Source organism: Cynocephalus volans, chromosome 14 (genome assembly GCF_027409185.1).
Source record: "Cynocephalus volans isolate mCynVol1 chromosome 14, mCynVol1.pri, whole genome shotgun sequence".
In the NCBI taxonomy this organism is placed as follows: domain Eukaryota; kingdom Metazoa; phylum Chordata; class Mammalia; order Dermoptera; family Cynocephalidae; genus Cynocephalus; species Cynocephalus volans.
In genome coordinates, this window is record NC_084473.1 from 66609531 (window position 1) to 66897888 (window position 288358).

Sequence of the window (288358 nt, forward strand, 5' to 3'; positions counted from 1 at the left end):
ACCGACCATCCGTATATGGGATCCGAACCCGGGGCCTTGGTGTTATCAGCACCGCACTCTCCCGAGTGAGCCATGGGCCGGCCCCCAGCAAACCAATTTTAACAGCACATTAAAAGTATCATTTACCACGATCAAGTGGGATTTATCTCTGGGATGCAAGGATGGATCAACATACACAAATCAACAAATGTGATACGCCACTTTTACAACATGAAGGACAAAAACCATATGAGTATCTCAATAGATGCAGAAAAGGCATTTGACAAAATTCAACATCCTTTCATAATAAAAGCTCAAAAAACTAGGTATAGGAGGAATGTACCCCAACACAATAAGGGCCATATATGACAAGCCCATAGCTAACATCATACTCAATAGTGAAAAGTTGAAAGCTTTTCCTCTAAGATCAGGAACAAGACAAGGATGCTCACTCTTGCCACTTCTATTCAACATAGTACTGGAAGTCCTTGCAGTGATTAGGCAAGAGAAAGAAATAAAACGCATTCAAACCAGAAAAGGAGTTAAACTGTCTGTTTGTTGACGGTATAATCTTATATATAAAAAACCCAAAAGATTCTACCCAAAAACTGTTAGAACTAAAAAATGAATTCAGTAAAGTTGAAGGATACAAAATCAACATATAAAAATAAGTAGCGGGCCGGCCTGTGGCTCACTCGGGAGAGTGCGGTGTTGAGAACACCAAGGCCACGGGTTCGGATCCCATATAGGGATGGCCAGTTAGCTCGCTGGCTGAGTGTGGTGCTGACAACACCAAGTCAAGGGTTAAGATCCCCTTACTGGTCACCTTTTAAAATAAATAAATAAATAAATAAAAATAAGTAGCATTTGTAGACACTAATAACAAACTATCTAAAAAATAAATCAACAATACAATCACATTTACTATAGCCATAAAAAAATAAAATACTCAGGAATAAATTTAACCAAGGACATGAAAGATCTGTGCACTGAAAACTGTAAAACATTGATGAAAGAAACTGAAAAAAACACAAATAAATGGAAAGATATCCTGTGACCATGGATTGGAAGAATTAACATTGTTAAAATGTTCATACTACTCATAGTGATCTATGGATTCAATACAGTCCCTTTCAAAATTCCAGTGATATTTTTCACAGAAATAGAAAAAAACAATCCTAAAATTCATATGGAACCAAAAAGAGCCCAAATAGCCAAAGCAATTTTGAGCAAAATGAACAAATGTGGAGGAATCACACCTGATTTGAAAATCTACTATGAAACTATAGTAATGAAAACAGCATGGTACTGGGGGGGGGGGGGAACAGACACATAAATCAATGGAACAGAATAGAAAGCCCCAAAATAAATCCACACATTTATGGTCAATTGATTTTTCACAAAGATGCCAAGAACACACAGTGGGAAAAGGACAGTCACTTCAATAAATGATTCTGGGAAAATTGGATACCCACACGCAGAAGATTGAAATTAGACCTTCATCTCACACCATATACAGCAATCAACTCAAAATGGATTAAAGACAAACATAAGACTGGAAACTGTAAGACTACTAGAAGAAAGCATAGGGGAAAATCTCCACGACATTGGTCTGTGCAAATATCTTTTTGGATACGAACCCAAAAGCACAAGCAACAAAGCAAAAATTGAAAAATGGGATTACATCAAAGACTACTACACAGCAAAGGAAACAATAATAGTGAAAAGACAACCTACAGAATGGGAGAATATATTTACAAACCATGCATCTGATAAGGGGTTAACCATCCAAAATATACAAGGACTCAAACAATTCACTAGTAAGAAAACAACCCGATTAAAAAATAGGCAAAGGACCCGAATAAGCATTTCTTAAAAGAAGACATACAAATGGCCAACAGGTATATGCAAAGGTGCTCAATAGTCACCAGGGAAATGCAAGTCAAAACAATATCACCTCACACCTGTTAATGGTTATTATAAAAAAAAGGAAAGGTAAATATTGGTGAGGATTTGGAGGAAAGGGAACCTTTGCACACTGTTGGTGGGAATGTAAATTAGTATATCCATTATGGAAAACAGTATGGAGATTCCTCAAAAAATTAAAAATAGAACTACCATATGACCCGGCAATCCCACTCCTGGGTATATATCCAAAGGAAATGAAATCAGTCTATTGGAGCAATATTTGAATGAATATGGAGAATGTTTTGTTAAGTGAAATAAGCCAGGAACAAAAAGACAAATACCACATGAGCTCACTTATACGCTGAGTGTAAAAAGGTTGAATTGATAGAAATAGAGAAGAAAATGATGGTAAGCAGAAACTAGGGGGTGGGAGAATTGGGGAGATATTGGTCAAAGGACACAAAATTTGTTAGAGAGGAGGAATAAGTTCAGGAGATCTGTTGTGCATCATGGTGACTACAGTTAATTACAATATATTGTATATTTGAGGACTGCTAAGATAGTAAATTTTGTGTTCTCATAAAAAAAAAGTTAATAATATGAGGCAATGCATCTGTTAAATAGCTTGATTTAGCCATTCCACAATGAATACATATATTAAAACATCATGTTGTACACCAAAAATATGTACAATTTTTACATGCCAATTAAAATAAATAAATTTTTTAAAAATCAAAAAATAAGTGTTGGCAAGAACATAGAGAAATCAAACCGCTTGTATAGTGTTGGTGGGAATGTAAAATGGTGTAGCTACTAGAGAAAACAATATGGCAGTTCCTCAAATAATTAAAAACAGAATTACCATATGATCTAGCAAATCCACTTCTGGCTACATACCCAATAGAACTGAAAGCAGAGTCTTGAAAAGATATGTACACTCATGTTTGTGGCAGTATTCATCACAATAGCAAGCAAGGTACAAGCAACCCAAGTGTCCATCAATGGATGAATGGATGGACAAAATGTGGTGTATACAAACAATGGAATGTTTGTTGTTCAGCCATAAGAAAGAAGGAAGTTCTGAAACATGCTACAACATGAACATTGAAGACACTGTGCTAGGTGATGTAAGCCAGTCATAGGGAGATATGTGCTGTATTATTCCACTTACTTGGGATAATCAGATTCATGGAGATGGAGGGTACAATGGTGGAGGCTGGGGGATGAGGGAGGGGAGAATCAGGAGTTGTCATTTAATGTGTACATTTCAGTTTTCAAGATGAAAAGAGTTCTGGAGATGGGCAGTAGTGATGTTTGCACAAAAATATGAATGTACTCAACACCACTGAACTGTACACTTACAAATGGTTAAGAAGGTAAATTTTATACTATGTGTATTTTACCCCAATTAAAATTTTTAAAAATTGTATTACATAATGGAAACTTTATGTCCTTTGAAAAATGATTCCCTATTTCCCCTCCTGCCAGCTTCTGGTGGCCACCATTCTGTTCTCATACTTGTGGAATATGCCTCATATAGGTGGAATCACACAGCGTTTTTCCTTTCATGACTGACTTGTTTTGCTTGGCTTGGTACCTTCTAGGTTCATCCATGTTATCACAGATAGCAGGATTTCCCTCTTTTTTTAAGGCTATATGTAAATACCACATTTTGGTATGTATATATGGTATGTGTATACTATATATTCCATTGTATGTATATACCACATTTTATCCATTCTTTTGCATAGCCACCTATGGATGAATAGGTTCTAGAGATCTGCTGTACAACGTACTACCTATAGTTAACAATACAGTATTGTGCACCTTAAAATATGTTAAGAGGATACATGTCATCATAAGTTTCTTACCAAAAAAACAAAAAAACCCAAAAAACAAAGAAAGAAAAACCTCACACACACAGAACAATAGGAAATTTTTGGAGGTGATGTATATGTTTAGTACCTTGGTGGTAAAGATAGTATCATGGGTGTATGTACATGTCCAAACTCATCAAGATGTATACATTAAATGTGTGCTATCTTTTGTATATCAATTACATCTGAATAAGGCTAAAAAAGAAAAAGAAGAAAAAGGTGTAAAAGGGTCCTGAGACCAATACATTTCAGAACCTCTGAGGTAGACCATGCATTCCTATCTCCCAGTTCTTAGGCCATGTTTCCAGCACCCCTACCTCTCTCACTCACTTCTCCACAGAATACAGAATTACAAAATCCTAAAAACAAAACTTAGCTGAAGAAGAGATAAGACAGCAGGCATAGCAAGCTAAAAAGAGAATCAGGGCTGGCTGGTTAGCTCAGCTGGCTTAGAGTGTGGTGTTATAATACCAAGGTCAAAGGTTCGAATCCCCTTGACATCCAGCCGCAAAAAAAATAAATAAATAAAATAAAAAGAGAGAGAGAGTATAAGGCCCTCTCTTTCCCTTTATAATAATTTTCTTTTATTTTACCAGGGCAGGGCTTGGTAAGTAACTCTACCAGGCTAGGCTGGGTTCGTCCACATCCCTCCCTGCTGCTACCTGTGGGAGAGGGAAACACAGGGGCGAGGGCCTGAGTAGGAGTTCAGGTGTCTTATCTCCTTCACATTCAGGGTCTGATATGATACAATAGCCAGTGAGGTAAGACAGGTGGGGCCATTTTTTATTAGTCATAATTTACAGGGGAGGAACAGAGATCTGTGCTTTGCCTAATACCAGTAAATAAAAGACAGGGCCGGGAGCAGGGTGGCCTTCTGACTGCAGTCCAGTGGTCACTCACTCCAAGATGCCCTCTAAGTTGCCTCTCTTCCCCACTCAAGTCTAGATGTCTATCATTAAAGGATGCGTTATTTTACCTGCTAGTAAAGTCTTCATTGTTTTGATAAGCCATGTAGATTTCTTTTTTTAACCCTTTGTCTATTCTCTTGGGTTGTTGGTCTTTTTATAGTAGTTTGTAAGAGAAAGTGACCCTTTATATTACTTTTCAATTACAAAAAAGAATTCTTAAATGATTAATAAGTAAAAGTTAGTGAAATAGAAGACAAACAATAGAGACAATAAAACAAAAGCTAGTTCTAAGAGAAAGAACACAGACCACTAACAAAACTGATCATGGAAAAAGACTGAAGCATTAAATAAGTGATACTGGGAATGACAAAGGGAAGATAAAATACAGTAGAGATTTGAAATATCATAAAACCATAAACAATTTTATGCTAATAATATTTAAACTTTTGAGAAAAATTTAAAATTGACTAGAGGAGAAGGAGAAGTAATAGTTTTAGTAATACTTATAGGAGTAGTAAAAATAATATTCTGGGGTCTCCTCTTAAAAAGCAAACCTGTCAGGGAAGTACGTGCTAGTGAATTGTTCCTCAGATGCAGTCTTCTGTGTCAAAAGAGATGGATCTTTGGAGTCTGGGCCTTTCAGTCTCATTTGGAAGGAAAGAGGACACTGAGAGAATAGCAAAGGGGCTGGTACTGCCCAATGGGAGTCAGATTACCCCAAGGCTGGACCAGGTTGCCAAGACATCCCCTGCTTGCTTCCTCAAGAGCTGGCACCCCTGTTAATCTGGCTGGAGCTCATCCCAAAGACTCAGCCACCACTCTGCCACAATCCTCTCCTCACTTCCTCCTTTCCTTCTTTCCTCAATTCTTCTCTTTCTCAGTCCCCCCCACCCCCCCATTGGAAGACAAAAAGTGGCTCCAGGTATGGCTGGAGTCATCTGGTGCCACACCACCTCTCCCCACATCCTGCCCTCTTCCCACTCCCACCTCCTGGCACTTCTGGCCAGAGGAATTACAGCAAATAGGTTGGGCCCTGAGGTCTAACACTCAGCTTGTCTTGGCACATTCCCCAAACTCATTCCTAAGTCTGATCTCAGGGACAGAAAAGAGGTCCTAGGGGAAGGCATGTGCAATAAAAGATGATAGTTGTCTAGCTCTGAGCCCTGGTACTGAATTTAAGGAAAAAGATCCATCATTTGTACCTTGCACTGTCTGTAGCTCAAATAAATGTCCCACATATATAAACACTACTGCATCTCAAATTTGTCAATATGGTTGGATGAAGATAAATTAAATATATTTAAATTTGTTGTTCTTTCCATACCAGCTAGTGATCTCAAGCAACAGATACTAGAAGTACCACCACTACGGTGCATATGCGTGTGTGTGTGTGTGTGTGTGTGTGTGTGTGTGTGTTGGGGAGTGGAAATCATTAAAATTAAATATTAATTAAATATTAAAATTAAATACTTTAATGATAGGATGACCTCCTTCAGGGAAAGGATGAGGATGACCAGTGTACATGACAATGCTGTGGCGAAGTTTTGATGTATCCTTATGGTTCTATACATAGGGTGGGTGGGAAGAAGGCCACAACAGAAAATTGAGTTTAGGTAGAAAGGTCTACTTTGTGGATCATACCGATGATATAGTCCTGGATTGCCTCTAGCGCTTAGTAGCCCCTAAGGTAGGTGCTTTGGTGGAATCCCTACCTTGTTCAAAGCCTAGAGATTGGGATGGGATATAGAGAGCAGATATTCTCTCTGACCTCCAACTCCTGCTGACATGGATGGTCTGCAGTGGCCAGCCTGTCCAGATACAGAAAAACTAATACTGCAATGACAATGACCACACCCAAGACATGTTGAAGTGCATGGTGGGTTGATAGAACTGAAATCCTGGACCACAGCAGATGTTTGGTGGTCTTCAACCAAAGTCAGCCTCTAGAGAGGGTATTTATAGGTATACAGCATCAGAGAATTAAAAACCTACAAGGGTAAGAAAGAGGTGCCACATCATGGGCACTTCCCAGTCCAGGGTACTGTGATAGAAGGTCCCTAAGGAAGGTCCCCAGATCCTCCTTCCTATCTAGTGAGATGATGCCTAAAATACATAATTAGAGCTCTCTTCATTTCACTGCAGTTCAACTAGACTGGGCAGTGCTAGGTGAGGCTGGGTGAGACTGGGTAAGGGTGGGTGGAGCTGGGACCAGAATTATTCAGAGCTATTGACACTCTTTTCCACCCCAGTACAAATAAAGGCTCTGAGAATGGAGTGTGGTGGGGTAGGTGTAGGAGTGGATGGAATAATAGTGAGGAGACAACATTCTATTATTACCTGCAGCTAATTCCATTGACCATCTAGACTTTCAGGTCTTTCTCTCCCTAACCCCACAAAACCTATTTGGGTTCAGTCTTCAGAAATTAGAGGGGTGATTTTTCAAAAAACTCACCACTCCTTGCCTGCCATCTGAGAACTAGGAAGTAAGGTGCTTTCTGCGTGGGCACAATGGAGGCTCAAGGGCTATAAGTTATCAAGTGATTAACACAAAACCTCCCTCTTATGGGTGCCTCTGGAGGAAGCCTGGTGCATTTTGATGTAATCTGTCAGGTCCTTTGAAGTATCTTTCCAAAAATATCCCCCCTGCTTCCAGACTCACCTGGCACCTAAAATGTCACCATTAGAGAGTCCTTATTTAATAGGTCTCTAGAAAAACTCAGAGTAGTAAGTAGGGGATTGGTGGGCAGTCACAGAGAATAAACCAATGGTATCCTATACCAGGGGCTTAGGAGTGGCAATCCAGTAGGAAGGGCAAGTGGGAGGGTTAGAGGTGTCTATCTTAAAGCTGTGTTTTCATAGTGATTACATGGTTTTTAATTACACTGAATATTTATCTGGGTGGTTTTGGCCAAGGGACTAATAGAGATTTAGGCTGATAAAGACTCCCCTCATAAGCCACCCCTTGACTCTACCACTGCAACAAGATGGACAAGCTGAATGCAAAGACCTTGGAAATCAAGACACAGGAGTCCAGGACTTGACGGAAAGAACACCAAATTCAACTCACTTTGCTTATCAGAAGCAGGCAAACACACCAAGGCTGAGCTAAGGGGGGTCTTGTATCCTCGGAATTCTCAGCAGGGGCCACTCTCTGGAGGAGGCTGAGGAAGGGAGCGCAGGCCCTTGGGCCATGAATGGCAGGGAAAGGGCACAGTAAACTGTGGGCTGTATTATCCAGTCACATGATGTGATCTCACTGCTTCTTGTCACATGATCTCTTTCTCCCTCCCCCCACCCCCCATCCCGCTCCTCCTCTGACCTCTCCCTCTCCTCCCTTTTCTCTGTTTTGATTTGGTTAAAATAGATGCAAACTCTGGTCTTTTCTATTTTTAATACCCAGCCATTACATAATCCACACCGTAATTGCTGACTTGAAAAACTATTGGTAACAGTAGAAAATCCCTGGAGTTTTAAACAGGAAAAGGATTATTACAGCACAAAAGGCTTTGGCAGTTTTACTGACTGGTAAACTGTCTGTAATCGTCACTTGCCAGTAGAAGTCACATGGGCCCTGGGAAACACTCTCCCCACCTCAGGGAAAGCAAGCTGGGGGAAGGGATGAAATGCAGCCTTAGCTGGCTGTGAGGAGGAGGCAGGGGGTGGGGTAATATGCTGGGAGCTGGGGTAGGGCTGGACTTGAAGGCTCTCCAGCCAAGAATGGTGGAGTGAGCTTCAGGTTACCTCCCAGAAACCTTTTAGTGCTTTTGTTTCTTACTAGGGAGTGATGTCTCCAGAGGTTAGGACTTTCCCTCATCAACTTCCCTGCCTTCCAACAGCATCCAACACATTCCTGAGAAAGCCTGGGGGAAGATGGACTACACGCATTACAGGTGATTTTATAAAGACACAGAAGCAAGAAAGGCTGCTTGTTCATCACAAACACCTGATCCTCTCTTCTGCAAGGCTTCCCAGATATTAGGCCAGAACTATACTATTTAATTCTTCAATAAAATGATCTAATAAAAATATAAGAATTATGGGCCAGCCCATGGCTCACTCGGGAGAGTTTGGTGCTGATAACACCAAGGCCACGGGTTCGGATCCCATATAGGGATGGCCGGTAAGCTCACTGGGTGAGCATGGTGCTGACAACACCAAGTCAAAGGTTAAGATCCCCTTACTGGTCATCTTTAAAAAATATACATATATATATATATGTGTGTGTGTGTATGTGTGTGTGTGTGTGTGTGTGTGTGTGTGTATATATATAAATATATATATATATATATAAAAGAACTAGTGGTTTAGTAAAGTGTTTCACAACCAAACAGAGATCAACTTTCTTACTGAGACTAAATTCTCTGTATGTGTGTTGGGAGTGTGGGTAATGCAGGAGATGCAGAAGGCACAGGGATTACTTGCCCTGATTTTGCCAATTCTGCCACAATCCCAACTCTAATAATCAAGGAGGTTCAATTTGGGTAACTATATGTGACAATTTATTCAATAAATTTTGCTGAATGCCACACATTGGACTAGGTGCTGAGGTTGCAACAGTGAGCAAAATCACTGTTCTTCTAGAACTGCCATATCATTACAACCAAAATGAAGGGTTACAAGGGAAAAGTATAGGGTGCTAGGGAATTTAAAACAGAACTGGATTGGGTCTAAGGGTTCCTAGAAGAAGCATATCGTGGTTCTTTTAATTCAGCACTCCTTCCTTTCCTACCTCTCCCTCCCTCCTTCCTTGCTTCCTGTAGTTAATATTTTCTGGGCTTTTTCTATGTGGAGGATACTGCTAGTTTCCTTACTTGTATGGTCTCATTTGATTCTCATACCAAACTCACAATTCAGCATTTTAAGATAAAAGGATCTGTTCAGAAAGGCTAAACCAGGGCCGGCCCGTGGCTCATTCGGGAGAGTGTGGTTCTGATAACACCAAGGCCACGGGTTCAGATCCCTTTATAGGGATGGCTGGTTAGCTCACTTGGGAGAGCGTGGAGCTGACAACATCAAGTCAAGGGTTAAGATCCCATTACTGGTCATCTTAAAAAAAAAAAAAAGAAAAGAAAAAGAAAAAGAAAGGCTAAACCACATTTTGTAATGTGATTTGTATACAATTTATGGCATGGATTAGTTAAGACTCTTCAGGCTACAGGCGACAAAAACCCAAATCAAACTTTCCTAAAGGGGAAAAAAAAGCAAAGCCTGGGCCCATGTAAATGAAATGTCCAGTGTTACACTAGCTTAAGACAAGGTTAGGTCCAGGTGCTCAAAGGATGTCATGTGGTCTCCATCTCTCTCCATCTCATAGTTCAGCTTTCATCTGTGTTGGCTCCATTTTCAGGCAGCATTCCCCTTGGGTTGGCAAGATGGCCCCCAGCAACATGAGGCTTACCTCCTACAGGCTTGGCAACCCAGCTGGAAAAGAAATAAGAGTTTGCTTCTTAATAGTTCCAACAAAAATCCAGAGAGCCCTGATGGGCCTGGATTTAGGACCATGCCCATGCTAACTGCTGTTCTCTGACTGGCATAGTCATGTGTGCTCCAAGGGATGGACTTACCCCACCAGAACCTGGTCTGAGAATGAGGAAGGAGGTGGTCCCCAAGAGAAAATTAAAGTGCTCTTCCCTAAGAAGGGAGAATGCATGCTGGGCAGTCAAAGCTGACTGATCTCTACGGTCCTCAAAGTTTGGATTACAGTAGATGTTAAGACTATACAATAAGTTCTTCCATCAACCAGCTCCTCCTCCCTAAGGAAGGAGCAAGAGTGTTTGTTCAGTGTGGCACTGGCTAAATTTGCCCTGGTCCTACGCCACTGCTCAAAGACCCTGGTTTCTTGCTGAAGGATGTCACTGGAGTCTTAATATTTGCTTAGCTCCTTGATCAGACCAGTATTCAAGTCCCAAGGTTTTGTGGAAGGCTTTGCCCACCCCCTTCACCCCTAAATGATGTATCCTACTCAGCAATGGCATGGCTAAGGAGGCTGAAGCTCTCAGCTTCTTTAACCAGCGTCTGTGTGACTTGGGTCCTATGTAACTCATAGGGAGGGAAGAGTATGACAAAGTCCTTTATTGGAAAGTTTTGCTTCCCTTTTGGAAACTGAAATGAAAATGGCTTCAATGGTCAAAGAGAGGAATAGCATGATAGTTCTTGGAGCATCCACAGAGCAGGATCTTGGGGGACCACTGTTAAACCCTCTATGAGTTTACACAGCACTACAGCAATCAGACATCAGCTGCAACCACCTGTCCTTGGGCATGTTTTAAAAGCTGCCTGGATACCCCTATCCCAAGTTCTGTGAGAAGTACAATGGCCTTCCCGGAATTTCTGCAGATCACCAGTAGCTAACGCTCTTAATGGTCCCTTTAGCTCTAACACTAACTCTTGGTAGACTTTTGATCTCATTCACATCTCACCTCCTGAAGCTGGTCTCTTCCCTCTGCTCTAAGCTTTCCCAGATATGGAAATCAGCTCCATTTTTCCATGCTTTACCAAAAAGAAAAAATACACATACACAAACTCCTTCAAATCATTGTGTGTTCATCAGACTTTCCTGAAGTTATGAAGAGAAAGAGGGATTTTATATTACCACTTGGCTTGGCCCCTTCACACTCTCCAAATGCTTCTCACATTGTATGCACATCGGAGGCGGGGGAATTGCCCCTCTCCTCAGGAAATTAAATTCCCTTATATTATTGAGCAACTTAGCTTTGCATCCCCTTCCTCTGATGACCCACAGCTGGAGTCAATCATCCACTCCAGGTGCCACCAAGACCAGCACTGAGGACCAAAAAGAAGTTTTGAACTTTCACTCTCTCCCCATCACCATTCTGTAGTGGTAAAGGGAATGTAATGATTTTTCCCCCTATGAATATGAATTATGCTACCCCTCTTTAGAAGCATACTGACCATAGTCAGTTTGGTTGGGGTTTTTTTGGTTTGGTTTCAGTTTTGGCAGCTGGCCGGTACACGGATGGAACCCCCTACCTTGGTGTTATCAGCACCATGCTCTAACCAACTGAGCTAACCAGCCAGCACCACCCCCCCCCCCTTTTTTTTCTTTTTTGGTGTAATGACTCGGGTGCAAAGTCAGTTTTGGTTTTAAATAAATTTACTTTCCAAAACTCTATATAAACTCTCCAACTCAGAGAAAAGCCTATGTAACAAGTCTGAAACAATTCCCATATACCCATTGGGAGTCTACTGACACAGAATATGATTAAGAAAAGCAATGCTTCTGTCCCAAAGGTATTGTCTGTTTTTGGAAGACAAGGACGTTTATGCCCTGTGCCTCCTTATGATGGAATTCCTGCTGTTTCCAGGCTGGAGCTCTGTAGCCTCAAATCCAGTGAAAGAGGCAAAACTAGAGTGAGCTTCAGTGACTCTTATCACTCAGGCTAGTGTGGGCCTGAGACCAAGATTAGAAACAGCTGAGAGGGGCCGAGCCCGTGGCGCACTTGGGAGAGTGCAGCGCTGGGAGCGCAGCGACGCTCCCACCGCAGGTTCGGATCCTATATAGGAATGGCTGGTGCGCTCACTGGCTGAGTGCCAGTCACGAAAAAGACAAAAAAAAAAAAAAAGAAAAAGAAACAGCTGAGAGGACTCTCCAAAAGAGAGGCAAGGACAAACACAAGAGCAGATTTCCTCCCACCACCCAGCTCTAAGCCTTGCTTTCCTGGGCCACTCAGGTTTCCCTTCCCTGTATAAGTGGATAGAGTAAGCAAGGCCTCCCACATAGAGGCCCCAGCCCCTCCAACTGCATCAGAGGCAAGGGCAGAGACTCCGCAAGGCTATGAAGACCAAAAACAAGCAAATCCTAGGAAAGAAGAATCCTGAGCTTTGAATTCTTTTGTTCATCACACCAAAAAGTGCCACTGCAGGCACCAGACCCAGTAGCCTCCCTAGGAATCCATTTAGCTCCTGAGGCGGGAGGGGTAGTGAGAGGTCCCTAAATTCTTCCCAGAAGCTAAAATGTATAATACCAGATTAAACTAATAAAGAAAGGAAAAAGGTGAGGATGGGGAATAATTCTTTCATCTTACAGAAGAGGAAGGCCAAAATTAACATTTCATTCATTAATGTCATAATTAGAATATCATAGCCTTAAATATTTTTTAACCTAAAGGCACCCACTAATAATATTTAAAACAGGACATATACATTCTAAATCAAATAAATATAAATGTTTTTTAAAGAAAATAAATGGAAACATTCTATTCATATTGTTTTGCACTAGCTTTTTTAACTGATAGAGAAACCTACTTCAATGTTTTAACAGCCACATAGTATTTCACAGTACTCCTATTCATGGATATGTACCCTGCAATGAACATCCTTGTCTAGAGAACTCTGTGCTCAAGGGTAAGCATTTATTTAGACAAAATTCCAGTTTGCTCTGCTGTGACTTGCCTATTTGTCTTCTTTGCCCATTTGCTATTGGGTTTGTTGTCTTTTTCTTATTGATTTGTAGGAACCCTGTATTGATTATAAATATTAATCCACTGTCTATTGCATATATGGCAAAAATTTTCTCCCAGCCTATTAGGTATCTTCTAACTTTGTTTATTATGACTTTTGCAGTGATAGAAGTTTCTCATTCTTATATGGCAAAACCAATTAGAAACTCTAGAAAGTACTGAAATGGGAGTAGTGTACCCTAAGCTCTGAGCCACACAGGCTCTTCTGCTTAGGTTCCTGTAGTGAAATGGCTAGTTAGGCAATCATCTTCTGAGCTGTTTACATCTGATTTCATAGGCAGGGTGGTGGTAAAAATGGATCAAGTTAATAAGGGGCAAAAAGAATTATAAAAATTGTTTGTTTCAGTTATTTGGAGGTTTCTTTTTTATTTGAAGGTTTGTTTTTCTTATTTGCAGTCATGGATTAACAATGTTGAAGGAATCCTGAACCAATGAAAATCCAAAAACATCTTTATGAACAATAATCCGAGTATTTTCAGACACTTTCAAACTATGTGGCCTTTAGGGCATTATATCCTATCACTGGGAAGGGAATGACTGAGCACAGCCCAGGAAAAATAAATTTCAGACCCCACCGGAATAAAAAGGCTCAAGAGGCCACTGACTCCTAGAGTTTTAAGCAAGAAATCTTTTTTAAAGTTTCCATTCAGCCTCTTACAGAAGATTAGTAATGGCCCGATCTGATACTGAAGAGTAAAAAAAAATAAACAAACCTATAGGCCAAATGGGATTTTACCTGCAAGAGTGCCGCAGGCTTTTTCCCCAAGTATACTTGGCCCCTGTACCTGCAAACGAAGGCCCAGGACTTTGCCACCCCCTTTAAAACACCACATTATTTAGGCAGGCAGTGCAGAAAGCAAGCATGAAAGATTGTCTTGGCCACCTTCCCTCTGGCTGAAATTTGACACTCCTTTAGGAACTTGCTTTCTGGGCAATGAAGGTTCTACCACAAAATCATCCTTCAGTACCCAGTGGTACTAGGAGGAAAAACAAGCATTTTGTCTCAATGCTGCTTCAAAGCCATTATTCCTACAACCTTACTAAAATATTTTGCCAAAGCTCATGCCAAAAAACTACACTCCACCTCACTGCTATCATCTGCTGACCTCCTGGTCTTCAAGGACTTTGGCCTTTTGGTCATAGTCTGTCTTTCCACCTCAAGTCAGACACTTTGCCTCCTATATTCCTACCTCTCCTTGTCTTTACTTCTACAGCTTCTGTTCTTAAGCTTCATTGAGATTTCCAGCCCCTTGGCAACACCTCTATCCATCATTCTGCTGCCTATCTGTCCTCTCTTGGATTTACTTCTTTCTCTAGCCAGCTAGAGGACAACCAGACTCCCTCATTCCATGTCTTCCATTGGCCCCACAAAACACAGCTAATACTTGAATACAAATGTCCTCCTCTGCTTTTTTGGGTTTTTTGTGTTTCTGGGTTATTTGGAGGAGAGGGAGCCGCTGGCCAGTACAGGTATCCAAACCTTTGACCTCGGTGTTATCAACACGACACTCTAACCAACTGAACTAACTGGCCAGCTCTCCTTTGCTTTAATCCCCAAGTTGCCTCGTGCTGCTAAAGCAACAATTAAGTCATGAGGACTGCTTCCTCTATAAATTCATCATCTCCAACATTAGCTGAGTCTTCAGCACTGCTTGGCTAACCCCCTACATGTCCTCAGATCACTGTCGTAGGCACAGGAGCTTTTTAAAACCATACCATTCTCCCCACTACCCCACTTGTTTCCAGTAGATGATCTCAACTTCTGTCCAGAGAAAACAAAGCCCAATAGAAGCAAACTCCAACTTTCTGTCTTCCAAAATCTTACCAAATCCCTCTGCCCCATTACATCCCTTGCCCCTATCAAATGAGACTTAAAAGCGCTCAGCAGAGTGTTGGCAAAAGGTAGAAAAGCAATAAACGATGGTGGTGGTGATGATGTTAATCTCAGTGGTAGCCTCATCCTTTGTTCAGTTCAAGTTTAATCTCTCCATCAGTATTTGGGATACAGTAACCCCCTCTCCTTTGGGGCCTTACTCAACAATTTTTATTTCTCTTTTCTATCTTCAACTTCTCCCCCTTTACTAGCTTTTTCCCCACAGCACAGGGACATGCTCAGGTCTCAAAAAATAAATCAATAACCCTCCATACAATCCTGCGTCCTCCTTTCACGAACTCTCCTCACTTCACAGGCAAGATTCATGAAAGAGCAGCCTTCCTGACTGGTTATACTCCCTTGCCTCCAGTTCACTAGCTGCAAAGTTACTGTCCAGTAAAAGAAAGTAAATTGCTCTTATTTCTGCTCTTTGGAAAATTGCTTTAGTGATTAGCAAAGAAGCATAGTGAAAGGAAATACATTGTGTTGCAATTAATTCAGAGTTTTAATAATATGAATGAGAATAATTCTTAATAATATGAATGAAAATAGATTTTCCTTTGTATTAATGCTACTTCTGACCAGAGTATAAGCAAGCTTGTTTAAAGTGTTCTTTAAAACAAACAAACCTGTTTTCACAAAACTTACCTCGTTCTCTAGATCCAAAACCTGGAAACGATTTCTCCTCCCTTTGAATTCCCACAGCATTAGTCTGTATCTGTCATACCCTGTCACTTTATCTATAATTAAAATTATTTATATACTAAACATATGTTCCTCAAAAGCAGGCTCAGTTTAAGTTATCACACAACTCTCTGCAGTTAATAAACATCTGATAAATTACTGAATGGTCTTTAAGAGCACCTACAACAGAGAGGATAACTCTAATTATAAATCAACCTAATTCACTCATTAAATAAGGTGCCCTGAAGAACCTCCACTGACATTTTGCTAACTTAATATTAGTTTTCCTTACATATTGAATCTAATAAAGTTGCATTCATTCATTCGTATACTGTAATTTAGGCTTCCACTAATTTAAATGTGTCTTGAAAAGTCTCAAATGCCAAGACTTTTCTTATGACACTGTGTCTTTTTGGTTCAGTCTGGAAAGACTAGGGTATGTCAGTAAGGCAAGAATTACCCAGTCTGAAAGGTGTGAGCAGGGCATTTCTCCTGAAGGAATGAATTTTTCTCCCCGCTTGCCCAAAAAAATACCCCAGGAAGTGCTCCACTGGGAGAGATTGAGACTTCCTCTCATGCAGTGCCTGCTCCCCTTTGCTTTAATTCCTTTCATATAACCTGAGTGTCAGCTCCTCGTCACAGGCACAGCTTTACCCATTCCTGGACCTCCCTAGGTTTGCTCATTTCTAAAACAAGGAAGTTTGCCTAGAAAATATCAAAAGTTTTCCCTGATGCTAATATTCTGTGAATAATTCCACATTACCATTTGAAAATCATATTTTATTTTAAAAAGCGGGTTCAATGCCTTAAAAAAAAACCTGGTGGTAAATCTTTTTGTGGTAGGAATATACTCCATGCCCCCACAGATTCCCAATATAACTGTTAGATCGTCTATTTGAGACCAATAATTCTCCCAAGGCAGGCCGTGGAGGTTGCTGTCAGGAGCTTCTTCCAGAGTACTGACATTCCTGACCTCACAGTCCCTCTGAAGAAGCTAATCTGTAACCCTTACCTAGGCAGAATTATGGGCTTGGAGGAAATGTGCTAAAGGTAAAAAAGTGGCCAGAAATGCATGCCAGGAAACACAGGGCAGAGCTAGGTGACCTCTGAAGCCAGAACCAGCACCTCCCAGTTTGCTTTATCCTCATAAAGGGTATAATTTCCAGCAGAGATAAAAACCACCAATGGCACATGGCCAGAGGGCAGGGCCAGGCTGGGTAAGCAAAAGCCAGGGATGAGCCAGAGAGGTTCCTGATTTAGAATCCAAGCCATGAGGAGGGAGAGTGGTGGAGAGCCTCCTACAGAGGACCTATAAAGTAGTTGACCTCTTTGGGTAAGATCCAGGTTGCCAGTAGGAAATCTCCTACCACCATGGGCCTTCTCATTTGCTCCAGAGACTCTCAGCAGCCTGATCTTTTAGGAGGAGAGATCATGTGACTGGGACCCAAGTGACACCAATTTACCAGTTCTGGAAACACTTCTCTGTGAAATCACCAGCTCACAGAGCAGAAACGTCCCATGGTGCCTTTATTTCCTCCCTCCCCACTATAAATCTGGGCAATAAGACTTGTCCTAAAACAACAGCAAAGCTGTAGTGTGAGGCTGTGGGAAGACAGTTCCACATGGTTCAACATTCCTCAGGGAGAAAGATTCCATCAATACTCCACTCACTCACTCGCTTACTCATTCATTCAACCATCATTTCCTGACTGCCCGCTATGCTCCAAGCACTGGGCTGGCAAGGATTCTGGCAGGATTCCTAGCAGTCATCACTTTAGCCACTGCTGGAGAACCCGTTTAAAGCAGACTGTGTTGATTCTGAACTTCTGACAGGAGATAACTACATTTTGTGTTTATACTATCAGAATGGGTTAAATAATTTAAACTCATAAGTATGATTGCCAGTTGAAAAAGTGAAGAGACTTAAAAGACTTGATTTTTCTACTCATTAAAGCAGGTCCTCTTAGGATCTCTACCAGCTAGTGAATATACAAGTGGAGGCACCATGGGATTCCAAAAATAAACAAACCTAATAACTTCACAAAAATTTTTTTTTCATTAAACTAACTCAGACAAGCCCTTCCCTCACTGGTCTAAGTCAATACACTTTTACTGTATTGCTTTCAAAGGAATGAAGCCACGAAACCATGATTCAATAAACCACTAAGCCACCACTAACTCTGCCATAATCAAACTGGACAACTTTACTTCCAAAAAACCTCACAGCTATTTACGGACAGGTTAGGAAAGTTTTTTTTTCCTTCTTCTTCTTCTTTTTCCCTCGAATTCAGCAGAACATCCAACATTCTCTGGTTTAGGGGAATGCCAGGGCCTAAAAGGGCCAGTGGACTGGTCAGTGAATCTCTGGCCCTTTTCTTCTGCCCACTTCTTAACGTCCTAACAGCTTCTAGCTCCAGACTGCAGCTTTTGTTCTAGTTTTTCCCTCCTTAGAAAATTCAACTCTAAGAAACAGGAAGTAGAGAAATGAGAAATGGAATTTGAGCTGAATATCTGAGTTTGAGTTCTGTTTCTACACTCTAATTGAGCTTAGCGTCCACATAAAAGAAAAAAGTAACAATGCAAAGCATACAGGATTGTGTTAGCTAAGTTACTACATATGATGATGCTTTGTAACATGATTTTTAAATGTTGTGGCTGTTGTTTTACTATGATGATTACTGCCCACTTCTACCGTTCCCCAAGCTCTACTCTCAGGTTCCATTTGAGACCACTGCCACACACTCTCCTCCAGTGTCTCTCAAGATCTCTAGCAGGAAAGGGAGAACCAAGATACCACCACTACTCCCCAAAACCTGCCACTACAGCTTCCCTACTGGTTTCTCTAACCTCAATTTCTGCTTCATTCATTTCACACACCACACTATAAAACCTTCCCTGATCCCTGCTTTTATCGCAACTATCTGCTCAAGAGCCTACAATGGTTCTTCATTACCTAGCCCACCAAGGTAAAATAATTTTGTCTGGTTTCAGCCCATCTACCACCCTCAAGACAGAATCTATTTCCATTTTTTTTCCCCAGTGGCTTTTTTCCCCCCAAATTAGAAGAGATCATTTCTGTTAACATTGTGTTATATGGTTTTTAAAATATATACACACAGCTATGGGTATATTTATTTATTTCAACTGAAAGAGGCTCACATGCTATATATTTTTTCATGTATATATTGTAGCTATCTTTCCATGTCAATGATTATAGACCTAATTCATTTTATCAATGTATGGACATACCATAATTCATTTGACCAATCCCCTATCAATGGCTGCTTGATTGTTTTTTAAACTCTGCAGTAACAAATATGCTCATACAAATATGTCTGTGTACTTGCCCTTAGAACAAATACCTTGAAGTGAAATTGCTGGTTTAAAAGTGTGTGCACTTTAAATTTTGATACAGATTGCCAAACTGAATATCAAAGAGGTGTTATTAATTTATATTCCCAGCAACAAAGTATGAGTTCCTGTTTCCTCAAGCCTGCACCAGCAATAAATATTTTCATTTTAATATGTATCAATCTAACAGTTGAAATATGACATTTCATTTCTGTTTGTGTTTTCTGGATTATAATTAAAACATCCTTTTTCTATGTGCTTTACTGGTCATTTATATTTATTCTTCTATGACTTTGTCCCTTTTCTTTTTGTGGAACAGTCATGTGTAGCTTAAGGACAAGGATACAATCTGAGAAATGCATCATTAGGCGATTTCACTGTCATTCAAACATCAGAGAGTACACTCACACAAACCTAGGTGGTATAACCTACTATACACCGAGGCTATATGGTATAGCCTATTGCTCTTAGGCTACAAACCTTTACAGCATGTTACTGTAAAGTAACAGTGAGCCACAGGCCGGCCTCCGACATTTGGAGTTTTTAGTGACCATATGGTAAGGAGGGTTTATGGAAAAAAGAAAGGTAAGATTATAAGACACCAAGACAATATATGTGCTTGATATGAATAGTGATGAATTACTAATGGAGAGGTGGGGGACAGGGATAGCCACTATCAGAATTCAAGTTGCTAGGCTTTAATGGTTAAGGGACAGGGATAGCCACTATCAGAATTCAAGTTGCTAGGGCTGGCCCATGGCTCACTTGGGATAGTGTGGTGCTGATAACACCAAGGCCACGGGTTCGGATCCCTATATAGGGATGGCCGGTTAGCTCACTTGGTAGAGTGTGGTGTTGACAACACCAAGTCAAGGGTTAAGATCCCCATACCGGTCATCTTTTATTAAAAAAAAAAAAAAAAAATTCAAGTTGGTATGTTACAATGTAAAATTCTCTCCATTACCCCAAACCTTTATGAAAGTATGCTACACACATAAAGGCTATAGCTGGGAGTACTACATCTGGGTCAATGTGGATGGAAACAGGAACAGCATGCTTAAAACAGTAAGATCATCCATAATCTGAACTAATGTAGTGGAGGCAAGAGCTCAAAATCAGCATGACTTATAGGAATTTGAAGAAATCTAGAGGAAGGAATCAGACTTTATACAAGATGTAAAAATGACACTTTGAGCCAAAGTTTTAAGAAGAGTGATAGCAGCTAACTGAAGGGTTATGCTAGGATGCTCAATCCTTAGAACTTTTTATTATTTTTATTTATTTATTATTTTTTTTGTCTTTTTCGTGACCAGCACTCAGCCAGTGAGTGCACCGGCCATTCCTATATAGGATCCGAACCCGCGGCGGGAGCGTCGCCGCACTGCGCCGCACTCTCTCGAGTGCGCCACGGGCTCAGCCCTGAACCTCAATTTAACTTTTAATTGTTCTTGAATTTTTTTTTATTTGTTAACTTCAACATCAAATTCAACTACAGATTCCTTGCAGACAAGAACAACTTTTTTTTTTTTTTTTTTTTTTTTTTTTTTTAAAAGATGACCGGTAAGGGGATCTTAACCCATGACTTGGTGTTGTCAGCACCATGCTCACCCAGTGAGCTAACCGGCCATCCCTATATGGGATCCAAACCCGTGGCCTTGGTGTTATCAGCACTGCACTCTTGAGTGAGCCACAGGCCAGCCCCAAGAACAACTTTAAAAAAAGGAAGAAGAGAGAACCACATCCTTGATGGAGTTTGGATGTGTTGTCTCTTCCAAAACTCACGTGGAAATTTGATCCCCAGTGAGGCAGTGTTGGAAACTGATTGAGTCATGGAGGTGGATCCCTCATGAATGGATTAATGCTCTCCCTAGGGGTGGGGGGATTAAGGAGTGAGTTCTCACTCTATTAGTTCCCGCGAGAGCTGGCTGCTTAATAGACCATGGCACCTCCTCTCTCTCTCTCTCTCTCTCTCTCTCGCTTCCTCTCACCATGTGATCTGCCTGTACCACTGGCTGCCTGCCGCTTTCTGCCATGAGTAGAAGCAGCCTGAGGCCCGTGCCAGATGCAGTTGTCCCAGAATCATAAGCCAAATAAACCTCTTTTCCTTATAAATTACCCAGTCTCAGGTATTTCTGTTATAGCAACACAAAACAGACTAAAACAGAAAATTGGTACTAAGAGTGGGGTGTTGCTTATAACAAATGACTCGGAAATGTGGAAGTGGCTTTGGAATTGGGTGTTAGGCAAAGGTTGGAGGAGTTTGGAGGACTCAGAAGACAAGGCATGGGAAAGTTTAGAATGTCTTAGAGACTGGTTATGTGGTGGTGAGCAGAATGCTGATAGAAATATGGACTGTAAAGATGGTTCTAAGGAGGTCTCAGATACAAATCAGAAGTAGTTTATTGGAAACTTGAGCAAAGATCACCCTTGCTGTGAACTGGAAAGGAACTTAGCTGCATTGTGTACAAACCCTAGGACTTTGTGGAAGTTGGAACTTAGGAGTTGTGAACCAGAGTGTTTGGCTGAAGAAATTTCTAAGCAGCAAAGCATTAAGGAAGCTGCATGGCTACTTTTAACAGCCTACTCTGAGTTATGGCAGCAAAGGCACAACAAAGCCAGAATTTAAAAGGGAAGCAGAGCATAAAGATTTGGAAAACTTGCAGCATGGCCATGTGGTAGCAAAGCAGAGAGCATGCAATGGTGCAGCCCAGCAACTATTAGCTAAGAAGATTAGCACAAAGGAAAGGGATTATGAAGAGAAGGAGAAAAAGGCCCTGAAGTCATTGCAGAAGCCTCTGGGGCCAACTCTTCCACTTCAGGCCCAAAGACCTAGGGAGACAGAATGGTCTTGGGGAACAGGCTTGAGGAGCCCTCCATGGGCTCACTGCCCAGGACCACCTTGGGAAACTGCTCCCCACACCAGCACCCCAGCTGCTTTGGCTGCTCCAGCTGTGGGCAAATTGGCCCCAGGTGTGGCTGGACGTGCAGCTTTGGAAAACACAAGCTGGAAGCCTTGGCAGCATCCACGTGGTGTTAGGTCTGCAGGCTCACAGAATATTAGAGCTGTGGAGGTTTGGGAGCCTCCACCCAGATTTCAAAGGATGTCTGGGGGCCCAGGAAGAGATCTGTTGCAGGGGCAGTGTCACTGCAGACAACCTTCGCTAGAGCAATGCCGAGTGGAAATGTGGGGTCAGAGTTGCCGCAGAGAAACCCCATCAGCGACACGTCTAGTGGGGCCGTGAGAGCGGGACTGCCATGGAGACCCCAGACCTGTGGAGCTACCAGTGTGCACTGCCAGCCTGCAAAAGCTAAAGCATCACCTGAGACCAAGAAAGTCATAGGAGTGAACTGCCAGAGGACTTGGGGACCCAACTCCCACACCAGCGTGCAGATGACATTGAACATGGAGTCAAGTTACCCGATTCTCCAGCTTGAGATTTAATGCCTGTCCTGCTGGGTTTTGGACTTGTTTGGGACCTGTTACCCCTTTCTTTTAGCCTATTTTTCACTTTTGGAATAGGAATACATACCCTATGTTTGTCCCACCATTGTATCTTGGAAGTGGATAACTTGTACTGATTTCATAGATGGGACTCTGAACTTCAGACTCTTGAGTTGAAACAAGTTAAGACTTTGGGAATGAAATTAATGTATCTGTATGTGAAAAGACATGAGTTTTGGGGGACCAGGGGCAGAATGTAGTGGATTTAATTATGTCCCCCCCAAATTTATTGAAGTTTGAATTGTGTCCCCCAAGTTCTATGTATTAGAAACTTAGCCCCACTGCGACTGTTAAGAGGGTGGGAAATCCTATTATGGTAATTGATAGGTGGAGCCTTGAAGAGATGATTAGATTGTAGGACCATGCAGTAGTGAATGGATTAAAAATGGTGGTCAGGGGCATGGTTCTGAGGGCTTTGAAAGAAGACAGAGGAGAGTCTGTCTCTCTATCTCTCTCTGCTTCCACCATCTTGCAATGTGAGACCCCTGAGTCACTGTCACCACCACCAGATGGACTTTGGACTTCCTAGCCTCAGAAACTGCAAGCAATAAATTTCATTTTCTTTATAAATCACCCAGTTCCATGTATTCTGTTATAACCAACACAAATGGACTAATACAATCCTAAACATCTTATATTACACCCAGAGCCTATTAAATTCCTGGTGGGGGAATAGTGGAAGGTAGAGATGCAAAAGCAAGTTAACAAATAACGATAGATGGTGATGCTCCTACGTCAAGGAACAAAGGAAGGGGAGGTCCTGAACAGGGGGAAGAGGATAGGTTGATGAAGAATATAATTTTGCTTCAGACCTGCTGAGTTTAAGAAACCTAAGAGCCATCCAGGTTACAATGCCAATAGTATTTGGCTACTGTGAATAAGGAACTCAGAAGAGACATCTAGGCTGGAGAAAGAAGTTTGAGAGAATTTGACATATTAGTGGTAGCTGAAAGCATAAGTATAGAGAGCATCACCAAAGGGCAGTATAAAAGGGAGCCAAGGACAGAATCTTAGGAAATGGCCTAATTTAGGGAGTGTGTCAGGGAAAGACTAGTGAGGGGGAAAACAAGTCTTATGCTATAGATCAATTGAAACTTAGTAAATTACCTATAGACTGACCAAATAACTGACTGGCTCTATTTAAAATCTCTGAATGTCCATTTACAGCCTTCTTTCTACCTTCCTATAAGTAGAAAGGGAGATTCCCTGATCTTCACAGTTAAAGCCAAGGACTTTCAGAGAAAGTGGCAGAAATGGACAAGTGCCATACACCAAGGACCCCAGGGTAGGGCTTGTGGGTAGAAGATGCTGCTTGCTAGATGTTCAAAGCACACCATACATTAGGGCAGGGTCAAAGATGAGTCTTTCCATTTAGTTTTATGATTAGTTCTGCCAATTATCTGAGTTGAGATTGGCCAACCAATGATCTCACTCATGACAGTAAAGATACATACATCAGGGTCTCAAAAGGACCTAGTCATTTCTTAATCAGGAGTCTTAGAAATTTCTATGTGCTTTAAGTGGTCTTTTCCTGACTGTACTGGTTGGGAATGGCATAGAGAAGTAACTGGCTTCCTCTTCGGTTACCAGTTGTGCCAGCTGCAACTCCCAGAATTTGATCACCTACCCTGCCTGATTTAAATGAATAGCTCTCCACCTGTAACATTGCCCTGTTCACAGGCCATGGTTTATCTCCATCCAAGGATTGAAAAAAATTATGATAGTCTGAACTGCCCACAAGATATAGAAGAAGAGGGATTTAAAAGGGAAAGTAGAAAATTTATAACATCACACCTATTCCATAAAAAATGAGCTCCATCCCATTTGGTACTGATCCCAATGTGTAAAATCAAACTTCTGAACTAGCAACGACACTTGAGACTGATGCTGAGATGAATAGCCCGAGTGGAAGGAAGGGGTGTTCAGGAGTGCTCTAGAGAAATCCTGACAGATGTGAAACAAGGAAAAGAGTCTTAGAGAACACCTCCTTCCTCGTACCCAGGAGCTGATGATGTCTATGGCCATAATAACATCATCCCATTCACCACTTCCTGTTTCAATTGGAAGAAAGGGGAAGAGGATCCAAAGTGGGAGAAAGAATGCAAAATATTTATCTCTTCCTTACCTTAGAGCTCCACTACAGATCACAGCTGGCCTTATGCAGAGACACCGTTAAATAGTCAAACACATGGTGTGATTCCAGCAGGGAGACCAGTAAATAGTAGGTGCTCAGTAGGCATTTGTTGCTTGAAGAGTACTACAAGAGATTTCCTGCCCCCAAGGAATTTCTTTCACTGATTGTCACATTACCTTCATCTGGAATTACTCTATTTGCTTTCCATTCCTTTGGGATAGAGCCTCACACTTTCTAAAACTATGTTCCACCAAGCCATATTGAGGTTTTAATAAATATTTCTCCAGGGGGGAAAAAAATGGCTCTCTAGTTACATAAGTTTGGAAAATGTTATATTCCCTATTTCCATTTTGGAGTTTTACAATGCATATTAAAAGCTCTTTTTGAAAGCAGAGGCAGTTGGAGAGCTAGCATGGAATCCAGGACAAAAGCCCAAGTAAGTTAAGAGTCTTGAACCAGAAGGGTAGCAGGACAGATCAGCATGACATCTGATTCGCCCAAATAGTAGGCAGAGTTCAAGGTGGTCAACACAGGGAGATCTGTGCATGTGCAGGACTCTACCTACTGAAGCCTAGATGCAAGAAAAGGCTCTACTATCAGTGAATCCGACCTGATCCAGGAAAGGCTGGAAAGCAAAAGCCACAGCCCCTGGTGAGAGACTGACAGCAGGGTCATAGTCCTGGACAAGGGTAGGGAGTCCGGGCAGGGCAATTGGACAGAGCCAATTATAAAATCCAAGTAAAAATCCAAGTAAAGTTGAGATGGAGCTGAAGCAGAGACTAGTGGGCAGAAAGCTGTCATTCAGGGCACAGAATATGCCCAGGAGTCCCTCCTTGCTGGGGGCACTGGCTCTGAAATCCTGGTGATCAGCAGATCCAGCTATGTCACTAGATCTTGTGTATGAGACTATGAGAGTTGGGAGGAGAGGTGGGGGGTGTGGTGTGTCCAGAAACCTAAACAGAGTTGTGCTGATTCAATTAAGGAAGGAGGTCCAGACCTTGTCAAACTTTGAGGGGTAGTGGGTAGAGGACATTCATTCCTAGGAGAGCCCTCAATGGAAATAGGCCAAAATAAATTAGTTAGAATCCAAAAGGCCTGAATGAAGCCAAATTCTGGATCCAAAGGAAAATGCTCTGGACTTAGGTAGAGATGTGAACAGAGAAGTTGAAGCCTGAGGGTGAAGGGCTTCCATGAACCCAACTGTAAGAAGCTGGAAAAGGCACTGAAATTTCAGTTGCCTATGTCAAAGACTCCCTGGGGAAGGAAAAACTGTGAGAATTCAAATCATAAAGGTAGCTTGAGACCACTGGTGAATGAATGATGATGCCCAGTCACCTAGGAAGGCTTTTTGGAGGAATTCAAGCCAAAGAAGTTCTATGTCTGAATCACAAGGACTTGATAGCTTCCGAATCAGCTATTTTGTCTCTACAAAGTTTATGGACAAGGGAGAACTGCACCTTTGCAAGGAAACCCCAAGTGCTTTGTCACTGCTTTTGACATGGCTCATTTTGGTTTCCGGTAAAGCCCTATCTCAGCACAGCTAATTAGGAAATCAAGATCAGAAGCTGTCTGTGACAAGTAGCCACTGAGGAAGTGCCCTGCCCTTGTTGTCACTGGCAGCCTCTTTTGCGCCACCATTTTGCATCACTTCTGGGAAGCTGCGCCTCCCACTTCCTAAGATCGGTGACAATCTTGTCTAAGGACATCATAGCAAACCACAGATCCAAAGGCCTTGTATTTCTGGTTACATTCTAGCCATCGGCTGCTCTCCAGACAACACTGTGCATGCCAGCATGCTGGTGGGAAATCTTTCTATCCAACACCCCCTCTTTTAGGGTCAAAAGCCTCCTTCCCAGCACCCTCAGTTGCTTGTCTTTTCTCAGACAAAACTGAAGGAAACAAAATATTTCTTTATGAACCCAGCTTCTCTTTTCAGGGCCTTTATCTAAAACTCCTTCCTGTTCCTACAACTAGGGGTGATAGAGTTTGGATGTGTTGTCCCCTCCAAAATTCTTGTGGAAATTTGATCTCCAATGTGGCAGTGTTGGAAACTGATTGAGTCATGGGGGCAGATCCTTCGAGAGGGGAGAGGGGAGTAATGAGTGAGTTCTCGCTCTATTAGTTCCCGCAAGAGCTGACTAAAGAACCCTGGCACCTTCTCTCTCTCTCTTGCTTCCTCTTGCCATGTGATCTTCTTTTACCTGCCAGCTGCCTGCCACTTTCTGCCATGAATAAAAGCAGCCTGAGGCCCGTGCCAGATGCAGCTGTCCCAGAATCATAAGCCGAATAAACCTCTTTTCCTTATAGATTACCCAGTCTCAGGTAGTTCTGTTATAGCAACAAAAACCAGACTAAAACAAGGGGTAAGGTGCCCTCTCCTCACTCTCCTTTCCTTAGTCTAGTTCTCAGAAGTTAATCGCATAAACTCATTCACACTTCCGTTTAATATGACCAAGAAGCTTCACAATAAAATCACTTCCAGTTCCTTTTTAATAGGGTCTCAAAGATTTAAATGAAGGGAAAGAAATTTCAGTTGTGGAATTCCAAGCAAGTCCAAGCTGTTTGCTGGGGTAAGTCTTTGAGGGGCAGGATACATTCTTGGTGCCCCCCAAATTACACCACTTGACCAGCCCTCTTTTTATCCAACACCTAATACCCTCAAGCTGTCTCCTCTGCTAGCCCAGAGCACAGGATCCCCTGGATCTGTGCCAGCACCCACTGCCATCTGGTCTCCTTTGGAAAGGCAAAAGAGAGACATCTCTTATTTACTCAGAAATAATTCACTGTAATAGTCACACAGCAGGTGGCTCCAACTCAGTACATGCAATGAGGGCACACCACACCCTCACCTCTGCCCTCACCAGGGCTTACTCCTTGGGACACATCAACAGATTTTATGTGGATGATAGGACAAAGCCACTTAAACAGCAAACCAGTTACCGATGGTGTTTTGACACTTGTGGGATCTACTGCAATGAACACCTAGAAGTAAAGAACAAAGGTTTTTAATCCTCCCCTTGAGCCAATTTGTATCTTTCCCATGTAGGTTGTTGCAGCATCTCTCTATACATAGAACCTAGTATTCTATAAACAGGATGCTCTGGCTAAACACATCACAACAAGCAAAATTGTAAGGTAGAGAAAGATGGCATCTCCCCAGGTTCCCTTCTTTACCCCACCCTCCTTTCCTAAAACTCACCAGAGATAGAGAAGCTCTGTGAAAACAGCATAGGCTTTGGAGTTGGATAGACCTGAGGAGAAATAAATCCTAGCTCAGCCTTTTATTAGTTGTGTGACCTTGGGCAAGTTACATAACTTCTTTGACTTTCAGCTTGCCTGTGTGCAAAAATGGGGATGATTCTTTATTGGTTTGTATTATAATTAAATAAGAAAATATAGAAAAAACATTTAATACATGCCTTGCTCTCAATGGATGTGACTTTCTGTTCTTCCCCACCTGGTACCCTCAAGCTATCCTCTGGCCTTCCAAAGCCAAGGAGTGTGCCCCACACAAACCTTCCCTTCCTTTCCTAAACCCTATCAAAGTTCCCATCCCTTAAAATAACTGATCTAATCACACCGTTAAAGTAATTCTGATTAAATGAATTCAAGGAAAACATGAACAATATTGCTGGGTATCCTATATTAACTCTGTGGGGGTGTTTCTTTAAAAAAGGAGCCTGGATAAGAAGGATGACCATTTTTCCTCTACTGTTCATATTGTTTATTAGATGAAGTTTTTTTTCCTGAGTGGTTTGTTTATACCTTGTTATTCTTCAGAATTTCTTATAAGTTTACATAACATCTTTATACAGTTTTTACAGTACGCTGTTTTATTATAACTGATGTGAATTATTTTTTGTATACTTATGTTTTTTTTTTTTTCTTTTCTGTCTTTTTCGTGCCCGGCACTCAGCCAGTGAGTGCACCGGCCATTCCTATATAGGATCCGAACCCGCGGCGGGAGCATCGCTGCACTCCTAGCACCGCACTCTCCCGAGTGCGCCACGGGCTCGGCCCTACTTACGGCTTTTTAAAAACATTTATTATAGTTCTAAACTTTTTACATTTCCAGATTTACCTACTCTTGTGATTTACTATGTCCATCTTTTTTAATCAAGTTGAGTCAAGTTGGGAGTTTATTTTGGTGAATGGATTAAGAATCTCACTTGATTTTTTTTTTCTAAATGGCTACCCAGTAGTCCAACTAAAGAATCCTTTCTCAGATATTTGCCTTATCATACGTATCTATCTAAATCTAGTATACATTCATCAAAACATCACATTGTACCCCACATACATAATTACTTGTCAATTAAAAATTAAATTTTAAAAAAAAAGGAGCCAGGAAATTCAAATTAAAGGTTTAATGAGGCTGTCCTAGAAGACAGGCGACCAGAGTTTCCCTGTGAGCACAGACTCTATTACTCTCTGTGCTGAAGATGAGAAATCAATCAAGCTACGAAATGTCAGCTCAGGTTACTGAAAATCACACCTCAAATCAACAGGTCCAGAATAGAACTTAGGAGCCTTAGCTACCACTCCTGTACTAGCCAGCACACTTCCTTAGCCAGGAAGTTATGGTGATACTTTTTTCCTAGGAGGTTTCCAACACTATTTTAAACTCTTTGGAATAAAGCAACAGGATTTGACTATGGTCACTGCCTTGGAACAGTGGGAAGCCTGGGCCCTACTTCCATCACCATACCTTTCTTCTCTGAATTGTCTCAACAAGGCCCAGATTAATACAGGAGGCAGAATGGTCCTGCGGCCAGTGGGACTTCTCTCTCAGTGACTCAGGAAGGAGGACCACAGAGAAATTTCTAGGCTTTCCACATACAGGATCCCAAAAGTAGATTATTATGGCTAAAATAAGCTTAAGTGTAATCACCTGCCACAATTTGCTATGCTGCCTATAAATCACAATTCAGCATGGGAATTCTCATTATGAGGTACTCTTTAGCAGTGTGTACATTCTGCTTGACTTTCCTGACAGGCCCCCAGGGTGCTAGGGACACTAGCCCAAGCTGGGATCACAGGAGCCAGACACCTGTGGTGGGGGACATAGGGGGGTGGGGGGAGGACAGGTGGAAAAGGCTGGCTAGCAGCTTCAGTAGGTAGTGCAAAGAGGAACTGAAGGTGAAGTTTAGGGGAAGGGAGGGACTGTTCCAAGCAGGATTACCCAACAGCATGTATTTAGGGAACTGGCTAAGGAGAGCCAACAATAAAAAATAATTTAAATTATTTTATATTTATCAAAGTAGTCACTATTGTAAAAATAAGAATTTTGCTGCACTTTCCTTAAACTTTGCTAAAATTTCTTTATGCTTATTTTTCATATATACTGTTTTTGAAAGACACACTAAGGGCTGAAAGTATGAGGGACACCATAACCTTTCTATTGCTTGGGACTCTATTTAAAGTTCTTAATCTGGTCCTTGGCTTCAAGAAGAAGAAAAGGAAACAAAGAGTTTGCAGCTTCAAGGTCAATATTCATTTCTTCATTCAAACTTTTTTTTTCTAATTTATTTTTTATTGAAGCATAATTGACTATACATATTTGTGGGGTACAAAGTTGACTATCAATAGTTGTGTACAATGTGTGATGGTCAAATCAGGATAGTTAGCTTCTTCATAATTACAATACATAATCATTCTTTGTGTCCATTAACCAATTTCTCATTAACCACGCTTTTTCTCCCCTTTTCACATCTAGTAACCACAGTTCTGTTCTCTCCTTCTAAAAGTTCAACGTATTATTGTGATTGTTGTTTCTTTCTCTCTCTTTTTATTGTTTATTCAACAAACATTTCTTGAGGGGCCAGTAAGTGCCAGGCCTTTGCTCAGTCCTGGGATACAGCAACAAACAAAGTAGATGTGGTTCCTATGTTCCTGGAGCTCACAGTCTAGTGAGAGTAGTTGAAAATAAGAGTCAGAGCCAGAGCCAAAGCCAAAGGTCTATACTGGAAATCAGGCAAGATTCCACCACCAGCAAGGGATGCCAGCAGAAGCAGCCACTGGCAGGCAAAGAGCTGTTCAGGGAGATGAGTTGGTGGGATGATATTCTCATCCCCTCACTCCCTTTGGCAAGTGTATTGGTCCGTTTGTGTTGCTATAACAGAAATACCTGAGACTGGGTAATTTATAAAGAACGGAGGTTTATTTGGCTTACGATTCTGGGACAGCTGCATCTGGCACAGGCCTCAGGCTGCTTCTACTCATAGCGGAAAGCGGCAGGCCGCTGGCGGGTACAAGCAGATCACATAGTGAGAGGAAGCAAGAGAGAGCGAGGAGGTGCCAGGGTCCTTTAAGCAACGAGCTCTCGCGGGAACTAATAGAATGAGAACTCACTCATTAATCCCCTCTCCCCCAAGGAGAGCATTAATCCATTCATGAGGGACCTGTCCCCATGACTCAATCAGTTTCCAACACTGCCACACTGGGGATCAGACTTCCACATGAGATTTGGGGGGACAACACATCGAAACTCCATCAGCAAGGGAGAGAGCCACTGTGGTGGGTTGAGTTCATCAATAACATGACGATTGGTGCCCTCAAAGCCAGTGCTGCCATGACACCACCCCTTCTCTGCTCACAGCTATAAACTATGGGCTATGTGTGAGATCCTGAAAGCTCCAAAGAAAAACACAAAACTTGAGTTGTCTACTGACAGGAATTCTAGAAGGTACAGAAGACCAGAAGTAGAAAGCATAAAAACAACTGCCAGAGGAAGCTGGACAATCCTCCCCACCTTATCACCACACTTCTCTGATATTGCATGGCAAAGAAAAATAAAAAAGGAGTAGGAAAGGAAAAATAAAGAGGGGTTTGGGGAAATTGGAGAAGCAACCAGGTGAAACGGTCAGGCTACAGCCAGTAGCCTCCTGAGAAGAGTGCCTGCTTTGTGGTGTGAAGTGGGCAAGGATGGAGGAAAGGCTACAGCCTGCTGTTAGAAAAAGCATTCCAGCAGCTCAGCTCCCACACTGCCAGAAGCTGATGGCCTTGGTGAAGGTGGACAGCCAACAACTTCAACAGCAAGAGATACAGAGTCAGTGCGTAGCCAGAAGAGCAGTGGCCTGCAGAGATCTCAAAGTATTTGACCGCTCTAGGCCTCAGTTTCCTTTATCTGAAAACAGATGAAGATAAGAGAGTGTATTAGTTTCCTAGGGCTGTCATAACAAATTACTACAAACTGGGTGGCTTAAAACAACAGAATTTTATTCACAGCTCTGGAGGCTACAAGTCTGAAGTCAATGTGTCAGCAGGACCATGCTCCCTTTGAAGGCTCTGGGGAAGAATCATTCCTTGACTTTTCTAGCTTCTGGTGGTTGCTGGCAATTCTTAGAGTGCTAGAGACATTCTTTAGCATGTGGCAGCATAAATCCAATTTCTGCCACCATCACCATGTGGGCATCTTCCCTCTATGTGTGTCTTTTTCTCTTACTCGACACTAGATTAGGACCTGCCAACAGGACTTCATCTTAACTTGATTATATCTGCAAAGACCCTATTTCTAAATAAGATCACATTCATAAGTTCTGGGTGAACATGAACTTGGGGGATATTATTCAACCCAGTACAGAACGCCTACCCAATAAGGCGCTGTTTATAAGGTGCTTAGGACTGTGCCTGGCACATAATGTGTGCTACGTAAAAGTTAGCTACCCTTCATCATTTTTGGCAGGTAGCAATTGCCAATGAAATATTGGGTGCTCTGTTATTAAGAATCATCCTTCCTCCATTTTGAGTCATAGGCAAGAAAGTGGAGGGAACCAGAGTTCTGAAAAGAGCTGATGAGGACAGACAGCTAGAGCACAACAGGTTTATTACCATTCAATACCTCTCATCAATACCCCAGTAATACCCCCAGGCTGCAGTGAGGAAATACCCACTGTAGTCACTTCATTTGTTTTTTGAACAACACAGAGTTTATCATTCCAAATGAACAATGGCCCCTTCAAAGCAGTCCCCTTGTTAAGATCCGCTTTGGAAGAGCCTCCACAGCCAGCCAAGAAGCTGCACCAGAAAGACAGCAGTCTCATCACTTAAGAGTCAGATCATAAGTTCTGACCCCAAACTGCTTTATGTGGCATATTCGTCCCACAGTTTAACAACTAAATGTCTTTTGGCAGCATCCAAATATTAAATCCATTCTCTGAAAGGAGATTTGCTATTTCTGAGTATGTGATATTCAAAAGAAGAAGCCACTTTCAAAGGGAAAGAGAGTAGATTAAAGGCTTCTGTTCTTGCTCCTTCCTCAATAAACAGGTTAGAAACAGCAACCCAAATGAAAAAGAAATTGAAAGAAAAGAAATAAAGATAGATCCCAACCGCTCTCTTCATATCGAAATAAATTCTAGATGGATCAAAGATTTAAGTTTAAAGAGTAAATTTAAAGATTTAAAAACACAAACACAGAGTACTTAAACAAGTAGCTATGTTTATAATTTTGGGGTGGGGAAGCACGCATTTTCTAAACATTGGTCTAGTAGCAGAAAAAAACTATAAGGGAAAAGATCTGACTACCTAAAAATATAAAACTTGCAGACAGAAAAAAACTGCATAAACAAAACTGGAAGACAAATGACAAACTGGGAACAATTCTGCATTATGTATGAGTTGATACGTTAATTATTACAAATTAATAGGAAAGTATTATTGGAAAAATGTGCAAAGTGTATGAATAAATGATCCGAAGAAAAAATGAAAATGTTCAAAATACCTTTGAAAAGATGTTCAACCTTTAATATTCAAAGAAATGCAAATTAAACCATACTGTTGAGTGCTATGTCTCAGTTACTATTCCAAGCATTTCACTTGAATTAACTGACTGACACCTCATAATAACCCAAAAAATAAGTGCTATCACTACCCCTACTTTACCAAAGATGAAACTGAGGGACAGAGAAGGTAAATGACTCACCCAAGGTCACATAGTTAGTAAACAGCTGAGTCAGAATTCAGAACCCAGCAGGCTGGCTCCAAAGTCACATTCTTAACCACCGTGTTACAAGACCTGTCAGATGGGAAAGAAGAAAAACACAATACCCAATGTTATTAAAACCATGGGGAAACAAGCAATTTTATGTGCTGTTGGTAGAAGTTTACATTCTTAAAGGTAGTTTGGCTCCATGAATTGACATTTTAAATGTGCAAATCCTTTAACTCAGCCATTCCATTTCTTGGAGTTCATCCTAAAAAGATAGTGAATAAGCATGCAAAGATGTGCAAAAAGTCCATGGAAAGGTTCATATTACCTTCAGTTCTATTTTTCCACAAACTTTTTGAAGTACCCTCACATATACCAGGATGTTTATTACAGAATGTTCATAATAGCCAAGATATTGCAATTAAAAAGCCCAATATATACACCAGAAGTTCAACACTCAACAAGTATTTATTGATTTCAACTGTGTACCAGGAACTATTCTAAACACCAGGTATATATAGGGCAGTGAATAAAAAAGAAAAAAATGCCTGTTTTCACAGAGCTTACATCCTAATGGAGGGAGTTAGGCAATAAATAAATGAGAAAAGTATATAGTATATCAGGTGGTGCTAAATGCTATAAAGAAAAATATAGGAGGGAACAGAGATCGGGAAGAAAGGGGGACTGATACAATTTTAAGGGGGGTCAGAGATAACCCATTGCTGACAGATAAGATAAATGGATTAAATATTAAAGAATAAAATGTATATGATATATTCACTCATTAAATTCTGCCATTTATTCTGTATTTATGAAAAGATTTCTCCAACACTCAATCAAGTGAAAAAAGATCACAAAACAGTATTAAGGGGGAAAAAACAGTATCATTAAGGTATAATTCCATTGATGTAAAATTTCACACGTGTACATGCTTATACTCTACTTGGAGAGAGAAACAACACATAAAGAGATCAATAATACCAAGCAAGGGTCCAGGCTGAGTGCCAGGCAAGTGACACAGGCAGTGTGTTTATTCTCCCACTCCCTCACTCATCCTCCTTCCCACACCTACACTGTTCCAGAAAGAATTTAAGGACAGCAAATCTACCTACCCCCTCAAGTTCTTTATTTTCCTCATCCTCTCACCCTTTCCCTCCTCTCTCCAGAAGCCAGGCCAGTGACAGGATGAAAACAGGGCATAAGAAGGATGAAGGGGTGCTGCTGATAATACCAAGGTGAAGGGTTTAGATCCCCTTACCAGACAGCTGTCAAAAAAAACCCCAAAAACAAACAAACAGAAAGGATGGGGCTTGCCAGTTAGCTCAGTTGGTTAGAGCATGGTGCTAATAATGATAACATCAAGTCTAAGGTTTGATCTTTGTAAGGGCCAGCCACAAAAAAATAAATTATAAATACATTTTTTTGAAAAGATGGGGCTGACTGTTAGGTTAGTTGGTTAGAGCACAGTGTTATAAAACCAAGGTCAAAGGTTCAGAACCCCATACCAGCCAGCCACCCAAAAATAAATAAAATTTAAAAAGAAGAATGGAGGGCCGAGCCCGTGGCGCACTGGGGAGAGTGCGGCGCTGGGAGCGCTGCGACACTCCCACTGCGGGTTCGGATCCTATATAGGAGTGGCCGGTGCACTCACTGGCTGAGTGCCGGTCACGAAAAAGACAAAAAAAAAAGAAAGAAGAAAAGTTGCAAGAAGTTAACTAAAAAATAAAGGAGTCTATATATATATATATATATATATATATATATATATATATATAAATAAATTAAATAAATAAATTAAATAAATAAATAAATAAATAAATAAATAAATAAATAAATAAATAAATAAATAAATAAATAAATAAATAAATAAATAAATAAATAAATAAATAAATAAATAAATAAATAAATTTAAAAAAAAAAAAAAAAAAAAAAAGAATGGAGGGAAATGCCCAAGGGATCTGACCAGGATTCCTCTTATTTCAGCACATGGAAAACAGGTCCTGGGAGGCACAACTCCTCTCCTGCAGAGATACAGGATTTGAAGCAAAGCTACCTGACTCAGATTCCCTATTTCATACCCTACTAAATCCAAGATGCCTTGCAGGGACAGTGGAAGCAAGACTGACTCATCACAGGGAGGTGACAGGCTATGGCAGGCCAGAGATCTACGCCTTACAAACAACTGCCTTCATCTTTCTATGAGCACAAATGACAGAACCAAACCCTTTTTGCCCCTTACCTTGTCCCCTCCTCTATTCCTACACCCACCAGCTAAGTTAACTCATGGTCAACTCCCCCACACACCCACTGCCTGGCCATAGCTACCTTAAAGATTCACAGACTTCCCCACTAAGATCCTCAAGACTAGGTCCCTACCAAGAATGCTGCCTAGGGTGACCAGACATGCTAGTTTGATTGGAACACTTTCAGTCTGGGGTGAGGTTTTGAGTAACCTGGTGGACAGGGCCCAGATACACTTGTATCTGCTCTTAGAAATATGGGAGCAGATTACACTTCTTGCCTGAGCATAAAGCCATAAACAAGGAATTGGCAATTTCCCAAAGGTAGAATACATGTTGCTATCCCCTGTATCTTTAGCTTGGGGCAAGGAATGGTGGTACATGAATGGAGGTAAGGGGCTTAAAGGAAAGATTTGATAGTTTTAAAATACTTCTCACATAGTTTCTCTGTCCCTTCTTAGACACTTACTTTATACCAGGTCCTGTTAAGTTTTTCATATATTATCACCAAAAATAGCAAAATCACTTCTATCAAATATTTCTACTATATGCTACTGAATTTAAGAAGCCTAAGGCACATTCCATTCCAGCTTCCCTGTTGACAATTAAATACCCAGACTTGATATTAAGAGGAGGATAGAAATCTGAGATTCTCTTCAGGGCTGTAACACAGAAGTCTCTCTACATACTATCAGGCCAGAGCCTACAGGCTGCAATCTGGCCACCACTGCTCTCTTTCCTGGGCTTTCAGCAGGGAACATACACACACAGGCACACACCCCAAGTCCTCAACACACTTAGTCTGCAAGTGGAAGAAATTCTGTACTGGTGTAGGGTACAAGATGAGTTAGAAAAAAAACAAAAGCAATCACTTCTTGGGCAGAGGTGACTCTCTCTCTCTCTCTCTCTCTCTCTCTCTCTCTCTCTCTCTCTCTCTCTCTCTCTCTCTCTCTCTCTCTCTCTCCCCCCCCACCTCCCTCTTATCTTCACTGAATATGTATTTATTAAGCAACTCTTATCAAGATTGTCACTGTAGGATATAATCATAAGACATGCCTCCTGCCTTCAAGAACTGACTCCATTCGGGGAAACAAAATCAACACACAGGAAACATGTCATTAAAAAGAGGACTCCAAGATTTTTAGCATATGGAACAAAAGAACATAGATGCTGGTAAAACAAATGGAGGGGTGGGTAAAGTGAGACAAATGGTGGGATGTCCTGATGTACCCAGGTATCTTAAATTTCAAACACAACCAAATCTCTAGCCCCCTTTCTTTTTTGTTCCATTCTTAGTATATAGATGTGTTTCATTTCAAGAAAAATCTCAAATACAAAAATCCAGGACACAGAGTGAGATCATTCATAAAACAAAAAGGAGTTTCCTCTTTCCTGTAAAGTTAACAAAAATGCAATTTAACCATACCTCAATCCCTGTCCCTGCTGCATATGTACAGACATATACACATACACACAATGTTTATATCCAACTTTTTAGGATCATATTTATAGAGTAAAGCAAAGTACCTTAAAAAAATTATAAAAGGCAATGTATTGATGGATGAATGGATAAACAAACTAGTATATACATAAGACAGAATATTATTCAGCCTTAAAAAGGAAAGAAATCCTGGATGAAACTTGAGAACATTACGCTAAGTGAAGTAAGCCAGTTCCAAGAAAACAAATATTATTAAAGCCAGTTCTACTTACATGAGGTATCTAAAGTGGTCAAATTCATAGAAAAAGAAAGTAGAATAGTGGTTACTGGAGGGAAAAGGGTGGCAGAGGGGGGAAAGGGAGTTGTTGTTAAATGGGTATAGAGTTTCACTTTTGCAAGATGAAAAATCTCTGGAGATCTGTTGCACAACAGTGTGAATATACCTAAGACTACTAAAAGGTAGACTTAAAAATGCTTAAGATGGTGAATTTTATGTGTTCCTTAAACATTTTTTCTTTTTTTAAAAAGACAATGTACACATGGTAAAAAATTCAGCAACACAGCATTAAAAAAAAATTAAAAACTTCCAAAAATAGTCTGGGTATATAACATACAAATTCATACAAATACTAACACTAGCACACTAACCAAAAACACTATTCTGCACACTTCTTTAGTTTTCTCTTGATGATAAATCTGAGATTGTTCCTTATCAGTATGTTTATGTTTATCTGTATCATTCTTTAAATAGTTATATAATATGGCAATATCCACTATAATTTACTCAAGTAATCCCTTATCAATATATAGTAAGATGTATTTTAAGCAAAATATATTAAAGGTTTTGCATACCAATTTTGCATATTTTCCCCTCAACAAAAAATGTCCAGATTTCACTTTCTATATCCTCCAAGAAATTATGAGTTTATGATTAATATTTGCTTTGGTTTGAATTTAATAGTGTTTCACCTCAGCTCATCTCTACTAGGTTATATGTAGGCTTTGTCTGTGTCATGAGGAGTGACCAAGGATATGATCAAGGAAATACACGAAATATACATCATCATCCAAACACTATAGTCACCTCTTATTCTATCATCCTTATTAATGGCTTGTCAATTGTATACATTTTACTGTACTTAACTCTGAGGAAAATTTTTTTTAAATAGTTTTGTTTTGTTTTTAAAGATGACCAGTAAGGGGATCTTAACCCTTGACGTGGTGTTGTCAGCACCACACTCTCCCAACTGAGCTAACTGGCTATCCTTCCTACATAGGGATCCGAACCCATGGCCTTGGTGTTACCAACACCACACTCTCCCAAGAGAGCCACGGGCCGGCCCTTAAAAATAGTTTTATTACCCCACTAGTTAAAAAAAGTACCTCTTTCACCCCAGTGTCTCTGGGTCTGCTAAATGGTTTTTTAGAGGACACACAGCGAGGTAGAATGACAGCTCCTCAGATGTGTCAGGGTTCAAATATCAGTTCTGCCATTTCCAAATTAATCCATCTCTCAGAAACTGGTCTGTCATTTCATCTATCTCTTACATAGGTGAAATGAAAATACATGATGAAAAGCCCATTCAAGAGGAACAAAGTACTGTTTCTGTTGAACCAGCAATGCCTGGGGAAGTAAAAGAAATGCTTAAACAAGTCTGGCAAAGGACAAGAAGGAATCTGACAAGTTGACAAGAGAAAAGGTGTTTCTGACAGAGACAAAAGCATGGGCAAAGGGCAAGAGTTGTGCAAAGTCTCAATGCAGCAACACAGATACAGACAAGATAAAAATGCAGATTAGTGCTTATTGAGTATCTCTACATACTAGGCACTGAAGATATATCCATGAACAAAAAGGTCCCTGACCTCATGGACCCTATAATCTTCTGGGAGAGAAAGACCAAAAGGTAAACAGCAGTAAGTGGTCTAATGGAAGCAAATGGGTAAAGAAAGAAAGAAATGGGGGGGGGGGGGGAAGATAGTTTCTTTATATAAAGTGGCCAGAAAAGACTTCTAAGAGAAGATAATGCTTAATGGACACTTAAAGGCAAGGGATAGTTAATGAGGTGAAGAGCAGGGTAAAGAGTGTTCCAGGCAGAGGCTATACAGCCATTGCAAAGGCCCTGGAGGCCAGAGATAGTTGGAAAAGAGGTCAAGAAACTGTGAGCAGATGAGGGTGCCTACAGTAAGTAAGGAGGAAAGGGGTCTGAGATGAAACTTGAGAAAGAGGCAGGGACCAGATATTACAGGGCGTTGTAGGCCACAATCTGTACCAAATTGTGCAAGACTGTTTATTCCAACCTGACACATTTGGACTTGCTTATGTAGGTAATAGGAATGCAAGAGAGTATTTTCAAAGAAGAAAGACAAGATTGGGTTGTTATAGAAGGACGAATAGAAGCAATGTGGAGGATGGTCAGACAGGGAGTGAGGACAGCTTGGAGACCAGATAAGTAAGGCAAATACTAAGACAGGCCTATACCCAATGTACACAGAGATGAGAAGAACCCCAGAAACAAATCTGAAGTGTGCTTGGTAGCTCTCAAGGTCTACATTCTAGCCTGCTTTCTGAGTCTGAGGCCAAAGCCCCCTGTAAGACCCAAAGGTACTGACCTGCCCTGGGTGAGTCATTAAAGCCCTCCACCTCATCTGGGCTCCACTCCTACTGTGGCAACAAGAACATGGGGTACCAGTACAGAGAGACAGTTATCCATTGTCCCTGTTGTACGACAGGTGACAGACAGATTCCTAGGATCTTAGGATCCAAGCAAAGGACTTGATCCCGGTCCTGCCCCTTCAGGGGTAGAGAGTTGGCAGTCTTCTAAGTCCAAGTTTCTCTAAATATGGTCTACAAATGATGACTGGTGTAAGAATCACCTGGGAGGCTGATCAAACTACAGATTCCTGGTTACCACCCCATACCTACTGGATCAGACAGAATATCTAGGAGTAGAGACCAGGAATCTGCATTTTAAACAAGTATCCACTCCCCCCACCCCCATTTTAAACAAGTATCTAGCCCCCATGGGTAATTCTGATGCATTAAAGCTTCAAAACCATAGCTCTAGGAACAGGGCTAACGGAACAAGGCCCTTACTTGAAGCTTGCTGGCAATGTCAAAATCAGGGGACTATGTAGAGCCAAAGAGTCAAGCTGGGCGTGGAGTGAGTAATCTAGAAAGAAAAGTCTAAGTGAATTATGGAATTTGAAGGCCCCAAAGCAGAAAATAGAAGGCAGGCCATCAGAACACATGGCTTAGAGAGCTGAGGGGGCAAGCAGACAAGGGGGCAAGCAGACAATGGGCACTTGGGAAAATCACTAACAATGGTCATGAGCTTTGGCTCTCTTAGGTTGGTTTTCCCAGCAGAGCCCTAGGAGGGGAGTGCATGTGCCTCACCTCACAGAGGCCAGATGACCGGCCATAGACTGTTCAGTCTATGCATATAATCACTTCAACTTTCCAAAGGGAATATACGCTTCCTCAGTAAGTACTGTTTCTGTCCTCATGATTCCCCGCTTAGCTTACAGAAGAGCTCCAGGCTACATAGAAAAACACACAGAACACCTCTAAGGACTAAGGCTACTCTCACTAAGACTCTCCAGTTGGCACATCAGTGCCCCCAGCCCTGCCATAAACCTAAGGACCACTCAGGTCAGAAGCCCTGAAAACCACTCCTACACATCCTCATATCCCACCATTCCTGTACATCCAGCCAGTCTTCCACTACTTCTTACTATGCCTCACTGGGAGAGTCTCAACCTACATTCTATACTCTCATGTCCCTCCCCAAAATTCAGAGAGAAATTCCACACACTGCGCCTGAGCAGAGTCCTGAACTCCTGAGGCTGCTGAAGCTAGCTCCTATGCCTTGTTCAGTGGGAGGAGGTAGCCTGAAGAAGTGCTCATTCCCTTCACTCAACCTGAAGGGAGCTCCAGCACTGCTTTAGGCTTCTGTATAGGAAACCTGCTTCAAAGATAAGCTAGTTGAACCTGATATATTTAAAAGGACGGAAGGTAGGCTCTTGACAGCAGACATTGACGTGAACAGAAAATGTAAAGTAGGATTTCTGGGGATTTGGTTTTAAAGTAAATAGCACACAAAACACAAAGAAAGTAATAATGCAATCTCACTCAAACCCTTGTATGTCAATTGTCTGATCCTTCCTATAATCTGAAAGCTGGTTCCAGACTAAAGAGGTAAGAATGCTAAAAGATATTTTAAGTAATCCCCAAGATTACTTATGACCCTAATCTTGAACTACTTGCCCTGTCCCTTCTCGCACTCCACCCACTATCCAAATTCTCTAGGTTTCTGACTTAATGATTCAGCTTCCTGTTTCAACCTTGCCTCACCTTATCCCTCAGGCCTTTTGCTCCCTTCGTTGCTTAGGATTTCACTCCATTCTTAGCTATTCTGCCTTCAGTCACGCAGAGTAGACAATCTTCCTACCCAGATCCTCTACCTTTATCCTTAGCACACATGCCCCCTTCGTGGGCAAGTCCCCTGTCAGGCTTACCCTGGTTTCATGAACATGCTTGGAGAGAGAACCGTATTAGATGGTTCATTTCAAGCATGTTAGACGGTTCATCCCAGCAAACACTGGAGTCACCAAAGATGACTGAATAACGAAAATGACAATGAGCCAAGGTGAACTGACCATCCTAACGTACACCTTCCTAGCCCTTGGGTGCCTATCCCTGCTACTCCATCCCCACCCACCCCCAGAACCCACCTCAAAGGATCTTTTGAGCTAAGACACTGCTGATCAGCTATGACTAAGAATTCATGGTAAGACACAGGCCTTTGCCCCATAGGACCTACACTCTAGAAGGACACAGACAACTAAATAATTACAAAACATAAAGGGCAATGCACACAGAGTTGTAGGATCAAGAAGGCTAGTCAGGTGAAGTTACACCCAAGCTGTAACTTGAAGGATGAATAGGAGATACCCAAGCAGTGGCAGGGCATTTAAAGAAGAGTGTTCTAGGCACAGGGAACAGCACATGAAAAGGCCATGCAACAAGAAAGCACTTCTACAGAGATGTGATGAGCTGGAGGATGGGGAGGCCAAGGTAGAGAGTATATTGACAGAGCTGATGCTGGAGAGGTCAAGAACAGCCTTATAAGACATAGGAAGCTGTTTTATCATTCACTTAACAAATATTTATTGAGTGCCTATAGTGTGCCAGGTACTGCCAGGTACTAGGAAAACAACAGTGAATAAAATACAATATCCTCGTTCTCAGAGAATTTACATTCTAATTGGAGAAGACCATAAACAAATATGCAAATAAACCAGAAAAATATCAAATACTGGCAAGTGCTATGCGAATAATTAAAATAAGGTGATGTGATAGACAGCATATGTTTAGAATCATTAGGTGGTCTGGAGAAGACCTCTCTGAAGAGATGACATTTAAAAGCAGATAAAAGGACACCAGTCATTCAAAGATCAACAAGAGCATTCAAGATGGGGATAACACCACATGCAAAAGCTCAATGGAAATATTGGCGAAGTTTTTTTTTTTTTTTTTTTTTTGGTGGCTGGCCAGTATGCGGATCTGAACCCTTAACCCTGGTGTTAGAAGTATGTGTTCCAACCACCTGAGCTAACTGGCCAGCCCCTGGTGAAGGTTTTTTAAGCAGGGGAATGACATCATGGTTTTATAAAGATCACTCTGGCTGCAGTGTGGAGAATGAAATGGAGGCAAGGGAGGATAAAAATCAAGACTGGAGGCAGAGGTGAGAGCAGATTATGTAGACTAAGATGAAGATGATGATGATAACATTCAAATAGCACATAGTAGGTGCCAATCTATTGTTCTAAGCATTGGACATATATTAATTCATTTAATCCTCATAAATACTCTTTCATAAATTAGGAAAGGTACAGGGTAGTAGTAATGAAGCAGGAAAGTGACTGGATTCAAGAAATATTGAGGAGGTAGTGAGGACAGGTCCTAATGATTGGTTGTCAGCTGTGGGAAGGGAAAGGAGAATTAACCAGTCACTACTAGGTTTTTGGCTTTAGCCACTGCATGCTGCTTACAATGTGTATGAAAGAGCACTGCAGAAGGAGCAAGAGGGTAAAAGCAGGGGGCGGCTTCATTTTGCCATGTCTGCAAGACATCCCAGTGGAGTTGTCCATGTGAGCAGGTGGATATTCCAGTCTGGAGAGAGATTTGGACTGGAGATTTGGGAATCATCCATGTGTAGATGGTAACTAAAGCTGTCAGAGAGGCTGAGATCACCCAGGGAGAGCACAAGGAAAAAAACAGAAAGAAAAAAAAAAAAGCCTAGGAACAGAACGCTAACATCTAAAATATAACAGAATCATTTATAACTTAAAAAAAAAAATCAGGAAATACTTTAATGTCTCTCGATAGGAGAATAACTAAATAAAATACAGCATATTCATTCAGTGAAATACTATACAGCAGTCAAAAAAATAAGATATCTTTATGTACTAGCATGGAATATTATCAAGGCACATTACTGAAGAAGGAAATACCAGAATGATACATAAAATGTGATACCATTTGTGTAAATAAATAAAACACAAAATAATACTTTAACTTTTTCTGGGTTTATACAAATGTATGCAAACACAGAAAAAAGTCTGGAATATACATTTCCAACCATTGACATGTTACCTCTAGGGAATACGGAAACAACCGAAATGGGGGGGGTAGATGCATAAGTAGTTAAAAAATGATTTACTGTGTAATGATTATTTTAAAAATTATTTACTATATTCTATGTAAATTAAAAAATAATTTTTCAAAAAAGAATGGACAGGGCCGGCCCCATGGCGCACTCGGGAGAGTGCAGTGCTTGGGTGCACGGCGGCGCTCCCACCACGGGTTCGGATCCTATACAGGGATGGCCAGTGCGCTCACTGGCTGAGCGTGGTGCGGGCGACACCAAGCCAAGGGTTGCAATCCCCTTACCGGTCACAAAAAAGACAAAACAAAAAAAATGAATGGACAGAAGAGGGAACCTACAAAAGACATCTTTTGCTTCAGATACCAAATTTTCTCTGTCCCTCCCAACCTCCACTGGCCTTGGTGTTCACATCTTCTGGCTTCCCATTTTCCCACATCTAAAATTTTCACACCAGGCCCCCAATTCCACACTCTATCCTGAATCCCTGGCTCCAGGCTAGCGCTGGTCCCCAATCCCTGAGCCTGGGCTACAGCCCCAGGAGGGGAGGTCAGACACTGAAGTCTTAAACAAACATGGAGAAAATGAGTATAGATGCCAGCTTAAAGGACAGGGATCAGGTGGCCTTGCCGGCCAATAGAAATCTCAAAGAGAAAAAGATATTTGAAGGTCTCAAAGAAGCCCTGGAGTGTTGAGGAATGGGGCTGGGAGATAGTCAAAGTCAAGGGGGAAGTAGTATGGGGTGAGATGAAAAAAGAGCTAGTCCCACTTGTAAAAATTCCAAGTGAAGTAATCTGGTAGAAGCCAGGTTTACAGCAAAAGGAGGAGGGCAAGCTGTATTGTGTGAAGTCTGCGTGGGGTGGAGGATGTCTAAGGGCATCTAGAGGAGTCACTTCACAAAGCAGCAATTCCATGAGGCACAGTACAGATGTTCAGTAGCTGGAACAGCAGCAGGAGGCTAGAAACAGAAAAGAGGTGAGGAGGTTCTATAAATTAGGAGATTAGAAGCTGAAATAAAACCTTTCCTTCTTCACCAAACCAAAGGCAGAGAGGTCATGGACAGTTCTCTGGCGATTTGTGCTCTTAACTTTCAACTTTCTGTGGGTGAAAGACAATGTATCTGGTCATGTTTTCCTGGTTACCCACAGAAATGACACTGCCCACACCTTACCCAACAGCTGATTCACCATCAATTATTCTGTATAACAGCTTGCTGAGCCTCACACCTCACAAAGTCACATACCAGACAGCTCTGGAAAAAAAACAACCCAGTGTGAGCTGTCAAAGTCCTCTCGATACCTGACGATACCTGACGTCGCCCTCTGGGGTAGGTTTCATTTCAAAACTGAAAGGAACTGAAGGGGTGGGGAAATCCAAAGATCAACAGAGCCAGGAGCAGGTGATTCCCAACAGAAAAGTGTCCCAAGCTGTAAATCAAAACAGAAACCAGACCACTGATAAGACACGGTTTATGATGTCTGTCTCCAAGCCTTCATATGCCATTTATGTTTTACAATATTTATAACAAGGCACGACCACACTTATCCAACTCCTGACTACTAAATATTTAACTCTTCAAGTGCTCAAGCAACTTCCTTGTTTTATTAAGTTTTAGAGCTTTAGGCTAGCTCCAATAACTGGGATACCAGGGGACTTGTGAATTCTTTAGTCCTTCAAACAGGCCTTTTTTTTTTTTTTTTTTTTTTTGGCGACTGGACAATAAGGAGATCTGAATCCTTGACTTTGGTTTTATAACACTGCACTCTAAGTGAGCTAACTGGCCAGCCTCAAAAAAGCCATATTTTAATCATACTGAATTTTCTCACCTCTTCGGCCTTCATCTCCCCATGAGCCATTGGCAAAATTCCTGTCTCACTAAAAAATTTCCAAGTTATTCATAATGGCCCTCTCACTGGAACAATATTCAATTCAATAAAAGTCTAGTTCATCAAAGGAGTCAGGTTATTTGCTTGAGCTTCATTTGTAACCAGCTATATGACCTTGAGCAAGTCATTTCACTTTCTGGGTTCAGTTTCAGTTTCCTAATCTGTAAAGTAAGGAAGTTAGAAGAAACAGAAAGAAGGGAAACAATAAGTTCTCCTTGAACTGAGAAAAGATAAGTTTTTAAGTCTAAAAGCCTTGAGTGCCAAGAAGGGTTATTTTTAAAAGATACACATCTCAGCACATCATGATGAAACTCTAAGCATAATTAAAAATTCACAAACTTCCCGAAAGAGAGAACAGGTTATTACTCACAAAGGAAAAAGAATCCTATTGGTACTGGACTTCTCATCCATATCACCAAAAACACAAGACAGTGGAAAGCTGCTTACAGACTCTGTAGATACCAGGACTAATATTCAAGAATCCTAAACCCGACCAAGACATCATTCATACACGTAGGTTAAAAGAAAATTGGACATATAAAGACTCTGAAAGTATCATGCATTAAATCACTCAAAGAAACATCCCAGCCAACTTAATATTTAAAATTGGAACACAGCCAGGAAAGACAAAGTATACAAGAAGCATATGCTCCACTCCCACCCACCAAAAACCTTTTAATGAGGTTGAACCAATGACTTCTGATGTTCTTTCCAAATACAGACAATAACTATACTGTACACAGTCCCTGGCAGTTTGGGTTTGTGAGTTGCTCATCACCTAGTGGCGGGATGAAGTAAATGCAGTTCATCAAGTGCCCGGATAAACTCCCAGCCATTTTGTGAGCTCTGATGGTATGTGCAGGGCAGCAGCCTGCATTCTAGAGATTACGAGATTAGGAGACTGTAAAACCCTCCAGACTCATGCAAATTTCAAAACACAGCTCACCATCCATTCATTCTCCAAGTATGTGGGAAAAGCCCACTTTGTGCCTAAATAATCACAAAAAGTGAAGCACAGATTTGGTAGGCTGTATTTGCAAAATAGGGAGAGGTAGGGACTGCTTTTGCATTAAAAGATCTGAATCAAAAGCAAGTTTACATGCTATTAGAAAACTGTAAATATGCCTTATAAATAGAAAGACTGTCCACAGGTTTACAAAATTATGGAAGATGGATTATACGACGATTTTTCCTGCATGGTTCCAGGGGATTGGCCTAAAACTAACGAGAAGTCTCAATTGTATTCCAATTCAAAACAAGAAATAATTTTCTACCAATGAGAGCTATTCAACAATATAATAATGTTCTCAAGAAGTAATGAGCTCCCCCATCAATAGGAGTATTCAAAGAGAACTTGGATGATCTTCTGTTAAGGGGACGATAGAAAGCATTCCTGTAAATGGATGGCAGACTGGAAACAAAAGGAGATTGCATTAAACTACCTCAAAGGCTCTTTCCAGCTCCAAGAGTCTATCAATCTAAATAAAACAAAAACAAACAAACAAAAGCCACTAATAAATAACTAAAGAATCCTCTTCCTTTCTTTTTTTTAAAGATATAACAAGGCAGTACAACCTAGTGGCTAAAAGCATAGGTTTGGGGAAAAAAAAATAAAGCATAGATTTGATACTACTTTCACCTACTTGAGTAAATGTGGACAAGTTATTTAACGCTACTTGCCTCAGTTTCATTATCTATAAATTTAGAATGTTAGTACCTATCTTGTAAGATTACCATGAATATTAAATAATATGATATACTCTGTTAAGTACTTAAAAGAGTGCCTAACACATGACAGTGTTCAAAACTAGCATCTTGAAAAGGAAAGGGAAGTGGGGGTGGTGGTTGGGGACACAGGGAACGAAACCTAAATGTGGTGCTTGTTTTAGTTATCTGTACTCAAGCCTCAACCAAAGCATTCCTGGCTGTTGCTGGGCCAGAGGCTGAGTTTCCTTGGCAACCAGTCTCACTAAAGAGCTCAGACCTACCATCTTCAAGGAGGTGAACAGTTCATCTCTTTCTCTGGAATCTGGCATCTTCAGTGCACAAAGCAGACTCACTAAGAATTCATAAAATACCACCGCCCCAAATTCAAGGAGCTGAATAGGTGTTACTCTGCTTACTTCCTATGATTAATCACAGAACATCAGAGTTCCAAAAGACCTCAAAGAGCAACTAGAGCAACCCCTTTGTTTAATGAATGAAGACAACAAAGCTAAGAAAAGTGAAGTCCTGGACATGACAAGCTGGTGACAGGGTCAAGACAAGATCACAGGCCTCCTCATTCCTGGTCCGTCAATATCTTCCCATTTTTCAAATGGAAAAACAGAACTGGCCTATTACCTCTTAAACGACACTGCCCACACTAACTACTTTCCAAAGGTAAGAGAAGACTAGAAGAGTAGAGTAGAGTGCAGAGATTAAGAGCATGGACTCTGGAGCCAGACTGCCTTATTCAAATCCCAGTTCTACCATTTATTAACCATGTGACTTTAAGTAAGTTTCATAACTTCTCTTCAACTCTATAAAATAGGGATAAAAGTGCCTACATATAAGGTTATTTTAAGCATTAAATGAGATAATCCATGTAAAGTACATAGTACACAGAAAGTTCTTAATGTATATACTGTTCTGCTTCTTATCATTACCAGCTGTATGAAGAAGAGAGTCCAGACAAGTTCCTACACTTGGTCCAAAGAGTACTGAGACAGATATGGTTATTTAGCTCCATTTCCTGGCCTAGGGAACTCCCAATCCCTTAGGAGGAAAGACCATAACTTAACTATCACTCATTTCTTTTCATCTAGGGAAGAATCAATTCAAGAGAATAATCAAGGCACACACTATGGTGATAAGATGCTTAAGATCACAAATGAAGGTTAGGTAGGTCAGAACCCAAGCCCAAACTTTACACCTACCTCATCTCAAGTTCAACAAGATGGAGTTCTTGTCCAGTCTCTTCCCCTCAACCTATTAAGGTGATGCAGGGTAATGGTTAAGAGCAAAAGGTCTGGAGTTTGCCTGGATACAAACTCTGGTTCCATCATTAATATGCTGTGTGACTTAGGCAAATTACTTTACCTATATCTAAGCTGTTTCTCCATCTACTAAATGAGGATAACAACTATTTTAATTATGGTAACAGCTGACATTGGGTAAGCACTTTCTATGTACCAAGCACTATGCTAAGCACTTTACCTGACTTTTGTAATTTAACCATCACAACCTTACAAAGCAGGTACTATTATTACCCTCATTTTCCAGATACGGATGAGGAAAATGAGGCACAGTTTTCTTGTTCAAGGCCACCAGAGTCATTTATTGGCAAAGCTGATATGTGAGTATAGGAAGTCTGACCCCAGAGTCTATACTCCATACTCCTACACTGCTCTGCTTCTTATAGTACCAATATCATCTGGTTGTTATGCTGTTAAAACAATCCACATGAAGTGCTTAGCACAGTGCCTGGTTCATCAAAGTTAGCCATTACTTTTATTGCTGTTACCCTCCTCCTCCTCCTCCATCTCTTTGAACCTCTCCCAAAGACTACTACCTCCTAGTTCCAATTTCATCTAAAAGGAAAGGGTTGTTTTTCTACCTAGCTACCAGCTCACTGGGTAGCTTGGGGTGGGGTTCTAGGATTTCATTTCCCTCAGGTAATACGAGGGTGCTTCAAAAGTTTGTGGAAAAATAGAATTAAAAGATAATATGAATCTTTCCATGAACTTTTTAAAGTACCCTTGTTTAGAGGTAAGTACCTGGGTAGAGAGACAGAGAAGTATTTATTAGAAACTTGTTACTCTATAGAAAGCAATACACAAAAATCTTTGTTTTAAATAATTAAATCTTTATTACTCTCATTAGAAAAGAAAACATACACTTATTTTATAAACTTTGTTTCAAAATAGAGCAGAGAGGGCCGGCCCGTGGCTCACTCGGGAGAGTGCGGTGCTGAGAACACCAAGGCCCCGGGTTCGGATCCCATATACGGATGGCCGGTTCGCTCAATGGCTGAGCGTGGTGCTCACAACACCAAGTCAAGGGTTAAGATCCCCTTACCGGTCATCTTTTAAAAAAAAAAAAAAAAAAAAAGAGCAGAGATACACAGTACTTATTTAAAAAAGAAATTGTCAGTCTCTATTCCCTTTCTCCTTTCCACTCTCCTGTTCACAAAACTGATGTATTTATTAGTCATTTAATCCTCACAAGACTAGTGTCATTTGTCCTTATCTCCATCTGACAGGTGCTGAAACTGAGGTTGGTTCAAGGCCACACAAGTAAGTGGATGGCCAGGGTTACTGGAAAAGAACTTTCAGATATGGAGGAAGGTAAAGTTGGCGAACTCTTTCACTTACCCTGTGAGTAGGTGGCTGTGTTAGACAGTGCCCAGAAGGTTCCTAAAAAGAACCAAGACTTAAAACAGGATTTTAAAGAAACTCTTGAAAAGGCCATAACTGCTCTAACAAGGTAAGACCAAACATGCACTGTAACCTATTAAGGTAGCAATAGTGAGCTATCATCAATCCTGCCCTCCCAAAAAGAGTGCAAATTATTGATAGCCTGATAAAGGAGGACTTGGTCTCTGATGATATCCACACCCCTGCAAACCAGTTCTCATCTCCTCAATTCCAGAATGAAGTAGCACTTTATCCTGCTAGAGAGCACAGCACTTTTCAGATCAAAATAAGCATTTTTTAGACTCTTGAGCAGGTTGAGGGCAGGAACGATATCTTATTCACACAGATCTTCCCCTCATTATGTGGCACACAACCCTCTACATATTCAATATATTTTTGTTTAAAAATTGAATAAATTTATTCATTCAACTCCTATGTATTAGCACTGTTCTAGGACACAGGGATATAGCAATGAGCATAACAAAGCCCTAACCATGAAATTTACATTATAGTAGGGGGTTACAAATAGTAAACTATGGCAGAGAGTCCCTAGAACAGTCTCTGGCATACAGTAGGCAGCATTCAGTAAGTACTAGTTAAACAATTAATAAATGAATGAATAATTAAATAGCATGTCCAGGGCTGCCCGGTTAGTTCACTTGGTTAGAGTGCAATGTTGTTAACACCAACGTGAAGGATTCAGAGCCCTGTACCAGCCAAGATCCCTGTGCCCCCTACCCCCCCCCCAAAAAAATAGTATGTCAAATAGCAATAAGTGCTATGGAGAAAAACAAAGCAGGGAAGGGAGACAGAGAAGGCAGAGAGTAGGGAGACAGCTTTTACTTTAAAAAGGATGGTTAAGAAATACTTCACTAATTAGGTGACAGATGAGCAGAAATCTGAACAAGGTAAGGGAGGAGGCTATACTGACATCTTAAAGAACAGTGTTCTAGGCGGAAAACACAGCTACACAGGCCCCAAGGCCCAGCGTGTTGGAGCAAATGCAAAGAGACCAGTGTGGCTAGAGCACAAGGGGAAGTGGTAGGGAAGAAGTTAGAGCAGCTGGGAGAAAGTGGACAGTTTTCAGCAGAGAAGTGGCATGATCTGACGTACATTTAAAAGGATTACTCTGGTCACTGTTAAGATTAGACTGAGGGGACCAAAAGCAAAAGGAGGAAGACCATTTAGAAGACTATTCCAACAGGGCACATGGTAATAAGTGTTCAAACACTGGATATATTATAAGATGGAGCTGACAGGACCTGATGGCGGACTGGATGAGGAGAGTAAGAGAAAGAACAGAATCAGGGGAGACTCGTGTATATATTCAATATAAATGAAACTAAGATGGGGAGGAACAGCCAGAGATGAAGGTTTGAGAGAAATTCTGCAGTTAGGTTCTTTAATAAGTTCAAGAAGCTATTAGATACCCAAGTGGAGGTATCCAATAGACAGCTGCATATAAGAGTCTTGAGTTCAGGGGAAGACGTTCAAGATAGTAATATAAACTCAAGAACTGTCAGGGGATATATGGTAAAGTCTTGAAAGAGAGCACCTAAGAAATGAGTGTAGACAGAGAAGGTATCTAAGAACTGCTCTGAGTATTCTATCATTGGAGGTTGAGGAGATGAATCAGAAAAAACAAACAATGGGCCGGCCCGTGGCTCACTCGGGAGAGTGCAGTGCTGATAACACCAAGGCCATGGGTTCGGATCCTATATAGTATAGAGATGGCCGGTTGGCTCAATGGCTGAGCGTGGTGCTGACAACACCAAGTCAAGGGTTAAGATCCCCTTACTGGTCATCTTTTTAAAAAAAAAAAAAAAAAAAGAAAAAGAAAAAACAAACAAGAAAGGTTGAGAAGGAGGGGCCAGTGAGGTAGGAGGAGAATCAAGGGAGTGGCATCCTAGAAGCCAAAGTGAAGATAGTGTGCAAGGAGGGAATATCAATTGCCACAGTGAGGCCAAGAAAAATGGCTGACCCCTGAAAATGATCACTGAATCTATATGCTATTTTCTAAGCTTGTTCTTTCCTACTCCCCACATACCACTTTTTTCCTCTATTAATCCAGGTAAAATCCCAGTGTTGTCCAATGAATACACATAAGGTTTTCTGTTTAATGCAGCTATATCTATGCCTCAAAAGACAAAAAATATTGATAACACCAAGGTCAAGGGTTTAAAAAAAAAAATCAATGCTCTTAATCTGTACACAATAGATTTTACAGTGAATAATGTTAAATAAATGCTTTGTCAAGTTAAAATAACTGTCTTTCTGAAACAAAGTCCCTGACTATGTCTTGCTTTTGCTCTGTAGGTAAGATCAGAGAAATGAACGTTTTAAATGTATTTCTTTTGTTCTGCCATAAAGTAGCAACTATTCTTGAACTCCTCCCTCCTCCTAACTCAAATATCCTAACCAGCTAAACAAGGACCCTAAATTTCACCCCCACACACCTAATTAAAAACAAAGCTGAACACAATCAGATCCCAAAGTTGGATGAGAAAGGAACATGCTGCACACTGCACCTTCTTTCTTTTACTGGACAGAGGATTACCAATCATTTGCTAATTCAAAGGCTGTGGTAATTTACATTTTCTCCTGGGAATCTCTAGACATGAAATACAATTTCTGGTGTTTTCATCTTAAAATAGAATTACTGCTATAAAATAAGTAGCCTTTAATGTTCTGTGCTCCAGCAAGCATAGTCAAGTCTTAATAACCCACACTAGTAAAACAGTAGAACAATCACCAAAAGTTGGATAATGCAAACATTCTTCATATCTTCCTGAAATGCCTACAACTTCTGAATGGACTGTGCTCTCCCTGCCTTTGGGCCTTTGCTTTCTCTGCTCTGCCTAGAATACCCTTCCCTGTCCTCTACTTTGCAATCTGCTAATTTAGGACTCAGCCTGGATGCCAACTTATCTAGACAACCTTCCCAGATCCCCTCCAAGGCTGTATCAAGGGTCCCTCCTCTGTGCTCTCGTATCACTCTCTGCTAATATGCTAATACTTAACACACTGTACTGTGTTACTTGTCTGTCTCCCTCTCCAGACCATAAACATCTTGAGAGCAAGAACAGGATCTCGGGCTGGCTGGTTTGCTCAGTTGGTTAGAACATGGTGTTGATAACATAAGGGTCCAGGGTTCAGATCCCCTATCAGCCAGCCTCCCCCCCAAAAAAAGAACAGGATCTCATTCATTTTTATGTCCTCAGTGTCTGGGACATATCAACTAATAATTACTTGCTGAATGAATGAATAAAATGAAATTTGACCTGGAATACCTTCAGTGATTTTTGTAATACATTTTCCTTGATAAGCCAACTGAACTGAGGATAATATCAAAATTACTGGCATCTGATCACAACCCCAGCTGATAGAAGAAAAAAGAAATTTCCCCTACCTGATACTGGAAATAGAGGATAAGAAAGGAAAGTACGTGCTACCCAAGATCAGCTCAGTTGGGAGTTACACCAGCTGCTTTTCCTTCCTACAAGACAGCCGCCTGTGTTTCTCACACCACGAGGGGCTTAATGGACCTGTGGATTATTCCCTTCACCTCCCTTCCACCTATCCTGTACTGATGCCTTCTAACCTATTCTCTTATCTTTTTCCTTTTCTTACTTTTTTCCTTCCTCGCTTTCCGTACTTTGTATTTGCACTCTGTTCTCATTTTTCCCCTTAACTTTTCTCTGTAATCCCTTCCCCATGCCTTATTTCAAGCAGAGGTACATTAGAGAATACACAGGCACTGCTTTGCCCAATTGAGAGAACGTAAGCCAAGGATGTTACCGTATCTCCTAGTCACTTCTGCAAACTAACATAAACTATACACCCACATATTTCTTAAGTTTCTCAGGGAACCAAGGAGTGACCTCATAACAGCAGTGCAGGAGCACCAGCACATGAGATTAAATTGTTACTATCTACAAAACAGGTAAGATATGTTTCTAGACTATAGTAGCCTAGGAAATAACAGGGGAAAGGCCTTCTCAATTTACTATTATTTTAAATAAAAGAGAAACAGGAGGATAAATCTGAAGGGAGAGAGAGAAAAACATGTTTTTTAAAAAATACTGCCATGTTGGCAGGGCAATTTTAAATAGCTGTGTAGTGGATTGAATTATGTCCCCCCAAAACTCATTGAGGCTTGAATTGTCTCTCAAATTTTATGTATTAGAAACTTAGCCCCCACTGTGACTGTTAAGAGGATGGGAAAACCTATTATGGTAATTGAAAGGTGCAGCCTTGAAGGGATGATTAAATTATAGGACCGTGCTATACTGAATGTGAATGGATTAAAAATGGTGGTTGGGGCATGGTTCTGAGGGCTTTAAAAGAAGAATCTTTCTTTCTCTCTTTCGACTCTCTCTGCTTCCACCATCTTGCAATGTGAAACCCCCTGGGTCACTGTCACCACCACCAGATGGACTTTGGACTTCCCAGCCTCATAAACTATAAGCAATAAATTTCACTTTCTTTATAATTACCCAGTTCCGTGTATTTTGTTATAAGCAACAAAAATGTACTAATACACACTATAAGTATAGTTGTTAGGCCAGGCAGTTTAGGGAAAAGAAAAGTCCCTGCCACCAAGGAACTTAAGAATCTCATTAAGAAAACATTTCCACCCCTTCCTATACTCATAATTGTAAACATTAGAGAACTAGAGAGAAGACAGTCTCTTAAACCAAAAGAGTCAGGAGCCTAAGGTAAGTGGATTGGATGTTCTGGAACAGAAAAAATAAAGACTGGCTGTAAAGCTTTTCGAGTTTAAGGTAAAGTTATCCCATGCATCCAAGTGTGAAGCCAAGGAAAGGAACATCTATAACTAGAGGTCAAGAGGCCCAATTTAGGTCCTAACAAGCTGTGTAAACTTGAACAAGCAACTTCACTACTCTGATCCAAAGATGGCTCTTCTGTAAAATTGGCATAACAACATCCTACTGTCTGTGATGATTAAACAAGCAATGTAAAATCACTTTGAAAGGCTTTACATAACATACCAATGTAATGTAAGAGGAAGCAAAAATTACTCCTCCGAATGGGGTATAAGTCCTGTGGTTCAACTTTCAAAGTCTAAGCCTCACTCACCTTCCCAGCCTTGTTAAACCCCTTAACAAACCTGTGTCACTCAAGTGGGAGAAGAGTCATGTGTAAGGCTCCAAGGGTGGGGCAGTGACTTCCATATCTCCGTGGCTTCATCTATAAAACGAGTTGTGTGGAATTCATTCACATGTCCACAAGATACTGTAGGTCTGAGGAAAGGAGTGGAGAATTTACCAAAAGTAAAATATTTACATAAACCCCTCCCTTCCAGGGATAAATAACCAAGGTCATCAAATATTACCACTTCTTGCACAGATCTAGAAAGGGCCTTAGAGATCACTACATTTGTTTTACAGATGCGAAAAATGAGGCCCACAGATAAACTGAATTGTAGAAGTCTCAGAGAGAAGTCAGTGGGACAGCAGGGGCTAGAGCCCAGATCCTCAGATTCCAAAGTCCACCACCCTCTCTGCCAGATTGCAGCATCACCCAAGGCACCTGTGGCCCATACACATTATCAACACCAAGACACATTACAATTTAATCAACAGCCAAATGTAGGCCATGAGGGGAGGGGTTAAATTACTCTGGGGGAAGGAGGGAGGCTAAGAGCTGGGGGAGCTAGGAAAAGCTTCACTGAGGAGGATGTTGGTTGAAATACTCAGGTGAGAGGAAATCAAGGGAATAGTTAAGGCAGAAAAAAGGCAGTTGTGGGAAAAAAAGACCTGATGGATAAAATTTTCTTTAGGGAAAATAAATAACAGATTAGAAGACTATGATGCTTTGAATCAGGATACTCCCTAATTATATGCAACTTAGTCCTTTTGTTGTCTTCTGAGTTTTTAACATTTATTTATATTTTTAATTCCCTAATATACTGTCTCCCTGCAAAACAGGGCCCTCTACAGAGACCACATCTAGCTTAGTGATCAAATACGTAGTCTCTGGACTCAGACTGCGTAGATTCAAATCCTTGCTTTACCACTTAATAGCTATGTAACCTTGGACAAATGCTTTCACCCTTCTGTGCCTCTATAAAATGAAAATAACACCATCACCCATTTCAGGAGATTTTGTAAGGACTAAATGCGTGTAGTGGTCACAATCTCCTAATGGATTTTTAATCACTTTAGTTATAAAGTGCCCTTTTCTATATATAAACCAGAGTACCCTGCACGTAGTAAAGTACTGTTTCGCAAAAATATTGTTTCTGTCACATGTGTGCGTAGATTTCTGATTCATGATGTAAAATTTATTTCTTACATTGGTTTGCTTTTAAAAATGTAAGAGCCACTGAATTAATGCATAGAATAAGGCTTAATCAGTGACTAGCATATAGTAATCACTTAGTGCTATCTATTGTTGTCATAGTTGCTGTTATGTACCTATCTATTAAAGTTGTTTTTACAGCTATATATAAAAATGCGAAAGCACTTTGGCAAATCTCATATGTAATATTAACGTAAGTTAAGGGCAAAAAGCTCTTCTGTCTCTGAAACCCACACAAGTAAAGCCCTGTTTAGGCACATATTTCTTGCTTGGTCCACTAACTACCTGTTACATTAAACTGAAGCGCCACAGACTTATCTGACCCTCTGCCAGTATTTGCAGAGAAATGCAGGCTTGGCACCAGAGTAAAATAATTTTTTTTTTACCTGGTTGGTGCGTTGGGTTTGGGAAGGTGGGAGTCAAGCCCATGGGTAGCTGAGGGAAGCAAGTGACTCAGAGAACTGTTTGCTCCCCCAGAGCCAAATACGCCACAGACAAGCCCAGACTAATAGATACCTGAGGCTTTGGGCAGGGCTGAATCACTTCCCCCTTCCTATACTCACCCAGACACCTCATAAAATAGCACGTGAGCCTATTACAGGTGTCCCTCAGGAAAAACCAGGACTCCCCAAACAGATACAAAAAGGGGCTGATTACACAACAAAAGGTTACCTGAGAGGTTCCTTTAAATGACAGCTCACTTAAACGTTTAAAATAGAATTTAAATTCTAAAACCCCAGTTTACAGAAAAATATGCAAAATGTGCTCACCAGTAAAGAAATCAGAAGATCTGGATTCCATCCTGGACACTGTGTGACCTTGAATCAGTCATTTCCTCTCTCTAGGTTTAAGTGTCTTTTTCTGTTAAAAAAAAGAGAGAGAGAGAGAGAGAGAGATAACAACACCTACCTCAGATCATGGTAAAAATTAAAGGCAGCATGCAGTAAAAAGCCAAGCATAAGATCTGGCACTGGCAAATTCACAATAAACGTCTGTCCCTTCTAGACTAAAAGTGGATACCAGCTGTTATAAACTGAGGCTCACCGGCCAGCTGGCCTGTGAAAAAGTCACAGGCATCTTAGTGTCTTCGTGGAAGTTAGCCTTCCTTTAAAAGAAGCTTTATAAAACCCTATCGTGGTCTCTCCAGCACAACTGCTGTGCTGAGAAGTCTGGGAAAGCAGTAATTTCCCATCTCAATCCTTACAGCAGTGGTTTGTAAATGCTTTGGCACTTAGGGGGCAGATTATCCCTTGATACTGCCCGCCATTATTCATTGTTAAATTTAAAAAGAGCAAGAGGATCGATATCGTGCCTACATTTTACTTATTCGTGTTCCCACTTCAAATGAAAGGGAGAGAAACGCGTTAAAAATTCGCCCGCGAGCTTCCCGGTGTGGTCTTAAGAGTCCCGGCGCAGGGAAGGCCCCGAGGAGGGGGGGGTGCTCATGTTAGAGTTTTCCGGCGACCCCAATTTCTCGTTGGTACCGAATGCAGGGCCACGTGCCGCCATTTTGTTTCCAGGAAACATGGCGGCCACCCCTGCGGGGAAGGAGGGGGCGGGGGAGCGCCACGTTGGCCGCTTTCCCTGAGGGATCCTGAAGCACGTTGCGCACACGGCCTTACTGGTCTGGCTTAGTCGAAGAAAGTAGGGGAAGGGGCAGAAGTCACCACTTGGTACGCCAACATCTCGAGCGACAGACATTTCCCTAGCAAGAACTCGAGTGGAAAGGCCTTCCAAGATGGCGGGCCTGTCTGCGGCCGCCCCCGAAGAGAGCGGGGAGGCCAAGAGCTGGGGGAGCTGGGAAAGGGAAGGCGTCACTGAGGGCCGAAAAGCTGCAGCGCAGGAAAAGCCGCAGGAACTCCACAAAGCCCTAGTCGGCAACCCTTGAATAAACCAGACCTCCACAGATGGACACTATTTCAAATGTCTGACAAAGCCTTCCCGGTTGAAACGCTACAAGGGCAGAAGGTGGAGTTTCTGCGGGTTTAACCGAAAGAAACTTGCAAAATGCAAACAAAGCATTATGTAAATGGACGCCATTCTTTTTATGGCCATGCATCCCACAAACACATCCCAGAAACAGCAGATCGGGACTCGGGGCAGCGGCCGGGGGTGGACTTCGGTCTTTCGACTCGCCGGCTGCCGCCGCGGGGCAGGGGACACGGCGAGGGTTGGCGGGGGGCGCCGGGAACGAAAAGGCCCCACGTGCCCGCCCGCGCGCTCCCGCCCGTGAGGCCTCGCCTCGCCTCGCCGCCCTTCCCCCCCGGAAGACGGCAGCTGCCCCTCCCGTCCACCCCGCACCCTCGCGCACGCGCTCTGGCCGCCTCACGCGCATGTTTTAAACCCGCGGCGTCCCGGCTGCCGCCTGCAGTGGCTGCCGGGGCTGCCCGTGTCGCTCCACGCATAAGCCTGTTTTGTAAGGCAGGAAAATAATGTGTGTCTCCCATATACAACACTAATATTTTCAGTCAGCCGCCGGTGCCATTAGGGTTAATAAAATACATGTTCATTTTAAAACTTTGCCGGACACACAGCTTCCACCCACGATGTGCTTTGTTTTCACCACTGCGGTGTTAAAAGATTTTTTTTTTTAAGTATCATGTGAGTGTTGGCGCAATCTTGTGACCTAAAAAAGACGGGGCCTTTTTTTTCCTTAGGGGTCCTGCGCAGCAAGAACTTCCGGGGTCAGAGGGTATGCGGGGTTGAAAGCGGGCTTCCCGCCCCGCCCAGACCGCCGAGGCTGCCGCCGGAGTCGCCAACCGCCGCGCCCTCGCCCACCCGCCCGCCCGCCGTTCCTGGCCCCGCTCGCCCCCTCCGCCGCCGCCGCCCGTCCCTGCGACGACGCTGCGGCCTCCCACCCGCGCCCGCTCGCTCCCGCGGCTCTCGCTCGCCTCGCGCCGGCAGTTTCGGGCCTACACCTCCCCTCCCCCCGCCAGCCACCAAAGACTTGACCACGTAACGAGCCCAACTCCCCCGAACGCCGCCCGCCGCTCGCCATGGATGCCGGTGTGACTGAAAGTGGACTAAATGTGACTCTCACCATTCGGCTTCTTATGCACGGAAAGGAAGTAGGAAGCATCATTGGGAAGAAAGGGGAGTCGGTAAAGAGGATCCGCGAGGAGAGTGGCGCGCGGATCAACATCTCGGAGGGGAATTGTCCGGAGAGAATCATCACTCTCACCGGCCCTACTAATGCCATCTTTAAGGCCTTCGCTATGATCATCGATAAGCTGGAGGAAGATATCAACAGCTCCATGACCAACAGCACGGCGGCCAGCAGGCCCCCGGTCACCCTGAGGCTGGTGGTGCCGGCTACCCAGTGCGGCTCCCTGATTGGGAAAGGCGGTTGTAAGATCAAAGAGATCCGCGAGAGTACCGGGGCCCAGGTCCAGGTGGCGGGGGACATGCTACCCAACTCCACCGAGCGGGCCATCACCATCGCTGGCGTGCCGCAGTCTGTCACCGAGTGTGTCAAGCAGATCTGCCTGGTCATGCTGGAGACGCTCTCCCAGTCTCCGCAAGGGAGAGTCATGACCATTCCGTACCAGCCCATGCCGGCCAGCTCTCCAGTCATCTGCGCGGGCGGCCAAGATCGGTGCAGCGACGCTGCGGGCTACCCCCACGCCACCCATGACCTGGAGGGACCACCTCTAGATGCCTACTCGATTCAAGGACAACACACCATTTCTCCGCTCGATCTGGCCAAGCTGAACCAGGTGGCAAGACAACAGTCTCACTTTGCCATGATGCACGGCGGGACCGGATTCGCCGGAATTGACTCCAGCTCTCCAGAGGTGAAAGGCTATTGGGCAAGTTTGGATGCATCTACTCAAACCACCCATGAACTCACCATTCCAAATAACTTAATTGGCTGCATAATCGGGCGCCAAGGCGCCAACATTAATGAGATCCGCCAGATGTCCGGGGCCCAGATCAAAATTGCCAATCCAGTGGAAGGCTCTTCTGGTAGGCAGGTTACTATCACTGGTTCTGCTGCCAGTATTAGTCTGGCCCAGTATCTAATCAATGCCAGGCTTTCCTCTGAGAAGGGCATGGGGTGCAGCTAGAACAGTGTAGGTTAACTCATAATCTCTTTCTGCTGTTTTCCCATGATCCAACTGTGTAATTTCTGGTCAGTGATTCCAGGTTTTAAATAATTTGTAAGTGTTCAGTTTCTACACAACTTTATCATCCGCTAAGAATTTAAAAATCACATTCTCTGTTCAGCTGTTAATGCTGGGAATCCATATTTAGTTTTATAAGCTTTTCCCTGTTTTTAGTTTTGTTTTGGGTTTTTCGGCTCATGGATTTTATTTCTGTTTGTCGATAAGAAATGTAAGAGTGGAATGTTAATAAATTTCAGTTTAGTTCTGTAATGTCAAGAATTTAAGAATTAAAAAAATGGATTGGTTAAAAAATGCTTCATATTTGAAAAAGCTGGGAATTACTATCTTAAACTCTTTGTTGGTGCTTTTTTTTCCTCCCCTTTTAGTGTTAGGTGTTTGGAGGGAGAAGGGTGGGCCCGTCTTTGGTATTCTCTCAAGCCCTTTTCATCTTATCGGTAAGATTCCATTCCCTCTGTGCCCCAACAAAGGAACAGGGCAGGTTGGGCCTGTTTACTGAGACAGGGGCTTGCCCTGGGTGTGACATGTCTCCAACCGAGTTCCAGAGAGGCCTCTGCCCATTTCTCTGGTAGAAAACATAAGGTTTTCTCAGATGGAAAAAGTGCGCCCATTTTAGTAGGACCTCTGATGAATGGCAGAGCGTCCTCTCCTTCTAACACTGCCCCCTACCCCCATCTCATATGCAAAACTTAGCCAGGAACAAAAAAATATTCTGAGGTGGGAGGGGTGTGAGGGAGGGGGAGAAAGGGAAGGGAGGGGCAGGGGCTGGGGAGGGAGGTGAGGGCAGTGGGCAGGAGTGGGTTTGAGGGCTTGGAGGAGGGCAACAGCTGCAAGCTGGGGGGATAGGGAGGTCTTGCTTGGGGACAACAGGAGTGGGAACGGGGGACGGTACCAAGCATGCACCTGTGGCAAGCAGCCTGTCAGAGGATGTTATTACACCTGCCAAGTGGTGTATCCAGAAACAAAAGAGGCCCAGTTTCTAATTCTTCAGCTGTGTGCAATGTTTAGAGAATCATAGCAGGAAATAATCCTGCCTAAATGGGGCAGTCCTCACAGAGGAATGTAGACTGATCCTTTGGCCTAGGAATGACCTGAGTGTCAAAAATGCAGATTCCTGGGTCCCACTCCAAAACTATTCAGTAAACCACATTTTAAACACACACCCAAAAGGGGTCTTAGATTTGAGTGCCACTTATTCTCCAGTGGATGAGGAAAATCCTGCTGTGAAGAACAAATGGTCTCATGTCCACATTAGTCAGTGTGACTAGGTGGACCTGATGAGAGAGAAATTCTCTGCTCAGCAAAGACAACACTATAAACAACTGCAAGACAATGGACTTAGTCGCCAAAGTGGGTAGTAGCTTAAACCCCAGGCATTGTGGGAAATCACTAAGGGCAAAGAGAAACTCCTGTGGGAAGGGAGTATTATCCACAATAAATATTGGTTGAGGCCTATTCTCTGCAGGACATCTGCTCCTTCCTGAGATGCAGGCCTGGTTCCGAAAGTCCCTGAAGGTGAGATTGGAATCTGCCATGTACCTCACACCCCCTTTGAGGTCAGGCAGGTGGTCACTGAAAACCCAAATTCTGGAGTTAAGGCCTGTTTCAAATTTGGGTTCTGCCACTTACTTGTGGCTTTGGGCAAATTATTTAACCTTTTTATAAAATGGAGATGTTAAAAGTACACATTACCTAGGCTTGTGAAAATAAAATGAAAGCATTTATGTAAAGCAGAACAGTGCTTGGAACACAGTAAACTTCAGATTACAAAAAGCCAAACAGGCCCATTTCTGGGGGGATGAGGGGTGCTCACAATATCTAGGAGTAGAAGACATTTAAAAGGTAGGAAACAAAGCAGTGTGTATTAAATGTTGACCTGAGAGAAGAGGGTTGGAGTGAGAGACCACGACACAGTGGGCAGATGGTCCCTAGCGAAGACTTAGAAGTGAGTACAGTGTCTTCTGAGAACAATGAGGGAAAAATCAGGGCAGGAGTGGATATAAGCTTGAACCCTTAAATACCAAGCCAAATATGTATAAAGAGTCCCTAAAACACGGTGAAGTGGTTTGAATACCCTGTGGAAAAGTAGGCCTCAAGCTCCTCAGCCTCTTTCCCCACCTCCCCCTGCACTTCTTATGGGGCAAAGCTGGCAGTAATTTGTAAAATAATGATTTAGGCAGCAAGGCGTAGAATGAATTGTATCTTGAAAGTAGAGGCAGGAACAGCAGTTAGGAAACTACCTCAGGGAAGAAGCAGCAGGTTCTAATATAGGCTGGGAAGTGGCATCAATAGGAATGCGAAGAGGGGCTAATCAATGCAAGAGATTGAAACGGTGGAGGCCAGAGATGTATGGAGGGGAGCAATGAATTCAGGCACGGGGATAGGAGCATCTGCAGGTAGCAATATTCAACAAGTAGGTAGAAGACAAACTGAAGGGAAGTCAGAGCTGCATAGGGACAGGTAAATAAGGGGAAAGGGCTAGAGACCGAGTTTTGGGGTATCCTTGGGGTGAGGGACCTTGTTGCCTTGTACACCACTGTATCTCTAGTACCTGTTGGTGTACCTGACACATAGCAGGGACTCAATATGTATTTGTAGAATGAATATGGAAGAAACACCAGTGAAGAAGACAGAAGGAATCAGTTGAAGCAGCAGGAGAGAGTCTTTAAGAGATCAAGAAGTAAAGTTTCAAGGCTGATGGAGGGATGATAATGCTATAAAGAGACTATTTTACAGATTTGATTGAGCACCTACTTTGAACTAAAATGTGATGTTGTGGTGCATTGGAAGATGTCTATAGCACATTAGTTAGATCATAATATGCGGGAAAAGGAGGTGGAGGAAGACAAAATCATTTGAGGCTAAGTTGTCAACAGCCTTGAATGCCATAATAAAGGGTTTGCACTTTGTCCTGAAAACTGGTGGCCTCCAAACATTTGCTTAAAGTGTATACCGTCAATAACCAGTCTTTAGCATATACCCTTATTACATGTTTATTTATAAATTACATATATGTATACTAATCGTCATGCTTATTTATAAATTCTATAAAAGCAGAATTCTAAATATGTATATTATAAAACAAAAATAGTTAAGATTAAAAAGTAAATTGAAATCTAAATTCTAATAGTTTTTTTTACCTCTTCCCCCACAGTCATTTTAGAGACCACAGGAGTACGGGGCAAGATCATTTCAATGTCATGGGTGTGCTTGGGGAGCAGAATTTCAGAAGAGTGATGGGGGAAGCCAGATTACAGCAGGAGAGGAGGGCCTCAGAGGGGTGAGGAAGTGGAGACAGGAGTACAGACGGCTCAAATACTTGGTGGTTTCAAAGGAGGGAAAGAAATAGGACAAAAACTTGAGGAAGAAGAATTGGAGAAAAAATTTTTGTTTTGTTTTGTTGTTTTTGAAAGGAACCTCACTAAAGGCAGATAAAAGGAACCAATAGGAAGCTGAAAGTTAAAACTGCAGGTAAGAGAGGAGTGAGGATAGAAGAGGGTCTTCGAGCAGTACCTATAAGGCACCAAGTAGTTTGACGATTGAAATTTAACTCACTTTGTCTCCTCTACTATGGAGACTTGAATTTCAGAACTCCTCTCCTTTGTCCTTTCCCTTTGGGGCAGCTTGGCATGTCCTATCCACTTCTGGATTGAGGCTGGAAATCAATGAGGCCTCTCCACAGTTGCTGTGTTTCTTGTCACAGCTCTATTCCTGCCACCAGCTATTAGGCCACAGCCACTGTCACAGAAGGAGCCTGAACAAGTTGACAAACACGTGTCATAGCCACAGGAGTTGTATCATGTGTTTAGAAGGCTGGTCTCTAAGGGGGTGGCCTGTGGCTCACTCAGGAAGAGTGTGGTGCTGATAACACCAAGGCCACGAGTTTGTAGGGATGGCCAGTTAGCTCACTTGGGAGAGCGTGGTGCTGACAGCACCAAGTCAAGGGTTAAGATCCCCTTACTGGTCATCTTTTTTTAAAAAATTAAAAATAAATAAATAAATAAAAGATGACCAGTAAGGGGATCTTGACCCTTGACTTGGTGTTGTCAGCACCACGCTCTCCAAAGTGAGCAAACTGGCCATCCCTATGTAGGGATCCAAACGTTGGCCTTGGTGTTATCAGCACCACACTCTCCCGAGTGAGCCACAGGCTGGCCCCATTACAGGTCATCTTTTTTTTTTTTTTGACTGGTAAGGGGATTGCAACCCTCGGCACAGTGTCGTCCGCATCACGCTCAGCTATAGGATCCAAACCCACGGCCTTGGCGCTGCCAGCACCGCACTCTTCCAAGTGAGCCACGGGGCCTGCCCATACAGGTCATCTTTAAAAAAAAAAAAAGAGAAGAAGGCTGGTCTCCCCCCAACCCCCAATCCCCTCCCTAGCCCTACTCAACATACACACACGTGCACACATGCACACACACACACCACCACCACCACATGCCTCACCCCGACCAGCAGTTTGGACAGTGAATCACCACTCCTGGGTTCACCCCTAGAGCAGCTACTTATTCTCTGTGACCTGGACAGTAAGCAGTGTTTCCCAAGAGCTGAACACACCTAATTCCCTGCTACTTTGGCTACCCCAAGTGGTGAACCACATACTGTCCAGCATCCCCAGGCCTGCCACCTCCTGCCAGGGAGACATATAAATAGGCAGTCATGGCAAGAAAAGCCTTTCACTACCAAATCCTCTGGTCACCTTCCCGAGCCTGGCCACCTGAGGTGCCTTCCTAAAATTCAAATCTGACCATAGCACTCCCCTGCATAAAGGCCTTCATGTCCCACTTCCAACCACGGTCTACAAAAGAAAATCCAAACTTCTCAGTACAGCTTAACAGGCCCTTCAGCCTCTGTTCCCCACCAGGCTCACCAGCACAAGGCCTACCAATCTCCTGTCTCCACCTTCAGCCTTCCATACAGAACAACTTGCAGTTCCCCCAAAGTCATATTGCCTGTGGGACATAGTTGTTTCTTAGTAATTCTGACCCTGGCTGTACTCTTCTTCCTTACCTGCCTGGGCCTCTGGGGCTTTTAACTGGGGATCCCGCTCTTGACTGTCAACGTTCTGCAAGGAAAATTACACTCTGCTGAGGATTAGGAGGCCTGAGTTCTAGTCCTAGCTATCATCAACTTACTGGGGGATCTTGGACAAATTGCTCCCCCTTTCTGGGCCTTAGTCCTCATCTGAGAAGACTGCATAAAATAATATCCATGATTCTCTGGCTGCTTTAGAAAACAATGCTGTCTTTGTGGGCACCCATCCCTGCTCTGCCTCCTCCCACAGGGCTGACTTCTGACACACAGGCCTTCTGTAAACTCTCTAAGAGAGAAAAACGGAAGTTAACAAAAAAACAAGCAGTAACAAGCCCCAGCTTGGCATTTTGGGTAACTATTCATGGGTGCTTGATTGAGGAGGAAGCAGAAAAGAAGAAATTCTGGAGAGATTTGCTCTGAACATCCCTAACTGGGCCTGTCACTTTAGACTTTGTAGGGCAGATGAGAGGACAGCAGAGGGGAAGGAGAAGAGGGGGCTACCAGAGAAGGTCACTTGGGGAGAAGTTAGTCCCTGAGGCAGGCCCACACCACTCCTTCTTCCCTTCCCCTGCCCTCACGCCTAACACTGAGGGCTCTGGCTTCCCTGATTGCCCCCTGGACCTTGTGCCACTAAAGTAAGGATAGGGTGATTGTAACTACCCTTCTCCTCCTCCCAGTGGCTGAGATTGCCTCCAGATATCTGCCACCAGGCTAAGTTGGCCTTGGTAGGGAGCTGAGGCAACTGTACTTTACTGACAAAAACACATTACCCAGTCAGTCACTCAGGTGACGGACAATACCAAGTTGGTTAGTCCCTGAGCAGTTCAACCACAGTGAGGAGGTGCAGATGCGCTTTCTTAAACCCACCTCCATGTAGATGAGAACCTATGCCTTCATTTGTTAATTTACCTCTACTTCAAAAAGTTTTTTCTGGCCTTGCGCAGTGGGCTCTTACAACTTTCTCCCACTGACTCCTGACGGGACCTTAGCGAGGTCAGATGTAGCCATTCCCTAGCCTGGAACCTAAGCCTCCCCAACCAACATCTCCGGACTGACATTTACCAAATGCTGCTTATGTGCAAAGCGCTGCTCCAGACACTTTAAATGAATTAACTCACTGAGTCCACAGGGCCCTACGAGGTAGACATTATTATTATTTTTTTTTTTTTAATTTTTTTTTGTGACCGGTGAGGGAATTGCAACCCTTCGCACGGTGTCATCCGCACCACGCTCAGCCAGTGAGTGCACCGGCCATCCCTACATAGGATCCCAACCTGGGGCCTCAGCGCTACCAGCGCCGCACTCTCCCAAGTGAGCCATGGGCTGGCCCAGGTAGACATTATTTTGATGCCACCTTCCAGGTGAGAAAACCAAGGAGCACAACAATGAAGCAACTTGCCCAAGGTTACACCTGGTCCATAGCAGAGCCAGTATTTGGACACAAGTAACGTGGCTCTCAAGCTGTTCTCTTAACCACTTTTCTGGATCATCTCACTAGGACAGAAAAACTGTCCCTGGGAGAGTCTACATGGACAGTCTGCTCATTGTTTTATTTTCTCTTTAATAATTTTATTGCCCGTGCAATAAACCAAGATCAAGGGTTTGGATCCCCATACCAGCCAGCCACCCCCCAAAATAAATAAATACATAAATAACTTTTATTGCCCAATTTTTCAAATAAGAAAGCAACACATGCTTTTATAGAACATACTTGAATATGAATACATATTAAAATCCATATTGCTATTGTTCACATCCTCTATTCTTTGTTTTATGCGTATATATAGATATACTAGTCTTTTTAGAATGGGATCATCTACACACTAATTTGTATGCCATTTCTTCTTTTTTCTTTATATTAAATTGAAGTATTATTCATATACCATAAAATTCACCATTTTAAAGTGTACAGTTTTGTGGTTTTTAGTGTATTCACAAGGTTGTATAATCATCATCACTGTCTTATGCCAGATGTTTTCATCACCCCAAAAAGAAACCCCTGTACCTGTTACCAGTCACTCCCCACCCTCCCTCACCCCAGCAAGCGTTACTCTACTTTCTATTTCTATGGATTTGCTTATTCTGGACATTTCATAAAAATAGAATTATACAATATGTGGCCTTTTGCATCTGACATCTTTCATTTAGCATAATGTTTTCAAAATTTATCAATTTTGCATGTATCAGCACTTCTTTCCTTTTTATGGCTGAAGATATTCATACTCAAATATGGTATGGTCATACAACGTAGGATATCATATAATCATACCACATTTTGTTTATCCAGTTCATCAGTTGATGGACATTTGGGTTGTTTCTAACTTTTGGCTATTGTGAGTAATGCTGCTATGAACGTTCAGGTACAAGTTTTTGTGTGGACATGTTTTTCTTTCTCTTGGGTATATACCTAGGAATGAAATTGCTGAGTTACGTGGTAACTCTTTTTCAACTTTTTGAGGAACTGCCAAATTGTTTTCACAGTGGCTAAATCATTTTACATTCCCACCAGCAGTTTATGAGGGTTCCAATTTGTCCACATTCTTGCCAACAGTCGTTATTTTCTTTTCTGTTTTACTATAGCCATCCTTTTGAGAGTGAATGGTTCCTCATGATTTTGCATTTACCTCACTGAGCATCTTTTCACCTGCTTATTGCCTTCTACATATCTTCTTTGGAGAAATGTCTATTTAAATCTTTTGCCCATTGAAAAAATTGGGCTATCTTTTTAGTAGGGAGTTGTAAGAATTCTTTACATATTCTGTATACTAGAACCTTACCCAATATAGAATTTGCAAATATCTTCTCCCATTCTGTGGATTATCTTTTAACTTTTTTTTTTTTTTTTTTTTTTGGCAGCTGGCAAGGAGAGCCAAACCCTTAACCTGGGTTTTACCAGCACCACACTCTCCCAAGTGAGCTAACCAGCCAGGCTTTCATCTTTTAACTTTCTTGATAGAGTCCCTTGAAGCACAAAAGTTTTAAATTTTGATGAAGTCCAATTTATCTGTTTTTTTGTTGTTTGTGCTTTTGTTGTCATATTGAAGAAACCATTGTCTAATCCAAAGTCATGAAGATTTATGTTAATGTTTTCTTCTAAGAGTTTTATAGTTCTAGCTCTTACACTATAAAACTCTTAGAAGAAAACAAAAGTATAAATCTTTGTGACCTTGGATTTAGGTCTTTGATCCATTTTGAGTTAATTTTGTATATGATGTAAGGGTCCACAATCATTCTCTCTTTTTTTTTTTTTTTTTTTGGTGGCTGGCTGGTACAGGGAATGAACAAATTCATTCTTTTGCACGTGAATATTCAGTTGTCCTAGCACATTTGTTAAAAAGATTTCTTTCATTATATTTTATTTTTTAACTTAAAACATTGTGAACATTTTCACTACAATAAATACTACAGTACAATTTTATAGTAGCATTTTTTTTTTTAGTTTTGATTTTTTTTATTTTGCCCATTTTGATTTTTCTGAGTTTTTTTTGTTTGTTTGTTTTTGTTTTTTTTTAAAATTTTATTTTGTCGATATACATTGTGGCTGATTATTGCTCCCCATCACCAAAACCTCCCTCCCTTCTCCCTCCCCCCTATAGTAGCATTTTTTATTAGTCATATGGGTTTTTTTAACCTATCTCCTATTTATGGATATATAAGTTGTTTTTACATTTTGCTGTCTTTTTTGTTGTTGTTGGCAGCTTGCCAGTACAGGGATTAAACCCTAAACCTTGTTGTTATCAGACATATTTTGCTGTCTCAAATAATACTGTGGTGAATATACTTACAAAAATATCTTGAGATATATCTCTGATTATTTTCTTAGGACAAATTATTCAAAAGAGGATAGTCCGGATTAAAGGGCAGCTCTATTTTCAAGGTTTTTGATGCATATTATTACTTTGCTCTAGAGCAGCAGTTCTCAAACTTTTGGGTCTTAGGACGCTTTTACACTCTTAAAAATCACTGAGGTTCCTAAAAGGGATTTTGTTTATTTGCGTTATTTCTATTTGTATTGACTGTCTTAGGAATTAAAATATAAAATTTAAAAAAATATTTATATAGTAATTTCTTTTTAAATAATTATAATAAACCCATTAAATGCTAACATTAGTGATATGTTTTTTATTAAAAATAGCTATTTTCCAGGCTGGCTGTTTAGCTCAATTGGTTAGAGCACGGTGTTGATAACACCAAGGTCAAGGGTTCACATCCCCTCACCGGCCAGCACCAAAAAAAAAAAGTTTTAAAAATAACTATTTTCCAAAACAAAAAATATTTAGTTTGAAAAGTGGCATAATTTTACATTTTTTCAGATCTCCTTAGTGTCTGGTGATAGAATACACTGGAGCCAACTCATATGTTTCTGCATCAATCTGTTGTGATATCACCAATCATGTAGACTCTGGAAAATTGCACTCTATGTCTGTGAGTGAATTAAGAGTGAAAAAGGCAAATAGAATCTTAGTATTATCATGAAAATAGTTTTTATCTCTCAGACTCCTGATAACATTCCAGGCAGCCAGAGGAACCTCTGATTACTCGTTGAGAAATGCTGCTCTGCAGCAAGTTTTACCAAAGTATACTCTCACCACTGCACCCTTTTTTCGGCACCTTCACCAACACTGGGGCTCATCTTTTTTTTTTAACCTTTGCTAATTTGTTAAGCAAAAAGGAGGAACTCTTTGTGATTTTAGTTGGCATTCATTAATTTCTAATAATATTGAACCTTTTTTCCATGATTTTTGCATTTATATTTTCCTTTTATGAATTGCTTCTTTATATCCTTTGCATGTTTTCTTTCTGGGGTGGGCATCTTTTGTCTTACTGATTGTAAGAGCACTCTTTATATTCAGAATATTAGCCCTTTGTCATGAATGTGAAAAATATTTTTGATGTACAAGAGATTATTTTGTTATTTTTAAATAGGCAAACCTATCATTATTTTTAATGATTTCATCCTTTCTTTTCTTTTTTTTTTTTTTTTTGAGCGGCTGGGTAGTACTGGGGTCCGAACCCTTAGACCTTGGCGTTATAACACAGAGCTCCAACCAGCTGAGCTAACCAGCTAGCCCTTCACCTCTTCTTTCTGCCCTATTCAAAGTCAAACAAATTGTCCTCCAATTTAATTTCCCACCAGCAATGTGTGAAGTGCCTCTTTGCCCTAGGAAGGTATCAGAAGGTACCTCATTTGCACTTTTATATTATTAATAAAACCTTCCCATTTTTATTCTGTTCGTTATTTGGGTATTGCGCAATATAAGTAAGATCACTTTTGAGCCAGAATGAAGATGATCTTTGATGACACCATCCTAAAACATCAAATGTCCTTGGGGAGAAAGCTCCTGCTCATCCAGAACAAGGTGACAAAAGTGGGTTTTATTGTCCATGTGTCAGAAGAGATTGGTCTCACTTGATCAGAAGGCTGAAGACCTGTGGGTCTCCTGTTCCTCACAGGGGAGGAGATGGCCCATATAAGTGGCCTTCCTGGCCTTAGGCCAACATTGTGGTGCCCAGCAGGGGGCTGTCTCACTGTACCCGGAGGTGGGGCCAGCTTATATCCAAAATTTTAGCAAGGGATTAAGGCACCAAAAAGTTAAAACTTTATTAAGGGAAAATAGCCTAAATACTCATGATCCGTTTCTTCAGAAGAGAGAATAAGAAAAAGAAACTAGAACTTAACAGTGTGACAGGATATTCGTGCTAACCACAAATTTACAGAATTATAGGTTACCTACAGAGATCTTCGTTCACAACTTTTTGCAGATCTCGCCAGTAAATGCCACCTTCCACTGCTTGACTGCTCGCTGAAAAAGGTAATCAGAAATCATTACAAAGACGTGACTAGACAACATTAGCTGGGATTTTCTCCATTTCAATCTTGCTTCCAACATCCTTAACCACACTGGAGATTTTTTCTTTGCCGATCTGGCAGGTGAAAAAAATGGTACAGTATTGTTTTAATTTTCATTCCTTAGATTATAGGTGATTTTTAAAAAATTGTATCTTTCTCAGATGTTTGCATTTCTCCTTCAGTGAATTGCCTATTCACATCTTTTCACTTTTTTCTTTGGGGGTCTTCATATTTTCCTTATTGATTTAGGAGCTCATTCTATAGTAAAATATTAACACTTCACCATGTATACTGCGTTTGTGTTTTCTTAATTTCCTTTTAACTTCTGCTCTGCAGAAGGTTTTAATGATTAAGTAGCTAAACCTATCAATCTTTAACTTTATGGTTTCTGTCATTAATATCACTCTTGGGGAGTCCTTCCCTAAATGCAATAATTGTTTTTGAAATTGTCCTCTTTTGTTTTCTTCTAGTATGTTTCCTTTTAAAAATATTTAAACATAATCCATTTGAAATTTATTTGGGTATATGATGGGAAGAGCTAATAATTTTTTTCTCCAAATTGCTGGCTTTTGTTCCAATGATACTTATTGAATAATCCAGGAATGGCAAATATGTGGCCAAGTGAAGTCAGTCTCCCCCTCCTGGGCCCCTGGAAGACATTTCTAATCAAATGCAGAACTCCTGGCTAAACCTAGACTAGGCCTCACAACCTTATTAGAACTTCAGGCAGCCACTTCCAGATTTGGCATCAAGTTGAAACTCTGTCATTTCCTAGACTAATTCATCCTTTTCGCTATTGATGCATGATGCCTTTATTAGACAACACTGTCTTTTTTGTTATAGATTTATTGATATACCCATTGTTTCCTGTGCCAGCTCCACACTGTTTGGTCATCGCTTCTATGTACGAGGTGGTAATGACTGGTAGCACAAGTCTTAGACCTTTTTTCAACATTTTTGCCTATTTTCTTTCATTTAAACTTCTGATTAAATTTATTACATCAAAGTACCTCTAAAATAAATAAACTAAAATGTAAAATTCATGTTAGGTTTTCTAATCTAGATAGATAATATTTCTTTCCATTTTTAAAGACTCCCTTTATGTCTCTGTATGGCTTTATTCTAACTAAGTCTTACACATTACTGATTAAGTCTATTCCTACATATTTTATATTTGTGGTTGCTATTATAAGTGGGATTTTTTCAATATAACATCTAACTTCTTATTACTAGAATGTAAGCTTCATGAGAGCAGAGACCACATATCTTTTGTTCATAACTGTAGTCCTAGAGCTTAAGAAACAGTGCCTCCACGTTGTAGACCCTCAATAAAAATTTTAAATGAATGAAGGAATAACGGCATAAAGCAATACTATTTTCTTAGTGTATTATTAATTTGTAACAGACAACCTTGCTGAACCTTTCATTAGTTCTGTTTTTCATATGATTCTTTGGAATTTTCCACATCTGCAAATATTGATAGCTGCCTTCTTTCCAACGTGTGTCGCTCTTGTTTCTTTTTCTTCTAAGTGTTATTGAATTGAACAGATCTTCCAGAGTAATTCTAAATAATAGTGATGGGAGCAGGAACCCTTTTCTTATTCCTAACTTTAATGGTGATACTTCTCATTACTAAGTATGATGATGAGAGGAAGAACAAATTTGATGGGAAGAAAATAATGAGCTCCATTTTGGACATATGCAGAAGGATATTAGTGTGGAGATCTCCAGTAGACAGCTGGACATACAAGAAATACGGACTAGAGGCTGGCCGGTTAGCTCAGTTGTTGAGAGCGCAGTGTTGATTAACACCAAGGTCAAGGGTTTTCTTATCCCTATACCAGACACACACACACACACACACACACACACACACACACACACACACACACACACACACACACACACACACACACACACACACACACACACACACACACACACACACACACACACACACACACACACACACACACACACACACACACACACACACACACACACACACACGGAGAGAGAGAGAAATATGGACTAGGGACAAAGATTTGGGAGTTAACACCATATAGGTAGTAGTTGAAGCCTTGGGACAGATAAATTCAGACTGGAGAAAAGGCCAAAGATGGAACTGGGGAAAACCAATCTCAAGGCTGAGCCGAGGAAGAAGAAACCCTCACAGAGATGAGTGGAAATCAGTAAAGAGAGGAGTCACCTGGAGACCAGAGATGAATTTCAACGGAGAGGAAGTAATCAACATAGCCAAAGAACAAAGAGTGGGGAGATTGAAAACAGGCCAAGGACTTAGTAGCTAGAAGGTCACTGGTGAGTTTAATGAGTGACAGGAGTGTCCGTGTTATGATGGCGCCAAAGCCATCTACAATGGGTTGAGGAGAGGCAAGAAAGTGCATACTGCCTTAAGGGTTGCTCCTTCAAGAAGCTTAGCAGGGGGCCGAGCCCGTGGCACACTCGGTAGAGTGCTGCGCTGAGAGCACGGCGACGCTCCCGCCGCGGGTTCGGATCCTATATAGGAATGACCGGTGCACTCACTGGCTGAGTGCCGGTCACGAAAAAACGACAAAAAAAAAAAAAAAAGAAGAAGCTTAGCAGGAAAGAGAAGCCATGAAATAAGGTACCAAGTTAATGAGGACACAGAGTTGAGGAAGGTATTTGAATTTTTTAGATGGTATCGACACGAGGATGTTCATAAACTGAGAAAGAAGAGACGGTAAAACACGCTAAAAGTTTGAGAAAGAGACAGAGGGAAAAGTGTACAGAACACAGCACAGAGAGTGCAGAAGGAATGTGCTCCTGTAGTGGGGACGTGAGAAGGGTCGGTGCCTCAGCAGAAAAGGAACGCATCTGTGTGCATTTTCCACCAGACTGGCAGAGGGGTCCAGGGAGCGATGGAGGTGTCCAAGTACTGTTCTTGGGCCTGGAAACTGTTGGGCCTACTGACTTGGGAGGAGTAAAGGACTGCTGCACAGAGCTTAGGGTTCTGGCTGAGTCTGGAAATCATAATCCACCTGGTCAAAGAGTAAAGGCCTCAAAAGATTCTGATTTAATTGTTCTGGGTTTGGGCCTGGGCATGGGGAATTTTTAAAGCTGCCCGGGTGATTCTGATGTGTAGCCACAGTTGAGAGCCACAGGAGTTGAAAAGGAATTGGCACATATGAAGACTGAATCCCCAACCCTGGGCAGGAGATAGGGAGAGACGCTTCTGCCCAGGCTGCAGCAGTGGTTCTCTTTGGGGGCTGTGGACATCCCTCCAATTATAGGAGGATGAATTTCTGCCTTGTTTTGCCCTTGGATCAAGATCTGAATTATTCCCCAACCTCCTGCCCTAAATGAAACTATAGACAGCTTCCCTGGCAGAGAGACCACCAGCCCCTGGGATGGTAGTGGAGGGCCAGTTTCAGGAATATGATAGTAATTATGGCAAGCAATATGTTCTCCCACTTAAGAACCAAGCCTTCCGCTGGTTCACTGCGTGTGTGTGTGTGTGCGTGTGTGTCCAGGACTGCCTATTCAACTGAAAAACAAAGCGGCTCTGAGTCTGGGGCTAAGGGTTTAACAAGTGACCACGATGACTCATGCTGCTTGGCTGCAAAGGCCACAGGGCTGCCATCCCCAGAGGGGCGGGGCCTGGGTGAGAAGAGTCGTAGGTACAAAGCCTCCTGTGAACTTCCCACCCCACCCCTGGGCCGGATGCCTTTTTGGCCATCCAAATACATTTGTAAAAATTAAGACAGAAAATGTAATTTTTCTTTTACGGTCACAAATATCCTGGCCTAAGCAAGCAAGTTGAAGCAAGGATGAGGCTGATGGACCTTGCAAAGGCATGGGATGTTTGCACAAGGATCAGGGTACACAATATTAGGCTTAAAAATGTGGCCTTTTTCTTTCTTTTTTTTTTTTTTAAAGATGACCAGTAAGAGGATCTTAACCCTTGGCCTGATGTTGTTAGCACCACGCTCAACCAGTGAGCTAACCGGCCATCCCTATATGGGATCCAAACCCGTGGCCTTGGTGTTATCAGCACCACACTCTCCCGAGTGAGCCATGGGCTGGCCCAACATAGCCTTTTTCAAAACATGCCCAAGCTGGACCAAGAGAAGGCCTGGGCAGAGCAGGGACACTGCTGTGAAGAGGGGTTCTGGGCAGGAGATAGGACCAGCCCAGGGGAGCACATTTAATGGAAATTTACAATGTGCAAGTTTGCGGGCATGAAGGAAACATTGACCCTGCACGGCCCAACATGGTAGCCTCTTACCACATGTGGCTGATGAAGACTTGAAATGTGGCTAGCCTGAATTAAGATATAAAATATATATGGGATTTCAAAGACTAAGTATGGGGGGAAAATAGTTTAAAATTGCTCATTAATAATTTATGAATATTTTTTACTGACTACACATAGAAGTGATAATATTTGGAAATATTGAGTTAAATGAACTGTGTTGTTAAAATTAATTTCACCTGTTTCATTTTACTTTTTAAAATATGGCTACTGGAAACTTTGAAATTACATATATGGCTTCCAGGATATTTATTTCTATTGGACAGTGCTGCACTAAGGCCATCAACCAATGACCTTTTACAGGACAGTACTTTGCCTAAGGAAGCATGAAAGTACAAAGTCATATATAAAAATAACAATAGCTCCAGTTTTTATAAGGTTGACTACTTGCCAGTCACTTTGCACTGATTTAGTAACTTGCCCTAGGTCAGAAAGCTACTCTGTCAGCTTCCAGAACTCCCATCATTAACCATTAGGCATAACTGCCTCCCTGGTGGCAAAGTCATTAGGGTCTAATTGGGGTGCACCACAGACACATGCCCTGACACAATACATGCTGTTAACATAGGAGCTGTCACACAGCAGAGAACACCAAGTTACAAACCCACCCTCAGGAACGCTTACCCGTTATATGTTTTTTAACCTAATTGAAAAGCACAGCAATCTGTCTTCACTCTCTTTCCCAATCTATTTTTTCTTGCAAAGATTGCCAAATATTTATAACATGCTGGTCAGAGTAAGAGGTACAGAACATAACCTTGGAAAATAGCACTTGTTCTCTAACTTGGCTGCCCAGTATAATCACCTGGAGAGCTTTAAAAATATCCTTGTGTCTAGGCCCCCACCCCTAGAGATCCTGATGTAATTAGTCTGGTTTGGGGCCTGGGCTTTGGGATTTTTAAAAGCTGCCCAGGTGATTCTAATATGCAGCCAGAGTTGAGACCACTAGAGTAAAAAGTTGGTGCATATGGAGACTGGATTCCCAACCCTAGGCTCTCTCATTTGTTCTCTCCCAGTCCATTCTGCACACCTAAGCATACCACTTGAAGCTGTGCCCATGTCCCAGACTAATGGTTGGTGGGGGAGGGTGGCGCGTTGCTAGAGAGAAAGGAGCACACTGCATGGAAAGAAGGGAGACAGGGCCGTAGATAGAAGCCAAAGGCTGAGCATTTTGACTTGGGCTCTTCCTGAATTGGTGCCTTTCAAAAATGCAGCTACTTTAGGGCACGTTTTGTTCAGATTTATTCATCCCTCAGATTTTACTCATTTGTAACCTGTACGCACATACAGACGCACTACTGGATGAGAGGAGCAGGAGGTTGTAGAAAGTACTTTGGGCATAAAGCCGAGAGCACTTGTCTCCAGGTCTGGTCTGCCACTTTCAGGGACTCAATTTCCCCATTTGTCAGATAGGGGGGTTGGCCTAGATAGGCCTAAGGACCCTTCCAGCTTAGGCATTGCAGGATTCTAGATAAGGTTGGACTCTGCCCTAGATTTTGAGTCTGATCCCACAGCCAGAGAATAGGGCCGTTTCCCTTGCTAGTGCAGACCTAGAGCTGCCAGCCATGATGGAGACTTCACCTTTGGAACAGAAATTTCTACATGCTCCTCTCTCAGATCATGCCTCTCCCTCCTCCCTACCCACAGCTCTCCTCATGTAAATCAGCCTGGGGAATCAGATCTTGGAGAAACTTTGATCTCTTTATCTGGAGGGCACAAAGATAGCATTGCAAAGCCCGCTGCTGGTATGGAGGTGGTGTTTAGGAATGCTTCACATCCTTTTGGTAAGTTTCTTTCTCTACTATATTCTCCCTGGGGGAAGGAGGGAACTTCCCCCAGGGAGGCTGTGGGGAAACTGGCAGTGAAATGAGGGAAAGAACAGGGACCAGGCAGGAGAGGGTATTCTTTGGAAAGAAATATCAGTGATTTCTGATGCTGTAAAGTTTTGCAAAATCCATCATATCACAGTTGCTTAGAAAGAACCAAGAACTGGGCTGTGGACCTGGCTCTGTCACTGTGCAATTTAAAAAGACTAAATGTAATTTTTCCAAGCTGCTGAGTTCGACAGGCCTCTCATGGAGCTCCACTTTGCACCCCAACAGCTCCCCATCTATCTACATGGCTGTCAGCACAGGCCCTAAAAGGCACATCTGACCCTGTTAGGATCTGACTTCACCTACATCCCACCCCCCTACCTCCATTACCTGTAGTGATCAAAAGAAAATTTACGCTCTTCTTCAAGGCATTTGAAGCTTTTGAAACCTGGTCTCAGGCTATATTTTTCATCTCATCTTATGCAGAGCTGTGCCTTTCTCCTGTTCTCCAGCCCACTAAATGCCTTCCCCTGTCATCCTGTGTTCATGTCCATCTCTGCACAGCCATGAGCCCCAACTGGAAGGACAGAGGCTTGGCCATCCCTGGCTGTGTCCTTCCTTCCGCACCCCTTCCAGTTTCTGAGGCATAGGCTCAGTAAAGGTCTGATGCCTGAATGGCCAACTAAATGGGCAACCACATAAATTAACACCCTTGGACTAGACAATTCCTAAATTCCCTTCCCATCACTAACTTCTGAGAACTGTTCCCCATGGCAGAACTCAAAACTGCTTAGAACTTGACCCAGTTCATAATAACAGTTACTGCAGTTTCCAAACCAGAGAAACAGAGACAGGTAGTCTGACAAAGCGTTTAAAAGTTTTTTATTCATATGGTAATTTTTCATAAAGCATAAAAATCAAACTACAAGGCAAGTAAATATCTGAATTCACATTAAAACACCACCACCTACGGCTGCACAATAATGTGAATACACTTAATACCACTGAACTGTATGCTTAAAAATTGTTAAAATGGTAAATTTTGTGCATTTTACCACAATTAATTTTTTAAAAAATCAGCTGGCCAGTTAGCTCAGTCTTATAATACCAAGGTCACGGGTTCTGATCCCCTTACAGGCCAGCCACCAAAAAAAAAAAAGAAAGAAAAGACCATCCTGAATGTGCAGTTGCTACCATCAGCCTAACCCTTCTGTGCAGTGGGATTTTAGGGGGAGCAAACAAAAAAAAGCCCTTCAAGTAGGAAAGTATTAGAACCTTTTGTTCTGAGAGAAGATGGAGAAAGACGATTTTGGTTTAATAAAATGTTCAAATGTCGATATTTAAAGTACCCTCATATCACCAAATGTCCAGAGGCCTCAGCTATCTGCCAAACAGCTGATGAGCAGGAAATGAGCAAAAATAGGCTCTGTGTGACCATGAGAAATGTCAGTTGACCAATCGAAGAATCAGTGTTATGAGGTAGGTGATCCCCATTTCATAGCTGTGGAAATTAAGACTCAGAAAGGGTAACTTTCCTAAATTTATACAGCTGGCCAGTTGAAAACCAAGATTCAAAACTACCTTGGTTGGGTACAGAAAGAGTCAAAAAAAAAAAAAAAAGACACAAAGTCTGTGCTGTTTTCACTACACCATGCCCCTTCTCTACTCCTTGGATGCTACAATATTTATAATGGTTTTCTGGTTTGGTTTGGGGGGTGGGGGAGGGTTGTTTTTTTGTTTTAAATCCTCCTAAAACAACTCTGATCCAAATGGGACTTTACTGGAAGGAGACTGGGGCGGCTCAGACAACTGAAGGAAGCGCTAACAAACAGCGCCAGCCAGGCAGGAACCAGGGCAGCTGGGGGCCTTCTTTCTACAACACAGTGTTTCATGTGACACCGCTCCAAACTTGCCAGGCTCAGAGACTCTGTTCAGGTTTCAAATTCCCAGGAGAGAGAATCTAGTTTGCCTGCCTGGGTTAGGTGTCTATAGCCCTATCAGTCAGCTCTGCCCAGGGAAACACGGTCCTGGACCCCAGACACGGCCATAGGGACTCATCTTAGGTGTAGCTCTTCTCAGAGAAAGGAAATCCCTGTGGGCCAGGCAGTCCTCCCGGGTGTGGCCCCAGCAGGAAATTTAATTAGGGAGAGAAAAAGGGAATAGGAGTGCCCTGTCACCCCAAAAAGCCCCCATTCTGAGCTATAGATTCAGCCTAAGCTTGGCATGTTGCTCCCTTCATAGAGTCATCATTATCAGGAGTTGCATGCAGACTGGGGCAGCCTATCTGCAGTTGTGACCTTGCTGCATCCCTGGAAGTGTTAGAACTCATCTAAACCACACCAAGGTGGCTACTCTGGAGCCTGACTTACAAAGATGCCCTTGGGGGGTTAGTGAGTAAGAGGGCTGCTCAGGGCAGGGGGAAAAGAAGGCACACAATCTAGAAAGCTCAGAAGTGCCTGGAAGGCAGGCTGAGTTCACTCTACAAGAACCCCTTAGGGTTCTCTAAAAAAGAAAAACATATGGCATGCATTTGACTCGGTTTAGCTGTGCTTTGGGGCTCATTGCATAGAAACCTGCACATGCACAGCCAGTCCTACCAAGCAATAACCAGAGGTGCCTGGCCTAAATTCTAAAATCTTTTTAGGCTATTAGAACCATTAGCTCTAACTGGAGTTAAGCTATAGGCACAAATCACTAACCAGATTAAATGGCCAGTAGTTCAACAGCCTTTCAAAGTCAGGGAGGCCTTTATATGAACCAACAACAGCAGCAACTACCATTGCTTAGCGCTCTGCTACGGTTTCAATTGCATTTCTCTACAATCCTGAGAACGCTGCCATTATTATAACCATGTATGGGTGAGAAAAATGAGGCACAGAGAAGTTTTGAGTTGGCCCAGAACAGAATGTTGGAAAACCCCAGATAGAATGGGGACTTGAATTCAGGTCTTCTGACCCCAAATCTTAGGCTGATGTATCTTATGAGGACTTTCTAATGGATTCATCTGTATTTCCCTTATGTTATCAGCCTTTAAGTTAACTAATGATTTTTTACCCTTACACAACGGGGCTGGCTTCTCCATGTCAGTCTAAATGTATGTGCAAAGAATGCATCGGATTAGTTGCTCTGCCCAAGAAAGTAGTCATCCTTTTCTTGGGCTCTAATTGAAAGAACAGCTGAGCTGGAGCAGATCCTGGTGACCATTTGTTGCCAAGTCCTGGATTAAAGAGTAGACAAGAGGAGGTTTCTAGGACTACATTCAAGAGAGTATAGTTAGGGTGAGGATTTCAGGACCATGGAACTAGAAGGAACCACATTCTAAACCTCAGGATTGAAATTCAAAACCAGAGTTTTTGCTCTTGCCTGTTAGATTTCAATCAAAGCTTAGTTCAGCCTGAGTGCTCATACACAAGTCTTCAGTGTTCCTGTATGGATTTATGATTGTCTGACCTCTCCATCACCCCTCTGGAGTGGGAAATGAGTGAAAGTGGCATGGAAGTAGGTAAGATATGGGGAGTGAGAAAATCAGCCTCTTCATGGTCCTGATCTGTTTTTCAGACTCTGAGTCAAGACTCCACTGATGGCTTGTTAAATCAATTTACTGGATAAAGACCAACACTTTTTTTTTTTTTAATGAGATAGAATAGAATTAGTCAAACAGGACGTATCAGACGATATTACATGTAGTTAGGGTAAGCAATGTTTCATGAAACACTTTAAAATAATTTTTTAAAATAAATATTTTTGTGTATAGTGGTTTGCAATGTAAAATACATTTTTTACTTCAAGTCACCGTTTTTTTAAAAAATTGAAAACCACTGGCTAGGTGGATTGAGAGCTGGAATGTCTGAGGTTTATAATGCTCTCCACTTAATATTAGGTCTCAGCTGTCAGGGAATATCACGGGGACTATTTAAAACTTGCCACCTAGAAACATGAAACCCAAACCAAAAGCTGCAAGGAAAAATGATTTGGAAACTAGATTTTGAAATATTTCTAAATTTTCTGTGTGGAAAAGTATAAAACAGAATTAAAAGGAGAAAAACAAAAAAAATACAGGCATATTTCAAAGTATATATATTCTTGCTATTAAAATAATAATTATAAATTGGGAGGAGAAAACGTCTAATATCCCAAAAGAAGAAAAAGGGCAGAGACAAGTCACTTAAAAAATGGAAACAGATAAAAAGATTTTCAACTTCTCAATTAAAACAAGATAAAATTTTTTTCAACTCACAGTGTTTTTTAAATACCCAGTTTTGTCAAGGATGTAAGACTATAAAAGGCACCACATATAGCTGGTAGGAGTATAATTAGATAAACTGGAAGAAAATTTGGCAATGCACACCAGAAGCCTTGAAAATCGTGTACTCCTTGACTCAGTAATTCCTCTTCAAATAATTTATCTCAAGGAAACAATCATGGGTGTGTTCAAGGTTGTCTACAATAGTAAACATTTGGGAAAAAAATCCTGACTGTCCAACAATAGAAATGTTATGATCTCTTTTGTATAAAAAGTAAACAATTGAGAAGTTTGCTAGCAAAGCCTGACCTGGGACTTGAGTTTGGGCCATTTTCAAGGCTGGAAACATGGTGAGTCCTCTGGGAGTTCATTTTCTTGAGCTGACAGGTAAAGGCAGGAGGGGGGAGGAGTTTGGAGAACAGAGGCTTGGGGTCGGGGAGATGCAGACAGGGGGACTCTTGAACCTCAATGAAGAGAGGTTTGAGACAAAGCACAGTAGCTGTTTTTATGAGAGACTTTGTGAGACTCTAAGTCTGCAGCCTGGGATTAAGAAACAAGATATCATAGTTATACCTATAAAAAGTACCCTAGAAAAAAGTACAGTACAGAAAGGGTATAGGGAGCGTGGGGGCTGAAAGGACGGTGCAGGTTTATTTAGGGTGGTCAGGGACAGCCCCTCTGATGAGTTGAGGTTTGTCAGAGACTTGAAGGAAAGGCGAGAACTACCAAAGGAGTGTAAGCACAGAGCATAGCAAGTGCAAAGGCCCTGAGGCAGCAACACACTTACACACTTGCTGTGTTTGAGGAACAGCAAGGAAGCCAATGTGGCTGGAGTGTAGTAAGCAAAGGTGAAAGTAGGAGACAAGGTCAGCGAAGTGCAACCATTCTAAGGATTTGCCATTTACTTTGAGTAAGATGGGGAGCCGTGGGAGGATTTTGAGTAGAGAAGGGACATAACCTGACTTGTACTTTTTTTTTTTTTTTTGTCTTTTCGTGACCAGCCGCACCGCGCTCAGCCAGTGAGTGCCCCGGCCATCCTTATATAAGATCCGAACGCGGCGGGAGCACTGCCGCGATCCCAGCGCCGCACTCTCCCGAGTGCGCCACGGGGTCGGCCCAACCTGACTTGTACTTTAAAAGGTTCACTCTGGAGAGTGCAATGTGGAGAATAGACTTGCGGGACAGGTGCGGGGGCTGTAGGTAGAAGGTGGACACCAGGTAGGAGGCAACTGCAATAATCCAGGCAGGAGGCAGTGGCTTGGACCAGGGTGATATCTGAGGAAGTAGTGGAAGCATTCAGATCCTGGATATATTTGAAGGTAGACTGGCAGGATTTGCCAATGGATGGGGTGAGAGTGTGGGTTTATATATGCATTTGTGTGTGTGTGTGAGCACTGAGGCCCACCTCATCCCACATGAACCAGACTCTCTGAAGATAGTTCATGGTACTTGTTAAAAGCTCCCCAAGAGATTCTAATGTGCAGCCAGGGTTGAGAACTGCTGCTCTAGACGGTGAGGTTATAAGAAACTTTTATTCTTTTTCTTATCTTTATTTTCCACATTTTCTACAATAAAATTTTTAATAAGTGGGAAAAGGATATTTTAAACAAAACATCTCCCACTTCCCACCTTGAAGTATGAAATGTAAGTAAGATAATAACCATATGACTTTATTTTAATGATCATATCTCCACTTGCCAAATCCCTACCATCCTTCCATGGCCAGCGTAAATGCTACCTTCTCTCTGGAGCCCCTGGCATTTCCCCAATCACATGTGACAGCTCATTTTTGCCCCTTCCCATGGCCCACATGGCCCATCTTTTTGGAACTTAGTTCTCCAGGGTTTGTACTTGGAGCCCATTTTTTGGCTGGAGGGAGCCTTTCCTATAAACCCACTCTGGAAACTGTGTCAAAGCAGGACCTAAGAGGTTGTATTTGTCTGAGATCCACAGTCCAGCTGGGAGAGTGATGGAGAAGAGGACCCTGGAATGTCAGGCCATAGGGACACAGAAGCAGGCCTTGAATCTGGACAGGCAATGGACTCACTGGAGGTGCTAGGCTCCTGGTCCATCCGTCCTGAATCTCTGACTCTTGGTAGGCAGGGAGCAAGCTATTTGTGAAAGACTCAGGCCCTGGAATATGTCCCAAGTTCTCTGGCACCAGGCACCCCATTCGGAGGCCTAATAAAAGCTATGAAGAGTAGTGAGAAAAGTCTTTTCACTTTTTATACCTCCTCTCTGCAAACACTATTTAATATCCTGCTTTTTTTAGCCTTTATGCTATATTATGACTGGTTTCCCAGGTCTTTAAATAGTCTTTAAAAATATAATTCTAATGACAACATACTATTCCCATTAACTATAATTAAATCAACCCCTCATTGATCAAAAGTTAATTTCTAGCTTTTACTATTATGTTTAACACCACCTGGTAATTGATCTAAAAGGAATAATTAGAAATCTGTCCCCAAATTTTGAGACTGCAACGAAGAAGAAAAACCCTTTCATTTTCCAGTTTTCCCCACCTTCTTCTTCCTTTTTTTTTATTGTTTTGGAAAGGCAATCACTCTTGCCGGCATCTGAGTAATGTTTATCTTTACTATGATTATTACATCTGTAAATTGCTTTACAGCTCACAAAGCACGTTCTCATGTATTGTCTTATTTAATCAACACAGCGACACTATGAATAGATTGTTATTCCCATTTTACATTTGGAGAAACTGAGGCTTGGAAAGGCTACATGACACGTTCAAGGTAACAAAATTACTTAGTGTCAGAGCTAGGACATGGGTCCAGGTACTGGGACTCCCAAAACTATATCCTCTACCATGCACAATGCTAGGGGTCATGCAGGTGGACGGCAGCAGAAGAACAGGTATGGAACAGCTCCACAGGAAGGGTGGTCGGTGCCACTAGTGAGATACAGATAAAGTGCTAGAGAGTGGCTTTGCAAGGACAGAGCGGTTCTTCCCAGCAAAGGACAAGCAGAAGCCATCGGGGAGTAACACAGCCGAGTCAGTTCTTCAAGGATGAGTAGGACCTGGATATTCAGAGTAAGAAGGAGGGCTTTCCAGAGGCACAGTGGGACAGAAAAGTGTGGCTGATTGGGGAACGGGCCAGCACAGGGAGCAAGAGACAGTCGTGTCTGCGAAGGCATGGAACTGTAATGGAAGCCTCACAGAGGCTAGAGCCAGCAGGGCCTTCCTGATCCACCTGGAGAGGAAGCCAGAGATGTTGAGCACTTGGCTGAAGGCTGTAGCAGGCAAGGCAAGGCAAGGACAGGTTCCGGATCCCAATCCTGGCCTCTGGTCACCTAGGCTCCAGTGCTCCTTCCATGCAATAAACCTAATCAATCTCCTGAAACTCAGGGGCCACTTCCATAGAATACTGTTTGCTATCAGGTACTGGATCAACAACCAGCAGCAGGATGAGGGATCAATAACGAGATCTTGTGAGGGGTCAGCCAGGAAGCTACTGCAGTGGCCTGGCAAGGTGACAAATGCAGCCCAAAGAAGGTGGAGTCAGGAGCATGGGGAAGGATTGTAGAAACAGATATTGCAAAGGTTGCACCACCAAGGGGGGCTGGCGGGTTAGCTAAGCTGGTTAGAGGCAGAGGTCAAGGGTTACACACACACACACACACACACCTGCACTCTCAGGACCCGGCAGCTCCGGGGTATGACAATGGATGAGAAGTTGGTGAGGGGCCAGAGAGAGCAGGTAGACTTCCAAGCGGTTAAGCGGCATTGCAGAGCAGTCTGTGCTTTTTATGCTGCTGTTTGGAAATATAAATGAATAGCTATACTTTTTCCAGAAAAATACACAAGAAAGTGGCACCAGTCTTTGACCTTGGGGGAGAGAATGAGTGGTTAGCCGTCAGTGCCCTCTCTCCCTTTTATAACATACCTTTGGATTGTGAGCGAGCCGTGGGCATGTAGTGCCTAATCAGAAAACAATTAGAAAAAGTTCACGTTGTGTGGAAAATGATAGGAACGAAATGGGACCCTCGCATAGGGCAGCGGCAGGTTCTTTTTTCCTTAGGATGGGGAGACTGGACACCTTAGGAAGGTGAAAGTGAAAATGTGGGGGAGAGGGAGGGGAGCGCGGCGGGTTGGGGAGGGCGCGGGCGCAGAGGAGCTTAAGGCTGTGGCCGGCGGGGCGGGAACGTGAGCGGGAGGCAGGGACGATGGAGCGGCGCGCGGCCGGCGGACTCCGCCTGGGGACGCGGGCCCTGAGGCCGGGCCACCTCCTCCCGTCGGGCTGGCGGAGCGCTGGCGGAGTAAAGGGAAGGCGTTCTAGAGCGCACGGTGAAACCCGGCAGTGGCGCCGGCTCTGGGGGCTGTCCAGCCGTCGCAGCACGGTGTCTGTTGGCCAAACGCAGGAAACAAAGGGGCTGTGAAATGAGCCGAGGTGCCTCGCTGCCCCGGATGAACGCTCAGCCGTTAGAAGAGTGAATCCCAGCTGGGACCTGGGGTTTCCACGATGTACTAGGAAAGCAAGATGCACAGGGGCGACCACCACAGGATGCCATTTTGGAAAACAAAAGCAAATACGGGTGTGTGCGTGTGTGTGTTCTTACGTGGGCACGGGGAGGATTAGGGAAGCATATACTTCTCGTTCAAAATGGGACGGCGAGGAGGAGGGAGGGGAGAAATCCTAATACTTACCGAGCAAACGGAGCCAGGGCCAAACCGCCCCCGCCCCCCAGGAGCCAGGCCGAGCGCCCGGGCGGCCAGGAAGAGGCCCCTCCCGCAGCCGCGCGCCCCGGCGCACTTCCAGCTCGCGGCGTCGGCGCCCGCGCGGGCGGCGGCCTTCTCTACGCTCTTTGTTCAAGCAACGTGGTGACAGAGGGGCCGGAGCCCGGCGCTCCTCGGCCTGCAAGGCTGCGGCCGCCTCGCCCGCCCGGGACAAAGACGCCGCGCCCGGGCGGCGGGAGTGCAGGGGCCCCGCGCGCACGACCTGGGTCGTCTGTCCCTCTCCCCCTGGCGCCCACGCGGCCGCGCACCCCCCTCCTCTGCTCCACGCAGCCATTTCCTTTCCACCCCTTGTTTTTCTTTTTTTTTTCTTTTTCCTTCCCCCTCAGCCCCCGGTAACCTCTGATCTGCTTTCTGGCTGTATGAATTTGCCTAGTTTGTGTAAGTGAAATCACATATTTGTCTTTTTGTGTCGGGCTTATTTTGCTTAGCAAGATGTATTCAAGGTTCGTCCATGTTGCAGCATGTATGAAAACTTAATTTTTTTTTCCTTTTTTTTTGGCGGCTGGAGGGGATCTGAACCCTTGACCTTGGTGTTCTAACACCCACACTCTAACCAACTGAGCTAACCGGCCAGCCCCCATTCCTTTTTTTAAAAAAAACTGGTTAAATGTACGTAATATAAAATTTACCTTTTTAACCAATTTCGAGTGTACAGTTGAGTGGCATTAAGTATATCACATGGTTGTGCAGCCGTCATCACCATCCATCTCGAGAATTTTTTCATCATACCAAACTGAAACCCTGTACTCAAAAAAAACTCCCCATCCCCCTCTGCTCCCTTCTACTTTCTGTCTCTCTGAACTTGAGGGCGGCGTCTTCTTTCTGGGACATCTGCAGCGGCCCTCTGGAGGGCTGTGTTCCCACTTTCGGGGGTGAGAGGGACAGAGATAGCCATACCCTGGAGAATACCCAGCTGTGGAGGACGAGGATGACAAAACCTGGCCCTTTGAGAAATCATCTATGAGAAGGAGCGGCGAGAATTGAGAAAGTTCAAGAAAGGGAGGTCCTGGGATGATTTCAATTCATGTTTAAAAACAAAAACAAAACCCAGAGGTTTCATTTTAACAACAAATTTAAAAGGAGCCAACAGACTGCTATAACTGGAGAAGAGACGACTCCGGGATCACGCAGACTGTCTTCAACCAATATATTTCTACTGTTCTAATCACTGTAGGAAAGTGATTAGAACAGTAGAAATATAATGTAAATCATATTTTTAAACTTCCTAGTAGCCACATTAAAAAAAGAAACAGTAAAATATTTTACTTAACCAATGTATCTAAAATATTGTTATTTCAACAGGTAATCAATTTAAAACTTAATAGAGAGATAGCTCATGTTCTTTTTCCATGTGGTTTCTAAATCAAGTGGGCCACATTTCAAGTGCTCAGTAGCCATATGTGGCTACTGCATTGAGCAGTGCAGGGCTGGAACCTAGGACTTAGAGTCGGACAGGTCAGAGTTCAGGACCGCATTCCATCCCTTACTAGGCTCTGCGCCTGGGCAAATTACAATACTTAACCCGTTCTGTTTCTGTTTCTTCATCTATAAAATGGAACTAATAACAGTACCTACTTTACAGAGTAACTTTGAGGATTAATGGTACATGAAGCACTTAGTACATGCTCAGTAAATGTTGGTGGTCATTAGCAGTAAATTAGGTGGTTATTGAATTGGATTAAGGAGATTTCAGTATTACTGTTAGGGTAACCTCCTTCATTTCCGTCAGATGATGTAGCTTGGAGACATTCCAGATAGACAGAGTTAAAAGACAATGGGCAAACCAAGCAAACGTATTTGCAACACAAATGAAAACAAAATGTTGTTATTCTTGGTATGTAGGAAGTTCTTGCAAATAAATAAGAAAATGAATATGAATGGAAAATTCAAAAAAAGGAGACAAACGTCTGATGTGATTTTTTCTTTTTTTAAAAGCAAGACACTTCAAGTAAATTCAACTCTCCTAGGAATCAGACATAAAAATAAACATAAGATACTATTGTTGAGAAATGAATTGGCAACAACCAGGATTTGGTGGCACCTAACATTGAAGGAGATGTGGGAGATCAGCTCTCTTTTCAAATCAAGATATTCTGAAGTTTTGATTGTTAGATCTGGCCCAGATGCTCTAGATAAATGAGCTGAGGTTTTGCTTCAAGGAGGAACTAGCCAGACAGCCTTCACTACTACATTTTTCTTCTTCCAAATGAAGCTGAACAGCCACCAGACCCCTCTAGCAAGCGTGATTTTTTCCTTTGTCACATGTGCAGTCACTTCACATTTGCTTTGCTAATAGTCCTTTACCGCAGGTGTTGACATTTCACGTGGCTTGAAATAGCCCCCGACATTGTTCCAAATTCAGACAGGGCAAACTGACATTCTTGCTTAAGCTACAATACCCCCAGAATATTCTTAGACTTCTGGCTAAGTCCTTTGGGAATGGCAGGAGCAGCTACATAATTTGTGGGGGCAGGGCCCTCTTTCATAGAAAGAGGAAAAGAGCTTTTTCCTATCTTCTTCAGTCTCTCCATCAACCTGTCATGGTGTTTTTTGTTTGGTACTTATCGTTGCATTCCCTCGGGCATGGGGATACTCCAGGGTTAAGTGCAGAACCTCCTGAGTGTCCAGGGCACTGCCCCAAGGCAGTGTGCATTTCCATCTGGGAAAACTTGATCCAGTGGTGGGGAAGAGACTGATCTGTGTCCTTAGACTTCTGTTCACTGTATTCTGCTCTACGATGGTGCCTTGAAGCAAAAGATGCCTTGTGACCCGGGGGAGGGAGGGTCACAGGGTAACAGGAAACACTGAGAGAGAAAAAACACATTGGCTAGGAGATCAAGATATTATTCCTGCACACATAGCAGTGTGTGAGAGCTGGGTTAATGAGTCAGCCCCCGGAGAGCTGATCCACTCTGTCAGTTAGTAACTCAGGTCTTGAGCCAGGCAAATCTCAGGACCAGTCAGACTGAGCTCTGAGGTGAGTTGACACCATGGGGATGGATCTCTGTGGGTGGCCAGCCAGTCTGGTGACCCCATTCTGTCTCTTTGCACAAACTTCTAGGAAGTTTCTAGACTGTTCAGGGGCTCAAATGAGAGAGAGGATGGATGTGGCTAGTTAGGATTGAGACCTCACCCTTAGGAGAGGCAGGGTCTCACCTTTTGCCCCTCCCCTCCTTCGAACCGTGTTTTATTGCATCGCAAAATGCTTCTCTTTATAGAAAAAAATCCAGAGCCTTCTGTACATCCAGAAAAGGAAACATGAAGATACTTCGAAAAGTTTATGGAAAAATAGAATTTAAAGATAACACAAATCTTTCCATGAACTTTTCGAAGTACCCTTGTATGTATGAAGCCAGTGCTGAAGATGCCTTCAGTTAAAGTCCAGAGACCGATTTCCCCTGCTCCATGTGAGGCCAGATTCTACACAGGGGTGTTCTTTGCTTCCCTCACTCCCTGGAAATCCAGCATGAAAAGAAACCAACACAGACAAAGGATGAGAAATGATTCTTTCCTGATTCGGAGGAGCCCAGCACCCAAATACTGGAAACTGCAGGAGCCAAAGTGGAGGGCTGGAGCGGGCCAGCCTCGTCTGATGTCCTCTCCAGCGTCTTCAGGGCCGACCTCTTCCCAGGGACAGTTCCCTTCTGTTTGGTTGTAGTCACCCTCTGCCCCACCTGGACCATGGTCCTGTGGCCAGTTGGGCTTTGTGAAAAAGAAGAGCGGGAAAGCTGAGGGCCTCTTATCTGTCAACGTTGCCCTTTTCCTGTCAGAAACATTTGACATTATTAATTACCTTCTGAAAATCCTCTTTTTTTTGGTTGCATTATCTCTCTTCTGACTCGTTCATTCATTTATTCACTCAATCAGCAAACATTCATCGAGTGCCTGCTGTACTACAGCAGGCATAGTGATGGACGCAGGGCACACGAGGGTAAGACACCTGGTCTCTGCCTTCAGTTTGTCACTCATGAAGGATCTTCCCTTTCCCTGGCTACTCTTCCACCTGCCTCGCTGTATCCTCTTCTTCCTCTTAGCTCCCAAAGGGGACATCTCCTGAGGCTTTTTCCTTTGGTCCTCTTCTTTTTCTGTTCCACATGTCTTCACTCTCATTACTCCAATACCACCACAGTGTGAAAGCCCCTTAAGTCTTAGCCCTAGTCTAAAACTCTCCTGAACTCCAGGACTGATTTTCTGATATCTGACCAGTCATCTCTACCTGGATGTCTTACTAGTAAGTCAATAAATCATGTCCATAAAGTGAATTCTTTAACTTGTCAGCATCCTCACCACACCCTACCTTACTCTTCCTCCTGACCACCTTATCTTCCTGACTTCAATGCTTATGTCAACAAAAACACTCTTTCCCAGGACAACAGGATAAAAAATGTGGTTTATCTGGTTCCTCATCCTTATCTATGCCCCTGCCTTTCCATATCTAATCAGTGGTCAACTTCTATCGATTCTCTTTCACAAAAATATGAACTAAATAAAATTATGTTGTGTTTTCACAAATTATTTTTCTTCTAGAATCTATTAAAAGGCAAAAGAAAAATTATAATGAACATTAAATTAAATCAAACATTTAAATAAAAATTATTTAAATAAATCCAGGGTTCAATCCCTGTATTGGCCAACTACCAGGAAAAAAAAAAAAAAAAAGGCCAGCCCATGGCTCACTTGGGTGGTGATAACACCAATGCTGCAGGTTTGGATCCCTATATAGGGATGGCCAGTTCGCTCACTTGGAGAGCATGGTGCTGACAACACCAAGCCAAGGGTTAAGATCCCCTTACTGGTCATCTTTAAAAAAAAAAAAATCCAAACTTTAATTCTTTAAAAGCTTAAACAGTGATATATTTTTATAAAAACAGAACTATTTATAATTTTAGCATTCAATGTAGATGTAATACAAAGAATCACTCATGTTACAGATACATATATGTAAATTTAAGAACAGTATGAATTTTTTAATATTCAAAAAGGCCATTTCCTCAGCTATCATGTGTAATGTGAATATTTGCTAATTCATGAGTATCTCTGGAACCATAAACTAGAATACAAAGAGATGAAGGAAAATTGATGTTCTGCACCACTGGGAAACCATGCTTCATTTTGTAAGAATCTGTTGCCTCTCTGCTGTGGTACACTAAATAATAGCAACCCAAAGATGTCAACATTCTAATCCCTGGAAACTGTAAACATGTTACAGAAAAAGAGACTTTGCAGATGTGATTAAGTTAAGGATCTTGAGATGGAGTGATTATCTAGGTAGGCCCAATATAATCACAACTTGTAAGAAAGAGACAGGAAGATCAGAGAGAGACACACAGAGACAGAGAGACTGGAAGATGCTTTGAAGATCTGGCTTTAAAGATGGGTGATGGGGCCCCAAGCCAAGGAATACAAGTGGCCTCTAGAATCTAGGAAAAAATAGGAACCATATTCTCCCCTACAACTACCAGAAGGAATGCAGACCTGCTTACACCTTGATTTTAGGACTTCCAATTTCCAGAACTGTAAGATAATAAATTTGTGTTGTGAGCCACTAAATTCATGGTAATTTGTTACAGTAGCAATAGCAAACTAATACCTGCTAACTAACACCTGCTACCTGAGAAGGACTCCACAAGTTAATTAATTTTTCTCTTGACTAAGCACTCCTCACACCCTCCCTAAACCCCAAAACAGTCTTGCAACACAGAAGCACATAACCCACAACCTTCCCAGCATTTGATACAGTCCCCTTTTGTCCTCTTATGTTATGCATTTGTAATGTGGGGCCCTCTAAAATATAGGTCTCAGAGTAGGGGCCTCACTTGCTTGGGTCTAGGTGCCATAAGTAACATGTTAGTAAAGCAGGGAAAAACAAAGCAGGAAAGGTAAATTACTTGTTTTTGTTTTTCTAATGCTGACCTAATCAATTTCAAATATAGAAGTAAAGGCAATTGATAGAAGAACTTGTTTTTTATTATTAAACCATAGAATCTTTTTGTTGTAGAGGTTAACAAACCAATAGCCTGTTATACTCAATAAAGTACAGTTGCCTTCCATGTCCATGGATTCCAAATCTCCACATGCAACCCAAGACCAAAAATATTCAAAAAACAAAAAATTTAAAAATAATAATACAACAATAACAAATAATACAAATAAAAAATATGATATAAGAACTATTTACATAGTATTTACATTGTATTAGGTATTATAAGTAACCTAGAGATAATTTAAAGTATGCAGGAGGATGTATATGCAAATACTATGCCATTTTATATCAGGGACTTGAGTATCTGGGGATTTTGGTATCCTCAGGGATCCTAGAACCACTCCCCTGCAGATACTGAGGGACAACTATAATTCTAGAGGTATTCCTTTAAAGTCAAGTCTAGAACAAGGAAAGAATGCTCACTATTTTGAAATATTGTTCTGGAAATTCTAGGCACTCAAGTAAGGCAAGAAAAAGAAATAAGAGCTCTAGATATTTGAAAAAAGGCAAAATCATCAATATTTGCAGATGGTATGCTACTTTACCTAAAAACAAGAAAATCTTTTGAAAAACTGCTAGCACTAATCAGCAAATTCATAATTATGTATGTCATAATTACAAAATAAATATACACAAAATGATAGATGTTCTATATACCAATACTGTACAGTTAGAAAATATAATGGAAAAAAAATTCTTACTTAAGAAACATGCAGAGACTATGTGATAAAAACTACCAAACTTTATCTGTAGCTCTAAAAGAATAATTAGAAAAACATATTTTGATTTGCATGGAAAAGCTAAATATTATAAAGATGTCAATTTTCCCCTGTGGTAAGCTAAAAAATAGTCCCCCAAAAGATATCCATGTCCTAATCTCTGGAGTCTGTAAATGTTACCTTATTTGGAAAAAGAATTCTTGCAGATATGATTAAATTGAAGATTTTGAGATGAAGGGATATTCCTAGTGGGCCCTAAATGCCATCAGAGATACCCTTCTAACAGAGAGGGAGATTTGATGCCCACAGAAGAAGAGGCAGGGGCCGGCCCGTGGCTCACTCGGGAGAGTGCGGTGCTGATAACACCAAGGCCCCGGGTTCGGATCCCATATACGGATGGCTGGTTCGCTCACTGGCTGAGCGTGGTGCTCACAACACCAAGTCAAGGGTTAAGATCCCCTTACCGGTCATCTTTTAAAAAAAAAAAAAAAAAAAAAAAAAAAAAAGAAGAAGAGGCAGTAACGTGACCATGGAGATGGGAGTCATGCAGCCACAAGTCAAGTAATACCCACCAGGAGCCACCAGAAACAAAGAGGCAACAGATGGATTCTACCCATAGTCTTCGGATGGAGCACAGCCCTGCCAACATCTCTATTTCAGCTCAGTGACATTGATTTCAGACTTTTGGCCTCCAGAATTGTCAGACAATAAATTTGTGTTGTTTTAAGCCATCAACTCTGTAGCAATTTGTTACAGGAGCCATAGGAAACTCATACATTCCCAAAAGGATGTATAAATCAAACACAATTCAATTTTCCATTCCAAGTCCAGCACTGTAGAATTTGGCAGAATTATTCTAAAGTTCTTCTGAAAGAAAATAAAGTTCTTCTGAAAGAATAAAAACATAAAAATGGCCAAGACATTTTTGAAAAATAATTGTAATAAAGAAGAATTTGTATTGCTATATATTTAAATGTATTTTAATGAAATTGTGATCACTATATATGAATAGATAAGCCAGTTCAAAGAACAGAATAAAGTCTAAAATCAGATCTATATGTATATAAGGATTTGGAATATAATTAAGATGCCACTTCAAACAGGTGGAGAAAGAACAGCTTATTCAATAGAGGATGTTGGACAAGTTGCTATTTGTAAAAAAATTAACTTAGATTCCTTATTTCATACCATGAGATAATTAATTAAAAATTAATTGAAACAAAGAGAGAAATATTTTGTGACATAGAGAGATGATCACAATGTACTGTTAAAGAAGGCAGGTTACAAAATACCATGTCCAGTTCCATTCCATTCAGAACTTTATGTTATATGGTTAGAGAAAGAACCAAAAAGACACATATCAAGAGTTAGTGATAATATTTCTGCATCATAAGATTATAGGCAATTTATATTTTGTTCTTGCTTATTTGATTTTTTTAACAATAAAAATGTATTGGTTCTGAAAAAAATATACATTTAAATGCATTTGATTGCTTTATTTTAGTAGAAGCAAAGTATCCTTTTTCAAGAATAAATTCTAATATGCAGTGTTGCAAGGTATGTTATTTTCACTGAGCACCTACTGTTTTAGTCCGTTTGTGTTGCTATAACAGAAATACCTGAGACTGGGTAATTTATAAGGAAAAGAGGTTTATTTGGCTTACAATTCTGGAACAGCTGCATCTGGCACGGGCCTCAGTCTGCTTCTACTCATGGCGGAAAAGCGGCAGGCAGCTGGTGGGTGCAAGCAGATCACATGGCAAGAGAGGAAGAGAGAGAGAGGAGAGAGAGAGAGAGAGAGAGAGAGAGAGAGCGCGCGCTAGGGTCCTATAAACAACAAGCTCTTGCAGGAACTAATAGAGCAAGAACTCACTCATTACTCCCTCCCCCAGAACATTAATCCATTCATGAGGGATCCACCCCCATGACTCAATCAGTTTCCAACACTGCCACATTGGAGATCAAATTTCCACATGAGTTTTGGAGGGTACAACACATCCAAACTCCATCATTCTGCCCCTGGTCCCCCAAAACTCATGTCACTCTCACATATAAAATACAATCATTCTATCCCAACAGTCCCAAAAGTCTTAGCTTGCTCCAGCACGAACTTAAAAGTCCAAAGTCCAAAAGTCTCCTCTGAGACCAAAAGCAAAAGTCCTTCCAGCTTTGAACCTTTAAAAGTCAAAACCAAATTTATCTACTGCCAAGATACAATGGTGGAATAGGCATTGGGTACACATTCCCATTCCAAAAGGGAGGAATAGGCCAAAAGAAAGGAAAAACGGGTCCCAAACAAGTCCGAAACCCAGCAGGGCAGACATTGTGTCTTAAAGCTCCAAAATAATGTTCTTTGACTCCAAGTCCTGCATCTTGGGCACAATTGGCATCTGGGCCCCCAAAGTATCAAGCAGCCTCACTCCCACAGCTCTGCCAGACGCGGCACACCTATGATCTCTCAAGCTCTTTGTATATTATTTAATCCTTCACAGCAATGTTATAAATATAAAATAATCCCCATTTTACATATGAGGCTATTAAGGCCCAAGAACAATCATCTAGTAAGCATCAGGACTGGGACTCAAAAGTACATCTGTCTTTTAAAGTCCATGCCCTTACTAGTAACATCGAAAGACTAGAAACAACCTAAATGTCTCTTGGTAGGAACCAATTAAATTACAGTACATACAATATAATACTTGCAGCCACAAAAATAAAAATGAGGATACTATCCATATACTGGTAAGGAAATGTCTCCAAGACATAGTATTCAATGGGGGGAAAAAACCCACAAGGTATAGGACATGTGTACAGCCTGGAACCATTTATTTTAAAATGGAGTAAAGAAGAATATATGTTTGTTTTAGCTTGTATATGCCTAAAAATAACATTAGGAGGATAAACAAAAACTTAACAACAGGGGTATTTATTTGGGATGGGGGAACTGGGCAGATGGGGAACAGAAACAGGAGGGATGCATACCTTTTTATATTTTTTTAGTTTTGAACCATGTAAATTAATTACCTATTCAAAAAAGTAAGTATATATAAACATTTTAAAAACAAAATTAAATTAAATTTAACAAAACTCCCATCCTTTCCACTGTACCACGTGCCTTAGACATCTTCAGAAGGCAGTCTGTGTCCCCCTTTCCAATGAGTCGCACAGGGCAGCGGGCCTCTGGACTCCCTGTGGCCCTCAGGAGCTTCAGCACACAGACTGGGGGAGGCTGCCCTGCAGCAACCAGCGCCAGGCCAAGCACACCCTCTTCCCTGAGAAGAAACAATAGGCAAATGCACTCGTCAGCACTTTTGAAGTCAATTTTTAACCAGTCCTCTCCCTGCCTTTTACTCTCTTTTTCTTCTTTTTTTCCAGAAAAACCTGGAAAGCTCTGCAACTACTTTGCAAAATGCTTGACCAGCTCTGGCTGCCTTGCTGTTTTCCTTCTCTCCTTTGGCCTGTGTCATCCTCTCAGGCAAGGACTGCAGTCAGACTTCTGCCAGCTCTCCTGCTGGGTTCATCTGTCTTAAACCAACAACAACAACAACAAAAAGCCAAAAAGTCCTATATTTTCATAGAACCCACAAACCTCAAATTAGAAGTTATTTTGTCCAACTCCCCACCCAAAGCCGAACAGCTCAGTTGTAAAATTCAGCAGAGTAAATCTCTTCGGTTTTTAAAACAAGTCCCTTGGTTTCACTTTATCTATCCAATCAACTCAGAGTGACAGCTCTCATAAAATATCCGCTCTTGTGAAGAATCCCATGGGGCAGGTCTGTTTGTCTGTGGAGTCTAGCAGTGCAGTGAGCTCCAGTAAATTTCCATTCAGTAATTCAGTGACTGTTAATCAACACCTAATATGTATCCATCGCTGTCGGAGGCCCTGTGCTGGGGACAGAAAATAACACAAGACCCAGCTCCTGCTTTCAAATCTCTAACAACCATGTTAGAATACCTTCAGCTCATCAATGAGTCAGGCTGAATTTGTTTTGGTTTTTTAAATCCACTTGCAAAGTATCAATCAGGTTATCAATCACTGAGTTGTGGACATTTTCATGGTTAGCTATGTGTCAGAAATATGATTTATGGGAATGGCTTTCTCCCCTCTCTCCCTTTTTTAAGGTTTTGGGGAAATAGCTTTTATATTGCAAAGAGCATAGCCAAAGTTCAAACTCTAGGTAATGTAATCTACATAAGATACACTAAACTTTCAGGGTGTTAATTTAGTCATAACAGTGTCATAGCTTTCAGCTTTCATCTTTCATTAGCTAGAATTCCTTGGCTAATGTGCAGGAAATGTGAGATATCTTCCAGGTGTTTTCAATGAAAGGCCTTGCTCAAATCAAATGTGGGTCTAAAAGCAAGTCATTCTCAGAGACGCTGAGCTTGGCAGGGATTTGGGTGTCCAGAACCATACCATGTACATCCCCAGAGGGTGCTGAGTCAGATCACTTCCTTCCCTGGAGCGCTGTTAAATTTGCTGGTAACAGAGCAGAAGGCCCCATGGAGGCAGCATGTTCACTCCCTATTACACAGCATCACCAGGAATGATACCTGGAGATTCATTCTTTCCCGGCTTACTCTCAAAGGAAAACACTAACCAAGCAGAGGACAGTGAACACCACAGACTGTAAGAAGCAGCAAGAAGCTACCACACAATCATGGCTCCCTCACATCCACACAAAACACACCAGCAGGAAGAAGGAATAGCATATTACTCAGGTTTCCTGTCAGGACATCCTGGCTTGAAACACAGGTCTGTTGCTAAAAAATGTGAGATAACTGACAGATGGGTAACCACCAGATCATGTCCTTGAGAATTTCAGAAATCTGACAGCTTGTGAAACGGAGTTCAAAATCAAGTATGAAAATAACCTGCTCCCATTAATGACAGGTAGTTTTTCTTCCAGGTGAAGAAGAACATAGGGACATGGGGGCATGGACTGATTCAAGGAGTCTGGCCTGGGGAAGGCTCCATGCAGATTCCCAGCAGACTGGGCCCTGTCTTAAAACAACAGCCTTGGACCAGATCTGTCATAAGGATGTGACAAATCCTGGGTACAAATACTACTGCATAATGGCAGGCCCCATTTTGCTCGTGACTCTGAATATTGCCTGTGAATTCCCCCATGCCTGTCGGCCCTGCATGCCTTACTTACCATCTGGCATTGACAGTCTAAGCAGTTCAGTTCAGCAGAACAGTATCAAGCTATACATTGAACAGTATAAGCCATCTCCCTGGGGAAATCACAGGATGAAGGAGAAGCCATTGGAAGTAGGGTGTAGGCCAGGGCCCTGCTCTCCAGGCTTGTCATGGCAAGCTCAGGATCAGACAGAGCACTTATCTATTCATTAACTTATTTATTCACTCACTCAGCAGACAATTATAAAGCACCTCTGAGGTTTCAAGCACTATGTGAGGTGATGGGAATGCAAAGGTGAATATGACTCAGTTCCCTGTCTTTAAGAATGTCAGTCTAATGGCAGAGAGCTAAGTAGCCTAACAGCTACAGCAAGGCACTAACACAGATGTTTGCACAGAGTGCTACTACTATTATTGCTGTATACCCTGCCTTGTTTCAAGTACAGTGGCACATAGAGAGTTAGGGAAGAGCAACCAGAGACTGTGATGCCTGAAGGGGAAGCAGGAATTAGCTAGGGGAAGTGGGGGAAGGAAGGAATGTTTGGGTGGGGAACAAACATATATGAAGGTACAGAAGAGAAAGGGGAACATGGCTCAGTAAGAACTGCACATTGTGCAGTGTGCATGGAGAATAAAGGGTGAGAGAGGGAGGGATGGAAGAGATGAGGATGGATGGAGAAATTAACAGAACCAGGTGATCAAGGCTCTTGTTGTCATGCTAAGGCAAAAGTGGGGTCTTACTTTTGTTTTTTCCCCCATGGGGTTTGGACAGTGATGGACACAATTCGTTGTCAATAAACATCTGAAGGGCCGAGCCCGTGGCGCACTTGGTAGAGTGCTGCGCTGGGAGTGCGGCGACGCTCCTGCCGCGGGTTCGGATCCTATATGGGACTGACCGGTGCACTCACTGGCTGAGTGCCGGTCACGAAAAAACGACAAAAAAAAATAAATAAATAAATAAATAAATAAATAAATAAATAAACATCTGAAGATAATATGGAGCCATTGAAGGGTTTCAAGCAGGGCAGTAACATGACCAGTTTTGCATAGTAGACAGGCATGCCAGGGTAGACTTCAAGAGGGTAGAGTGGAGGCAGGAAGACTAGGTAGGCACCTTGCAGTGATCCAAGAGAGGGATGAAGATGGCTGAACTAAGGTAGTGCCAGCAAGAATGGAGAGAAGTGGGTGAATGTAGGATCAGCACCTTGTGTAAGAGACGGAGGCTCTTATTTTAAATCAAAAAGTATAAATACTTTTAAGATTTCTCATGGGCACTGCCAGACCACATGCAGAAAGTATTGGCCAACCTGCAGATTCTCCAAGACTACAGGTGTGTTCTTCTTTCTCAGTCTCAGACTATAAAGCTGGTGGTCTACACTGCACATTACTGTGACTGGGGGATGATGTCACTTCTCGGGTCCCATAGAATCTCTCTTGTGTTTATTCTCACGGTCTCTTCTGTGCAGAGGAATCAAAAAGAGAAAACTCTGTTAAGAAAAGAATTGTACCTAATTACCTTTAAATGGCCAACCTCCTTCCACACTAACAGGCTGGTTCACAGGTAGAGAGGTCCCCATCTTTCTCTCTTTACAGAATGCCTGAGCCTGAAGGATGAGTAGAGATCAATTCAAGTCCTTCCTGTGTGGAAGAGGAAGCCAGAACTCCAAGAGGTAGAGGGACTTGCCCAAGGACAGAGTTGGAGAGCAGCAGAGCCAGCCAAGAACACGAGCCTCCCAGCTCTCCTTCTGCTAGGCGGCCCTTTTAATTTACCCCAATGTTATAATTGTCATCGGGGGAGACTTGAGGAGGCAGGTGATGCCTGGAATGTGCATTACTGAGCATAGGTCAGTTACCAGCCCTGCTCCTTTTTCTGTTGTACAGTACCACCCTCACTCCCTGCTTTCCTCAGCTTCAAAGAGCACATAGGGGGCCACTAACCCGGAGATCCTGCAGGTCAGCACACACTCTTGAGGACCTGCTCTTCATCTCTCAGCCTTGTTACAATGGGTACTGTCTGTTAACATTAGTATTTGTACTGTCCCATATTTGATCTTTCCCTCTTCAACCACAAACTTTTATTTCTTTCTCCTATTCTGTCCCATTAGGCTTATAAACCATCAAAATGTCTTCAGAATGCCAATTTTTTGTGTGTTCCAATTTCATCTCTGGCATAATAAACTTTATAGTTCTGAAACTCTTGGTTCAGAAAATAGTGCTGTGAAGAGCAAGGTGGGCAGGTTGAGACCTCTCCCTCAACTTGCAGTACCTCCAGCCTCAGGCCTGCATCTGTGAACAGGGAACCTCCTGAAGAAACACATATTTCCCCACAGATTCCATCGCCACACCCTCTCAAGGCCTGACTTCCTCTCCTTCCTAATCCTTTCCAGGAAAAGGAGCTGAGAAAGTGCTTCCTTTAACTCTTTCCTCTTCTTCCCTGCTTGGCTCTATCACACCCCACCAGGTCAACGCTGTTATTTTCTTAGAACTATAGTGTTTATATTTAGGTGTCTAGGGTAAAATTCCATTTTCCTCTACCATTGCACTGGGCTTTTCTGGCTTTCAGAGAAAATGCCCCATTCAATGAACTTGGCTTATTTTTCCCCAGGCAGTGAGTCATATTCACAATTTTAAAAATTATTCTGCCATTTATTTTTTATTAGCATATTCATTATTACAAATCATACTTATTCTTAATGGCCTTTATCCAATCTCTCCCTATCCCCCTCCCCCTCCCTCCTCTAATAACCATAGATTTGTTCTCTCCTTCTGATAGACTGTTTCTCTATTGATTTGTTGCCTAGATGATCTGTCCAGTGTTTACAGAGGTGTGTTCAAGTCCCCCACTATTGCTGTAGAGCAGATGCTTCTTCTATTACTCTGGAGTGTGCTTAGTGGAGAGAGACATGCTCTTTTTCTTTTTTTTTTTTTGGTCTCTGCTGGTCAATGCATTCGAGTGTCTGGTGGGCCACCTGCACAGTGGCTGTGACTACTGCTATGGCGATTAGCCACTTTTGTGGCAGCTGTAGCAACTGCGGAGGCTATGGTGGGCTACCCACATGAAAATGGTATTTTTGACGTGCTCTTTGCCTGGTTGCACGTGGGTTTGGCTTCCCATGGCTCCCATATTCACAAATTTTATCTTCTGGGACACAACCCGGTGAGCTCGCCAACTCACAGAAAATGATCGAAGACTGTGTGTCCCTTTTACCTTTACATTATTAACTTGCACAAAATTTGTTAAAATTTGGAGGAAAAACATCTCAGCATTTCCTCCTACCTCTCCACTCCTGGTTTTACTTTTCTGTCTAGAACTCATCACTATGTGACATACTATATAGTTCGTTCATTTGTTTGATCATTCATTCATTCACCCATCTGTTCATTCATTGTTTCTCTCTCTCTCCTCATTAGAATGGAAACTTTTTGAGGACAGGGCATCTGCTTGTTCTGTTCATTGCCATATTCCCTGGGCCTGGCCCAGTGTCCGGCACATAGTAGGTACTCAATATATGTTGAATAAACAAATCGGTGACTGAATAGTTGATTTTTCCTTCCTTATCTCTGGGGCCTACCACTTCCCTCTCCTGCCATAACCTTTTTCCTTTGGCTTAACAGCTAAGCACTCAGATGACCACGTATTTTACATCAGCTCTAGAGGCGAACTTCACTGAAGGGGCAAGGTATAGTTCTCCATCTCCTACATCTCCACCTACTGACTGACATCACATCCACTTTGCAAGTCCTACTCACCTCTAAGGCATTGCCCGTTAACTTCCCACAATAAGCTCACCTTCCTCTGAATCCACAGCACCCAGCATATATCACTCATCTAGAATTTAGCACTTTCTGCCTTGTGCTGACAATTTAATTTTCCTGAATGCGACCGCAATAGGAAGGCCAACAGTAAGACACAGGTTAGTATTTCCTGGCTTCCTGCCCCCTCCCCACTTTTCCCACAGCTCCTCATGAGGCAGTGCTTAGCTAATTTAAACAAGGACCCAGATGTGGGCCTTACACTTTCAAGCTGGCCCACTGCAAGGGGACTCACCTCTCGAACACCTGTTTACCAAGTTCACACAGAGTTGAAGGGCATAAGCCCATAAAAGCAAAACCCAATTTATTGATTTACATCGAGGAACGGTGAACATTCCAAGTAGACTAGAATACTTGAATTGGCTCCTGATCTCCCCACGTGCTAAAGATTGCTTAATAAATGTGAACTTAGAACAAAAGTAACCAACCTAAAGTCAGATCTCTCCTTTAAGGGAGGAGCCCCTATTTCCTGCTACAGGAGCAGCCTGACCATGCAAATCACGGAACTCAAGTCTCCTTCGTCAAGACCTTTAAGTCCTCTTAGTTGAGACCTGCCCTCCTTTAGGTACTGCCAGGATAGGCCCTGACAGGGCTTACTTCTATACTTCCAAGATGCCAAACCCTTCTGTTCAGCTTTCCAAACTCGTTTATAATACAACTGATTAGACTTAACTAGATTACAACCATTTTCTAGCCCTTCTCCAATTACTCTATAAGCTCCTGAGGGGCCCATGCCTTGTAGGTTTCAATAAGTATGTCATGACAGAAAAGGGTGCTTTGGCAACAAAGAAAGGAAGAGAAAAACTCACTGGGTCAATCCGGCTCATCCACTCTCTTGATCTGAAGCACAGAAGCTATCTGCCTTGTTTAAAACCAAGAAGCTTCTACAAACAGAGCCCTGGGTTTTGAAGAACTACTCCAAAATACCTGGGCCCTATTTGTTTGCCTTATCCTGGGAATTTCTCTATCCTCGTCTCCAGCCAAATTCATGATTTAAAAAAAAAACAGAGGCGACTTCTGACTTCGCTGCCTTTCTCTTGTCTCTTGAAGCTCCACATACTACTCACAGTGTGTAGGGACTGCCATTCTCATGACACAATACAGAGGACACAGCCATCCCTGGGGTACACTGAATCTGAATCATACAGGCACCACATTTCTGCCTTTTGCACTGCTGACTGGCAAATGAACAATGGTTCGTAGAAGCAGCAGGTGCGAGGAGAGGTGACTCCTGCCAGATGGTGCTAAATGCAAAGGCCCAAGTCTGATACACAGGAGTCCTTCCATGACCAAAGCAAAGCGTGTTTCGGGGGTTGGGGGGCCGTTGGCCCTCCTCTGCCTTTTGGGGCTTCTCCTGCCTCAAATGCTGTCCTCCATCTGTCACCTAACCTGTTTTGCCTTGATACATATGATAGGATGGCCAAGAGAGTGGGGATATGTAAGGAAGGCCCACAGTATAATATACCTTCACTCATACCCTACAGGTGGCACGACTAGATACTGCCTCTTTCTCACCAGAGTCCTACAACATCTACCACATCCCTGCTGTGAGATGTGAGAAGAGTTATTTAAACCTGCTGAACCAGTTTCCTCATCTATAAAAGGAATGATGATTCCACCTAGCTCACAGGACCGTTGTGGAAATCAAATGAGATCACTTGTGTGAAAAGCCTAGTATAGTCCCAGGCACATGCTAAATAAACACTTCAGGATATATTTGTTTTCTTCCTTCCAGGAGATAGTCTTGCACTGTCTACTCTGCTAGACCAGCATCATAAAAGCTACTGGAGGGTGGCTTGTCCCCAGGGATCAGGCCATACCAGAAACAGATGACTTGATCACAGCAATGTCATATGAGTGAAAGCTCTGGCTAGGGGCGACAAGAGAAAGAGAGCCATAGATGCTGGGACACAAAGAAAATTATGGTAATCACCCCTTCCCTAAATTCTGATCGCGCCCCAGGTTCAACTCATCAGGTCATGGACGAGCCTTTTGCCACCTTTGCATGCTGTGGAGCTCATCCTAAGAAAAGGGAAGTTTCTGCCTATTAACAGCCATTACACGGATCCACATAAAGCGTTTTAAGAGCTACCCAGGGATTAACGCCCTTACAAACTGGTTCCAAAGACCGGGTTGGAAGAAGTGGAACGTATTTTGACTGAACCACGTGCTGGGCACTGACACCTCTGTGAAGTGGCTGGTGCTATTCGAGCTTCACAATGGGAAAAACCGAGACTCGGAGACAGTGAAGGCAAACAGAACACAGGAAGCGGCAGCCAGGAGTCCGACGCACACGTCCTTCCGGAGCGCAGGCTCCCTGTCCTTCCCCGCCAGGTAGCCACAGCCCGGGTGAGGGTTGCTAAGGCTCGCGGACGACGCGAGCCGAGGGAGGGAGGGCCTGGGACCACCGGCTCCCGAGCCCGCCGCGCTGCCTCGCAGGGCCCGCGAGTCCAGGCGTGGCCCCGCCCCCGAGAGGGCGCGGCCGCTCACTGCCGGGAAGTCGGGGCCCAGACGGCCGACGACCGACCTCCGCAGAGCCTCGCGCCAGGCCGCTGCGCCTCTCCCACCGCACCCGCCTCGTCAGCACCTTTCTCGCAGCTCCGCCTGGCGCGCTGGCCCGGGCTCAGCCCCGCCGCGGGTCACAAGGCGAGCGCGGCCCGGTCAGCCCAGGCTGGACCTGCGCTTGGCACCACCCCTCCCCCTCCCGTCACTGCCCCTGCCCCCTCTTGTCACTCCCCCGTCCTCTCCCCTCCCCCGCGCCGACCGCAGCGCGCGCCACGTCCCCCGCCCCCGCGAGCCACGCGGGGAACCCCGGTGACGTCACCACCCTCCTGAGCTCGCATTCCCGCGCTCTCCAGAAAAGACGCGAAGGTGGTGACGTGTCCGGGGCGCCAGTGCGGCTGCGCAGGAGGCTTCGGCAACCGAATGTCCTGGGGCGCCGCCTGGTGGAAGGAAAGCCACGCAGCCGGCCGGAAGTGGTGACTTGCAGAGGGGAGAACGTGACTAACGTCATCCCGCGGAGGCCGGCGGCGGTTGCCGCGTGACTATTCCTCACCCAGGCGCCCCCACTTCTTCCTCTTTCTCTTCTAATGTCAGCAGAAGTGCGGAAGCTTGGTTTTATGCCCCTTCTTTTCCCCCTTATTATTTATCAAAGTAATATTGTTTATTGTAGAAAATTTGGAAAAGGGAAAAGGTAGGAAGAAAATGAATATCAGCATCCCCAATCATCGTTAAACTTTAATCATCTTCAGCCTTTCATCAATCAAAATTGTGATCTGACTGTATAATAGTGGTATTAGTACAAAGATTCCTGAGAAGGGACTAAAAGCACTATTCGAGCCTCAAGGCTAAGTTTGAAGAGGAAGAGAAGTTCAAACAGGCGAAATGAGCGATTCACCCACAGTATCTAATTTACTATTCACATCATCCAGATAAGGAAACTGGGGCTCAGAGCGTTAAATGTAAGAGGGTGGCAAAGCTGGGTCTCAAACGCAGGCCTTAAGATCTGAACCTTAAGATGAGAGGAGCGGGGAGAGGCAGTGAAAAGTGATGCTGGGGAGAAGAGAAAAGCCGCAGGAAATTTACAGGGCTACAGAACCCACTTCCTACTGCCGAACTCTTGAGTTGGAACTAGCTCCAAGGAAGAAGGCTAGTGTGCTCATCAGTTGGAGCAACTTCATGGGACAGTGCCATAAGCAGCTCACGCTAGTACACTGCCTTGATGCATTTCCAGTGCGGCCACTAGTTGCTAAGTGTTACCGACCTCCAGCACTGCCTTCATCTATTACTGGCAGTGAAAAGTGGGAGGGAGGTTACTCTACCAGGTCAGGCTTCAGCGCAGTCTGTAGTCCATCAGTATCCTGCAGTCCAGAACTTTCTTCATCACCTTGATGGGAAAATGCAGTTTGATAATAGAAATGCAAAATCTTGGACCCTACCCTAGAACTTCTGAATCAGAATATGCATTTTAACTAGATCCTTGGGTGATTCCTGTGGTCATTAAAGTTTGCAAAGTGCTGTTGTAGAACAAGTCATCTCCCTCAGTGAGGCAGGTGGGATGGCAGGAAGATATGAAGGGCGCTTGCAGAGCGGGATGGTGGGAGGACAGGCAGACAAGGAGCAAGGTAGGTAAGGAGGTTTAAAAAGAGAATCAAATAAGAGGAAGTCAGTGTCATGAGATGTGGAGAAGGAAAACCAGGAAATCAGAATCTGGGATATAAAGGAAGGAGAAATAGATTGAGTGGGGTAAGCAGATCCATCCTGGGAAAATTCACAAGTAATAGACACAAGGGCTGTTCCCTGTGGCTGACTTTTTTGTGTTGTCTTGCGCTGGAAAGAGTCGGGTTATTTCAAAGGGCTCAGCGAGGGCAGTCTCCACCCATCCCCTCACCTTTAGCACAGTAGAGTGAGATTTCCCTGAGTTCTAGCAGAGGGCATGTTCTGAGCACTTTTTTACATGGGAGAACTAGGGGTAGGAGCTGGCTGAGTTACTGACAGAGTATTGCCTCTTGGATGACACACCCAGTTACACTCTAGCTGGAGGCTGGAATGTGTGTAGTATGTACATGTGTATGCACATGTAGGCTGGAGGGAGGACATTGGCACCAACCCACAACAGCAATTGGTGAAAGATGGGGTAATCTGATTGGGGATTGCTAGCCACAGGGCTGATGACATCTGGGGCCTTGAGAGAGCCAGGTAGCAGGCCTACAGACTTGCACATGGGTGGGTGGTTCTTGGAGTCAGCTTTTTCTTGAGGTCCCCAAGTGGTCTCTAAATATTAGCAAGCTGTTGAGATGACAGCAGTACTGGCAGAGGTGGGGACACAGGTTAGAACCAAAGTGTTCTGGGTGGAAGAATAGCAAGTTGTTATGATGGCTATGAATGTTAGGGGGCCCAGCCATGTTGCCTGGAGGAGGAGGAGTTAAGAAGACCTGTTAATACATTCAATCTGAGGATGATCAGTCTGTGCAGTAGACAGGATGCTGTGTGGACATGGAGGGTTTTGAGTTATTTCTTCCAGAATACAAATGGTGGCTGCAGCTTGGAGAGGCACCCTGAGAGATTCCATGGAAGGAGGTGTGCAATGAATAGTGCACAAGGGAACGTGCATGGGTGGGGAGGCAGGTGGGTTCAGGGTTTGAAGAATGCTGTTCTGGTGGGGTTATCTAGGTTCACTGGGAGTGTGGGGCAGGTCTGAAATGAAGTGAATGCTGATGGTGTCCCAAATGTATATAGAGGCTAGGAGTGAGGGCGGTGGACCTACTGGTCCTCCTAGGCCCATGCTTGACCCAATGGAGAGTGTCAATTTAGAAAAAAGGGTCAGATTTTGATGGACTGTGATAGCATTCTGGGGTGTCCTGGGTGAAGACCTTAGCGCTTGAGTGGAAGCCTCTCTGGGTGGATCATTTGCCTCATCTGTGTGTTTTATGGCCCCTGTGGATGTCTGGATCAGTCAGGTTCTGCTAGACCCAGGTATTTGCCTGTTACCCACAGGTTTGTCTTGGTCAAAAAGCTGTGACTGATGTGCTCAAAGTTCTCAGGTTGAAGGATTTCTCATAATGGGGCAACCAGTGTCTTTCCTTGGGTGTTCTTGTTCTTCAGACAGGTCCTCTACCTCACCAAGTTTTAATTTCTCTTGTTCTCCACACCTATCCAAACCCTTCCTTTCCTTTAAAGTCCAGTGTAAGTTCTAAGCCTCTGTGGGCCTCCGTGTATTCTCCTCAGCAATTTCCTCCATTGTCCGAAACACTTAGGAGATACCCACACAAGCCAGTCCCTCAATCATACAGGGCAGACAACACTTAATATGTTTACCCATCCCTCCCTCTTTTTTATTTTTATTTTGGCGGCTGGCGGGTACAGGGTTACTTTTAACCTTGGTGTTGTAAGACCCAGCTCTGAGGTAACAGGTCAGTTCTCCCATCCTCCTCTCCCCTTCTACCAAAAATGTTGCCCTCCAAGGTAGGGCAACCAGAGCCTTTCTTGGGGGTTTTTGCTCTTTTCTGAGTGGAGCTGTCAGTCTTGCTCCAGTGTGGAAGCCATACTTTCAGGAACTTTAGGAGCCAGAATTCCTACCAGGAGGAGCTGCTGTGTGCTCAGAGTGAATGAAGCCCCAGAGAGAGGCAGAGATGGGTCAGATGGAAGGCCTGAGGCTCACCCACACCTAGCTCCACACCAGTGTGGTTGTCCAACCCTATCTTAGTATCCATAAACCAGTCATTCATTCCTATTTTTGCCCAAGCTGGTTAGCTGGGTTTTTGTCAGTTGCAATCAAAGGAAAACCAAGAGCCTACTTCAATAAGGATTTTTTCTGTCTTCCCCAGGACAACGAGGTATAAGAAATTTATATCAAATCAACACGACAAAGTGGAAAGTATCCCCATTCTGTGATCAATGAACTCGGAAACAGCAATTGAATTTTACGAGCTGTTTAGCTTTTTGGAGAATAAAGAAGGAAATAAATATCAAGTGAATAAGCAATCACAAGCATTAGTTTGAAATGTCAATATTCCCTTGCTACCTGGCCCTCTTTTTCCTATTTCATTATCAGCTAAATCCACCCCCCCATTTATAATTTTATAATCAGGCCAACATGATACAATTTGGAAAAAACTAGTGGCACTGTGCTTTATTTGAGAACAGAATAAAAAGCATGGTTGGAACTCTGCCAGGATGGTCCTTAACACTCTGCCAGGATGGTCGTTAACATTCTGCCCTAACCAGGGTATTATTAACTTTCCAACACTGTTGGTATAAAGCTGAGTGCTGCTAACTTCTTAGAAAATCAGAAAAAGGTTGAAACAAATTCTAAAGGTGAGTCCATAAGAAGGAAAGTGAGCTGGTTTTCTCTGTGTTCCTTTTAAAACTAGCCAGAAATACTGCCCATTTATAATGAAGACTGTACACAGCAGCATCAAAAAGGCCATTTACAAGAAGAATTTTTTTTTTCAACAGAATCCACTGAATAGCATTGAGAAATCGCATCTAAGCTAAGATCAGTTCACTAAGGAACAGTGCGATATAAGTGCCTAACTAGTATTTAAAGTTGTCAAGGAGTGGGGATGTGCAAATTTAGCAGCAAAAGACTCTCTTGTTTTGCCTCAAGGGAAGGTAATAGTGGTCAGAGGGGCCAGTTCCAAGGGCTGGTCCAGCGGGGGCCGCTGGTCTTGGTACTCTGCCACATGCCCATTCCGGTGGTGACCATACTCAAATTTGATCCTCAGCTCACCAATCTTGGACTGGGGAAGGATATCTGGGATCCACTCGATGATAAAAGGTGTTGGCTCCTTTTGATCTGGGGAAGTGTTGCCTAAAGAGGAAAAAGGAACACTATTAGTACAATTCCACCTTACTCTAATAGGTGTTCTTAATAGTAAGAAGTTTCCTGAATTGAAGCAGTTTCCTCAGCTTTGATAATCAGAGCGCTGTGTAGGATTTATACCCATTCGGTGATGACTGGGGTATCAGATTTCCTGATCATTAGAGGAAGTGAAAATATATATATTTAATAATTTTAGGTTTTTCTTACTGATGCTGCAGGCTAGAGGGACAGTCAGATGTCAGATATGAAATTAAAAAGTTCAGATTCAATGACTTCTACTTGTCAGCTAAAAAAAAAGTTCTTGGGAGGAAAAGTAAAAAATAAAAATTTAAAAATTTTGTAAATATAAGAAAACAAAAAGGATAGAGGAGAAAAGACCCTAACTAATAATGTATATACCTTTTTCCTCAGAACTGCTTACTTCTGGCATCATAAACGAGTATTTAATTTTTTAGTTCACTATCTTATTCTTCCTGCATTTTACCCCAGTCACCCTTTCCTCCACTTTTTTTGGTCATTTTCTTCTCACAATGACCAGACATCACTTATGATGAGAGAAAAAACTTCCATCCACCCCAGACTAATGACTTTGTGGGCTGGTGTATTTTGGTCTATTTGGTTTCTTCCAGCCATAGAATACAAACGTTAGTTTATTATCTGGCTCTTGTTTGTCACAAACATTTTATTATGGCTTCCATTTCAAACAGTATCTAGCTGAGAACCCTTCTTTGGAGCTCCTAGCAACTTGCACTTAAATATCAATAAAGATGCAGAAAAAGCTGAAAACTCACAACAATGAACACTGAGACTACTGGAAGAATCTGAAGAGTAAATACAGGTTGGAGATGTATGGAGAGAAACCTACCCCAGGCTCCTGCCACAGCATATCCCAAACCTCCCTTCATAAAGGGGCTGCATGGAAAAAGGTACGAAGATACTTTGTTCTTCCACCATTTGGGCCTTGGCTAGTTTATTCTGGATATATAATAACATCTTTGATAGAGATAATAACAATTTTGATAACAAATTCATATCATATATTGTTAGTAAAAAGATATTTTTAATTCCTAAAAAAATAGAAATTAAAAAGACACATCTTCTGACCTCAAAATATAAAACTAGAAATTGATAACTAATAATATAAATATCAAAAGCTTCAACCAACTGGAAATTTTAAATACAAAGTACTGGGGACACAGAGAAACTATAATTATAGACGATTTAAATATTAACAATAATAAGAAGCTTAAATGTTATTATCAAACATGAATTTTAAAAATTTACTGAGTTTTTCATTTTATTTTATTTTTTTGGTGGCTGGCCAGAAAGGTGATCCAAACCCTTCACCTTGGTGTTATAAGCACTGCACTCTAACCAGGTAAGCTAACCAGCCAGCCTTGAGTATTCTGTTTTAAAAGCTATGAGAATAAAACAATCCCAAGAAAATGTTAGGAAAATTTTTAAAAGAGTTAGGAGAAATTATTACAGACAAAAACCAGAAAATAATTTAAAATAAATTTAGAACAACTGATTAAATACAAGAACCAGTTCTTTATTTTGAGAAAGACCATAAAACAGACAAAATTCTATAACTACAGATTTAGAGCAAATTTTAAAAGTTATGTGATTATCATCTATACCAAAAATTATAAAAAATGTACACAATTAAAATTTTGGATGAAAATATGAATTATCAAAATTGACTCAAGAAAAGATAGAAACCAGGAAATACAAGTGTAAATCAGAAAAAACTGAGTAAGTTTTTGGAGAAACTGCCTGCCTACTCTTACATTCAGAGAATAAATTATTACAAACATTCAAGGAACAGTTATTTTCCAAGCTATTTAATTTGATCCAAAGCTTTCCAAAATCATTTTCTATATAACTGTTACCAAAACCCAAAAACGATAGCCTCCAAAACAGAAACAGTAGATAGTTATCACTTATAAAGAGATGATCAAAATTTCTAAATAAAATATTAGCAGATAGAATCAATCAATCTATCTATCTATCTATCTATCTATCTATCTATCTATCTATCTATCTATCTATCTATCTATCTATCTATCTATAGAGAGAGAGAGAAAGAAAGAAAAAAAGACCAAGCAGGATTTATTCCAGAAATGCAAGATTTCTTCAATATTAGAAAGCTATTAATAAAATTTATTGCACTAGTAGGTCAAAAGGTTAAAGACGGTAAAAAAGTATTTTATAAAATTCAATATTAGTTCCTAATAAAAGTACTTAATAAAATAAAAATATGTCATTAAAATAATTTTAAAAATCTATCTGAAATCCATAACCAAAGCCCACTATTTAATAGTGAAACATACAGCAGCTTTTCCCAGAAAAATATTCTATGAACTGCTAATGCTATTCCCCTGAAAAGTATTCACTGGTCAAATACTTTGGGAAATCTTATGTTAAATAAACTTCAACAGGTGTTTTTATTTCAGGATCTTTTTAATATGCAAATTTATAGGATGAATTTCCAAGAGAGAAAATTATATTCTAAGGCACTACTCCCTAACTACCTCCCTACTTCAACTGTAACATTTTCTGAGATCTGAGTGAATCTTAAAACCAGAACAGTTTTCATATGGCAAAGTTTCTTTCCCCCTCCAAAAAAGCTATTACTAAATCAACTGAGCATTTTATAATCAAGGGTTTCAAATATAAAATATATAATATGTAAAATTTCTCAAACATTTGAGTATGGAATGCTTTTTTCACAGAATACTCATTACTACCTCTTCTTCAAGACAGACTTGGAAAATGCTACACTGGAGTTTTTACTAGTCAGAAAAGATAAGCATGACTACCAGCTTTTATTCATTGTTGCTCTTGAAATCCTAGCTAATTTAACAAGAAAAAAACAGTGAGATACAAATGTTTAATGAAGATTGTTTAACAGGTGATATCACTGATTTCCCAGAAACTGGAGGGAAACAACTGATTTACTGCTACCACTACTAGGACTTCATTAAGGGGACAAATTTGATAATAAGTATACCCAAACCAAGAGCTTTCCATGCACTGGCAGTAACAAGTTTGAAACATAATAGATATCCCATTTACAAGAGCAACAAAAAACATAATATACCTAAAAATATATTGACAAGAACTTGACAAAATAATTTTAAATTCTAAGTTTCTCCTGGAAGAATAAATGCACAATTAGAGAAATGAAGGGGGTCTCCTAGACGCATCACAAAACTAAAATAATTAAAACTATGGTTGAGGGGCTGGCCGGTGGCTCATGTGGGAGAACCTGGTGTTGATAACACCAAGGTTAACAGGCCAGCTGCCAAAACAAACAAACAAAAACTGTGGCTGGCACTCATTCACTCAACAAGTCTTTACTGAATACCTATTACAGACCAGACACTGTGCCGTGTTAGAGTATGATGATGAACAGGAGTGATGTAGTTCACTACCCTGGAAGGACTTACAGTCTAGCCAGTGGAGAGACAGGTAAGTATTAGATAGCAGTGCAGGCTCCAGAGTCTAAAACTGCCTTAAGGGTTGAAGCCCAGCTCCACCACTTACTAGCTATGTAACCCTTTAATGCCTATAAAGCACTGAAAATAATACCTGGCACAAAGTAGGTGCTCATTAGGTGCTGCCTGTTATAGTTGTTGTTATTAAATTATATAAACAAATACCTTGATTAAAAATAGACAAAGAAAAAGAATTCATCAAACACAAATGACTAATATGAAAAGTTTACCCTTACTCATATTGAGGAGAATGAAAAATAAAAGTGAGATAACATTTTTTGTCTATCAAATCAACAAAGATTAAAAAAAAGATAAACTCATACATGGCCAATAGGAGTAAATTCTATAAATATTATAATCTTTCTAAGCTGTTTAAAATAACAATGTGTTCACAGTAGCCAAAAGGTAGAAGCAACCCAAGTGTCCATCCACAGATGAATGATAAACAAAATGTGACACATACATGCAATGGAACATTATTCAGCCTCAAAAAGGAAGGAAATTTTGACATATGTTACAACATGGGTAAACCCTGAAGACATTATGCTAAATGAAAGGAGCCAATCACAAAAGGACAAACACTATATGATTCCACTTTTAAGAGGTACCTAGAATAGTCAAATTTATAGAGACGGAAGGTAGAACGGTGGTTGCCAGGGGCTGGGGAGAAGCAGAAGTGGGGAGTTATCGCCTAACAGGTACAGAGTTTCACTTGAGGAAGATGAAAAAGTCCTGGAGATGGATGGTGGTGGTGTTTGCACAACAGTGTGAATGTACTTAATGCCACAGAACTGTAAACCGAAAAGTAGAATGGTAAATTTTCTGTTATGTAACTTTTACAACAATTAAAAAAAATTTTTTAAAAATATCATTGAAGATAGACATGGAAAGCTGTTCATGATATATCATTAAGTGAAAAAAGCAGCTGAGGTATAATCCCATATTTTGGAAACTCTTCATGCACAGAAAAGAGTCTGAAAGGGTATATGCTAAAATCTTAATCGTGATGTGGTCTGTGGGGGGTATAATCCCATATTTTGGAAACTCTTCATGCACAGAAAAGAGTCTGAAAGGGTATATGCTAAAATCTTAATCGTGATGTGGTCTGTGGGGGGTGGGATTACAGTTAGTTTTTATTTTTGCCCTTTATTCTCTATAATGATATCTATGATTTCTCTATAATGAACATGTATTACTTCTGTAATTTTATTTGAAAGCACTGGCTGAAATGAAAGAAAACTCCTTATCCTATGATTGATTGCCTTTACAAGATGAATGAATGTGCCTTCTTTGTTTAAGGTCAAGATACAAAGCCTCAGACAGTGTAATGTTGGTTGACTCTCAAAGGAAGATGCACTGTTGAAATTCACTTACCAACTTTGAGAAAAGTTTTTAGTTCCAAGGGTCGTAGCACTGGTTGCTTTTCTATGCGACCGTAGGTTTCTGCTATGCTCTCTACTTCCACTTTAGGGCATTTAAACAGTTCGTAAGTCCCATCACGGTTCTGGATAAAGCTACGAGTGATTTCCAAGGGCATCTGGACACCGAGACAAGACCAAGAAAGGTGAGAAAAAGAAAACTTTCAAAGTAGACACGCACTTGGATGACAACAGATCTTTTTTTTTTTTTTTTTTTCTTGGCAGCTGGCCAGTACAGGGATGGGACCCTGGACCTTGGTGTTACCAGTGTCATGCTTTAACCAACTGAGCTAACTGTCCAACCCCAGATCTTTTATAAGTTCTCCTTTCTTGTTAAGTACACTCAAATTAATTAAAACTTCCCCTGTATTTTCAAGTAAACCCTGTCAACAAATATGCCTCTTCTCCCTTACATCATTCGTGGCTTTCCTTTTTTCTCTATAACCTTAATTTCAACCCCAGCCAAGCCACATACCAACTGAACGTCTAACATTTTCATGGCTACACGACTGCTACTGGCTGCACAGACCTGCTCTAAAAATCAGTTTTATTCCTTCCTCTACTGCTCTGCTAGCAGTTTTCTTCTCCTAAATACTCTGTTGATAGCACCTACAGCTCACCTCACATCCAGGATGCTTCACACTGTCCTTGGGACTGACCCAGATAGAACCTGAACTGAATTCTGTCTTTGCCATTGAACAGCTGGGTGACCCAGAGTAAGTTACCAAACTTCTCAGAACCTGTTTTCTCATCTACAAAATGTAGTTAGTACCAGTGCATGGCTGGGAGGGAAAATGAGGCAATATAGATAAACAGCATCCAAGAGACAGAAGCTTGGTGACCATCACCTCTCTTCCCCCACTTGCCTTTGCTCTGGGTTGCTTTGGAGCCTTCCTGAAGGCCTCCTGTTCCAGGCTAGAAGCTGCCTCTGAGACATCCTGAATTTTGAGAAGTTCCTCCAGTGTCTTTAACGCTAACCCAGGCCTTTTTTAGGGTACCCATGTAAGCTCTGTAGCTACCAAACAACTTATTCTTTTCCTGAAATAACAATGACTTGCAATTAAGCTAATCTTAACATATGAATCACATTCTGCTGGATTTCCTACAGTATTCCATTACTGTAGATAGGGAAAATCCCTCTCAAATTTTCAGGATCTGCTTAAAAATATTTTTTAAAATGCCTAAGGTTTTCTGGTGAAAGAAAACAATAATTAAGGGTCATTTCTCTAATGAGAATAAAACTTCACTTTGGAGAGGAGGGTTTAATTGTGCTGGACCCAGTGACTTCACAAATAGTATATCATCTCAAATTATCTACATACTTTCTAGCTGCCTGCCAGTTACATCCTAGGACTCACCATAACTATTAGAGGATCGTTATTTAATTTACAAGAAAAATCACCCTGTTTTGTGATCCCGAAGGAGAGAAAAAGCATGCTCTATTTTAAGATACTTTTTCAAGCTGTAGGGAATACCTATTAAAATCAGAGTCACAAAAATAAAAACATTAAAAAAATACAAACAAAACAGAGTCAGAACTATAAAGTCATGGATATCTCTGAAAAATCTCTTAGTATGAAAAAAGGCACTCTCTTTGGCATTTGTAATGCAAGGAACTGGTGCAAATATCCTCCCCACATTTAGAATGACAGCTTTCCTCTCTTCACCCTCCCACTATTATAGAAATAAACTCTTACCTCTGGAGTATCTAAGATTTGTTTAACTTGCAGAATATTAGTGATATGCCAGGTATACTTGGAAAAGGTTCCCAGTGGCAAGGCATCTTTCCGAACAAAAGCTTCAATGTAATAAAACGGACAAAATTAGACTAAAAATAATGTTCTTTTGTACTTGTTACTCAATTACTGGAGAGTTCAGTGCTGTGCTATTCTTTCCATACAGAATCTCAACACTTTCAAAAAGTTGCTCTAGGCGCAAATATATAATAGGGTTTGACAGAAATATGACAAACCAATTGATACGAATTTCTGCTATGTAAAGTTTCTGATGCTTCTTTGACATGTTACTTATTTTTGCCAACATAGGAACTTGTTTGGTAAAGCTAAACCCACAGGATTCCATTATAAAACAGCTTCTTACAGCCTCCTATAACTTTAGATATAAGAGGTCAAATCACGGTCCTTAAAATAATTACATGGAGTTTAAGACTGCTAATGTGGTTACCAATCTATTGCCCCACCTGCAGGACTATAAAGGAGTTCCATCAAAGCTTGCAAAAATAGTTAAGGGATGGGCTAAAATTAAAGTATTAGGTCTAAAGTTTAATCTGGAAGAAAGACTCAACACTGCCTTAAAAATCAGACAGATAAAGTGTAAAAACAAAGATTTTTAGGGCCCCAAATATAGTGATTTACAGCTTGCACTATTCAAAAACAGAGTTAAACCTCAAGAAGTCACTATTATATCATCAAATAATTTACTGAAGAAATACCATTAATCTCTAGTTGTAGTTACTCTTGGGCTATTTGCCACCAAGCAATCCTTTTTTCCTCCTTTTCTCTCTCTCATTTCCTCTCTTCTAGATCTCTAGAAGAAAGATGCTATTATAAAACCAGGAAGTAAGTACCTGAAAAATGTAATTATATAGTGTTCCAAGCCTAAGAATTATTCTAAAAATAAAATTTTCCTTCATCAAAAATTGGGAATCATCAAAAAGTTTTAGGAGTTGGTAAAGGGCCATGAAAAACAATTACACTGTATGATGTTGAATATATCAATTATCCTGATTTGAGCATCACATATTGCACACAGGAATTGACATTTAACTCCGTACCTCACAGATATGTACAATCAACTATGTTACAATAAAAAAAAAAAGAATATACATCAAAAAGAAAAAAAAAAAATCAAGTAATTCTGAAGTTCAAAAAAACCCCAAAAAACAAAAAACAAATAATCCATTGCTTCTAAGAAGCCCACCCAAATAACTATTGCAGCCTGCAATGATTTTGTGGAAACTGGTCCATATCTAGAAAATATCAAACTTCTCGGTAGGCACCTGCATTGAACTTCATTGTTCTTCTTTTACCAAGCTTGCACTTTCCGAATCTTTCCATTAACTCTTACTGGAATAAGTATGGGGTCTTTGAAAACTGTAGTCATTATTCCAACAGCTGATTATCGAAGGCTTCATGCTCCAAGGATGTGACTAGAAGTCCTAACCCTGGAAATTCCACACACATTTTTTCCAAACATAATTCTCTAAGGTCAAGACATCTATCTCTATTCCTGAGGAAAAATCCCGTACCTGTGGTAGAATTGGGGAGCCGTTTTTTGGCACTTCCTATGGATATTCTCTGTTGCAGTGCATCAAAGAAGGACTGAGGAATGTGGAACACCAGTGGCTCTGGTTTGCCTATAGGAAATAAGAAGGAACTCATTTAAAGAAATTGAGTGGACCTTCTGATTATACAGGGAAAAGTGGAAGAAAAGGAATTGAAGGGCAGTAATAACTAAAAAAAAGCCCAAAATGAAGAGGCAAAAAGAAGGCTTTCATTGGCCTTTATACGCCAAGCACTGTCACCAGCCCTTCTCTTGATCCTTTGCAATCTATAAAAAACACAGTGGACCCTTGTCATCCATCCAGGATAACTTCAAATCTCCAATTTTGTAACCACCACCACAGCATGCATTTTTCCCCTTAAAGGGTATATGAAATGCAATAAGATCAGCAAAATGAGTCTGAGTTAAGGAGAAATTAATCAGCTCCTCCACTTGATTCACTCCTACTCACTATGCCCAGGTACTTGCCATTGGCATTTAGTTCTTCTGTTTTGATGGATAGCTGGTATTGGGATCTGAACCCTTGACCTTGACGTCACAAGGCTGTGCTCTTACCAACTGAGCTAACTGGCCAGCCCCAGAATTCAGTTATAAGCAAAATAACTACATGCTCTCACCCAGTTCGTCAGGACCACGAACGCCAAGGGACTACAAAGTTAGGACACTACTTATCCAAGAAGCATCAGTCTTTTTCTCTGAATATGATTTCAAGGCAGGTAAAATATTTGAAAAAACAAACCTTTTAAAGAAACTTGCAAGACATTAGTCAACAAAAAGTCAACAGAGAGAGAGTTCAGAGTTTTCCTTAAAAATTCTGCCTAAGGTACTAACCCTAGCAGAGGGAAAACATCCAGGACCAAGCACACAAACACAGAACTTCTACCTGCCTAGGGCCAGCCCATGGCTCACTCAGGAGAGTGCGGTGCTCATAACACCAAGGCCGCGGGTTCTATACAAGGATGGCCGGTTCGCTCATTGGCTGAGCGTGGTGCTGACAACACCAAGCCACGGTTAAGATCCCCTTACCGGTCATCTTTAAAAAAAAAAAAGAACTTCTACCTGACTAGATAAAACTGAAAGAATATCTCTTAAAGAAAGACTCTTAGGACAGAGTTCAGATGCCTTTTTGAAACACACGTCAAGCCAAGAAAAATAAAAATAAAACATTTTGTAGAATTTTATAGAAAGACTTTACAATCTTTCCATTGATTTTACCTATTTTATTGAATTCAGAATGTCAATGACAAAACTGTCACTGCTTTTAAGCCACTAAAATGTTAGTATCTGGGCACTTTAAAGAAGTCACCACACAAAGAAATTTTAGGATCCTTTTTTCTTGAAATTAGATTATGGGCTACACAGAGGGATCATTACAGCTTTCAAACAACTCACCAGAACTCAGTGGATGTGATGCTACAGCTTAGGTTTAAGAATTCATCTTGAAAAGCCCTCATGAAAGAGAGAGACTCACATAGTCCAGGAGCGAGCTGATGTGATTCGGACAAAGGTGGTGATAATGGATATGGTGAGAGGGCATTAAGTTGGGTGGAGGGTGGTACAGGAATGGGACGGAGGAGGACCACAAGTGTAGAGTTTATGGTATTGTCAATGCTATGTTTGCTGTTTGGGAGGCAAGTTAATAGGTATTTATTATATTATTTCCAACAATAAATAAATAAAATTTTAAAAGAAAAAAGCCAGATTCTCTCTTTATAACCCTTCTTAGCTAATTTTGTTTTTCTAAAATGTAATTTTTAAAGTTTTATTTATTCTGAATTAATATGTAAGTATGTATTTCAAAACCTCCATTCTTGTCCCTTTCCTCACCATGAAACTATAACTGTTCTTAATCCTTCAAAACTCACCTCTCCCACTGAGTGTCTGCCATCAGGCTACTATTCAGCTCAGGGTGCTTTATTTTTAAAATGATGTTCTGGAATATATTCAGCAAAGAATATCAAGATAATATGAGGTCTAGAACTATGCCATGAGGATTGTTTGAAGAACCTGAGATGTATTTCTTGGAAAAGTGAAGATTCTCAAAGGGGGCAATGGATTTGTGTGTGTGCAGTCGCAGGGTCTGTTATTTGGAAACAGGAACAAACCTATTCCGTGTGGCTAGAGCACAGAATAAGAACCAACAGGAAGTATTATAAACAAACACTTCCACTTAGCATGAGGAAGACCTTTCTCACAGCTATCATTGTCCAACAATGTTATGAACTGCCTCAAAAAGCAGCAAGCTTCTTGTCACTGGACAAAGGCTGGAAACTGTCTATCAAGGATGCGATGCTTTTAAGGCAATGAATTCTAAGTTTGAGGGTTAGAACGATCTTCTAAAACTTTGATATCTCCCTCACCACACCTCCACACACGCACACGCACGCACACACACGCACAAGATCAAAGCTATCTACCTTTACTTATAATTCAGTCTGTTTTTTCTCTTCTATCTCTAAGTTCATTTTGCTGGTCCTGAATTTTAATTATATGATTATTCTTTTCTTTCAATTTAGATTTCTACTTTCTTGTGGCCCAATGCTCTCTGGACTGAAGCCCAACTACCTTTCCTATCAAAACAGACTAGAACTACAGCATAATTATTTTAATTTCTCCTGCTCTCAGCAATAGCCCAGTTGGGTGACCAATACTTACCATCAAACTGATAGTGCATGGTTTGATGAATGCGTTCTGTGACACTGGCCAGCCAGTCTTGGAAGGATAAGGTCACTTGTGCCTCATCTAACAGCTGACCACAAGCTAGGAAAAGATTTTAAAAAACACCTCTTGAGTAACTTACATAATAAACAGTTCACTGAAATTTGAAAAAGTTAAGGAGTTTGTGTAGGAAAAAAAGAACAAGAAGCCAAAATTAAAAGTAAGTAGATAAATTAAGTAAAATGCAAGATTCTGGGACTTTTTTTTAAAGAATCCCTTTAGAAAATAAGAATAAAAACTTCTTAGAGGCTAATAGGTATAAGATTATTAATCACTGAAAGTTGCCAGTCTTTTAACGCTAAACTGTATATTAAAGAATGGTCCTATATAATGGTTGTTTTAGAGATTTAAAAATAAATATGATGAACATGTATCTATATGCCCCAAACCCTCTCAATAATGAAACTATTTGTTTCATATCAAGGTTGAGCACAAATATCTAAGACTGAGTGAAGCATAGGGTTGCTATGATATCTTTACACTTAAAATCTAAAACCTTGTATTCAGAAATGCAAAATAAACAAAAATTCACTTTTAAATAAAAGTGAAAAAGCGAAACCTTGCAGCCCTGGAGTAAATGGTGACAAGTGGTAGAATTTAATGGAGTCAAGAGTTTGGAGTTGGGAGTCAAGAGGCTATGGGACCTAGGACTCTCATTACCACTGACTGACCAGAGTCCATGTCTCAACTTCCTCTTCTCTAAAATGAGGGTGTGAGTCTGGATGATCCCCAAATTCAAGAGTCTTCCACAAATCTACCATTCTGTTCTATTTCTTCTCCTAAAATGTCTTCACATGTCAGAAGTACATCACCCTTTATACAGAGAGAAATAAGACTGTAACTACTATTCATTTGAAACAAATTATCATAGGTAAATGCATCAGTGATAATTTGAATTGAAGCTATCTTCTTTTTTCTTTCACCAAAGGAAGTGACAAAAAAAACTGTTTAAAATCTTCTGCTGGATACTATTGGTTTGTTTACTTCCTGACCTTCCAGAAATATTTATTCCTATAATGTGTAAGTTCTTAATGAATTTATTAATTAAGATTCAATCTTGTATTATTCTCTAATTATGTACTGGCCTTGTCTTAAAAACTAGAGTACGAGGAGGGCAGGGATGACATCCAGTTTTTAATCAGCCAGCCATTCTACATAACTAGCCACGTCATAGCAAGTATTCAATAAATACTGCCAAAATTGAACTAAACCATTTTTATACAATTAAGAAGAATTAAGAAAATAGTGATCCCCAAATGTACAAGTTTAATTATTCTGAGTAGAAAAGTGATATATTTAAATACATAAATTATGTTCAAATTAAGTCATTCTATTTCATAAATTCAGAAGGATAGCCCTGCTATTGCTTTTAGATATGCTTTCAAGCTTCACTGACTTTGGAGAACAGGCTATATGTGTCTTTCTCAACAAATATTTATCACTACATAATTCTAAAATAGTTTTTCTTCAACATTGAATCTCCATACCAACTGCATGTGGGCAATAAACAATAAGAGGAATACATCCTGCAAAGTACCTGCTGCCAAAACATGTCAGTAATGTTTGATTTAAAGATGTAATTGAGGCTGGCAGGTTAGCTCAGTTGGTTAGAGCAAGGCCTTGTAATACCAAGGTCAAGGGTTTGGATTTCCTCACCAGCCAGCCACCAAAAAAACAAAACAAAAGACATAATTTAATTTTCTTGTTTGTTTTGGGGGCTTTTTTTTTTTTTAAAGCAATCTTAAGGCTTTTTAAAAAATGTAGTTAAAGAAACTTTTTGAGAAAATTCTGTATTCACACACAGGTATAAGAAACACAAACTTTATATACCCTTCATCCAGATTTCCCTAATATTAACATTTTGTAAAACTGTAGTACTATATCACAATCAGGAAAATGATGGATACAATACAGCAACCTTGTTCAGATTTCACCAGTTTTACATGCACTTAATGTGTGGTGTATGTGCATACAGTTCTATGCAAAAAATTTTTTTTTTTTTTTTAGCAGCTGGCCAGTACAGAGATCCGAACCATTGACCTTGGTGTTATAACACTATACTCTAACCAACTGAGCTAACTGGCCAGCCGTTCTATGCAATTTTATCACACATGTAGGCTTCTGTGACTACCACCACAGTCAAGACACAATACAGTTCTATCACAAGATTCCTCTACTGCCCTTTTACTGCTGCTGTTACTTCTCTCCCAACCCCTCCCTAGCCCCTGGCAACCACTAATCTGTTCTCCATCTCTGATTTTAGACACAATTTAGTTTTGAACATGACTTGAAACCAGTGGGACAGGACAATGCCCGCTAGTATTTACGTTAGTTAGCACTCTTTGAGGGACAACATGCAGCATTTTTTTTTTATTATACTGCTTCTAGCTTCTTTAGGATGATTTTCCACTACTGTAGCCTACTCTAGGGAATGGAAACTTACCTTGCCTTTTTAATGAAGAAGCAACCACAGGCTTTTTCAGGCCACTTTTTCTTAGATTACTGTTCACTGCATCTTGAGGCAATAGTGAACTGTTCATCTGTACACCTTAACCACAAATCATTACAGTGTTTATAAACATGTCTTAAAATACAAACAGTCTTTGCTAACCTCTAGGTTAGCTTCACAGTTTCTAGAAGGAATTAGCTTTAGCCTTTATATATAAAATTTTTACTTTCTTAAGCCCTTTATAGGAAATGGGTGAGGGAGAGGAACAGAAGTGAAAGGGAAAAAAAAATTCAGCCATTGCTCCCACCTCTCAGACAATCACAATTAATTTTCTGGGGAGCTGTCTTCTATTTTCTTCTCTGTGAACAGTTTATTTTGCCAGTTTTCTGATTTTTAAGTAGCTGTGATTAATCCAGGGTTGCCAGATTTCACAAGAATATTTCTTTTGAATTTTAGATAAACAACGAATAATTTTTTAGTAGAAGTATGTTCTAAATATTTCATGAAAGGCCGGCCCATGGCTCACTTGGGAGAGTGCAGTGCTGATAACACCAAGGCCATGGGTTTGGATCCCTATATAGGGATGGCCGGTTAGCTCACTTGGGTGAGCATGGTGCTGACAATACCAAGCCAAAGGTTAAGATCCCCTTACTGGTCATCTTTAAAAAAAAAAAAAAAAAAATTGCATGAGATACTTATATTAAAAAATTATTCGTTGTTTTTCTGAAATTCAAGTGTAAGTGAGCATTTTGCACTTTTACCTGGCTATCCAATGATCTAATCATTTCCCCAAATTCTTGATAATCATTTTTGATGGCTCCCTGATATTCTATGGTAAAGTGGCTTTACCATGGTTCAGTTAACTCTCAAGTGGTTGGCCCTTAGTTGTTTCTAATTTTTCAATATTATCAACAACCATAAAGTGAACGTCTCTAGACAAAATGCTTTTCCTGTACCAAGGATTATTTCCTTTAAAAAGATTATTTAGTAGTGGTTAGTAAAGGCTGGGAAAGATAGGGAGATAGTGAGAGGTTGGTTAACAGATACAAAACTACACCTGTATAGGAGGAAAAAGTTCTAGTGTTCTATAGCACTGTAGGGTGACTGTAATTAAGAACAATTTATTGTATATATTCAAATAGCTAGAAGAGAGGAATTTGAATGTTTCCAACACAAAGAAATAACTGTTTGAGGTTATGCATATGCCAATTATCCTGATTTGATCATTATACATTACATTCATGTATCAAAATAGGACACTGTACCTCATAAACATGTACAATTATTATGAATCAATTTAAAATAATAATAAAATATAGATTTTTATAAGTGCGACTACTAAATCAAAGGGTAAGAACTTTTTTTTTCCCCTGGGAAAGACCAAGAAGTAAACATTTAACAATCTCTGCTCTATACTGCTGTCAGAATTGGCTCTCTAAAACAGAATGACTACATCACTTTGTTTCTCCACCTTTCTCCAACTTCTCAGCAACAAAGCTCCTGTGCATGACCATCTGACCCACCTCCAGCAATATTCCCTATGGGAAGGGCCATTTTAAGATTCTTCACAGATACCATGAGCTTCTTTTACAAATGGTTTTAGCAACTTACACTACACTAGCCATGTTGGACAGCCCAGATTTCACCTTTGACTGTGGTCTCATTAAAAAAAGTCCTTGGTGCCAGCCTGTGGCTCACTTGGGAGAGTGTGGTGCTGATAATACCAAGGCTATGGGTTCGGATCCCTATATAGGGATGGCTGGTTAGCTCACTTGGGAGAGCGTGGTGCTGACAACACCAAGTCAAGGGTTAAGATCCCCTTACCAGTCATTTAAAAAAAATAATAAATAAATAAATAAAAATAATTTAAAAAATCTTTGCTAACATGGTACCAAAATGTACCTTGTTTTAACTTTTTTTTTTTTTTGGCAGCTGGTCAGTAAGGGGATCTGAACCCATGACCTTGGTGTTATAAGGCTGTGCTCTAATCAACTGAGCTAACTGGCTAGTCCTTAATTTTGTAGTTCTAAAATGTTTGCAGGGCTAGCCATTTAGCTCAGTTGGTTAGAGCACAAACACCACCAAGGTCAGTGGTTCAGATCCCTGTACTTGCCAACCACCAAAAAGAAAATGTTTGCAATTCTCTGTTCACTAATAAGTTTGGAGTTTGGACCAGGTAGTATTTTAACTTTGTTTAGAGCCTAGGTCTCCTGACACTTATCTGCTAGGTTACTTCAGCATTTTTGTATTGATTTATATGAATCCTTAACTGACACTGATATTAAGTATTTCAATTAAAAAATATATATACAAACATATATATATATGTGTGTGTATATATATAGTCACATGCTGAAAATGCAGACAACAAACCATATTCCTAAATTAGTGTGGAAAATATAATTAACATTGTCAAAAAATTTTTTAAAACCCTCTATGGATGAAAACCTCATAGCACCGTCCTAAGGCAGATTAAAGTGTAAGACTAATCTGAATGTTTAAGGGATGAACAAATATTTACAATAGTAAAAGTGGAGTTATATGGGATGTTATTTTTGGCCAGCGAAACCAGCTCTTAGCTTGACTTGACAAAGAATCATCATAGAAGGTAAAACTTTTTTCAAGGAAAAAAACATAAGAACATAAATTATTTCTTGTAATTGCTGAGATATAGTGAAACACATAAAATACAGTAAAACGATCTCTTTTTTTTTTTTTCAAAAAGATGACCAGTAAGGGGATCTTAACCCTTGACTTGGTGTTGTCAGCACCACACTCTCCTGAGTGAGCTAACCGGCCATCCCTATATAGGGATCCGAACCTGTGGCCTTAGTGTTATCAGCACCACACTCTCCCAAGTGAGCCATAAGCGGGCCCTACAATGAAACAATCTCTAAAGACAATACCATCAACCAACCAACCAACCGAACCGCCTCTCACCAGATACTTCATCCTTTTTCCTCTTCTTTGGCTTAGAGGCAGCAGACTCACAAGCTGATACTGATGATTCTGAATGGCAGCCTATCTGGGGCACAATAATCTCTTTAAGTCCTAAAAGATAACAGATTTCTGAATTATTAATGCCATCCAAGAGAAAGTAAGGGCCCCTATATAGAGAAAAAAATAATTTATAAAAATCCAAATGCCCAAAACAAATTATGCTGTGATTGCCTGCTTTAAAATAAGTTCCTTTAAAAAACTCCCACAAACATATGTTTTTGTTCAAAGACAACCTGATAGAAGGTTCTATAAAGAAATATAAAACTGAAAAGTTGGGGGCCGAGCCCGTGGCGCACTCGGGAGAGTGCGGCGCTGGGAGCGCAGCTACGCTCCCGCCGCGGGTTCGCTCAGCCGGTCACGAAAAAGACGAAAAAAAAAAAAAAAAAAAAAAACTGAAAAGTTGGGAGTCGCCACCAGCTACAGAGCATTAAGAAATCAAAATAAAAAGCATCTACAAGATAAAAATGTCAATGACAACAAAAGATCTAATATAGACACTTTTATTTTTTTTAATTTTTTTTGTCTTTTTGTGACCGGCCGCACTGCGCTCAGCCAGTGAGCAGCGCACCGGCCATCCTTTCCCAGCGCCGCACTCTCCCAAGTGCACCACGGGGTCGGCCCTAATATAGACACTTTTAAAAGTCTTCTTTTGAGCAAGGTACCAGTTTCCCTCATCTTCAAAGATAAGAAACAAGCAAGGAAGCCAGAATAAAAGGGATTTTTCTGTTTGTTCTTTTTTAAAATTAACATAGGGCACCTATGAAAGAGTTAAAAAATCAAAGTGAAGCTAACTTTGCTAGATTCACTGTCTTAATAAAAATGCTCAAGTGTTTGGATCATTAATTTCAACCAACCAACCAATCTTTATGCAAGTGTGGTTATAGGTTTAAAAGAAGGAATGCCTTTTATTTGAATTATATAGCAACTGCTTCTGAAGGTTGCCAGGACAATCTCCAAATGTATCCGTGGGACTCTTTTATTGCCATTTTAAAAAAACAGAGTAACTGCGTCAACCATTACCACCTACCGCTGGAATCAAAATTTAAGAAGTCTGAGAATTCCTGAGCCAATGTCTCGTCACTGGCAAAGGCACAGATGCAAGCAAAGAAATGAATGCATCTCTGGGCTGCCTCGTCCTTAGAGACACTCGACTTGTGCGATTTCAGAGTCTGGCAGGAGCAGAAGAAGCGGCGCTCAGACAAGCTCTTGGCACTGATTTTCTGCACAAATGATGTATGCAAATACCCCAAGCTATGCTTTTGGCTTGCCTTGCATTTCACCACCAAGATGTTTTTAGTAATCCTTTGTACCAGGGGACCCGTGGGTTCCGTGGCCAACTGCCAGATAGTTTGTTTGGTTTCTGGGGAGGCCTGCATTGCGTTCAGGACTGAGCTCTTCAGGGTTAGGGGAGTGGCCTCTGCCTGGCAGTTCACCGCCAACTTGATGTGCTGGCATTGGTTTTCCACAACGCCTTGGGTAGCAGCTTTCAGACATGAGGGGACATAACACCGTCCAGAGCTCAGCTGAGTGATAATCGTCCCATCCACCGTCTGGATTGTTGTCTCTGAAACACCTAGCTCCACAAAGCATCGGTAATCAGGGCCCCGGTCTCTTTGCCGCACTGAGTAGACCTGCAGATCAGAGCCTGTGATAATTTTGACAGCTTCAACACTAGGCTGCTTCCGTGCACCATAGCGAAATATGGTTCCACATGTCTTGTTCTTACAGCTCAGTCCCCGGGTCCCATTGTATGTGCCACATCGGGGACATTTTCTGATTCCCCTCAATGTGGCCTTCCCCAAGTCGGATAAGAAAGCTGGGACTTTAGTCCTCAGAGAGTTTGGTTCCATTTTTCACAAGCCCTAGAAAAGGCAAAAAGCCTATCAGCATACATATATATTCTCTCTCACACACAAAGTTAAAATCATTTGTGATATTTAGTACAGAAAGTGAAATGTAAAGAAGCTATCTACCATTTTCAAATTGTACCACAAACAACATAAATTTAAACCCCCAAACAAAATAAGAGTGAAGGAAACTTTGCCTTTCCTATCTCTGTATAACATTTTTTATTTAAAATTTTTATTTATTATTGGCATATTCATTCTTACAAATCATGATATTTCTTTATGCCCTTTGCCTGACCTATCGCTACCCAAACCCGCTCCCTCCCTCCTCCCATCTCTAGCATCCTTAGGTTTGTTCTCTCCTTCTTAAAGTTCAACTTATTGTTGTGGTCTTTTCTTTCTTGCTTTCCGTTGTATATTTTTAAAAATCCTAATGTAATAACCAGAGCATTTTTCTAGGTTCAACGCTTTTCTACACAACAACCAAGGTTAGTTAACCTATCTTTACATGAACAGATGTTTAACCTCAGCAAGGTCTGGAGAACAGGAAAGATCAGCTCTTTCCCTTCTACCATTCCCCACAAAACACAGATCAATCCTACCTGTACCAGCTGCCAGAGCATCTGGAAAACAGTGTAACCTGAATTCATAAGACCTAAAAGGTCTTTCATTACTTTGTGATGATCAAAGAGGACAGGTGAAGACATAATCATTTGCAGAGTAAGAGATATTGCTTAACCCAAAGTATTCTGAAGTTTGTACTCTGTGGTGTAACAATGTAGACATTCTGCTTCCTCCTTCTCGACCAGCCAATGGCAAAGCTCCTGCCCAATGTTCCACTGTCAGAGAAGATGCCCACTGCCCTAAGTGGAGATCCTGGTAGTCTATAACTAAAACAAGAAAAAATATTAAAGTTATACAAAGATGGGATGATTCTTTCCTCTTAGAAATTAGAACAGGAAGCTAAATCTTTCGCAGTTATTTGAGAAGTATTTGACAAATTGCTATTGAAACAGGTAAGTGTTTTGTACTTCCAAGTGCAAGAAGGTAAAACGTTCTAATGCCATTACACAGGAGGTTGTTAAGAACACCTAGAGCCATGGTATAAAATTGGCCAAATACTCATTCTTCCTAATAGTAATGCATTACATTTTTAGAGTACTTTATGCTTTTCAAAGTGCTTTCGCATTCATTATTCCATCTGAACTTCACAATATCAGTACTTCATTTACTAAACAACTGCTCTACAAATGAAAATAAAGAAATTAAGTAACTACCTGAAGTCACCCAACAAAATCAGCAATGCCATTTCCACTAACCCACAGAATCTAAGGTGTGAATCTCTACTTGCGAATTCCCCCCCAATATTTTATTATAAGAATTTTCAAACATATAGAAAAATAGAATTATACAGTGAACTCCCATATGCCTATCCACTAAATTTTACAATTAAAAATTTACCATATTTATTTGCTTTAACACATATCTATTTATCCATCCCCCTCTCCATCCATCGATTCCTCTTATATTTTGATGCATTTCAAAGTAAGGTGCAAGCATCAGTTCAGCACGCATATTATTAACTAAAGTTCCATATTTTAAACATTTTTTAAAAAGGTAATCTGCTTGTGACTTTTCAATAGGCTGTTAGCATTGCTTTCCTCCCTCCCCCATCCCAAGGGACAGTCTTAATAAAATATTTTCCTTCCACATCTTCTGTAATCCACTCGTTAACAGGAGTGATTTTTAAATGTGAACAAAGGAAGGGGATTTAAATGCTTTTTAAACAATAAACTAACTTACTAAAATTTCTTAAAATTATACAGTATAAAGAGAAAAAATGTGAGGGCAAAGATGATTATTAAATGTATCTTATTTATCTTGTCTCACTTCCTACAAATTCCAAAGAAACATAAAATAAATAAATTCCCAAATAAATTCCAGACTGAGAAAACATTCATGCACAAAAGGTGCAACAGTTATAATATTAAAACAAAAAACAAAAAAAGGGGGAGGTGGATTTTAAAAATATATATTTTTAAAGATCTCAGAATGGGGATAGCATAAATGACACAAAACTCAAAAGTCCATAAAATACTGATTAAATTTCTTCCTGTATATATCAGTGCCTTAAACAAACAAAGAAAAAAAACACTGTACTGAGATTTATCATAAAATTCACCAATTTTAAGTGTACGTTTCAATGATACTGATTAAGTTTATACAGTCAAGCATCCATCACTACAATCCAGTTTTATTTTATTTTATTTTATTTTTATTTATTTATTTATTTATTTATTTTGTCTTTTTCGTGACCAGCACTCAGCCAGTGAGCGCACTGGTCATTCCTATATGGGATTCCGAACCCGTGGCGGGAGAGTCGCCGCGCTCCCAGCACAGCACTCTACCAAGTGCGCCACAGGCTCGGCCCTACAATCCAGTTTTAGAACCCTTCCATCACCCCCAAAACATCTCTTTTGCCCTTTGCAGTCAATCATCATTCCCATCCTCAGCTGCAGGCAATCACTAATTTGCTTTTTGTCTCTATGGATTTATCTTTTCTGGACATTTCATATAAATGGAATCATACAATATGAGGCCTTTAATGTCTGTTTTTTTTTCACTCAACATAATGTTTTCAAGGTTCAACCACCTAGCAGCATGTATCAGTTCTTCATTCCTTTGTACTGCTGAATAGTATGTCATATGGATAAATCACATTTTGTTCATCTGTTCACTAGCTGAGGGACATCTGGACTGTTTCCAAATTTTGGCTATTGTGACAAAGCTGCTGAGAACATTAATGTGCAAGTCTTTATGTAAACAAATGCTTTCATTTCTCTTGGGGAGATACCTAGAAGTGGAATTGTTGGGTCATACAGTTAAGTGTACATTTAACTTTTTAAGAAAACATCTGTTTTCCAAAATGGTTGTACCACTTTACATTCCTACAAGCAACATAAGAGGATTCTTATTTCTCCGCTTCCTGGCCAACATTTGTTATCGTTTTCCTGATTAAAACCATTTGATTAGGTGTTAAGTGGTATCTCACTGTGGTTTTATTTGCATTTCTCTAATGAGTAATAATGTTGAACAACATTTCACAAGCTTATTTATTCATTTGAAATAACACACTAGAAGAAAGAAGCCAGACACAAAAGACCACATATTGTATGATTCAATTTCAATGAAATATTCGGAATAGACAACTGCAAAGAGACAGAAAGTAGATTTAGTAGTTGCCAGAGGCTGGCGGTAAGGAGGAATTGAGAGTGATCACTAATGGGTATGAGGTTTCTTTTTGGGGTTAGAAAAGTTTGCACAACTCTGTGAATACCCTAAAACCACTGAACCATAACACTTTAAAAGGGTGAATTTTATATTCTGTTAATTATATTTCAGTAAAGCTGTTATTTAAAAACAGAACAAAAATGTTTGAAAGTCAAATTCCAAAGGGCTAATTTCCTAAGAGTTTTAAAAAGTCAATTAAAAAAAGCAACAAATCCACTTGAAAAATGGGCAAAGAACAATGAAAGGACAGCTATGGAAAAGAAATAATAAAAATTATTTTAAGTGTGTGAAAAGATACTCAACCTTACAATAAATGAGAGGCAAAATAAAACAAAAAAATACATACTGGCCAGCCACCAAAAAAAAACCCAATAGTAAAACACACACGCAAACAATATAACACTTCGGTAAAACGGCAAAAAAAGATGAATGTTATCACTGCATTCACGAGGACATGGAGAAACAGGCACTCTACACTACTGGTGGCAGTGTAAACTTCAGCACTCTTTTTGAAGGGGTGAAATAAAGTAAATGTGAAACACAGACTTCGACTTAGCAATTCCACTTCTAAGATGTCATGAGTTATATTCTCACATGTACACAAAGTACGTACAGTGATACTCGCTGCAAGAATGTCCATAATTGCACAAGAACATAAACAGTATAAGAGCTCATCACTAGAGAACTGACTAAATAAATTAGGATGTAACCACAATACGCTACTATGAAGCCATTAAAAAGAATCAGATCTATATGTATTGATAAGGAACAAGTATCAAGACATATTGAGGAATGAAATAAGGTGTACTACTTTATGTGTAATATGCTACTCTTGGTTTTAAAAGAAAAAAGAAGGAAGATATATATACACAGAATATGTATACTGTCTCAGAAGTGCCTTGGGACTTGGGAAATAGAGGGCGGGACACTTACATTTCACTGTTTCGTACTATTAGAAATTTAAAACATGTACTGCGCTAGTTTCACTCATTACAGATTCTATTTTGAAAGCAAACACAAACAATTAACACATCTTGTAAAGAACTTGTGTTTGAAACCTGAAAGGCCTCTTGTAGATAGTGTCTTTTCGGCAAGTTTACAACAGCTTCCTCTAGCAAGAGGGTATAAAGGGACTGGTGTTGAACGAGTTAATATTCCCTGGAAATGGTGGGTTTTCATCTAGGTACAGTTTGGCTGTAAATCTACAAATATACAGTTTGGTGGATGCTATCTAATGCTTGTGAAGCACAGTTAGGTGAAGAGAACAAATAATTACCATTAATAAAAAACAAAACTAGCTGAGAACACCCCTTGTTAAGCCCTTTCTATACACTTATTCACGTACTGCTCACACGATCCCGTGAAACAGACACTATTTTACTCATCACAGAGAACACTGTGACTCTAATAGACGAATGTGTCACAGCGAGCAGGTATCTAACGTGAGTTTGGAATCTACTGGATTGCTTCTCAAGCCACTACTGAGAGAAAGGGGCACATTAGCTCTGTGCTGCCTCGGAATAGCGGAGAAAGGCCGCCGGAGCCCTGCAGACCCGCGACCGGGCACCAGGCCTCCGGGACGCGCAACTCCCGCCCGGCTTCCGGGACCAGCCCGCCCCGAGACACACATCCCCCGGGACCTGCTTCCCGGCATCCTCCCCGCACGACGGCTCACTTCCGGTCCTAAGTAGGCCCAGGCAGAAGCATCACGTCGCCGGCACCGTGCCCCTTGGACGCGCTCTCCGCTGGAATCCCGAGCTCTACACTCCTCTCCTACCGCTGCCTCAGTTCTCTCTCAGCATGCCACCCTTACCTGCCCGGCGCCCCCCAGCGGGCCCCAGGGTCCCTCGCTGACGACCGCCGTCACCGCTTCTCTCTTCGCCTGCCGCGGCCTTTTACAAACGGGACCAAACTGTTCGCTGTAACGACAGTCGTTATTGGTCGGAGCCGCCCACGCGCAACAAATGCCCACCCACCTCAGCTCGCGTTGTCTGATGGGAGTTGTAGTTTTTTCCTCCTGAAGACCGCTGAGAATTGCTAGGAGTTTCAGTGATGGAACCCACGCTGCCCTGGAGGCTGTAACGCTCAGGTTTCTTCGCTGGGACTGGAGGGCTGCTGGCCGACCCAGCTGGTATGGAAGGCACCCACAGAGCTCTAGGACTGGTCAGGACTACTTCAGGCCCGAGAGAGTCCTATTTCTGAATAGAGTCCCACTGGTAATTGACGTAAAAATCACCGGAGATTTTTCTACGTTATTAGCAGATGTCAGCTGCGAATTAGCGTTTGTTTAGAGGTCTTGCTCACCAGAATATTCGAAGTTTCTTTCTATCACTTGTATGTTTATGACAAATTATCTTTTTCTCTGTTAAGTAGTCTTTCACATAATACTCGAACGTTTCTCCTATAATACAGAACTGAAATCGCTTTCTGTATATCCTAGGGTTCTTGGAATCACACAGAATAAATCTAAATGCTCTTTGTTCATGATTGGAGATAGCTCTTGCATACAGTGTTTCAGGGTGAGTCCTGTGTATGTTGCAAAGCCCTAGGCCTAGTCCAGCTACTTACTGGTGGTGGCGCTGTGGGCTGGTTGCTTTACCATTGAGAAACCTTAGTCTTCTCAACTACAGATGTTCCTCAGCTTACGATGGGCTCACATCTAGATCCATCCAGTTGAAAATATCGTCAAGTAGAAAATGCATTTATACATCTAACCTACCGAACATCACAGCTTAGCCAAGCCTACCGTAAAAATGCTCAAAACACTGACGTTAGCCTACAGTTGGACAAAATCATTTAATGTAAAGCCTATTTTATAATAAAGTGTTGAATATCTCATGTAATTTATTGAATACTGTACTGAAAGTGAAAAACAATGGTATCAAATGGGTACTCGAAGTATGGTTCCACGGAATGCATAATACTTTAGCCTCATCATAAAGTCGAAAAATCGGTAAGTGAAACATCATAAGTTGGAGATCGTCAGTATTTATAAGAGAAATGGTCCTTTCCAGGCCTGAGGTTTGTAATGTTGTTGTTGTTTTTTCACCATTCTATACTAAGGAGGAATATTGTTTCTTAAACTGGAGGTAGAGAGAGAGGGGCACCATTTTTCTGGAAGACTTTTTCAGTTTTCTTTCCATTTTAATTATAAATGTTTAAAATGGTCATCAGTATGTCCTAGATCATCTAGATGACCACCTTCTAACAATACTGTGGGTTTTCTATGCCTGGTTGTGTTTATGATCATATTGGGCCAAGTGATTACCTAAAGCAGTGGTTCTCAACTGGGAGTGCTACTACTTGCATCTAGTGAGTAGAGGCCAAGGATGTTAAAGATCCTACAAAGCACAGGACAGTCTCTCACAACAAAGAATTATCTGGTCCAAAATATCAATAGTGTCAAAATTGGGAAACTTTGCTATAAAGAGAGTGTTTAACTTTTTTTCAATGGAATTGCCCTAATGGGTCCCAAGAGATCTGTGGGTTTTCAGTTGAGACACATCATATGTTCCAGTCATGCGCATTTGAAGGCAGCTATCAAGCAACCCCATTTCTAAAAGAGGTTTCTTTCTTCCAAACTAAACACTAAGGGTTCTTCCATTTCAAAGAAGGGCCTTTGAAGAAGCATTGCCATCATAGAAGCCCTATCTGAGCCCTCTTCTTTAAATAGAATTCTCAGAATTATAAAAACTCTCAAGTCATGGTTTGACACAAAAAGCCTCCTTTCCCCATTGTTTGAGTGTCATTTCAACCTTGAGGTAGATTTTTGTTGTGATGCCCGAGTCAAGCTACTAATTCACAGTGAGACTCCCTGGCATCAAGATATATTATAGTGGTGTAATTATTATATGAGAAAAAAAAAAAAAAAAACATTGCAGAAGTGATATTTTGAAAATTCCAACTATGTGGCAAACCAGGATCTGAGGAATAGAATAATAATGACTATTTATCAAGAACTCAGTGTTTTGCATGCTCCGTGCTAATGTTTTATGTCTTTATCTCATTTAAGCCAGCTAACAACCAGAATTTCTGAGATCAAAAAAAAGTAACATATATTTTCTGGCCATAAAGAAATTAGGTTAACCTGCCTGACCGATGGGCTCAGTTGGTTAGAGCACAGTGTTGATAACACCAAGGTCAAGGGTTCATATCCCTGCGCCAGCCAGCCATCAAAAAAAGAAAAGGCTAGGAATCAATAACAAAAAAAGTGTGGAAATTCTAAAACACATGTACAAATAATTTATGGTATGTTAGTATTTTTTACCCAGCTATTTTACTGAACTCTCTCATTTTTACAGTTTTTCTGTCTCAGAATTCCTATCTTCAAGAATTCTGGATAATTCTTGCCATTATTTATTTGAGTATTGCCCATCCCAAATTATTGTTTTCTTTCTTTATGCAACTTAAGTGTATTTTAGGCTTTTCATTCTATTCTCCATGCTCTCTTCATATTTTCTACCTTTTGTTTCTCTGTACTCTTCCAATATACAGATTCTCTTCTTCAGCTGTATCTAATTTGTTTAGTCAATCCATTAAATTTTTAATTTAAGCTATTGTATTTTTAATGTCTAGAGGCTCTACATTAGTGTCTTTAAAAAATCTGGCTAATCATTTGACAGTCACTTCTCTGCTTTTTGTTGTTGTTGTTATTGTTGTGGCTGGCTGGTATGGGACTCAAACCCTTGACCTTGGTGTTACAACATTCCTTGCTCATATTTTTGTTGCATCTTTTATTTTTAAAGGCATATGAAATACTACAAATTCAATGTATGATTATTACAATGTCTAAGTCCTTTGAGGTCAGATTCTGCTGTTTTCTGTTGAATCTCTTGTACAAGTCTTATTTCCTTATGTGTTTGATAGCTTTTGATGGTGAGCTCTTAACTGGTGATTTTAATCTGAGGTAATCCTGAGGAGCCTAGGTGGAGGATACATTCTTCAGAGAGGATTCATGAGTATCCAGACTACATAAGGGATTCCTACTAATTGAAAAAAAAAAAAAAAATCAAACAATCTAATGAAGAAATGGACATATGAAGGCTGGCCCATGGCTCACTCGGGAAGTGTGGTGCTGATAACACCAAGCCAAGGATTGGGGTCCCCTTACTGGTCATCTTTTTAAAAAAAAAAAAAGAAAAAGAAATGGACATATGATATAAACAGACATGTCACAGAAAAGAAACACGAATGGCCAATTATCATGAAAAAATGATTAATTTTACTGTAATTAGGGAAATACAATTAAAGAGATCATTTTATACTCATCAGATTGGCAAAAAGAAAAGTTTGATAACTAGGGCTGGCACACAGCTCACTTGGGAGAGCGTGGTGCTGACAACACCAAGTCAAGGGTTAAGATCCCCTTACCGGTCATCTTTAAAAAGAAAAAAAAAAAAAAGTTTGATAACAACCAGTATTGGTTAAGGTAAGGGGAAATTAGTGCTTTCTAACATAATTGGTTGCCATGTAAAATGGTGTACAGCCTTTTAAGAGGGTAACTTGACAATATATAATATACAATTTTTACAATTCACATTTCTTTAACCCATCATTCAACTTCTAACACATGCACAAAAACATGCATTCTTTAACTGTAGTTCCCATTTACTTTTTACATTAAAAGGAGCTACATGGTGAATATTTTTTGTTTTGTATTTCCAAGTGTTTGAATGATGGAACTGCTTTTAGGCGGTCATTTACTGTTGTGATTTAGGCATAGTTTATTATATCTAGGTTTTTAAAAAAGATGATTGATTCCTTAAAACCATGTCCTCTGCCAATGACCCAGGACAGTGGTCTGCACTGGCTAACTTACTGCCCACTCTTCAACTTACTGCAGTCCACATTCTGCCTCCACTACTTCACTGAAAATGCTCACTTTAAAGTCACCAGTGGGGGTTGTGAGTGGCACAGGGCGCATGTGGGAAAAAAATAAAGTCACCAATGACTTTCATATTGCTAAATTCAGTGGTCTTTTTTCTTGTGACTTGTATTTTCCCTCTCTGCAGCATTTGACACTTTGACTACTTCTATGTCCTTGAATTTTTGTCTTCTTGATTTCTGTGACATCACAGACCTTCAGTATTTCTCTCACCTGTGAGGCAGCTCTTATTCTCCTTTGCAAGCTTCTCTGCCTCTTACCCATAAACACGGACAGACCTAAGAGTTCTGTCCTCAGTCCTCTTCTCAGTTGAGGATCTCCACTCTGTGTGAGGATGAGTAAGGATAGGAGCTAGTTAGAGAGCAGAAGATGAGAGCTAATGGATCCATTTTTCAATATATAGAGCCTGGACATGGGTGATAAAGGTAGAAATAACCAGTAGGTAATGACATGTAGTTTAGAAGGGAGATTCAGAGTGGATATAGAGATGGGAGTCAGTAGCATGTAGGTGATAGTTCAACCCAAATATTCTTCTCTTCCTTTTCTCATCCCAGTTACTAAGGATCCACCATCCGTCTAATTTCTCATCAAGTCTGGAACCTGGAACATGTTTTGACTAAACACAGTTTGGATCAATGGCTTCCCTATGGCTCCCTATGGTCTTCAGGATAAAGAAAAGTTCAAATTACTTCTCATGGCATAAAGAACCGGCCCTGATTTGGTCCTTTAGTGCCAGCTATTACCACCCCCACCCAGTACTCCAGCTGCTAGTACTATGAGGACAATGTCTAGAGTCATTTTGTCAAACCAGATTGTCTGAGATAATTTAATTAATTCAACAAACATTTATTGAGCACCTATTATTTACCATATACTGAATATATGCAGTATTGAAGAAATAGTCACCAGCTTTCAGGTTAGTGGAGAGCACAGGTTTCATTTTATTTTTATTTTTGAGAGCACAGGTTTTAAAGAAATAAAACATGAACAATTAAATATAATTAAAAATTATAATTAATGTTCTAAAGGAAAAATGTAAGACAGTTTGAGAAGCTACTGATTTAGATCGTGGGGTAAAGAAAGGCAGTTCTCTTAGTGAAAGTGACTTAAGTGGACACTAGAAAGCAGAGTAGGGAAATGGCATTCAGGTTGCAAGGCCCTTCAACAGGGCTCTCTCAGCCCCCAGTTCACTCTTCTTTTCCTTGCTTTGTAAGACATTTCTCCTTTGCCAGTTGGCTCAATGATAGGCTTTGTCAACAGAGGGCACTGGGGGAACAATGCAAGGTGATAGTGGCAGAAAGGCACTTCCTTTATGGATTCCAGTACTCTTCTCCTTTTTATTCAGTGTGGGATTAGTGTACAGAAGACCCAATGGTGCTCACCTCAGTGGTCCTTGGGATCTGCCCCAGCTACACCCTCTAGCCACACTCTCTCCCCATCTGTAGCTGCTTTCATGGCAGCTTTGGCTGCACCAGCCTGCAACTCTCTCTAAGATCGACAGATAAAATACAAGACATCCATTTAGATTTGAATTGCAGTTAAATAATGAATACTTTTTAGTATGAGCATATCCCATACAATATTGGGCATGTATTTTTATTTGCTAAAGCTGGCAACCCTAGTTGTCTCCCTACCTGGTGGGCCACTTTTACAGACCAGCTCTGGCCCACACCCTGTGGCATGTTTCTTCAACAGGTGGTCTGTTCCTGTAGTAATCAAGCCCTCTTTGAAGAGGTTAGAATCTCAGCCTTGGTTCAAAGGGGGCTCTCCTAAACCCTCAGTTCCTTCACTGTCTACTCTATCTAGAAGTAGTAGCTGCTTTTTTTGCACCTGCAACTTCTAGAGCCATTTGACTTGTTTACCTCTTTCAATAATACCTTTTACTATTTAACAGCTATTTATATTAACATTTCCTTTTCACATTTTAGTGTTGGTCTCTGTCTCCTTACTGGACCCTGACCGTAATGAAGTGTTTACTTATTCAAGAAACTGAAAAATCAATGTGGAGCTGAAGGCCTATGGGAGAGTGGAGTATGGCTTGCTGTGAGGTTGAATAAGTAAAAATTGCACTCTAGAAGGCATTGCAGGCCATGTTGAAGATTTTAGATTACAATCCAATTTGAAGCAAATATACACTTTCAAGGAGCAAATATTCACTCCCAGAAGAGAGCCCAATATTGAGAGGAGCCTGCCATGAGGAGGGCTGAACAAGTGTGTGAGGGCTGGGAGAAGCAGAGAAAGAAGGGGTATGAAGTGCCCAGGGGGTCCAGAGATGACATATTTTAGGAAGAAAATAGGGGATCACCTTGAAAGGCAGGAGCCAGACCCCTTAATGTAGCAGCTGAAGGAACTGAGAAAGCTCAGAGCTGGCATAGAACCCCTTTTGAACAAGGTCATAGCCCAAGAGAGAAGACCTGTGGCTTCACTTTTAAAGAGACAATTTATCACTATAGCAATAGAGGAGAGAGCTAAGAAACCTGGACAGACTCCCTTCCCTTTATCCTCCTGCTAGTACTGGGTCTAGGAAAATCCAATTGTTTCAAATATGAATAAATGAGAAAGGAATAAGCACAGCATTTGTACAAAGATATTCTAATTAAAATATGAAATAGCAAGTGCAGCCTTGTAACACCAACATCAAGGGTTTGGATCCCCATACCAAGCCAGCTGCCAAAACAAAACAAGACAAAAAATATTAAAGAGGAGCAAAACTTGGCAGTGCCATCATGCGACCCAGCAGGTAGGTCTCACCGCCACTGCCCAACTACATCCCCAGCCCGGCTGAGTGCATGCTGATCAGAGAGGCGCCCAGCTGGAGAAGCCCAAGATCTGTGGAGACCATGCGCCCTGTGGTGCCAGCACACAACACAGCAGGTAGGCCTCGCCGCCACCACCTGACTCCATCCCCAGCCCGGCTGAGTGTGCGCTGATCAGAGAGGCGCCCAGCCAGAGCGGCCCAAGATGCTCGGAGACTACGTGCCCTGCAGTGCCAGCACGCAACCCAGAAGGTAGGCCTTGCCACCACCGCCCCACTCCATCCCCAGCCCGGCTGAGTGTGTGCTGACCAGAGAGGCGCCTCCCCTGAGAGGCCCAAGATCTGAGGCAACCACGCACCCAAGGCACTAGTAGGCAACCGAACAGACACTGAGGCAACCGTACCAAATTGGCAGTCCCAGCAGCATCCTAGCCAGACAATAGCGTCAAACCAGTGGACCATGAAAACTCCTGCCACAATGACTAAACATCGAAGGAAAGATACCAGAAATATGAAAAATCAAGAAAGTACACCACCAAAGGATAATAACTCTCAAGATCTAGATCCTATAGAACAAGAAGCCCTTGAAATGTCTGACAAGGAATCTCAAGTGATAATTCTAAGGAAACTAAATGAGATACAAGAAAACTCAGCTAGACAACACCATGAAATGAGGAAAAGTATACAGGATCTGAAAGAAGAAATGTACAAGGAAATCAATGCCCTGAAAAAGAATGTAGCAGAGCTTGCTGAGCTGAAGAATTCATTCAACCAAATAAAAAACACAACAGAGAGTTTAACCAGCAGGCTTGCAGAATCAGAAGAGAGAAGTTCTGACCTTGAAGATGGGCTGCTTGAAATAACACAGGCAGACCAAAAAAAAAAAAAAAAAAAGAAAAAAGAATTAAAAATATTGAAGAAAATCTAAGAGAGATATCAGACAACCTTAAGTGCTCAAATATCCGAGTCATGGGTATTCCAGAAGGGGAGGAAAAAGGAGATTGCATTGAAAACATATTCAACAAAATAGTGGCAGAAAACTTCCCAGGTATAGGAAAAGACACATATCTTCAGATTCAAGAAGCTCATAGATCCCCAAACATATTCAAACATATTCAAAAGGTCTTCTCCGGGATGACCCCATGGCTCACTCGGGAGAGTGCAGTGCTGGGAGCACAGTGGCGCTCCCGCCGTGGGTTCGGATCCCATATAGGGATGGCCGGTGCACTCACTGGCTGAGCGCGGTGCGGTTGACACCAAGCCAAGGGTTGCGATCCCCTTACCGGTCAAAAAAACAAAAAACAAACAAACAAAAAAAACCAAAAGGTCTTCTCCAAGACATGTTATAGTCAAATTGGCAAAACTCAAAGACAAAGAGAGAATCTTAAAAGCTGCAAGAGAGAAGTGTCAAATCACCTATAAGGGAGCCCCAATCAGACTAACATCAGACTTTTCATCACAAACCCTAAAAGCCAGAAAGGAATGGGATGATACATTCAAAATACTAAAAGACAGAGATTGACAGCCAAGAATACTCTACCCTGCAAGGCTATCCTTCCAAAATGAAGGGAAAATAGTATATTTCTCAGACAAACAAAAACTGCGGGGGTTCACTACCACACAACCACCCTTACAGGAAATTCTCAAGGGAGTTCTGGGTTTGGTACCTGAAAAATAACTACCACTGCCATAACACTCAAGAAAAATCAAAACCCACTGGTAAAATAAAAATGGCAACAATGAAGAGGAAAAAAAATTTATCTACAACCCAAGGAACCAACAAATATAGAAGACAAACAGTAAATCAGAAAGAAAGGAACAAAAGACACTTAAGACATCCAAACAAAAATCAATAAAATGCTAGGAGTAAATCAACACTTTCAATAACAACTCTTAATGTAAAAGGATTAAATCCCCTAATCAAAAGACACAGACTGGCTGACTGGATTAAAAAGGAGGACCCAACTATATGCTGCCTTCAAGAGACCCACCTCACCTATAAAGACTCACATAGACTAAAAGTGAAAGGATGGAAAAAGATTTACCATGCAAACAGAAATGAAAAACGAGCTGGAGTAGCTGTTCTTATATCTGATAAAATAGACACTAACTAAAAACCATAAAAAGAGATAATGAGGTCCACTACATAATGAGAAAAGGATTGATCCATCAAGAAGACGTAGCAATCAGAAATATATATGCACCCAATGTTAGAGGAGCCAGATTTATAAAGCAAACTCTATTAGACTTAAAGAAGGAAATAGACACTAATACCACAATAGCAGGGGACATGAACACCCCACTATCAATATTGGACAGATCATCTAGGCAAAGAATCAGCAGAGAAACATAAGATCTAAACAACACTCTAGACCAACTGGACTTGGCAGATATCTACAGAACATTCCATCCAACAACCTCAGAATATTCATTCTTCTCATCAGAACATGGCTCATTCTCCAGGATAGATCACATGTTAGGTCACAAATCAAGTCTCAACAAATTAAAAAAAATTGGAATTATCCCATATATTTTTTCAGACCACAATGGATTAAAATTAGAAATCAATAACAAACAAAATTCTGGAAACTATACAAACACATGGAAATTAAATGACATTCTACTTAATGACATATGGTTCAAGAAGAAATCAAACAGGAAATCAAAAAATTTATTGAAACTAATGAAAACAATGATTCATCATACCAAAACCTGTGGGATACTGCAAAAGCATTACTAAGGGGGAAATTTATCGCATTAAATGCTTACTTCAGAAGAACGGAAAGATGGCAAGTGAACAACCTAATACTTCACCTTAAAGAACTAGAAAAAGAAGAATGAGCCAAACCCAAAGTTAGCAGACAGAAAGAAATCATTAAGATCAGAGCAGAACTTAATGAAATTGAAACCCAAAAAACAATACAAAAGATCAATGAATCAAAAAATTGTTTTTTTGAAAAGATAAATAAAATTGACAAACCATTAGCATGGCTAACTAAAAAAAGAAGAGAGATGATCCAAATAACAAAAATTAGAAATGAAAAAGGCAATACTACAACTGATACATCTGAAATGCAAGGAATCAGGGCCAGCCCGTGGCTCACTCGGGAGAGTGCGGTGCTGATAACACCAAGGCCCTGGGTTCGGATCCCATATACAGATGGCCGGTTCGCTCACTGGCTGAGCGTGGTGCTCACAACACCAAGTCAAGGGTTAAGATCCCCTTACCGGTCATCTTAAAAAAAAAAAAAAAAAGAAATACAAGGAATCATTCAAGACTACTATAAACAACTATATGCCAACACTCATTCATGATACTCTCTAAAAGTTAGGTATAGATGGAAAGTGTCTCAACATAATTAAAGTCATATATGATAAACCCACTGCCAATATCATCTTGAATGGGGAAAAGCTGAAAGCTTTTCCTTTAAGAACAGGAACTAGACAAGGATGCCCACTCTCACCACTCCTATTCGAAATAGTGTTGGAAGTACTAGCCAGAGCCATCAGAGAAGAGAAGGAAATAAAGGGCATACAGATTGGAAAAGAGGAAATCAAACTGTCCCTCTTTGCAGATGACATGATCCTATATATTGAACAGCCTAAAGTCTCTACAAAATACTCTTGGAGTTGATAAATGATTTCAGCAAAGTAGCAGGACACAAAATCAACACACAAAAATCAGTAGCATTTCTATTCTCCAATAGTGAACATGAAGAAATAGAAATCAAGAAAGCTTGTCCATTTACAATAGCCACCAAAAAAATAAAATACTTAGGAATTGAGTTAACCAAGGATGTGAAAAATCTCTATAAGAACTACAAACCACTGCTGAGAGAAATAAAAGAGGACACAAGATGGAAAGATATCCCATGCTCTTGAATTGGAAGAATCAACATTGTGAAGATGTCCATACTACCCAAAGTGATATACAAATTCAATGCAATTCCCATCAAAATTCCAATGACATTTTTCTCAGAAATGGGAAAAACTATCCAGACATTTATATGGAATAACAAAAGACCATGCATAGCCAAAGCAATTCTGAGCAAAAAAAATAAAGCTGGAGGCGTAACACTACCTGACTTTAAACTATACTACAAAGCTATAATAACCAAAACAGTATGGTACTGGCATAAAAGCAGACACACTGATCAATGGAATACAATAGAGAATCCAGAAATCAACCCACACACCTACAGCCATCTGATCTTTTTTTTTTTTTTTTTAAAGATGACCGGTGAGGGGATCTCAACCCTTGACTTGGTGTTGTCAGCACCACGCTCAGCCAGTGAGCAAACCGGCCATCCCTATATAGGATCCGAACCCGTGGCCTTGGTGTTATCAGCACCTCACTCTACCGAGTGAGCCACGGGCCGGCCTTACAGCCATCTGATCTTTGACAAAGGCACCAAGCCTATACAGTGGGGAAGAGACTGCCTCTTCAGCAAATGGTGCTGGGATAACGGGATATCAATATGCAGGGGAATGAAACTAGACCCATACCTCTCACCATATACCAAAATCAAGTCAAAATGGATTAAAGAATTAAATATACACCCTGAAACAATAAAACTTCTCAAAGAAAACATAGGAGAAACACTTCAGGAAGTAGGACTGGACACAGACTTCATGAATATGACCCCAAAAGCACGGGCAACCAAAGGAAAAATAAGCAAATGATGTTATATCAAACTAAAAAGCTTCTGCACAGCAAAAGAAACAATTAACAGAGTTAAAAGACAACCAACAGAGTGGGAGAAAATATTTGCAAAATATACATCTGACAAAGGATTAATATCCAGAATATACAAGGAACTGAAACAACTTTACAACAAAAAAACAAGCAACCCAATTAAAAAATGGGCAAAAGAGCTAAATAGGCATTTCTCTAAGGAAGATATACAAATGACCAACAGACATATGAAAAAATGCTCAACATCAGTTAGCATTTGGGAAATGCAAATCAAAACCACTGAGATACCATCTCACGGGCCGGCCCGTGGCTCACTCGGGAGAGTGCGGTGCTGATAATACCAAGGCCCCGGGTTCGGATCCCATATACGGATGGCCGGTTCGCTTACTGGCTGAGCGTGGTGCTGCCAACACCAAGTCAAGGGTTAAGATCCCCTTACCGGTCATCTTTTAAAAAAAAAAAAAAAAAAAAAAAAAAGCCATCTCACCGCAATTAGGATGGCTAATATCCCAAAGACTGTGAATGATAAATGCTGGTGAGGTTGCAGAGAAAAAGGAACTCTCATACATTGTTGGTGGGACTGCAAAATGGTGGAGCCTCTATGGAAAATGGTATGGAGGTTCCACAAACAATTGCAGATAGATCTACCGTATATGACCCAGCTATCCCACTGCTGGGAATATACCCAGAGGAATGGAAATCATCAAGTCTAAGGTATACCTGTTGCCCAGTGTTCATCGTAGCACTCTTTACAATAGCTAAGAGTTGGAACCAGCCCAATTGTCCATCATCAGATGAGTGGATACAGAAAATGTGGTATATCTATACAATGGAATACTACTCTGCTGTAAGAAAGAGCGAAATACTGCCATTTGCAACAACATGGATGGACCTAGAGAGAATTATATTAAGTGAAACGAGTCAGGCACAGAAAGAGAAATATCACATGTTCTCACTTATTTGTGGGAGCTAATAAATAAATAAATAAATACACAACCAACCTGGGGGGGAGGGAAGAAAACACAACACTTACAATTCCTTGAAGTTGATACGACAAGCGAACCAAAAGGAGATTGTTGGGAGGGAGGGGGGAGAGGCAGGAGTGAGGGAGGTTTCGGTAATGGGCCACAATAACCAACCACATTGTATATCGACAAAATAAAATAAAATCAAAAAAAAAAAAAAAAGAGTAAAACCTTCCATCTCTCTGGAAAAAACTCATGAGAAAAATGTTCCCACAAAGCACTTGAAAATAATATACCAATATTCTAATGTGAACTTTAAAAAATCTAGTGAAGCAAATGCAGCTAAGAAATAAATGAATTTAGGGAAGAGATGTCCCTGAGGTGAAAGAGAAACTGGTAGAATTTAGGAAATAGAAAAAGACAAAACAATTTCAGAAACAAAGACTAAAATACAAGGAACACAAGTTTGTCTGGATACCGCAGGGAGCACATTACAGAACAGAGAGATTAGAAACGAATAAAGCACACAAAACGGTAAAAAGAAGAGCAAATCATAGAAACAGAAGATAGCAGAGGAGATCCAACATACCATTAGAGTTGACAAAGAAAACCAAAGCAGTGATATAGTACAAATATTTATGAATATAATTCATGAAAATTTTACTGAAATAAAAGAAAATCTGAATCCACATATTTAAAAGGTCACACCATATTCCTGGGAAATCTGACCCAGAATGACTTAAGATGTATTCAAGAAAAACAAGTAGATTTTCAAGATAAAAAAATGTCTTTGGCCAGTCAGGTAAAAGATCAAATTGGTTACAGATCACTTTCTTTGTGTGGAGAATGGGACGCAAGAAATTCAATTATAGAAGTGTAAACATTTTAAAGGCATTCACATGGGCGGAGTTAGAGTTGCTGTCAGACGCTGGAAATTAATTTATTTTAAAAATCATCATTGAGGGCCGAGCCCGTGGCGCACTCGGTAGAGTGCTGCGCTTGGGAGCGCGGCGACGCTCCCGCCGCGGGTTCGGATCCTACATAGGAATGACCGGTGCACTCACTGGCTAAGTGCCGGTCACGAAAAAGACAAAAAAAAAAAAAAAAAATCATCATTGAATGCAGCTGTGTGCCAGGCACTATTAGGCATTGAGAATTCATCTGCAAACATGACAGAGTAATACCTGCTCTCATTGAGCTCTGAAGGGATGACAGGTAAGTAAAAATGGTATTTCACAAAGATAAATTTTTGCCCAATTACAAATATGCCACACTTTTGTAGGCTGCACCTGTGTACCCAGCCACTTTAATAAAATGTTCCAAAGATGGGAAATATACGTGCTCTTATCCTTTCCCAAACCAAGAAAAAGGCATGCCATTCTTTTGTAAAAACAAAACAAAATCTGGGAGCAGAATGAAGGAATTAGTGACTATACGTATTCTCACAATGGCAATCTTCCCTTTCTTAATCCACACCAAATTCCACAGGCCCCTAATTAACTGAAGAGTGATAGCCAGGAAGAATCTGAAACATTACCCACCTAAGTATCTAATTTAGGTTTGCAATGTAACTGGAAACTTTGCTTCAAACAGTAGTTAACCTATCTGTATTCAAAAACCTCTTTTTAAAGACCATTTATTTAACCAAGGTCCAGGGTTTAATAATTCCCTGCACCAGCCAGCCGCCAAAACAAACAAACAAACAAACAAACCGAAAACCAAAAAACAAACCAGAGGTCTGGCCAGTTGGCTTGAGCTCAGCCTTATAATACCAAGGTGAAGGGATTGGCTCCCTATACCCACCAGCACGTGCCCCCTCAAAACAAAAAAAAATCCACAAAGACCATTTATTTATTCTGTGGAATTCAGAAAGGTGCAAAGTTTCTACTTTTAAACCTTTGCATTATTTGTATTCCAACAAATCAGGAGAGAAAGCCCTGAAATTATGGAAATCAGAACATCTTTGGGTAATTTTCAAAGGCATTTTGAGATTTATGGGAGGACTTACATAAGGGTGCTAAGTGATTTTTGAGAAAGCTATCTAAAGATGTTTTATCTTTTCTATTAGCAGTTTCCTGCAACTATAAGAATGAAAATTATAGACCACTCTGTTCCTTACAAAACAAAGTCCATTTCTTGAGTTAAAATCGATACTAGAAGCTTCATGTGTTATGCAAAATTTATATGCCAGTTAGTTATTTTTGCATTTTCATCTTGTGATCCCTAAATTCTCACGTAAAAATGAAACCACAACTCAAAGAAACTGAGTATAAAATAGAATGCACAAAATCAAGTTTCTCTTTTTGCCTTCAAGTCCTGTCTGCAATTTTCAATAGTACTGTTATAAATTTGTTAAATACTTTAAAGTTATTGAATGGAAGAAGATAAACTAATGACTTACTTAAAAACAAATCCACTTAAATATAATTCATATACACAGATGTGTTGCTCTCGAACAATTCTCTTGAGATTTTTTTTTTCCAAATTCACATATAGGTAACATTTTGTTTACTGTCAGGCAGTTTGTTTTATTTTTTTATTTTTTTAAAAGATGACCGGTAAGGGGATCATAACCCCTGACTTGGTGTTGTCAGCACCATGCTCACCCAGTGAGCAACCGGCCATCCCTATATGGGATCCGAACCCGTGGCCTTGGTGTTATCAGCACCACACTCTCCCGAGTGAGCCACGGGCCGGCCCAGGCAGTTTGTTTTATATGTGTTGTTTCAATACTCATCTATGGAATAGATAATACTGTTTCCCTTTTATAAATGAGAAAATTAAAGCACAGCTTCCCCCCCCCCCGTTTATCTCCATATATCTAACCTGCATTTTTGATTCATCAATTTAGGCATTAAGTGTTGACTTTCTATTACGGTGAGGATTTTAGTTCACAGACACCTTTTTCTTTGTTAGAACCCACTTCATTTTTTTATTAAATCCCATTAATATGACTGTTATAATCTTAGTACTTGTACTTGGTTCGGGAAGGGTACATTTCCCCTTTTTTTGGCAGCTGGTGGACATGGTTGACACCTTGGTGTTACAACACCATGTTCTAATCAACAGCTAATCGGCCAGTCTGCATTTCCTTTCTTGTATGCTTTGTTTTTCCTGACAACTTGACAACTGCCTTTTTTCATCCTGCCTGATTTTCCTCTAGCATTTAAGTTCTCACATTGTCCATAGTGCTGTAAAGTGTCCCACTAGCCAATTCTCTACACAGTCCAACCTGTCAGATAATCAGTTCTAACCCTCTGGTCACCAGTTTAGACTGGCTGCAAAGTTGTTGCACAGCAGTCATCCTGGGACTTCCCTTTATCTCCTGTGTCAGATCCCATTTCTAGACACTACATTGTACTTTTTCTTGATTTACTGTTTTGATAGAATATATCCAATAGCTTTCTAAGAACCAGAACATGAGAAGTTAATCTTTTGAGAACCTGCTTATCTAAAAATGCCTTTATTCTATTGTCACATGACAGTGTAATTGGATATATAATTCATCCAAACTTCTGAAGGTAGTATTCATTGATCCCTAGATTCCAACTTTGCTGTTGAGGATCTAAGGCCACTATTAGTCTCAATCCTCTAGCCATCTGGTAACTTTTAAAATATTCTATATGTAGTGTCCTAAAATTTCATGGTGATATGGGTTTTTATTATTGTGCTAATTCAGTAATAGCTTTTTTTCAATCTTGAAACTCATTACATCAGAGAAATTTTCATGTATTTTTTAATGAATTCCACCCAATCCTCTATTTTCTCAGTTCTCTTCCTGAAACTCCTATTGGTTGTATATTAAACTTCCTGACACACACACACACACACACACACACACACACACACACACACACACACACACACACACACACACACACACACACACACACACACACACACACACACACACACACACGAACTTCTTAAAAGTGAAGCACTAAACACTTCTTTGGAAGTTTTGTGTACTTGGGCAGGGCTTATTGACTGGCATACTTCATGGTATGGGGATTAGAAGCCAGTTAGGTATTTTTGGTGGGGACCCTCAAATGTTAGTACCTATCTTTTCTCTTGGGAGTTTTTCCACAGATGGATCCTCCAACATCCTGCCTGGTGGGTAGTAAGTCTGGCTGTTGGTGTTCTAGAGTTGAACAAGGATAAGGAGCTAGGGATCTCATTTACGCAAGTACACAACATTGCGCTTAGTCCTATCTTCTGTGTAACATAGCCTAGGAAAAAAGTTACTTTTTCCTTTTTTAGTTGAATTACTATCAGAATAACTTCAGCCTCCAACTTTAGAGGCCACAGTGTAATTACTGGCTCATCTTGGAAAAAAAATCTCATCTCCGAAGCCAGTGCTGCAGATAGCTATTTGAATAAAGCAAAAAATTCTAATAACTGAAGGACACTCAAGATATACTACTGTTGATACCTGTAGTTTTCATATATGGTTTATCCCTCACCATATTACATATGAATAAAGATCTCCAAATGAAGGGAGAAAATCCTATTCAGTTGAGACATATACATTATATGAGGGTACTTCAAAACATTTGTGGAAAAATAGAATTAAAGATAATATAAATCTTTCCATGAACTTTTTGAAGTACCCTTGTATTAAGGCTCTTAAATTAAGATTCATTGTTTTGGAGGTATGTTCTTCAAATTCTAAACACAACAGTCATAATGCAGTGATTGGAATAAAATGTAATATGCCCCTAAAAAGAAATGATTGCTTTTAGAAATCACTCTCATTTTAAAGTCTGTTTTATTTCCTATAAACACATTTTGTTTTTCTAATTCAACTGTAACCTCAGGAGTACTCTACAGCACTTAGTAAACCTAACTGCCTTTATAAAGGCAATCTAATCCTTATCAACTGCCTTCTCAAATTTAAGAGGACTCTAACATACATACAGGGACACAGCAGGAGGAGAATAAAAACTAGAATGTGAATCTCGTTTTCTTTTTTAAAAGATGACCGGTAAGGGGATCTTAACCCTTGACTTGGTGTTGTCAGCACCACGCTAACCCAAGTGAGCCACGGGCCGGCCCTTGAATCTCATCTTCAACAGGGAGATAAAGGAAAATGAGACCCTGGTTTCATAATTAGTTGAAATCTGCAGATTTGTAGTATTAAACGGTAACCCAATACAAACCATGGTTTCTGGAATAAGTTTAAAAAAAAAAAAAAATCTGAGTGAATATAACAATATGGCTAGACCAAAAGAAAAATAAAATCTCTCACACACAATAATCACTGCAAGAAAATCCCACAGGGTATAGAAAACATAAAGGAACTTTAATATTCAAACAGTCAGGGTAAAGAATACTGGATTAATGACCCACGAAGTGTGAATCACTTCAGGTTCTTTACAGTACCAGAAAGTAAAATCTGAATGCATATTGCAGAGAATGGAACCATTTTAAAAACTTTAATTTCCTTACCTGATATTAATACCAGTATGCTTATTAGACTGAAAAAATTTAAAATGATTTTTTTTAACACTAAGAGTAAGATTTAAACCAAAGCAATGTTCCTGAAATGTGAATTTGTTCAGTAGTAACCTTATCATCATGAGTACTGACACCACTTTCTTCTCAACAAGTAGTCAATGTACATTTTAAGATTTGTGCAATAAGAAAATATACTGACTAATAACTGTTATTACTTGAAATAGTCAGGATGAAAGAAAAACTATACTTTAAATTATTTATGCCCAAATAATTTACCCTGCAGTCCATGAGATGTACAGGAAATAAAATATTTTTTTAATAAGAGAAAAACAATGAGGGTCCTAAAATAGAAATATAAGCCAGAAGAATCTTAAAATAGCTTCCTGATATTTTATTTTTTTGAGTATTCATTTAAGCTGCTTTTGGTTGCATGCCCTGATCTGTAGAAGTTAACAAGGAAATAAAATTTCCAAGTATTTAAAAAAGGTACTCATCTTCCATAAAGCAATTTTTAATGTATCAACACTTAAAAATACACAGTGACTTAATGAAACATCAGCACAACTGCATAGAATTGAGCTCCAGAGAATTATACACTTATGAGCTGTCTTTCCTGGGCTGTGGTTTACAAGGGTATTGGCTTAGAGACCAGCCTAGAGTCATTTGCACCTACCTGGAAGATACAGGCCAGGAAACTTAAAATTTCACAGGCCTCTTCTACTCCTAAATAAAATGCTGGGAGCTCTCTGAAGGTCTTAAAAACCACCAACCATTCAAATATGTATACTGGGGACCCTTCCTCTCTGTGAGTCAAGGAGGAAGAAGGTTTGTGACCTCCACTGAAAACAAAACAAAACAAAATCTCCCACAACTCTTCTAAGAGACTCTGAAATGTACTAGAAATTTCAAAACTAGAACAATGCCATCAAAGATTAAACCTCTTAATGCTCGGAGCCACCCCAAAATAATAAAATTGGGAACTCCAGGAAAACAGGTACCAAAAGAATCAAAATAATGATTGCACTGAGGATTCTCTTCTTTGAAGGCTGTTTAAGGAGGTAGGATTTTAAGGTTTTTTGTTTATCTTTTGGCCTCTGAACATTTAAAAAATGCTTTGCCCGGCTGGTCCTTCAGGCTAATTTTGGAGTTCATAATGAACTCCAAGCCTGACATAAGGAGATTCTACAGTTTCACAGCTATCATTTGTACATATTAAAATTAAGTTGATTTACTCTTTCTGAGCAAATCTAACTAGAAAACAGCAAATTAATATATTCCTTTACATACAACTTTGTGTCTCAAAATTCTTGAAAAACAAGAGCAGATGACTTTGTATTCAAAGACTATCAAAGTATGTATTTGATTTTCACATGCAAACAACTTAATACCTTATGAATCTCACGTCAACTCTGCATGATGCCTTTAAGAAGGAAATGACATACAAAGTTTGCTAACTGTGCAAAATATTAAACTGCTAAAACATTTTACATAATGAAATAACACATGTAAATGTAGAAGTTGACACATGAAATTAACATGGCATAAGAACTTATCACATTTCGGAGATTTTCTTTAGTAACAAATTTTTGTTTTTATAGTTCCTGGTACACAGCAAAGTTTATCACAGAAGATAAAAATCCTTTTAAACAAATCCAACAGCGAATTCTTGAGGCACCTTCTCATATAAAACACAAGATGAATGCAATTATCAGTCCATCTGAGAAAAGTTTTCAATCTAAGTGAACATCATTTTTTTTCATTTTTAAGTATATTTTACAGAACTTTAATAAGGCAAGACAAATTTGTGAAAAAATGTAGATACAAAAATGATGTAAACTAATAATTTATATTTAAAAACCCCAAAGGGATAACAGTGAGATGGGACAGCTTGAACAATGCCTATTTTTTTAACCTAAAACAAACCTGTGCATAAGCTAAAAGATTACAAAGAACTTCTAGACTTTGCACAGTTTTGGTTTTTCTTTTTTTACATCTTTATATTACATGTTTTAAATCATATCAGGAATGCAAACTAGAACTGCACACTACTTTAGTGGAAAAAAGTTCAACATTGTGCAATTTTCTGCCTCTTAATTTTTAAAAAGTGGCAGCAATCCCTGCATTTGTATTTGAAACAAGGATCTGAGAAACTTTATCAAAAAAGATAATGAAGGCAAAAATTGGCAGACATCCAGCATCTTGTTTCTTTTTAAAACAATGTGGATGATAAGTAATTTCATGATTAAAAAATGAATCTTTTAAATAAATACATTGTATCTGACATTTGCACTGACTGATTTGATAAATCTTTAAGTAAACAACGGCTTTACTACACTCCCTGTAGCCTCAAGCCACTGGCTTTAGATTCTGGAGTCCTTTTTCACTGGGTTTCATACCCTGCCACTCGATATCCTGCCGGCTGATTAGGCAACATGCTGCCATTCTGCCCTTGAGGTGGCTGCACTCCGTAATTTGGTCCCATCCATGGTGCAGAAGACTGCGTCTGACTGGTAGAGAATGAGAAGGAAACAGAGGGGAGGGGAAATTTACTGATTAAAATAAAGAAATGCCAAGAATAAATAACATACATGGGAAATGGGGAAACATACATTTTCTTAAACCCGTATAAATGAATAACTGTTATGCCAGGGAAAGCAAAGACAAAAGTAAAAGTTTTTTCTCTTAAAAACAAACATCCATATAATGTTTAATTTGGGCAGTTTAATTTTGTCAGAAATTACAGCTAAGAAAATACCCTTAACCTATAAACATTTATCATCTTTGAACTCAGAAAAACCCACTTCCGATCTCAGAAAGGAAAACTGTCCATTTCCATCCGGGTTGAGCAAGACACTACCTGAAAGAAACTTGATCATTTGGTACAATAAGAGCTAGCATTTATACTATTCAAAGAAGAAAATAAAACAATTATTAGCATATGGAAGGTCATAACTTTTTTCAACATTTCAAATACAAGATTTTTTAAAAATCCAAGTATTTTTATTTCCAGTTTGTTTTTCAGAAATTTAAGTAAATAAAATGGCATTATTCAGGGTATATAAGGAAGCTTGCCATATAACAATGTATGAATAAACCCTTTTGCATAGAAAAAAGCATAATAAATAAAATAACTAGCATCAAAATAAATGTGTCTACGAATGGCAAGGTGACCATTAGTCAAGTGAAAAGCTTAACAATCATTAGGTTCTTTTTAAAAAGAGAAGTATTTAAAACTATAAAAACCATTCTAAGTCTCAAAGGCTATAGCTATGCTTTACAACAGGGGGCCACATTACCTACTAAATACTTAAAATTCTTTTTGACACTTTGAGAGGTTAATAGAGGAAAAGATCAAATATGCTTACTTGAATCCCTGCTGGTTCCACGCCTGGCCATACATTCCATATGCAGGTACTTGCCAACCATTAGGCATATATTGGCCAATTTGTTGTGCATTTCCATACCACTGGCCCCACTGGCCATAAGCTTGTGGATATCCAATTTGATTCTGCTATTAAGTAAAATTATAACAGATAATTTAGTACTATTTGAAGTTATTTGTACATGTACAGTTCTAATTACCACTAACACTTAGCCAAAACACATAGAGCCATCATTACAATTAAAATGACAGGATAAACAAGAGTTTAGTAAGTGACTGCTAAAAAAAAGTGAGGTTATAATGCTGTTAACTCTGATGCTCTGAATGACAGTCTTTGTAAGGCAGCGGGTAATGCCCTAGTAATAAATATTAAACTCAGTATAATGTTAAAGTGTTTGGTAAACTATCCACATAACTGTTTCCTTTGAACAGGAAAGTTATAAAGATTATTTATCCCTATATTCAGTTTACTGAAGAAACCTATATAGTTTAGGATTTTCTTACTCCCAGCTCTGTGCTCCATTTACAACTTCATAGAAATCTTTGTGAGAACAAGTTTGAACCACTGATGCTGCCTGGAAAAACAAAAAGCAGCAAAATCTGGAAGAAAATGCCAAGGCCCTAAATATATAGCTTTATTTTTGTTTCAGCTGAGTCAAGCACGCTTGTGTGTTCTCCAAATAATATGTGAATAAATCTACCAAGTATTAAAAAAAGATTTAATACCCTATTAGGTTTGTCGGAGCATTTTAAAATCCACTGTGTGAACATGAGTCAATTGAGGCGGTCACATTCATCATGTCACCACTGCAATCCATGAAACACCACTCTGGAACTATAATACATGTAGGAAGAGCCCTTATATACTATCATTTTAACTAGAAACTTATGAACAAGGATTATCAACAATATTCACTTAATAATCTTATTAGCCTAGCAATTACATCCCAAAGTTAAGAACCTTCTCACCTGTTGCACGGGATTTATCACATCAAGGGTTTCTTTGCCCCAATAGCATTTCACAACATGACCTTCAATAGTAGTACCATTAACAGAAACAATTGCATGTGCTGCACTTTCATGGGAATTGAACCTATTGAAAACAATATTAAGAATCACCAATTCAAATTTTAAAAAATATTTATAAATAAAACTTTTTAAAAATTAAGGTGTGCCTGAGGTAAAACAAGCAGTGTGCCTAAATGAATCAATAAAATGGTATATTTTCTTTGTTATTATTATTATTTTTTTCAAAGATCTTGCAGTTCTGGAGAAAGTTTTTTTTTTTTTTTTTAAATTTAATTTAATTTTACTTCTCAAAATACATTGTACTTGATTTTCATTCCCCTTTATCCATTCCTCTCCCGCCCTCCACCTCCCACCCCCCATCGTATCTGTGCACTTGGCTTAAATAGTTCAAGGAATTTTTGTGGTTATGGTGAAAGTTGTTTTTATGGAGGATATATTTCATAGGCCTTCTGTTGGAAAGAGGGAGGTATTTAAAAAAAAAAAAAAAAAAAGGCCAGAGAAATTTCTATTTCTTTATAACCAAGGTAAATTTTAAAGAAAACCACTAAGTTAAATGTTCAAAAATTATCTAGAGGGAAAAGTTTTTTTAAAAAAACAACCCCTACCGAACAAATGAATATCCTTTATCTGGAAAGACTCGAATTTCCATTATTTGTCCAAATGGCGAAAAAGTCTGACGCATTAGTTGTTCTGTTAGACAAAAAACAAAAACAAAAAAAAGAAACCACACTAAGTTATAAAAAAAATCCTACAAATATTAAGCCTCTTAGTTTAAAAACTAATGCCACACAGGTAAAGCTACCATACCTGTTAGCCCAGAAGTAACACCTCCACAGTATACAGTACAGTTGCTTGGACTAGACTGATTTACAACCTCATCATATGATAGCTGTTTGGTGTTTGCTGAGGAGGGAAAAAGTTTTATATCCTTAATTCCTTAAACGTTCAGAAAGAGAAAAGCAGCATTAACTACAGTACTGCAATGGCAATATTTACCTTGATCAAAATGCATATATAATACACATTACATTTGAATTTAGGACTAAACCTCCCCCAAGAATGTCTAGAAAATTACCCAGTATTCTCTGTTTAATAGGAGACTTGACATTAGAGATAGTATAATTTTTATTTATAATTACAAAAATGAAAACTAAGTACATTTTTGAACAGTAGTCTTGATTTGCTTCTCATCTATTTCTGCAATAAGTCTCCGGGAAGAGCTCTAACATTTAAAATCTAGTGTATTTTTCTCCAAAATTCCACATTTCCTTTTCTTCTCCAATACACCTACACTCATATGTACTCTTTGGAGCTGGAGGCTTTCGGGTTGCCCAGTTAGTTCTGATTTGTCTTCCACCAAGCCACTGGCCACCCATCTGTTGAATGGCGTTTTCAGCATCCTGTTCCACACAACATTAGAAACAACAAAGAAGCCACTATTAGTTAATGTTAAACAACTTTTAGCGGTAGAGAAAACCTGGTGCTTTTCACAAAAATTTTTTTTCAAGTGAAAATGCTTTATGAAATATACAATATATGGTAGCTTTCTTAAAATGCAATGGTGCTTTTTAATTATCTGTCTTTTATTTGGATATCAGACTTTGGGAACGTTAATCATCTGAAAAATTCCTGAGCCCCAAGTCCCTAATAAGGTAGCTATCATAAAGTTTGTACAACAACTCAGACTACTGTGAAGAGTACCTTATTTTACACAATCCACCAAGCTTGTTGATGACAATATCTGGTATCTCATTCATCCAACAAATAAATACTGAGCAGTTAGCGTGTTCTAGAAACCAGGTTAAGAGTTAAGGGTACACTGATGAACAAACACACATGATCTACTGCATTCTTACATGAATTTTACATTCTTTTGGGAGAACAAATGAAGTAATTACAAACTGTGGCAAGTGACATGACTGACATAAAAGGCTGAGATAGAGAACACAGGCACAGGAATCTACTTTAGACAGCATGATTTGGGAAAGTCTTTCTAAAATGACATTTAAGCTGAGATTGAGAGGAGTAGGAGCTAGCCAAGTCAAAACAATGGGGAAGAAAGACTCAGTAGATAGAAAAGCATTGCAAAGTGTGTTAAGGCAGGAAAGAGTCTGGTATACATCTGAAAGAAACATGTAAAAATAGATTAGTTTCAGTAGAATCTAATAAGCAAAAAAAGGGTGCCAGAGAACAGAACAGAAAGATCTTAAGTAAGAGATCATCATGATATGATAAATGTATTTTTGGTTTTTTTTAAAGATGACCATTAAGGGGATCTCAACCCTTGACTTGGTGTTGTCAGCACCACGTTCTCCCAAGTGAGCTAACCAGACATCCCTATATAGGAATCCGAACCCACAGCCTTGGTGTTATCAGCACCACACTCTGCCAAGTGAGCCAGGGGCTGGCCCTTGATTTATGTTTTAAGAAGGCCATTCTTAGTGCTAGAAGGAGAATGGTTTAGGGAGATGAGTAGTAAATGGAAAAAGACACTTTATAAGACTACTGAAATACTCCAGATTTTAAAAATGCTGATGGCCAGGAGTAGTGCAGTAGCAGTGGATGTAATCTAAAAGAAGAGCCAACAGAACGTCAGGAGGTGGGTGGGGAGGCACAGTAAGTGAAAGAGGAAGAATCAAAGATAACTCCTAGGTTCCTGCTTTAGAAGTTGGAGAGACAGAGATAGAATTTACTGAAATAGGGAGAAAGACTGGGAGAAAGGAGGGGAACAAGTCTGAGGAAGAAACAAAGACCTGCATTTAAGACCTGTTAAGTTTGAGATGTCTACAAGACATCTAAGTGAAGACCACTTGTTACTAAGTGTGGAGCACACAGAAGTAGACTGAACTGGAGATATAAAATTCAGAGTCACGAAGAAAGACTAGAAAGAGAAAAGACAGCTTGAGACAAAGCCCTGAAAAACAGCAAAATTTAAAAATTGGGTAAAAGGAATAGTTGCTAGCTAAGAAGGAATAGCGAGCGATGAAGGAAAAAACTGACGTAAGTATACTGTCATGAAGCCAAGGTAGCAGAGGTCAAGAGGTGACCTTGAATAAAGTAGTGCTGGTAGAAAGCCAGCTTACAGTGGGCTGAAAAGAAAATAAGGTATAGTTTTTGTTTGCATATGGCAAATGTGGGCTTAATCTACCCCTAAAGGAACAGGCAAATATAAGGCTAAAAGCCTTTCTTGAGACACATAAAAAGGAAATGCATATTCTTAAAAAGAAAAAAAACATCGTTGGGCCAGCCCGTGACTCACTTGGGAGCAAGGGGTTAAGATCCCCTTACCGGTCATCTTTATTAAAAAAAAAGAAAGAAACAAACATTGTTTACCGCACTAACCAGTTTGAACTCCATGAAATGTTTAACTAATGTTTATGGGTTGAGTTTTTTGTGTCCCTCAAAATTGTATGAAGTCCTAAACTCCTAGTATGTGTGAATGTGACTTATTTGGAAATAGGGTCTTTGCAGATGTAATTAGTTAAGATTAGGATTAGGTGGGCCCCAAATCAAATATGACTCATGTCCTTAGAAGAAGAGAATGTGGACCCACACAGAGGGAAGACGACCACGTGAAGACAAAGGTAGAAATTGGAGTGATACAACTACAAGCCAAAGAATTCCAAGGATTACTGGTAAATACCAGAAGCTTAGGAAGAGGCAAGGAAAGATTTTTTCATAGAGCCTAGAAAGGGAGCATGGCCATGCTGACACCTTGGTTTTGAACTTCTATCCTCCAGAACTTTGAGAAAATAAACATATTTTTGTTGTTCTAAGCCATCAGCTTATGGTACTTTGATAAAGCATCCTAAGAAACAGATACAACTACTCACTCACAAAAGAAAAAAAAGACTTTTTATAGTGTGTGTGTATGTGCATGGTGGTGGATGTGAATGGGAGATAAAGTGGAAGCATATGCAAAAAATTCTTTTGAGAAATTTGATTCTGAATTTTAGCAGAGAAATGAGGATATAGACAGGGTAGGGATGTGGGGATCAAGTGTGATTTTGATTAAGAGATACTAGAACATGTTTTCTATTGATGGGAATAATCCAGTGGAGAGGGAGAGACTGATGACACAGGACAATAAGAACAAGGACAGCACATCATCGGATGAGTGGATAAGGAAAATGTGGTATATCTACAAAATGGAATACTACTCAGCTATAAAAAAGAATGAAATACTGCCATTTGCAACAACATGGATGGACCCTGAGAGAATTATATTAAGTGAAACAAGTCAGGCACAGAAAGAGAAATACCGCATGTTCTCATTTATTGGTGGGAGCTAAAAATAAATAAATAAATTCACACCCACACCCACACACACACCCACACACACACACACACACACACACCCCCCACACACACACCCGGGGGGGGGGGGGGTAAGAAGACATAACAACTACAATTCCTTGAAGTTGATACGACGAGCAAACAGAAAGGACATTGTTGGGTGGGAGAGGGAAGAGGGAAGAGGGAGGGAGGTTTCGGTAATGGGCCACAATAATCAACCACATTGTATATCGACAAAATAAAATTTAAAAAAAAAGAAAAAGAAAAGAAAAAAGAAATTAACCCTGAAGACATCTTGATCTCAGACTTCTAGCCTCCAGAATTGTGAGAAAATAAATTTCTATATTTAAAAAAAACAAAAAAACCCCAAAAACCAAAAAACAACAACAAAAAACAAGGACAGCACATATTATATGATTCCATTTCTAGTTTTTGTTTGTTTTTTAAAATTTATTTGTTTTTTTGTGGCTTCCATTTATAGTTTCTTTTGCGGATGATGAAAATATTCTAAAATTGATTAAGGTGATAGTTGCATAACTCTGCGAATTCCCTAAAAACCACTGAATTGTGTACTTTATTTATTTATTTATCTGGCATCTGGCTGGTATGGGGATCCAAATTCTTAACCTTAGTGTTAAAACACCATGTGAACTATACAGTTTAAATGAATGGATTTTATAAATTACATCTCAATAAAGCTGTTGTTAAAAAAAAAAAGAGGCAGCAGCAGCATAGGATGAAAGTCCTTGAAAAGGCAAGACAGGTGAGATCTCAATCATAAGTAATTTGGCTTTTGACAGGAATGACCTTTACTGTAACAGGAGGAAGAAGGGCCGGCTGGTTAGCTCACTTGGGAGAGTGTGGTTCTGATAACACCAAGGCCACAGGTTCGGATCCCTATATAGGGATGGCTGGTTAGCTCACATGGGAGAGCGTGGTGCTGACAACACCAAGTCAAGGGTTCCTTACTGGTCAACTTAAAAAAAAAAAAAAAAAAAAGGAGGAAGAACGGGAAGGTGAATGGATTTTATGTAAGTTTGGTGGCTTAAAGATGAGGAAATTCCTGTATGAGAGCTTCTTTCCTTCTCAGTGAAGCATGAGATAAGGTTGTCAAGCTTAGGGTGATGATGTAGGAAGAAGGGAGGAATATTTGAGGAGGTGGAGTGGGGTGGAATGAAACAGTTACCACAAAGAATGGGAAATTAAATGTATTAGAGAAACATAAGTTTACACAATAGTACTGCATACTCATCTAGTGTGTGAGGGTTAAATTAGAAGTGAAACCAGCTGGACTCAGCTTTTCTCCAGCAACATTCAGTTACTTTGGGGTAGGTAGAGAAGCTAAGTTCAACAAGTATTGAGGTTTTCATAGCATGCACAACATGGGAAACGATATGAGGGAGCTGGGGAGAATTGCAGTGAGGGCCATGGCACTGCACCAGAGCTGTCACATATCACAACTTTTATAGGAGTTGAAATGTAAACTTGGGAAAATTAAATCACTTACTCAAACTTACACCTGTGATGGTCACCAGAATTTGTATCCATCTCTGGCTAAATCCAGAGGCCACACACAGACTATTGATTCTCATTCATATAAATATGAATTCAATACTAATTTTTATAAAGCAGAAGCCAATATTTCATAATCTTGAGTGGGAAAAGTGAATTCCTAACCCACCTAAACCCCCAACTTATTTCCCTAAATTGCACTAAAATATTCTAAAAACTTATGAACTCAACACTGATTGTGGCTATCAATCCATTTCATTGTATGAGGTATTTTCCTACCTTTCCAAAATATTATGTTGTGATTAACAGTAAGGCTTTCAGGACCAACTACACTATCATAATTTTTATTTTCTCATCTCACAGAAAAAAAAACTTATAATTGGTAGATGGAACATGTACATGGCCAAGCTTAACTCTTTTCATCTCTCAATATGCTTTATCATTTCCAAAATTTTCTTCTAATATATGGGTTTTTCCCAATCTCTTAGGTTTACCTACTTTCTTCACAGGCTTTTGCACTTTCCTTTTTTTTTCCCCCCTTGATGGCTGTCTGGTACAGGGACAGAACCCTGGACCCTGGTGTTATCAGCACCACATTCTAACCAACCAGCCAGCCTAGCTTATCTACTATCTTAGAAGACAATTTCCTACATGTAGGGAAGATGATAGTTATACTGCATTAACACCTTTAAACAATCTGATCATAAGCTATAATGTTACTTTGAGAACAGCTGAGATACAATTGCAGTGCATTTTATGTTCTCATGCCTGGACTTATGAGCCATGTAAACATTTTTAGAGCAAAATTTTTATTTGGATAGTAAATCTTAGGCAAATACTGCAAGCAGGTATAGCAAATATCTGGATAATAAAAGTTCATAGTCAGGAATAATCAGAATTGACTGTCATATAAATTTTAAGTTTTACATAAAATTATCAGCATGACAGTTTGACACTATTTGGCATAGCTGCAAAGAGACATTTTAAAAAAACCCAGAAGGAACCATTATATCTTAGACTATTACAATAAATGACGTTCATAAATTTGACCTGGAGTCATCAAGAAATGACATAACATCTATTTGAAATACTCCATTTAGTAAAGTAAGAAAAGCCTTTCTAAAATACTTTCCATACTATGGAAAAACCTTAATGACTCATTCTAAGGCACTTTAACACAGAAGGTAGTGTTTCTATACTTATCATAGGCAACCACTAGTTATGACATAGAAGTAAACAATAAAATTCAAGGTTAACAAAACATTGGTGTATACTCCAAGACTTAGTGCACGTAACTTCTCCCACCATGCACACCTATATTCTTGAAAGTGTGATCCTGCTACATTTAACTGCTTTGAAATTTCAGTTATTGTACTAAAAAAGATTAAAGTACTTAATTATTTGAACTTGCAATAATACATTTACAAGGTTCAAACATCAAAAATTATAATACAGTGAGAAGATTCCCCCCCCTTCCCTCACCTGCCTAGTTCTTGTCACCTACCCCCAAATAGGAAACCCTGTCACAAGTTTCTTGTTTATCCCTGCAGGGGAAAACACAAATACGAACACACACACGCCATGCAACATATGTTTCCTTCCCTTTTACACAAATTATCCTTTCACCTAACAATATATAATGGAAATCTTTCATAATAAGTACTGCACTATTCTTTTTTTTCCCTGCAGACAACAGAAATTTCAAGCTCGCACAAATTGGTGTTCAGTAAACATTTGTTGAATAAAAGGAAAAAATAACTTTTCAAATATATTAATATATAATTTTTAAAAGTTTCCACCCATCAGGACATTTCATTAGCTACTTTTTATTTATTATTGGACTATAAAAGAGGGAGATAATGAATTACTGTAAATGAGATTTTCAACATCTTCCTTTGGCTGACAACTTAAACATCTTTACTTTCTATATTCCAAAAACATTTTATCAGCACTTCGCATGCATCAGGTGCTAAATAAATGTTGAATATACGACCAAACAGGAAAAAGAAGATATCTTCTAGTGAGGGTGCTACTTATTAGTGAAATGAACAAATGGTAGATAAAAGAAAGATTAATAATTAAAGCAAACTGAGTATTTCGATTTGTTACTCTTCAAGCACTGCACATGCACTTCTGATTGAGCTCACCCATTTGTTGAAAAAGGAGACAAAGCCATATCCCTTAGACTTTCCTGTTGCCATGTCTTTTACCACTCGGGCATCTCTGAAATCAGAAACAATCAGAAGTTTAGGTTCACATACTGTCTCTGGATATAAAATGAGAATTTCATACACAACTCATTTTCATGTATCACCTTCATTAAAGTGAACCTTTAATGCAAATTCACCTTTCATTCTATAAAACTTTTCATGTATTAGCAAGTGAGGCTTAATTTTATAGACATGCAAATCAATAACTTCTTAAATATATAAATACACATTGTACAGAAATTGCCTCCAACTTCAAAATGTGTTTTAAACTTTTAAATACTAAGCATGGTGAAAGCAGCTATTCACATGAATTAACCACTTATAAGGTTTATAGGCACATTAGATGAATGGCTTTCTTTAACCATGCAATTTATAATTTGCTATTTGACACCATATTCTACCTAATCATTAAAAAATTAAAATAGAAAACAAAAAACTAAAAGAATGAAAAAGTTACACATTCCCTAAACTACAAATTAAATTATTTCATTTTCTCAGATCAATTCATACCCCCCTTTTGGACTAGGGTAAATTTTGAGAACTTGACATTTTTAGAAATGTTAAATCATTGAAGAAAAACACTAGATACACACTTTAGTTTTAAACTATACAAGAAAAGATTTTATACTGAATTTTATAATAGCATTCATATACGGTTGATTGGAAACTACAAGATATAAAAGCAAAATTTTAAAAAGTCATAAAGTAAAAAAGCACGCCAACATTTATCCACTGTGAACCGTAGCTTGTAGTTAGCCAGGGCAATTCTGTCCATTCTTCAGAGACACTCTGCAAAATAACCAGAGCCCTATTATTTGAGATTGAGTAAAAACCCAGCCATGATAGCTAAAACTCCATACCTCAAAAAATTGGACTCAAATTGTGCTTCACAGGCAATCTGCATTTAAGTTAGCCAGGTATGTCACAATGCTTGTTCTCTCAGGGCACATGAACAAAACAGGCACTTTTACAAAAAAACCCAAGTCAGAAAGCCATGCAATTGTAATTTTATATTAAGGTATACATAAGCATATTTTAGACCAATTTAGGAGTGATAATAAAGTGTTTAGGGTCAAAATAACAAAGAGGTGGTGGTGAAAGGGAAAACTAGAGCAAGTCACTTCTCAATATGTAAAGATACTTATTAAATTATCTGTATGGTACACATGCATTTAATTTGGTAGCTGATTCACTTCTATACCAAAATTTGCTGGAATACCCTAAGCTCAAGGAAAAAGAAGAGTTCAAACTGTGTAAATTAGGGAAAGTACTATATTTTTTACACTAAATATTTTAATAGACCAATGCTTATTACACACCTTCTATAAATAAGCATTCTATAGAGAATATGTGAATATCATGAGAACCCTTAAACATATAGTTATCAACTTATCTCCTTTAACAACAAATCAGAAAAATATGCTATCAACTGCCAAAGGGTTCCTTTAATTTAAGAAAGTGTACTCCTTGAATAGCCTAAAACTCAGACTTGTACATTATCTCAATTGAAAATTATAAAACTTAAAAAAAGGCCTTACCAAGAAAAAAAAAATGTACACAGCAATAATTATGGGACCATGAGAAAATCTACAGACTAATATGATACACCAACATGTTCAACAAAAAGAAATTATCGATCTGTAATTAAAAAGCCATAAAACTGCTAAAATTTAAAGGTCATTTAAATTAAAACTCAGCAATTATTAAACAATCTTTGTCTAATCCCAAATTAAAATCCCTGTTTTCAAAAAAGCCACTTCAATTAAAAAGTCAAAGCATTTAAATGTCTAATCGGTTAGCTCAGTTGGTTAGAGAATTAGAGCATGGTGCTGATAACACCAAGGTCTGGGGTTCAATCTCTGTACTAAACCGGCCAGCTGCAAAACAACAACAACAAAAAACAAAGCATTTAGTAAAATAGCTACTTAATCTGTTCGCAATGCTAAAAAAACTTTTTAGGAAATCTTAGCCTTGAAATATATTCAACTCTTACTTATCCCTCTCTGAAAAAAATATCTGAGGAATAAACAGGAAAGATCTAGATCAGGGTTCTTAATCCTTTTATGGTCTGAGAATAGGGTGAAATTTACAAAGATTCTCCACATCAAAAGGAAAACACAAGATTTTGCATACAGAGATTTATAGAGCCCCTAAGAGGCCAAAGGAGACTCTCTCTAAGTCTAGATAACCAAAAGCAAGCTAACCATTATTGAAACCCTAAGACTGATTAAGAGGAACAATCAAGAAATTAGAGTTTTACTTATTTTCTTAATCAGTTCTCACTAAGAAAATGTCATCTAACAGAAGAGTTCATGTATAAACCCTAATCTTATGACTGCATTTAAACTTGGCCATCTCTTGATTGCACTGTCATCCTTTACTTATGAACCACAACTCTTCAAATGAAAACTCCCAAAATTCATCACCAATACTACTGGCATTTACTTTCCAGTCTCCTCACTTTCTCATCTCTGCTCTACTCAAACTAAACTACAACTAGCGTTTCTTTTCAACTATTCTAAGTGGAACAATAATAAATCAACCAGAAACCCTAAAAAAATTGTTTTCTAAATGCAACAATTACTCCTAAGAAAGTACTATAAACAACTTGTTATTCTTATTCTAAAATGGCATGCCTTTCAAAATATTAAAGTTCTTCTATGATGAATGCTACCTTGAGTGAGATATTTATGAAGGGCCTACAATGTATGATTAATAACAAATGCAAGTAAGACAGCGCTTCACAAAATACTATAAGGCAGTATTATTGTTGTTAACAGCTAAAAATAAAAATAAAAAGGGTAAATACCTAGGAAATAACATTGAAAAATTAGCTTTTCAGATTAAATCGTTAAGCTTTCTTTTTATTAAAATGTATGAACACAAAATGCATGGTATTATTTATTATATATTTAGAAGTGCCAAAAGAGCCTTAATTCCTTAATCATAGCACAAATTAACTAAAGATTATCACCAAGCTAACAAGACACCTATATAAAAAACTATAATGGCAAATTTGTCTCTTAAAAGCTAATGTTAATTGAAAAAGGATCTTAAGATAATTGAAGACCAAAGATTTAAACATCAATAGGAAAACAATCTATTGACGTTAACTTCTTGAATAATCCCTAAACAATGTAATTTGATTATATTCAAGTGTTAAAATTAGTGTCCAAAATTCACATTACAATTATTTTCAAATTACTTCTACATAAAATTGTTTCTAATTAAAAGAATTTCATTAATCTTCTGCTACTTACGATATTCTTCCGAATGGTGCAAAAGCAGCTTTTATATCTTCAGTTGTAATTTCTGGACTGAGATCACCAACAAAGACATGGAAATGATCTTATAAGGGGAAGGAAGGGGAAGTGAAAAGAAAAAGAAAATTTTAGAATTTAAAAAATACTAAAATCTATCCAATAAAGTATTCTTAAAATAATTTATGGATTATAATAAAGTACAAATAAAACACTATTCTATATCTATACAAATCCTATCAATTTTAAATGTAATGAATCAGGTAACAATAGAGGAAAGAGTCTCCTAAAAAGACGATGATATATCTAACTGGAAACTGACAGTTATATTTCTATTTACAGTCAATTACTCTATTGGTCTAAGAAAATAAGCTAATATATAACAAGTTTCAGTTCTGCAAAAAGTTTGACGACTTAGTTACCACTCTAATAGTAACTATTTACTTGTATTCAGTTTACCACTACATTAAAGCTTTACAAATTAAAATAAAATAGTGGTATTGTGAGTTATGTAGACTAGATTTGCCTCAGTTAAGACAATTTACTGAAGTTAGCTACGTGATAAACCTGATTTAACCATATTTTGTGAAGAACAATCAAAGAAATACCTTGCATTGCAACAGTTTGATGTTAAAGTATTTGACAGTTTTCTCAAAAGCCAACTGTTTTGGTTGCCCAGACATTACACCATTCAGTTTATGTGAATCCATGTGCAAGTGAACTAAGACTGAAGGCAACAGAATGAAAACAGTAATCCCTTCATTTTATATCAGAACCATTAAAAAAGCATTGGAGAGAAATAACCATCCCATATCTGATGTTTTTAAAAAAAGACAATTCTCAAAAAAAACCAAAAAACAAAAAAACCCCCCCAAAAAACCCACTTTCAAAATGTAAAATTGTTGGACCAACACTTTAAAGTGGACATAAATACCAATTTTGACAAAGTATATTCAGAAAGAAAAGTTACCCCTATTTGGCAGGCCTTAAGCAACATACTGGATCGCTCTTTGGGAAACACAGTTTCAGAAGCAACTCAAGCATTTGGAAGATCTGGGTATGAAGCCCAGACAGTGACCTCAAGGAAGCAGAATACCTTGCCCTTTTGTTGGTGAAAGTATTTCTAAGGCATCAGCTGCTACCAAGGGGGTCAGAGAGCTTGAGCTAGCAACAGAATAGTGGACAAGCCACACTTGGTCAACACTGGGAAGAAGGGAAAAAAAATACTGCCAGAGAGACAAATAGCAATACTATCTCCTCCCTCCCCCCACCCCCAATATCAAACAAAAAAACTTCAAGTGGTTAGTGAATACCCTTTCAAGAGATTTCATTTTATGTTTAAGAAGATACAATTACCTTGTGAACGCTGTGTGCTGACAACGGTACTACCTGATGACAAAGATTAGATTTGTTCTTAAATTTATTAACACAAACACATTAAATCATATCTTAGGATAACGATCAAAACATTACTGCAAACATGTATGATGTTTATATGCTTTACAATAAAACTACTGGGTATAATAAAAACAAACGTTCAAAGAGTATAAAATATACTTACTGCTTGTATCTTTCTTTTGACTGCTGGGGGTTGTTGCCCAATTCACTTTGACTTCCTGAAAAAATTTTTCTACATTTATACTCCATAAAAATAAAGCTCAAAATCAGAATTTGCATCTATGAACACATAGCAAGTTATATGTTTGAGAGAAAATATTCAAGGGGATACCAGTTCTGGTCAGTTTCAATAATTATTTTTTGACCTACTTAGGCAAATAATGTTGACAAATCCTAATCTTTATATGTCTCTGTTAACATTTAATTAATTTTTCTTACCTAAAGTATTGATAATTTTTTTCCTTTTATCCTTCTCTATTAGCATTCAGTGTTCCTAGACGTTTCATCCAAGCTTGAGTAATTCAACAAATATTTTAGTATTTACCATGTGCACAGCACCAAGTAGAATATTAACACAAACACAGGCCTCTGCCTTACAAAAGCTTTACCCCACCTTTTTAATATTAATTGTGAATAAGTGATCTTTGCTATAAAGTGAATATGCTTCTAAAAAGGAAATATATGTTACAAAATTTTCCAGTGCAAATCACCTTAATTATGACAGCTTACCTTACCCATTATCTTCCGTCCATTCATAGCAGCTAGTGCTGCAGCTGCATGACGATGCTCATGAAACTCCACAAAACAATATGGATCATTTCCAGCAGTCTGTTGGGAGAAGAAACAAGAAAGAGAATCTTAAGCTTTATTTTCTCACTACCTTAAAATTACGTAAAGTTTTTTTTTAACCAAGTTTTAAATATCTCAGTTATTAGTAATTCGCTAGATAATTACTTTTTAAATCTAAATTAGTTTTATCTAAAAACTCAACTTTTTATAGAAAGTTATCGTCTTCAACAGTCATACTATACTACTATCATTTACTTTTCTATTAATGACTAAGTGTCCTAAGTGGAGAGCTGTAAATATATACATTTTCTCCCCATCATCATATAATCATTTCTGTAAGCTACAGAGATTAAGTTTGACTAGACTCCTATGTTCTCAAGTCCTGCTTTGGCTTTATATCATTTTTCTATCATTTCCCTGTTATATGTTACTTTTTTCTGCTATAAATGTACTTCTCTCCTTGCTGCTTCTAACCTGCTAAAAAGCAGAAAACCTCAGTCAACCTTCTTAAACCTGTTTCTAAAATATAAGTAAACAGGCTCTGAAAACTGAAGAGGTTCTCTGGTAAGTAGTTTTAGCATAGGTTTTAGAATGTGGACTTTTTGCCTGCTTGGAAGACTTTTAAAAATTCTCTCCCCTTTTCTGTTGTTGTTTCAGGTAGTTGGGTTTATATGATCAGTAAAGCCTGGATGTACATTATACATTTAAGGAGCGGAAAAAACATCAAATATTTTATACCTAATAGTGCAAAATACAAAATGACTTTATAGTCCATTTTAAAATTCTTTCCATAATCTTCTAAACAGAACTGTTTAAGAAACTAATTCAAAAGACTAGAGCATTACTAGAATAGAGGAATATACCATTTTGTTTCAAGCACATTTAATAGTTTAAAAGAGTCACATACCAGCCAGCCGCAAAAAAAGAAAAAGAAAAAAAAGTCACTGGCAATGATTTTTAAGAATTTTTAGAGCAAGAAGGCAACCATAAAATTCAGTATATTGGGACTATATTTTGTTTGTAAAAAACTAGAGAATGTAAAAATTGTATAACTGAAATTGATACACTTAATGGGAATTCTATTACAAAGATCAAGCTGACAGGCATTAGAATATGGTGAGAAAAAGTATCTTGTACTTAAGAGTAGAGCAAACAAATGAAAAAGAACTCATGTTTTACTAAATTTGTATCCAGAAAAAATTAACCCTTTGAATAATAAGAACGTTAAGCGTGTGTGTGCGCGCGCGCATGTGTATTGGTGTATAATTATATAGCTTTTATACTCCAGGAAGTATAAAATACATAAATGTGAATAGAGTAGAATTTAGATTTGAATAATAAATATCTAAGCGTTTGAGTGATCAAAGTCCAAGATTTATACAAAACAGCAAAAGCTAACCTAACTATTCTGTAGGTCAGGCAGTCATTAATATTTTGCCTAGTAATCACTGCCCAGACAGGGAGAAAAGAGACTACAGCATTCAAACTAATGGAGAAGATTCATATTCAGATAGATCAATTGGGGTTTACATCCTTGCTTTGCCTCATTTCCTTATACTAAATGAGAATAATCTTGTTTATAATGTTTCTATTGGATCTTTGTGATAATGCATTGAATTAAGTGAGTATTCCATAAATGCTATTACTGGGATAAGGAAGGAGATCTACATCAAGGTAAGACTGGTTTTAAACTCCCCATCATCTTACATTTTAAGATCTAGGACAACAAATCAAAGCCAATTGACTAAACAATTACTTTTTGAAATACCAAGTAAAAAAGAGTTGAACTGGAATAAACAGGAAAAAAAGTAGCAGATACATATACACATGTACATGATTTTCTTTCCTACAGAAAAGAATACCTAGTTTAAAGGAAGGGGAAACTACGGGATAAAAGGATTTCTCTTTAGCACTGTCTTTCTCAACAAAAAAATTTTAATTTGTCTTTTTATTTATTTTTGTTTTATTTTGGTACTGGCCAGTATGTGGATAAATTTGTCGTTTTATGCATATTATGACTCAGGGGAAACATCAAACAGATGACTGAATTCAATGTCTTTCCTACACATTAAGGTCTGATGGATATAGCTTGGATTTAATTTCCCCCAAAACTTAATTCCCACTGTAACTGTTGAGGGAGGGAAATCCTATTATGGTAATTGAAAGGTGGGGCCTTCAAGAGGTGAGGGGATTGTGAAGACCCTGCCATTGTGAATGGTTTAAGTGTGGTGGTGGGAGTGGTTCTGAGGTCTTTAAAAGGAGAGTGCATGAGATGCTCTCTCTCTCTCTCTCTCTGCTCTGCCATTTCCTGACATGTAAGAGCCCTATGTTGCTGTAAAGCCACCACCAAAGACCCTCACCAGATGTGTTCCCTGGACTTTGGACTTCCCAGCCTCTGAAACTGTATGCAATATATTTCATTTTCTTACAAATCACCCAGTTCCAGATATTCTGTTATAAGCAACAGAAATGGACTAATACAGACAGGAATTGCCTAAATACAAGAAAAACTTGAATCACGATCTTTAAAAATAAAGTTAAAACACTTTTACTTTATCAAATGTCTATTATTTTTTATCCCATTTCCTAATTGAATTGTAATAACTGAATTTCTAGACTAACCAATCAACACTATATATAAACAATTCTGATACCTCAATGCACCTTAAAAAAAGAGCCTACATACATATGGTTCTCGTCTGCTCTAGATATGATTAGTTCTATTCTCTTCTTCCTTTATTTAGTAAAACAAATTAAACTCAGTTGTCAAAATGAATTCATAGCAGGTCCAAGTGTGGTAGTGTTTACAATTAACTGACCACAACCAGTTCCATATTTCTTTGTTATTTTTCCATTCCCACTGCTTTTCTTAACTCGTCTTAAAAAACAAAAAACAAAACAAAATCAAAATGGATTCATTACAAATTTGCTAAAATCCCTATGTATGTAGATCATACAAACTAAGAATTCCTGGAAGTAATGGCTTTAAGTAATGTGTAAAAAAAAAAAAGAAGTTAACTAAGTAAAATACCCTTACATCCATAATCATTTTGCAGTTTTTACAAGGTCCAATCTGGCTAAAGAGCTGGAGAATTAGAGCTTCTGTCACATCTCTGGAAAGGTTACCAACATATCTGAAAAACAGAAAAACAATTTACCATTTCATTATTTTGGGGGTTTTTTTGCTTGTTTTTCCTTTAACAATTTACCATTTTAAATTTGCTTGTTTTGCATCAGCTTCTAAAGTTGCTTACTGAAAAATGAATTTTGAGAGTAGGCAGGTCTTTGCATTAAAGTATTCTTTTTTTGGTTTTTTTTGGGTGGCTGGCCAGTTTTGGGATCTGCACCCTTGAACTTGGTGTTACCGGCACTGTGCTCTCCCAAGTGAGCTAACCAGCCAGCCCTTAAACTATACTATTTGACAGCAGCTCATAAAAGTTTTTCAACACTTTATCTCTTTCAAAACAGACATAAAATATGGTATGTTTAAATTTATTAGACACTGCTAGTAGAGAGGAGGCTAATGTGTCCATGTGAATTTTAGTCAACGTTATGCAAATTAAACCTGTTGCTTGTATCTAAGTTTCTAGGCTTACCTTAGGAAGATAAGTTTTAAAAAGTCTCAAATGAATCACTATTAGATATACAGAATATTTAAACAATCAATCCTGTGAAGCACTGCAATTATTTCTACTTCTATAGTATTACTGAGAACATTAATTTCCCCCCAATTTTTTTTTTTGACCAGTAAGGGGATTGCAACCCTCGGCACAGTGCTATCTGCACCATGCTCAGCCAGTGAGCACAGCAGCCATCCCTATATAGGATCCGAACCCACGGCCTCGGTGCTACCTGCGCCGCACTCTCCCGAGTGAACCACGGGGCCAGCCCTTCCCCCAATTTTTCATTCACATAATTCCCTGAACATTGTCTAACGCAGACTTTGGTTATGCAATGAACAAATTTTTGAAAGTCATAAGTAAGTCACTTAGGTGTTGTAGATGCTCACAAAAGAAACCTTTCATTGACCACCACTCATCAGTGGAAGAGGGGTGAAAGGGAGAAAGATTCCAGGTAACATGAGTTGGTGACTAATAAACTTAACTAATATAGTGTATTACAAGACCACGTGATTGGGATGATCTTTATTTAAAGGGTTTATAAATAAGGTTTCAAAAAATGGGACTTTCAAATGAAATTACTTCTAGGCATGTTAACAGTGTTAGAGATCTATCACTTCTGCAATCAGAGAATGTAATCTCCCAAAACTATAGCTTCTCATTCTTCTGTCAGTTACTCTTCAGAGAATTTGATGAAAGGTATGAACTCTCTCCTCAGAAAAATAAACATCTGTACATGCCCACAAAATGTGGATTCAATTTCTTCTTTCCATATACCATTCAACAAACACATACTAAGTGTTATAACAAAGCCAATGGAATAGGTTAAGATTACAAAGGGAGAACTGCTGAGTCTCATGGAACAAACATTTAAAGATCAGGTAGAATGATGGTACTCAAAAAAAGAAAAAGTAACAGTAACATTTACCAAACAGTGATTTGCCAATATTGGAATTCTTTATTACACCAAGTCCTTATTCTGAAAATCAGTAAAGGGAAAGAATTAAGCATTTATCCTGCCTTTTAAGTAGGAACTCCAGAACAATATAATATAATACCTCTGGTTAATGAGGAAATGCTCTCCTTTACAGAAGAATACCAGTTAATTTAATTATTGTAGATAGCATTAAATTAACAATGAAATTATTGATTCAGGCAAGGATCATTAATTTATGCTAAAACTACTAGGTGAAAGGTTGGTGTGAAAATGGATATTCATAGGGGGCCAAAGTTATCACACAGATTACTTAACTAACTGCAAAGGTAAAATCCTACTTTAAAAATGAGAGTGTTGGCTATTACCACTATGACCCAGTGATCAAACTCTAAATCTTTTAACAAATGAGCAATGAGATCTGGTATGTATAATATGAATTACACAGTATCACCTATGAAGTATTTGCATCAAAAAAGTCTAACCTAATTCTAACCAAGCTTAAAACTAGATTTAAATTTACAGGATACTGGGCATACAAAACAATTACACAAACCCAGATGTGAAATGTTACAAAACAAATCACTATCTTCAAAAAATGATTGTCCTTAAAAAAAGAGGACTATTCTTAATTAAAAGGAGCACTGACAACCAAATACAATGAATAGTCCTTGACTGAATCCTGGATGGGGAAAAAATAGCTTTTTCTTTTTTTTAAAAGATGACCAGTAAGGGGATCTTAACCTTTGACTTGGTTTTGTCAGCACCACACTTTTCCAAGTGAGCCAACAGGCTATCCCTATATAGGGATCCAAACCCATGGCCTTGGTGTTATCAGCACCACACTCTCCGAAGTGAGCCACGGGCTGGCCGCAAAATAGCTTTTTCTTGCAGAACAATAATTAATATAGGTAGAAGGAATGAGAGAAATAGAAAATCACCATTAAAACACCACAGCAGGGCTGGCTGGTTAGCTCAGTTGTTTAGAACACACCTTGTAACACTAAGGTCATGGGTTCAGATCCCCATACCAGCCAGCTGCCAAAACAAACAAAAAAACACCACAGTAATAATTGCTATAGGCAAGATCCACCCATGGAAGCTGAAATTAGTTGATGAAATTTTAAGGAGAAAAAGGATATTTGCCCAGCCTCAAAGTATGTCCTCTAAAATATTTATTAATTATTGGTTTTAACCAATGAATTGGTGGTTTTATCATATGACTACAAATTCTTTTGATACACCTCTCTCTAGAAAGTAAATCTTAATTCTCCTCTCCTTGAATGTAGGCTAGCCCTAGTGACTCACTTCTAACTTACAGAGTATGTTAACAAAAAAGTAGAGACAAGTGAAAGAGAAAAAAAAGAAAAAAGTAGTCACTGTACAGTAGAGAAACAGTACCCTTCAAAAGTGTCAAGGTCATGAAGGACATCTCACAGATTGAAAGAGTAAAGAGACATGATGACTATGCTATGTGGTATCTTGGATTGGATCCTGGAATATAAAAAGGATATTAGTGGAAAAACTGAGGAAATTTGAATAAAGCCTGTGAGTATTGTACCAATGTTAATTTCTTATTTTTTGATAATTGTACTATGGTTATGTAACATGTTAACATTAAGGGAAGCTAGATGAAAGTTATGTGAGAACACTACTATCTCTGTAACTCTTCTGTGTCTCTTCTCACCTGACTCTTATGCCTATAAGAAATTCTGAGGATTGCATAAGTCTAAATGAAAAAATGGCTCTTCTGAAATTTTAATTCTAGTACATATTTTGCTAAAGCTAGAGAATCTAGTGACAAGTAGACAGTGTTCAGAAAACTTGAGTTCTACCTCTTACTGTTTGCAAAATCATCTAAGATTCCCTGAGAAATATTTTCTGGGTGATATTACCTAGTTTGAAGATAGGTAATGATAATAATAAAAAAGACAGGTAATAAAAAGCAGTAAGAATAAGAGACCTTAAAAGAACCACTAAGGTTTGTATAGCCTTTACATTTTATTCACTTAACGTAGCATGTTGTATACTGTAAGCTCCAGGAGGCTCTATCAATTAACTCTACACACAACTATTTAGACTAATACTCTTCAGAGGAAGGTGCACACAAAACTTGCTTTCAACTTTTGACATTATTACAATAAACCACAAGTTTGATTAAAGCATGGCATTGTAACAATAAGGTCAAGGGTTCAGATCCTGTACTGGCCAGATGCCAAAACCCAAAACAAGAAAAAACTACAAGTTAACACAGATAACATTTTCATATTATTCAAATGACAAAATCTCCTTTTCTTACTTGTGCAAATAAAAATAATCAATATGAGGAATGAACCCATTAATCTTTTCCCTTTTTACCAATAAATGAATCATTAATACCTACCTCAGATTTTTAGAAACAACTTAAGGATGTGACTTTCCAAGTCTATTTGCTAAATAAGTACTAATTTGAGACATAAAGCACAAACTTAAAATCTGAAGACTATTTTATACCCAAGATACTTTCAGTGTAAAAGTAAAATTTCTTATTGTCTGTAGACTATTTTATACCTTACAGTTCATTCTCATTTTTACATATAAATGTTTCTTTAGGTTTTCCATACTTTGTCACATACTATTCTGTTTCTGAAGCCAAAGAATTTCCTATTAACAGAATGAATTTAAGAGGTATGCATGGTAAATTATTTTTTTCTTTTTAGAAATCAAACATCTTCCTTCCTATTTTTAGAGAAATCATTACCCTATGGCAGAGCCTGACTCCCTACATAAGCTGAAAATGCCAGATATGGTTTTGTAGCCTCCCTTGCATCTAGAATGTGCACATGATACAGGCTAGGTCAATTAGAGATAAAAGTGCTGAACACAGAATTCACAGACAGGACTTAAAGAAGTAGAGATTGAAGAGAATCCATTCTGTTGGCAAATAACAACAGTGAAGTCTCAATGTCCAGTGCCAGTGGAAGTTGTGGTATCTGGTCCTCAGTGGATGTGGTAGCAATATCCTTCCCGAGACAGTCTGTGGCTTGATTATAACTGTGGTCCTAATAGTTGTCTTTCTTTCCAGAACATTTTCTAAGCCAAGTTCCATGACCTTCCTGTAAATTCTGAGTGCCCGATATATTTTTAATAAATTCCTCTTATGCTTAAATTATTTTTTTTTTGCTAATTGCATTTAATATCCCGAATGATATAATTTGTTCTAGAGTAGTTGCAAGCTAAGGTTCCCTGTCATGATGTCTATCGGACTAATAAACAAAAATGTAAAGTTTTCTTATATTTATAGTTTTTATTTTTCAAATGCTTATTTTTTTTTTTAGTAACATTAAAATATGCCTTTTTTAAAAAGCTGTTCCATGGACTTCTTGTTAACAGCATGGATTTAAGAGTCCCATGTTGGTATTTACTACATCACCTCTGAGACCGTGCACCAATCTTGTGCAGCACTAGAAAGGCAGGAGTAGAAGAAAACTAACTGTTAAGGCAGTGAACTAAAAAATGTCTTTTATGGGCAACTGGATAAATATAAATATGAACTGCATATTAGTTAATAATATTGTATCAATGTAACCTCCTTAATGTGAAAAATTGTGGTTATTATGTAAGGGAATGCCCTTGTTCTTAGGAAATATACGATAAAGTATTTGAGCCTGAAGCGTCATGTCTTCAACTAACTCAAATGGTTCGCAAAAAAACAAAAAACAAAAAAATAAGGCAAATTTGGCTAAATATTAGTAAATGGAAATTCCATATGAAAAGTACCTAAGTCTTCAATGTGCTATTTTTGTTACTTTTCTGTAGGTTTTTAACTTTTCAAAATAATATCTGAGAAGGGAGATTCAATGAAAAAAGTCACCAATGCTATTAGTGAAAACTTGACAGCTCTGCCAGAGACAGGATTTCATGTCAATTTAATACATATTTTTGAAGCTGATAACTAAATTTATTTTGGGTTTTTTCTGGGGGGGGTATTTCTATAGGCATTACTGGCAGGTAGAGGTAACTAAGTACAAATAGTTATAGAATTGGAATCCAAAACACTTAAAATATTCATTTTTATTAATACAGTTCCAGAAAATTAACCTACAAATAAAACTTACAAAGCAGAATGCTACATTGGGTTTGTCGCCAGACAGGATCAACCTATAAAAAAATTTGTTAAGGTCCCTGTGAAAATTGGAGTAAAAAGAATAAATAGATTTTTTAACCTAATGATAAACTCTGCAAGAGTAGGGATTTTAATTTTTATTCATACAAATTATCTACTGTTTAGAACACTGCATGGAATGCTGCAAGTGCTCTATAACTATTTGTTAAAGAGATAACTGTACTCTCTCAGAATGACTTTTGAACATTTGCAATTTGCTAGAAATTCTCATTTTGCCTGAGTTACCCTAATTCATGGGGAAAAGGTTACTCATGTATTTTACTAAGAAATTGTGAATAGTAAGTGCTTATACATATATGTCAGTGTCCTAACCTCACTATTATTTAACAATTGTCTTCTCTTCACTAAAGATAGATGGTTGCACGATAGCTGAAACCTCACCTTATTTATTAGCTAGTACTTCTTTGACATAAAGATCGGATCGGATACATAAACTGTTTTGAACAAAATGTATCAAATACAAACTGGTTTGAACAAAATGTATCAACTACTATGCCTGCCTCAAAAAAGATAAAAATAAAAAGATATCCATGCTCTCAAGATTGTTTTCATGTTTACTTTTGAAAATTTTTATTTATTTATTTATTTATTTATTTTAAAGATGACCGGTAAGGGGATCTTAACCCTTGACTTGGTGTTGGCAGCACCACGCTCAGCCAGTGAGCGAACCGGCCATCCGTATATGGGATCCGAACCCGGGGCCTTGGTGTTATCAGCACCGCGCTCTCCCAAGTGAGCCACGGGCCGGCCCAATATTACACATTTGTAAATAAACGCACTTACTGTTGATATCATCCTCACATGCCACATCCAATCCATTGGTAATTTCTGTTGCTGTTTTCAAAACATATCCAGAATCCAACCACTTCTCATCACTTCCACCAACAGGAGGGTTATTTCAAAAAGTTCAGAAAAAGATTCCTATTATTTCTTAATTCCATTTTTTCCACGAACTTTTGAAGTACCCTCTTTTCACTGTTACAAGCCATCACTTCACCTCTCACCTGGATTGGTTTACTGATTAGCCTACTTGTTTCCCTCCTTTTCAAGGTTGAGATTATTCCACTCTGCTTAAAACCCTTCTATCGCCTCCATTCCCACGCAGATAAAAGACACAGCCCTCATAAGGCCCTGTATGATCTGGCATCTTCTACTCCCCCTCCATCCCCCTTATCATTCTTACTTCATATCCTCCTCCTCTCCTATACCAAGCAAGCCCCCCCACCAAGGACTTTTGCACTAGCTCTTTCTAGAGTACTTACTCTTCTCACAGACATACACATGGCTCTTACTCACCTCCTTTGGTTTTCTACTTAAATGTCACCTATCAACGGGTGACCTTCCCTTCTCTGTAAATTAATACCCATCCCATCCTCCTTACCCTGCATTATTTTTCTGCGTAACACTTACCACCAACCAACATAATTACTTATGTAAATTTCTTTTTTGAAAAAAATTTTTTCTTGCTTTTTGGCATTTACTTACAGAAATTATTTTTTTAAATTGAAGAGTAATTGAGTATACATACTTTTTGGGGTACAATGTTGACTACCATCACATTATTACATATTGTAATTATTCTTTATGCCCCTTACCCAATCTCTCCTCAACCCCCCCACTTATGTAAATTCTTAAGGGTTTGTTATATTTGCTGTTGTAGCCCCAGCTCCTAGAATAATGACAGCCATGTGGTATGCTCTCAAATATTACTGAATATTATGTTTCTAGCATATTCTTAATTACTAATAGTTATTTGGAAATATCATAAGTATTATCCAATAATAAAATATCTCATTTTAGTCAATCTTGCCTTCAACTTAATGTATAAATTAGAATGAACAAGCAAATTCAACTCAACACAAAAGAGATGCTATTTCATACAAATTACAAGGCCAAAGTGTGTGGAAAGGAGTGGGCGTGGACAAGAATGAAGATAAGTATAGGGCAGCAGAAAGGTAAAGTCCACATTAGTATATATCAATTGTTTAGTTTCAGGCTTGTAAACATGCTCTAGAATTTACAGATCTACATTCTTAGCAAATGTGAAAGCCACACAGTAACTGTACACTATCTCAAAATGACAGTACTCACATGCTTTTGAGAATAAAGGATGTTAAGGTGCCTGGATCTGAGGGAATTAACTTTCATCAATTAACACCAGCAATGTTTTTCTAGTCTAGTATGTAGCTTTTAATTCACAAAATGAAATGTTTTAAAAGTGACCAAGGCCAATTCAGACTCATTATACACATATTTTTATTTTTTTATTATGGAAATATTCAAATTTATACATGAGTAGAGAATAGTAGTATGATACATCACTCCTGAATACTCCTCAAAATAATCTTGCAGTTTAAACTTTTAAAAAGTTTTTTTCACAATATGTTCCCACAGTATTGCTGACAAGAAATTGAACACTGGCAAATCTTTCTTAACAAGGTGACACTAACACTCAGATGTGGCAAATGAAGGTATTTCCTCTGAGCCATTTAAGTACAGAGGTGATTCTAAAATTCAGATTCTATTTTAGCCTCAAAAATGAGTAAAATCTTGATTCAGTCCTTGAAATTGTAATAGTTTTTAAAACAAATTTATTCATCACTTCTTATGGACCAGACACTGTGCGAAGAACATACTAAAAGCCCCCTGACTTCCAGGGTCATTAAAGCACACATTTTACATAAATAGCACAATCACTGCTGGGAAAACAGGGATTAGTACCTACTCATACGAAAGATCTTGAAAAAGTTAATGGAAAGATTTGTAGCATCTTTCAATTACATTTTCCCACAAACTTTCTGAAGTACATTTGTATTTAATCAAGACTGGCCTGAATGGAAGGAAGAATGGGAGTTTTCGTTGAGGGAGGCAGAAGTAAGGGAGGAGACAGCAGGAAATTTTACAACATGGATTACTTTGGGGTAAAGATTCTTGTAAAGATTCTTGGATGGGATGTTCTAGTGAGGGATACAAGACAAAATTAGTCATAAAAGTAACAGTTAAGAGTTGAAGACAGAGTTGCTGGATGAAAACCAAAAAGGTACATGATGTTGGTCACCCAAGATCTCTAAGCTTAGCTTTTCCTCGGCTGCAAAAATGGAATAATTTACCTCAGAGTTCTGATGAGGATTAAATAAGTATGTAAAGCACTTAACAGAGAGGATGGAATATAAAAAGTATTCAGTAACTATCTGTGAACCCAACATATTGCTGACTATCATACTTCTAGCTAAGAGGTAAGAAAGAAAAAATTTCCACCAACATCATGAGGTTCCGTAGTATTCATCTACAGATACAATCTTTCCAAAAACAAAGGTCATGCCCTAATTGCTGCATCCTATGAAAAAGACACTTCAAAGAAACTAACAAATTATCAGATAAACTAGCAAAAAAATTTACTAATCAGTTAAGAAAACAAGTGTTAACTACATTTCTCTTATAGATTAGAAATATCAACTTAAAATTGAAAAACTTTTGGAGGTGAAAAAAATTACTTTGCACCTCAGAACAACTTTAATATCTACACAGTTGCAAAAACCTAAAATTGTATTTTTAATGCATAGAGCTCTTAAAACTACCACTGTTCCAAGAATAAAAACAAAAAGCTATGTCAAGAATTCATCAAGCTTTTCTTTTTTTTCCCGAGAAATGAGACAAAGGCAGGATCACCACATACGATAATACTTTGAAAAACAAAGGAGAATGCAGTGGGAGAAGTTACACGACAATGAAAATATCCCCAACTTTAGGTCATTTAACACTAACTCTAAAACTTCTCGGGCTTGACTCGTTCAGGTGTTTATCAACTGTTGCTTCATAAAAACTGCCCGCTCGTTCAGCAACATGTCAATCACAAGAGTAGCAAGCGACTATAAAAATGTATTAAATCCACTTTCCTTCAGTTGATATATACCTCTGGGTGAAAGACTTCTACTTCTAAAAAGCAGTTTCAAAACCTCTGGGGTGCCCGGTTAGGCTTTTTGGTCGGGGGTGCTACAGAAGAAAAGCCAAAGAGGCGTTAAGGAAAGATAACTTGGCTTTTTTCCAGTCGGCAACTGCGAGAATAAAGTTTACCTCACTGAAAATGAGTAAAAGCAGCCTCGAGGGGAAAAAAAAACTATCAACGAAAAGAAAACGGAAGGAAGCGTTCCAAGAGGAAATCAAAGTAAGATGAAAGGGAGAAGGCTGTAAAGATAAGCGGTTATTCAAAAGGGGGGAGGGGGGACGCGCGGAAAAAAAAAAAAAAGAAAAGCAAGCATGGAACAAAAGGAAGGTTCGCCGAGTCCTAAAACAAGGTTTGAATGAAAAAGTCTTTTCTCCAGGTCTAGGAGCACAGAGGGCCTGTGGCGAGGCCAAAGGCCACTCAGCGGTGTAGTTAAGGCGAAGGGATTAATTTAGAGGGTTGAGCCCCCTCTCCCTCCACCTCGTCCTCTCACACCGCCTGCGTCTCGGTTCTCAGATGAGTGCTAAGGAGAGAGGAACCACGATATCGCGGCGTCCACGGAGAACAAAAGGCTGGGGAGCGGCGCAGGGCCGAGGCCTCCCTCCCGGGCGACCACCATCCCGCTTCCCTCATCGCTGCCCCAGACTCACAGAGTCTTGGGCATCTCATCCTCCATGGCTGCTGCTGTCGCGGCGGTGCCTCCGGGTCCAGCTCCCTGCCCTTCACTACCTCCCAAATCGTTTGAGCGGGTATGGCTGCGGAATAGCGGGGTCTTCGGCTGACCACAGGTTACTCCACCTTCCTCTTCGGCAGCAATTACACTAAACCGCCAGGCCCAGCGCGAACAATGAAGCCCCGAAACAAGATGGCGGCGAGCCGGGAGCCTAGGAGCAGCCAGCGAAGTGACCTGGGCCGCGCAGGCGCAGAACAACCTTGCACTCTCAACCTTCCGGCCTACAGGCTACTCCTCAATCCATAGGTTCACTTGTTGCGCAGCCGCTCTTCCACCCGACACCAGACTGTCTCAGACTGCGCAGGCGCAAGGGTTAAACTATTTCACGATTTGCGCAAACTTTTTTGTTTTCCAGCTCCATTGGAATGTTTCAACAGTGAATTATAATGAAATAGAAATCTGCAGGGAAACCGAAAATCCTAAGTATTTCTATTGGGGAAAAAAATTAAGGCTTTTCAAGTTATCCTTTTGGTGAGCAAAAAGGGACGTGCGCCGCCCGGGAATCGAACCCGGGTCGCAAGAATGGGAATCTTGCATGATACCACTACACCAGCGGCGCTCGCAGCGAAAACTCTTGCCAGAATCTCTTAGGAGTAAATCCAAGCAGACACTCCGCATGAACATGAATTATGTATAATCTGTTATATTTTTAATTGATATGCAAAACAATTTATCTTCTCTCATCCCAATACACTTGAATGGATATTTCTACTTTTTTTGTATAGAAAAATCTCAACTGTAAATTTTTTACTTAAGAGAGTAAGGGTTTCGTTAAGAAGAATTTGCCTTGTTGGTGCTAACCAAATTTTTGAGAGCCGGGAAAATATTTCCAGATGCTGGATATTTCTTTATATCTGTATTTCTTTGGTATAATCAGTGTACATTGAAAAGTATTTAAGAAATAGTTATTTAATACAAATTGGTCACAAGAGTCTTAAAAGCAAATGCATCAGAAGATATAAAAACTTTAGTTTTCTTTTAGGGGGCACAGACATCAGGGCTCTGAAATGTGGTTCAGTGTAATTATGCATTTCATAAGTTATATGAAATACTATTTCTTAAACACAGGAGAATTTGCACATCCAAAAAAAAGTGATGTTTTCTTCAAAGGAGTTTTATCAGACGGTGTACATTCTGGATTTTCATTTTTGAAACTCTTCAGAATCTGTAGCACATTCTTCAGATTATATTTAAAAATATCAAATATTAGTCTTTTGAGGATAATAAAACAAATGTTAATAGTAGATAGTATTTTAACGCCTTTATGAGACACCCATTTAGAGTGTTTTTTAGTTCAGTAGTTTTTAGTTTATTAACAAAAGTGCATAACTGTCATCACAATCAATTTTAGAACATTTTCATCATCCCAAAAGGAAACCCTTACCAATTAGCACTCACTCACTCTTCCCCAACCCATTCTACTCCCCAGCCCACTAATCTTTTTGTCCCTATAGATCTGCCTATTCTGGACATTTCATATAAATAGAATCATACAAGATGTGGTTCCTTGTGACTGGTTTCTTTCACTTACAGTTATGCTTTCAAGGTTCATTCATATTGTAGCGTGTATTAGAACTTGATTTATTTTTATCGCTGAATAAAATTCCATTATGTGGATATTGTGTAGGTATTTCTTTAAGTTACAAAAGTAATACATGCTCACTGTTACAAGTTGAAACAACATAGATATTATAAGTAAAAGATTAGTAATTTCCTCATTTCCACCCTTCTAAGTAACTAATATAAATTCGTCTGTAAGCTTCTACATCCTACTTGGTATGTATACAGATGCACATGTATACAAGTACTTGGGATTTTTAGTTGTTTCAAAAAATGTGGTTACACCTTTGGTATTACTTTGCAATTTGCTTGTCACTTAAACATATGTTATGATTATTTTCCAGTTCAACAAATACAGATCTACTGTGCCAGCGCCTCAGGGCCCACCTATTGCCCCGGGGTAAGGAGCTGGGGACTGGACCCCCCCCCCCACAACCAGGCACTCTGGGCCAGCGCATCAGGGTCCTGCCCAGGGGCCTGAGGCATGGAGAAAGGGACTGGACCCCCCTCCCGCAACCAGGCACCCCGTGCCAGTGCCTCGGGGCCTTCCCTGAGACCCGGGGCATGGAGAAGGGGAACAGATCACCCTCCTAACACCAGGCACACTGCACCAGTGCCTCGGGTCTGCCCGTGGACCTGAGGCATGGAGAAGGGGACCGGACTCCCCTCCCACAACCAGGCACCCTGTGCCAGCACCTCGGGGCCCACCCAGGGATCCAAGGTATGGAGAAGGGGACTGGACTCCCCTCCCACAACCAGGCACACCGAGTGCCAGTGCCTTGGGACCCACTCGGGGACCCAGGGCATGGAACTAGGGATTGGATACTCTCCACAACCAGGCACACTGACAGCACCACAGAAGAGGCCAAAAACATCTCCTCCATGTGGGTGGCCCACCATAGCTACCATGATAACCATGGCTGCTGCGAAGGCAGCTAGATGCCACAACCACCACGCAGATGGTTCGCCAGCCACTGGAGTGAGTTGACACAAGGAGAGTCACCAGCAGAGATAAAGAAAGGAGGAGGATGTTTGTCTCCACAGAGCCCATTTTATAGTGACGGAAGAGACATCTGCTCTATGATAGTATTGGGGGACCTGATCATCCCTCTCAGCATTGGACAGATCATTTGGGCAGCAAATCAACAGAGTCACCATTATTCTTTCAGAGAGTGAGAAGAAATCTAGAGGGGGTGGGGGGAGAGAAAGGGGGATGAGGAGGGATTGGACAAGGGGCATAAAGAATAATTACAATTTGTAACAATATATATGTTAGTAATATTAACTTGATCCACATATCTCAATGTCGAACCCCTAAAATATGTATAATCAATTTTGATTCAATAAAAATGAAAATTAAAAAAACAAAACAAAAACAAATACAGATCTAATTTGTTTTCTAATAGTTGCAAAATAGTCAGTAGAATGAATGTACTACAATTTATTCAGTAGTAAACTGAATAAATTTACACAATAGTAAATTTATATTTCCTTATAAATAAATTTATTCAATAGTAAATATAAGATAGTAAACAGTAAATATTGTCTTATTCAACTGAGTAGTCAGTTGAATAAATTACCATAAATGGTATTGATGGACATTCAGGTTATTCCACTTTTTTTTCCTACTACAAATGATGTTGCAACAGCATCCTGGTATATACATCCTTATAAATTGATTCTTTTATTTCTGTAGGATAGTTTCCCACACATGGGATTACTGAATTAAATGGTATATATATAATCTTAATAGATAAGGGTGGTAGTCATTCACATCACCACTAACAGTGTTTTAAAGTCAGTTCCTGAGTCCTTCCTTATCCCCACTCCATTTTCTCCTGCACTAAGATGTTATTAGCCTTATTAGTTTTTGCCAATATGATAGATGAAAAACGATATCTCCTTGTTTTAGTTTGCATTTGTGTAAACTGCTACTGGGGTTGAGCATCTCTTCATATATTTTTAGCCATTGGCACTTACTTCCTCTTTTGTGAATTACCTATTCATATACTTAGTCTGTGTTTATGTAGAGTTGATTACCTCTTCTTAACAATTTGTAGAGTTCTTTGTATGTTTATAATATTAACCCCAATGGTATTGTCATATTAGTGGCAAACATTTTTCTCATGCATTATTTTTTTTTACCTTAAAAATTCTATCCTTTGCCATCTGAACATGTTTAGATTTTATGTAGTCACATGTTTGTCTTTTCTTATATTGCTTCTGAATTTCTTGTCTTGCCTAAGTTAGAATAAATATTATTTAGACTACAGTATTTAGAATAGAAGAGAAATAAGATGTGGGAAAGTAAGAAAGTATGAGAATGATTTTCTTCAAGGCAGTTGTTTTTTTTTTTTAAGTAAAAAATGGTCACGTCTTTAATTAAATTTCTATTTTTGATAATGATTGGGGGAAAAGCAAAAATACACTTGCTTTCTTCCAAAAGAAGACTCATTTCCTGTGTTTCAATTAGAACCTTTAGATTTTTAGAAGTTTGCCGACTAAGAGTAAATCACATACAAGCATACAAGCCCACATCTGTGACACATTGTTTAAAAAAAGTAATGTCTCATTTTAAATGCAGTAATTAAGTTTATAATCCTTACCAAGTGATTTTTACAAAATGTTTATTCTCTTAAATCCAATGCATTCACAGGGTGTTAATACTTTAAATGTTTATGATTTCCACCAACTGCAGCATTATCCAAGTAAACCGAAATAAGCACTTTTTCATAAATGAGGGAAGAGAGAAGGAAGTGAGTAAGAGACTCAGTAAAATCAGGGAGGTAAAAAATTACAAAAAGTGGGAAGTGAGGGTTGGGCCATGTGAAACTCATTTGGGTTTGTTAAATGGCTCTTAACTGGGTTTGTTAACTGGCTGGAAGTTATGCTCCTAACCTCCCACAGAGACTGGGAGACAAGGGCTCTATCTTCAGATGTTGATTGGAACAAACAGTAAATTCTTTTGGCAGCTTTGAGTTTTCTTAGACGGGTACTTTCAGGAAGGCTAGGGTCAACTTAGGGATGTGTCTTTGAGCCATTAGAAATGATGATAGTGTTGATAGTGTTTTGTTTGAATCTTTATATGCCAAGGCCTAGTAGAGAAAAGGGTCAAGGAGAGAATCTTCCTCAGTGTTTAGCTTCCTAAAAAGACTGCTTTTTTAGATAACACTCCTTTCCCTAAATGTTTGTTATATTACCTTATAATTATACTTCATATATGTGGTAACATTTTTCCCATATGGTTTTTTTCAAAAAGTCTTTTTGAGTTTCCGTGGCACAATTATTTTGAAAGGGCAAGGGTACAGGATGAGAAAGGCTTCCACCTCCCACTTTGCAAGTCTTCTATGCTGTTTCTTCATTGAAGTGCCCTTTTAATAAACTCTTTCACAAGGATTTAGTACCAGAAATCAGAGTTTCCAAATATGACACTTGGGTTAAGGTCACTAACATGGCTGATTCCAATCAACCAACAAGTATTTATTAAGGACCTATTGGACTTAATGTACTAAAGGTATTGTGGGCATAATGTAGTTTAGAAACTGACAGTTTAGTTTCTTTCTTTGTAATTTCTAAATATAGTGAAAAGGTGGACTTAATCTTCATATTTTTTCTTTTATTTATTTATTTATTTATTTATTTATTTTAAAAAGATGACCGGTAAGGGGATCTTAACCCTTGACTTGGTGTTGTAAGCATCATGCTCACCCACTGAGCTAAACGGCCATTCCTATATGGGATCCGAACCCGTGGCCTTGGTGTTATCAGCACCACACTCTCCTGAGTGAGCCACGGGCTGGCCCCGCCCCTCTTTTTTTCTTTTAATCGTCATATTTTTATGTACTTCTGTATAAGTGTTTATTTTCTGTAGGGCTTGCATCTTGTTCCATTAACACTTCCACTTTGCCTTCTCACTCTGTTCTGTCAGCCTCCTCACTGTCCCTCAAATATTCCAGGCATTCTCTTTGCCTAGAAAAGTCTTTCCCCAGATATCCACATGGTCCACTGCCTCACTTCCTGCAAACTTTTGCCCAGATACCATCTACTCAATAAGGCCTACCCTGGATATGCTATTTAAATTTGTAACCCATTCCCTATTTCGCAAACCTCACTCTGTATCACATCATTTACTTATTTATTCTAATGGTCATATGTCTCTCTTCACTAGAATGTCAGCTTCATTAGATTTTTTTAAATCTATTTTATTCACTGATTTTTCTCAAACATCTAGAGCATCTGCTTAGAAGGAACTCAAATATTTATCCAATGAATGAATGCTTTTTGCCTTGGATTTTCTATTTTCTTTCTCCAAGTTTGACCTTTGTATCAAACTTATTGTCCTTCCATCCACACTATTCTTCATGTTCATATACTAGTTATTCTTTTTTGATGGAGGGATGAAGAGTATTGTAATTACAGAAATGGGATTATATTATATCCATCCCTCAGCCACGAGCTTTTCTCAATTAATAATACCAGGACAATAGTTATAGACCTAACATTCTTTTTAATGCATGTATAATATTCTACTGTACGGTATCCGTATTTAGGGAAAAAAATACCCTTCTGAGTTCTCAGTTGGGACAGACTCATGTAACAAAAGACAGGTGAACAAGAGAAAAACAAACAGAAGTTTAATAACATGTGTACCTCACATGTACATGTGAGATACCCGGGGAAATGAGTAAATCTCCAAGAGGTGGCTTTGAATTCAGGCTTAAATGGTAACTTCAACAAAGAATAGTAAATTTTTAGAGAAGTGAAAAGACAAACGAAAAGGATTTTGATACTCTAGGGGCAGCAAATGGTGGGAAGGCAAATAAACGGAAGAGAAAGTCTCATTAGAAAAGTTTGTACTATAGGGCTGGCCCGTGGCTGACTCGGCAGAGTGTGGTGCTGATAACACCAAGGTCTCGGGTTCGGATCCCATATAGGGATGGCCGGTTCGCTCACTGGCTGAGCGTGGTGCTGACAACACCAAGTCAAGGGTTAAGATCCCCGTACCGGTCATCTTTGAAAAAAAAAAAAAGAAAAGTTTGTCATGTAGATTCCTCTTCTCCTGGCTAATATAGGTCTGTCTGAAGACAAAAATCACAACAAATTTAGTTTGAAGATCTTAATTGGCTTTTATTTGCTATCCTAGAATTGGGCAAGACTTCATCCTATAAAATAGAATGAGTGTTCCGATGAGCTGAGGAGTTTGGCTTTATAGACAAAAAGGGATGAAGAAAGCAGAAACAGAACAAAAACGGATTGGTTGTTTCCAAGTCACTTTCCTTACCATTCTGGCTAAAACTGGTCTGTTTAGGGATTTGGCTATTATCTCTCTCTTCTGATTTCTTGGCAGGTCAGATAAATAGCTTAGTTCCGGATTGGTGGTCTGGAACTTAACACGAATAACTCCATTTTGGTTTGGCCTAGTGCGGGAGCTCAGTTCAAACCAATGGCTTCCTATAAGTTTTATTTAACAGATCTAAAGTTTTCTTCAGTGATTAACTTTTGTCCTTCCAGGTAGAGAGGGGAGGAGGGACAACTTTGCCTTTGTAAATTTATGTTCTGCTTTTAGGCAGGTGGGGGAGGGCAGAGAGCTTTTCTTGTGCCTTCACTTTCTCAATTGCCTTCAGCTCGAAATAAACCTTATGCCAAAAAGGCATATTTTGCGGTGGCATATTCTAGTCCCCTCCAGGTACACTACTTTTATTCATGTTCATTACTACTATTCCATTCCCTTCACCTTGGACCACCTCATCCCCAGACTCCCTCATTTTTCTTTTCACTTAGTACAATTTACCCGTTCATGTCGTACCCAACAGTCCTGGGAACATAGTGATCACAACAGGTGGGAAAGAAGAAAGAGAGCTGGGGTGAGCCTCAACTTGTGTCTTTGATGTCTTCTAAGAGAGGGTGGACTTTGGAGGGGCAGGGTGGTCTTGGAGGACCGAGTGGCCCAGAGTTGGGAGCTCCAGGAGTGCTGGGTGTACCAGGGGTGCGAGGTCTCTGGGAGCGGGCAGGGCGGGGGAAGGAGTGCGGCAGGGCGGTGGGAGGAGTTGAGCAGCCCTGCGCAGGATCTGGGCGGGGCTCGGAGGGGCTGGGCCGGCGTGGGGGCGGGGCGGGCGAAGCGCGCAGACGCGCTGCGGCGCAAGGACTGCGGGTGGGGGGGTGGCGGCGGGCTGCGGCTCTCAGGGAGGCAATGGGGTGCACCGCAGCAGAGCTCATCTCGTCGCTTCTGGGGCTGTGGCTGCTGATATGCAGTTGGGGGTGCCCCGGGAGCGCGGAGCTGCGAGCCCCGCCGGATAAGATCGGTAGGCGAGCAGGGGGAGGCGCGGGAGGGGCGCCGGAGCTCGCCCCGCGCCCGGCGGCTGCTGCGTAGTGTGCCCAGGCCCCGCAGCCGCGACGCAGGCCAGGCCGCGCGGCCAAGCCCCAAGCTTACGCTGCGCTTTTGCCCATTCGCGCCTCAGGGTGGCTTTCGTTCCTCCTGGGGACGGTATTGTGCCTTCTGAGCGTCCCTGGAGCCCATCTTGGAGGCCTGGGGCTCCAGGGAGGCCGAGGTACCTCTCGCCGCCTTCTCTCTGCTGCACCTTTGGGTGGCCAGTCTTCTGGTTCGTCCTTAAGCGTACGGCCTCTGCCACTTTGCGGATTGCAGGCGCACGCAGACACAGCACAGGGAGCAGTGCAAAGAAGCTGACCCTGTCTTCTTTTGTAGATATTCGGGATTCGCGTTTCCCCATCTCGGGTTTGCTGAGGTCAGCGTGCTTTCAGAGGCCCTTTGCTTGCGCAGTTTCTCAGACTGGACTCCTACAGCTACCGGAAAAACCTATTCTCTTGCTAGTTTCAGTCGCCTTGGTTTTTTGCTCCCTGTCCTTCCCTCCTCGCCATCCCCATTAAAGCTGTGTTCTTCCGGATCATTAACCTATCTACTTTGTCTACCTTGAGACAGAACAAAGCTAGGGAAAAATGGCGGTCACTTTGTCTAAATGCGTGTTGGAAAGGCCCCTCTCTTCTGTGTGAGTTGGGCACCAAGAAGGTTGTGCAGGCACGTTGGTGCCTCCACAAAGACCTGTAAGAATCTTTGGGCATTTGGCCAAAAAAAAAAAAAAAAAAAAAAAATGGAATTGCTGTCAGTTTGTGAATTAATCTACTGCTGTTTTGTCTATGGGCAGTGTCTGTCCAGATTCAGAGATTTCTGTCTTCACTGCAGGTTTTCACTTGCCCCCCCCCCCCGCCCCCGCCGCCCCAGCAGGGCTTCCCGAAATTGTTGGTAATAGCCCGAGTAACCTCTGTCATTAGTTAAAGGCCTTTCAAAAACCAAACCAAACTGACATAACTGGTAAGAGAGAAAAAAATTTCCTTTTTTTCCTTCATAGCAATTGTTGGAGCTGGAATTGGTGGCACTTCAGCAGCCTATTATCTGAGGCAGAAATTTGGGAAAGATGTGAAGATTGACCTGTTTGAAAGAGAAGAGGTGGGGGGCCGTCTTGCCACCATGAAGGTTCAGGGGCAAGATTATGAGGCAGGAGGCTCTGTCATCCATCCTTTAAATCTGCACATGAAGCGTTTTGTCAAAGACCTGGGTATGTAATTTTGATCTTAGAGCTCGCCCGATCTCTGTGTGACATCCCTGGATATTTTTATCAGATGGACAACTGAAACTTTTCTGCCTTGTTAATTGTCTTTTACAGAGAAGTTCGTAAAACTTTCTTCACTTCATTGTTAGCAGTTGGTACTGCCTTAGTTAGGAGACGTTCTCCTGTAATGGGACACAGGTTATCTGTATCTTCAGTTATCTGGAATTACAGCCATAGGTTGGGGGTGGGGGTGAGGATGGCTGGCGTTGTCAATTTTTAGACCTCCGGGTTTGTGTTGAAGAATCAGAGAATGTTTTGAGCTAGCAGAAACTTTAGTGTGCTCATTTTACAGCTGAGGAAATGAGACCCAGGGGCTTGAAGTGTCTGGCTTAAAGTCACACACAGCGAGGGATGCAGACATGAGTCTGGGCTAGAACCTGAGACGTTTGACTGCTGCCCTACCAGCAGAGATGCTGGACAGGCCGGGGGGCGGGGGAGGGGGGGAGGCCTCTGGCAGGCCTCCTTTTCCTCAGGGAATACTGTGTAATTTTGGCCTCCTTCTAATTATGTGAAATATCCAATTATGCAAAATAGGATTCAGATCAGAATGGGAGTGCCTGTTTTCCCTCAGCTGTCTGCCTTCCCCATTCCTTGTGGGTGCTTCCTGTGCTTCCATTTCCTTCATGAGGGCATATGTGTACCAGGAGCAATTCATGCCACCAGATTCGTGTCTGACATTTTTTTGTTTTTAAATTGAATTCAGTTGGTACTCTGGCTTTTTCTTTTGACTTTTTAATCTTTTTAGACTAATAATAGCTAGTCTAATTGTGATATATCTGCATGATCATCTGACCCATCTTCTAGAGAATCTGCTTTTGTTCAGTGTCGTGAGTGTGCTATACAGTCTCCAACTTATGATGATTTGACTTCAGATTGTTTGACCCTATGATGCTACTGTACAACCATTCTATTTTTCACTTTCATTATAGTATTCAATAAATTACGTGAGATATTCAACACTTTGTTATAAAATAGGCTTTGTATTAAATGATTTTCCCAACAGTAGGCTAATGCAAGTGTTCTGAGCATGCTAAAATATGATGTTTGGTAGGTTAGGTGTATTCAATGCATTTTCCACTTAGGATATTTTCAGTTTATGATGGTTTATCAGGGCGAAACCCCATCCTAAGGTGAGGAGCATCTGTTTGTGTATTTCACTGTTCTAAAGATAGATCTTTAATGTGTCTCCTGAGAACTGGGGAAGGCCCAACTTCACTTGCTTTAGAGTTTCCCCGGGAGCTTCAGATTACCTTCTTTCATTTGATCAGTGTAGAAACCACTGACTTAGTTTACCCTTTCTCTGCTTTTGCAGGTCTCTCTCCTGTTAAGGTCTCTGGTGGCCTAATGGGAGTGTATAATGGAGAAACTCTGGTGTTTGAGGAGAGCAGCTGGTTTATAATTAACATGATTAAACTAGTTTGGCGCTATGGATTTCAGTCCCTCCGAATGCACATGTGGGTAGAGGACGTGTTAGACAAGTTCATGAGGTAATTTTTTTCCCTTCTATTTAATCTAAGACCTAAGTTTGATGAGTTTTAAGAATTATAATTTCTTGGAACAGTTCTCCACCTAACTACAAGGCCTGTTTGTAAGACTGTTAGGCAGAACGTTTTGTAGAAAATATGCAGACCATTCACCTGTCTGAAATTGAAAGGATAGTTTATTTTTGCTTCTGAAATATATTTTTAAAATGCTTCTTTAATGTTGCCAGACACTCTTTGATGCTCTACACTATTAACTCTTTTGTTATTAGCTTCTTTTTACAGATGTGGAAGGTGGAGGTATAGAGAGGTTATAAGTGTATAAGTTCACCACCTAGTTAGTGGCAGAGCTGGAGTTCCCAGCTGGGCGATCAGGCTCTAGAATCCTCACTCTTAATCTCTGCACAGTGCTGGTGTTATGTAGATGAATGAGATAATGTGTATAAGAGCTTGTAGAAAGGATCAGAAAACTTAAGTGAGCTTTAATGATGTTTCAGTGAGCCAGCAGCCTGAAGTAGAGTATCAGTTTTGTGCACTAAGAATTTAAATTGGGATATTAAATTCTAGCACTGCCCTGTGTAGTGAGAATCCAGGTGCTTTTTTTCTTCTTTATGCATTTCTATATTTTCAAAATTTTCTGTGTGTATGAATGTATATTGTTTGATAATCAGGAAAAATAACATAAAATAGCCAGTCTAATTTAGAAAGGTATAACCTATTTTTTTAAAAGTTGTTGGCATATGCTAATTTTTATTCTGGTTTACAACTTTAGGTGCTGGAGAAATTCAGCTTGTAAATGTTCATATTTCATTACTGTGATTGTTCTAGCATAATAAAATAATTGTTAAAAAGGTAAAATGACATGTCATATGACCAGGATTTGAACAGGACAAAAATAAGAGTTGAGTAGGATAAATATACTCTAGTCTCTATAGCTTATGGTAGTTAGGGATTTCTTTCTTTCTAAACATCATTCTTTGGTTAATTCCTTGAATGCCTTTCCTCTGGGGATGTTAGGTCCAGCTACAGTACATATTGTTTTTAAGCTGTCATTCATTATGTATTCATTCACCTAATAGTGAGTGCCTATTGTGTGCCAGACACTATTCTAGGGGGAGGATGTACGACCAAAACATGTTCCTGTCCTCAAAGAATATGTATATATTCTATTGGAGAGACAGGCAATAAACAAATAACTAAGAAAATATATGCAGTTTGTGTGGAGACAGCCAGTCACTTTTTATTTTTATTTTATTTTTATTTTTTAAAATTTTTTTATTTTTATTTATTTATTTTTTTAAAAAAGATGACCGGTAAGGGGATCTTAACCCTTGACTTGGTGTTGTCAGCACCACGTTCACCCAGTGAGCCAACCGGCCATCCCTAAATGGGATCCGAACCCGTGGCCTTGGTGTTATCAGCACCGCACTCTCCCGAGTGAGCCACGGGCTGGCCCCCAGCCAGTCACTTTTTAAAGAAAGTGGGTGGCATGTTGGTACATGCTTTGCTGGCAAATCAAGCTCAGATGGCATTAGGTGCAGCCCTGCCTGTGTGTGTCATTTTTCTTCTCTTTTCTTTTTTGTGGTTGGCTGGTAAGGGGATCCAAACCCTTGACCTTGATGTTATAATATTGCACTTTAACCAACTGAGCTAACCAGCCAGTCCTGTGTGTATCATTTTTCTTATCTGTTGTTTGCTTGACATGTAGAGAATTACCCTATGAGAAATTAAGAGATCACTTTTGAAGTGAATTCAGGGTATTACAGAACTGTGAAAAAGACCCAGCGAGGGGATACGTAGATTATACTGTTTTTGATTTTAGAAAATAATTCTTAAACTTTATGGAATTACTGTCTTCTGTCTTTGATATTTAATTATGCAGCACTGACCTTTATGTTGCTAATGCGTTTCTTTCAGTAAATCAAGATCATGTAGAACCTGTTTTGATAATTTTATCAAACTGTATGAGAAGGTTGGTATTCAGCAAGCATGCGCCATACGGTAAAAGTAGTGAAATACTGCTAGACTGGTGACATAGCTGCTACCCTGAGTGTTCCCACTCAAGAGATCTGTCGTCTCTGCCAAAACCCCTCTCACCTGTCCCCAGCAGGGAGTCTTGACTCGTTTCCAGTCCTACATCCAGTTTCATCCTGTTTCATGCTGTATTGTTTTTTGTTTGTTTATTTATTTTATTTTATTTTATTATTTATTATTTTGTTTTCTTGTACTGGTTGTTAAATATTTTTAAATCGTTTTTAATATTTAACAGAATATCCCCTGTTGGAGATATTCTGGAATATCGTGAAAACCAGGACTGGAAGCCACAGAGATTTGCCAAGGAGGAATCTGGAACAACTAATTCTCCTGCATTTCAGTTAAAGCAGTAGTTGTCAACCCTGGCTGTACATTAGAATGTCATGGGGGTCTTTTTAAAATATAAAGGCTGAGCTCCATCCCTAGAGATTTTTTATTTAATTGTTCTGGGGTAGGGATCTAGCTTTGGTATTTTTAAAAGCACTTCCAGTGAATCTTACCTGCGGCCAGAGTTGAGAATCACTGGGTTAAAATGTGCAATTGGAAGATATTCTGCAATTTTTCTTTCTTTGAATAGTATAGAAACATAAAGCCCTCTCTCAAAAAATTTTTTCTCTGTTTTGTATCCACTTGATCCCCTCTAAAGTGGCTCTGCTGTCTTCTGCAGAAACTATTTATGGTGGCTGGCCAGAAAAGGGATCTAAATTCTGCAGAAACTTTTAGGGATTTGCTGACTAGCCTTGTGTGATCTTCTGTAGAAACTTTTAGGGGATTTGCTCATATTGTCATTTTGTGTCTCCATTTCAGGAGTGTGCACAGTGTGAGTGAAGGCTCATGTGACAGTAGTGAGCTGTGATACTCAAAAGAGGGTTCAAGCTTGTGGTAGACATCACTCTAGACCCACAAGGGTATGCATCCATTTTTCTGTGCTGTTGGAGGTACTTGGGTGGAAATCCTGCAGACCCTGACATCCACACTTGCCAAATTAATTTCTAGTCTTGAACATTTATTTATGCAGTTCTTCTGATTGGATGCCATTCTTTACTACAAAGTCCACCCTCTTATCTCACCTCTTTCAACAAATCCTTCCCCTAATTCTCCAGTCACCATTCATTTTTCTTTTCAAACATCCTTTAAGTATTATATGGAGCACACCAAGCATTTGTGTTGTTCTGTAGTATATATAGTAACTAGAATGTAGTAGATATTCACGCTCATGTTTGTTGGATTGAATTCTCTGGTCCACTGATATCTCCTGTTGAGATATCTTGGCTTTAGGCTAGGTTAAAGCTCATTCTTGTCTCTAGCACTTAGTGCATTTCTGGGGACGTGTTAGATGCCTAACACTTCTTGATCTGAGACTGATAGGACTCACAGTGAAAGGCTTTGTAAACACCCTTTCTTCTTTCCAGTTGCTCTTACCAAATATTTTGAGTCAGTTTTTATTATTTCCTTTTCATGTCCCAAATCTAGTCTATCTTGAATCCTATCAGCCTTTAAAGTATGTCCAGAATCCCACCACTTCTCACTACCACCACTGCTACCACTTTGGCCCAAGCCACTATTGTCTTTTGTCTGGATGGTTGGAGTAGCCTCCTAGGCTGAAAAATACCCTCTTCACCTCCTGCCCCCATAGCAGCTAAAGTAGTCCTTTTAAAACCTAAGGCTTGTCACACTGTTCCTCTGCTCAGAAATATTCACTGGCTATTTCATGCAGATTAATAATGAAAATATTGGCTTGGAAGACTTGAGAGGACTAGGTTCTTCCATCCCTTACTTTTTAATTTACTGTTTGTTATGTACGGAATTGTGTCTGCCCAAAATTCATATGTTGAAGCCCTAACCCCCAGTACCTCAAAGTGTGACTGTATTTGGAGATAGAGCCTTTAAAGTGGTAATTAAATTAAAATGAGGCTGTTAGGGTGGGCCCTAAACCAATCTAACTGGTGTCCTTATAAAAAGAGGAGATTAGGACACAAAGAGACACATGCACACAGGAAAGACCATGTGAGAACATAGTAAGAAGGTGGCCATCTGCAAGCCAAAGACAGGCCCCAGAAGAAACCAAACCTGCCAGCACCTTGATCTTGGACTTTTAGCTTCCAGAACTGTAAGAAATAAATTTCTATTGTTTAAGCCACTCAGTCTCTGGTACTTTGTTATGACAGCCCTAGTGAACTAATACACTGTTGATCTTTTGCCTAGAGGTTTTATCCATTATTTTATTTATTTATTTGACAATTTTTTTTATTGAGACGTAATTGATTCTGTCCATTATTGATAGTGGTATATTGTCTATCCATTACTGAAAGTGGGATATTGGAGTCTTCAAGTATTATTGTTGAATTGTCTTTTGTTCCCTTCACTTCTGTCAAGATCATTTGATCGTATATATATGAGGGTTTATTTCTGGGTTTTCTGTTCTCTTCCATTGATCTATGTGTCTTTCTTTATGCAACTACATACTGTGTTGATTACTTTAGCTTTGTAATATGTTTTCAAATAAGGAAGTGTGAGGCCTCCAGCTTTGTTTTTCTTTCTCAAGATTGTTTTGGCTATTTGGGGTCTTTTGAGATTTCATATGAATTTTAGGATTTTTCTATTTCTGCAAAAAATGCCATTGGGATTTTGATAGGGATTGCATTGAATCTGTAGATTACTTAAGGTAGTGTGGACATATTAACAATGTTTAGTCTTCCATCCATTGCAAAGACACAGGATGTCTTTCCGTTTGTGTCCTAATTTCCTTCAGCAGTGTTTTGTAGTTTTCAGTGTACAAGTCTTTCACCTCCTTGGTTAAGTTTATTCTTAAGTGTTTTCTTCTTTTTCATGCTATTGTAAATGAGGTTGTTTTCTTAATTTCCTTTTTATATTTATTGTTAATGTATAGTGTCTCCTTTTGTTTTAAACAGATATTTTCTAGTGTACCATTTTAATTCTCTTGTTTCTTTTACTACGTATTTCTTGAGTTATTTCCTTACAATTAACTTTTTAACTTAAAACAATCTTTATTAATGATAAACAATCTGAATTGTTTTAAGTTAATACCAACTTGCTCCAGTATAGCTTTGTTACTTCTCCTTCTTTTTTACTTTTGTCATACAAGTTAATATCTTTATAAATTATAAGCCCATTATCACAGTTTTATAATTACTGCTTTATGCAGTTGTGTTCTAAATGAGATAGGAGGATAAAACAAATGTACCTTCATACTGTCAATTATATTTACCTGTGTAAATATAAATTACCTTTACCAATACTCCTAATTTCTTCATGGGGATTCAATTTTCTTTCTAGTGTTCTGTCTCAGCCTGCAGGATTACCTCTAGTATTTCTTGTAGGGCAGGTCTACTAGTGCTGAATTCTGTTCTATTTACATGAAAATGCCTTAGTTTCACTTCATTTTGAAGGATAATTTTGCTGGATGTAGAACTCTTAGTTGACAGTTGTTTTTTTGTTTTTGGAGGCTGGCTGATACAGGGATTGAACTGTGGACCTTGGTGTTATCAGCACCATGCTCTAACCAACTGAGCTAATTGACCACCCTTATTTCTTTTTTTCTTTCTTTTTTAAAAGATGACTGGTAAGGGGATCTTAACCCTTGACTTGGTGTTGTCAGCACCACGCTCTCCCAAGTGAGCGAACTGGCCATCCCTATATAGGGATCTGAACCCGTGGTCTTGGTGCTATCAGCACCACACACTCCCGAGTGAGCCACGGGCCGGCCCTAACAGCCCTATTTCAGCATTTTTTAATATGTCATTCTATTACCTTTGGCCTCCGTGGTTTCTGATGAGGTCAGCTGTTAATTTTATTGAGGTACCTTTTATGGGATGAGTTGTTTCTCTCTTGCTGCTTTCAAGACTCTCTGTCTTTGTCTTTCTACAGTTTGACCATGATGTGTCTAGGGATGAATCTCTTTGAGTTTATCCTGTTGGAGTTTGTTTAACTTCTTGGATGTGCAGATTAATGTTTCATCAAATTTGGAAAGTTCTTGGCCATTATCTCTTTAAATATTTTTCTGTCCCTTTAATTTTCTTTTCTCCTTCTAGGATTCCCATTATGTGTATGTTGGTATGCTTCATGTTGTCCTGTGGGTCTTTGAAGCTCTGCTCATTCTTAATTCTTTTTTTCCTTGTGTTCCTTAAACTGTATAATTGCAATTGACATATCTTCAAGTTTGCTGATTCTCCAGTAGAGCATGGTGCTGATAATGCCAAGGTCAAGAGTTTGGGTCCCCCCTGTACCATCCAGCTGCATCCCCCAACCCCCCCAAAGTTTGATTCTTCTGCCATTTAAAATTTGCTGTTAAGCCCTATAGTGATTTTTTTTGTTTGTTTGTTTTTAAAGATGACCGGTAAGGGGATCTTAACCCTTGGCTTGGTGTTGTCAGCACCACGCTCAACCAGTGAGCTAACCGGCCATCCCTATATGGGATCCGAACCTGTGGTCTTGGTGTTATCAGCACCACACTCTCCCGAGTGAGCCATTGGCCGGCCCTCCTATAGTGAATTTTTAAATTCAAATATTGTGCTTTTCAACTCCAAAATTACTTTTTTTGTTGTTGGTGGTTGGCTGGCAGGAGGATCCAAACCTTTGACCTTGGTGTTGTGAGCAACATGCTCTACCAACTGAGCTAACTGGCCTACCCCCCACTCCAGAATTTCTGTATGGTTCTTTTTTATAATTTCTGCCTCTATATTGATATTCTATATTTGGTGAGACATTCTTCTCATACTTGTTTTAATTCTTTAAATGTGGTTAGTTCCCTTTAGTTCTTCGAACATATTTATTATAACTGCTGGGCTGCTTGGCTTGGTTGGTTAGAGGATGGTGTCATAACACCAAGGTCAAGGGTTCAGATCCCAGTACTGGCCAGCTGCCAAAAAAAAAATGCCAATGTCAAGTTTTTAGTAAGGCCAACATCTATGCTTCCTGAGGGACAGTTTCTGTTGATTCTGTTTTTTCCTGTATAAGCCGTACTTTCTTGTTCTCTGAGTATGTCATAATTTTTTGTTGAAACCTGGACATTTAAAACAATACTATGTGGCAACTCTGGGAATCAGATTCTTCCCCACTCCAGGACTTCTCGTTGGTTGCTGTTGCTGCTGTTGGTTTATTTAGAGACTTTCTGGGACTAATTCTATAAAGCCTGTATTCTTTGTCAGGTTGGGGTATGTTTTCAACAATCTGGCAGGCAGTTTACAGCTTTACTTTAGCCTTCATTTCCTGCTTGCTCAAAGCCTCAAGGTCAGCCAGCGGTAACAGATTAGGGCCTTCTCAGGTCTTTCCTGGGCATGTGACAGTCTTACACATGCACATGGCTTTTAGATTCCTGGTAACATATTGGTTATTTTCATTTTCCAGTATTTCTTTTTAAAGTTTTTGATCAGCCTCTTGTTAGCCCCAGTTGGTATCACAGCCTCAGCTGGCTGTGATATTCAAGTATTGCCACTAATTTTTTTGACGAATGCCTTCAGGATGGGTCTGTTTATACAGAGTGTGTCAGGGCGAATAGAGACAAGCTCTGAGGATAGAGCTTTTGTGAACTGCCAGATAGTCCAAATAGTGACAATTCTCTTGGGATGGTGCTTTTTGGGAACTCCAAACCCATTCTGTCCTCTCTAGTGGCTTCCACTTTGCTGGTTTCATAGATGTTACAGTTGCAAGGCTACTGGTTTTCAAGGCTACTGCAGAGCTGGTCAGAGGAGAATGGGAATAGAACAGTGCCTGGCTCAAAGTAGATGCTCCATAAATATTTGTTCAGTGAATAAATATATCAATATTAAGGATTATGCAAATGTAATTTGAAAAGAATAAAAGGCTGTATAAGCAAGCAGTCTGACTAGCAGAAACTACTGGTTATTCAAGTGTCTAATTTTTAGTAATATTTATTTTCCTTTAATGCTTTGTTTTAAATTTATTTTTATTTTTGGGTAGCTGGCCAGTATGGAGATCTGAACCCTTGATCTTGTTGTTAAGTAATATTTATTATTATTTAAAAAAATTTTTAAATTTATTTATTAATTTTTAATCTTTTAAAAAAAATTTGGTGACTGGCTGGTATCGGGATCTGAACTTGACCTTGGTGTTACAACACTGCACTTTGACCAACTGATCCAACTGGCCAGTCTCAGTAATATTTATTCTAATGCAACCAGTATCATAAAACAGTTACAATGCTCAGTGTTTATATTGTATATGTTGTCTCATCTCACCTTCCAGGAGGGCTTTCTTTAGGAGGCTTGCTTGAGTGGGGTTGCAACTCAGGTAGGAGGACGGGGGGCATAATTTTTTTATAGCATCATTTATAGGTTATTTAATTGACAACTATTTTGTCATGCTGACCATTAGCCAGAGATTCATTTTATGAGCTATCCAGTCTATTATTTCTCTAAAGCACTCAGTGTCTTCATCCTACTTTTTTCAGTCTACTGAATACTAGAACCCAAATGATATGGTAGAAGGTGCTAGTTTAGTTTCTCAGTTTTGGCATTGATATCTAATCAATTTTTCCCGTAAAAGCTTATTCAACATTTTGTATACTACACTCTTAGACAGTAGGTAATATTGAAATGGTTATAGTATTGTCCTTTGCTCTCAAAAAATTAGTTTATTTTGAAAGAAGAAACTTGATGTAAAAGCTCTCCTCCTGTGATCACTGACAGGGATCTTTCTTTGGCTCTTTTTTCTTCCTTTGTTTCATATACTTATCTGTGTATGTGCGTATTACCTGTCCTTAACTGTAAGCTCCTTGAGGGAAAGGAACCATGTCTTTCTCATCTTTGTATCACTTGCAACCTGAAAAATTGTGTATTGAATTACTGCATGCACTAATTTATATGAATGTTCTTTTAAATCCATAAAGTGCAGAGAAATGTCAGACAATTAAGAAAAATAGTAATGTAAAGTAGTATCTAAGTGCTGAACAAATGGCATTGGTGCTAAGTTTTATGGGACTTTGGAGGTTATGACATTACTGTGGACTAGGAAGTTGGGCAGGACTTTTGAGAGGAGGTGGGATTCAAGCTTTCTGAAGGAAGTATAGGTGTTCTGTGGTTAGGGAATGTGAAGTGTTGACCTAAAAAGAAACTGAGACCAAATACATGTAGCAAGGATTTATTAAGCCAATATGACAGTTGCAACCAGGGAGACATGTAGATCAGGCAGGCCTGAAAATGTGTTCCAAAGAGGGCCAGCAGAGCTTAACATCTTGTAATAACAAGAAGGGGAAGGGTCAAAGGAGAGAGGGAGAGAAAGACAGCCCCATGTAATTACTTCATCAGGCTTTCTATTGGTAGTATATGACACATAGTTTTGGAATTATTACTAGGATACATCCTATATGAAGGGTTCTGGCGGAAGGGTGATAAGAAGTGTTCTTGGTTATTTTATGGCTTTCTGGTGCCATTATGGGTACTTCTAAGTAAGATGTAACATGTTCCAGGATAGGTGGATGTGATTACTGCCTTATCCCAGATCTCCCAAGGTATTATAATTTAGCTGACCTGGTCAGATCAGATTCTTTTGGTTATCAGAATTATATTCCATTTGGAGGGAAGAGCTTGTCCAATAGTGGGGAGACAATATGCAGAGCATATTTAGAGACCAGTGAATGGGTCAGGTATGCTTAAGTGGAAGGTGTGAGTGTGTGGTTGACAGCCAAGGGGGAGTTGTGTTTGAGCCTTCTACTTGCCATGCAACCTTTAGACAAGGTCTTTTACTTCTGCTTTGTTTCTTTATCTGCAATTAGAGTGAATGAGTTAGACTTGATGACTTTAGTTCTAAAACCCATGATTCTTTTTTTTTTTTTTTTTTACATCAGGCTGAATTGATCTGGACTTCATTTAGTAAGCAACAGTAAACAAGACTTTTTTGAATACATGGATGACAAGATAAAAGGGCTTTTGGGAGATTCATAAATATTTCAAAGAAAAGAAACTAGAAGAAGCAGGTAGATCAGCTATTCATTGTACTTGTTTGAGTATAAATCCTGACTTAAAATCAGGGAAGTGAGAATGGAATAACAAGAGAGATGTTACGAGGATAGATAAGGTCCTGCTTGGGTGGGAGAAGTGAAAAATGTTTAAGCTTTGAAACTAAATGAACAAAAGGATAACATATAGGATATTAGGAGTGGCCAGTTAGTTTTGATTGGGCTAGAGGGTGGGTAGAGAAGATCAAGCCTGGTGGAAAGATAAAACTTAATTTTAGACATGTCTATAAGTGCTGCTGGAAGATATAAAGAGCAATAAGACATACTCATAGTTTTAAAGGTGCCTCCCAATGACCATATTAATGTCAAAAAGGAGCAGTGTATACAAAGGACAGCGAACTAGCGGAGAAGGTGGAGGGAGAAGAAGAGCCAAGAGCTTTGGGGAGAGCTGGGGAAGATGGTGGCTGAGCTTTGTCTCACATGATAGGTAGAAACTTGTCAGAAGGAAACATGGAAGTTAGTTTGATTCTTAAGACACTATTTCCCTTCTTTATGTGTCCCTTTCCCCCCATCTTGTTTGGTGTTTAATGGCCATTTCTCTTCTTTTCAAAAGGATCTACCGCTATCAATCTCACGACTATGCCTTCAGTAGTGTAGAAAAACTACTACATGCTTTAGGAGGGGATGACTTCGTTGGGATGCTTAACCGAACACTTCTTGAAACCTTGCAGAAAGCAGGCTTCTCTGAGAAATTCCTCAATGAAATCATTACTCCTGTCATGAGGGTCAATTATGGCCAAAGCACAGACATCAATGCCTTTGTTGGTAAGCCAGAGCTTGGAACAGTAATGGACATTAATTCACAAAGGGGCTTCCCTGATGCTGTAGCAGCTCCTGACTTTAGATCATGGGTTGGAAAAGATTACCTTTCTCTGTAAACCTAAGACATTGTTAGCAAAATCGTGATATGCCGATGTTCATTTTTAGGGGGAGAAGTTCCTTTTATCAGTACAGCAATTCTCAACCGGGGGAACTTTTACCACCAGGGGCCATTTGACAATGTCTAGAGACATTTAGAGCAGCCCATCTGGTTGGGAAGGGAAAGTGGGTAGAGGGCCTCTTACTAAGTCAGGATTAAATCTTATTTTTCCTCCCGCTTACAGGGGCAGTGTCACTGGCTGGTGCTGATTCCGGCCTTTGGGCAGTAGAAGGTGGCAATAAACTTGTTTGCTCAAGGCTCCTTCAGGCTTCCAAAAGCAATCTTATACATGGCTCGGTAATGTACATAGAGGAGAAAACAAGGACCAAGCAGACTGGTGAGCTTGAACTTATTTCCCCGGAAGAATTATTGCTCAGGGAGGAAAACTTGTTTTTGCCATGTCTCACTTAGTTCCAAAATGATGGAACTTTAAATTGTGTATGTTGTGCCACAAAGAAATATTCTCAAATGTGCTTAAGTACAGTGCCATAACTCCTTGGATTTAGAAAACAATCTTGGGCTGGCCAGTTAGCTCAGCTGGTTAGAACGTGGTGTTATAACACCAAGTTCAAGGGTTCAGATCCCTGGACTGGCCAGATACAAAAAAACCTCCCAAAAGCCCAAAAGAAAAACACAACTCATCCTCAAAAGTAAAAATTCTATCTTTTGTACTTGTTGACATTCTGAATAGGAAATTGGCCTCAATGTAATAAAAATGCAGAGTCAGTTTTCTTATAGGGTAAAACTCCTTTAATTATAGAGAAACTATATTAAAAAGGTATAGAATTATTTCCATAAGGTATAAAGTATAGTACGTTAGAAACACTGAAGATTCAGGGCTGGCCAGTTAACTGAGTTGGTTAGAGCATAGTGATGATAACACCAAGGTCCAGGGTTTGATCCCTATACAGGCCAGTTGCCAAAAAACAAAAACGAAAAAACACTGAAGTTTTTTTTTTTTTAAAGATGACTGGTAAGGGGATCTTAACCCTTGACTTGGTGTTAGCACCATGCTCTCCCAAGTGAGCTAACCGGCCATCCCTATATGGGGATCTGATCCCATGGCCTTGGTGTTATCAGCACCACACTCTCCCAAGTAAGCCATGGGCTGACCCAAGAAAAACACTAAAGATTTAACATATGTTTCTTTATTCCCCTTAGGAAATCCTACAAAGATGTATGAAGTGGTATATCAAACTGGATCTGAGACCCGTTCAGACTTCTATGACATCATCTTGGTGGCCACTCCACTGAATCGAAAAATGTCCAATATAACTTTCGTCAATTTTGATCCTCCAGTTGAGGAATTCCATCAATACTACCAACATATAGTAACAACATTAGTTAAGGGGGAATTGAATACAACTATCTTTAGCTCTAGAGCCATAGATAAGTTTGGCCTTACTACAGTTTTAACCACTGATAATCCAAATTTGTTCATTAACAGCATTGGGATTGTATCCTCTGTAGGAGAAAAGGACTATCCTCCAACATCAACAGATGGGATATATGTTTGGAAGATCTTTTCCCAAGAAACTCTTACTAAAGCGCAAATTTTAAGGCTATTTTTGTCTTATGATTATGCTGTAAAGAAGCCATGGCTTGCATATCCTCACTATAAGCCCCCAGAGAAATGCCCATCCATCATACTCCATGATCGACTTTATTACCTCAGTGGCATAGAGTGTGCAGCAAGTGCCATGGAAATGAGTGCCATTGCAGCTCACAATGCTGCGCTCCTTGCCTATCACCGCTGGAACCAGCACACAGACATGATTGACCAAGATGGCTTATATGAGAAACTTAAAATTGAACTATGAAATAACACTCTCTTTTTTCCCTTCCTAATTCTAAATGAATATCACTGGCAAAAACAAAATCTGAGCAGAGATGATTTTGAGTCAGATATTCTGCCATTATCATTGTTTAACAAAAGTAATCCCTGTGGATAAGAAAATACAAGATTCTAATTAAGTGTGAATGTGTAACTATTGTACTTATGCCATCTCCAACATTTCATTACTGTTCTTTTAATATCCATCAGCAGTGTTTCCCAAACTTGTCTGATCTTAAGAATCACCTGGAGCTTGTTAAACACATGAATTCTCAAGATCCTCTCTTGGAGACTGTGATTCAGTAGGTCTGGGGGTAAGGCCCTGTATTTTGATAAAAACCTTAAGAGCATTTTAAGCTGAGCTCTTGAGGAAGAACTTAAAGACATCTTAGTTAGGGACTAGTTCTTTTGAGCTTCACAGCTGAATGTGACTTTCAGTCAGATAAAACTACTATGGGAGCTGGTGTTTTATGCCTGGCTCTTAGTAATTTATTGTCCCCCCAGCTCCCTACCTCTGCCACTGCCGCAGAGTGCCTGCCCAGGCAGGTGCTTATACCCTTTTCTTTTAAAAGTTTTTTTGGCAGCTGGCTGGTATGGGGATCCAAACCTTTGACTTTGGTGTTATAACACCACGCTGCAACCAACTGCACTAACTGGCCAGCCCCCTCTTATACCCTTTTTTAAAATAATTGTGCCCATGGAAAAGCCTTGACTTTCAGAATGTTATCTTTTGATTGCTTCTGTCTTGCTTTTATAAGGGGTGACATTCAGAAGTCTTACTAGTATAATTTTTTTTTTTTTGTCTTTTTTGTGACCGGTAAGGGGATCGCAACCCTTGGCTTGGTGTCGCCCGCACTGTGCTCAGCCAGTGAGCGCACCGGCCATTCCTATATAGGATCCGAACCTGCGGCGGGAGCGCCGGTGCGCTCCCAAGTGCCGCACTCTCCCAAGTGCGCCGCGGGGCCGGCCCTTACTAGTATAATTTTAAGATGTTATTCAAAGACCTCAAGTAAAATGAAAAACAAATATAGGCTACTGTATTAAGAAATTGGCATTCTATTAAATCCTCCCTTGAGGAGCTTTTAAAAGTACTGATAGGGGCCGGCCCGTGGCTCACTTGGGAGAGTGTGGTGCTGATAACACCAAGGCCACGGGTTCAGATCCCTCTATAGGGATGACTGGTTAGCTCACTTTGGAGAGCATGGTGCTGACACCACCAAGTCAAGGGTTTAAGATCCCCTTACCAGTCATCTTTTAAAAATAAATAAATAAAAAACAAATAAATAAAAGTACTGATAGGTCCCCACAACCAGACATTTGGATTTAATGGATTGAGGATGGGACCTCAATATTGTAGCTTTTCAAAATTTCTTTTTTTTTTTTTTTTTTGTCGTTTTTTCGTGACCGGCACTCAGCCAGTGAGTGCACCGGTCAGTCCTATATAGGATCCGAACCCGCGGCGGGAGCGTCGCCGCGCTGCCAGTGCAGCACTCTACCAACTGCGCCACGGGCTCGGCCCCGCTTTTCAAAATTTCTAATGTGCAACCCGGGTTGAGAATCACTGATATGGGGGTTAAATAACTACAAAGGGTTTTTAGTGCCTTAAAAGTCCTAAGGAACCCAATTCATTATCAAAGCAGATCCATTTTGCAAGGAATGATTTCTCTCAATGAAAACTTTAGTAATAAGCTTGATAGGTAGGAAGAAACACTTGACAGTCTGATGGCAGAGGTGACTTAGATCTAACTCCAGAGCAGTTGGCACTAGAGCAGGATATTTAGAATGACACCAAGCTTGACCAAATCTAGCATACGTTCAGTGTTAAACAGTTCAAAATTACTATAGCATTCTGGGTGAGAAACTGGTTGCTGAAATCTTAAGGCAGTGGCTGTCAATGTTGGTTGCACTTGGGGCCTGTAGGGCTTTAAAGCTTCTCACATGATTCTAAAGTTCAGGCAAACTTGAGAACCAGTTCTACATGTGCTGTACAAAAATCATGACTGACTGCCACTGACACTTATAGAACAAAACAGGTAAAAGTTTATGAACTCTAAAAGTAACTGCAACCAAATTAACATGTACTGTTGTTATTAGGAAAAGAAAGTCCTTCACCAGATTATGGAAGTAGCTACCTTAGCAAAATGGAAGACAATGCTGATTCTTAGTAAAAATGATTTCTTCCCTACTACAGTTGTGAATATTAATATGCTGATAAAACTGCCAACATATATTTGATATAGCGGTAGGGATTAAACTCATGGTTTGTCAAAGGGTCAGCTTTTTTCTAATTTTTCTTTTGGCGGGGGGGGGGGGTGGCTGGCTGGTAAGGGGATCCGAACCCTTGACCTTGGTGTTATAGCACCGTGCTATAACCAGCAGCTAACTGGTCAGCCCCACTCTGTGTTACGATTCTGATTTTTATTTTTATTTTGGTGGCTGGCCGGTACAGGGATCTGAACCCTTGACCTTGGTGTTACAAATAAGCACTCTTAACTGACTCGGCTAACCAGCCAGCTCTTAATTTTATTCTTAACGTATGTTAAGAGGCATTCATATATATATTTTTTTGTGGTTTTAATGAAGACAATTTGTAGAGAATGTAATACTGTCATGTATATGCTAAATACTGGTAAATGCTAATGAAATAATTTAATTTCTTTCATTATAGACTTGTTTTGCCATGGGATATGTTTTTACTTGTAAGAATACCAATTTAAAATATTGTTGGTATTATATCAAACCTACTGATTAAATTTTCCAATAGGGCATCTGAAATTGCTCTCTCGAAATCAAAACAGGTTATCAATACGTATTAGGCATGTCAGGTAGTTTTAATGCAACTACAGTATTAAAAGAATACTTTTTCACTGGAAGAAAAATACTATCAGCCTGCTACTCCAGGCAAATTAGGTAGTTTTATGCAACTACAGTATTAAGAATAATTTTTTTTTTTTTTTTCCCTGACCGGTAAGGGGACTGCAACCCTTGGCATGGTGTGGTCTGCACCTCGCTTGCAGAGCTTGCTACTCCAGACCACTCTAGTCCTCTTTTTACAGAAGAGACTTGTAAAAATGATACATGGGCTGAATGAAAGCCAGTTGTACTGTAGTGGTTCTCCAACTGAGTTGAGTATGCATCAGAATTATATGGAGGGCTTGTTAAAACATTGCTGGGCGGGCTGAGCCCGTGGCGCACTCGGTAGCGTGCTGCGCTAGCAGCGCGGCGACGCTCCCGCCGCCGCGGGTTCAGATCCTATATAAGGATGATCGGTGCACTCCCTGGCTGAGCGCTGGTCACCGGGGAAAAAAAAAAAAAAAAAAAAAAAAAAAAAAAAAACATTGCTGGGCACCACCCTCAGAATTTGTTTATTCAACAGATTTGTAGTGGGACACAAAAATTTGCATTTCTGTTAAGTTCCTAGGTGATGCCCCTGTTCTGGGAACCACACTCGAGAACTAGTTCTACAGTTCAGCTCTGTGTGGCTGGAAAAAAAAATTATCAATGAAGATTTAAAGAGAGCTGTTGAATGGGAGAATAAAAATGTGTTGGACCCATCAACTCTCCTTATTGATTGTTAGTTTGATCCCTCTAGCTGTTCTTTTGTGGTGACATTTTCTATAAATAGGAAATACCATTTTAGATATATATATGCACCATTCACTGTGTTGTGTTTTACAAGCACCTTACATACTCAAATATAATCAATACATTCTCTACAGTTTTAAAGTGATTCAAGATTTGTAGGCTTTTACCAGATCATGAAAAGAACAGGCCTTAAGCATTTGCTTGGTAGGTTTCTTAAGGTTAAGTTTATAATATGACCATCTGTAATATATCTCATTTGAGCTTGTGGGCCATGAAATAAAATTCATGAATTAGATAAATATATTGTGGACAGCATTCTCAAGACCCTTCTCTACTCATAAAGAACCACAATACACTGGAATGTTTTTCTTTGGAATCCTGTTTCTACTCTTGTATTCAAAAATTTTCTCTGCTTAACGATTATGTTCAAAATAAACATAATTACTTCCTGTGTTTTACTTCTGTTGTACTATACTTGGAATGTAGATATACTTGGAAAAGTCAGTAGATCAGAGTTACTACTATTACATTTTGAAAATTATAATGTTTCAGAAGAAACTCAATTTGTAGCTTATCTCTGTTCATTATTGAGAGATGGAGAAAAAGGTTCTTTGCCATTTTTCACATTTAATAAGGTTCTTCTATTTTATTGCATAAAACTCTTTGAAATCAGTCTCAACCAGGAAAATTCACATTAGAAAAAATTAGAATAAAAGCTAGTATTCTATTACCATATTCAGAACATCTGAGAGAATGCATTTTTGACTATTACAAGTTTATTTAACAAAAAGTCGAATATGAAAATGTACATGACCTGATTTTTACACCAAAGTAAAAACAGGCCGTTTGGTGAGGGGACATGGATTTCTCCGCTGAACAGCCATTATTTATACTCGTTCCAAGGCTTCTAACATGATGATACTATTTCCTCGTATTACCTAAAAAAGAGAAAAATATATCTGAAAAGAAATTTAAGACATATCAATGATTAAAGAATTTTCACCAAATCATTAATGGTTTGTCAATATTACATGTCAGTTTGTGAGGCTTTTTTTCAAGCCACAGGGACACCAAATAACTCAAGTCTTTTAATCATGACATGAAGCCACTGAACCCTTTATAAGAGATGTACATCTTCTAGATTGACCCATTTCACCTTCTAAACTAAAATGTACATGCACATGCCTGTCCCTGAGGGATCCAAAAATCAATGAGAAAAATAGGTACAGCAGAATATGTCAGTTTAGGGGTGTAAGTTCATTTAGGGAACAAGCCAGCATCAGAGTTGTGAAAATCAGGCTTTATGAAGATGACATTTCAGCTGGGCCTCGGAAACTGGGTAGAATTTGAACAAGGAGGTAGTAAATTCTAGACAGAACAAAGATGAAGACCAAGTATGAGTGTACTTCAAAATGTTCATGGAAAAACAGGATTGAAAGCCAATATGAATCTTTCCATAAACTTTTTCAAGTACCCTGTACAAGGGGATAAGGAAAGAATCTAATTTGAATGCAGTGAAAAGGTCATGATGGAAAGTAGGAAACAAAGACAGTTGGCATCCAATCTCAGAAGGCCTCAATGTCAATCTGAAAGTGTTTGGAGGGCATCATGAAAGCAACAATGAGCCAGTGAAAGTTTCACGGTTGAGAAAATGACAATCGTAACTTTTTTTTTTTTTTAAAAGATGACCAGTAAGGGGATCTTAACCTTTGACTTGGTGTTGTCAGTACCATGCTTTCCTAAGTGAGCTAACCGGCCATCCCTATATAGGGATCTGAACCCATGGCCTTGATGTTATCAGCACCACACACTCCCAAGTGAGCCACGGGCTAGCCCTCAATCATAACTTTTGACAACATATATGAGACTCAGTGGGACAGAGTGTAAAGGCAGGAAGAGAAGTTATAAAGAAAGAGCCCTAGGAACACAATGCCTGACTTAGCAGATATGCCATAAATTAAGATAAGCAAGGACACTTATGAGAACATAGGTGAAAAGGCTGGTAACCAAATTCAAGAGGGATAGAAAAATAAGTGAAACTAGAAGGCTAGGGGACTGAAAACAAGAAGTCCCTGATGGATTATAGACCGCACAGATAGGCCAAGTAGACCGACAGGTAAAAGGACAGGAGGGGGATGATAAGAAATGTACTAATTTGAAGTGTTCATTAGACATAGAGGCATTCTGAATAAGATTCAAAGTGGAGCTATGCTTGTCGGCAGCTAGAGTAAAGATAGCTGTAACTTGTTCTTTTCTCCCCTTATTCTGCTTGCTTTATTTACACATACACTATGATTTTGTCTCCCCCACTCACATGTAAATTCTGTGAGGGTAGGGACTTCAGTGCAGTATCCCTAGTGCCTAAAACAACGGCAGGCACACAGAGGGCTCAATAAGTACCTGTTAAATATACAGATGAACTTGTATATTACGATTACTGCAGCTGACAGACTCGAAGGGAACAAGACAGGTGGGAGAGTGTCTTTGAGTCTGGCAGACAATAGTAATGAGTAAGGTGAGAAGGTGGCAAAAAATTAAAGAGCAGCTTCAAAAGAGAATAAGGCCCTGCAAATGACAACGGGGACTGAAGGAGTTTACAGACTTTTATAAGTTAGGAACAGAAATGTAGAAAGCTAAACAACATGCTTACCTAGTTCTCAGAGTTTTAAATTCCTTGCTTTTCATTTTTTGGAACAAATGATAAACATCACATCCCACCAATCAAAGCATGCAAAACAACTGGTCTTCCTCCCTAGCTCCCTCCTAAATTTGTCCATGGTCTGTCATTTTCCCTAGGAGTGGGGAGTGTAGGAGAGAAGGTATTTTAGATAACTAAGATTTTCAGATCTGAGGGCTTTTTCATTTTAGTATCATTAAAAAAACAAAACAAAACAAAGCCACTTTTTTATGAACATTTTCTAAAATGGCATTATATACTTCTTTGCCTTGTCACATGATATTCAGAAAATAAGGCTAGTTGGTAAACACCTTTGCCTTGTAGGACTCTTCTTCATCTTTTGCAATTGTGTTTGAGGTCCAATTCTCCAAATCAAACCAGAAACACTGGGTCCAGAATTCCTCATTGCTCCCTTAGTTGTGCTCCAATGCTAGGTTTTGCAAAGTGCTGCTCAGGCTTTCAGCCTTTTGAAAGGGCACAGTTGTCAGATATGAATATGAACCTAAAATGAAGCTATAGAAGCACAACTCTAGCAAGAGCTCCTGAACTACGTAGCATAATAAAACTGAATTTTTACTACATTCTTACAGGTGACCTGAGGTGGAGTGGAATCTTAAGAAGATAAGACAGAGGTGATGCCACTGACAACTCTGAGGGTGTCTCAGAAGAGAGTAGTTGAAGCTTATCATAAGGTAACTATCCAGCCGACAGATCCCAAAAACAAATTAACTACTCCCTTGCAACATACACATTAATACTATTGTTAATATAATAGTATTAAGTAACTTCAATGGCCTCAATGAGTCACTGACTTAGACAAGGTAATAATGAAGCTAAACTATCTCCTTTGCCAAACAACTTCTGAAAAAAGAAAACGAACAAAACCTTAACTTGTTTATTTCCCTTCTTCTAACTTCAGAACAGTAAAAAGTTCACTCCTGTTCTTGCCTTTTCTCTAAAAATGTCTTAAAGATGATTGATATATTGTTTCATTTTCAAAGTGATGACTCAGCTGCAAGTATTAGTGTCTGTTGATAAAAACTTTTTTGCCCCCCAAATAACAAATGCCAGAAGTGGAATAACAGACTGCCTAACACAGTACGTAGGTGCCCATTATTTAAATGACTTGGGATGACACTGCTTTTAACCAATTTCTGTGTAAAGAAAATTAAGCCTAGCAAAGTTTAGGTGGGAAATTGCCATAAGAATCCATGATCCAGGCTCAATTCCTTCTCTGATAAAATTCCAATGAGCAGTGCCACAGAATTCTCTAAAAAAATTACTTTCTCAAATTAGAATTGACATTTAGATGCCAAGTCCTTTCTGAATCCTGTTAAGCAAATTTACTGATGAACTAAAAGCCTAATCTACCCATCTACTGTTTACTGGAATGAAGACTTCCTACTTTGTAAAAAGAAGGGCTGGGGGAAATCTTGGGGTATTTAGAAGCTTGCTTTTCTAAGAAACTGGCTGCTAATGATTTTGCCATAGTTTTATTCAACAGAAACTCATAAGGAAATGTATTTGAAAGGCAGGTCAGTTCACATAAATCCTGGGGGTTGGGTATGCTATCTAGAGACTCTAAACTGTTTTTTTCAATCATGAATACTGATTTGCTTTTTAAAATATAGTAATAAAAATATACTTGAAATATGTAGTAATACAAATCTTGGAAAGAGTTATTTAAAAAAAATTATGCAGCAAAAGTAAAAAAAAAAAAGAAAAAAAAAAGAAAAAAAATTACACAGGCAAAGCTGTCAAAGCTAGGTTTATCTTCACCCCTCTATTGCTGAAACTTAAAAAGAAAAAAAAAAAAAAAAACCAAGGCAAAAAAATTTAGGCTAACAATTAGGAACTCTTCCCATTTCCTGGAGGTCTTTACGCTCAATGATTTGCTGAAGTTAAGCTGTCCTTTTTGATTCAGCTTTTCCAAGAAATTTGGACTTACCACTTATTAGCACATTGTTTTGTACTACACAAAGAGGGATTCAAAGTCTGGGTCTTATTGTTAATTATCAGAACTCTTCTTCAGTAGTCATACAACTATGGCCTAATGAATGTAGGAATGTTTACTCCTATAATGAGAGCTCAGTATATGTTTTCTTCCGGTTTTTCCTGTTTTCTCCCATGTGAATTGCTGTCATTGTGATTATCCCTTACAACTTTTACCGTGACTATTTTAAAATTTTGGGTGTGATAAACCAGAAAATCCAGGTTAACTATGTATACAAGTAAAATAAATAATGTGATCTGTGGATTGGCAGGTCCACATCACCTGGGTATTTGTTAGAAATGCAAAATCTCAAGTACTACCCCATACCTACTGAATCAGAATTTACATTTTAACAAGATTTCTGGGGGATTCATATACATGTTACAGTTTGAGAACTATTGCTCTAGTCAGGGACTATAGGCCTTTATTATAGAATAAAGCTAAAAAATAATTTCCAACGGCTAATTTCAAGCCCTAGGTCTCAAGAAGGTTCTGTATAGTTGAGGTCTTACCTACAAGTAACTGGGATATTATCATATCTGAATGACTGCCATATGTAAAACTAAAAAGGAGATGGAGAGTCTAATCTTGCCTGTTATTTGCCTTTTCTGGGGGTTACTAACTCCCATTTAATCTAAGAGTTTGAAGGGCTGGCCTGTGGCTCACTTGGGAGAGTGTGATGCTGATAACACCAAGGCCACAGGTTTGGATCCCTATACAGGGATGGCTGGTTAGCTCATTTGGGAGAGAGTGGTGCTGACAACACCAAGTCAAGGGTTAAGATCCCTTTACCAGTCATCTTAAAAAAAAAAAAAAAAATCTGAGAGTTTGATATATGAAAAGTTAATACATATTCCAAAAGGAAAAAAAAAAATCTCTAAGAGAAATCTTATATTTTTACTTACCACCATTCCAATATTGTTCTGTTGCCCACTAGTTGCCATCTCCACACATTCATCTATCACAAGATTCATAAAGGGATCAAATCCCCGCAATATTCCTTGGACATGTCTGCCACCATTTAATTTCACTATAAAAAGGGAAAAGAAGTTTTAGTAAAACTGTCCATTAGCTATCAATCATTCACTAAAAGTTAGGTGGGATAAAATACAGGTATCTGAGATATTTGACCCACTGTCTTTACTATATGCCACGCACTGGGCTAAACATTTTACATTTTCTTCCACATTTTAATTTATAAGTATCCTATAATGTAGTAGTATACTTACTTTACATGAGGAAACTGAAGCTTAGAGCTTTTAAGTTAACAGGGTTCAAGGTAACACAGCTACTGTATGGTAGAGCTGAGATTCAAACTGAAGGTGGCTTACCTTTAAAGCCAATGGTTGATAAATTTTCAAGTATCACAACATAGGAAACTCCTGTTAATTTTGTCAAAGTGAGGGAGGACTTATTTTTAGAAAGTTGCTCCAAACATTACGTACTGCCGAGACACATGTATGTAAAAAGCAACTGAATAATTAAAAAAAAAAAAACAAACGAAACCGAGACAAAACAACAAACTTACATGATAACTTCTTGTCCATAAATCTGAAAAAGCAAAAGAGTAAAGATCACATAACTGATTTAAAAGTTTTAATCATAAACAAGCACAGAAGTAGGTATAGTTAGAACAATTTGCTAAAATCTATACAATAGGAATAATGAAATTTATTTATTTTTTATTTTTATTTTTTTAAAAAAAGATGACTGGTAAGGGGATCTTAACCCTTGACTTGGTATTGTCAGCACCACGCTCTCCTGAGTGAGTCACAGGCCGGACCAATAATAAAATTTCAAACAGTAAAAACCTTGTATTTCTGTAAATGGTAAGGGAGAAACAGGTTACCTAAGTTAGACATTACACAAAGCAATGTAATTTGGGAAGGGGCAAGATCAGATAATAAAAATGAAATACATTAATCTACATTAAATTGAGTCTTTTTTTTTTTTTTTGTCCTTTTTTGTGACCGCGCTCAGCGAACCGGCCATCCCTATATAGGATCTGAACCCACGATGGGAGCGCTGCTGCGCTCCCAGCGCCGCACTCTCCCGAGTGAGCCACCGGGTCGGCCCTAAATTGAGTCTTTATACTAATATGAATTACAAAAACATTCTTGTTGTTCAATACAATGTTGTTTCATTCACCTAATTTTCAACAACAGGCTATATTTGGTTATTTCCAAAACTAAACAATCTAAGTTGTAAAGGTAGCAAACAGAAATCAAACCATATCCAATTCAACAGGTATTTTATTTTATATCTGAATAAGTAGTATTGTTTTAATATTAAAGTGTCAAACTTAAATGTTTAGGATAGTTCTAGACACATATTTTAGTAAAATAAATGCATATTTTGAAACTTTAAAGAATTTGAATTAAACAAGAAAATCCCATTTCGGCAGGATAATATGAGAATATTAAGCCATGCAGTCAAATTAGTTTTTTTTTTTTTGTCTCGTTTTGTGACCGGCCGCACTGCGCTCAGCCAGTGAGCGCACAGTCCATCCTATATTGAGCGCACAGGCCATCCCTATATAGGATCTGAACCCGCCGCGGGAGCGCTGCTGCGTTCCCAGCGCCTCACTCTCCCGAGTGCGCCACGGGGTCGGCCCAAATTAGTTTTGATCTCTTCCAGTTACAGGCCAGAAAATTAAAATTTCATTCAAGGGCCTGCCGGTGGCTCACGTGGGAGAGTGTGGTGCTGATAACACCAAGGCCACGGGTTCAGATCCCTATATAGGGATGGATGGCCGGTTAGCTCACTTGGGAGAGCATGGTGCCGACAACACCAAGTCAAGAGTTAAGATCCCCTTACTGGTCATCTTTAAAAAAAAAAAAAAAGTCCACTCAAATTTTAATGTATAGGATATCATGGGAGAATTCAAAGACAAATAAGACATTGGGCCTGATTGAAGGTTGGAGTAGACACATTTACAAATAAAATATATATGTAATATGATAAATAAAACCATATATTTTACTAGGACATATCACATTAAACAGCAAATATAACATACAAGCTTATTTAATTCTTACAACAACTTTGCCAGTTATGTACTATTATTACCACCATTTTATAGATGGGGAACTGAAGCTTAGAAAGGTTAACAAACTTGTCCAGTGTCACACAGCAAGTGAGAAAGTTTGAGCAAATACAAACAGTTCGGTTTGACTGGAGAACAGGACATTCAAATATAAGTGGCTGTTAAGATTTGATGCTTAGATTTCAAATGGAGGGGCCTGAATGCTGGGTTAAGAAGTCTGAACTTTATTTTGCAGGCAATGGTGAGTTATTAAAGCAGAGTCAGTCACTGGCAAGACTACTGTGGCAGCAAATTTTAAGGGGTGGAAGGGAGAATTCAATTAGGCCAAGGTATCTCAACTTCAGCACCACTGACATTTGGGGCCGTGTTGGGGGCTATCCAGTACATTATAGAATGTTTAGCAGGATCCCTGGCCTCTACCCACTAGATGCTGGTAGTATGGGACTCCCTAACCCCTATTTAAGAACCACTGAGTCATGCTAAGCTAGGAGGTGGGTAGAAAGGTGTGAAAGATGGTATTGTGAGAAAGTAAAGGATGAAAAATGGTGAAAGTCATTTTGGAGGCTGATTTGATAGGATCTCACAATTCATGAAATCTAAGGATGAGACGAGAAAGGGATCAAAACTAGTTCCATTTTCAAAAATTCTCAAATATCTGTTAAGAATCAGAAAGGAAATCTAAGCTTACAAGTAGAGAATGGTCCTTTTAAAAAAATAATCATCATCTCACCAGTCTTTGATGAATCCAGAGGATACTTACAAGACTTCATCAGTTCACCAATAAAAAAATAACCTTTAGATAAACATATTCACAATAATTTCTATTTATTTTAATGTAACTCATGATTTAATAATTATTTAACAGACCCAACTAAAAGATACATAGAGTTTCTGCACAAAGATGGCTTTGATGCAAATGTGCATTTAAATGCAAAATTTTTAAATGTGAACTTTTCCACATGTCTGACTTCTTTAAAGGCTGGTAATAAATGAATTATACTAACAAGGCAGACCATATGTCTACATCAGAAAAACTGATCCCTGTATTAATATTTCACTCTGTGCGCAATCCAACTACTACATGCAGAATTCCAGCATTACATGATATGAACAAGACAGAGAAGTATTCAGGAGACAAAGAACATCTTAAGGTCAGTCGAGAAGTATATGAGGAAGTTAAAGCTTTAAACTGGGTCCTATCTATGTAACAGCCTGAACAGAAGTGACTCTATTTTATTAAACTTCTATATTAAAATTTTCTTTTTCTCACTTGTAACCCAAACCGCATACTTGCAAGCTGGACATTAGAATACAATGATTCTTGTTCACATGATTGCAAGAACATAATGACTTTTGCTAACATTGTACACAGAATAAATAATAGAAAAAATTATTAACCCAGATGACTATTCTTCACTAGCTTACTAACTAGATCTTTTTTGAGGTTAACAGGAACTGAATTTGTGACTTGACTTCACCATTAATCAGTTCCCGCTGGAGAAGTTCTTTGATGTTTACCTGCAATTTTATGATTATGCCTGCATGTCCCTGCTTAGATCATCATGAATCAGCCTCATACCACCCGTCCCTATAAAACCCTTTGGCAAGTCTGGAAAAATTGGAGATGATCTTTGAGTCCACCATTTCCCCTGGCTGCCAGCTTCCTGATTAAAGGCTACTTTCCCTTACACCAACACCTGTCTCTCAATTACTGGCTACTGAGCGGCGAGCAAACGGACCTTTTGGGGTCTCAGTAACATCTAAAGTAAGGATACCCTACTTAATTAAAGCTGTTTGATTTTACTGGGTGCAGGAAAAAAACAAAAACGAACACACCTAAACCAGCCTTCTCTGATTAGAGAAATGAATGTTTTCACCCAGTTCTAATATTAGAATAACATATCACACGACATTCAAGTTTAATTTAAGTACAAGAAGACGAAAAAGGCATGGTGCTGATAACAGCAAGCTCAAACCAAAACAAAACAAAGCAAACAAAAAAGGTAAGAAAAACGAATGGGATTTTTAAATTAAAAAAATGGGATCTCTAAGTAAAAGAAAGCTGAAAGAAAAAGCTACAAACATTCTTTAAGGTTAAAGTGGCCTTTTGATTTTAATAACTTCGTATACTATCAAACACTTCCATTCTAGCCCCCTCCTTAGTTTCTTATAGAATTACTCCTCCAGCAACCTTATGTAGAACATGGTGCTATTCAAGATGTTCAACAAAGCAGAGCATTCGAGATCTTCAAGTAATGAGAGCGAGCGTGGGGCCGAGAACTCGGGACTGGGAGGCAAGTCGGCCGAATGGAGATGCCTTTGCTGCCTCTGGTAACCATGTCGACAAAGTCGAGATGCGACAACTGCGCGGGCTTCAGGCCCCGAAGCGCGGGACCCTGGCCGGGATCCTGGCAGCCTCGGATCAGAATAAGGAAAGAGGGGAGGGAACACGCGCCGTTCGCCATAGGCACGCCAGGCGCACTGACGGAAAATGGAGAGGAGTCTAAGAGACTCGGGGCACTCAAAGAAGCGGCCGCTTCGGCGCGGCCCTCACACATACTCACTTTTTCAATTCGGGAGGGTGAGCTTTACTCATGGTGTCTACTTCGCGGGCTCAGAAAGGTCTTGAAACAGACTTCGCAGCCTCCCTCACGATCCCGCGGTAGGCCCGGCGTTTTGCGTGTGACGTCACTGGCCCCCTTACCCAATCGATTGCCGGTAGTTTCCATATTTCATCTCGCGATACTTGGAGGAAGCCTGAGGGAGTCGGTCAACCTTGAACTTCCGGTTGCGTCGTCAGCGATTGGCTAGGACGGAGAGGCGCGGCCTCGAGATCCCTTAATTCCGTTTCCTTTGTGTAAAATCGAGATAGCGGTGTGGTCTGTAGCTTCTGTGTGAACTCAGTCAGTCCCTTTTGTCTGTGGATAGCTTCGTTTATTTTCTTCATGTATACTGAATGAAAATGAGCTCTGCAGTGGGCCCTTAATTTTTCTTTGACATGTATTGCCACATCATGCTGCCAGGTCCAGCCTGGGGGTCCAATAACAGCTAAACCAGGCGCCTCTGCGCCGGAAGAAAGCAAGGCGAGTGACTCGGCCTGTCTCCAAGAATTTAAATCTGGAGTCCTGAAATATATTGCCGTCGATGGTCCCGCAATTCATGTTAACACTGCCTCCACAACCCCGCTCAGTGTTCCATTGTTCCTATACATAAAACATGAGGTACAGCACACAAACGTTCTCTCTACGTCAATACCGTAGGTGTAAAAAGTGGTCTCCGATTTGTATCCGGTTGGTTGTTACGTGACCCCAAATAGAATCCACAAATTATTAAAGATTTAGAGCAAAATAGGCAACCTTGATGATTCTAAGCAAGAGATGGTTCTCCAAAATTCAACTCATCCCTAATGCTCAGGGATGGCTGTATTTAAATACCAATGATAGTAAAGACTTAAACTCATCATATATTTTGGCACTCTTTTGGTACTCAAATTCTCCACGTTGAATTTCCTCCAGAGGGGTCATAATTGTACACCTTTTCCACCACTTGCTGTTAATATTTAGTTGGAACTAGAGACCTGACATGGATATTGAATTTTTTTAGCCTCATAGTTTCTTTCCTACATTAATGGACTTCAAGCCCTAACGCCCTACCTAGCCTTCCCTCAAAGTTCTTCCATGTGCAGTGAACCAGTCCTGCATCCAAATCATAACACATAACTAATTTCCACTCTTTTGGACATCTTAAGAAACTTATTTCACACATTACAAGGAGAAGCGTGATGAGAAAGGTGTATATTCACTGCCCAGACATAAAGAAACACAATAGTGTGTGTGGGGGGGGATTAAATCTTTATTTTTTAAAAACAAAATCATTAGGAAAATATATCACAGCCTTGAAACAACAAACAGACAGGTTATATTATCAAGTAGTAAGTTGGTAAAAAGACAAGGTCCTCATCAAAATGATAAGGTGCCATGCTGGGGTAAAAACACTGCATGTTGCAAGGGCCCAGGCAAAAATGGTATTTGGTAATGGGGGCTGCCCCTCCTCTGCTTTAAGGGAGTCACAGCTTGTCCTAACCCAAGTTGCTTACTTTTGATCCCTTGACCTTCCTGTTGCCAGGGGATTGTCTCAATAGGGCTCTGTTAATTTGGGGGGCTAAGCAAGCAATGCTGGGTTTAGGCTTCTTTCATTCTATTCTGTTCTACAAAAATCAAGTTTTTCCAAATACAGTACTTCACAACTCTTTTAAGTAGCCAATAGTTTCTCATTACTGTTCATTCCCTGATACTGCTATATGTCACAATCAAAACTTTTTCCCTTCAAGGGGAAAGTGTTACTGCAAGATTGTCCTGTCACTCTGCTGGAGACAGCCTCAGAGCCCATTAGGCAATGAGACGGAAGCTCATTTTTCCCTCTCTCTCTCTCTCTTTTTTTTTTGCATCATCTCCAGGTTAAAACATTCAGTGTGTAAGAATTTCAAGAAATGCACATCCACATCTTGATGGTGAGAAAAAGAACCAAACTACTCTCCCTCTCAACCCCACATCTTAAATCAACTTCATGCCCTGTATATAAAACAAAACCAAGAAAAACAAGGATCCAGAAACCCCTTTTCCCCTTCTAAATTAGTGACCTCGTGGATTTTGTTTTATAGCTTTTGGAAAATGGTGTGGTGACACTTCTGGTGAACAGGAGGTTGGCAGCAAACAGACACGTCTCTTCAAACTCCACCAGATCATAGGCAAGTTAGAGGAACATACCAGCCTGTTGGTGCCTGTGCTTGTGTAGTAAGAAGAATCTGCTAACTTTGAGGGCTCTGGCTTGGTACAAGGGAGATCCCTACTGTCAGGACAAGAACTGGCCACATGAAATTTAGACTATAAAACACGCTCCTGTTCTATCTCTGACCCAAATTTTAGCACCAGTTTTTTCCATTTCACTTTCTAGGATTTAAACATAAAAGAAAAAGTGTCCAGAGGCAAATGACATATGCCTTAAACTTGCTGCCATCAACTTTGCTTAAAACGCTAACATTCCCATTCCTCTTTTTAAATAGATTCCTGCCCTCAGTCCCGATGGCCACTGGCAAAGACTTTTATTTCCCAATGGATGAGAGAGACTCCTTCATCTTCTTGGTCATAGTCGGGATGAGGTGCATGTGGTCATCCACACACTTGGTCACGCAACTGTCCAGCTGCTGCTTCACCTGAAGCTCCTTACTCCCCGCATCTATTGAATCTTTGGCTTTGTCATTGCAATGCATGGTACACCGGGCCAGGCGGTCCTGTGGCAAGAAGGCAGGGGGTAGAGAAAGCTGAGAGGCTGGCCTCCATTTACCAAGTTACCATCACGTGCCAAGCCTGTGCTACAAGCCTGACATATATTATCTTCATCATTTAAAGGGACACTACAGTGTGATAACCTTGACTAAAACAGAAGGTGGCATGAGGAGGGCCCAGACAAAGCATTACTAGAAAGCAGATAAATGATAGAATAAATTATACAGAAGACTCTTCCAGGAAGTGAGAGGTTACTAGAAGTTATTATTTGATTTACAAACATCTTGATTCTTTTATATCTGCCCTTGCTACAGAAAAACACTCAATTCAACAAATATTTATTGAGCATCTACTATGTGCCAGGCACTCTTCTAATGGTTGAGAATATAGCAATGAGTAAAACAGATGAAGTTCTTGCCCTCACAGAACTTACATTCCAGTGACAGGAGAGGGACAAAATAAATAAGTGGAGATGCTAAGGAAACAGTTGGTTATATGAACCTGGAGTTCAAGAGTGAGGTCTGGTCTAGAGGTATGAATGCAGGAGTTGACAGCATATAGAAGAAATTTACAGCTATGAGATTAGAGAAGTCTAGAGAAGTAGTTAGAAAAAAGGACCAAAGACAGCCTTGGGCATTCCAATGCTCAGAGGTTAGAGAGGGGAAGAGCCAGCAAAGGAGGCCAAGAAAGGGTGGCCAGGGAGGAAAGTAGGTGGAAAATGTGTATAGTGAGGTGTCCTGGTGGCCAACTGAATAAAGCATTTCAACGAGGAGGACAGTGATCCACTGTGTCAGTGATACAGATAGGTCACTGAGAAATGACCACTGGATTTAGCCCTGTGGAGGTGAGTGGCAAGAGCAGTTCTGGCACAGTGGAAGAGTGAAAGTCTGCTTGGAGAGGACTGAAAAGAGAATGGAAGGAGAAAGTTGTACAGCAATCAAAGAATCATAATATTTTCAAAGACCCTATTTATAAAACTAGCTGTGAAAATGAAAACAAAGAAACCCTTTGGGGTTTCATGATCTGGGAGAAATTATCCCTTCATGGAGGCAATAATTCTAAAGAGTTTTGTATAGCAGAATTTAAAAATGTATCACATTAGGTATAATTTCTCCATGTGAATGGAACCTCAGGCTAGGAACAACTGGCTCAGAAATAAGCCCTGCTTCCCCCAAGTTCCAGAAAAATATATTCAGAGGAAGGGAGTACAATGAAGTTGTAGATACCCTTTGCTCCAGAGAGAGAAAAAGGGAGCTCTTTTTGTAACCCCAAAGGGGCTTGTGAGCGAGGCAACAGTAAGTCAACAATAATAATGCTTCATATAAATGACTGCTCCTGGGCTGGCTGGCTAGCTCACATGGTTAGAGTGCAGTGTTATAACACCAAGGTCAAGGGTTTGGCCAGCTGCAAAAAAAAAAAAAAAAAAAAAGACTGCTCCTTAATGACATGGAGCTGCCCTCTGGGTGTAGCAAGTAGAGGCAGTCCTGGGTGGACAGTGTATAGTGCAAGTCTACAAAATGGGGGTTGGGTCTTGCTGGAATCTGTACCTTTTCAAGACTATCCTATTCCACTCTCTTGGGGATTTTGCTGTTTTAAACTAAATTAGTGTAGGTTTTAGGGAACTTTATACTATAAAATATACAGATTGTATGTGGTGCTTATTGAAAAAAAAATGCATAAAGACTCTTGGTCATGAACTCCCCTGGTAACTCCCTTTTATATCATTGTTTCTATGCGAAAATATGGTTCAATTTACAGCATTCAACTTCCAGTACTTTTTTCAAAATTTCAAACCCTGTGAAGGCTGTTTGGTTATAGGAATGTCACAAATGTTAACAGACACTAAAGCCAAGAGTTTTGAATAAATGTTTGTTATCTGCAAAAAAGCACATCAAGGACTAGAGTCCTCAGTTTGGGATATTCCTCACCTGGAACTTCTCCAACTCGTTGGTCACCAAGGCCTGGGCTTGGGCCAGAGGCGCATGGCAGCGCTCGATGCACTGGTGCACCTGCTGCATGGACGCCTGGCTGTCCTCACAACAGCTGGCGCTGCACCGGAACATGAGGCCCTGGGGAGGGAGCGCAGAGCAGGTTAGGGAGGAAAACCTCCGGGGACAGAGATGATCAGGGAGTGCTACAGAGTTAGGAGGTCATATCTATATTTGCACCTCCTTCTTCATCTTATGCTTTCATCTTCCCTTAGAACAGACATCAGGGCAACCACGACTGGGAAAACGATCCTCGGTGCCTAGCAGAGTGTTTCATGGCCTTCATGCTGCTAGCTCATTGGCACTTGTTGCATCGATGGCGGGGACGGTGCGGGTGGGTCAGATGAAGCCATTTTCTGAAAACCACATACCTACCTATACCACAGGGTTCAGAGGTCGGCTACCTACTAATCCGTACTCCACCAAAGGGCAACCAACTCATTAAACAACGATTCAAGGGGCCCTATAAGGGAAGCCCACAATCTGGTTAGGGAGGCAGGACCAATGCCCATAAATCACTTCGGAGGTCAAAGCATAACGGCATATAAACCAGCGCTGTGTGCAGCGGGGTTCGGCGCAACCGGACACGACCCGGCCATAGGGGAGGCCGGGCACTTTCGCCTTTCTCGTCTTTCACCTTGGCCGTGCCCTTTCTGGGCCTCAGGTCGCGCAAGAGGGGAAGGTGCAGGAGGACAGACGCCTCGCCCCAGGGTCTTTTAAACTCCAGCCCGTGGACACTCCCTGCCCCCGGCCGGACTGGGTGGCAAACGGCCTTGCGCGCGGCGAGGGCGCACGGATTTCATTCGATTAGCCCAAGCTCCACGGGGCCTGTCTGAGGGGAGACGTGCTCCCGAGATCCCCGAGACGTCCCGACCGGGTCTGCGGAATCGGGGGCAGCGGAGCCGGCATCGTGCGGCGACTGGGGGTAGGGTCCGGGAACTGGACCGCCGGGAAGGAGGGCCCGGCTCGGTCCCCGCCCCGATACCTGCATCTTCCGGATGTTCTCTCTTTCCAGACTCTTCACCATGGAGTCCACTGCCTCCTGCACCCGGAGCTGCTGCAGCTCCGCCATGGCGACCCCGCGCTGGCCCGCGCCGCGCCGGCGCCCACATGGACTCAGCGACGGGCCCGCCCCCTCGCCGCCGCGGCGGGCTCCCGGCGGCCTGCCCTTCCCCTGCCCACGCCGCCACCTGGCGTCCGAGAGGAGCAACTGCACGCCTGCCTGCTTTTCTTCCTTCCTCCCTTCCTTCAAATCCTTAAAAAATAGTTAATAGAATTAACATATAGGTCAATGCCCAGACTTACGTGTGTCGCTTGATGAATTTTAACAAACCTTGCCCTTTCCCAGTCTTCGCCCTTTGACCTCCATCCCGCTCCCCTGCCTCCACTGATCTGCCTTTTGTCTCTATATTATGATTTCCCTTTCCAGGATTTCATATGTATGTAATTATTTAACATGTACTCTCTCTTTGTGACTGGCTTCTTCCACTAAGCGTAATGCTTTTGAGACCAAGCCATGCTGTTGTTTCCTTTTGTTGCTGAGTAGTATTGCACTGAATGGACAATTTGTTTATCCAGTCCCCTGTGGATAGGCATTTGGGCCCTTTCCAGTTAGTAGCTATTAAGAATAAAGCGGTGACTATGAATATCCTCCAGCAAGTCTTTTGTAGACACAGATTTTCCTTTCTCTTGGGGAAATATCTATAAGGGGAATAATTAATTGTTGGATCATAGGGTAGATGTATGTTTATGCTGTTATTTCTAATGAAAAATTAGCCTCAAAGGCAGTGTGGGGGCTACAGATATTCAATTAACTATGCAGCATTTATATGCCAGCAACATGGAGCTGTTTCTGAGCTCCGCGCACAGTTCTGTCTGGAATCCCCTACCCTCTTGCTCCCAACTTTACTGTCCTATGCATTCGTTTATCAAACATATTGGGCACCAGGTAGACACGGGGCACTGTGCTAGAGGCTGGGGTTCAGAGGGGAGCATAGTGCAGAAGGGGAAGGGGATAGATACAGGCAGCACTGTGAGAGATGTAGGAGGTGGCCCCAGCTGGCAAGAAGGAAATGAGTCGTCCAGGCGCTGGGGAAAGCTTTATTCGAGGAGGTGAGGCTTGAATTGCATCTTTGAATTTAATTGAGATGAGTGGGCATTTGCTTGGCACACAAAAGGGTGAAGAGAATGCCTTGCCGTGATTGGGGGTGGGGTGGGAGTGAGGGCTGCCCTCTGCCCTGACCAAAAGAGTGTGAAAAAGAATGGGCCTGGAATAGAAAAAGAGGCTGGTAGGTGGGTGGGGGACACAAAGGAATAAGGTACGCATCTGCTGTAGCTGGTCCCTAGATGACAGGAGAACTCTGGTTTGAGGGCAGTGGGCAGCTTTACTCAACCCAGTTCTTTGAAGAAAGCCACATTCTTCAAGCATCGGGCCCTCTCTAGCCACTGTCTACACCACTGTTCAGGGTCCGAGACATACTTTCCACTTCAAACCATATTCGAGGCGGCTCCCAGCAGCAGCTGGAATCAGGGTGACGCCAGCTGTTATACTTGTACAATGTATAAGTGTACAATGTACAATGTATAAGTGCCTGACGCCAGGCACTGTTTGAAGTGCTTTACATGGATTTTCTCATTTAATTCCTTATCTCATTTCATTCCCACAATAATCCTGTAAGGTGAGTACTTTGCTATCCACGTTTTTTCCACTCAGAACAGAAAACTGAGGCCTAGAAAGATGAAACCACTTGCCAAAGTTTGCACATGTAGAAACAGGTGGAGCTAGACTTCCAACCCAGATAGGCTGACTCCAGGCTGTAGAAGTAGGAAATCTCTGTTGTGACTGACAATGTTCCCCACATTTCACAGGAAATTCTTCCTTTCTTTATAGCACAATCTGAAACTCCTCACTTTTTTTTTCCTTACTCCTAAAATGTCAGACTGAATTGCTCCAACAACTCCTACTTGTAGGAGCCCAGTTAATCATGCTGAAATGAGTTTAAAAGTCCTTGAGTCACACAGCCTTGTTAGTTTGTGCATACAAAATGAATGGCTCTTTAATATTTCTTAGAAATGATTCCTGACTTCCAGTTGGCTTTGGAAACCAAATGGGAGTCATGGTGGAAACAGAGTTTAATCTCACGTTGGGAATCTCAGATACGCGGCTGTATTACTATGCTGGTGTTTTGAGAGTAGATGATGAGGTTTCAGGGTTATCTGGCTCCAGCTTTGGATGATGCACAGAAGCAAGTCTGAAGCCTTTCAGGATCCCGGGTGGTCAGTTATGTAGTCTCCACTCCTTTCCCATCTTTCCTGCATGCCATTCTGTGAACTCAGCCTTCTGGTGGTGGCTCAACAGCGGCAGAAATACTCCCAGCCATCATGCCAGACACCAATAATGGCACTGGATAGAACAGGGCTTTTTCCTACTTACCCGTATTCCAGCTGTGGGTAGGATCAATGGGAACCTGGAGGCTTGGAATGAGGGGAGGAAGTGAATTTTATTTATTGCTGCTACTTTTTCCAATCCTCAGATTAGCAAAGGGTGACAGCCAGAAATCCAGCAATGGACAACCTTGGTTGAAGAGTTCCAGGTGAAACTTTAGGGATCAAACTGATCATTTAAAAAGCAATTCTTAGGTTAACACTTCTGGACATGATACTCTTTGGTAGATTAGGAATCCTTGATCGAGAAAGGAAAACTCCCAGGCAAAGAACACTATCTTCTGCAGAATGAGGAATTCAACTTTTTGGAAGCCACAAATATTTTATTAAAATACATTTGAAACTTAGGTTGAATGGTTATTTCATGTGTATATAGTAAGCATAAAAAATAAATTAGTAAGTATAAAATAAAGCAAATGTTTTATGTCATAAATATCCTACCATGTAAATATCTTTTGAATCTATTCATATCTCTCTGTCCTACTGTTACTACCCTAGATAAAGCTGCTATTATTATTATTTGCTTGGGCTACCACCATTGACCCTGTTTAAATCTTTTGTACATCTTCCTATTGAGTGGTCTTTTACTTATTGGTTTGTAGAATGTATTTATATAGTCTCTTAATGAGATTTTTGTGAGTTATATGTGTTACAAACATCTTCTCCTACTTTGTGACTTGCTTTTTCTCTTTTTAAATAGTATTTATTGATGAAAGAAGTTCTTTTTTTTTTTTTTTTAAAAGATGACTGGTAAGGGGATCTTAACCCTTGTCTTGGTGTTGTCAGCACCACACTCAGCCAGTGAGCGAACCGGCCATCCCTATATGGGATCCGAACCCATGGCCTTGGTGTTACCAGCACCGCACTCTCCCGAGTGAGCCACGGGCCGGCCCCAAGAAGTTCTTAATTTAAATGTAGTCATGCTTACAATTTTTCCCCTTCACAGTTAATTCTTTTTGTGTCTTGTTAAAAAAAATCTTTCTCAACTTCAAGATATAAAGGTATTCTTGAGATGTTAAAAAATTATATTTATTTCTGTTCAGCCTTTTTTCTAATATATGCCTTTTGAAGCTATTAGTGTTCCTCTTAGTACTGCTTTAGCTACTCCCACAAGTTTTGATATGTAGTATTTTTGTTCAAATATTTTCTAATTTCCAAAATGGATTCTTTGACTCATGAGTTATTTACAAATGTATTTCTTAATTTCCAAACACTGGATATTTTTTAGGTAACTTTTTGTCATCAATTGCATGTTTGATTGCATTATGGACAGGAAACATACTCTATATAATTTTAGTCTTTTGATTTGTTGAATTTTGCTTTATGGCATCAAGAAAAGACTTTTTCTCTGTCATGTATTTTCTTAGCGCCCTGTACTTGTCTGTGACAGTGCCCATCACTACTACTCATTACATGTTCCATGTTTATTTTCTTAGCTAGATTAAAAACTTTATGAGGACAGGGACCATGCCTATGTTTTTCATTGCTCTTCCTCAGTTCTTTGCTTAGTGTATGGCACATACTAACCCCTCAGTAAAGGTTTCTTTAATAAATGAATAAATTAATTTATTTGATTATAAAAGTTATTAATCAGATTACTAAAAATATTTGGAAACCAGAGAAAAGCAGCAATAGATAGATAAAAACATAAAAATCCATAATACTACCCTATTACTTTAAATACCACTGTTAGCATTTTGATTTCTTTCTTTCTTTTTGTTTAAACATGATAAACATTTATTTTTCATTTATCATCTGAAGGTCAGCAGCCTAGGGCTTATATGGCAACTCCACAACTCCTCCTTTTAGTTGTTGTGCCATTCCCAGGGGCCACACCCTCATCCATATGGTCTTTTTTTTTTTTAAAGATGACTGGTAAGGGGATCTCAACCCTTGGCTTGGTGTTGTCAGCACCACGCTCAGCCAGTGAGCAAACCAGCCATCCCTATATAGGATCCGAACCCGTGGCCTTGGTGTTATCAGCACCGCACTCTACCAAGTGAGCCACGGGCCGGCCTCATATGGTCTTGATTTATTTCTTTCCAGTCTTTTTTCCTACGTGGATTTTTCTTAAAACGTGCAGTAATAAAATATACATACTTTGGAATCTTGCTTTTACAATTATATTATAAATATTTCCACGTCATTATGTACAAATAAAGGGAAACAGCATGTAGCCGGTGATCAATGTTAAGCAGAAGAAGACTGATATTATAACATAAATGTAAAGATTTGAGTAAGTCCTGGGATGGGAAATGATTGAACCCTTAGATAGGTTGAGCAATCCAGGGGCAGAGGAGGTATGTATGCCTTCACAGAATCTCAGGGAGGTGCCCAGATCCCAGAAGCTTGATGGTGACATGGTGGGTCTTGGCAGAGAGGGCCTTAACGCAGCCCCACAGGATTCCCCAAGCCTTACTGTGAGTAGGAGCTGCCCCAGAGTAGCATGGAACCAGATAGAGCTTCAGACAGCCAAGAGTATTTCTTTCCCATGGCCCAGAATGGGAACTGCCTAATAAGCTCCATGTGGCTGAGACAAGCACAGAGAAGCTGAGAGACAGAGCTGGACCCGGACAGATCCTGTGGTTGGGAAGAGGGATGACTCTGCAGCAGCTGGCACGAGCTAACTACAGAGACCTTTTCTCTTGCAGATGCCAGTGTGGACAGATGATACAATCCACCCTCCAATCAGACAGCTAGCTTGTCACTTAGATGCGACTCCAGGATGGGCTCCCATATTGATTGAGATTATGTCTCTGCCTGCCAGCAGAAGGGAGCTCACATTAGAAATTCTTTAGTTTAGGAAAATAAAGTTAGATTTCTTGTACATCTGAGTTTGTGGACTGAGATTTGTATTGCTATATATGTGCTCCTTAGATGAAGAATCAGTTAAAAAAAATGAACGACTAGCTGTATGGGCCTCCACAGTGACTAAGAAATTGTAAGTTCTAGTTTTCTGCTCCAGGGCACTGGAATCAGATGTGGGACCGGAATGACATTAGTCACCTCCTTGATTCAGCACCCTCATCCTTCCAAGACTATTGCAATAATATCCCTTTGTTAAGCCTTCCCTACTACACTCCACCCTTTCTAAATTGTATATCTGGGATTATTTATAGTTTGTCCTTATCCATTGTCTGCTCAAAGTCCCCCACTAGCCTACAGAAGAAAGTTCTAACTTCTTAGAATGGACTATACAGCATGTCAGGGTCTGCCTGTAACCTCCCTTTCCACACTGTCTTTCACACTGTCTCTCTACTTCCCCTTACTGTGTGCCAGATGTGTCCAACCACTTACAGTCACTTAAACATGTCATCTTCCCTTTTTAGGCCTCTGTGCCTATGCATATGTCATACCTCTGTCTGGGATGCCCTGCCCTACCTCTCTTCTCTACCTTGTGGACTCCTATTTAAGACTTGGCTTAGACAACACAAAATTGGTGTCCTCTCCTGTATGCTCTTGTAGTGCTTTGAGTTTTCAGCCATCCTTTATCATGATATCCTTTTTATTCCATTGAAAAGCAGTGGTCTCAAACTCACTTGCCTTTTGGGTCCTGGAGGGAGCACAGATGAGTGAAGTTGGGCTGGTGTAAGTGACTATGTATGTAGAGTGATGGAAAGCGTGGTAGACTGAAGAACACATTCTCTTTTTTACTTTCTCAGACATCATGGGCCCAGACAAAATATGTTAAACCTGACCCTGAGACTCTTCAGTGATGTAATTCTTTGTTTTTTTGTCATCCCCCTAGATGGCGAGCTTCTTGTGAATGTTATATTGTTCTATGCATCTCCTTTAGCACCAATGACAGTACAACAAACACACTTTATCAGGAAATTTTTGCTCAAAAAATTAGTGAGTGGGAAAGTGAAAATCTTGCCTTTCTGTAAATTTTCTCCCCTTCCAAGTTTGCCTTGTGGGCAGCATGGCCTCTGGCCTCTGGCCTCTTCTATGTGCTCTAGATGGTCTTGGGTAAGTTGGTGAAAGGCTCTTGGAATAGATGCAGCAAAATCAAGCCCCTTATGGAGAAATAACTTTAACTAGAATCATGGAGACGGAAGACAGTGGGGTGGGGTGGGGGTAGAGGGATAACCTGGCTGGAAGTTGTTCCCAGCCCTGCTGAACTCTAGCTAGATGCCTCTGGGTTGAGATCCTTCCTCTCTCTGGGCCTCTGTTTCCTAACCTGGAAAAAAAAAAAAAAAAAAAAAACAAGAAAAGAAAAAAAGGGAAAGGCAAATCCATAGTCATTAGACAGTTTCAGGGAAATAAGAACGGAGTACTTTTAGCTTCTTGCAGAAAAATCTCTTTCAATACAAAGGATGATTATGAATCAAATCATTGAATATATGAGCCACTGCTTACTGGAGAGAACAACAGGTGAGATGTGGGAAATCCTATGATTCACTTATGACAAGCCCAAGAAGACTTAAGGAGTTTTCACCTAAAGCAGCTCCTTTTCTAATTCTCACTTGCCAACAACACAGTGGGGCAGAGAGCAAATCTTCCTCAGAGAGGCTTGGAACCCTGTTCCATCAGGATAATACAGATTGGCAAGTAGGTGGCCTTTGAAACATCCCATGTGATACATTCTCTGCATTATACCATGCACCTATGAGTGCTAAAGTCAACAGAAATTCAGCATAATGGTTAGGAACTTGAGGCAGATCTGTGTTTGGGTTCTGCTTTGTCGCTTACCAGTGATGTAACCTTAGACAAGTTACTTAATAATCTCTATCTGTAAAGTTTGGTAATTAAAATGCCTACCCTGCAGGGTGGTCATTCTGTGACTTTTACTACTGGGCGATGGCTGTATCCATTCAGGCCATGCAGAATGACTTTAGTCCTTCCTTCATGTAATGGACTTCCTGATATTTGAAGAGCAAGGTCTCCAGGGAAGATTTTTCTTCTCCAGATTAATTATCACCTGTGTCTTTGATCAAGAATCATAGAATTTAAAGGGCTTTTATGGATCATTTTGCTTTAAAACTTTTTTTAGCAGAATCCTTTTTTGGGGGTTTGTTTCCAAACTTAACAACTGTGGCGGGGGTGTGTGTGACTCCAACATAAAGATCAGATGAAGATGCTATTTTAATGGTCTCAATTAATTTTGTAAGTTTAAATTTTAAAGATTTGTTTCTTCTAAATAGACTATCTACTTTATTTACTTATTTACTTATTTTTTTTGGTGGCTGGCCAGTAGGGGGATCCAAATCCTTGACCTTGGTGTTTTCAGCACCATGTCCTAACCAACTGAACTAACTGGCCAGCCCCTAAACAGACTATCAACTGCTCCGTCCAATATGACAGCCACTAGCTACACGAAGCTATCTGAATTTAAATTAAAAGTAAGTAAAATAAAAAATGCAGCTCAGTCATAGGAGCCACATTTTAGCTCACTAGGACATGTGATGTGTAATCAGTATATGTAGATATAGAATGTTTCCATCATCACAGAAAGTTCTATTGGCTCTAGAACAATGAAGCTGTTTTGACAGACACACAAAAAATCAAAATCAGCGTTATGAATGAAATATCAACCATATGGCAGTCTTGCTACCAATGTACATCTCAGTTTTGCTTTACTTACACAGAATCAAGCTAACCTTTATTTTACCAGATAGTCGTTACACATGGTGGCCCTTCCCAACAGCTCCTCTTTCAGTCCCAGGATATTCTGTCATCAGGCAGAGGTGGCAGGAGAAGCTTTAGTTCGAGCCTGAAGTAAAGCAAGTTAACCTGGTGGTACAAGAAAATTCTCCAGTGATGTCTCCTGGGCTAATACATGGCATATAATATACTTGAGCAGGTGTTTTTTGAAGGATAGATGAAAAAGTACTGAAAAATATATTTAAAAATTAGAATTCTCAGACAACTTCGGGAACCATGAAAGCCTTTCTGTGGAGCACTAGGGTGCTGTGGGAGACATTTAAAAACTCTTGGTCCAAACCAACCTTCTTATGAAACTGAATCCTAAAAAGACATGAGTTTTAGGTGGTCACATAGTAGGTGACTGTCAGGAAAGTGAATAGACGTGGATTTTTCTGACTCTCAGCCCGCTGTATTTTCCATACACCTCTGAAATGACATGGCTCGAACCACATCTCCATCCCTCAGCCCGTCCTGCCCACCCTCCGGCCCTCTGGGCCACACTCTCCTGAAGCCACTTCATGGTAACATTCCCTGTTGAAGGACGGGGCCTGGAGCTGGACCAAAGCTGGGTGCTGAGTGGGGCCTTACCTTTCTCATCTGGGATGTTACCTTCAATGATAATAAAAGTAGCTTCTGTTTATTGAGCACCTACTGTGAGCCAGATATACTAGGTGTTTTAAGGATGGGACTTCTAACCCTCTCAACAGCTTTGCTGGTGTTACTGTTACCCTTTTGACAGAGAAGTGTCAAATGAAAACACAGATTCAGAGTTAGTAAAGAGACACTTTTTTTTTTTTTTTTTTTGGCAGCTGGGTGATGTATAAGCAAGGAGACACTTTAATTTAAAATGTTGGTACAATTGGGGGAGGGGACTGTCACAATGGGCAGGGCGTGTGGGGAGAACTGTTGTAGTAGGGAGGACCTTGTGACCATGAGATCTGCACAGGTCTCAAGAGTTTGGCAAAAGGAGTTTTCCTTTTATAGTGGAGTAAACAAAGCTAGGAAGAACCAGGTGTGGGGAAATGGGATGAAAGTTTGGCCTGAATGATAAGAGACAAGGAATATTTTATGCTGAGGCCAGCCTATTTTCTGGAAGGGACCTTTTGGAAGGGTTGGATTTTGGCTTGGACTGAGGGTAGATAGACCAAAGTACAGGGGCCTGGGAGAAAGGAGACAAGCTCAACCCAAACTCTAGTCAACAAGCATCTTGTTCCCATTCATCTGTCAGGACAAGCAGTTCAACTAATCATTTATAAGGCAAAGAATGGGAATTTGTAGGTCTGTGTCTTGTCTGGTCATATGTAAACAAGGCAGGCATCTTAGGAGCCTTACCTAAGTCATGTGGAGAAGCGTGATTCCTTGCAGTAAGCCGTTTTTCCAGAACACAAAGTGTGGGGGGATTTCTTAACTTTCTCTGTTTTCCAGGATCACCTGGCTCAGGTAAATTCAGCATTGTCAGGAAGAAGTGGTTTTAGAGGTCAAGTAGATTATCTAAGGTTACACAACTAAAACACCGTGGAAAAGAGACAACTGAGATCTGATAGACTCCAAAACCCATACACTCTCCCCTACTCCTACTGCTTTCATTAGTTTAAAATCATATAAATGGCTTTTGTCGCTCGGAGCATTTCTCACAATGTCTGGTAGAGTGCTGATAAATACTGATTGAATTGATTTGTCCATTTTGCCAGAGGTGGTGGGGATAGGGTGGGAGTGTTGGAAAGGATGGTTGGGTTCACAGCAATTATGTAGTTTGAAAAAACACCATTTTAATGTTCATGGCAACATTAGAGTTTAAGTAGACTAAATTTTTCTTTCATTAAAATCTGTGTTTCCTTCTATTTTCCCCCAACATTTTATTTTGAAAAATTTCAGACTTATGGATAAGTTGAAAGAATAAGACAATGAACATTTACCTATGTACCCTTCTCCTAAATTCATTAATTGTTAATATTTTACTACATTTACTTTCTCTTTCTATACAGTATTCTTTTTTTCTGAACTATTTAAAGTTAGCTATAGACCACATGACTCTTAAATACTTTAGTATGCACCTTCTAGGAATAAGGGTCTTCTCTTACAAAAACACAATGCTATTATCACACCCAAGATATTTAACATGACCCAACAGTACCATATAATATGCAGAACATATTCAAATTTCCCTCATTGTCCCCATAATGAACTTTGTGGATGGGTTTTTTGTTTTTGTTTTCTTTCCCCAGACATAATTCAATTAAGGATCACATATTGCCTTTAGTTGTCATGTCTCTTTGGTATCCTTTAATCTAGGACAGTCTCTCACCTTTTGCCTTTTATGACAACAAGATTTTTAAAGACTTCCAGGCTTGTTGTCTTATGGAATGATCTGCAATCAGGATTGTCTGATTATGCTTGCAGGATTAAATTCAGATTCAACATTTTGGGCAAGAATTCAAGGAAAAGATGAGTCCAATGTTTAATAAACCCAACTCTGACTAGCTAAAGTTAACAAGGGATTTTATTGGTTTATGTCATCAGATCAAAGAAAGAGCAGAGACAGAGCTGGCCTTGTCTAAATCTAAGGATCCCAGAGCAGTTCAAATGTTTTGTTTCTTGTTTTTGCATTTCTCTGTGTTCGCTATTTTATACTGCACATAGAGAACATGGTTCTTGGCAACTTGAGGGTTACATCCTTCCAGCTTGTGCCTGGAAGGGAAAAGGAGGCTGACAGACCTGCTATCTCTTACAAGAAAAATCCTGGGAAAGAACTCTGATTGTCCTGGCTTGGGTCCCATGTAAACCCTGATCCAATTGCTGTCATTAGGTAGTGGAGGTACTGTGATTAGGCCAAAAGATAAAATGAGTAATCAAAAAAGGGACTCAAACACAGATACCACGGAGAACAAAAATTATTAGGAGAATATTATGCATAATGCTATGCCAATATGTTTTAAAACCTTGATGAAATTCTTTAAGATAATATAAATTATCAATATATGTTCAAGAAGCTTCTTGCATAGGTGAGTTCTTTCAAGTCTTCAAAGAAAGGAATTCTCATGATATATAAGTTGTTGAATAAAAGAGAATTTTACTTTACAAAGCTAGCATGAGACAAAAAAGAGAACAAAACATCCCCCAAATGAACAGAAAAAACCTATAGACTAATTTAGTGAATAAATGTAGATGTAAGTGTACTGAGTAGAATACTTCTAAATAAAATCCAGCAGTATATTTAAAGAATAAACACCATGCTCAGGTAAGGTTTATTCCAGGAATGTTGATATAGCTCAATATAATGTGGTCTATTAGTATATATTACTCATTTCAGCACATCGACAGGTCAAAGGCAGCAAAAGTGATCACTTCATAATTCAAATATAATTAAGTAATGCTCATGCTTAAAACACAACCATGACTTCCTGTTGCTTGCAATATAAAGACAAAACTCCTTAGCACAAGACAAAACTCCTAAGGCCTTGTATGTTGGGTCCCTCCCCTCTCTGCAGGCTCATCTCCCCTGGTGCTCTGCCTGGAACTCTGAGTTCCAGTTCCACTGGCTTTCATAGTTCATCATATGCGCAGGGGCTTTGTACATGCAATTTCCTCCACCTGTAACACTCTTCCTCCCTTTTTTGACTTAGTTAATGCTTCCTCTCCCTTCAATGCTAACTTTCCTCATTGCTTTTTCAAGGAGCCTCTTCTTACCTCTCTAATCAGTCAAATTTTCCTTACTCCTGTGCTTCTCAAACTGTAGAGTGCGTATAAAGCCTCCTGTTAAGATGCACATTCTGATTCAGGAGGTCTGGGGGGACTGGAGATTCTGCATTTCTATCAAGCTCCCAGGTGAGGCCAAGCTGCTGGTCCATGGACCACATATTAGGTATTGTAAACCATTATTCCCTAGCACTGGTTGTGGTTGTACTTTTATATTTCTTATGGGATTACTTGATTAACATCTGTGTACTCCACTAGACTCTAAGTGTCATGAAGGCAGTGACCATGTCTGTTTAGCTCACTGTTGTATTCAGCACCCAGCATAGGGTCTGGCACATAGTAGGTATTCAAAAGATATTTGTTGAATTAGTGAACAAATGAGAAAAATGATGCTATTATCTACTGATATATTAAGAAGGCATTTGATGCAAATGTTTTTCAGTAAAACTACCTAATAAATCAAAGATAGAAGATTTTCCTTGATATGATAAAGCATGTCTACCTCCAATATTAAATGTATTATAAAGTATACAATGGAAACAGACATACAGAAAAGTGAAATAGAATATAAAGCCTGGAAATTGACCCAAGTGTACATAGGAATTTAATAAAAGATAAGTCATTTGATAAACATATTACAAAAACTGGTTAGCTGTTTGGGAAAAAAGTCATCTAGTTTATTCATCTGTTTTCTGTTGTTTATAACAGAATACCCGAAACTGGATAATTTATAAAGAAATGAAATTTATTTTGTACAGTTTTGGAGCTGGGAAGTCCAAGGTCCAGAGAACACATGTGGTGAGGGGCTTCTTTTTGGTGGCAATGCAGGGTATCGCATGGAAAGAATTGCATGAGCAAGAGAGAACTAACCTTCTCGCTTGTTCTTCTTATAAAGCCATTGGAACCACACTCATGACAACACATTAAACCATTAATCCATTACTCTATGAATGGATCAATCCACTCACGAGGGCATAGTTCTCAAAATCTAATCACCTCTTAAAGGACCCACGTTTCTAATACCAGAATCAGATTTTACACCCTCTTAGCACTGTTCCAATGAGGATCAAATTTCCAACACATGAATATTTGGGAGACGCATGTGATCCATAACATCTACGTCTCCTGTCAAAATAAACTCCAGATTTAAATTTTAAAAATAAACCAAAAAAGTACTAGAACACAGGCAACACCATTTTTATAATCTCGTTATGTTAAGTGAAATAAGTCAGGCACAGAAAGATAAATACTGCATGTTCTCACTCATATGTGGAAGCTAATGAAGTTGAGCTCATAGAAGTAGAGAGAATTGTGGTTACTAGAGACTGGGAAGGGGAGGGGGTGGGGAGAAATAGGGAGAGGTTGGTCAAGGGATACAAACTTACAGTCAGAGAGGAAGAGTACGTTCCAGTGTTCTATAGCAGTGCTAGGTGTCTATCCCTAACAATAATTTGTTGTGTATTTTCAAATGGCAAGAAGAGAGGAGTTCTAATGTTCTCAACACAAAGAAATAATAAATGTTTGTGAGGATGGATATGCTAACTACTCCGATTTGAACATCACATATTGTATACATGTATCAAAATATCACTCTGTACCCCATAAATATGTAAAATAAAAATATCAAAGTTCAATACTTTCCCTATACCAGATAATTTAATATTAATTAAAAAATTGACAGAACAATAATAGCATAAAAACCACATATATTTCACAGTTTTATGGAATGTCAATGTAATACATACACAATATATTTGCATATATGCAAGCAAATGAAAAATAAGGGAATGAAACTCAGCAAAATGTTAAGTTTTTTTTCCGTGATGATGGGATTGCTGGTTATTGATATTTTCATCCCTGTAATCAACTATATTTTAAACATTTGGTAAAATAAGTACTCATTACATTTATGATAAAAAACAAACAAACAAAACTTCAGCCCTTAAAAATTGTAAGTAAATGAGTCGGGTGGTGTGGCAAAGTAAAAACGACGACGACACCACCATTTTTACAATCTTGAGGCAGAATGCTTGTGAGTAGGCCATAAAAATGAGAAAAAGAAGGAAAAGGTGAATATGTAAAAAATTTTACAGCTCTTGTTTCCCACAAACTGGGAAAACATTTACAACATATGGGTTAGATAAAGAGTTAATAATAAAATATTCCTACAAATAAATAATAAATAAATAAATAAAGGCATACCACTCAGTTAGAAAAATGGGCAATTCACTGAAGGAAAAAGAAATATAAATGGCTAATAAACATGTTTATTATTGTTTGGGGAGGTTATGTCCTCCCCAAAAGTTATGTTCAAGTCCCAAATCCCAGTACCTTAGAAGAATGTGACCTTATTTGGAACTAGGGTCTGTGCAGAAGTAATCAAGTTAAAATGAGGTCATTAGGGTGGGTCTTAATCCAATGTGGCTGGTGTCCTTTATTATAAAAAGGGTAAATTCGGACACAGAGGCAGACACGCACAGAGCACAGACAATGTGTAGAGACACAGGGAGAAGATGGCCATCTGAAAGCCAGGGGACAGCTGAGGCTACCTGAAACTAGGAGAGAGGGCTGAGCAGGTCCTTCCCTAGTGCATGCAGGGGGAGCATGGCCCATGCCCTGCTGACAATTCGATTTCAGACTGCTGGCCTCCAGAAGTGTGAGACAATCAATTTCCGTCTTTTTTTTTTAAGTGCTGTATGCTTATTTATTGGCACATAGACATGCAGTAGTTATTATGAAAGAAACATTCTATCATCACAAATATTGGTATAATGAAAGTTCCTACATTTAAATATATTTGAATTTCTGCTGTTTTAATCCACTCAGTTTGTTGTACTTTGTTACAGCAGCCATAGGAAACTAACACATGTGAAATATCATTCAGTTTCACTTAAAAGTGTAAGAAATTAAAAACAAAAAATCATTGTTTACATCACCGTTCAACTTGTTAGATAGCAAGACAAAACCATTTGAAGATGAGAAGAAAAAGGAACATTTACACAATGGCGGTGGAGATGTAAATAGTACTGAGATAGGAGGTGCTCAGTCCCCCTGGGATTGGGTTTCAGGCTACGCCCCTAGGACTCAAGCTCCGCCCCTAGGACTCAAGCTCTGCCTCTGAGTCCTGGGCTACCTAGCACCTATTTTTGGTACTAGCCCATGGAGATTGAGACTGCAGGGGGCACTAGCCGAGCATGCTGAGTAAAAAATAGTTTATCCTTTAATTGACCTTCCACTGGAGTCACTAGAGAGCACCAAATATTCTTGAATATATTTGGTGCATGTGATGGAATTTGACCAATGAGCATGCTCTAAAAGACACCAATTGAGCATGTGCAAGACTATGTTACAAAACTGGAAGCCATCTCCTTAGTTGAATATTCATTAGATAGTATGAATATGTATTAGACAGAGAAACTATGAAAGCTGAATCAGGTAGAAGGCAGGGCTGTTGCTCACTCTCTTGGGGCCATCCTGCACTTCACTTGAGGTGTGTGTTTCTTATTTTTTGTATCAAACTTGCCTTTAGCAGGCTGCTGTTCACTCTAGAGCCAGCCTACACTTTGTCTGTGAATGTGTATTTCTTACTTTTGTATTAAACTTTGTGTGGGCCCTGCTCAGTCTCTGGAGCTAAGCTGCACTTTTTCTGTGAAGTCTGTATCTCTTATCCATTACATTAAACCTACTGTGACTTTATACCATGACTGTTCTTGAATTCTTTCCTGTGGCAGAGTCAAGAACCTGGTAAGAGGATGGGGTGGGTCGGGGCCGGCTATCAAGCGTCCCCAGACGCTTGTATCAGTGTGACTCATCTGTAGGGCAAAGCCATTCAGCAATACATATTACAAACCATTAACACACAAAACCCTTTGATCCAACAATTCCTCTTAAAGGAGGAACGTAGGGAAATAATCAGACGTGTTTGGAAAGATGTGTGAACTAGGTTGTATATAGTACAGAATATATGATATGTCATATTTGGAGGCAACTAAGTATGTAACAATAGAAAACAGATTAAATAGCTAATGGAAGCACCATGCAGTGGAGTACCCTGTGGACAGGAATGATGCAGTAGGAGTATTTTTTTTTTTTTTTGACATGGAAAGATGTGTGTTGTATTTTTTTTTAAATGAATGAAAAAATCAAGTAATGAAAGATATTGTGCATCATGATTTTATTTTTTATCTGAAACAGATATGTATATATATGCATAGAAAAGAGTCTGAAGAGTTACAACAAAATGTTAAGGGTCCTTATGTATGGGTGATGGGATTAGAAATTAAGACAGAGTGAGGGTAGGCCTGTGAACCAAACTGACTCCATTTTCCCTGCAGAGGACACTTTGTTACTTTTCCACTCCTCAGTCATGAGACCCCCCTGCAGGGTACATGATTATACCCTATGGCCCACCCTGATAAAATAGACTGAGATAAGACAGGGACAGAAATTCACTGAGTTGCAAAACCCCTCCGGCAAGACTTGTTTACTGTAATTCTAAAAATTAAGTTACATATGAAATTTGAGACCCCTTTAGGAATTCCTGTACGTGCACAAAGCTTCAAGGTGACCACTACAATGACCCTCCTGGGTTGATGACGAACACCACCACTATCTTGGACCTATTGAGCAGGCGCAAGGACGAAAGCCTTAACCGAGCATGCGCCCATGATGCAGCTAGGAAGAACAGAATGGAACACCTCCAGTGACACTGGCCTGCACCTCTTAACAACTTTCTCTATAAAAGACCCTGAACAGCTCCTCTCAGAGCTGTTCCGGTAGCTACCCCCCTAGGCATAAGTCTATCTCCTCTAAAGCGTTGCTTGCTTTACTGCTGGGTACATTGTTCATTTCTATGACTTTGGGACCCAAGATTTCAGTAACAAAATGATTATACTTTTTTTCTGGATATTTACATGGGGTTTCTAAGTTTTCTCTAATAAATGTCTCTCCCTTGGTTATATAAACATTCTCTCATGTTAGAACATTCCATTCTAAATAATGAGCAAAAGAACAAGGATTGGTCAGTTCATGTAATGCTATAGCTCACTCAACAATATTTAAAAATTATTATTATTTTTACTAACTGTCAGGTGCTTTATCCACAAATACTTAGGGCCATGTCCCTGCCCAGATATACTAGCTGGACCAAAGGGCAGCGTGGGAAAACTTGGCCACTCTGCAGGGAGCAGGCGCTGAGAGTTTGGGTTTTCATCTCGACAGGTTGGTCCATGTGTAATCATAACTCTGCCCAGATTGCCTTAATGACAGCCTTGCCTCACCTGGTTTCCTGAGCGGATGCATTCCTTCCCACTTGGATCACAGAATGCTATTCTGATTCTCCAGGGCGTGGGCCCATCCTAGCTCAGTGCCTGCTTGCCAAGGACCTGCCCTGAGTCACTCTATCTTTGGTACTGACAATCTGATTGCTACAGCTGGACTCTTTTCTTTCTTCTTACCTCCTTCAACTTGAAGAAAACATCCTCCTACTCACTTCTCCTGCTCCCCTGCCCATGTAAATCACTCTAAAGCTTAACAGGGTTGTCTTTTCTCTCTCTGTAAACTTTGGAAAAGCAGGTGAGCTGGTCTGTGGCCGGTGAGCTGGAGTGTAGAGCACAGATGGGGGCACACTGGGGCTTTGACTCTGTTCTGATGGGATTGCCAGGGTGCAAAAAATAGTTCTCATAGAAAAGGCATTCTGGCAACTTGTTTACAGTACTTAGTCTTAAGGATCTGCTGCCAGCCTCTCCATATATATACACATACATATATGCAAATACGTGCTCTACAACCATAAAGTGCTCTACAATTGTTATCTCATTATCAGACATGCTCTTTGGCCAATCTTTTACTTTGATTCTTCCATGAAGTGCAGATCAGAAGAGATCAAAGACAGACACTGGAGTAGCTTTTCCTCTTAAGGAGAGATTTGTGACAAGAACTTAAGCCTGTCAAGCTTAAGCTTAAGGGGGCGGGGCCTGCATTGTATTCTTTGTTCCTTAGAGACCATTGACATGCTGGGAAGAGATGTAATGCAGCAACTGGCATGTGCCAGGCACCCTAATAACCACTTTGCTTCCCGAAGAGCATATCCAGAGACATTGGATTACTTGCTTCATTTCTCCAAAATATTCCCTTGCTGTGTTATTCTGAGGAGTAAATGAAATAACCATGTGGTTGGGACTGGCAATAAGTAAATGCCAGTTCATTCACCAAATATTTATCAAGAGCTTCTTTTGTGCCAGGCACTGTGCTGTAATAGCTGTTAATGACAATACTGCCCTTATGAAGGGCTCGTTATGTATCAGGTGGACTGAGGTTATGGACATTTCTACTTGCGTTAACTCACTTAATTCTCATGATAACCATTTGAGGTAGGTGTAGTACTTTTATTACTGTCTCCATTTTCCTTCTTTTCTTTTTTTTTGGCTGCTGGCCAGTACAGGGATTGAACTCTGGATCTTGGTTTTATTGGCCCCATGCTCTAACCAACTGAGCTAAGTGGCCATCTATTTTCAAATGGGGGATCTGAAGCACAGAGTGTTGGTGTGAGTTGCCTAAGGCCTCACAGCTGGTAAGTGGCAGGTCTGGGGTTTAAATCCAATGTAGTTAGGGCTCTTCACAAGAGTGTGTTTTCAACCACTATACGATATTCACTCTCAGCTATTATCATTCCCATTTTACGGGCAAGGAAAGGGGGATTCAGAGAAGTTAAGTAATTTGCCTAATATGCCATGGCTAGGAAGAAAGTCTGACTCCAAAGTCTGTCTTGTACCTGTTTGGTGCTCTGCTCCATAAACATTCATTGTGTGATGAATTAATCCATTTATAAGTACTTATTAATTTCAGATATATGGGTCCCCTATAGGGCCAGAGGAACCCATGGTAGACAGTGGCCCTATAGAGAGCCCCAGACACTGGGCCATGTTGACCACCTGGGCACCTGGACAACCGAGCAACCATGACTTTAGGTTTTCTTTTGCCCTCTCCTCCACCCAGGCCATTTAATGCACACTCTTCCAGGGGGTACCCTGACCAAGAAGGACTATTTTATACCTGGGCCAGCCTATCTTCAGCTCCAACCCTTACTCAAAAGGAGCTGTTCTTTCTTAACTATGAATTGGGCCACAGTTCATGCTCCAGTTTGAAAGAGTACCTTTTAAAGATCTCCAAATTTAAATATATCTGTCAAATGTCAATTGCCAACATCCACAGACTGAGAGCTGTAAAGAACATGGGAATGGACTCCCATACTACCTATGGTGCTAAGCCCCATACAGATAAAAAGACCGAGTCCCATACTTTACAATTGCCGAGTATTCACGGTTGCCAAGTTCAGCAAATAAAAATACGAGGCACTAGACAAACTTGAATTTAAAATAAGCAATGAATAATTTTTTAGTACAAGTAAGTCCCACATAAATGACAATTATTTGTTGCTTATATGAAATTCAAATTTCACTGGGCATTCTTTATCTGACTGCCTTATGAATATTTTTTAACAGTTCTCTCTGTATATGCAAGGAGAACTCCTTCTTCCTTAATAATTATGTCTTCTCTGCCAGGACATCCTGGGCTTAAGGTGCTGGTCGATCTTTAGAAGAGCTCCTGGCTATCCAGATTTAGCTGTGGGGCACACTTTGGCTTGAAAAGGAATGTCACAAAACCTTTGCCAACAAGCTTTATTGGGGGAACGGATTTGATTCTCATCCCAGACCATCTGAACCAGACAACTCCACCATGAACTTGGAGCTGGTTCTTGGGTGTTTTCCATGCCATGGACTGCCAGCTCTCCTGTTCTTGAGCACCCACCCTCTCTTATTGCACCCCTTCTAAATCCAGTGTGCTCAGAGCCTGTCCTAAACTGGAATGCAGGCTGCCTGAACACAGTGTGTTCAGAGGGAGAATCTGAGTGACGTTAGCAGGAAATCAAGGTTATAGGCAAAAAAAAAAAAAAGAAAAAAAAAGAAAAAGGTGGTGTTGAGGTGTTGAGAGTGGGTCTGCAGGGGAGGTGAGGCTGTAAATAGATAAATTCAGTAGGGTCAGAAGCCAGGAGAATCTGGAGCAGGTAGTGCCTGAAATCACTACTAGGTGAGAGACCAGAACTATTGCTATGAATGATGATGGGAAGGTGTTGGAGGGCAGCTTGTGTGTGGAAACATGTGTGGTGCCAGAGCTTGCAGTACCAGGGAGGGTCAGCGCTCATGTGCTCTTGACTCAGGGTCCTGCTGAGTCAGGGGGGCTGAGCTGGCACTCTGTAAGTTTTCCTGTGAAGGGCTGAAACATGCTGTGGTGGTTAATTTTATGTGTCAACTGACTAGGCTATGGTACCCAGTTGTTTGGTTAAAAACTAGCCCAGAGGTTGCTATGAGGTATTTTTTACATATAATTAACATTAAATCAGTAGATGAAGAAAAGCAGATTGCCCTCCATAATGTGGGTGGGCCTTATCCAATCAGCTGAAGGCCTTAAGAACAAAGATGGGATCCACAAGGAGGAAGGACCGTCTCCAGACTGCCTTTGGACTCAAGACTGTGACATCAACTCCTGCTGGAATTTACATCCTGCCGGTTTGCCCTACAGATTCTGCACTTGCCAGTCTCGACAATCATTTGAGCCAGTTCACCTCTTTCTCTCTCTCTCCCTCCATCCTGTTGATTCTGTTTCTCTGGAGAACTGTGACTAACATGCACTCTCTGGAACATTTATGAAGTGGGATGAAGGTTTCCATGAGCATTACCCTGGTCTCTAGCCTTCCCCTTGGAGCAGGTCTTCCAACTTGGCCAGCTTACCTTACTTTGCTGAGACAGTTAATGGCTAAATGGTCATGTGATCTGTTCCCGGAATTGTCAGCCCAGGGCCACATGATACCAGGAAAGCTCTGGACCACTGACTAAATTGGTTGCTTTCTGGTTGGCTGGCCTTGGTGCTCTGGCCAAGGTCGTGAGTGACCGGTTGGTACTCCCTGCCCAGGAGGACTTGTGTATTTACTGAGTAGTTCTCCCGAAGAGAGAGGGCTGCCTGCCTGAAGATGTGAGCTGACCCATCTCTGCCTCCCCCGTGAGCCGAGATAAAATGTCACATAGAGTTGATTTCATATTTTCAAATTCGACTACTCACTAAAATTTATTTGTCACTCCAAAATCAGTACTTGTGGCTCTTTCACAGTCATTTGTGAATACTCACAGAGCAGTGACAAATTTGAGTGGCCCATTGCACACATTCCCAGGTCGAATAAGGTGATAGCTCTGCCTACTTGTTTCAGCTCTCATACCGTAAGCCAGTGTCCTTTTCGCAGTCTATTTAGTGCCACTTTTTTTTTTTTTTGCATTTTTGTGCTTTCTGTTGGTGATTTCGTTGTTAAAATGGTCCCTAAGCATAGTACTGAAGTGCTGTCTAGTGCTCCTAAGGGCAAGAAGGCTATGAAGTTCCTTACAGAGAAAATACATGGATTATATAAACTTAATTCAGGCATGACTTATAGTCCTGTTGTCTGTGAATTCAGTGTAAGTGAATCAATTATATATATTTATTAGATATGGTGTCTTTAAACAGAAACACACAAATGGATGATGAAGATGTTGTGGCCAGAGCCTCACAGGAACCTACCCTTTATTTCCCCTAGGAGCTGTGGTTCAGTATTGCTAATTCAATGTTCCAGCCAACTTTGTAGAACATAACTACTGTGAATAACGAGGATTAACTATACCTCATTGACTTTGCCTCACCGAAGATGGTGGGACCTTTTACCTATGAAGATTCATAAGTGTCCAAGAAGGTTTGACTGTCTAGGCTCTTAGAGAACATCCCAAGTAAAGTCATCAGTGTTCAAGTGTTCTACAGCCTGGGTCTCTAGCACTTGGTTTGTGATCTCAGAGTAGAGTCCTCCCGCCTCTACACCTGGATGTCCAAGCACCAACATGAGGTTGTTGCTGCTGCTCCTGGCAGCCCTGCGGTGTCTCTAAAGCCTTGTAGCTCAAGCTTGATGTCACTGCATGTGTCTGATTCCAGAGGCAAGGAGAGCCCTGCAGGAACTTCTGGGGCCAGGGAGAGGTCGCTGCTTGAGGTCAGACTGGGTGGGAGCGGAGAGGATTGTTCACCTTGCAGCTGAAGCAGAGAAGCGAGGGGGAAGCTGCCTTGTGCTAGGAGGAGAAGTGAAGATCACACCTGGAGGTGCTATGTGGGAGGTGCACAGAGAGGCTGTGAGCTGGATCTGAACCATGAGGTTAGAAGCTGATGTGGCTGGGAGCAGGTTGGGATGGGGGAGATCAACTGGAGAGATGTTCAACCAAGAACACCAAGGAGATTAACAGAGGTGAACAAAACAGATGTGGCCCTGCTGATGTCCCTCCCGTGGGGGACACAGACACCAAATAAAGTGTATCATCATAAATTGGGAGAGTATCATTCACAAAAGGGAGAAGGGCTATGAAAGAGAGTAACAGAGGGGCTTTACGTGAGATGCAGGTAGGGGAGGCCAGAAGAGGCCTCAGAACCAAGATCTGAACTGTGAGAGGATGTGAACCAGGCTGTGTGGGCACCCAGTGTACATCAGGAGCAGGACAGCATGTGTGTGGACCCCAAGGTGGGCAGAGCTTGTCGCCTTCCAGGACTGACAGAACAGAGTCTGAGTGAGGGGCAGATAGTCCAGCAGGGTCAAGGGATGAGACCAGGGAGGCAGGCAGGGCCAGACCATTCCAGGCATGCTGGATGTTTGGAGCATTGAGCTTATTCTAAAAGGGACTGTGCCATAGGCACCTGCCCTCTTGGTGTGACTTTTAGGACCAGCAAGCGTATTTGTTGGTATTGCTCTACGTTAGAACGAACCTGCAAATTTTATAAAAGTCTGAAAGGAGATACACTGACACGTTTGCTAGGTTGTTTTGGAGGTGGAAATGGGTGAAATTGTATTTGTCTTTCTACTTTTCAATAGTTTTCCTGATTTTCTTTAAGGACCATGCACTACTTTTATAAATGTGCCCATCATGAGGAAAAAGAGTACCCTGAACAGAAAACTCCCTGTGCTGAAGGCTGAGGTCCTCATGTCCCATGTGGAAGCTTTTCCCACTGGCAGAAAGTCACTCAGCCCTGGGCGGAGAGGTTGCCATGTACTGCCCCCTCCCTGTCCCCTGCCAGCTCAGTGCCCCACACCCAGAGCCAGGGCCAGTTTCCCTCTGCCGTCCACTTAGTTTGACAGGTTGCTTATTCCTCCAAGACAGCTGCCTATAACAGAGGGCAAGGGAATGTGCTTTAATGGCAGTATTCATGGCAGTGCCATATGTGGGGACAGGATGGGTGTGTGTGTGGGGGATGCAGTATAAGAAATGGTAATAATTTGGGCTCGATGGTCTTCTTGGACAGAGGAAAAACATTTGGTGGGGGGGGAAGAATTTCAATAAAGTAAAGGTCAGATTCTGGCTAATGCTTTGTATTCATAATTCCCTTTCTTCTTAGTGTCCCTTACATCAAAGTACATGCACAAGGTTCCTTGGTCATTTGCCTTGCACCGAGGGAGATGGAGTGTGATAGGGAGGCTGTGGGGTCTCGCTCTCCATAATTCCTTTTTCTTCATCTCAGGGTATATGCAGCTGGGACATGCCTCCTCTTCTCCTCATCCTAAATTTTCATCGAGGCAAAAGACAGTTGGAGAAGATTGCTTCCAGGTTTGTGCCCACCTTTCTGGTGGGCATGGTAGGGTTTTCTCTGCCCAACTTGCTTTGATGCCACTCTTTCTCTGTTCCAGCAATGCTTCTTCGACTACAGGCTGGCCCAGAAGTTTACCCGTTTTTCTTTTACCCCACTTTCTTGCACTTTGCACATTATATGCCAGTCTCCTACCCATCCTTCATGTGAGGAGTGTGGTCTTTCTGCAAAAGTCCATTGATGGTTTGGAGCTCTCATCTGGTCCAGCTGCAGCCTCTGGGCTTGTGGGCAGGCAGGCTCTTGTAGCACTGTCTATGGGAGCATCTCCTTTCTGCTGACGGGTCCCCGTGCAGTGCTAGCTGTCAGCCACCAGGACCTGGGGAAATGTCCCTGACAGCCCAACTAGGGGAGGCCAGAGAACCTGCCCAGGCCCAGGTAGGCTGAAGAATGCCATAATCCCAATTTGTACTGCAATCTGGCAAATGAAGGATTCTTTCCTCTGGTGGTTCTCAATACTGCCAGACTTGATGCTCCTTTTTCAAACAAATATTTTATAATGCCTCCTTTATCTTATTGAAATGAATAATATAACTTACTTGTACACACAATTAAAAAATCAATAGTATGTCTTATCATGTAAAATAAAATGAAAACAATTTGTAATAAAATTGTTGGCACTCACTGACCAAAGACTACCAGGAACATACTGGCGGTGAGAAAGAAGGTTAGGTTATTTAGCTCGCTGCGGTAGGAGAGAACACACCCCAGATGATCCAGAGTATGAGTGAGTTGGGAGGGGCTCTTATAGGATATGGGCTGTGATGAATGATCCTAAGGAGGGATTAAGAGAGGAGGGACTGGTTTTGGATTGGAAATTGTCAAGAAATAGGGAGAATTTGGTGATTGAGTATCTTAATTTTTATCTAGGAGGATTCAAGTGAAGATCTAGTGAGGATTAAAGCTGAGCTAGAGTTATCATTGGTAAGGAAGTAGTAATCTCTCATGTTAGTCAGAAAAGAGGGTTAGTTAGTCATTTTTGTGGTCGTAGAGTGGCCTGTCTCTGTATTGTTCCAAATTTGGTCACAATATGACCTTGTCTGAGAATTGTTTATGTGGCGTTAAGAACATCATGATCTGGCTGCCACCATGACTGTTTTTTATTATCTTAGTATATGAGGGTACTTCAAAAAGTTCATGGGAAAGTTGAATTAAAAGATAATACGAGTCCTTCCATGAACTTTTTGAAGACCCCTCCTATATTTCAGGATATATTTCTCAGCATGTATTCAAGTGCTCAGGCATGAATAACTACGACATTGTTTCTTAATCCAAATCTGCTCTTACTTGGGGTTGGGGGGACAATTTTTTCCCACCAGAGTCAAACTGCTCTCTGAGCCTTGCATGCCCACCTTGATTCTTCAGCTCACAGCCATCCGTACAAGTCCAAACTTGTCCACCTAATGATTCTCCAGCTGGGGTTCATGAACCACTGGGGGCCTCAGGTGTATTCTTAAGAGTTGTGCATTCACTACATGTTTTTAATTTTGTACTTTGATTTTGTTGATAATCTAAAAAAAAATTTATATAGGTATGTCTTAGATTATTCAGATGACCAAATTGTGAATAGATTCTCCCATGTGATCTCAGGGCCCATGTTTGCATCTGAGTTTACCATCATATTGGCACCCCAAAGTGATGTTTTTAAAAAAATTTTTTCCTCTTTTTAAAAAATTTATTTTTTTAATTGACATAAGAATTGTGCATGTTTATGGGGTATGGAGTAATATTTTGATACATGCATACATCGTGACGATCAAATCAGGCTAATTAGCATATCTATCACCACAAACATTTATCATTTCTTTTTTTTTTTAAAAGATGACGGGTAAGGGGATCTTAACCCTTGACTTGGTGTTGTCAGCACCACGCTCTCCCAAGTGAGCTAACCAGCCATCCCTATATAGGGATCCGAACCTGTGGCCTTGGTGTTATCAGCACCACACTCTCCCAAGTGAGCCACGGGCTGGCCCATACATTTATCATTTCTTTGTGTTGAGAATATTTAACTCTTGTCTTCTAGTCATTTGAAAACATACAATAAATCTTATGGAAACTCTGCCACTAAGATGGTGTTGGATTAGGTTATATCTGGTTACTGTCCTGGGAAAATCACTTTTACAGAGATGGCCTTCCAAGTCGTTTAAAAATTTATCCTTCTATTGAAGTTTCTAGGTCAATTATGTATGTTGACTAAGTTTACAAATAAACTTGCTTTTCCAAAAAAAAGAGGAAAATATACAATAAATCATTAATTATAGTCACCTAGCACTTGTGTAAAATTCTAGAACTCATCCTTGCTATCCAGATCTAAGTTTATATTTGTCAATCAACCTCTCCCTATCCTTTCTTCCTCCTTCTACTTCTCAGCCCAAAGTGCTTTTTAATTTAAAAGTTGAAGTGTTTTCTACAATTGCGACCTTAGGCCAGTGGACGAGTCTGCAACAACAGACTCAGGCCTGGAATTTTCCTTTCCTCAGAAAAAGTCTACACATTCCTCAAGTTTGAACACAACTACTCTAGATTGCTCTGTCTGAGATCACTCCCCCTGCTAGGGGGGCTCCTTTTGCATGCCTGTGCCCACCTTGATGCCTTTCCATCCGTCCCTTGCTTTCTAGGCTTCTCTGCAGTGCCTCCTAATCCACAACTGGAATCTGTACAAACAACCAATGTGAATCTGTGGGCTTTGCTGGTGGGTGAGTGAGGGCCTTGGGCAAGTCCTTTGGGCACAGGGAAAATGGGAGCCATGGTTTTCACGTATGTCTCCAGGTCCCACCAGCAGGGGTCACTGTATGTAAGATTATAGCAGGGGTGCTAGTTTTCACCAGCGTCCTGGTGTTAGCTCAAGGGAAACCAGGGCGGCTTGGTGCCAGCTGTTTATCCCATCGTGTCTGTATAACTGTGCCAAAGTGTACTGTGGCCAGCATTGTCACAGAGAACGGGAGTGTGCGCACTCCCAGAGTCTACTGCTAGGACTAAGGACACACACAGACAAATTAGAACCATCCAATTAGACTGAAAGTTATTTACAAACTCTCTAGAGGATTATGCATATTAAGAAAACAATCAAATCTCTAAATAAGGCCCAAGGATCAGATCTCTGTTTTTAACACTTAACATCTTGAAAATTCCAGCAATAACTCTGGTTCTTCTGACTGCACGTGACTCAAAGCATCCCACCAGTCCCTCATGGGCCCCAGAGTCCCCTCAGGATCAGAGATACAGGAGGTACTTAGCAGGCTTTGTGAATCTTCTCAAAGTCTTTTTTACATCTGAAAGTCTGAAGCAAAGAATAACCTATTATCTTGGGCAAGTCATTTCTCCTTGGTGGCCTCAGTTTTCCCATCTGATGCCAAATTTTTTTATTTTTTGGTGGTCGGTTGGTACAGGGATCTGAACCCTTGACCTTGGTCTTACAAGGCTATGTTCTAATCAACCAAACTAACAGGCCAGCCCCAACTAAAAATGAGGTGAAATCAGTGTTTCTCTCTTTCACAAGGTGGTCCTCGTGAAACATATTAAAACCGACTAAAACCAAACTCTCAAAATAATGCAGACGATATTTTTTCTTAAACATATTTAAGAACATGCAGTAAAATAGAAACATGTATTTTGTGGTTATTACTATGTAATAAACTATCGTTAAGGGGTAGTGACCAGGCTAGTGACCAGGAACATGAGGTTGAGAGTGCCCTGCGGGGACAGGCAGTGATTGCCAGCTGACTTGGAGGTGAAGCCGGTCATCTACTTGCTGATATTGCTTGGTTGGGTCCTTTGTCTTGTAATTATTGCACATTTTTGTCACAGACTGTGCTTTTCATTTTTTAAGCAATAAAATTTAATTTATCTAATATTTTCACTCCATTATGAGCTTAAAAAACATGTGAATAAACTTTGGATCATCTTGTGTAGCATTTAACTCCCCTGTAAGGCCATTTTGGCTGCTTAGTTGAATCCAAGTGGCCTGCTGGCGTTCTGTCAAGGCATGATGATTTAAAAAAAGTGTTATTGTCAAATTCTTTAAGAAACACTGGATTCTAGGATCTCTAAAGTTCCTTTAAGGCCAGTGAATCTTTACTAATGTGGATGTAATTCTGGGAAAAAAAGAAGGAAAAAGGGGAGGAGGTCCTATCCAGTGGGAACACAGGGGTCTACCAACCAAAGTAAGGAGTGTGTATGTGTGTGTACCTGTGTGCCCAGTGGTACACACCCAGGTACAAGGCTTAAAGTTCAGTTGTGCTCATAACAACATTTTGGTTAACGATGGATTGCATGTATGACAGTAGTCGGCGCAATAGGCTATATATAGCCCAGGTGTGTAGTAGGCTGTACCATCTAAGTTTGGGTAAGTACACCCTATGATGCTCGCACAACAACAAAATCACCTAATAGAGCCTTTCTCAGAATGTATAACCTGAATAAATAAGACTGTTCCTGGAGTTTATCAGGAAACATCCTGTCGAAAGAGCCTTCCCAGGACTCTTGTCACGGTCCCCACCCTTACCCCCAGAAACACTCAGGCACACCTGTACAGACACAAAGACACACACACACCCAGATACACTTAGACACACAAAGAGACACACTCAGACACAGATATACACACATAAACAAATACACACAGACACACTCAGATACACACAGAGACAAATAGACACAGATACACACACATAACACGCACGAACACACAGACACAGTCACACACACAAGTGCGTGTGCTAACTAACACACACACTACTCCTCAGAAATACAATCTATTTTTTAAAAGTGAAGGTGTTTCCAACCTTGATTCTTACTTTGTAGGAGCCCTGCATGAGCTTTCTTGACAATCAGGGCTGTTTCCAGTTACATCCATGGTGCAGTGGAGACCTATCAGTATTTTGATCAGCTTAAAGGCCTTTTCATGAGAGAGTTAACCTTCATGTTCTGGGGGAATTTGAATTTCAAACACTCTGACAGTTCTCCCTGTGACTCAGTAGATCTCAATCCTTAATGTGCCTATGATCCCCCTGGGGAGCTGGGTTCAGATGCAGTCTTGGGCCCCTTGACTCTGATCCTGTAGGCTTGAAAGTGGCCCAGAGATATATATTTTTACAAGCCTCCAAGTGAGTCCGATGCAGGAGTTTCACAGAGAAACATGCCATCAAACTGTCTCAGAAATTCCTTTAATGCGACAGAGTATTTGTGGAGAGAATCAAGGCACCAAGTATTTTAGTAAAAATGTCCAAGGACCACCCAGAACACCTCTTTCCTAGGAATCATTGCCTTTCTTGCTTTCAAAGCAGAAGGTGTTTCTGCCCCTTTCTAGTCTGGATGAGGAAGCTAAGTAGGCCCACCTGTAACTTGCTCACAAGGTACTACGGTTCCCAGCCTCCTTGACACACTAAGATGATATTGGCCTCAGTGGGATTTGGCTTTTGTAGCTTCTGGGATTGCAACAATAGTCTAGCTTCTCAAAACTTAAAAAAAATTTTATGACTCACAGAAACAAATACATTTTACTTCTTGATCTAACATACACATATGCAAACACACATTTATTGAAAAAAGTTTCTCAACAACCTTTACTATTACATTTTCCATTCCATTCTGTTCTACTTAATTAAAAAAAAACATGCTGGTCATGATACACTAGATCGATTTCCTGACCCACTGTGCTAGTTATCTATTGCTGTACACTTAGTGGCTTAAAGCAGCAGTAACCATTTTATTATCTTTCGTGTTTTCTGTGGGGTGGCAATTTGGGAAGGACTCAGTAGGGCTGTTCTGACTTAGGTGTTTCATGTGGTTGTAGTCAGTAACGGGGCCTGGAACAGTGGAGGGCTGAATCACCTCTCCGTGTGGTCTCTCCATGTGGTCTCTCTGCATGGGCTGGTTTGGACATCCTCACAGCATGGCAGCCTCAGGGCAATTGAATTCATTAAGGTGTCTCAGGGCTCCAAAGGTAAGAATCAGGCAGAAGGCAGCTCAGCCTTGGAAGTCACATAGCATCACTCTCTCCATAATCACAAGCCCACCCAATTCAAAGGAGGGAACATAGACTCCACCTCATGATGGGTGGACTGCCAAAGTCCCATTGTAAGAAGAGCAGGTGCGATAGGAGTTACTGATGCAGTCATCTTTGGAAAATACAATCTGCCACACCAAGAGGGCACCATTGCAATTTGAAGACAGTCCTCTAGAGGACACTGTTGTCATGTGATATTAAACTCACTTGACTAGGCGATGGGGTGGAGTGATGGGGAGTGTGTTGAAAAGACAGAAAAAGGACTTCACATGTTGGCAAAGGTGGAACAGCTCATCCTTTCTGAATTGGTCATTCTTTCTGTGGCATAGAACTTGTGATGGCAGTGAGGGGGTGTGTGGCCATGTGGATGTCCTAAGGAAAGGGAACCCAGCAAAGGAGGTAGAGGGCTGGTGTCCAGCTTGCAGGGCTTTAAGTCTTTGTGCATTCCCCCTAGAAGACCTTACACATGGGTCTGCGTCAACAGCTAAGCATAAAGTGCCTGTGGGTCACCCGGCAGAAGTCCAAGCTTCGAATAAAATAGTGCCACCCCAGCACTCTCACAGAACCCACAATTTAAAAGACTGCTGGAGATGTGTTAGTGGATGAGATTGTTCTGGGACACTGCATAAAGTGGGAGAAGGGGGCCAAGGAGAGAAAACTGGAGGTCTTCCACACTTAAAGAGAAGAAGAAGAGATGGCAAAGGAGATGAAGAGGGTGTGATCAGCGGTGTGGGAGGAGAACCCAGTGGGAATGGTGGTGCAGGCTGGGACAGAGTTTCTAGGAAAAGGGAGGGATCCTCAGGGCCAAGTACAGCAGCAAAATCAAGACTAAAACGAAACCATCAGATTTGGTCATCAGTGACTTTTTTGATGACATTTGCAGGAAGCCAGGTAGGTAGGGCACTATGGCAGTTTAGCAGCAATGGGAAGCAGGAGTAAAGGGTGGTAACTTGACAAGGAGACAAGGTGAAGAGGTTTTTGTTTTTTAAATTTGGCTAAGACTAAACATGTACATAGGTGGGGGAAAGGAGATGGGGATGAGAAACCAAAGACCAAAGAGCTGATGCAGGCTGGTCTGGGGAGGCGTGGGGTCCAGCATCCAGATGCAGGGGTCAGCCTTGGAAGAGTGCGGTGGCCATTCCTTCTGAAAGAGAGGGGAGCGATAAAACAGGGAAGAGATCAGGATTACAGAGAAGGGGCCGGCATGCTGATTGAGAAGAGTTTGCCAGTCAGTCGGAGAGGAGTGAAAAGCCAGTTTAGGTTTAACTTACACATATTTAGCACCCACTCCGTGTGATGTGTTTTCACAAAAATTATTTTATCTTTATAACAATATGTGAAATAGAAAGCCTCCCTGTTTGCAGGCTCTAACCTCTTCCTTGGTGAGTTCCTCGCTTTACCTAAGCACGACATGAATGTGTTCGTGAAGTAAAGAGAGGTGTGATATTCCAGAGACCCTTGGCGAGGCTAGTTGCCTACGCGACACAAGGGAGAGCAAATCGAATTCTGTTTTGAGTCTGGGGAGAGGGGCTAGTGTGGAGTAAAGGGTCCTCATGGCCATCACCCAAGCTCTAGTCAATGGGAGAAGGGGAGGTGGAAGACCTGCAGGGGTTGGAGTGCCACTGGGGCCAGGCGTGCAGAGTAGGTAGGATGGCCTTTGTGTTCAGTCCCACCAGCTTTGCCCCTAGGACAAGCCACTTAATACTGGGCATCTGTTTCTTCATCTGTGAAAAGGGGATAATTCTACTGAACTTGTGCATCTGCTGAACGTAAGGTACGTGGAAATCCTAGACACTCAATACCTGCTATTATTATTATCATCATTATTTTGTTTACCTTCTTAGAGAAAGTCAGGAACTCGTGACTCAAGGCCAGGACTGTAAGAATGTGGTAGAATTTTGGAATCTTTATAACTAACATAGGCTCATTTTATCATATTTAAAAATATTTCCTATCATCCTGTAGAAATTAGCAGTCAAGTTCTTAAAACTAAGATTCTTGGGTACTTTATTTTTTGAGAGTAATACAGAAAGAGAGCTGGAGAGACTCCACTGCTTGAACTGGGGTGGGGAGAGGCAGGGAGGAGTCCCCAGAGGTCATAGTGGCTGCAGCTGTGACAGAGAGAGACTAGCTGGTTGGAGGAGGTAAGTATCCAGGTCTTGGAGCCCAGCTGAAAAGAAGGCCTTTGGGGAGCCCAGGTGATGCCAGCCATAGCCATGTCACATTCAAAGGGAGGGCTTCCTTGCTGCTTCCCTCTGGAGTGCTACCTGCACTGCTTGGAGGCTGGATGACAGCCCACATGGCTGGGTCCTGTGCTTTCTTGTCCCTCCTATACTCAGGTGACCATAGCACGCAGCCCTCTGTGCTCACCTTGCCTGTGTCATTCATCAGTCAGGAGCACTTTGAGGGTGGGGACAGGTGACTTGTTCACTGTTCCTTATTGAATCCCCAGTGCTTATTGCTCAGTGCCTTCCATGTGGCAGTCTTCTGTAAATGTGACTCATTGACCGCCTGCACGCCTGAATGAATGAATGAATGACTAATAATCGAATAACAGAACAAAGTGATGCAAAAAGCTTGCCTCAGCCTGGTTTGAGTCTATTGAAGTGTTGCCCAAGTGTCAGCCAGGGTCACCTAATTCTTTAAGAACTACCTAAGATTCCTTCGAACCATTGATTTCATATTTGAGAAATCTGGAGGTTTCCCTCTGGTAAGGTTTGTTGTTTCTGTTTGCTAGTTTTATGGACGTGTTAGGTTTGTGAAAATTCACATTTATGATTTGTGCACTTTACCATATGAACACTCTACCTCAATATCAAGTTCAAAAATATTTATACAATTTCCAACAGTAACAAAAACTGTAACTCCTGGAGTCAGTCTAACAAGCACATATACAAAACCTGTATTGAAGGCATCAAAAAAGACCTTGAAAACATGGAGAGTGTAATGGCTAATTTTATGTGTCATCTTGGCTGGGCTATGATACCCAGTTGCTTGGTCAAACAGCAGCCTAGATGTTGCTGGTAAGGTGCTTTTTTTAAAAGATGAGATTAACATTTAGATCAGTAGATTTTGAGCACAGCAGATCACTTTCCATGATGTTGGTAGGCCTCATCCAGTCAGTTGAAGGCCTTAAGAGAAAAGACTGAAGTCTCCAGAAGAGGAAGAAATTCTGTCTCCACACTGCCTCTCAGTCAAGACTGCAACATCAGTTTCTGCTGGTTTCTAGCTTGCTGGCTTGCCCTACAGATTTTGGACTTGCCAGCCCCCACAATTGTAGGAGCCGATTCCTTAAGATAAATCACTCTCTATTTCTCTCTACATATATGGCTCAGTTTTTCTGGAGAACCTGGATAAATACAGAGAAATACACTATGAGGGTACTTCAAAAAGTTCGTGAAAAATATAATTAAGAGACAACATGAATTTTTCATGAATTTTAAAAATTCACCAAATTACAAATTAACGGTAATTCAAATGAAACTTTGGGTAGGGGGTTTCATGGAATTTGACAAAATTTATATTAAAGAGCAGAGGATAAAGAAGAGCTAAGACAGTTTTGAAGATGGATATGGTTAGGATATTTGTCCTTAAGTTATTAAGACATCATAAAACCGTGGAAATTAAAACTGTGTAACTTTTGCAGAAAGATGAATTTCTCCCAATCACCTCCAATGTTATTGAGGTACAGTTGACAGTTAAAAATTGTATACATTTAAGTTGTACAATTGATAGTTTGAGATATATATGCATTGCGAAATAACACAATCAAGCTAATTAACATATCCATCACCTCACATGATCACCTCTTTATATTGTTTTTTTTTTGGTGAGACCATTTAAGATCTACCCTCTAAGCAAATTTCAAGTACACAATACAATATTGTTAACTATAGTCACATTGTTGTACCTTAGATCTCCAGAACTTATTTATCCTGCATAACTGAAACTTTGTACCCCTCAACTAACATCCCATATCCCCCTTCCCCCAGCCCCTGATAACCACCCTTGTACTCTGAGTGAAGATGTTTGTGAGGAACATTAACTGACAAATGATTAGTACCCAGGATATATGTAGATCTATGCACTGGTAAGTAAAAGACAACCCACGGAAATATGGCAATGGATGCGAATGAGCGAATTATAGAGGAAGAATTGAAATATCTATAAACTTATGGACAAATTCTCAACTGGTAGTCAGAGAAATGCCCATTAAAACAACAAGATAACATTTAAAAAAATTTTATTAATATTACTTTTTTACATTCTATGATGTTGTTGTAGAGCTGTTGGGAGGGAGGGGAGAGGGGAAAGGGGAAGGAAATAGGATGGAAGAAGGAGGAAGGGGGAGGGGTGGGACTGAGGCCTGTGGCACCCCCCTCATTCCCACGGGGGAGACTGGTGGGCTGCCAGCAGTGGCCTGGTCATTGCCAGGTTGGGTGCAGATGTCAAGGGGGTGTGGCAATAGCCCTTGACCCCCACCACCCCAGCTCAGGAACCTGGGGTCCTTCTTGCTGAGGCTTGCTGGTTGTCACTGGGCTGACTGAGGGTGGTGGGGGCATGGTCGAGGCCCTTGGCCCCCCACCTCCCTGGCTCAGGAGAACCCGGGGTGTCTCCTGCGGCGGCTTGGTGGTCGTCACTGTGGTGGCTGCACTTGTCGGAGGGGTGTGGCTGAGGCCCTTGGCCCCATCCTCAGGACTGGTTGTGGGTGTTGGTGGGCTTGGCTGAGGCCCCCGGCCCTCCCGGCTTCCTGGTTTGGTAGCCCAGGGGACTTCCAGTCCTTCTAGGTGTTATAGGCGTTCTTTGGTGAAATGAGATGTTTTCTAGTTAGCAAACTTTGTCTCTGTTTGTGGGTATTTTGTTTTTTCTTTCAGTTCTGTGTTGGATTATTTGCTGTTCCCACCACTTAAACTCTGCACTGGAACTAATTTCTTGTCCTTTGCTTACTTCTACAATGGGGGAACTTCTTGTGGGGACCAGAACTTGAGCTCTGTGGTTAAGCTAAATTGCTGCTTTGCTGCTGATTCCCTGGGGAAGGCTTTTTGTGCAGCTCAGATTTTAATGGTTGACTTTATAGGTACTTCCAGGTTTAGTGAAATCTGCTGCACCTGGGTTGTGTAGAAACACTGGTCTGGGCCTGAGTCTTTTCATCAAACTGCACCCCATGCAATTCTACATTCCTGACTGGTGTCCTCTGAGTGTTCCTTCACTGATTGGAGGGCAGATCAGCTGTCCTTGCTGTGCCCCAGTGTTCCCCTGGTGGGCCTGTCTCCCCTACGGCCTGTGTTCCAAACACTTCCCATGGGACGGGCCATGTGCCAGTCCCTTACGATGACTCACTCACTGGCTTCTGAGTGGCTCCTATTTTTCAGTTGTTGTGGCTCCTCGGTCCTATGTGGGTCCATGGGATCCCTGTTGGTGGTACTGCTGGCCTGGGGGCCACCAAGGCCCTCTTCTCCCCTGCCACCTCTAACCAACTTCATCTGAAGGGCACAACTGTGGCTTTTGCCAGCTCCTGCTCTGTGCCCTCAGCAGCTCCAGCCTTAAAGCGGCCATGGCACGCAATGGTCAGAGTGGTTTTTTCTTTCTCTCCTTGTGGCTTCTCCCACCTTCATACACTCCATAGGTCTCTCCTCTTCTTCCCCTGAGCTCTAGTGGCTCCAGCTTGGCTGTAATTGCTTTTTAATAGTTGTAAATTGGTTGATTTATAGGAGAGAGTGACAATGGGGACCATATATTCTGCCATCTTGACTGGAAACTCAAGATAGCATTTTATAATCATCATACTGAAAAAAAATTTTGTCCGATGTAGCAAGGGCTGGTGAGGATGTGGAAAAATGGGAATTCTTACACATTGCTGGTAGAAATGTAAATTATTTCAACTGTTTTGGAGACAATTTATCAATGTCTGGGGGAGTTGAATATATGCCTTATGACCAAGAAATTCCATTCTAGTCTTTACTCCAGAGAAACTCTCACACTAGTGTATTCGTAGGGTGAATAACAACAGCCACTGCAGTTCCTTTGTAGAGGGGAAAAGTGGAAATAACCTAGTGTCCTTCAGTAGGTATTACACTCTCTTTGTCCTCACACGGATTTGTCACCTCTCTCCCCCTGGGTGACAGAGATGCAAAGGATTACTCAAAGCCCATTTCTTCAGAGCAGTGAGAAACCCTGAAGGGGTTAATTTCCTGGAACCCTCAAGAGAGAGGCATTCCTCCTCAGGAAATTAACACTGAACTGGGGTTCTTTCTTAGTATTTATTCTCCAGGCCAGACAGTGACAGAAAAGGAACATAGGTGGAGTTATGGCTAAATATATTTTGACAACAGAGGCTGGTAACATCAGTGAAATAACAAAGTGACATTCCGTAATGCAGTTTGCAAATGGTTAAGTCGATCCACCAACAAAAGCTTGTTCTTAGCAAATACTGTCTTTTTCTATAGTAGTTTCCTCAGTATTTTTACATAATAATAAAGTAACTTTAGGTTAACCTACTCCAAGGACATCTGTCCTTGAGCCAGCAACTTTGCTGTATTACAATTCTTTATCTACATCAGAGACTTTAGCCTGGGGAAAGTTTCTTGTCTTTTGAAAGCTTAACATTTCTATATGTAATTATAAAACGTTAGGTTATAACTGAAACTACAGGGCTTTGGAAACTAGGCCCTGTGAAATACGTTTGCTTTATAAATGTTAGTATACTCCACAAGTAGGTAGGTGCTATTATTTCCTATACTTTCTATTTATTTGAGGAGTTTCTCTTTCTCTCTTCCTCTCTGTCTGTCTGTCTCCCTCTCTGACTGGATCTGGCCGACTGGTGGGGATGGTGGGCAGACCCCAGGACTGGGATTGACGTAGGCGAGAAGCCTAAGAAACACAAATAGGACAAACACCTGTCTGAGGAATGTATAGAAAAGCTTCTGAAGCTGGTCCTGAAGGTGAGAGGAAACAAGGCCACTGGCAGGTCAGGACATAGTTTTTTAATAACAGCTTTATTGAGATACAGTTCATATATCATATAGCTCGCCCATATATAGTGTACAATTCACAGAGCTGTGCAACCATCACCACATCAACCCCTGTTGACTCTTTTGTGTGTCTGTGTTGGGGGGACTTAAAACAACAGAAATTTATTCTTTCACAGGTCTGGAGGCCAGAAGTCAAAAATCAAGGCGATGACAAGGTTAGTTCCTTCTAGAGGTCTGGAGCGAGGATTTGCTGCACACCTCTCTCTTAGCTTCCGGTGGTTGCCAACAGTCCTTGGCGTTCCTTGGCTTGTGGCTGCGTCACTGCAATCCCTGCCTCTGTCTTCACATGGACTTCTCCTCTGTGTGTGTCTCTGTGTGTCCTCTCCTCTTCTTATTAGGACACTAATCATTGGATTTAGGGGCCATCCTAATTCACTGTGCAGGTCAGGACACAATTTAAGCTTCTTTGAGGACAAAAATGCTCATGACTAACAAGGACAGAGAAAGGAAAAAGAGAAAGAAAGGAGAAAAGCAATTCTTAGGACGGAGAAAAAGGAAAACAAAGAAGAGTAAAGGAGGATCAGAAGAAGCAAGACCAAGACCTTATGGAGAACGAAGCAGAATGCTTCTGAGATCAGGGTCTGATATGTTTGGAATTTCTACTTCTGAGCAGCCTCCTGAAAGCTCTTTAGCTAAGCAAGAAAGATAACACCCCTTCCAGAAATTTTGAATCAATAGATGAGGCAATTGTAGAGAAAGAACCCAAGATTTTTCTTTTTATTTTCTGTGACTCTGACTACTGTACAATTATTAAACATTAGTGATTTAGCACTTAAAAGAGATCTAGAATAATGACCACCATTAGACAGAGTAAAGGCTTAGAACCAATGTGTGCCAATTCCATGCTTTATATCAAACAGAGCTCACTTGCTACAATAACATTGTAAAGAGACTATTGCACTCAGGAGTGCACACTCTTAGCCTGGAGAAAACTCAAAGCCTGAATCAGAGGATTGACTTCATGGCACGCTCACAAGAGACTGGAGAGCAGAAAGATGAATTGGACACCTTGCAGGACGGGAGAACCATGGCTGTGGGCCAAGAGAGAAAGACCCTGTAGATACTGATGCCAAAGACTTCAAAATTCCCACTGAGGAAAATAAAAAGGAAGTCAGAGACATGCTCTAAAGTCTTTAATAATTGTAAAACAATAATTTAGAAAGGGAACAGAAGCAGATCAGTCCCATAGTTAAAGGATTAGAGAAAAGCTGATCAGCAGGCATGTTATGGTCAGTTACATTTGAAAGAGGAAGACCAGATGTCCAGCAACACTAAGACCTCTCCTTCCTGAGGATCCTGCGGTAGGAGAAACAGGCCACTGTCCCGTGACACTGGGGATAACAACTCAACGGCTTCAGTCTGGAGTGAAGCTCTTGCAAAGGAATCACGTTATTCCAGTGTTAAATTTGAATTATGGATCCTACAATTCTTACACAGTATGAGATGACTTCACAGTTTTAACTATCAGCAAGGATGATTCAGATTTAACTGACTGAACTTATGAAGAAGATTCTGAGCTTTCCCAGTAGTTTCAGCATCTGTGTCCTGTTTTTGTTTTCTGCTGTTTTTCTTTTTTAGTCACATGCCAACATTATCCATACACAAGCGTACTTCAAAAAGTTCATGGAAAGATTTTCATTATCTTTTAATTCTATTTCTCCGCGAACTTTTTGAAGTACCCTTGTATTATGGCAGGTAGTTTACTGGATATTCTAAGGAAAGGAGGGCATTCTAAAATCCTGCAAGAGCTGGAAATACCATCACATGAAGATGAAGGTCAGAGTTGGACACCTGACACAGCAAAGAACATGGAGGCTGTGGAAATACAGCCGGCCTATTGCAGCCCAGTAACCAGGATGGGCTCACAGCACTAAGAACGATTTTGGTGCTCTTGTTAAAGTTCTGTACTGTGCAGAGTTCCAGAAACACTCAGCGAAAAGACCAAGTTGCTCAAGGAGTTCCAGGAACCCGGAATAAGCATCTGAGTAGCAGGTTTCTTCCCTGTATGGTATGTCTCCCGTAATCCTCTTACAGAGACGTAGATCTCGATGTACATTGACATAGGACCTTAAAGAATTTGCACGAGCAACACCACCATAGATCACAAGCATGTATGAAGGTGGAAAAACAAGGGGGATTTCTATTCCTTCCCCCAACCTAGAAAACAACTTTGTAGATTTAGCAGAAGAGTTTGAGGAACCCCAAGAGACTGGTCTTCCAGGGTTTGATCCCTGATACCAGCCAGTGCCAAAAAAATAAAGAATAAAAATTAAAAATTAAAGAAAAAAAAGGCTGATCTTGCTGATTGCTGAGTGTGGACCTGGTAGAATTAGAAACTAACTTGTATTTAACAATATATAATACACTTTATTTTTCATGCTTAACTTGGAAATGCTTTTCAGGGAATATTATGTATTAGAATTACATTTAGATATTACATATTAGGAAATTTTTAATTAGTTAAAGTTGGAACAGTGTTCCAGAGACTGGAAATGCATCAAGTAATAAAGCTGAACCTTGAATGTGGGGGAAGAAAGGAAATATGATATCCATAGATGTTGTCTGAACCAGGCACCTGTTGATGAGTTCAGTACCCCTCACATCTTCTTTTCTGGTGACAGCACCACCCCTCTCCTTTGTGGAACTGACCATCCCCCATTCTGTGTGGTTCTGATAGAAAGAGATGATCAGCCAAAGGTGCGATGCAGCCTATGTTTGGCCAATCAGGACACTGCATCCATTTGGCCACAGTTTGGTCCAGGGGTGAGCATATGATCCAAGCAGGGACAATTAGAATCATTCCCTGGATCGTACATGCAGATGCTAGGAGAGAGAGTTTTTTTCTTCCTACGGAGTTACTTGCTGCATAGAGGAAGCCATCTGTACAAACAGGGTGAGACCAATCCACAGAGAGAAGCAGTCCTGAGGGAAGGAGTTAGATAGAGTCCTAACAACTTTGAGTCTTTAGAGCCAGTCATGTTCAAGGCCAATTCCACCCCTACTACAAGAGCTAATAAATACCCTTCTTCATTAAAATTAGTGTTCAGTTGAACATCTGTCACTTGTAACTCAAAGATCCCTGATTAATGCATTGCCAGCTATACCAACTTTGACAGTCTCCTCCCAGCTGACACTTCTCCAGGGAAGGGGTGATCTTACTATGGATGGATCTAATGATTCTGTTCTCCAATAGTGTCATCACACAGTGTTACTATAATAACCACCAAAATAAGAATAGCTGACATCTTATCAAAATCATACTCTTACCAAAAGCACTGTGCTAAGTGCCTTATATGCATCATCTATTCACTCATCACAGCAGCTCTACACAGCATTATTGTCTCTACTTCCCCATTTTTAATTTGAAGAAACTAAGGTTTGGAGAACTGGAGAAATTGTTCATGGTTCTACCACCATAGGTGGTGGAGAGAATGTGTAAACTCAGGCAGTCTAACTCTCTGGAACATGTGCTGTTGGCCTCATGTTATATTAGCCCCATTCCTGACTTGGCCTCCCAAGAAGAGCACAGCCAAGGAGGGGTCAAACCAAATCCCATGGCACAATTTATCTGCCATTATTTTGAGACAGTGAATAATGCTGAGGGGCATTTTGCACTAGGATTACAAAGTGACCCCTTTCAACAATGCAAAAAAGATAGGGATTAAAGTTCCCAGTTTACAGATTGAGAAACTGAAACTCACAGTGGATAAGTGACTTGCCTATGGTTACACTGCCCCAAATGTTGAAGGCTCCCAGAAATGTGTGATTTCAGCCACAGAGGACTGAAAAGAAAATGTGACGTTGGAAGGTATACAGAAATCAAAGGATTCGGGTGGATGGCATGAAGGGTTTGTTCCAGTAAAAAAATGTCTTTCCTTGTTTAATCAGCTATTTCATTCTAGAGAGGAGGCCTCAGGCTGGTTTTCCTTTTTATGGAAAGGTCAGCCGGTGGGCCAGGCAGCTGGGGAATGTGTGATTTTTCATGAGTTCAGGCTCCCTGATGTATGGGGTGAAATTTAGCTTGCTCATTGCCTCTCAGAGAAGGATGAGTTCATTGGTGGTGCAAGAGCAGCCCTCTGTCCTTCCATTTCTCCTCCAAATGCTGGAAGAAGTGGGATGTGAGCTCTAAAATGTCACAGAAGCCTACAAAACGCTGACTCCCGAATGCCAGGCATAACTGGGGTTGGCTCAGAACGTGGAGACCAAGCAGCTCCATCATCTGCTAAGAATTCATTGTTCTGCAGCTTGCGCCGGACATAGTGGCCAGACTGAGACGGAGGAATAGAGGTGGGGCGGGATGGGGTGGGGGCAGGCAAACTGGGTGTGTCTCTGCAAACACAGCCTTCTTGGGAATAGGGAGAGGAGCAGTGTAGGATTAGTCAAGAGGCAGACTGAGTGTGGGCTTAGGGCACAGAAAAGCAAGGACACAACCCCCCCCCGACAAAACAGAGCAAAACAGAACAAAACAAGTACCCCCCCAAAAAAAAGAAAGTGAGGGAAGAGCAATTGTTTGGACAGATTTTGATATTCACTGCTTTAAAAAAAAACATTGAAGTAGTCATGGGAAAATTCAGAACTTTGTTTAGTGTTTTGTATTTTGAATCACAAGTGGTGGGTGGGCACCATGACCTTTGCTGAGTCAAGGTGGTATTTGGATTAGGAGATCTGGATTGAATGGTGCCAGGCTCCCTTGAAGGCAGAAGAGCAGTTAATGGCCTGATGGGCATGATGTGAGTGGTCCTGAGCAGACCCCTAACCCTTTCCAAAATGACTGGAAGGAAGAGCTTCAGAGAGTTAGCAATTGAGGTGGGATTGGAGGTTATTTTATTTACTTCGTGTATTTTCCAAATTTTCTTTTGTGTGTATGTATATGCACATATTTTTTAAAACTCTAATTTTATTAATGTAAAATTACACAATTAATATGTTATTGCATTCTTCTTATACAAAATTACAACTTTTATGGTAGAAGTATATCGAGTCCCCTTGACCATTACTCCTTTTTATGCATTCACCAGCACATATATAAAAATACAAATGAGATTTGGATTGTTTTCTGTGAGTGGTTTAAAAAAAAAAAGACATTGGACTATACATTTCTTTTTGCCACTTGCATTTTTCACTGAACATGTCTTGTTGGGAGTCCCTAGCATGCTGTAGTTAAAAGAATGAAGTAAATCAGGGTGTCATATATTTATTTATATACATATATATATAAATATAACTTTATCCCTTTTCTCATGGACATTTAGACTGTTTCTAATTGCAACCTATCATAAGTATGCTTCAGTGAACACCCTTGAACACAGCTCCTTGGGCACATGTACAAGAGTTTCCCCAAGGCAGATATGGAGGAACCAATGGTTTCTAATATTTTAATTTTCAGCAGATACCATCAACTTGCTCTCCTAAGGGCCGTAGTAATTGATGTTCTCAAGTACATTATTAAAGTGCCTATTTCCCACAACTTTGTCAACACTTGATCATACGGAAAAAACTGCCAATCTGATCAATGAAAAGTGATTATCTCATTGATTTTCTTTGACATTTCCCTGATTACTAGTGAGGCTAAAATAAAATAGTGAGGCTATTTTAATCCATCAATTACTTACTTAATTAATTTTTATTAAATTAAAAAAATTGAAACATAGTTAATTGTACATATGTGTGGGGTACAGAGTTGAATATCAATACCTGTGTGCGATATGTGATGCTCACATCAGGATTAGTATATTCAACATTATACAATGTAATCATTTTTCATGGCCCTTTACCAATTCCTCCCTTCCTGTCCCCTACTCCCTCTTTGCCATCTCTGGTAACCTTAGTTCTGTCTTCTTTTGATTTAACTTATATCTTCCTTCTTTCCCATATTTAAATTTTTCTTTAGGAAACATATACTACTTCCATAATATTGAAAGGAATTCTCTCCTCCTCTTCTTCCTTGGTGTTAAAACAGACACAAGCATACAGATAAGGACTATCTGCTTTGCTTGGACCATCTTAGGTCCAATGCCCATCCCTGAACCTGTCACTGGTGGGAGAGAGGGGAAATTATCACTGTACCACATGAGTGAGATTACTCTGATTGGCTCACAGATCTTTGGTTTCTAGCAATCAACTTGTCCATCTGAGGCAAAGGACATGGTTATTGGCCACAGAGGCCTGCTTCTTCCGGAGTCTGTGGGTGTGGCAGTTTCTCAAGAAACTCCCTGGGTGGGGCAGGCAATGGAATGTGCCTACTACAAAGGTGTGGCCTTCTAAAATCTGAGGAGCTGCGTCCTGTTCCAAAGCGTGTGAGCATGACCAAGAATAACATGAGCTCCCCCAAATGTTCCCTTTTCCCTTCCTCCTCCTTTGACCCCAAAACTCAAATTCTGGAAATCTAAGCTAAGCTTTATGCACAAAGATGTTCTATAAATACTAACTGTAACACTAATAAATAGAAATTAACAAAATGTCCTATACTTAAGGGATGGCTAAATAAAGTATGTCCATTCTATGGTATATTGTGTGTCATTAAGGTGCTGCTCTTAAAAATTTAAAACAAGGGAAATGCATATTATAAGATATGATAGTAAGTGAAAAAATAGACTACACTTGTATATATAGTATGATCACAGTTACATAAATAAAAACAAATGAAAATTTTATATATATATGAGGATACTTCAAAAGTTTGTCAAAAAATAGAGTTAAAAGATAATACACATCTTTTCATGAACTATTTGAAGTACCCTTGTATATGATGTATGAGTCTGCATGTTTGACAATGGGTACTTCTTTCTCTCCTCTATTTTTCTGTATTTTAAAATGTAATAAATACACATTGCTTTTGTAAAGGGAAAAACCTAATGAACTTTATTTTAAAGAAGACAAATTGGGCCTCTTCAAGCCCTGGGCTAAGTGACTGATGGCTCTTCTCAGTAATGTCTAAAAACCAACTTCACTAGATTCTGAGTTCTGAAACAATAGGGGATATTCTTCATTTCACCACTGTATGACCAGAGTTTAGCACAATGCCTCAGTGTACTCGACACTGAGCAAATATTTGCTGAATGAATAAATGAATAAATAATGAGCGAATCTTTAAGCTTGCGGTGATTGGGAGAGGAGAGACAAGGCTAATGGCCACTACACTGTGGGATTCCAGGCTCTTAACTAGCAGTTTGGGTGCAGTGAACCCCTCAGTGTTTCCAAAGTAAGAATCCTCATCTGTGAAGAGAAGTTCACTTGGAGCCCCATTATCACCTTGTCAGGGCCACCACCCATAGCCTACCTTGATCAGGGACTTGAGAAGCAGCTTTGGCTCACCTCCTGTACCCAACACTTGGCTGACATCCAAGGAGCTGGGGAACCCAGGCTGGGGAGCTCCATCCTTCATGCCCACCCGACATTAGCAGCATGCCCCAGTCCAGTTAGCCACTATTAAAGAGTGCATTTCCTGTCTCAGGGCAGTGTGTTTCTGCAGCTGAACTTAGGTCTCACTCAAAACAGGGCTTCCTATTCAGAGAGAGAAGGCGGCTCTGGCCTACCAGTGCAGGTGAATGTGTTTGTGTGAGTGGATAAAATTCTGAGATCAATAAATCTACAGAGAATGAGTGTCTTACAACCACTGGAACCTATCTGTGCTGCATCCTCTTTTGACCACTGACACCCTGGAGCCTCCACCATTCTAGATTTTATTCCTTTCCTCCTTTACCCAATTCTACCCTGCTTATGATGGTTGCCCTCTCCCAGATGGAACATTATATCCCTTATAGCTTCTGTGTCCCTCAGGCTTCAGCATCAGCTGTTTACCAGAGAGCCTCAACCTCCAAGGGCTTCTCACTGCCCCCCAAGAAACTTCTTTTCCCAGCGAGTAAGCTTTCCTCCCTGCTACTCCTTCACTTTCTCTGCCAGTGCCATAGCTGCCTTGCAGTACTTGGGAGAGCTTGAGGCCACACAGAAGTAACTTCAGGATTTAACAAATATTTACTAAAGACCTACTATGTGTCAGGTACTTTTCTTGGTGCTGGGGGCACAATAATAGAGAAGGCAGAACTGAATCCTGCCCCAGTGGAACTCACCTTCTACCACTTTCTACCAGAGGATTCAGATGTTCAGTAGAATCAATACACAGTGATGGAAGCTCTGTAGTGATAAAAGCCATGAAGGCACACAGGGTGCCACATGAGCACCCTGGGACTCGCCCGATTCAGGGTGGTGTGGTTAGGGAAGGCTTTGTTGAGAAAGCAGGGGTGTGAGTGTGAGTATGAGTTAGGCAGGTGAAGTGCAGTGGGTGAGGTGGGCAGCACTCTAGGTTAGCACTTTAATGTGCCTGCCAGTCACCTGGACATCTTGGTTTGGAGTGGGGCCCAAGGTTCTGCATTTCTAACAAGCTCCCAAGCGACACTGGAGCTGCTGGTCTGGGAACCTCCCGTAGAGTAGCAAGGTTCTCCACCAGTGACTCTCAGCTTTGGCTGTGTATTGAAATCATCTGGGAGCTTTAAACAATACTGATGCCTGTGTACTAGCTCCAGATTCTGATTTGGTTGGTTTTGGATGTGGCCTGGACCTTGGGATTTTTAAAAACCTCCCCAGGGAATTCTAATGTGCAGCCAGAGTTGAGAACCCTTGATCTAGGCAGGAGTAACAGCATATGTAAAACCCAAGGACATTCAAAAAACGGCTTCTCTGGGTGGAGTGCCGAGCGCTAGGATAGTGGCAGGAACCGAGGCAGGTGAGGGAGGCAGGGGCTACATCGTACAAGGCCTTCTAGTCGATGCTAAAGGTTTTGGGTTTTGTGCTAAGAGCAACAGGAAACTACTGAAGATTTTAAGCATGGGATTGAGTCTGTTTTTGAAAAGATAACTCTGGCTGCAGTGGGGAGATGAATTAAAGGGGGAAGACAGACAGCAGGCAGACCAGCTAGATTAATAGACTAAGCCAGGGAGAGGTGCTTGTCATTGCGGTTTGGATTCCTGGGAGCAAGCACTGAGATGGAGTTTGGTTGGAAGGATATTTATTCCCTCCTATGGAAGGCAGGAGAGAAAGCAGGATTAGGTAGAGCAAGACAGAGAGACCATATTGCAATGTGGGCACGTCAATGTCTTGGCCAACTTCACTGGAAGCTCTGAAGTGTGACTTGCCTACCAAATGTCCTTCATCAGCACAACATGACCAGCATTTATACCCCTGCCTTGACTTGTCACTGGATGCAGCTGCCCTGGGAGCATGGCTCTCTGCAGCTGAGACCAGGTGCTGGCAGCTGGGGCAGCCTATTTCTTGAAGGGGAACGGGGTGCTACGTCTCTGTGTCCAGCACACTGAAGTGGGGTGGAGGTGGTGAGAGGATGGATATGAGTGACATTGGCAGGAGAAAGTAGTGGGGCCAGGTGATTGATTAGATTGATTAGATGATGGGAGTTCATACGTTCCTTCATTTGTGACTATGTGCCAGACACTGTTTAAGGTGCTGGGGATTCAACAATAAAGAAAACAGACAAAAATCCCTGTCGTCATGGAGCTTATCTTATAGTAAGGGAGACAGAATAACTAATATAAGTAAGTGAAATGTCTAGAATGTTAGAAAGTGATAAAGCTAAGAAGAAAAATAAAGCAAGGAAAGAGGATTGAAATTGTTCAGGTGTGTGTGAGTGGGGGGTGCTGTGATTTCCAAGAGGGTGGGCAAAGAAGTCCATATTAAAAGGGTGATTTTTGAGTAAAGATATAAAGGAAGTGAGGGAGCTGGCCATTTGGACATCTGAGGAAAGAACATTCCCAGTGAAGCAACAAGTACAATGACTCCGAGGCTGGAGCGTACTTTATTTGTTTAAGGGTCGTCAAGAAGGCCAGCATGGCTGGAGAAGAGGGAAAGTTATTGCAGATGAAGTCAGAGAGGGGCCAGGGGCCAGAGTGTGTAGGGCCTTGTAGATTATAGGCAGGACTTGTTATTGTAAGTGGTTGTCGAGAAAGAGCCCCTGATGTCTGGCTGGCACATGGAGACGATGCTGATGCTACTCATAGAAACACCTGGAGTAGAACCAGGAGAAGGTCATGAATTCATGCATAGGTATGTTGGGCTCAAGAGGCTGAAAGACATCCCAGTTGAGGGTCCACTAGGCAGCTGCTAGTTTACCTGGAGTTCAGAGGCACATTGTCAGCACACAGATGGTGATGGGGCCATGAAAGCGAGAGAGATGACCCAGGGAGAGCACAAGGTGAGGAGAGGAGAGGGCTGAGAACTGTCTTGGGGAGGCCCCGCATTTTATGTTTGGGACAAGGGAAGCGAGATGGAGTGACCAGGGAGTAGGAGGCAAACGAGGGGAGTGGTGGGGTGGAAACCATGAGATGCTGCCTGGTGGTGGGGCCTCTGGGGGTCCCAAAGCTACAACTTTATTCAGCACCCCAATCCCTGTCTCATCCAGGAGAAAGGATTGGACAATTTATCTTCCTCAAAAGAGTTTTTTTTTTTTTTAACCAGTAAGGGGATCTTAACCCTTGACTTGGTGTTGTCAGCACCACACTCTCCCAAATGAGCCATGGGCTGGTCCCCTCCTCAAGAGAGCTTAACTTCCTTGCATGTAATGACCTGTGATTAGTAATAGCTAATATTTATTGTGTTTTTATTACTAATAGAAGCAGTTTTTGAGCAGCTACTCTGGGCAAGGTGCTCTGCTCGAAACTTTACATGCATTATCTCTGATGCTGCTATTACCTGGAGTCATTTTATAGATGAAGAAATTAAAGCTCAGAGATGCTGAGTATCTTAGGGTCACATGACTAGTTAAGGTGAGCCTGAAAGACTTTATGAATAAGACCCTAAAAGCACAAGCAACAAAATAAAAAATATACAAATGGAATTATATCAAACTAAAAAACTTCTGCACAGCAAAGGAAACAATCAACAGAGTGAAAAGACAACCTACAGAATGGGAGAAAATATTTGCAAACCATACATCCTACAAGGAATTAATATCTAGAATATATGAGGAACTCAAGCATCTTCATGGTAAAAAACAAAAAATCCATTACAAAACGGGCAAAGGAGCTGAGTAGACATTTTTCAAAGGAAGACATTCAAATGGCCAACGGGCACATAAAAAAATGCTCAACAAAACTAATCATCAGGGAAATGCAAATCAAAACCACATTGAGATATCATCTCACTCCAGTTAGACTGGCCATTATTAAAAAGACTGAGAATAACAAATGTTGGTGAAGATGTGGAGAGAGGGGAACATTTATACACTGTTGGTGGGACTATAAATTAGTACAACCACTATGGAAAACAGTATGGAGTTTTCTTAAACAGCTACAGATAGATCTAATATATGATCCAGCAATCCCACTTCTAGGTATACACCCAAAGGAAAGGAAATCATTATGTCGAAGGGATACCTGCACTCCCCTGTTTATCACAGCTCTATTTACTATAGCCAAGATATGGAAGCAACCTAAATGTCCATTGACAGACTGCTGGATAAGGAAAATGTGGTATACACACACGGTGGCATATTACTCAGCCATAAAAAAGAATGAAATTTTTCATTTGCAGCACCATGGATGAGCTTGGGGAAAATTATGTTAAGTAAAATAAGCCAGGCACAGACGGAAAAATACTGCATGTCCTCCCTCATAAGTGGGTGCTAAGAAAGAAGGAAAGAAAGAAAGAAAGACCACAATAATATGTTGAACTTTCAGAAGGAGAGAACTACCTTTTATGAATTACTAAGGTAGTTCTATGGTTACTAGAGGTGGCAAAAGGGGAGGGTGTTAGGGATTAGGAAGAAATTGGGTAAGGGACACCAAGAATAATAATGATTTGTAATAATGAATGTGCTCATAATATTGATTTGATCATCACATTTTGTACACAAATAATAATAGTTAACCTTGTACCACCAAAATATGTATAATCAATTATGCCTCAATAAAAAAACAAATAAATGCCTATGAATGGAGCAAAGATGAGAAAAGGGGATTTAGGGTTTCTGAGAAGAAAGGATCTAGTGCCCAGATAGAGCAACTTAGACAGGAGGTGGGACCTTCTCTTTTGTAAAAGGAGGAATATAGGAGAAGATAGGACTACACTTGTGTGGGTGTATAGCTGTCTCTGTATTGGCTGTTGGAATTCCACTTTAGTTTACAAGCTGGACACAGAACCACTAAAAGAAAGGCAGTATGCAAACATGTGAATTTTATGCAAATAATCTCTACAGCCATGAATTTTGGGTATTTTTAACAGCTTTATTGAGATATAATTTACATATGATGAAACTCACTCATTTAAAGTGTATAATTCAATGGTTTTTAGTATATTTATAGAGTTGTGCAACCATCGCTGCAATCTAATTTTAGAACCTTTTCATTAACCCTCCAAAAATCCTGTCCCCATTAGCTGTCACTCCCATTCCCCTCCTCTCCACCCAATCTCCCAGTCCTAGACTGCCACTAATCTACTTTCTGTCTCTGGATTTGCCTGTTCTGGACATTACATATGAATGGAGTCGTACAATATATAGTTTTTTAGTGACTGGCTTCTTTTACTTAGCATATGTTTTCAATCTGTGTTGTAGTATATATCAGAGCTTCCTTCCTTTTTATGGCTAAATAATATTATTCCACAGTATCAATATATAACATTTTATTTATCCATTCATCAGTAGGTGGACATTTGGGTTATTTCCACTTTTTGGCTATTATGAATAATGCTGCTATAAACATTTGTAAATAAGCTTTTGTGTATAGACCTAGCAGTGGAATTTCTAGGTCATGTGGTAACTCTATGTTTAACATTTTTCAGGAACCCCCCCAAACTGTTTTCAAAGTGGCTGCATAATTTTACATTCCTACCAGCAATTTACAAGAATTCCAGTTTTTCCACCTCCTTGCTAACACTTGTTATGGTTCATCTCTTTGATTATAGCCATTTTAGTGAGTGTGAAATACTATCTCACTTCGGTTTTGATGTACATTTCCCTGATGGTTAATGATGCTGAGCATATTTTTATGTGCTTATTTGCCATTTGCATACTTTCTTTGGAGAAATGTCTATTCAGATCTTTATCCGTTTTTTAGTTGGATTATTTGCTGAGTTTGTGAGTTCTTTATGTATTTTAGATACAAATCACTCTTCATATTTTAAAAGAAAGCTCTTACTGTTAGCTCATGCACAGAAATGTGTGGAACTGGGTGAGTTTTTACAAGGTGAACACATCTGTGCAATCAGTACCCAGGTCAAGACAGAAGAATGTCGCCAGCACCCTAAGTCTCCTTCGTGCGTCTCTCGGTTACTGTTCCCCAGCCCCAGGGAACCACTGTTCTGACTTCTAATGATCATAGACTAGTGTCAAAAGATAACATAGGAAAATGTCTTCAAGACTTTGAGGTGGGAAAATGTTTCTTCAACAGGACACAAGAAACACTAAACATAAGAAAGATTTATACAATGAACTTCTTTAAAATTAAGAATTTCTGTTCATTTATTATGAAAATGAAAGACTTTTCATTTATTATGAAAAGACTCAAGACTGGGAGAAGATATCTGTGATCACACACCCACCCACCGGTAAAGGAGTCATACAAAATCTATAAAGATCTCATACAAATCAACAGGAGAAAGATAGATAACCAATAGAAAAATGAGCAAAATACTTGAATAGGCATATCAAAAAAGAGTACGTCCAAATGACCAATTAATAAATGAAAATGAATACTGACAGAAATGCTGGTTTCTACACAATTCTAAAGAAGAATCCATAATGTTTCAATTAATGATAAACAAATAAAAAAAGAAAAATCCATGAAGTGTTTTTTTTTGTTTGAAATGTCCTTTTTTTAATTGAAAAATAATTGATTAAACATATTTGTGGGGTACGGAATTGAATATCGATACCTATGTACAATGTGTGATGATCAAATCATGACAACTGGAAGTTCATCGTTAAAAAATGTAATCGTTCCTGTATCCGTTTTTTTTGAACAGTAAAAGTTATTGGGATCTTAAATTATAAGAAAAAATTTCAATGTCAAAGTTCCAAAAAAAAAAAAAAAAAAGAACTCATTTTGTGCAATGAACATAAGGAAAGACTACTGCATAGTTTTTTTTTTTTTTTAATTAAAGCTTTGTTTGAGGGTTGCATACTTTTATTAAATTGAATCTGAGCAATCCTACTCCTCTGGACTAAAACTAGTACTTACCTATTTAAAATTGTATTTAGTTTCTGGTAAGAATTAAAAAAATGAAAACATAAATAGGTGAAAATTGCCTAATAATTCAAATAAACACACACACACAGACACACACACACACACACACACACACACACACACACACTCTCACACTTTAGCCCTAACCCTTCTAACCGTTCCTTGTTAACTAGGAGGCAAGATCATTTGGTCAGCCTGAGGGAGGAGATGGGAGGATCAAATGTTTGAGGAAAAGTGAAGAGTAGTTGAACTAGTCATGGTAGAGGATTAGCCAGAGAAAATAGTTGTTTAAGGCAATGTTGAATGCTCACTTGAGGTTGACGATCATGAATTTTGTTGTAGGAAAATACTACTCATTGGATGATTTTTCCAGCAGCTTTCAGCTGCTCGGCCTAGGCAGAGAGAAGGTATATAAATGGGTTTATGTAGCATTGGAATTTTGTCAAATAGGTATGACAAAAGAACAGAGGAACAAGGTAGTTTAGGATATTGGCAAGAGTGTGATAGAGAAGGTGGAGTATAAAATTAAAACTATAAAGAGAGGGAAGTGAAGACAGAAGAGAGTTAATGGTTAAAAGGCTGATGGAGTGAAGGTTTCCAAGAGGTTAAAGACTGCCATAGTGTGAATAATTGGGCAAACAAGCTGGGAAGTTAGGGAGTTGTGGTTAGAGAGTGGGAAGTTTGAGTTGGCAAGGTAGAGAAAGGTGACAAGGCTCAGGGTGTACTTGTGGGGACAGCTGGCTGGGAGGATATGAGGATGTCAAGGAACTGTGGAGCCAAGGTTGTGGATGAGTTGACTTTGTGGGTAGACAGATAACCTACCCAAGAGGCAGAGAAAGGTTGATCCAGGTGGCACATTCTTTTAAAAAGTTTTTAAATTTTAACATTTACTTGTACATATTTGTTGGGTACAGTGTGTTGTTTCAATATGTGCATTTATGGCACAATGATTCACTTAGGGTAGACAGCATAGTTTTGTACCCATTAGTCCACCACTTCTTCTCCCTCCCGACCCTGTTCCCTCCCCTCTCCCCTCTTCTCCCCTTCTTCCTCCCGGCCTCTGGTAACCATTATTCTATTCTCTAATTCTATGAGAACCACTCTTTTTTATTAGATTCCACATATGAATGAGATCATGCAGTCTTTGTCTTTCTGTGCCTGACTTACTTCATTTAACATGATGGTTTCCGGTTCCATCCATGTTGCTGCAAGTGACAGGATATCGTTTCTTTTTATAGCTGAGTAGTGTTCCATTGTGTATATATATATCACAGTTTTATTTTAATCCATTCATTCATTGATGGGCATTTAGGTTGATTCCGTCTCTTGGCTACTGTGAATGTGTTGTAATGAACATGGGTGTGAAAGTGTCTTTTTGATACATTGGTTTCATTTCCAGGTGGCACATAGTTGACTGAATGAGGAATTCAGAAGAGGGAGGTGATGTGGGAGGGAAAAGGGTTCTATAGATGGGTGGGGTGAGTCTCAAAGGAGAAGGGTCAATAAGAAGTTAGAGGAGTGGTCTGGACAGAGGTGGTGGTGGGCAAATGTTCTGTTTTGGGCTTTGACCAGTGGGAGCAGGATTGAGGTGCACGCAGAATTTAGTCCTGACTGTCTCTTGGAGGAGGGAGGGTACCAACCTAATGGATCAGTCTCTGTACATCAAGACCAGATGTTTTATTTCACCCAGTGTGGGATAATGCAAAGGTCTAGTAACAGTTCACCCAATATACTCTTTCCTCTGTCACAGACTTGTACAAGGACTGTGCTGGCTGGCACTTTGCCCTGAAGGAGGTCATTTCAGTGGGAAATGCTTTCTGGCTCTTTTCCAGACCCAAACATGCATATACCTCTCCCTCAACCCCCATCTTTGCTGAGAGCTGAGGGTTCTTTCTTAGCGTGGCTGGAATCCTGGCTCTGCCATCTGTTAACTGTGTAACCCTAGGCAAAGTAGTTAACTTCCCTGTGCCTCAGTTTCTTGATTTGTAAAATGGAGATTAATGGTAGTAACTACCTCATATGGAGGGTTTGAAGATTAAAGAAGTTAACCTACAGAAGGTGCTTAAAAATGTACTGGGCACCTGGTAAGCACTATTAAGTGTTATATTATTACTTGGATCCTTATGAGGTTACAAATTTGTCAGCTTTATGACTTTTTGAATTTGGTTTTGTTTTGTTTCTCAGTGCCTCTGATAGGGATCGTAGCAGTGACTGTGGGATGGGCACTTATCTCTTCTCAAAAAGTCACCAGACTGTTAGGTCCTCCTACTGGACCCACCTGGGGAAAGCACTATGTGTCTCAGCTGGGGGTGGGGGGGGGCAGGGCAGTATGGGGGGTGCTGGTGGGTCTTGGGAGAAGGTAGCATTGGGACAGCAGTATGTTAGAGCCAGCTCATACTGACTTACAAGAGCCAATTGCTAAATTTTCAGGAATTTTGTAAACCAGTTGGTAAACATGGCCCTTATTAAAAATTAGTTAAAATAAATATAAAACTAAATAAATTAAATTACATAAAGATAAGTACTAAAATGATCACTTCTTATTTTACTACATTTTTACGATTATCTGTGTTTTTGAGGTTATTTGCATTTACTCTATGTGTTAGAAATACTATATAATACTACATAATGGTGTGCTACTGAATGTCTTTCCAACTCTGTACTCACTCTGTAGTGATTTTATGTTGGTAGCTTGTAAATTGGCCATGATGGGAGTATTTACACCACAGAAATAAGCAAAGGCTACACATCAGGGCTTGGTTTGTTGTCTTTTTGATTATCTAGACTTAAAGTGATGGAGAAAATGTTAATAACAAAGGTTAAACTTACAAGTGTATTGGATCTATAGCTGTCACTTGTGAATAACACAAAAATTTGAGGAAATAACCTTCCAATATTATAATGAGCAAGCCATTTGTTACTGTACATGAAATATCAACCAATGTTCATATCTGAACTATACTTGTTTGTTGATTGCAACATTAGGTTGGCTGTCCGTATAAGAGTTTGGCAAAAATCAGTGAAAGCCTTCTTTGGCTTAGTGATTAATTGACTACATGGGATTTATAATAAAGAGTATTGTGTATTTTATTATTATTTGTGAACTGTGTGCTACACATCCTTTATATCAGTAAAATTTATATGCAAACAGGCCACCCCACCCAAGCTAGTTGTTGAGTATAACACCAGCATAACACCAGACTGGAAAAAGCTGGGGAAGAGATCCAGGCCTTGATGGTGCCTTTATGGATTCTTTGCCACAGGAAACATGAAGCCATTAACACCCAATAAAACAAAGCTGCAGTCTTCCTTTTGGGTTCTTGAATTTCCTTAATCTCCTTCTCCCACTCTTCACTTGGAAGCTTTCGAGTTCATCTGGTTCCATGGTATCCCCCCACCTGCCTCAAACTCAGAATCTCCCACTCTCTGCCCTATGCCTTCTGGTTGCTGAGTCTCCTGGAGGTGCTGCACAGTGGTGGATCCACTTGGGGAGGCCCAAAGCTACAACTTTATTCAGTACCCCAACCCCCAGCTCGTCTAGGAGAAAGGATTAGACAATTTATCCTCCTCAAGAGAGTTTAACTTCTTTATATGTAATAAACTGTGATTAATAAGAACTAATATTTATTGTGTTTTTATTACTAACAGAAGCAGTTTTTGAGCAGTTACTCTGAGCAAGGTGCTCTGCTAGAAACTTTACATGCATTATCTCTGATGCTACTACCACCTGGAGTCATTTTATAGATGAAGAAATTAAAGCTCAGAGATGCTGAGTAGCTTAGAGTCACATGACTAGTTAAAGTGGAACCTACATTTGAACCCAAGATCTATGTGACTTCAAAGACAATTACTCAAAACTACTATTCTATATTGTGTGTGGACTCTACTCTTGCCTACAATGTAAAAGAAAAGTTAATTAGCTACCATATTTATAGACCATTACAATCTAACAAAACTATTTTCATATACAATGTTTTTGCTAAGAAGGTGAATTGGGCTGTGTGATGGTTACTTTAGGTGTCAGCTTGACTGGATTAAGGAATACCTAGAGAACCGGTAAAGCATTACTTCTGGGTGTGTCTTTGAGGATATTTCCAGAAGAGGTTGTTGTTTGAGTTGGTGGACTGAGTGGAGATGATCTTCCCTCAATGTGGGCAAGCACCATCCAATTGGCTGGGGGCCCAGATAGAACAAAAAAAGGCAAAGAAAAGGAGATTTCTTCTCTCCTTCTTTCCTGGAGCTGGGACACTCTTCTCCTTAGACATCAGAACTCCAGGCTCTCCAGCCTTTTGAATCCAAGACTTACACCAGCAGCCTCCCAGTTTCTCAGGACTTAGGCCTCTTACTGAGAACTACACCATTTGCTTCCATGGTTTTGAGGCTTCTGGACTTGGACTGAGCCATGTTATATGCATTCCAGGGTCCAGATGCAGACAGCCCATTGTGGGACTTCTCAGCCTCCGTAATCATGTGAACTAATTCTCCTAATAAATTCCCTCTCATATATCTCTACATACATATATCCTATTGGTTTTGTCTCTCCGGAGAACCCCGAATCATACAGGCTGTTTGAATATATCTTAGAAAGTTCACTGAAAATGTAATTAGACTATACACTGCAAAATAATCACTTTTGACTTGGTAGCATGTTTGACAAAACAAAGCCAGCTTCACCGATCTTTTCCTGTGAGACTGATTCTCAGGAGCAGATTAACAATTGTGGGGATTTACAGCTTCGATGCCTCTCTCTGAATTTCCCTATGGCAGTTTTGCTCCATACCCAGCCTCATCTTGGGCAACTCTGGGGAAATCATACAGATATTCTGTATTTTAGCCAGGTTACTTTGCACCAATTTTGCATGTGTCTCAAGGCATTGTGAGACCAGGGTTGAACAGGATGACTAAACCCTTCATCTACTGTAACTTAAAATTATTTAGGGACGCAGATGGGGGTAAAGACAATGGAAGGCCATTGCCCTGCTGAATCCTTCCTGTCTACATTCATTCTCCCAAGCACTAAGAAGCTTGGAGATTCAAAGATGAACAAGACCCATTTTCTGCCTTTGGGAAACTCACAGCTGTGGAGACAGATAATTTACATATAATTACATTACACTTATTTTATCTTCAGTCTGCAGCCTAAAGTCATCTACACAGAGGGGATGGCACTGAAAGAAGTTGGGGATGTAGCCTGAGAAGGGCCTGGCAGGATGGGGTTGATGTCTAAGTTCAGGTAGTAGGTGAGGCTCCCCATCCGAAGTGGGGGTGGGCTCTAAAGTGGTTCAGGCAGAAGTTAGACACCAGGTTGATTTCCTTAGGGTAAGAAGCAGGCAGAGCTTGCATGAATCTGGGATAGGTGGTTTTGTCACTCCTGGTTTTTAATGAATGGCGACAGGCTTGTCAAGGGATAGGTTAACAGGTCTGGCAGGGTCACCAGACGGGAATAGCAGCTGGGACTGGGGAGTGGGGCATACTGGGGCAAGATAGGAGCCCAGTGGTGAGCATACGTGCTTAACGTGATGACTTTACATGACAGCAAAGGAAATTGTTTTAATCACTTATTACTGCATAATAAACCATTTAAGACTGAGTATCTTAAGACAACAATAGTTTATTATTTGTCAGGATTTTGTCAGTTGCTATGCAGATGTTTCTTCTGTCATGTCACCTGGGCTCACTAATGCTATGAACAGTCAGATGGTGGCTGGAACAGCTGGAAGGGCTGAGCTGGCCTCGTTCACACATCTGGTGGTGGGTTCTGGCTGCTGGCTGAGCGCCTTTGCTCTCCATGTAGCCTCTTATCCGGAGTAAGTTAGGCTGAGTGGAGGGCAAGCATGAGAGCAAAGAATGGAGCTGCAAGGCCTTCTAAGGTCCAGGCTCTGGAACTCATGTAGAGCATTTCCTCCACATCTATTGATTGAAGTTAGTCACTAGGATGGCCTAGCTTCAAGGGGTGGAGACATAGACTCACCTCTCAGTGAAAGAAGAGATGATGTCACATTGCAAAGGGGACCTGAGCCTTTGGTAGGAAGATTTACTACAGAAACCCAGGCAGTTACACAGGGGCTCTGTGGTCAGAAAATGGAATCTCTGGGCTGGGGGTGGAACCCCTGGTTTAATCTTTGTGGACTGGAGCCTGATAGTGGTCTCTGATTGCCTGTTTGAAATCCAAATTTCTGACTTCAACTTAGCCTCTTGTGAGAAGATGAGAAGGAGAGGACCAGAGTGAGAGGACTGATGTTCTCCCCAAGCCCTGTGGTGCTCCCCGCTGGCTTGTCCCCAGGGTGGAAAGGCTCCCTTTTCACACACAGCTGCTCTCTGGCCAAACTTAGAACCAGGAGCAGTTCCGACTCCGTAGGTGAGGCGCATCCTCTTAGCAGTAGGCAGCCGTTGTCCTGGTGGGAATGGAAGGAAGGAGGGGAGGCCCTGCTGTCCCTTAGAGCTGTCTCCTTTTCTCACCAGAAAGTCCACCATTGTTAGGGCATGTTCTGAGCTTTTCATCCTTTAGCAGGGAATTTGGTTCCTTTGGATGAAGGTCTGGTAGAGTTAGAGGAAGGGGGAATAGGATTGGGGACATGGGAGCCAAAGATAAGCCTGGAATTTCACAACCACCTGAAAGGGAGGCTGGCAGAGCTTTCTCCAACCAGGGCTGTGGTTTTGATGATTCGGTGGTGACTGGAGTGTGGGGAGTGAAGGGCAAGAGAAGAGTCTCAATCAGCTGTTGCTGATATGGATATAAATCTGTAAACTGTCACCAAGGCAAAGAGAAGGGACTGTCCTTCCTGCCCTCCTCCCTCAAGTCTTACTCCCCTCACCCCAGCAGTAGTCACAATGAGCCCATGGCCACTGACTCAGTCTTCCCTGCAGAGGACGTTTAGACTAAGGTCCTGGCCTTTCCCCAGCAAACATGGCTCAGTTCTGCCAGTTCTAGCTACTGAGAAACTTTAGTAAGGGTAACTCCCCTGGCCCCATCTCCTGCTTCCTCCTGGGACTGCCCGATCCCACCCCACAGCCCCCTCAGCCCAAAAAGGGGGGCTGCAGAGGAAGGCACCAGAGCCAATCCTGGGTAGTTCCCCTCCAGGGGGCTCGAAGGATTACTCCTTTTAGCCTGAGCCAAATGGCATTTCCTGTTCCAAAGAAAAGAGGCTTATTGTGGAGGGGCTCTAGCAGTTTGGCACCAGCCAGTGGAAGAGGTAAATATAAAGTAAACCATGCAGCACAACATAATTTTCTCTCGAAATGCAAACTGGGTTAAAAATTCCAGGGAACGTGCTTCTGGGCACAGCTAGTTTCTTGAGATGTGCCGAATGCCAAGATGCTGGTTTGTTGAGAAGGGCGTGGGTGGGCCTGCTCATGTGCAGGAGTGCAGGGAGAATGAAATCTTAAGAAGTGAAACAGTTTTGTAAACCTTTGATGGCTACTGAGTGCCCTCTCCTCTGCTCCTGGGCTCCCCATCTCCCAACCCTCCTAAATGAGGCTCACAGGAGCCCAGGCCTGTCAGCCTCAACTATCCCTGGCTTGGGAGGTGAGGATCTGCTGGAGAGAAGGGCAGTGTGAGTCAGGGCTTGAGAGAAGTGGGGATGACTGAGGAAAACCACAGCTGAGATGCAAGTTGGTGCCCAGGGCACGGCTGGGATGGAAGCCTGGACTTGTATTGGCACCAGTCCAAATGAGCGTGTGATTCTCCCCAGCAGTGCTTAGGAACCGAGGCCAGGGGGACCAGCCCCCAGAGCAGAAAAGTGGGGGCAACTGACTGGTCACCTTGTTTCTAAAAGATTGCTGTCCCCGTGAGAACCTCAGTCCCAAGTTCTCAGGGTCTAAAAAGATGTTTTATGCAGACCAGTTTGTAATGAGACCTGTGAGTGCTGATAAATTATAAAAGCTTATACATTAGTAAATCAAAATATACTTTGCCTTTGTGGCTGAACTGTGCCTTCATGACTGTTCTTGGCTAAGGTAAACAGCAATGTGACAAACGTGTGCTGAGTCTCTCTTAGCCTTCCAGATGACCGTGACGAGGTGATCCAGCTCCTGCCTACCTTTCTAGCCTCTCCTCTGGTCATTTGGCCATTCATTGCCTATACTTCAGCCATACAGTGCTGCAGGGGCCACAATCGGTCTTCTTCTATTCCAGCCCTCAAGCTATACCCTTGTCCGAGAAGAGCCTTCTCTTTCTGAGTGGGACAACCATTCATCCTCATTCAACTGAACTGTCTCATCTGCACCTCCAGAAAGGCTTTGCTGGGCAAAGTCATGTGTTTCTTGCTCTGTGCTCCCAGCACCTCTACTACATCTCTGTTACGGCATTTGGTTGTTTTGTAATAAAACTCTGGGTATGTGTAGTTTTCTCATAGATTACAAGCTCCCTGAGTCAGGGGCTGTGTCCTACTTATCTTTATACCCTCAGAGCTTAGTGTAGTGTATCTGGCACACAATAAGAGCTTAATGAAGTGTCTTAGTTTACTCGATTTTATAAAATCAAACAGTTCAAAACTCTTTTTTCTTTAAAAGGCCTGATGCTGGAGGAGAAGGGTTCTGGGAAGTTCTGGTAGTCAGCCTTAACCCACCTTATCCTCTTACTGGGTTTCTTGACTCTGCCACAGGAAAGAATTCAAGGGCAGAGTCACATTAGAGAGTGAGATCGGGTTTGATGTAATGAATAAGAGATACAGATTTCACAGAGAGAGTGCAGCATAGCTCCAGAGACTCAGCAGGGCCAGTACCAGGTCCAATACAAAAGTAAGAAATACCCCCTTAAAGTCTAGTACAGAGTGCAGGCTGGCTCAGGAAGTGAGCAGCCGCCTGCTGAAAGTGAGTTTGATATCAAAGAAAGATACACACCTGTTGGGAAAATATAGGAAAATGGTCAGGGCCCCTCAGATGTTCAGAATCTTGCCCAGCAGTTGATGTAAATATGCACATGCGCTCAGGTGTTCCTTGTTATTGTCTAATGAAATTGCGCATGTGCACCCAGGTATCCTGGGTTATGGACTTAAGTATAAAAGACTAACAGCTCTGATACTCGGTGCTTCTTTGGACCCTCCTGGAAGGCTCTAAGGTGGCTGCTCCTAGTTCTGAATAAAGCCTATTAATTTTTTACCCATGGCTCCCAGGACCTTTTCCTATTACCTAGCTAGTAGACCTGCATGTGGAGGGTTTGTGACCCAGTCTGTACAATGGGCTTGAGGAGCCTGTGAGCCGTAGCCTTAGCCCTAGCTTGACAACACTTCAGCCAGCACAGTGTGGGTCAGCCCCAGGAAAGTGAACAACAACCCTGCCTTCTGCTGGGATTCAACTTTTATAGTTCTGCTATCTAACACATATTCATGATATGTAATGAATATAAATTCCACTTTACTGAGCATGCTTAGCTACTGGATTTGCATAAGTCAGCCCCCTGAAGTCCCCGGTTGGTCCAAAAATAGGTTCAACTTCAACAGTAACTCTTCTCTAGGGGAGGGCCTAGAGGAGGGCCCCGAGACCTTGGGGAGAGGCTTGAAACCTAGAGGTTGTCCTGAAACTGGAACCCAGGGAAACTGAGCACCTCCTATCTCAGGACCATATGAATGATTTTAAATGAAATAAGAATAGGTCTACATTTGGGGAGGAAAAGTTACAAGTACTTTAAGAACATGAGGGGTGGTGTCTTAGTCTGCTTGGTTGCCATAACAAAACACTATTGACTGCCTTAAACAACAGAAATCTATTTTCTCACAGTTTCAGAGATTGGAAAGTCCAAGATTAAGGTCCTGTCAGGGGTCAGTTTTTGGTAAGGGCTCTATTCCTGACTTGCAGATCTGCCTTCTTCCTATGTGCTCACATCGCCTTTCCTTAGTGTGTCTGTGCATGCATGGATTGAGAGAGAGAGAGAGAGAGAGACAGAGAGAGAGAAAGAGAGAGAGAGAGAGAGATCGATCGATCTCTGGTGTCTCTTATATGGTATCACCAGTCCTGTAAGATCAGGGCCCTACCCTTGTGGCTTCATTTAACCTTAATTATTTCATAAAGCCCTATGTCTAATTACAGTCACATTGGGGGTTAGGGTTTTAACATGGAAATTTTAGGGGGACACAATTCATTTCATAGCATGTGGTGTAAATAATAAACCTAAATATTTTAAGTGTAGTCCCAAATGAGAAATGGTTAGGACAAGCTCTTGTTCTCAGCAGCCCGGGGCCTTGCTCAGGGCTGCCAATTCTCCAAAATACCTTCCTGCCCAAGCTTCATTACTGCACTCCCCACCTTGAATCCTCTCCATCTCTCTGTGCATTAAATTTTACTTTGGCAAAAGTAAGGAGGGAGTCACTTTAACTGCCCACAGACAGGTAGCAGTTGATTCATTGCTGACCCTCCTCCCTGCCCAGAGGCAAGAGGACTTGGGGTGAATAGAGGGTTTGAGTGACCATTTAACTCTATAGGGTCACCTTAATTGCTGCCTTCTCTCCTTCTCTCTTGATATGATGGTGACAACTGTGAGAAGGCCAGCCTTGCATCAGACCCAGGGGAAGTGGGAGGGACCTGGGCTTTGACCTAAGAAAAGCGTCTGACAAACATACATATATACTTTTATTATAAGGAAGATATAAAAATGTATATAATTGAACTCATTTTATTTCCTTGCTTAAGCATTAAATTTCATCTTTATATGGCATGTGGCTTTTTGTACCAGTGACTGCCATCTGCTAAACACAAGGTTTTGGAATGTTGTTTTGGTTTGTGTAATTCTGGAAGGTTTCGGAATGTGGTTCTGGTAGGTTTCCTGATGTAAAAAAAAAAAAGGCCCTGGTCCTATCTCTTACTGGGTCAGTTAATAAGCATTCACTAAACTGCCTAATGAGCATCTCAGTGGAGATTAAAGACTAGGTAGGTGTTTTCCAGGCTATACATATAATTTAAATTTAAATCTTTATTTATTTTATACTGATTAGTCTAGAAGCTGTTTTCTTAAGAGCAAATACTGAGCCATGCATATTTTCATCATAAAAATAAAAAATAAAATCCAAACGAACTGCAAGGGGCCCTTCAGGTTCCTGGCAAACTGCCAGTTCCATCTCCCTTGTGGAGGCATTTGGTGGTTTATTATCTTGCAGGTGCTGTTTCTTTCCTAAGCCCTGCTCTACCTGTTTCTCAATGTCTTAGTTCTTCCTTTTACTATAGAATATGTTTTATTCTTCTTTCCTCTTCAAAGACTTTTTGTGTGTGTGGCTATAAAAGCAATTCGTGTTCACCATAAAAATGTGCCAAGTGCAGAATGGTATAAAGAAGCAGAAACAAAAAAACACTCATAAATCTTAGTACCTATTAGAAATCCCTATTCATGTTTTGCCTTATTTCTTTCCATTAGCTTTGCTTTGTATTTTGACATCGTTGATTCACACTGTATTTTCCAATATTGTTCTCTTCACTTGACGTTCTTTCTTATGCTGTTTTATTGTCATTCAAGCAAAAAACTCTGTAAACATGATTTCTAATGGCTGACTGCCATTCTATCCTGCATATTGTTAATGGATAATTTTTCAAAGGTAAAATTATGACTCATATAAATATAAAATGTATATGTCAAAGATTTTTTAAAAATCATCAGTGAATGAGGGAACCGGTAGGATGCTGCAGCTGGCTCAAAGGGGGAATTTAAAGAACTACACATCTGTAGACAATAAAGAAAGCTGAAATGAATTTATGAGTAGATGCAGTACTGGACTATCCAGAGGACAACAATCAATTGCATTCCACTGGATACAATTCATTTGCATTTCTATGGATACAGGGAATTTGTAATTGTTATCCGTTTTGTACAACTTGTGTAGTTGTAAAAAAGCTCAAAGACAATGAAAGGCAATTAGAACCCAGTCATATTTTTGGCCATTTGAAAGTCTTTTACAATTTTTCCTGGCAAGATGTAATATGATTTTACTTAGCTGGTAAGATTGTGTGTTAGTGTCCCTTCATGAATATATGTGCCACGGGAGGATTGGCTTTCTTCCCGTCTGAGTGAGATGCAGTAATTTGCCCAACCACCAGTTTTGAGCATTTTTGGAGTTTTGGAGCTGTACTTAGAAAATATCTTGCTTTTCATTGGTATTCTTTTTTTTTTTTTTTTTTTTTTTTGTCTTTTTCGTGACCGGCACTCAGCCAGTGAGTGCACCGGACATTCCTATAAAGGATCCGAACCCGCGGCGGGAGCGTCGCTGCGCTCCCAACGCCACACTCTCCCCAGTGTGCCAGGGCTTGACCCGGTATTCTTTCTTCAAGGACTTAGGTTTCCACTCTGTCTAATTAGTGATCTTCCTCCACCTGCTCTGTTATGATTTGGGTTTACTGATGGCTCTTAATTTAATTAAAAGTGAGGTTTGTATTTCTATTTTTTACTCTTGTTTTAAAATGAT

At 40.5% G+C, this 288358-nt stretch overlaps 6 protein-coding genes, 2 long non-coding RNA genes and 1 other non-coding gene across 22 annotated transcripts; 3 read left to right on the forward strand and 6 right to left on the reverse strand.

Moving 5' to 3' along the window:
- Positions 1-9699: 9699 nt before the first annotated feature.
- LOC134362900 (uncharacterized) lies at positions 9700-58407 on the reverse strand. 3 transcript variants are annotated; one of them, XR_010021660.1, is made up of 5 exons: positions 57895-58407; positions 57349-57439; positions 55386-55518; positions 33620-33712; positions 9700-10093 (listed from the first exon to the last, which is right to left on the reverse strand). It is a non-coding gene; the product is annotated as an uncharacterized LOC134362900 (long non-coding RNA). The 3 variants fall into 3 exon arrangements; XR_010021659.1 differs by lacking the exon at positions 9700-10093 and adding an exon at positions 30835-31822 and having other exon boundaries at positions 58201-58405; XR_010021658.1 differs by lacking the exon at positions 9700-10093 and adding an exon at positions 30835-31822 and having other exon boundaries at positions 57895-58404.
- Positions 58408-59287: 880 nt separating this feature from the next.
- PCBP1 (poly(rC) binding protein 1) lies at positions 59288-61035 on the forward strand. The gene has a single exon (XM_063078300.1). It carries the CDS (start codon positions 59575-59577, stop codon positions 60643-60645), a length of 1071 nt encoding a protein of 356 aa, XP_062934370.1. The 5' UTR covers positions 59288-59574; the 3' UTR covers positions 60646-61035.
- A 43085-nt stretch (positions 61036-104120) lies between these two features.
- LOC134363010 (uncharacterized) lies at positions 104121-114981 on the forward strand. The gene is made up of 4 exons (XR_010021673.1): positions 104121-104692; positions 110390-110608; positions 114653-114746; positions 114826-114981. It is a non-coding gene; the product is annotated as an uncharacterized LOC134363010 (long non-coding RNA).
- Positions 108963-133120, reverse strand: C14H2orf42 (chromosome 14 C2orf42 homolog). 3 transcript variants are annotated; one of them, XM_063078510.1, is made up of 10 exons: positions 133022-133120; positions 128520-128807; positions 127098-127932; positions 126011-126121; positions 123065-123169; positions 120559-120663; positions 117869-117976; positions 116298-116398; positions 114557-114719; positions 108963-109670 (listed from the first exon to the last, which is right to left on the reverse strand). In XM_063078510.1, the coding sequence occupies exons 3-10, from the start codon at positions 127918-127920 to the stop codon at positions 109462-109464; spliced, it is 1725 nt and encodes a 574-aa protein (XP_062934580.1). In that variant the 5' UTR covers positions 127921-127932; positions 128520-128807; positions 133022-133120; the 3' UTR covers positions 108963-109461. The 3 variants fall into 3 exon arrangements, with proteins under 3 accessions (XP_062934580.1, XP_062934581.1, XP_062934582.1); XM_063078511.1 differs by lacking the exon at positions 133022-133120 and adding an exon at positions 132884-133005; XM_063078512.1 differs by lacking the exon at positions 133022-133120 and adding an exon at positions 132849-133005.
- Positions 133121-150830: 17710 nt separating this feature from the next.
- On the reverse strand, positions 150831-182404 carry TIA1 (TIA1 cytotoxic granule associated RNA binding protein). 8 transcript variants are annotated; one of them, XM_063077709.1, is made up of 13 exons: positions 182154-182404; positions 171879-171975; positions 168782-168880; positions 168216-168270; positions 168011-168043; positions 166655-166742; positions 163332-163407; positions 156668-156776; positions 156184-156279; positions 155982-156066; positions 155317-155440; positions 154331-154473; positions 150831-153472 (listed from the first exon to the last, which is right to left on the reverse strand). In XM_063077709.1, the coding sequence occupies exons 1-13, from the start codon at positions 182177-182179 to the stop codon at positions 153346-153348; spliced, it is 1158 nt and encodes a 385-aa protein (XP_062933779.1). In that variant the 5' UTR covers positions 182180-182404; the 3' UTR covers positions 150831-153345. The 8 variants fall into 8 exon arrangements, with proteins under 8 accessions (XP_062933779.1, XP_062933778.1, XP_062933777.1 ...); XM_063077708.1 differs by having other exon boundaries at positions 154331-154476; XM_063077707.1 differs by having other exon boundaries at positions 171873-171975.
- A 320-nt stretch (positions 182405-182724) lies between these two features.
- On the reverse strand, positions 182725-182795 carry TRNAG-CCC (transfer RNA glycine (anticodon CCC)). The gene has a single exon. It is a non-coding gene; the product is annotated as a tRNA-Gly (tRNA).
- Positions 182796-189965: 7170 nt separating this feature from the next.
- PCYOX1 (prenylcysteine oxidase 1) lies at positions 189966-209728 on the forward strand. The gene is made up of 6 exons (XM_063078499.1): positions 189966-190098; positions 191161-191367; positions 192734-192908; positions 203486-203697; positions 204036-204188; positions 205013-209728. The coding sequence occupies exons 1-6, from the start codon at positions 189987-189989 to the stop codon at positions 205669-205671; spliced, it is 1518 nt and encodes a 505-aa protein (XP_062934569.1). The 5' UTR covers positions 189966-189986; the 3' UTR covers positions 205672-209728.
- A 161-nt stretch (positions 209729-209889) lies between these two features.
- Positions 209890-219674, reverse strand: SNRPG (small nuclear ribonucleoprotein polypeptide G). Of its 3 annotated transcripts, none has more exons than XM_063078816.1 (4): positions 219551-219674; positions 215469-215491; positions 214846-214970; positions 209890-210208 (listed from the first exon to the last, which is right to left on the reverse strand). In XM_063078816.1, exons 1-4 carry the CDS (start codon positions 219580-219582, stop codon positions 210158-210160), a joined length of 231 nt encoding a protein of 76 aa, XP_062934886.1. In that variant the 5' UTR covers positions 219583-219674; the 3' UTR covers positions 209890-210157. The 3 variants fall into 3 exon arrangements, with proteins under 3 accessions (XP_062934886.1, XP_062934888.1, XP_062934887.1); XM_063078817.1 differs by having other exon boundaries at positions 210149-210229; XM_063078818.1 differs by lacking the exon at positions 215469-215491 and having other exon boundaries at positions 219551-219585.
- A 1144-nt stretch (positions 219675-220818) lies between these two features.
- Positions 220819-225368, reverse strand: FAM136A (family with sequence similarity 136 member A). The gene is made up of 3 exons (XM_063078693.1): positions 225245-225368; positions 224200-224340; positions 220819-222276 (listed from the first exon to the last, which is right to left on the reverse strand). The coding sequence occupies exons 1-3, from the start codon at positions 225329-225331 to the stop codon at positions 222088-222090; spliced, it is 417 nt and encodes a 138-aa protein (XP_062934763.1). The 5' UTR covers positions 225332-225368; the 3' UTR covers positions 220819-222087.
- Positions 225369-288358: the final 62990 nt, after the last annotated feature.

Excerpts from the sequence above, each read along its gene's own strand:
- PCBP1 (XM_063078300.1), top strand. The coding sequence starts at position 59,575 with ATGGATGCCGGTGTGACTGAAAGTGGACTAAATGTGACTCTCACCATT.
- C14H2orf42 (XM_063078510.1), bottom strand. The coding sequence starts at position 127,920 with ATGGAACCAAACTCTCTGAGGACTAAAGTCCCAGCTTTCTTATCCGAC. Across the intron at positions 126,122-127,097 it reads CTTAAATTTTGATTCCAGCG|GACTTAAAGAGATTATTGTG; the intron begins GTAGGTGGTAAT and ends GTTATCTTTTAG. Across the intron at positions 123,170-126,010 it reads GAAAAAGGATGAAGTATCTG|GTGTACAGATGAACAGTTCA; the intron begins GTGAGAGGCGGT and ends TTTGTGGTTAAG.
- TIA1 (XM_063077706.1), bottom strand. The coding sequence starts at position 182,179 with ATGGAGGATGAGATGCCCAAGACTCT. Across the intron at positions 156,777-163,331 it reads TCTCCTTTTTCAACAAATGG|GATGCTGAAAACGCCATTCA; the intron begins GTGAGCTCAATC and ends TGTGTGGAACAG. Across the intron at positions 156,280-156,667 it reads TCCAAAGAGTACATATGAGT|CAAACACCAAACAGCTATCA; the intron begins GTAGGTGTATTG and ends TTCCCTCCTCAG.
- PCYOX1 (XM_063078499.1), top strand. The coding sequence starts at position 189,987 with ATGGGGTGCACCGCAGCAGAGCTCATCTCGTCGCTTCTGGGGCTGTGG. Across the intron at positions 190,099-191,160 it reads AGCCCCGCCGGATAAGATCG|CAATTGTTGGAGCTGGAATT; the intron begins GTAGGCGAGCAG and ends TTTCCTTCATAG. Across the intron at positions 192,909-203,485 it reads GTGTTAGACAAGTTCATGAG|GATCTACCGCTATCAATCTC; the intron begins GTAATTTTTTTC and ends TCTTTTCAAAAG.
- SNRPG (XM_063078816.1), bottom strand. The coding sequence starts at position 219,582 with ATGAGTAAAGCTCACCCTCCCGAATTGAAAAA. Across the intron at positions 214,971-215,468 it reads TATGGACAAGAAGTTATCAT|TGAAATTAAATGGTGGCAGA; the intron begins GTAAGTTTGTTG and ends CCCTTTTTATAG. Across the intron at positions 210,209-214,845 it reads AGAACAATATTGGAATGGTG|GTAATACGAGGAAATAGTAT; the intron begins GTAAGTAAAAAT and ends TCTCTTTTTTAG.
- FAM136A (XM_063078693.1), bottom strand. The coding sequence starts at position 225,331 with ATGGCGGAGCTGCAGCAGCTCCGGGTGCAGGAGGCAGTGGACTCCATG. Across the intron at positions 224,341-225,244 it reads AGAACATCCGGAAGATGCAG|GGCCTCATGTTCCGGTGCAG; the intron begins GTATCGGGGCGG and ends CTCCCTCCCCAG. Across the intron at positions 222,277-224,199 it reads ACGAGTTGGAGAAGTTCCAG|GACCGCCTGGCCCGGTGTAC; the intron begins GTGAGGAATATC and ends TTCTTGCCACAG.